Source organism: Erpetoichthys calabaricus, chromosome 1 (genome assembly GCF_900747795.2).
Source record: "Erpetoichthys calabaricus chromosome 1, fErpCal1.3, whole genome shotgun sequence".
Classification (NCBI taxonomy): Eukaryota; Metazoa; Chordata; class Cladistia; order Polypteriformes; family Polypteridae; genus Erpetoichthys; species Erpetoichthys calabaricus.
The window spans coordinates 52444343-52720665 of record NC_041394.2 but is presented as its reverse complement, the minus strand read 5'-3'; the positions used below and the strand labels follow the sequence as shown (position 1 = coordinate 52720665).

Below are 276323 nucleotides of genomic sequence, written 5' to 3'. Positions count from 1 at the left end.
TTGACGATAGCAGAAGTAGAACATCTGCCTAGTGGTTAGTGTTACTTCAGTTCCAGGAGACTGAATTCAAGTCCTGCATGCAGATGTGGGCTTTTCTTGAGATACTCTGCCTTTCCTGCACATCCCAACAACATGGACTTCAAATAGATTTGTGACTTTAAATGAGACTGGTCTACATTAAAAGCAAAGGCCAGCAATGTAAAATGAAAAGCAGGCATGGAAGATCAGACGAATAACACACTTTAACTTTCTTTCTTTCTTTCTTTCTTTCTTTCTTTCTTTCTTTCTTTCTTTCTTTCTTTCTTTCTTTCTTTCTTTCTTTCTTTCTTTCTTTCTTTCTTTCTTTCTTTCTTTCTTTACTAACTAATAGTTATAATCTTGCCTAGTAAGGATATATGGAGGTTTTGGTGGCAAAAATGTACCTTTCCACAAGCACATTATTTAACGAGCCATCCCTGTAACTGACAGCTCACCTACAAGTGTACTACATACTGTACAGTACAAAGAAAAACAGTCTCGGACAGCAGAGAGGTTCATCTGTTTGATGTCCTGGATTTGTTGAACCACAACAAAATGCAAAATGGCAGATGTACCAGCCACACTTGGAAAGAATTCATACAGTACCAGTATTGTACATCACATACTTAACTGAGCAAACAAAGCAAAGGGGCAGAGCAAGAACTACAGTAAAATATAGTTCAGAACTAAAATGAAACCTAGTGCTAGACCTCCTTGTAATAAAGCTGTCACTAAAGGTTTTTGTTTGTTGATTATCCTCCTTGAGAGCTAACTTAGACCAGAGCACGCCATCATATTTACACTGTCACTTCCTGATGATATTACAAGTGTGACAGTTCCAGTCATGTGACCTACCTACTACATCGCATAAATAAAAGAATGAGAGTAAAACTAAAAACGCAATTAACGTGTACTACAACAATCATACTTTGTAAATTTAAAAATGTACTGAAATGTCATATAATTTCTTATTCACTGTGACTTCTGGTCATACAATCTGACATTGTCAAAACAACAAGATGTAGCAACTGCAGTTGTGAAGTATGACATGTCTTCTGATGAGAAGTCATCTAATGTGCTGTCAGCTTTAGTGGCATGGACTTCAATGGCAGGGAAGTGCTGTCATCATTTATTTATTTATTTGCTTGTTTGTTTGTTTGTTTATTTTTCTATTTATTTATGTGGTCAGTTATTTAAAGAGAAAGTGAATACAAGAGAATCTCATTAGTGAATAATGAGAGCATGCTGGGTGTTTGTGCACTGTATTATTGGATTATTATTGTTACATAATTGTTATTTAGTTCTTAATTATATATGTTATTTTTCACCAAGAATTTTGTTTTGGTGAGCTTGTTTCAGGTAAATATGACAAACAGAGGTACAGTACCTGTCAGACAAGTTTTTTAGTGTTTATAAAGAAACAGTAAAAAATTCTACTTCAATATAAACTGCTCAAAAAAATTAAAGGAACACTTTTTAGTCAGAGTATAGCATCAAGCCAATGACACTTCTGTGCTATTGATCTGGTCAGTTAAGTAGAGGGGGTTGTTAATCAGTTTCAGCTGCTTTGGTGTAAATGAAATTAACAACAGGTACACTAGAGGGGCAACAGTGAGACGACCCCCAAAACAGGAATGGTTTAACAGGTGGAGGCCACTGACATTTTTCCCTCCTCATCTTTTCTGACTGTTTTCTCACTAGTTTTGCATTTGGTTATGGTCAGTGTACCTACTGGTAGCATGTGGTGAAACCTGGACCCTACAGAGGTGGCACAGGTAGTCCAACTTCTCCAGAATAGCACATCAATACATACCATTGCCAGACAGTTTGCTGTGTCTCCCAGCACAGTCTCAAGGGCATGGAGCTGGACAAGGCCGTAGAAGGCCCTTAACCCATCAGCAGGACCTGGATCTGCTCCTTTGGGCAAGGAGGAACAGGATGAGCACTGCCAGAGCCCTACAAAATGACCTCCAGCAGGCCACTGGTGTGAATGTCTCTGACCAAACAATCAGAAACAGACTTCATGAGGGTGGCTTGAGGGCTCGACATCCTCTAGTGGGCCCTGTGCTCACTGCCCGGCACCATGGAGCTTGATTGGCATTTGCCATAGAATACACACCTGAATTGGCAGGTCCACCACTGGCACCCTGTGCTTTTCACAGATGAGAGCAGGTTCACCCTGAGCACATGTGACAGATGTGAAAGGGTCTGGAGAATCCATGGAGAATGTTATGCTGCCTGTAACATCGTTCAGAATGGCTGGTTTGGTGGTGGGTGAGTGATGGTCTGGGGAGGCATATCCATGGAGGGATACAAAGACCTCTACAGGCTAGACAATGGCACCTTGACTGCCATTAGGTATCAGGATGAAATCCTTGGACCCATTGTCAGACCCTATGCTGGTGCAGTGGGTCCTGGGTTCCTCCTGGTGCGCGACAATTCCCAGCCTCATGTGGTGAGAGTATGCAGGCAGTTCCTGGAGGATGAAGGAATTGATACCATTGACTGGCGCCCATGCTCACCTGACCTAAATCCAATAGAACACCTCTGGGACATTATGATTCGGTCCATCTGACTCCACCAGGTTGCACCTTAGACTGTCCAGGAGCTCAGTGATGCCCTGGTCCAGATCTGGGAGGAGATCCCCCAGGACACCATCCATCGTCTCATTAGGAGCATGCAAACACGCACGTGGGGGCCATACAAACTACTGAGTACGATTCTGAGTTGCTGCGATGAAATTTTGGCAAAATGGACTATCCTGCCGCATCATTTTTTCACTTTGATTTTTGGGGTGTCTTTGAATTCAACCCTCTGTAGGTTGATAATTTTCATTTTAATCAAACGATGTGGCATCCTTTCATTCCTAACACTTTGCCCAATCCATATAAGTATAGATATCCAGCATGATTTTTTTTTCCCATTGAGATCTGATGTGTTTTCAAAGTGTTCCTTTAATTTTTCAAGCAGTTTATATATACAGGTATTAATATTTCATACTACAACACCAGGAAAATGAAAAAAGGTCTCAGGAGGGCAAATGCTTCTTTTGACCAGTTCCTATACAGCTGCACACTTTATTAAACCAAACAAGGAAGGGATACAGAAGAAAGTCAAAATAAATCAGTGTACAGGAAATCCAAACTGTGCTAGCGGCAGACTATTTATTAGCCTGGGATCCATCTCACTATCATTTCTAATTTCTTTTTTGATGTTAATTTGATGTTTATTAGCCATGAGATATTAACATTTCCTGCTCGAAATGTAATAAGATTATAAATAGGTAATGAATTAGCTGTCAAAAGTATAAGCACACCAAAATAAAGTTGTGCAGCAGAACTCCATCTTCTGTCATTTATGAAAAATATTCACTCTCGCGATACACAAGAAATACTGCATCTCTGGTACCTTTGGTGTTTAACTAACAGAGAATAAAATAGAAAAGGAGTTCTTGATATTTATTTTAAATTTTTGGTCAGTTTCCTTCTTATATACCATATGCTTACTTAAAATATTTTGGCATTATTTGCACATAACCCTAATACAAATGGCAAAATTCTGATTAGGCTTATTTAAATAAGAAGGGTGCAATTAAGAACTGACCTAAGGAACACTGGCTGTCAATGCCAAAGACAGACCTAAAGCATAGTGAAATGGCTATTGCTGTATTTCAGTTTAGAGCTTCAGCAAAAGCCAATTTGTCCTCATGGGTAAAGCTATTCATACTTTTTAAATGCTGACACTATATACTGTAATTTGTTTTATTTTCAATAATATTAACTACTAGCCACAGAACCTGTTGAATACAGATAACAGAATAAAAAATATTTTCTATCTCTTGCCCTATGTGTACTGTCTGTGCTTTTCCTCTGTATTTGTGAGTGTGAACGTCTCTTAACCAGCGCTCTCTCTATCGAGCGCATTCTCTTAAAGTCTGCTTCTCAGACTCTGTCATTGCTTTTGAAGCATCTTTCTCACATCCTGCCCAATTTCATATCTTTGAAGGTGACACTCTCAGCAGGCCTCATACTCCTTTCTAAGAGACATTTGTTAGTTAGTTAGGTTATGTTAAATTGATATAAGTGTCTTCCTAGGTATGTTAAAATGTTTGCATATATATATATTAGTGTACAGTCAATGGAAGGTTCTGTTATAACCCCTATAAGATAACTAGCAAATGGAATGTTCTCATTTTTCTTGTCATTCTGACTAGAGATTAGTTCTATCTATGATTTACCTTGCAGTTGGTAAGGCATGGAGGGCAAACAGTTTCAAACAATACTGAACGTACTAACGTACTGAAGTGAAACCTATGTCAGTTTGCCATAGAAAAGTAGCACGACCTTTAATTATAGAAAGTAATTGAAGTTTAACATGAGAGAAGTGAAGATTGCAATGAAACAGAGAAGAAACCTTTTTTCCCTTTTTGCCTTTTATTCTGTGTATGCAATAATTGTTCTTTTTTTTTAATTTTCACTAAACTTTTTTAAAACAAACTTTATTGAACATGGAATTTCTTTTGTTACATGTTTGACTCATGCTGGATCCTACGTTGCCAACTCAGTGGCTGCTCGATTTTGGGAACTTGTAAAAGACGCAGCTTCAGCCTTTACTCTCCTTATGCATCTCACATTCGGGCTTCCTCTTCTAGCGCATCACCAAAGCCAAACTGACCAATCAGATCAAAAGAGGCACTGTATGCACAGACCTTGGTGTTTTATTATATACAGTTAAGTCCATAAATATTTGGACAGAGACAACTTTTCTGTTTTCGCAGCTTAAGGATGGCTTCTTTTACCTGCATGGAGAGCTCCTTTGACCGCCTTCAGGCTGTCATTGCCAGCAAAGGGTTTTCAACCAAGTATTAGAAATGAACATTTTATTTCCAGTTATTTAATTTGTCCAATTACTTTTGAGGCCCTGAAATGAAGGGATTGTGTTAAAAATGCTTTAGTTGCCTCACATTTGTATGCAATCGTTTTGTTCACCCCACTGAATTAAAGCTGAAAGTCTGCACTTCAACTGCATCTGATTTGTTTCATTTAAAATTCATTGTGGTAATGTACAGAACCAAAATTAGAAAAAAGTTGTCTCTGTCCAAATATTTATGGACCTAACTATACTAGGTTTGAAATATACATAATATGCATACATTTTACATTTTGATAAATGTCAAGGATTAACAATATAAATTAATTAGAATTACAGTGTGGTCATTATTTATATGCCAAAATGATTTCTGATCTAATATGAACTTGAGGGAAAGAAGTAAAGCCATCAGGTAATTTTATACAAAAATGATTATCTGAATCCTGAATAAAATATAAAGTGAATCACATAACACAGAGCCAATGACCTGAGTGCTAAAATATTCATTAAGTGAACTGAACCTCCTAATGACCAAATGTATCTCCATCCCAGCTGAGCAAATCAGTAAGTAAAAGGATTCAACTGTTGCTTGCAGCAAGAATTAGGCAAACCACATACTGTAGTAAGTGCAAGTTCTAATAACTTTAGTATTAGTGTTTTTTTTTTTTTTGGTTAGGTGTCTTGCAGGAGGGAACAAGTGGTGGGTTTCATGTTGGGGTATTTAAGAAACCTTAGTGACACAAAAGGAGAAAGCATTGAAAATGACAAAGAAATAGCAAATGAACTGAACAAATATTTCACCCAAGTATTTGTAGAGAAAGAAAAACTGAAATACCCCACACAGTAGTAAAAACCAACTCTGCGCTCCTAAATTTTAAAATAGAAGCTTCAGGTGTGCTTCATGTCCTTGATACTTTGAGGATTAATAAAACCCCTGAAGTGATGGGATTTTACTAGTTGTACTGAAAGAAGTGAAAGATGTCATCTATAAATGTCCGGAGTCACTTGAGGAAGTAGAAGTACCAGAGGACTGGAAAGATGCAAATGTGACTGCAGTCCAGACATAGAATGGATCCTGGTAATTACAGACCAAAAAGTCTTTTTTTATTCTGTACAAAGCAAAATTATGGAAACAATAATAAGAAATAAATTAGGAAAGTGCCTATATGAAAATAACATACTACATAGCATCCAGCATAGGTTTACGAGAGGAGGATTGATCTTTTAGGTTTTTGAGCAAGCTATTCCAACAGTTGACAAAAGCAAAGCATAAAACATTAATTAGACTTTCACAAAGCCTTTAATACAATCTCACATGGAAGATTAATTCTTAAACTAAACATTGTTTGCATCAGAGGTAACTTTCAAAAGAGGATCTAAAGTTGGTGAACTGGCATGAGACAACGAGTACAGATAAGAGGAGACTGCTCCACATGGAGTGAGGTCGTCAGTGGACTCTGTTGGGGTCTGTCTTGGGACCGCTGCTTTTTTTGATATACTATATGAATGACATTGATTCTGGTTTAGTTAGTAAACTATAAGGAAATTTGCAGATGACCCTAAGATTGGAAGAAAGGCAGACACTAAGGGGGCAGCAAAAAGAATAAAAAATTCAAAAAGACTTAGACAAGCTTCAGAACTGGTCATACACTTGGAAAATGAAGTTTAATGTAGAAAAATGCATAGTGCTGCAAATAGGCAACAGGAACATCAGTTATAAATATAAGATGGGAGACAATGTCCTACAGAAAGCAACCTCTGAAAAGGATTTTTGGGCTTATGTTAACACAATGTTTTTATTCTCCAAGCAATTCATGGAAGCAATTAAAAAAGCAAATTAAATGACAGGTTACAGTATATCATAAAAACTGTGCAACATAAATTGAGGGATGTTATGCTAGACTATACTGTATAATGCAGTAGTGAGACCGCATCTGGAGTACTATATACAGATCTGATCAAAAGGCCACAAGAAAGACATAGCAGCACTTGAAGCTGTACAGAGGAGATCAACCAGATACATCCCAGGACTTAAGGACATGTCCTACTCCGAAAACCTGTTTAGTCTCGAGCAGAGGAGACTGTGTTGGGAACCTAATCCAGGTCTTCAAAATTCTCAAAGGCACTCTTACGGTAGGTCCAGCAGAATTCTTTCTACTTTACGGCGAAGCACATACTGGGGGGCACCAGCAGAAATTAAGGAAAGTACATTTAGGCCTGAAGCCAGAAAGCTCTTCTTTACACAAAGAGTTGTGGGAATCTGGAACAAACTCCCAAGACATCTGCTTGACACAGAAACCGTGACAACCTTTAAGAAGTCTGTATCTTTACAATATACTATACTTAAATTTTAAAATCTCTTTAAAGAACACATTTTTAGAAGCTAAAGGATGATTGAGTTTTGAATACAATCGGCTCCTTGTACGAGTTGGTTGCTGTTGACAGTCTTGTTTCGCTTCCGCTAACAGTGGGTGACCCAGCATATTTTTCCATTATAATCAAGAATTGAAATGAAAGCATTACTTGTGTCTTGAACACAATTCACCTAAGCATCAAATATATGAATACTTATCCTACACATGACACTGAGGAGATTACCAAAGCACTAAATGTTCTGATTGATGCTTTCATAGTCTTGTTTGACTTTACATTTTCCTCAGTACTGTGTTATGCAGTGCAGGACGTTAATTTCTTCAGATTTCTTTAACTGCGTTTCATTATGGATCACTGTTTCCAGGTTGCACTGAGCACTTTCAATAAGTGTACTCATTTTGCATTTCATTCACTACACTTTCTTTAAAAACGATCAAAGTGTGTTTTATAAAACAGCGTGCAGAGATATACATTTTTAATTACAAACTCATCATCCACATGATGATGCAAACAATAAACCAATCAGCGACTGCAACATCACCACAGCCTTGCTGAGGCATTCCCAGATCGGCAGGATATCCACATAAGATGAAAAGCTGCACTGTGTTTGAATATTTTATGGGCCCCATGTTGCACACAGTGGCTGAAGTGGAAAAAAAAACAAAAAGGTGGCACTACCAGTGGCTCGACTTCTTCACCCTAGGTGAGATTTTACTGCCCTAAATATATAACACAGGAGATGGAAAGATTTATGACAGATTTACTTGGCTGCCAGTTAACATGTGTGTTATTTTAGAGGTTGTGAGAAATGGCAGCACAGAAAAAGGAAAAGAAACCAAACTTCAAAGACTAAAAATTAGAAGTGTCTGTACCACATGCTAGTGAGTACCAGCAGACTTCATACACTGCCAGTACGTGGAAAAAACCTGTAGTACTCCTCACAGCATGTGACGGTGCGGGTCGACCCCACACTCTCAGATCCCACTGGGAGCCTCTGAACCCGACACTATCGATAGTCATGACCAGGACTCACACATCTAAGCAAGGAGAAGGTGTAAAGGTTCTTAGTGCTTTTATTGAAATCCAACAAACAAAAAGTGTTCAAAAAGTACAGCATATCCAAAGAAGTTCAATAAATATAAATAATCCCAAAAAGGAAGGTGTTTCAATGGAGGTTAATAATTAATCAAATAAATATTCCTTTAAATACGTGGTTAAAAATACAGAAGGAAACTGTCCTTCAAAATTTGAGCCAGGATGCATTCCTTTAAAACGGCCATCTCCTTGGCTTATCCTGATTGGACCTATCCGACAGCTGCCGCCATCCTTCTACGAATCCAGGTCCTTGCCACTCCATGGCTATAACAGGGTGCCCCCAATCCAGACCCAAGGCTCGGGTCCCCAATGGCCATGGCGCTCACAATGGAGTTTGCAGTCCAAGCCTCGTCGACTCCCAATACCTTCCTGGACTTTTGCGGAGAGCCTCCTGCACCACCTGGTCACTCCTGCTCCCCGAGTCACTCAGCTGGAGGGACCCTCCACAACAGCACCTGAGTGGTGGCCAGCTGCTCCCTGGAGGGGCTCTTTTCACAGCTGCCTGCCTCCTTTTTTGCTCTCTCTCCCCCTTGCTCACACCTGCACTGGCTCTCTCTATCATCTTCCTGCCCACTTCTCTTTCCTTCGCTTAACCTCCGCTCTGTTCATATCTCATCTGTCCTTTCTGATCCTGTGCTCCCCTTTTATAGGCCGAAGTGCGGTTGCATGTGTGAATACCTGACTACCGCCCCGGGCTGATTGATGATGAGACAACCAGACTGTCTATACATGCCAGCATGATGGCCGAATGCCGTGCATCAACCCAGAGATGAGCTATATTCTCAACAGACTCCTTGTACCTGCTCCACCCCCCAGCGCGAGTGCATCCATTATTTATTTACTTAAAAAATGGGCCCCTGCTACTTAAGGGCTCATTGAAGGGTAAGTCCACCCTGATCCAAGGGTTGGCACTGTCTTTTAATGTCTCTCCTCTTCCTCTAACCACAGTTCAGAAGATTGACAACTCAAAGAACTCTGATATCACTTCCAGTTTCTTGTTCACCTGGATCTGCCTCTTCCTTCATTCCTGCTTGATAACCACTGCCGCCACCATCTTTGCGCAGTAGACTTGCATCTGGACAGATGCTACTCTGGTGTTATTTTTCTGCCAACAATTATGTGAGGATCACTGCTGGTATCCCAACCCCTTATGATCTCTCGTCTTTTGTTACAGAAGATATAGGTTAGCAGAGTGTGTGTTTCTGCTTCTCTGTGTTTAATTGAATTTCTTAGAAATGCTTTTAGAATTTTCTACAAATTAGAACTTTAATGGTTAGAAAGCAATCTGAAAGGAGCAAGTTTGTTTGATATCCCCAGATTCCCCAATGAGCCAGTGATTGGTCAATATTTTACTAAAATATAAAAACGAATGTTTCTGATGAAGGTAGACCAGTGTATCTTATCTTGAATTAGTGATTCTGAAAAGACAATTGACAATCAGCAAGGCTTTACAAAGAAGAAATTCTCTATTAGCAATATGGTAGAATTGTATCCATGGTACACTAAAATGTACACCAAACTAAATGAAAATGAGGCTGGCAGTTCAGGTATGTAACAAATATAAAATATGTTGAATACATGTAGTTTTATAAATAAGAAAAAAAATAAATACAATTAGACAGTGGGGGTGGGTATCAGGTGTCTTTGGTGTCCTAGTTGGTCCATCACTGACCACGGCCCAGCAGGCCCCAGATATCCAGTAGGACGCTGACTTGTACTGTATGCTGCACACATTATAAATTATGAGAGACCATTTGGAGAACATTATGTGCAAAGTTGGCCTACGTATTAAAAGGAAGACATCACAGTCTTACAGTAAGCCCAGAAAAGAGTAAGCAGACATGGGCTATGAACATGGGGGAAATATTGAAGAAACACCATCACCAGAACAAGCAAATGAAAAATAAATGAAGACCAGACAAACTCTAATATGATGGCAATCATCAAGAATTTCAGCTGCTGTTTTTCTATTAAATGATTTTATTTAACTTGACTCCTCTGCCTGTTTGTTTGTCTGGGTCAGGTCTTGCAACTAATTTTAAACCCACTTTTGGCTAAGCAAATGTCTTCAAATTTTGCATACTTGTTCAGTTTCGAAGACAATACAATAATCCAACAAAACCGATGCAGTTACGTAACAAATTTTGCCGTAATCAATGGTTATGCAATTCCAATTAACGCACATACAACAATGACAGAGAGAGAATATAGTGAGATATAGCAGCATACATATGAGAGACACATCAGATTTCCCCCACTTGCCTCTTCCAGAGAGTGGAGCGGGTAAATATGCGTGTCGACTTAATGATCACGGTGAGGAAGTATTGCCATAAGCTTGCCATTCTGTCATTAATATTTTTTTTCCGCAGTGACTAAGCTCTAATCTCTCTAATCTGAACAGAAAAATAGAGACCAAATATAATTCTTTTTAGTATTCAAATAATTATGCAAAAAAAAATATATTATGTAATACTTTTAAAGACGCTACCCATTCATGAAAAATAATTAAAGAAAAATCATTTGCAAAATACTCAAAAACTAAAAAGTAAAAAAAATATATATATAATTTTTTTTTTTGAGTAAAACGATTTTATTTACTTTAGTTATAAATGCACTAAAAAGCAAAAAAATAATTTTTTCTTTAACCACAATTATCTTGGTTATACGTGACTAAATAAAATCGTGGGCCGCACATAAATTAATTAATTCAATCAATTAATAGAATAGCTACTTTCATCATAAAATATAAAAAAAACAACATTGTAATTCCCCACGTTCCTAAACAAGTTCCAAAAATTGTTTGAATTAATTAATTTATGTGCACCCCACAATTTTATTTAGTCACATATAACCATGGAAATTGTAGTTAAAGAATTTTTTTTTTTTGCTTTTTAGTGCAGTCATACCTAAAGTAAACAAAATCGATTTATTTAAAAACATTTTATTACATATTTTATTAATGTTGTTCAATAAGCATGTGATGAAAGTTGGGGTACAGTAAAAAAAATCTCATACAAAATTTAGAAAACAATTGTTTCAAGGCAATTGTGCATCCTCAAAACAAGAGACTTAACTGAGTACTTGTAACAGGCACCTTAGGGAACTTCAGATTTCACCTCACAGTTGTTTTGGATACATAAGATCAATGGTTCTTAAACTTTTTTTTTTCCTCATGACACAATTTTGCATTTTTTATGTCTCTGAAACCCACATCTTGGTGATCCATTTCCCTTGTGTAAGCACCGCCGATTCTCGTCCCTTCTCTCTCTGACTACTGCCGGAGATCGTCATCCAGGGGCATTATCCTGAGTTCACCATTGGAGAATCACCACCGATCGCCACCTTTTGCCATTTCCCCTTACCCACAGTGGCCTATTGCAAGGCATTCCTCAAACCGTTCGTGACCATTTCCATTCAGTACTTTTCATGAATCAGCTCAACCGAAGTTCACACATCAAGGGTCACAACCCATAGTTTAAGAAACACTGCATTAGATCAATAAGAATTGATAAGACATGTCAGTAGTGAATGTGTTGTTCATGTAGAAACTTTCCGTTATGTTTGTCTAAGGTGGTGAATCAACCCTGGGTGTGTAAGAGCAAGAGTGTGTATCTGTAGTTACGAGGGCATGTGCACTTCTGGTGGGTCACTGTATGGGTTTTTAGAGTGCTGCTACGAAATCCACTGTTGTGACTGTTATACCAGAGCCTTGAGTCTGCAACAAGGAGAAACTAAGACAGTGTTCTGCATTCAGATTACCTCATCTGAGCTCTAAAGTGCTTGGCAGCAAAGACAGTAATTTGGCAAAGCAGGCACTTGCAGTTATAAATAAAGCAGAAAGAGAAATGAAATTTCAATCTGTTTTGTCAGTCCTGTAGAAGATTACGAATGGCATGCATTTGTCTGAAATACACAATTCACAGACATATTGGACACATGAGCATACGGCCATGTTTGATTGCTCAGTGCCTTTGTGATTCGTGTCTTGAGCACAATGACACACACTGTTGTGAGTGGACAACACTGCAGTCAGATTATCTCCATCATCTGAAGCATTCATCAATTGACTTACTTGCTTATTTCAGTTCAGAGCCATGTGGAGCCTACTGCAGCGGCACGAAAAACAAGGCAGGGAGCAGCCAAGGACAGGACAGAAAAGGAGGAAAAGTAATCCTTCCAGAATCAATTTCATAAAACTGAAAGAACAAGATACCCTGTAGCTGTTTTTAGCAAGAATAGATAGATAGATAGATAGATAGATAGATAGATAGATAGATAGATAGATAGATAGATAGATAGATAGATAGATAGATAGATAGATAGATAGATAGATAGATAGATAGATAGATAGATAGATAGATAGATAGATAGAGTGAAAGGTGCTATATAATAGATAGATAGATAGATAGATAGATAGATAGATAGATAGATAGATAGATAGATAGATAGATAGATAGATAGATAGATAGATAGATAGATAGATAGACTCTTACTTGAAAATCAGATTCATAAATTGACCTGAAGAGTGGAGAGAAATAGGTTTGAGGAGATGTACATTACACAATTGTAGAATTTAGAAACAATTGCAAGTAAAGAATAAGAAATTCAGTTAATCCAATTCAGAATAACAGGAGACCAAGAGACATCCCTGGATAGGATGCCAGCTCATCATGGTGCCCGCTCACACAGGGCCAGTTAAGGTGGACTTTAGTTGTCAGTTTTGTTCAGTTCATTCGTATCCTCAGTCCTTTGTCTGCTAGTTTTCATTCCATTGCTATGACAGTTTTTGTGATTTTTTTAATTAATTAGATGGTTTCCACCCTTTGTTAACAAACTGAAGGTGTCATAAAAAGTTGCAGGTCATAAAATGCCATTTACTTTACCTTATTGCCATCACAGTGCCATTTTGATGGAATTTAATTTGGCAAAGCTTCTACAAATAGAACATGTACTATTTTGATTAAAGCAAGTAACAAAATTATATATATTATATATATTCCTTATGTTCCTTATTTATGAAAGACAATCAGTTAATAAATATTCTCTTGAAATTTGTAAGTCTCTATTTGCAACTTATAATTGTTATAACTTGTTAATTAATGAATGAATTAATTATTAAGACCTAGCATTGATGTGGCTTTCAAATCAGAGCCATCCTTCTCACTGCCTTTCGTGTTTGACTGTGATGAAAGCCATTGCCAGTAGAGGGCAGTCCTGTCCTTTCTTTAATCCATGCCATTCCAATGGACACATTTCTAGAAAATTATTTAACAGCTTGGCTAGACAAGAAAACAACTAAAGGTCAAGGAAGTGAGCGTCATGTTAAAGCAAGAAACCTTCAACAGATTGTTTCATCACTAAAATAAAAACAAGAATGAGATCATGAATTGGGGTAATCTGTCTGCAGAGTACATATTACATTTAGTTTCAGTAGTTGGGTTGAACAACTGAAGGAGACTGAATGGGGTTTCTGCAGGTGCTCAAGTTGCCCACCCGCATCCTAAATACATTCTATATAAGGTCATTGTCACCTGGGGGGGGGGGGGGGGGGTCTGTGTTTTATTGGGCCTGGTAGTAAGTCCAAGACACGACAACTTTGAATTGGATTAAGCGGGTTTGAGAATGGTTGGCCAGCTCCTGAATTGGGGGGCACACAAACTGAAGGATATTTCTGCTGCAATTTAACAAATGTGTCACTTGCTATTTGCCAGTTTCTCTTTCTGTGTTTGAGTGTGGATGTTTGCATGAATGAACTGCCGTGCCTATCCATGGTTTGTTCCTGCCTTGCACTCATAGCATTGGAGAGGCTCCACGGCTCTTATTTGGAGTAAATTAAAAAAATATTCATATTTAGCAAGTAAATTGTAGTTTACAATATTAACATTTTACAAATATTTTAATGAGCTCTATGCTGTTTGACACTTTTTTGTGATCATAGTCTTTCAAACCTAATTCTACATATCGATAAAGCCATATGCTATTTTGTGATGCTTTCCATAATTGTTTTTTGTGAGGTTTGCGAAGCACATTGTGATGGTGGTCACAGTAATTGGTGTTATAAAATAAAGAGTCATTTATTGTCTTATTTGACCCAATTTATAAAGGGAGATTCATCCATTTAACTCTTATCTGGCTTATCCACTGAGGAATTACAAGTAATTAATGAATTATGTTTATATAATGCTTTTCTTGCTATTTAAATGGCTTTACATAGATAGAGGGGAGCCACTTCAACCACCACCAATGTGTAGTACCCACCTGAATGATGCAAAGGCAACTACTATTGTGGCAGTACGCTCGTTATACCTAAGCTATTATGTGGTGAAGCGGTGAGTGAAACAGACAGAGGATGATTATGCGTCCAGGATGGACAAGGCCATGATAAGCAATTTAGCCTGTACATCGGAATAAACCCAGGGATCTTTGATGACCACAGAGAGTCAGGACTCATCCAAAGGACCATGTCGTATCCACAGCACAGTGTCCTCGTCACTGCATTGGAGCTTTGGTATCCACACACAGACCACAGGGTAAGCGTCCCCTGCTGGCCTCACCAATACCTCTTCCAGCAGCAACATAAGCTTTTCCTAGGTGGTCTCCCATCCAAATACTGGCCAGACCCAAACATGCTTAGCTTCAGGTGTTTAGCCTGTTCTGAAGCACAGGACTGGTATTCAGACTTTCTCTTAAGTTTTCTTTTCATATGGCCAAATTGTATTCAGTATGTGCAAAACAAATAAATTAACAAGCAGCATTCATTGAACTTTAAGGTATGGAGTTGCAAAGGATGAGCAATGGGGTCAGAACTGGAAATGCACTCAATAGGAATATACTGAACTGCATTAAACTGAATTATACATTATCACTGGGCAAGTGGTGGAGGGTGAAACCGCAAATTTTTCCTTTCACACCGAGTTTCGCAAAATTGCTCCTACAATTCACTTTACATGTGATGTCACAACCACAAAACTCTCTACAACGTAATTATGTGGATTTGTAATGTTTTTTTGGGTTGAAAAGTTAGAAATATCCATGTTATGTAATAATAGAAAATATAATAAAATTACATATTATTACATATTCTACAGCTAAAACTACTCTCTCTTTTCTCTGCAATCTTCCAGTGTCACCTTACTTTGCCAGTTCTACGAAATAATGCCACCTGTGCCCAGTTCTCTCACTTCCAACTGCCCACATACCCAGACTAACTGATTTTAGCAGTGGCAAGGTGCCTGCAAGTATTTGTTCTCCAGTCACTCCCCCCTTTCCCCACTCTGTGATATTATAATCTGTGCCATGTGTTTGTACACATAGAAAACATTTGCAGATGAAATGAAAATATATGTGCTAATGGTACAAATTTCACTTGCAGTGAAGCACAATTTGTTTCTCTAAATTTTTTGCAAAGCAAAACTAAGTTGCACACAAATTGTTTCACTCACCACTAAGCATAATCAAACACAACATTCATTTTCATTTCTGTACAGTTTTGTTCTTTTGCTTATCTATGAAACTTTACGGTTGTCCTGCTAGCTCCTTCACTAAGGTAAAACAATCAGTGGGTAAATACAACTTGTCCTTTAATGGCATGGACGTTTGTTGTGATGTGAGATGTTGCATATAACTTGATAAATATAATGTATGTGTTTATTTGTAATTTAGGCAAAGCAATGTAATTTAGTGTTACATTAGTGAGAGGCATTCGTGTTTGCCCCCCCTTTATGACTGAGTCTCTTTGAATTTTACGACAGAGTTGGGGGAAGGTGTGCCTTAAACCAGTTTGGCGAGTGTTTCTCTGCTAAAGTCCTTCAACCCCTACAAGAAAGCCATAAAGACATATGGTCTTTGAGGTGGCAGGTTTTAAGATGTTGTATTCCCCCATCAGTCTGAAGTATGGCTGTTTGGAATTGGCTTGGATCAGAAGCTTTTAAGTACCATAATGTCCTATTGGCTCTAGGGGTTGGACAGAGAATCTACAAAATCTGCTTGCTCAACTACATTCTCTCTCTCTCTTACTAACCAACAACTGATGAAGACCATCACACCATGAACTGAAAGGACAACACAATGGAGACCACAGTTTAGCAGCCATATTGGAACAGGCAAACGGCTGAGCACCAATGATGCCTTAACTAGAGACATTTTAAATAACTACAAGTCTGTGTGCCGCCTGAAACTACACATCAGCATTTAATCAGGCTATATGATTGCCAGTATTCAAATGTACTTTGCATATTATTATTATTTATGAATATTACCAATAATACATTATTTTATGTGTAATTTAATTCCTGCTTGTCTTTTTACTACACATAATTGCCTATAGATATAGGAGGGAAGGCGGGATAAGTTATATACTATAATACCTTATAAACAGCGGTAAGTCTGTAAGATTAGGCATTTTGACAAAGGCCACTTATTAATAATACAATAGGGGAAAGTAGAGCAACATATTACTCTACCAAGACAAAACAACGTTTTATTAGCAGATGGAATTTTTGCAGAATGCAATGAAATGCTGATAAGTTGAAAATCCAAAAAAGATCAAACTTTAATTTTCATTGATCTGCTTTGATTTTGTAATAGTGACCCAGAGGTTAGTTAGCATGGCCACTAGAATGCTCCAGCATACTGGGTTCAAATTCCAACCTGGCCAAGGTCCCTGTGAGGTTTGTGTGATCTCCATATGTTTCCATGGGTTTTGATGGACAGCTTGTTCAGGGCTGGCCTCTGCTTTATGTCCAATGCTGCTGGATTATGGCTTAGTCTATGTTATCTGCTTGAAATAACTTATCATCATATTAACTCAACGTCAAAGATTTGTGTATTCCAGGACGTGAACATCACAAAATTAAGTCTGTTTCTTCTTGCATATGTGAAAACTAGAGTAGTTCACTTGTTCTGGCTTTAATTTACAATGTTTATAATGTTTTATTTCAGGCAGCTCTGTCACGACACAGCTTTTAACTGAAGATAATAAAACACAGGAAATATGACCACATCAAACACCAGCTATATTTATTGTGCCCTTCTTTAGTGAAGCACACCCCAAATTGTATTACGAGTAGAGACTTTTGAGGAGCTGATGGACCCATTTTGAGGCTGACCTATTAAGAGAAACACCAGAAAAACCAAACAGGTCTGGAGATTTGGGTGGGTGTGTCTTCTCTTTGATTGTAGAGCAGTCTTTGTAACCCATGCAATGTAATCACAGGTCACAACCACTGAGGCCACGCCCCTAGAAATACAGGAAGTGGACCTAACAACGGTAATCAAAATGGCGCCCAAAATGTAGTTCAAGATGTAGCATAACAAAACAAAAACATTTGAAATAAGAAATATAGAGCTGAATCATGATGACAGCCTTGCATAAAAAGGCTTAAGTAGCAGGGATAGATTTTGTCTGAGTGGACAGAAAATGAGAAAAAAGGTGACAGGAGAGCAGAATAGACAGAAGATTACCACAAGATGTGAAAACAGACCAGATCTGAAGGTAACAGAAAAAAAAGAGATGGGTGAAATAGAAAATGTTGGCATCAGGAATTTAAATGTTCTGATTCCCAAGGTGTCAAAAATATCACCAAGGGTAATGATACCACATTCCGCCATGCTGAGGAATGAGACAGTTACCTTCTTACCTCGGAGACTGGGGATGTTAAGAATGGGGGGTATGTGAATGCAGACTTGATGAGGGACATGCAGTGCATTTTTATGCACTTTGCATCCAACTGTGCAGTATAACAGATTAATGGATATAATTTATGGGATTGCTGTTTTAAATTCACAGCAGCAAAGGGAAGACATGAGGTAGACAGACTGGGTTAGACAAAGATGAAAGCCATGACTGGGGTCTTTCAGGAGCTTTAAGAAAATACCAAAAAGATCTCAAGGTAATTATCCAGTGCAAAAAATTTCAAATCAGGTAAGGCCACTCGTCCAACAGGCCAATCACTAGTCAGAATGAAGCGTTTGATGGAGGGTCTTTTGCCATCAAAGAGGAATCAAGACAGGAGAGATCTAATTTTTTTCCAATATTATCGTGGAGGGAGTATAGCACTATCAAAATTGAACCAAGGGTTAGTATGCATTTTAATAACAGCCAGTCTAGAGCAGAAGGAAAGGAACATGTGAGACCAGGAGGACAGCGAGTCTTTAGCACTGCTATTCTACAATGTAGATTCACAGACACAGCCATCTTGTTTATTAGTAACAAAGTAGTCGCCAGTCATGTGATTGATATGATGTTGTCAAATAAATTGTAGTCTAATCATTTTAGTTTTGATATTAAAACTCTAAATAAACAGTTTTTTGATAATTTAGTTAGGGAAAGGCTTTCAGTTAGTAGGATCTTTTCAAGTGTCTTTTGAAATCAATTTTTGATACTCAATTTCTGGCTTTGATGATTGGTATTGCTAATCTTTTTCCTGTATTTTAACCTCTCACTTGTCCTTAAATAATGTTTTTCCCAGCTCCAATATAGTATTTCATCCCTCCATTAGTTTCGTTTTCCATCTCTGCCTGCTTTTTCGGCTTTTTCCTACAAGATCCAAACACACTGGGCACAGTGATGATTCATTTCAGGAGTCAAAATTTATATGGACCCAACAATTCATAGACCCTGCTCATGTTTAAGAGAGGATTGAACTGGTGTATAACTGGTGCATAATCTCACATACCATCACCCTTTGATTCTCATTTATGATTCAATCCAGATTTTCTTCATTCCTTGATGTTTTAGGTCAACCAGATCTTGGCTCATCTTTGAGATGCAGTCGGTCATGACTGAATTCTGCAGCCTAACACTTGATTGGGGCTAATAGAAATGACTGGTCTTGGTATAAATTGACAAGGTAGAACGAAACTCCGAAAGCTGTCGTTCTTTAGCTTTAGAAATTTGATGCTGGCATGATAATCGATGTTGTGGTTTTCAGCATCAATGTTCACTTAGTTCCAAAACAAGAAACATACACATTAAATCATAAATCGTAAACCACAAATAATTCACATGGATTAACAAACAGGAGTTACTACTAACTTGAAGTTCAAGCTCAAATTGTTTTGATCACCCAGTTATTTGAATATTTATAGCACAGGATGATGAGGTGACATGATCACATGTTAAACCATCAGCCATGGTTGTCTAAGGTCCTGAGTCTTTACCACTAAATTGGTCCGCGCCATGTGATGAACTGATGTCCCATTCAGGGTTGGCTCCTATGCTTTGTACTCAATGCTGTTTCTAGTATCCCACATACAAGGGGAAAAGGTAAGTTAAAAAAATGAATGGGAAGGTGAAATATTTGAATTAAATGAAACGTCACATATTGACTCCTTCTGCCTTCCAAATGAGTTCACTAGCAGTGCTCGTTACTCTTGGTCATTTTGTTTTTACACTTAGCATTCTTGTATAAGACAAATAATGTGGTGTTTTAATGGAGTGAATAAACTCTCTTTAAAACATTGCTTCTTGTCTAAATGTCTATAAGGGTGCATAAATATTTAACCAATTAAAAAGCCTCACCAGGCTGATCATTTATCAATATGGTAAAATAACAACAGAAAGCAGAGGGACGGTTAATTACAGTTAATGCTGGTTTGTAAAAGGCGTTCAAAGACGCTGTTCATAATTTTCAAAATACGCACTCTGAAATGTAATGTGCAGTCCTCCACTCTTGGTCATTAGATGACCCAGGTATCTCTCAGAGTCCCTTTAACAGTTTGGTGCTGTGGTGTTGATGGACAAGTAGGTGGAGCTGGTCAGGAGTCATGGATCTTTATCCAGGTCAATGGCTGCATAATTAAGGAACAAGCTGAAAAATAGGTCCTCTTCAACCCTGTACTGTGATCCTCTTGTCTTGGTTTCACTGGGCTTATGTGAATAATCACAATTTTCATAGATTCATAGGGTTAATATTATCACATGTACAGAGTGCAGTGAGATTCTTATTTATATGTGCTAAACAAAATGCAACACGTTGCAGCTCGACGCCACGATGAGGGAGTATTAATACCTTACTTCAAAACATCTGTCTCCCTTTTGACAACACACACTAAAATACTTCAGGGTTTGCCTCTTTTAGCATTTCTTTTCAAATAACCTTAATTGCACCGTGTTGAAAGGCAATAAACAATATGAATGAGATAAGTGCTTATATAATAAGCGGGCCTATTAATGTCTCATTATCAGTATATCCCAGTATGCTCCCTTCCTTCCTCATTGTAGTTTTTTTTTGTGTTCTTGAGCAGTTGTTCTACCCTAGATTAAAGAGATTTCCTCCATGAGTTTACCAGAATGATGGCAGATTAGTTAACAAAGAGAATGTTACATCCATTTCCACCTTTATGGGATCTGCATCAACATGTTTCCTTGCACACTAGGACATTGCTTCCCAGAATTCTAGAGACACTTCCTGAGCCAGTTACATTCCCTTATTGTAGAGGTTCAACTCCTCTCTGGGAAATCACTATCATCACAACACCTACAATGCAATGTGCCTTTGGCCACTTCTTCCACTTTAAGTTTTATGCTGTCTTCTAGACTGTTCTGTTCTAGGACTGGGAATACCTGCGCTACCTTGTGTGATGAGCCCTTATATTTAAATTAAGACTGTCAGGGAATAAATGAGAATGTAATGTTTAAAATAACATCTGAATTTATACAAATGTGTGCTTGAAACTTTGTGGCAAACACAAATATTTCCATAAGCAGTCACTATGCCATTCACTTTAACTTATTACATTTATCAAACATAAGGAAAAGCTATGAGAGACTTCAGTTTTCAAATACTTATAAAGGTTCTGTGCTCATTAACTATTGGCTGAGCCATCAGCCAATCAAGCCATAGCACTAATGACCACTGAAGCAAAATCTGATGAACATATTTCAGCAGATGTGTCTTCAAATGAAATTCTTCTAATCTTCTTGTAGGTGACCGGAAGAAAGGGACTGAGGGTGAGAAAATATCATAGTTTGTAGTGTTTCTGGAGTATTTTATTTTCATTACTTTCTAAATGTATATTTCATATTTAGCACTTTATTTCCTGTAATATTGTGATGATCAAAATGAACCCTAGTACTTGACTTAAACACAGAACTAGTCATACACCATCAAACATCTGTAATGTTTGTAATGTAAGTATCAATAAAATGCTACTAGAGTTCCTTAGATGGTACATGAATTTGAATTTCCCCTTGGGATTAATAAAGTATCTATCTATCTATCTATCTATCTATCTATCTATCTATCTATCTATCTATCTATCTATCTATCTATCTATCTATCTATCTATCTATCTATCTATCTATCTATCTATCTATCTATCTATCTATCTATCATAAAAGCCCAGTAGTACTTAACGATTCCCTATGATATATCACAATACTTGAAGGAAGTGGAGGACTTTAAGTATCTCAGGATCTCATTCAGGGATGGGAGATTGACAGGCAAACTGGAGCATCATTCGCAGTCATGCAAATCTTGTATTTGTCAGTCATAGTGAAGACTACTCTCGATTTAGTGGTTGACCTACGTTCCTACCCTCGCCTATGGTCACAAGGTGTGAGTAGTGAATGAAAAACTAAACTGCAGATTCAAGCAGCGGAAATGAGTTTCATTTGTAGGGTGCCTGAGCTCAGCCTTGGTTACAGAGTGAGGAGCGCAGACATTCGGGAGTAGCTCAAAGTAGCGCCACTGCTCCTCTGCATCAAAAGGAGCCAGCTGCGGTGATTTGGGCATCTGATTAGGATGCCCCCAGGACTCCTCCCTGGGGAGGTCAATCAGGCATGTCCAACTGGAAAAGGACCAGTGCTGCACATATAACTCATGAAACACACACACACACAGTGTTTTGTATGAAGCAAGTATATCTAAATAAGCTCCAGGGGTCTCATTTATTTAACTTTGTGTGGATTTGAGAGTGAAAACATGCATAGGCCAAAAACAAGAAATATGCAAATAAAATATGTATATACAATATGTCATATGCATATTTCTATGCAATTTACATTTATAAATGTTAATTATGTTGTAAATATGTGAACATAAACATGCCTCGAACTTCATCTACTTTTCACCCTGAAACAACCATATCTGGACTATGCTAATCAAATTCACAGATATGTAATCACGATGCTGCAGACCTTCATCGGCTGGTAGAGCAGCCTCCCACCTGACACATCAGCTACCACCAATTGCATCTGAGGAGTTCTCTGGTGCTTTCCACACGGCACTGAAGAGCCTCTCCTCTACATTGTGGGGTCAGGGAAAGGTGTAAGATGCCAGAGTGTGAAGGGTAGCCACTATCACCTGGCAGATATAATGACATAATTACTATTACGGTACAATGACTAGCATAGGCCATATGAAAGAGTGAGGATTCAACCAGTTACAACAACAACAACATTTATTTATATAGCACATTTTCATACAAAAAGTAGCTCAAAGTGCTTTACATAATGAAGAAAAGAAAAATAAAAGACAAAATAAGAAATTAAAATAAGACAACATTAGTTAACATAGAAAAAGAGTAAGGTCCGATTGCCAGGGGGGACAGAAAAAACAAAAAAAAACTCCAGACGGCTGGAGAAAAAAATAAAATCTGCAGGGGTTCCAGGCCACGAGACCACCCAGTCCCCTCTGGGCATTCTACCTAACATAAATGAAATAGTCCTCTTTGTAATTAGGGTTCTCACGGTAGGACTTGATGATGATGGTCATGCAGACTTCTGGCTTTTAATCCATCACTGTTGGAACATCACAGTGCTTTGAGTAGATGCTGGTAGCGCAAGCCACCACCAAAAGGACACCGGAAAAGGAAACAGAAGAGAGAGTAGGGGTTAGTACAGATTTTAGAGCCACCAATTTTAGTTACCTTACTCACAAGCCAGCCATCACATACAAGGTCATCTCCATTGCTATTGTGCCTCAAGATAAATGAATTATGGGTTTTCCCAGACCACCAAGCATAATGTTTGTCAGTTACATCTTAGCAATACTGATGACTTGTGTATAAATGAAATGTGTCTGCTTATGATTAAGAACAGCAGTTTTATTCTCACTAGGTGCCCTTATTGCAACATGACTGCTGTCAATTGCCAGTTATGCTGAGGAAAAATGGACACTGCTGTATATTTCCTTTTTTTGTTAGTATGTACTACCAAACCATATGGAAATTGAATGCAGATCCTTGTCAGTCATTTATGGCTTTCAGCACCGCCGGCATGACAGAGCTGCAGCATGGTTGAGATATTCCTGACCTGTTGGCCAGTTCCCACTGGTAATTGTCTGTTGCCAGAAAGCCAACCACTGTTAAAGCCTGGAAATGTACAGGTAGAACCCAATCAGTCTGTCTTTCTAACGCCAAGCTCAACTCAGCACATGGTTCCAGGAGAATGGCTCTTTAAAGTCTAAGTAGAGTCATAAGCCAATCATCATCATGGGCAAAACATCTCACCAGTCCATTAACGCTTGTTCCCTTCATACATGACTATTTGTACAGTGCTGAAGCATTGTCGAACAAGCCATGTTGTGTCAAACCATTACACTATAAATAGGCTGTAGGGCATGAGATTAAGAGCTTTGTGTATGCAGGGTCTGAATCACGCCTGTGTTTTTAGTGCACTGTGGTTTCTAATCCTTATAAGTGACAACAGGTAGCTGACAAAAACTGACAAAAAGAAAAGTTCTTCATTGTAAATACACAGCATTGGGATTGGTTCCCTGTACAATGAGAAGTAAAATAGAATCTGTACATCACATTCATCAATTTTAAGGTTTAATATGTTTGTCATGTCAACACATATTATAATAATGGCTCAGTGATATGAATTATTATACGTGTGGGTCGTCATTTAGTTGGTCTGGCTTCAGTTCCCTACTTGCTTAAGAGTTTCTCCAAAATGTTGTGTATGGATGGGTCAGATTTGTTGTAAATATACGCAAATTCTCCAATCAAGTCTTTTTTAGCAGAAAGTTGGATATGCACATTTCAAGCCTCTTTTTGTGCACAAGCAAGTGTTATAAATCTGACCCCAGGTCTTTACTCTTTGCCCAGCTATTATATTGAATGTCTCGGGTCATTTGATTAATTTCATTTCCCTTTCTAGTCTCCACCATTTTCTATGTCCATTTAATCAATTGAACATCATCACACACAAGATATGAACAAGCACAGAACGGTGACCTGACCATCATGGTCACACTCATACACAGCCACACACACAGCCACACACACACACACATTCTCACTCATATTGGCCAGTTTAGACTTGTCAGTTAAACCGACCTACAAGTCTATAGGATGTGGGAAAAAAGCTGGAAACAACCTATGCACTCATAGAAAGACGTATTCCCATATTTTATAAGACGTTTGGTGTGTGTGTTTTTAGCTAATCTTCCTGATTTTGAGTTACTTTATTTTTTTAGATCTTTGCTTTCTCTGACATAGTGACTTTTCTTTATTAAGCCCCTGCCATTTTGTCCTCAGCCTGTCTATCAATGAATGGTGTTACATGTCACTTTCAGCCTCTCAAACAAGGCTGAGTTCTCTGTACTCATGAAGGGCTCAAAGTGGCAAAGGTTCAATTGATTTTTTAAACGGCATACTTCCCACCTATATTACCACTGTGTGTTGTATGGTTATAAAAATGTGATGGTCAATATGAGGCACTATATGTTGTGAGTCCGAACACCACCAGACAGACACCGCCTCTTTATAAAAAGGCACATGTTTATTAATTAAACACAGTCCCGCACAGCACACTGTGCTCCCAGCACCAATCTCCCTGCACACGGGCCTTTCTCTCCCTGTCCGTGGGCCGCCTTTCCTCTCTTCACGGGAGCTTCGTCCTGCTCCCACTCCCGACTCTAGCTCCCTGATTGTAGGGAGGCGGCCCCTTTTTATTCTCACCCGGATGTGCTCCAGGTGTCTCATGACACACTTCCGGCAGCACTTCCTGGTGTGGCGGAAGTGCTGCCCCTACACTCCGGGCGTCCCTGGAAGGCTCTTAATCCATCGTCCCGGTTGTGGTGGAAGTGAATGTTTCCCGGGCTCTCTGAGGTTCGGGGCGCCCCCTGGCGGTGGCCACAGGCCCCAATGGGCTTGAGCCTCATTGCTCGTCTCCCGTGGTCCTCTCCTGATCCAAGGTGGTTGCCCCCTTGTGGCCCGGAGGACGTCAACACCACCTCCTGGTCCTTCCAGGCGTCCTGGCTGGGTCTGTCCCCCAGACTCCTGTGACAATGTTTAAATAATAAATAATCGGGGAGGTGGGGGTGGTGCTGTTTTCTGGCATGGTGACACATTTTGTACCTTAGAATGCATATTTTTTTTGTTTATCTGCCAGGGCTCTCTCTTTTTCTAACCGTGCCCTGTTCCACTCTTATGCCAACTTTATTATTCTCCTGTTCACCAGACCACCCATTATAATACACTGTATAATTTATTTTCAAACATCCTACTTGTGATACATAAACAATAATACAAACTACACTAAGCTAAGTCTAGGATTTGTTTTGTTTGACACCCTGGTTTTTTTCCCAGTATCACTCCAAGTCCTGTAATATCCATATCAAGCTGTGAGCCACTGCTCCACTAAAGCACAGTACTTCTGCTGGCTGCCCTTATTTTCCACTGTTGCTAATAATAACATGGAGCAGGATGGCAACAAAATGGATTAAGACAATGTGGGCTGAAGGCAAGAGTAATGATGACTGATCACCTACTGTGGTAGGTAACAGATCCACCATGGTTTACAGCTAGCAACTAACTGCTGGAAATGTAGATACAGGAAGGGATCACAGTAGGGTGAGCGGCACAAGACAGCAGCTAACAGTCAGGACATTGACCACGGTACAAGCTCATTGACTTTGACAGGATGAGGGACGTGGGTGTGGAAGCGGGAAGTCATTGAAAGCAAGCAAGTGGTTCAATTTAGCAGTGTAAACTAAATGTGCATGCATCAAAAATATACAGTTATTTTTCTGGACAAATTCCATATGCAGGACAGGATGTGAGTGCAGTTCTGTAGACCATATTAAAATACCCCCTCATGTGTCAAGAAACATCCCAAAATTCCCAGTCAAGAGAGGGACTAGACATGCTCAGAGAATTAATTAATTAATTAATTGTCCTAACTTAATATGTTGTCGGAGAATCACCTTCTGGGCTCACCTGAATATAACAGCATTGTCTCCTTTTTCTCCCATAGTGCTAAGAAGACACCCAATGAGAGCAATTGAGCCTGAGAAGTCCAGCCTCTGTCTAATCCAGATGGTATAAAACCAGGTGTCCCTGGGAGGTGGTGTTGCATTTTGGACCTGAGCAGCCAATGGTTTGGAGCTCTTCTGAAAGCCAAGTCCATCGATTCAGAAGCTCCAACAAGGCATATACATATAGATGATTGCCTTTTCTTTTCTCCTGAAGCATCACTGAGTGCTTGTTTTGTTTTATTTCATTCTTGGCAGTATTGAATGGAGTAGCCCAGTTGGCACCCCAACATACTTTGGGACTCATTCCCTTTTGTCACTTGACCACAATGTGAAAGAGCCATCAGAAAATTGTGATTACTGAACTATTAAGACCCAAAGCACATAACAAAACTAATACATCCAAATACAGAACATATTATTTTGAGCAGATGCAAAATGTCTTTTATGAGTTAGATGAATTGTGGTGCATTTTTGTGGACTTTTTCCATAATTTATTACTTCGAAAATTCATTATATATATTGTATTCATCGTTTTGTTTGTCACCCTCTTCATGGCATCATTCTGTGCTTCACATCAGATTTGGTATCTAAAAATTCTTTCTCGTTGCAGCATGTTTCTGCCAGTGCATCAATTGTATATTTAAGATCCTGGAGCTAATGCAATGGTCTGCCCTTTACTTAAAAACACCATTTGAAGTGGATGATAATGCCATTCTGAAATTTTAACTGACGTGTTGCCTCGCTTCTCAGACTGTCACTTTACTTTCTAACCCTCGATGGTATGCTAACTACTGGTCATGCACTTTGTAGTTTTAAGATTACCAGCTCCTTTCTTGTTGTGTGTCAAATTCATGGACTATATGCAAGAAAAAAATTCACCTTTAGCTACCACATTGATTAACAGATTTGAAAATTTTGATAATGTGGAAGCTTGGGAAGTTTAGATTGGTCAGTTAATTATATGCCATGGGTTTGTTTACTGTATGAATTGTTCGATATGTACTGTATGCAGCAGTGTACTGTGAGCTTCTGCCTACAAAAGCAAAATTTCAAGGTGGAAAAATAAAACAGGTTGGTATAAGCAGAGCGACAATGTAATATTACCAAAAACCCCAGAGATCACCTATCACACCCTCTCTCTGTTTATCATGGTATGGGTGCAGAAATTTTTGAAAGCTGCAACAAACATGACACCACATCTGAGCAATGCCAAACAAACAAGCAGTTTGATTATTCCAAAAATATGCTGCAAATGGCTTATATATTGTATTTCGTCTGTGTAACTAGACTAGTTCTTATAGTACTTACAGCAATGTACCACCTGAATAGTGACTGGGCAAATTTGTTCTTTGGTTTTGCATCAAGAAACAAAGTTCTCCACCTGACTCCTCTACTGTGTCTCATCCCCCTTATCAATACACCCCATAAATGCAGAATCATCTGAGAATTTCTGAACTGACATGATCTGGTGTTATATTTAGTCTGAAGTATAAAAAATGAAGAGAAAAGAAGACTGGACTGTTCCTTGTGGTGCTCCAGTGCTGCTCATATCTTTATCAGAGACATTATCCTTGAGTCTCACACACTGTGGCCTGCCTGACAGATAGTCCATTACCCAGCCCACCATAGACTCATACACCTACATACAGTATATCTGAGTGTACATCGTAACAAGGATGGCTGGATGGTATTGAAGACACTGGAGAAATCAAACAACATAAATCTCACAGTGCTACATAACTGGTTCACATTTTTTATTTTGGAAATTTCAGTTTCAAAATGCTGAGGCTTGTTGTGTACAGAAATTGCAGTGTTTGTTTCCAATTTAAACATTGTTTAAAAATATTTCTTATTCTGAATATTTCAAAATATTGTTTTGTTAGAACTTCAGGATAGTAATTGAGCACTCTTGGCTATGGACTCTGGTTAGTGTTATTATGAAAGTTTGCTGGATCATTCAGTCCTCTCTTATCTGTACACTGTAATTTCTGGTTAGCACCTACTAATCTCTACTGCTGGGGAAAATATTTTGCAATGATCGATCTCTACAACTGGTCACATGGGTTAAATGTAAAATAAAACTTCATAACATTAGATGTAATTTTATAAAAAAGAACAGAAGCAGTAGAGTAATTGATGGGTCTCAGCAGCAGATGAGTGAGATGATAACAAAAAATTGCTCTAAAACAAAGAGCTCTAAAATGCTTTTCAGAAAAACAGCCTCCACACTAAAGATGAGTTTATGAACACATGAGGTCAACTGTTAAAAGGGAAATTAAAAATTAACAAAATGATCTTCCTAATAAAGCAAAACATAACTCATATAACCCTTTTTCAGCATCTTAACAATGAGACAATAGTCAAAGAAGAGGCAGAGTATGTTAGCAATTGGAATGATTACATGAAACACATAGAAAAAAGAAATGGAGTCAATTCAATCTAGCGTAATCCAGCAGTCCAACAGAAGACTGGAGACAGCCATGTGCTATGATAAATAAAAAGACTAAAACAAATATGTCACCTACACCAAACAATGTTTATCTCAGTGTCCTCAAAGAAGCTAATGGTTAAACATGTAATCTTTTAAAGTGAGATTTTTAGAGGAAGCTAAAGATTTAAGGGCACACCAGGAGGAAGAATGAGATATCATGCAGTTTTTAACACAGTCTTCACTTCTCTCCCTAGAATGGAGTCCAACAAAGACTAACATCATTTCTGGACCTTCTGGACCTCCACTGCTTCAGAAGTTACAGAATAAATGGACATCAGCCTCATTTTTGGCATCAGCACTCCGATGAGCAGTACTGTTCAACCTGAGAACAATACTTGCTATTGTTTTCCTTGTTTTTTGCCAACCAAAATCATAGCAATTAAATGGGTTTGCTGGTTGGAACCCTAACACTTTCGTGACTTTGTTTCTTTTTTCACTTGGTTTTATTTGTACGTGTTTGATCAAATAATATAAAAACTACTTCTCTGTAAACCGCCCATACTTGGGGGTATATGTTGTGCCAGCCAAAAAAGATACACCTTATTATGAAGAAAGAACTCACCATTGTTAACTCACCATTGTTAACTTATTCACAGAAGTGAATAAAAAAAGCTAACAGAATCCAGTATGATATAGTGGGGCACCCACACTGTGTGGAATATTGTTCAAGAGAAGTTAGAGCGGAGATGTAGCGAGCACTTGTGAGGTCTTATCTGTACAGTAATCCCTCCTCCATCGCGGGGGTTGCGTTCCAGAGCCACCCGCGAAATAAGAAAATCCACGAAGTAGAAACCATATGTTTATATGGTTATTTTTATATTGTCATGCTTGGGTCACAGATTTGCGCAGAAACACAGGAGGTTGTAGAGAGACAGGAACGTTATTCAAACACTGCAAACAAACATTTGTCTCTTTTTCAAAAGTTTAAACTGTGCTCAATGACAAGACAGAGATGACAGTTCAGTCTCACAATTAAAAGAATGCAAACATATCTTCCTCTTCAAAGGAGCAAACAAATCAATAGGGCTGTTTGGCTTGTAAGTATGCGAAGCACCGCGGCACAAAGCTGTTGAAGGCGGCAGCTCACACCCCCTCCGCCAGGAGCAGAGAGAGAGAGAGAGAGAGAGAGACAGAGAAAAACAAACAGTGAAAAATCAATACGTGCCCTTTGAGCTTTTAAGTATGCGAAGCACCATGCAGCATACTTAAAAGCTGCACACAGAAGGTAGCAACGTGAAGATAATCTTTCAGCATTTTTAGAGGAGCGTCCGTATCGTCTAGGTGTGTGAACAGCCCCCCTGCTCACACCCCCTACGTCAGGATCACAGATAGTCAGCGCAAGAGAGAGAGAAAGAAAAGTAAGCTGGGTAGCTTCTCAGCCATCTGCCAATAGCGTCCCTTGTATGAAATCAACTGGGCAAACCAACTGAGGAAGCATGTACCAGAAATTAAAAGACCCATTGTCCTCAGAAACCCGCGAAGCAGCGAAAAATCCGCGATATATATTTAAATATGCTTACATATAAAATCCGCGATGGAGTGAAGCCGCGAAAGGCGAAGCACGATATAGCGAGGGATTACTGTATCTAGTAATGGCCTTCACAGTATGAAAAAGAAATTACAACAACGGAGAAAGTCCAGAGAAGAGATACTAGAGACCAAAGGTGTGAGCTACAAAGAAAGTTTGAAGTAAGTGAGCCTACTTATCTTAAGTGAATAGGGAATTAATGGGTGACATGACAGAAATATGCAAAATAATGAAGACACTATAGCTGTTCAAAAAGACAGAAGTTAAGAGGAGATCCATATTACTAACCGAGAATGCTAAACCGGATGATGGACGCAGGCACATCCGGCCATGGGCCGTAGCTGCAAAAAGACGTACTGCGCAGGCGCAAGAAAGGGCGGACGGGATACACACCAAGAGGGGGATTTAGGGCGGACGGGATACACACCAAGAGGGGGATTTAACAAGCCCCTGGAACACAAAAAAAAAGAACACAAAACCGCCCCACACACCCTACAAGCAACGGACGGGACACACACGAAGAGGGGGATTCAACAAGCCCCTGGAACACAAAAAGAAAGAAGACGCTCGCTCAACAACAATCCTCACCCACACACCCCCCCCCCCCCCAATCAATAAGAAGTGACACCCAAAGCCACATATCTAAAGTAAACGTCCATATTAAACATACGTCATCTCAAAACCTTCACACTAGGCAGCATAGGTGGATCTCATTACAATAAAGCACTATTAACCGAAAAAACTGGAGAAAAGGCTCCATATTAACAGTGAGTACGATCCTACTAAATACTTATCCATATTTCGCACGCTGAGGAACAAACAAGTCATGCATACACGGTCACGGGTACAAAACTATTCGGATCGGATAACGGAACAAAACACACGAACACGAATGAAACAAAAAGAATACACGGCGGCGCATACAATGCGCTTCGGAAAATACGTGAGAAAAAATGTCTTGGATCAAAAAACGCAAAGCTCAAGTAACCCCGTTACAGAGACGTGCCCAAATGGACAGACACATTGAACGTAGATGCATACAGCGCGCGTCTCAAAGTGCTGCATCAAAACAAGCACGATTTCAAAAGAAAGAGCTTGCGACTCAGACATACAAAAAAGGGAGCAAAGCAACGCGCATATGACCGGCCAGAAAACAAGCAAGCAGGACTCAAAAAGCAGAAAGCTCAACTGACCGACATACAAAAACGGACAAGGCACGATACAAACAATGCACGACGTAGAGTGAAACGGACTTTGCGCAAAGCGGAGGCGGATCAATTAAAACTCAAAAATAGCGCTTCACAAATAATGGACATGCAACAACGCGGCACTCAAACACCACAAGCAAAACATGCCTGTCGCAGACATCAACACCAGACGTCTGCTAAACTCTTACGCCAGTTGGCTGACAACGCTTTCAATAATGAGTCCACTATTGAGGAAAATTCATTGGGATTAATGAATGTCATTTGCAATCATTGTCATTCACTTAACTTCACAGAGGAAACAACTGGCAATACAAATAATGAATTTACACGTTGTTGTCAAAAGGGGCAGATTAGACTGTTAATGTTAATCACATTAATAACCAGGTCATTTCATTACTTCCTGGAGAGACACGGCTCTTTCTAAGCTCTGACAAAGTTGACTCTGATGACGACAATGAACATCTGAATTTCCCATTAGAATATTTGGACACTATTAACCCGGATGGATAACCACAACACAACCTTACCCTTAAAAACGGAACAATAATCATGCTATTAAGAAACCTTAACACTAAACAGGGTTTATGCAATGGCACACGGTTAGTCGTCAACACCATAACACACGATGTTATTCAAGCAACAGTTCTTTCAGATTCACATGCTAACAATACTGTTCTCATTCTTGGAATTGACCTTACGAGTTCTGACCTAGAATTACCTTTTACATTGAAACACCGACAGTTCCCCATTAAACCTGCATTAGCCATGACCAGCAAAAAATCACAAGAACAAACCATGGACAAGGTTGGCATCTACCTCTCTGAACCCGTTTTTGGACATGCACAACTTTATTTTGCCTTCTCATGTGTTCGACGTTCATCTCACAATAAAGTTAAAATTAAAAATGATACATGCCAAGGAAGACTCATTCAAAGACAAGACACCATCTTTACTACTAATGTTGTATACAGAGAAATATTCCAATAAAACATTACTCTATGCCAAACACTCTATTTTGTATTTATATAGGCATCATCCAAACCTGCACACTATTCTATATCTAATTCATACATCTCACTCTTTGTCATGCACCAACGCCAGGGGTTGGCGAGCGAAGCGAGCAGGGGGCGGAGCCCCCTAGTTGTCCAGAAATTATATAAATATTCCTTCACATACAGAAATGTAGAATAGAGTTACCTGTTACTTTAGTGAATATCTAACATTGCGGGCTTTCAAATTCAAACTTGGTTTTAGGGATTTCAAATCAATAGGAATTTAAGAATTATGCTGGGGTGCATTTTCTGTTTTTGTAAAACCTTTTGCTAAGCAGCAAACTAACAGTCTCTCTCTCTCTCTCTCTCTCTCTCTCTCTCTATATATATATATATATATATATATATATATATATATATATATATATATATATAGTGGAACCTCGGTTCACAATCGTCTCTGAACACGCACAAATCGGGTTACGACCAAAAAGTTTGTCAAACTTTTGCATCTGTTCACGACCACACACTTGGTATACAAACAAGCCAGTTTCCGTTTCGGTTTGTTCGCACCGATGCTTTCCGCACGTGTTCAGCCTCTCCCTATGCATTCCCTGTGCAGCGAGCGAGTGAGAGAGAAAGAGGGAGCTGGCCTTATAAGGCAGAGAAGGCAGTTAAAGAATGCACTGGGCTTGTTTTTAAAGAGACTGATTCGAGCATTGTTTTAACTTTGTTGTATTTAATGAAGACTTTTTTCTATTGGATTTTAACCTCCACTTCACTTCTGTTTACAGCGATCGGTTCGTAGTGTGCATTGTTGCAATGTTACTTTTCTTGGTTGTTTATTAAATTAGCCTATGGATTATTCAAATGTTCATTTTTTCCCTGTGCTTAAAACTCATTAAAAAAAGTGTTTTTAGTGAGCGGTTCGTAGCGCTATAGCGTGAACTCTTGCAATGTTAGTTTTCTCTGTTGTTCAAGGTTTTCTCAGTGTTATTCAATGGTTTTACATTTAGTTTACTATTACGATGTGCATTCTATGGTGTAATTAACTATATTTGTGCTTAAAAATCTTTAAAAAAAATATATTTACATACAGTTCGTAAGGTCTGAAACGGATTAATTGTATTTACATACAATCCTATGAGGGAAATTACTTCGGGTCAAAACCAAATCGGATTACAACCAGAGTTTTGGAACAAATTACGGTCCTGACCCGAGGTTCCACTGTAAATATATATATATATATACATATATATATATATATATATATATATATATATATATATATATATATACAGTGGAACCTCGAGATACGATCACCTCTGTATACGAGAAGTTCAAAATACGAGGAAAGTATGAGCAAAAAATTCAGATCTAAATGTGAGCATTGGCTCGCGTAACGAGCCACGAGCCAGGCTGTGGGTATAGCTCGCGGCTTAGCGAGGGGGCGTGGTAGCAGTTGCGAGCCGCGATCTGCGGTGTCTGCGTTTCTCACTTAATTGCACAGGTTGGAAACTGCCCACATCCATGATTGTTACTGTGGCTGGTGGGCTGCAGCTGCCATGTCCTCCCCGCATATATAGAGAAGCGCGAGCCAGTTAAGGGGGAGAAGAAGTAAAAGAAAAGAGAGGAGAGAGAGCGCAGGCAGGCAGGCAGGCGGGCAGGCGGGCAGGTGGGCAGGCGGGCAGGCGGTCGGTGCAGGAGAGCGAGCGAGTGCAGGCTCGCGTGTAGCTGAACAGTGAGCTGAACAGGCGAGCCAAACAGCTGAAGCAGGACGGTGTAGAGAAGGTCCGCTGCATTAAGAGTGTCTCGCCTGTTGCAGAGCCCGCAGGTGAGACGCTAACAGAGAAGAAGCACCGGGGATTGTCATCTGTTTTTTAAAGACTGCATCCTTTTGACGTTTTAACCTCGTGTTAAACGATTGTTATTCTTGTGTATTTTAAACCTCCACTTCACAACTGTTTTAAGGATTATTTATTTAAAGATTTATTGAATGCTCTACTGCACTTTAGACACCTGTTTTGATTCTTTTAATAATCAGTTATATTATTTACCAGTGTTATATATACTGTAGTCTACCTTTAATAAATAATTTATCAGTGTTATTTGTTAGGAAAATTAATTTTTATGTTTGGGGTGCGGAACGGATTAACTGGATTTCCATTTTTTTCAATGGGGAAGTTTGTTCTAGATACGAGAAATTCGCTATACAAGCTCAGTGCTGGAACGAATTAAACTCGTATCTAGAGGTTCCACTGTATATATATATATATATATATATATATATATATATATATATATATATATATATATATATATATATATATATATATATATATGGCATTCGTAGTCTGAATCACAATCTGATTGTATGGGTGGTTGCCTACCAGGTAACGCTTATAGTTCATCTGCAGGTACCAGATTGTGATTCAGACTACGAATGCCATGAATGTAATTACCCCAATCTACATGCTGTTAAATAAATGAACCACACACCGTGGCGCAACGTAAGAGGCTTCGCCGCTAACGTCCAAGGTTCGATTCCCCGAGAGGGGGGTGCAGTGAGTGTGTACGCCTGATGAGCCCAGAAATAGGGCGAAACACTTGTCGCGTACTCTTTGCATTATTTGACAGTAAACTATTTAACCATATATATATATATATATATATATATATATATATATATATATATATATATATATATATATATATATATACATATTGTGACGTGTCTTGCCATTGCATGGACTATAGGGAAGGGAAGCAGTGTTGGGGTGGAGTCTTGAGGGAACCCTGTTTGTAAGGGCTTGGGGCACCTCCCTAGAGAGAGATGAGTGACAGGGATATGGGTTAATTAATGGGGCGTGATAAAAAGGTGTGTGTGGCCAGAAGTTGGAGTTGGAGGCGGGAGAACAGTATAAGATGTAAGGAAGGGAAGTAACTGTTTGGAGAGTAAGAGAGGTAGATAGGACGAAGGTGATTAGTCTTTGTTATTTTGGAGGTGTCCCCGTGACCCAGACAACGGGCGGCTGTAGGGCACCGTTTATAGCGCGGCTGATTGAATAAAAAGCCAGTCGGCATTTTTGGAAGACTTCCCCGGACAAGCGGCTCCTGAGTGTGTTATTCGACGGGACGTCACAATATATACTGTATACTGTATATATATATATAGAGTCATGGCCAGGAAAAGTCAGGGAGCTTGGGACAGTCTTCCATCTTGACATCTGGGATCCCCACTCTGGACACGTCTCTTTTTATCTGATCCAGACTGGAAAAGGCGGGACCTTCTCCAGGCTCCACAGGTGGGGTCAGTTTTCACTGGGGTTCTTCTCAGAATTGCAGTTGGATAAGAAAGGGAAGTTAATGGTTCCGGGTGGTATTGTTTATCTTAACTTAGCCCTCAAGGTGATCCCCAAATACAGATGTGTGAAATGTTGTATATATTTTTTTATGTACAGTGGTGTGAAAAACTATTTGCCCCCTTCCTGATTTCTTATTCTTTTGCATGTTTGTCACACAAAATGTTTCTGATCATCAAACACATTTAACCATTAGTCAAATATAACACAAGTAAACACAAAATGCAGTTTGTAAATGGTGGTTTTTATTATTTAGGGAGAAAAAAAAATCCAAACCTACATGGCTCTGTGTGAAAAAGTAATTGCCCCCTGAACCTAATAACTGGTTGGGCCACCCTTAGCAGCAATAACTGCAATCAAGCGTTTGTGATAACTTGCAATGAGTCTTTTACAGCGCTCTGGAGGAATTTTGGCCCACTCATCTTTGCAAAATTGTTGTAATTCAGCTTTATTTGAGGGTTTTCTAGCATGAACCGCCTTTTTAAGGTCATGCCATAGCATCTCAATTGGATTCAGGTCAGGACTTTGACTAGGCCACTCCAAAGTCTTCATTTTGTTTTTCTTCAGCCATTCAGAGGTGGATTTGCTGGTGTGTTTTGGGTCATTGTCCTGTTGCAGCACCCAAGATCGCTTCAGCTTGAGTTGACGAACAGATGGCCGGACATTCTCCTTCAGGATTTTTTGGTAGACAGTAGAATTCATGGTTCCATCTATCACAGCAAGCCTTCCAGGTCCTGAAGCAGCAAAACAACCCCAGACCATCACACTACCACCACCATATTTTACTGTTGGTATGATGTTCTTTTTCTGAAATGCTGTGTTCCTTTTACGCCAGATGTAACGGGACATTTGCCTTCCAAAAAGTTCAACTTTTGACTCATCAGTCCACAAGGTATTTTCCCAAAAGTCTTGGCAATCATTGAGATGTTTCTTAGCAAAATTGAGACGAGCCCTAATGTTCTTTTTGCTTAACAGTGGTTTGCGTCTTGGAAATCTGCCATGCAGACCGTTTTTGTCCAGTCTCTTTCTTATGGTGGAGTCGTGAACACTGACCTTAATTGAGGCAAGTGAGGCCTGCAGTTCTTTAAACGTTGTCCTGTGGTCTTTTGTGACCTCTCGGATGAGTCGTCTCTGCGCTCTTGGGGTAATTTTGGTCGGCCGGCCACTCCTGGGAAGGTTCACCACTGTTCCATGTTTTTGCCATTTGTGGATAATGGCTCTCACTGTGGTTCGCTGGAGTCCCAAAGCTTTAGAAATGGCTTTATAACCTTTACCAGACTGATAGATCTCAATTACTTCTGTTCTCATTTGTTCCTGAATTTCTTTAGATCTTGGCATGATGTCTAGCTTTTGAGGTGCTTTTGGTCTACTTCTCTGTGTCAGGCAGCTCCTATTTAAGTGATTTCTTGATTGAAACAGGTGTGGCAGTAATCAGGCCTGGGGGTGGCTACGGAAATTGAACTCAGGTGTGATACACCACAGTTAGGTTATTTTTTAACAAGGGGGCAATTACTTTTTCACACAGGGCCATGTAGGTTTGGATTTTTTTTCTCCCTAAATAATAAACACCATCATTTAAAAACTGCATTTTGTGTTTACTTGTGTTATATTTGACTAATGGTTAAATGTGTTTGATGATCAGAAACATTTTGTGTGACAAACATGCAAAAGAATAAGAAATCAGGAAGGGGGCAAATAGTTTTTCACACCACTGTATACATCAGGAAGTGAATGTAAAGATTTGCACTCACTGCTACAGTACTTATTTTGACAGCATATCCAAAGTCTCCACCCTCGAGCTCTTTTAATGGAGCCAGCCAGGGTTATTAGTCCCTAAAAATCTGCCTAAAACCTTGGCATACAGCAGGCTGTCATTAAGCTGTCTTTATTTTTCTTCTCAAGGTGAATCTTTCATTCTGAAGGTTGTATAGAATTGAAATGAACAATTACTTTATGTTAATCTGATGCATTGTGGGGGAGTAGGGTGTTTCTTGACATAAAGAGGCCCTGCTTTTTGCAAATGAACACATTTTTCCTAGAGAAAGGTATAATTATATTCCAGTTGTCTGTTTTTATATTCCATTTCTTTTTTAACAAACCCCCCAAAAAACTTATAGCCAAACATTCTTTCTATAGAAAATATCAAAAATCAGGAAAACCTACATAATATACACACTGGTCTTGTGCATGGGCTTGTCCACTTCAGAGCTCTTTTTCCTGTTGCAGACTGAACTGGGCACTTCAGTCAGAGCCTGACTCCTGTCTCACAGCATTTCCAGACTGTTTCCAAAGACGCTGCTTTTTCTTTTCCTCAGACTGCACACTCTTTTTCTTCACAATCCTAAAGTGCAGATTAATATATACAGTAAAGACTAGTCTCGAACAGTAGTTCTTAAAGTGGTCCACAGACCACCTGTTACCTGCTACTTGTTAGTCATCATATCTAAGCAAAGAGATATTTTAATTAGTTAAATTAGTCCTTTATGTACAGTATAATTTTTTTCAAAAACAAAGGCAGCCTTGTTTCTGGATTTCCGCCATTAAATCTCTCTACCATTGCCACAAGTACTTTCAACACTCTGCTGTAATTCGGCTTTTCCTTCTAGATCATAAAACAAATGCCAAAATAACATATAACATCACAAACTGCCTATAAATTATAGTCATTTTACATATCTGCGGGTTTTTTACTGGCTGAAATATTGTATGCGTATTATGGCCATCTTGCACTTGCGTAAGCCTCTACAAACTGTGACCTTACCAACAGTCATTGTTAAGGAATGTTTCCTACAATTGTTTCAGATTCATATTTTTGCATTATTTTAAAAAGACAAGTGCTCCTAAAGGGGCAGCACGGTGGCACAGTGGGCAGCGCTGCTGCCTCGCAGTTGGGAGATCTGGGGACCTGGGTTCGCTTCCCGGGTTCTCCCTGCGTGGAGTTTGCATGTTCTCCCCGTGTCTGCGTGGGTTTCCTCCGGGCGCTCCGGTTTCCTCCCACAGTCCAAAGACATGCAGGTTAGGTGGATTGGTGATTCTAAATTGGCCCTAGTGTGTGCTTGGTGTGTTTGTGTGTGCCCTGCGGTGGGTTGGCACCCTGCCCAGGATTGGTTCCCTGCCTTGTGCCCTGTGTTGGCTGGAATTGGCTCCAGCAGACCCCCGTGACCCTGTGTTCGGATTCAGCGGGTTGGAAAATGGATGGCTGGATGGAAGTGCTCCTAAAGTCTGGGTTTATGTTCCTCCATTTCACCTAAAAGATAGACTTTTGTGTTTTTTCTATCCCTTGAAGTAAAAGTAGTGTTCTTCAATAGAAGCTGTCAGGGTCCTTTGATTTTTAGTTACTAAACTCCTCGATTATGTCTAATACATTAAATCTCATTCTCCTTTTTTCGCTGATGGGAAAGCTAATCTGGTTTTGAGCGTGAGATGTGAATCGATTCTGGACAGGATTCTCAGTAGTTGATCTTATTTCTCTGTTCTTAGCCCCAAGCTTACAGCCCATAATTAATTTTCAGAATGGATTTATGAGGCCGCCGCAGTCGTAAATGCAATGGGGGCTTGTAGCCCCTCGGCTAATGCTGATGTAATTTGGGCTCCAGCACTGACGGCTGCAACAAGCAGAGATTTCATTACTATTGAATTCTGTCGACAACCCAGTTCATAAAACCTGTCACCTCCCTACTTGCCCCCTGCCGCAATCGATTTGCTACTAGACCAGAATGCATATTTCATGTTCATTATAGAAAGACTTGCTGAGGAAGATTCCAAAGACTTATATGTTGCTTGTGCAGACGTTTGGCTTGTAGTTTATCTCTGGAACAGCTTTGTCTCTTTTTGACAATTTTTTAGAACAATCAATAAGACTTAACTTGAAATTCTGTCACACTATCACTAGGTACGCAGTAACACAAATCAGAGCAACAGGACGTCAAAATACAGCAAAAAGAATTCTGAAGCAAAGGAACTGGCATCCTATCCAAGATGGTTCTTGCCTTCCTACCAGCTTCAACTTTCCAAAAAGTTGTAATTGAAAGATTGAGAAAATAGCTGGCTAAATTGTAAGTAAATAATGAAACAGCTTGCTAAAAGAAACATAGTGTATATACTGTAGGTATCGTGGGCTATTAAGAACTGACATCAGGACAGGTAAAAGATGCAGCGAACTCAGGAAGAGGACAATCTCAATTACAAGACAGGAACTGGTGCAGTTCCTGAGCACCACTGGAATGTTAACACTAATCGAGATGCACAGACAGGCTTGAACACTTGAAGGTTTGCTTTTTCAACACTCATCTTGGTCAAATATTTTTAACATACATGGTGGGAGATCAGTTCAATTCAGGCTAGGGTAAGCTGAGACTCCGAGAATCATTTAGGGATATGATATTTGTAACTACAAGAGGGACACCACTGAACCACAAGCCACCGACACACATTGCCATCCAACACAACTCTGGGTTTACATAAGGGATTTTTACTTTGTTACCAACATGTTTCCTATCAAACACCAGCCAAAATTAACACAGGAATATAAAAATCAATGTCTTCTCTCCTTCCATTATCTAAGTGAGAGTCACTGCTGCCTCCTGACTCTGATTCTCTAAGGTGATGCTTCTTTTAAACTGGTCCCAGGATTACTTCTGGTGTCATGGCATAGGTCATCTAAACCACTTCTGGATTGTGTGGAAACTAGGGCAGTCCTCCCCTGTCTGTGGCCTCTGGCAGAACCCAAAGACCCCTAAAGGGCTGTGCTTCCAGGCTCCAATTCCCTTGCCACCCTGCAGGTGTCTTAACTGGGTTCAGCTCAGAGGAACACTGCCAACTGCAGTGTGGAGGAATGAACTGCTCCTGGCATTCACGTTCACCCAGTCCATCCATTATTCATCTGTCCCAGCTGGGATGCAGATTGTAAGGCGTTCCAGACAGGTTATATCTTAACTCCCGCCATCCTTCCATTGTGGACTCTTGGTCGGGCAAGAAATCATCCTCCATTACGGCAAGAATACCTGTCCTCCGTTCATGGCACTTAAATAGTGTTATGGGCTCAGCTAGTTGGCTTGTAGTCAAATATGGTTTGAATATTAACCACATGCTTTTCGTATATTTCTAATTCTCTGATATGATACTTTTATTTATATGCACATCTGTATCTTCTGCCAACGTTAACAGTACTCACAAATATGTTGCAAAACTTCAGTGAGTCTCTACATAGCCACTTAAACCAAACAGGCAATGTTATTAGTGTACCATAGACTGCACAAAAAATATATCATAAAAAAAGTTAGCAATATTACTAAAAACAACACTGTTATTTTCAGATTAACAATTTAAACTTTATCTTAGCTGGAAGCACTGGTCAGTTTGCTCACACTCGGCAGCGTTTAAGGGTTGGTATTTTCCTCTTCAAGGGCTCTTTTGCAGGGTGCATACATGGCTAAATCAAGCATCCTGGTCAGAGTGTGTACCTAAACATAGGCATGAACTTCATAATTCCCAGGACTGAATAAGTCACATCAAATCAAGTTTATTGTCATGTGTACAGTTAGCAAAAACACAAAGCAAAAGTACATTTAGCAAGCAACATAAAGTTTATATGACATGTATCATATGACATGTATTTCTGAGTATTTTATATTTATGCACACTTTATGTTATGTTACCATATCTGAACTCTTATAATTGACTGTTCTAAAGCCTCACAACATGCGTGGAGAAACTGTCTCTGAACCTACTGGTGTGAGTGCCAGTGGTCCTGTATGGTTTTGTTGAACAAAAGTGGTGCGCAGGCTGAGGTCTTCAATTATTGTTGTGTTGTATATTAAGTTATGGCAGTGAGAAACTAGTCACATCCAAAGAAGATATAAATAAATAAAGACACCTTCAATAGGAAAGACTTTCAGAAGAATTCAACAAAAGTGAAAACATACCTTGACAATAGACACCACCAGATAATTCAGGAGAACTGCTTTCTGAAAGTTCTATGAAAAAATATAAAAAGTTTACAAAATGAGACCAAATAGCCCATAAGCTCATTTATGTGCTAGCTAAAGATCGTTGCTACATTCTTGTCGAGCTTTATCTAAAGGGTGAGCCGTGATCTTCAAAAGCAGGGTTTGCTATCTAATCTAATGCTCCTACATACTCTCTCTGTAAGGAAGTGTGTCACAATGTCTGGCGACTCTCTTATGGGGGACCATTTTACAAAGTAATTGTTTCCCTCTATAGAATCAGAATCAGAATGACTTTTATTTGTGAGTGCTTAATGGAGTGCTTATAACATAGCACAACATCACATAAAAAGAACATAATTAGATAGATAGATAGATAGATAGATAGATAGATAGATAGATAGATAGATAGATAGATAGATAGATAGATAGATAGATAGATAGATAGATAGATAGATAGATAGATAGATAGATAGATAGATAGATAGATAGATAGATAGATAGATAGATAGATAGATAGATACCTTATTAATCCCCAAGGGGAAATTCACATACTCCAGCAGTAGCATACTGATAAAAAACAATATTAAATTAAAGAGTGATAAAAATGTGTGTACAACAGACAGTAACTTTGTATAATGTTAACGTTTACCCCCCTGGGTGGAATTGAAGAGTTGCATAGTTTGGGGGAGGAACGATCTCCTCAGTCTGTCAGTGGAGCAGGACAGTGACAGCAGTCTGTCGCTGAAGCTGCTCCTCTGTCTGGAGATGATACTGTTTAGTGGATGCAGTGGATTCTTCATGATTGATAGGAGCCTGCTGAGCGCCTGTCACTCTGCCATAGATGTCAAACTGTCCAGTTCCGTGCCTACAATACAGCCTGCCTTCCTTACCAGTTTGCCCAGGCATGAGGCGTCCTTCTTCTTAATGCTGCCTCCCCAGCACACCACTGCATAGAAGAGGGCGCTCGCCACAACCGCCTGATAGAACATCTGCAGCATCTTATTGCAGATGTTGAAGGATGCCAGCCTTCTAAGAAAATATAGTCGGCTCTGTCCTTTCTTGCACAGAGCATCAGTATTGGCAGTCCAGTCCAATTTATCATCCAGCTGCACTCCCAGGTATTTATAGGTCTGCACCCTCTGCACACAGTCACATCTGATGATAATAGGGTCCATGAGGGGCCTGGGCCTCCTAAAATCCACCACCAGCTCCTTGGTTTTGCAGGTGTTCAGTTGTAGATAGTTTGAGTCGCACCATTTAACAAAGTCCTTGATGAGGTTCCTATACTCCTCCTCCTGCCCACTCCTGATGCAGCCCACAATAGCAGTGTCATCAGCAAACTTTTGCACATGACACGACTCCGAGTTGTAGCTTTTGGAGCTTTTGGAAGCGTGATGGACTGAGTTAGTGGTGATCCTGTTGACATCGTTAGTAACAAGAGATGTATACAGGTCTGAAAGAGATGGAAGCACACAGCCAATTATTTCCACAGGATACCTCACAACATGTTGTAATTTATTTTTGGAGTGGACCATTGCTGAATAAAATCAGACTACAATGTAGCATGTGATCACACTTTCAATCATTCTTGATATATTTGATTTTGTAGAATTTTGCTAGGATTGGCTGGGAAATACTTAATTTGTTTAGAATGGAGAAAATTATAGTGGAAGAAGCCTGGTGTCACTTCCGCTATGCAGGTGGCCCTGCCACTTCTGGTTCAGAAGGATAAAAGCCCACATAACATTTAGGATATTGTCATTTGACCACCAGAGGAGGAAGTGAAAGGACAACGCACCTGTTACTCTCTGTTCCACAGTCTGATGCTAGAGGGAACCAGAAAACTTAAAGAAAAATACAAATTACTTGTTGTTTAGCAAAATGATCACCAATTGAATGGGGTTCCTGACTCTCTTCACACACTTTCTCTATTTCTTAAATTAAAGAGTTCTTCACCATCCCTTCTATGTTTATATAAATTTATAAATGTCTCTGTAAATAATAAAAAATATTTGTTATTTTTTCTATCATTTTTAACAGTGAATTTCTTTTTTTTTATTTTATAAATTGTTTAACGTACCTAAGTTCTCGAATTGCCCCCCTAAAAAGTCAAATCGCCCCCCAGTGGGGCGTGAGTCCCACGTTGGGAATCGCCAATCTAGACTGATCGAGGAAAAGGGCATACGCAGCATTTTTGTGCATACGCACTGTTTGTACACATGGCTCCATGTCTATACACTTCTTTTCGTGTAAAAGTGGTTTTCTGAAAACGGGACCATAATTGCTCTCTGATTGGTTCATGCTTAGTTCATTGCCCTTGCCTGATTGGATCCTACTCATTACAACGGTTCATTCCCTGACTGGCAGTGGTCACCTTTCATGGGTAAAACCATTTTCCAACACAGCCAGCATAAAAGAGTCGTTATCCCTTGCATTTGTTGTGCTGTTTACCCTTATCCATTTAAATTGCATTTTGTAAGTTTGAATGCTGCCTATATGCGTAAAAAGCAAATTACACACAGGTCACTGCAGTTTTGCAATAACCCTGTGGCCAGCGGCATTACCGTTGTAGTAAAAAATTCAAAGTCTTGTGAAAATCATATTATAAATCACTCATTTGACAGCCTATAATCAACATTTATTACTTACATTTAATCTGATCAGTAAGAAAGAGCGCATTCTGCAACTAAATGAACAACAAGGCACTTAAGAAAGTGTATTGGTGTAGAATGCAGCCGTACTCACGATATTACGGGATGCAGAGAGAGACACAAAAACACCATGCAGTAAAGCGAAGATATAGACACGCATTTATGTATGTATGTATGTATGTATGTATTTATTTACTTACTCTGTTAGTTATTTTTACAAATGTTGTTACAAGATGCACTCCGATTGTTGTGGACTGCTTATGACCAGTCATCTTGAGAACGTGGAGCTAAACACCTTTTTTTTAAAGTGTTGATTTAACATTCATTGTGTTTAAATATAAGGAGATGGAGTTGACCCTTTGTCACGTTAATGCGCTGATTACAGGTGCAAGTAACAGTCTTCAGAACTGGCGACGGTCGTATTGTCATTAAAAAATTTTATTTTCTGTGCTGTGAACGCGATATCAGAGTCCCTGCATGCGTTGATACTTTAAAAAGCGCCTAAAGCACAAAGGAGTCAGCTTTTCATGGGGCTCTGAATTTTTCACTATGCAATCCTTTCAAGTAGATTGTGCAGATCGCGCATGCCCAGTGTAGACAATGATCAGCGTCATACGTGCTTTCGGATGTTTCAGTATGGCCAACAGTTATTTTGTAAAACTTTTTTTTTTAAATGAGACTGTGGTAGTGTGAACATAGTGTAAAAGATGTAAAGTTGCCGCTCGGATCAGACTAGTTGTTTACTAGAGTCAAGATGTGTCAATAGACTGGACACCAGTTCACCATGGAGTTTGTCTTCTTTCACACATCACATAATCAATCTGACTGGCACATTACTAGGGTGTGGAAGAAACAAACAGAGAAAATCTACATGAACACAAGGGGAACATGTAAACTCCACACAGACAGTAAAACAGGCTAAAAACAGAATATGTGAGTACTGGTAGGAGTTTTACTATCTGTATGCTATCCAGGGTTGGTCTCTGTCTTGTACTAGTAATGACCTTCAGTGCACCACCACCCTGGAGCTAGGTAATCTGATTAATGAAAACAGATGTATTTGGGAACGTTTTCTTTTTTTTCTTGATTTTAATTTTTAGACTTGCATCAGAACAGGGGGCTTTAAGCATCAGCATTGAAAAAGACATTGAGAAAGGAACTGAAAACACCAAAGAATGAATATGACTGACTTAGGGCAGGTGTTTTTAAATCAGACTGCCATTTCTGACAATGTTAACTCTAATATGAAAGCTAATAAGATCTTAGCTCAACAAATCCACAAGCAAGAAGTTCGCAATGCAATCCCAATAATCACCGACACAAACGGAGACAAAATTATTGACCATAAAAATATAATGCACAAATTTAGAGACTAATATAAGTCCTTATATTCTACTGAGTTTAAAGAAGACAAGACACAATCTAATCATTTCTGGATGCAGTACAGTTACCACAAATAGATACTCTCAGTGCAGAGGAATTGGATAAACATTTGGCACTATCAGAATTACTAGATGCTATAAAGTCACTTCAGAGTGGGAAAGCAGCAGGCCCTGATGGCTACCCTGCCGAATTTTATAAGAAATTCTCCACTCAGCTAGCTCCCCTTTTATTAGCAAAATTTACAGAAGATAGAGACAATAAAATTCCACCTCAAACTTTTCACCAAGCATTAATCACTGTCTTTCCTAAACAAAACAAGGACTTATTACAATGTGCATCATACAGACCATTTCACTTTTAAATAATGATGTTAAGATACTCCCCAAAGTCCTAGTTAGAAGGATGGAGAAAGTGCTGCCTTCGATAATATCACAAGATCAAATTGGATTTATTAAGGACCGACACTTAGCTTCCAATCTTCAACACCTGTTTAATGTAATATGTTCACCTGCAAAGTCAAACACCCCAAAAATAGTATTATCATTAGATGCAGAAAAAGCATTTGATATGATTGAAAGGAACTATCTTTTGGCCCAAACATTTGTGCATGGATCAAACTACTGTATACCAATCCAGAAGCTTCAGTGTGTATTAACAACATTAATTCAGACTACTTTAAACAAAAACTTGGTACCAGACAAGGATGCTCCTTGTCACCACTGCTTTTCGCAATTGCCATTGAACCACTGGCAGTTCACTGTCGAAATGCTTATGAGTTAAAGAGGAGAGAAGGACTTGAACAGAAAATTTCTCTATATGCAGATGATATGGTACTGTATGTATCAAATCCACAAAATACTGTGCCTGCAGTCCTAACAGCACTAACAGAATTTTAAAAGATTTCTGGTCTCAGAGTTAATTTTAATAAAAGTGTGCTCTTTCTAGTGAATTGTCAAGCATACAATATTAGATTAGACACCTTCACTTTTATTATCACAGATCAGTTTAAAGACCCTGGGGTAAACATCACAAGTAAAATAAAGCTCTTTATCAACAAAATGTCGCCATCTGTATGGAAAAAATTAAGCAAGACTTTCATAGATTGTCAACCTTTCATCTCACTTTAGCTGGTAGAATTAACGTTATTAAGATGAATATCCTTCCTAAGCTTCTCTTTTTATTTCAAGACATTCCAATATACATCAATAAATCTTTTTTTAAGAAATTAGATTCAACCATAACCTCATTTATTTGGAATTCAAAACATACACATATCCAAAGAGTGACCCTACAAAGACCAAAGGCGGAAGGTGGCATGGCTCTAGCTAACTTTCAATTTTATTACTGGGCAGCAAATATACAAGCTATAAAAACCTGGAAATGGACACAAATAAACATACACAGGCTTGGTCCGCAATAGAAATAAAGTCCTGCAGAACTTCTTTATATTCCTTGCTTTGTACCCAATAAATCTTCACTTAATCACAATATGGAACAAAGGTAGGAAGTATTTTAAGATAAAGAAGTTTTTATTTGTGGCACTTCTACATGAGAACCACCTTTTTCCATCCTCACAAACATATGCAGTTTTTAATGTCTGGAAAACATTTGGGATTAAATCACTTAGAGAGCTGTACATAGAAAACGTTTTTGCATCCTATGAACAATTACATTCCAAATTTAACTTTCCAGCAACACATTTCTTTCATTACCTTCAAATTAGAAACTTTGTTAAACAGAACCTGCCCAATTCTCCTCATCTTCCACCTCCCTCTACGCTGGAAAAAATATTGCTCAGTCTCGAGGACTCAGACAGCATTTCTACAATATATTAAACCATTTTACAATCCCTCCCTTTCAAAGATCCAAGAGGACAGTGGGAAAAGGATCTGTTACTCAACATATCAGAAAAGGAGTGGAAGGGAGCAATGCAGAGAATTCATTCGAGCTCCATATGTGCAAAGCATAGAATTATTCAACTCAAAATTACATATCGAGCGCATCTGTCTCATTTAAAATTGTCCAAAATGTTTCTAGGGCAAGATCCCATCTGTGAACACTGCAATCAAGTTCCAGCCTCACTGGGTCACATGTTTTGGGCCTGCACCAAATTAACATCATTCTGGACCAAGATTTTTAAATGCCTATCAGACAGCCTTCGTGTCACAATCCCTTCTAATCCACTACCAGGTGTGTTTGGTGGACTCCCAGATGGGCTTAAAGCGGAGAAAGACAAACAAACTGTGATTGCCTTTACTACACTATTGGCACATTGACTTATCTTGCTCAAATGGAAGAATCCTAACTCTCCTCTTTTAAGTTAGTGGGTAACTGATGTTATATACTATTTGAAATTGGAAAAAAACAAATTCTCACTTAGAGGACCTTTGCAGATATTTTTCAAAACCTGGCATTGCCTGATTTTAAAATAAGCCTTTAAAGCACTGAGGAAGAAGATTCTCTCAACTTCATTCAATTCATCTCCATATATCTTCATTCACTTATTAATTCATCTATCTACTTATTTTTACTAGCTTTAAGTTTTACTCTGCCGGCCATGCTCTCTTTCTCGGGGATGGGGGTTGATTTGTTTTTAATCCTATTTTTTTAAAAATCGATCTATTTGTATGGAATGTTGTGAGATTTCAATAAAATTATAAAAAAAAAAACTCTAATATGAACCTGTAGTCCAAGCTGCAAGACTGCAAAAGTATTTAAGCTATGAACCTGCATTTTTAGACAAGGCGGTTATAACCGGTTTTCTTGGGAAAGCAGCCCAGGTGACAATGCGTGCCCTCTTGAGGGTCTGATCTCCGTTTTCCTTATGACGCCTATTTTGATATGACCGGTAACTCACCTGAGGAAGCTTTCTTTCCTGTGTCTTCATTCATTGTGTGAAACAGTTCTGAGTCTATTGTTGTGCAGAGGCTGGCATATCAATTACCACAAGGGCCTCAAGCCCTGCTATAATCTAGGAGGGGTCACTGCTCTACCTATCACAGAACAATGTGCTTCCCGTCTCTAAATACTCTCAAGCTGCTCAAACTCACACCTGCCATCAAACCCCACATCCAAGGGGTGATATTTATTTATTTTTTTTTTTTTTTGGAAGACGTTTACTGGACAAGCAGAAAGTTTCCTTTACATAATTTCCACCAGAGACTGAATGTTGGCAGTCAGCAAATCTTCTCTTTGACCCACCTGCACACAGGGCGGCCTGCTGTGTTTCTACCCTGAGGAGCTGCACATTGACTTCATATTTCACAAGAGACAAAAGCAGGGGTGTCGCCTTGCAGATCCAAATAAAAACAATAATAATAAATGTCATCCTCTCTGGGTTGGACATGACAGCAGCACCCTCGAGTAAAGACTCATTAGTCATGTGTCAGGGTTTCGCTCAGGTCTACTATAACAGGCTTCCAGTATAACTGCTGAGGCCCTGGTCTCTGGAAGAATAACGAACTGGTTACGCAAGGAATTTGCCAAAACATTATGGCCAGAGGGAGAGTAAGAGATATAGAAGAGTCCATTGTGTGGTTGAAGTGATAAATAATAGTAGTGTGGCATCACTCCTCCTGAGAAATGCTTCCCACCAACCTCCATCCCTCATTCTTTCAGGATTCATGATTTGCATTACGCTATCACACACAAATTGCGCCAGGCAATTCACAAGAATTAGAGGAGTGAAGCTAAACTACACATTAAAACATTATGAAAAGCAATACTATAAATATAGCACAGCAACTTTGCTGACTCACAGCGCCAGTGAGTAGGATTCAGACCCTGGTCTAGTCACGCGCTGTGTGGCCTTTGTCTGCTTTGGGGATACTCTGGGTTTCGTCACACAGACATGCGGTTTTGGCTAATTCAGAATTGGGTCAGTGAGAGTGAACATGCATTGTGTTGCTTAGAAGTGCTTTGACATACAAGAAATGAAAGGTTTATATAAACCTAAAGGTTTCACATGCATGCAAATCTTGGGAATTTAGTGAGATGAATCTCAGGCTGATAGCCTTCATCAATAACAATCCCACCTAACGTGAGTGCATCATAAAAGGACATCATAGATCATGGCTGGTGAGCAGCATGAGTCTTGTGTTATGCTTGTTTATTTCTCTTCTCCAGACAAATATCATTTTTACACATTGTACTTAATTCACCATCATGCATTAAGGGCATAAAACTATGAAAGAGAACACAAAAAATAGCAAAGGCATATATAAAGTAGCAAGGATAAGTATAGTACCACATCTTTCACTCTTTCCGAAAGCCGCATAGTCCTTCGTTTCCACAAGACAAGTGCCATACATTTCAGGACTGCCTGTCTTCACTTGATGAAAACAAATATTTTCCACTGACAGAGGAAGTGCCTGTGCGCACAGCTGACATTGCTCATGAAAAATTCTTCCATTAACTAACGTGGAAATGACTTTGATGCATATGGCGCTCCTCTGGCGGAAATCAAGTTTAACAATTTAACTCCTATCTCAAATGGACAATAGTTGATTTATTTTAAAGTTTGTATATTTTAATTTTATTCTGATTCTTGTGCATTTAATGCTAGAACAGAGCAATTTAACCTTGGCATTAATTCATTTCCTATGTATGTATTGTATATGGCATCTGTCATACCTCATTGTTTTTTTTTTCACATATAATACCTTTGATATCTGATGTACGCAACCAGAAAAGTTTTAAGGTTTTGAATGAAATTGATTACTTTTTGTTTTATTAAGATACCATTACATTGATTTAAAATATAGTCGTGACATTACTAATGTTTCTAATGGTTATTACTGCTTGAAATGACTGATTTTTCATTTATTTTTCATATATGACTGCAAAGCCCTGTTTATCAGCAGTGTGATGGATGGCCGGCGAGAGTTTCCAGCCCTCACCCCCTGGCCGCCAGGAGGAGCTCTCCCGACAGCATGGACGTGCCCCGAATTCCAGCAGGGCCTCATGGACTTTGTAGTTTTTATACACAGCCCTGCTGGATACCTCGGGGAACCACTGGGAGTCGCTGTAGGGAGGCCCGTGGACTCATATATGCCCTATAACCCGGAAGTGCGTCATAATCCAATGACAGGAAGAAACGACGTGCTTCCGGGGTGAAGATAAGGACTGTTTACCCTGACCCGGAAGGAATAAGAACTTGTGGGTAATGGAACGGAAACACCTCCGGGTCAGGGGGTATAAAGGACTCTGGGAAAGCCCAGACATTGAGCTGAGCTGGGAGGAAGGGTGGCGAAGTGTCTGGGAGAGGAGAAGTGTTTATTGTGATTTATTATTGATTATTCATATTTGTATGTGTAGTGTGGAGTGGAGGGTGCTTAGTGGACATTATTATCATAAAAATAAAAAGTCTTGGAATTTTACCTGGTGTTTGGCGTACTACCTGAGGGTTCGAGAGGTCGATAAATACCTCAACTGTTACAGCAGCTATTCCTTCAGTGTCCTAGTGGTCAACTCCCAGAGGCTTATCCTTTATTAGTCATTTTAAATGCTAAGCAGTTATTAGAGAAACCTTTGTAATTGCATTAGCAACACTGAAACCTGTTATTCTGTTCACTTAGGTTGCAAGGTACTAGTATTCCTAAAGTTCACTTCTAGGTTTAAAAAGGGCCAAAATGAAATAGTTTTCTGAAGAAACATGTCAGTCCATTGTCTTCTTTTTGACAGATTTTTCTTCTTGGCAGATTGGCAAAACACAGATAATTTCATAAAAAAAGGTGTCTATTATTGTCTTGAGAGAAGATGGCAAACTGGATTTAACCTGGGCACAAAAACAAGACTAGAAGTACATCCGAGTCTGTAGTGTGAAAAACAAACACACTACAGGTCCTCGGTTAGCTTCTTCCATAGACACACACTAAATGCTATCACCATCTGCAACAACAGACTTTGTGATGGGCACTTCTGTTCTTCAGTTAACAAAATTTGACAGCATCGTCTTTTGAAAAGGACAAAATAACTGGTACAGGAATGGGGGCTTAGCGCTATGAGTCTTCAAAATTCAAAGAATATGCAAAACATCAACATTCTCTGGTGTTATGATACACTTGAGATTATGGATTAGAAAATAGAAATTGGCTTCTCTGATATTCAGTTATACCTCTCAGTCCATATAGTCAAATTTACTATTAAGGCATGTACTGTATAAACATTAAAAAGTTTCTTCATTTTGTAGTAGTTTTAAAATAAAACTTCATATCAAGTGCATTCTGACAAAATCTGTCAAATATTCATCAACAATGATAGTACTGAAGAGGCAACCTAAAGGTTTGTGACTATTCGTTTCTTATGGAAAATGAATTTACTAAGTTAAATACATATAAGAACCTCAAAGTCCTGCACTCCTCTGAGATCAACACATTGCCTGATTCACCGTTTTTCTGAGCCTGAAGACATCACAATCCGCCGCCCATCATGCTCAGCTGCCACTGATCACCACAAACTATAAACCAGAGGAAGCGTCTCAACTCTGCACTCCTCCCAAGAAGAGATTACAATGAAGTGTCAGAGATCACCATAAGCTGTGCACTCGCAGCAGCCAGAGATTTAATGGAATTTGCTTCAGTTATTAAGCAACATTATTTTTTATTTCTTATTGTTTATTTTATGCTGTCATTTCCCTGGTATCATCTGTGTGTTTGTTTTACTTGAGTGCTGCCATTATACAAAGTCTGGTCACTATGATGTTACATGGTTGTACAATAATTGGTCATGCTATAAAAGAAAGCCATGCGCACAAGGCGATGTCTGAATTTTAAAATTAAAACTTTAAAGGAGTGTCTTCCTGAAATACTTCTCTTGAGCAATATAATTGATCAGTAACGGCACACTGCATGATAACATGCAGTGAATACACTTGACTTGCGCATTCATAGTTTTCATACTCTTTCTCTGTACATTTAGCATTCGTTTGCTCAGAGGTTGATGCGCTTGCTGCTTCCTCAGCAGCTCTTCTTTCCTCCACCCTAGCAGCCCGCTTCCTCTCTTCTTTCATCGGCATCTTTTTGAGTTAAAACTGATTAAGTCAGTGTTTGTGTTATAATTACTTAGTACGTTTTCTTGAATCTTTCACTTAAGCTGGCGCTTAAGTCTTCAATCTGCCACAAGAATGATTTAAGATATGAAGAGGTTGGGGAAGTGATGGCAAACGTGGTAGGGATGAGGACGGCGCCCATACGCTTGCGTCACACGGCCGCCCTGCTGGCCGCTGCGGAGAGTTGATTCTAAAATAAAATAAAAATAAAAAGACGAATAATCTTGGAGGTCAATCATCACCCCAAAAGGAATAGTATATGTTGTGATAGACCGGTACGCCCTTTTGAGGAGAGGACCAGGGGAGTGAACATATCACCAGCAGTACCTCCCCCAGGACATGAGATGGCAGCCTCCCTCGTTTACATCGGGGCCACGGGACTGGAGCTTAGAAGCTCAACCCTGCAAGGCCCATGGCCACGACCAAGGGGCGCCTGGACAGTTCCGGAGCCATGGAACTGCATATACTGCAATTATACTGCACCGGAAGTGCTGCCAGAAGAGGAGCCAGATTCCCATGCAGCACTTCAGCCACACCTGGAAGTGCTGCCGGAACTTGATCGATGAGCACCTGGAACAGTTCCAGGTGCAGTATAAAAGAGGCCGCCTCACTCCAGCAAGTCGGGAGAACCAAGACAGAGCTTATGGGAGAGGAGTAGAGGCAGTCAGAGAAAAGAAGAAAGGACTGAGTTTTATTGGGGTTTGTGCATTGTGTTGTGCCAAAGAATAATAAACGTATGTATTCTGGGCATTGTTGGTCTGTGTGTCTGTCTGTAGCCGGGCTGATCTTCTACAATGTGTACCAAATTTCAGGTCAATTGTTCAAACGGTTTGCGAGCTACAGGTGATTTCAAATCCTGGACAGACAAATGGACAGCCACAGTAGTTTATTATATAAGAAGATTTTGACTGATTTAACCTAGGTGCTTTGTGCTTTGATGACCACTATAGTTTGTCATGTATTAAACGTTGCTAGCATTACTATTCTTTTGCAAAATCCTTTTAAATCACGTGTTTTTTTCTGATTTCTGCCTACTTCGTGATAATTAGTCATTGATCTATGCAATTCTCTGCTCCCAGTTTATCACAAGGTGTTCAACCTTGTGCTCTCAGTAGCTAAAGATCACCTCAAGCTGTGAGACCTTCCTCTCTCAGCCAGGGCGAGTTTAATACAAGCTACTCATCACTCCACCCCATAAGTCAAACAACATTCCATATTTCTTGACTTTCTGTTCTAGCCATCCTGCACTAAAAACTAAGGTAGCCATGTGCCAGTGTATCCCAAGCTGATTTGTTTTTTTGCAATCCACAATCATAAATTAGGTTTAGATTTTGAAGGTACTTTATTATACCATGGTGATTCGCTGATCTAAGCTATACTTTGAGTTTTGTGTTACCTTAAAGTCTGTGGAAAACTGAGATAATTCGGCCAACACAGGTTTGATACCATAGGGACTGTAAGTAGAATAAAGGTCCCTTGCTTTCTCCAGAGAGATCTTTCCAGTTTCTTCTAATCATGCATATTGTCTTCTGTTTTAGCAATGTATTTAGCCTAGACAGCAATATCTGGTTTTAATGGGGCCAGGTGTCCGGACTCCATCCAGGTTTTATAGCCCCAGATGCTAACTCTGTGTCTGCATATCATTTTACTGGAAACTTAATTTGAACTCGTAAGCAATGGCAAACTAATCTGCAGCTGTAGCAACAACAAAGAAAGCCTCCCCCTTTAAATTAAGCTTTTACTGTCTAGATGGTGCGAGAGGCCTAGCACAGACGGAGAAGCCTGGAGGTTTCCTGGTCCTCTCACCTGATTGATGGTGATTCCACCCAAGGGAGGGAAACACCTGCAGATAGTAGCAGCCGGAGGTCAATAGCCACGTCCTTCCCTGTCAGTGAGAGCTAGCCCTTCAAGATTTATAGTTCAAATTTAATTCTAAAGGTCATTTCTCCAGCTCCTGTTAGGATCACTGACTTATGTCTTTCTTTGCCTCCCCCGCCAGTTCTGTCTGTACTGCCATATGGGATCATCTAAGGCAAGTTCAAGAGGTGAACAACCATTCAGATGCATTTTCCTATATTATTCGGAGGCAGGGCAAGCAGATGGCCCCATGCTGCAATCTGGGAAGGTTTTTTGAAATTCATGGCTTAACCATAGGTTGAATTGATTTAAGTTCACTCAATTAAATCCAGCAAAGTGCTCTAAAACTGTCCTACTGTCACAAGCAATGGTGATGTAAAATACACATCTGCTCCACTTGTAAATGGAGAACACCAGATGAAACCCTGTGTTCAAGATAATTGCTCATTGTGACTGGATGATGGTGTAATCACATCAAAAGAAAAATTGTAATTTTGCTGAGCGACCCTTCTTAGTGCTTGCACTTTTGTAACTTTTTCAAGTGTATAACAGCAACAGCATGAAAGCTTCTCTGTTTCTTCAACTGTTTTTACTAGCAGGTCATGGAACTTACCCAGCTTCAAATTATTTATGCATCAAACATAAGAGCCATTCAGGTTTATCAAACGCTCTGTCAATCTAAGTTATCCCAAGACATGCCACATCACTTTACATATCAGGACTCCAACTGCTTCTGATTAATTTGTCTTAGGAAAGCAAAACTCTTTACTTCAAATTGGCCTAATGTATAACTTTCCTTTGTCTTGTACCTTTTTTTCAATGGCAAAACACAGAAAAATGGATTTACCTTTAGAAAGACTATAAAGGCTGAAGAAGCTAGGAAACCAACAATTGAAAAACAGAATGACTGGGCTAATATTTAAAATCAACAATGTGATAAAGATTGGGCTTGTCCAACATGTATGCCTTGTTTCCCCCTCACGAATCAGCCTTAATTCACAGCCCTGACACACTGGACAGACACGTGACTGAACCAGAAGATTCAGAGAGGACCTTCTGTGTTACCTGGTAGGTTAGCATTGCTAATGTCATACATCTCCAGTTTCGAAACAGGTTCACATGTCAAACACATAAACTGGTCTTGAAAACTTTATATGAAAGCTACCATAATAATAAGTAGAAAAGAAGTTTTGATTATAAAGCACCTTTTCACAAATCTAAGATGACTTTACAAAGTTAAATAACAAGCAAATACCAATAAAATCAAAGTATATTATTGAGAATATAATACACAAACACAACAAATTAAAACAAATACCCAGAAATAACATAAAATTCAAGGTATAAAATATGACGCAGTAACAGTAAAAAGCAAAGAGCACAAGATAGATAGATAGATAGATAGATAGATAGATAGATAGATAGATAGATAGATAGATAGATAGATAGATAGATAGATAGATACTTTATACAGTATATAGCAAAACAGTTATGACATTAGAATAAACACACCAAGCAATACTATACTAGTACTATGTAGGACCTCCTTTTAGTCTCATACCAGCCTCAGTCCTTCATGGCATGGATTCCACAAGATGTTAGAAACACTCCTTTGAGATTCTGGTTCATATTGACATAATTGAATCACACAATTTCTGCAGATTTGTCAGCTGCACAATCTGGCAGTGAATTTTCTGTTCTACCACATCCCAAAGATGTTCTATCGGATTCAGATGCGGTAACTGGGAAGATCAATGAAGAACACTGAACTAATTGTCATGTTCATGAAGCCAGTTTGAGATGACTTTTGCTTTCTGACATGGTGTATTATCATGCTGGAAGTAGCCATTAGAAGATGTGTAAATTGTGGCAAAGAGGGATGCACATGGTCAGCAACAACACTCAGATAGGCCGTGGTATTATTTAAGTAGGAAGGAATGTGGCTCTCCTCTGTCATTTCCTCTATAGAATCAAATGGAACTGTTGATTTGTATTAACAGGCCCAAAGTGTGCCAAGAAAACATTCTCCACACCATTTCACTGCCTCTACCAGCCTGGACTATTGGCACAAGTCAAGTTGGGTACATGGATTCATGTTGATGGGACCATCTTCTACCTTATCATCTGTATCCCTCAGCGGAATTCGTGACTTAACAGACCAGGCCACATTTTTTCAATCTTCATATGTCCAGTTTTGACTAACCTGTGCCCACTGAGGTCTCAGCTTTCTATTCTTGACTAACATGAGTGAAACCTGACATGGCCCTCCGCTTTTGTAACCCATCTGCCTCAAGCTTTAATGCTTTTCTGCACACTACAGCTATACAGAGTAGTTATCTGAGTTATTGTACCCTTTCCATCAGCTCAAACCTGTCTGGCCATTCTCCTTTCACCTTTCTAATCAAAAAGGCATTTCTAGCCACCGAAGCGCTGCTCACTGGATGATTTTTGTTTTTCAAACCATTCTGTGTAACCTCTAGAGACTGCTGTACATGCAAATCTTAGGATTTTCCCATTCAGGTGCTTGATGAGAACACTTACTGAAGCTGATTGCATTGCATTGCTGCCACATGATTGGCTGATTAGATAATTGCATGGAAAAGCAGGTGTACAGAGGTTTCTAATAATTTCTTCAGTGAGTGTATGTATAGAGAATTAAACCATTGAGGATAAATAAAGGTATGGTAATGTTAAATGCAAAGATATATCTTGAAATTGGAATTTTAAAAGAGGAAAGACTTGTGTGACCATAAAGAAACTGGAGCAGAGTGTTCCAAAGTTTGGAAGGAGTTTGAACTAAATGATCCTGGCCCTATAGTAGACAATTGTGTGTGTGTGGGGAATGCAAAGTGGACTGGTGCCAGAAGACATGAGAGAGTGAGCTAGTATACAGAGTTTGAAATTAGAAAGATAAGCGGGGAAAAGGCCATTAAGGCTTTGTATGCAAGTATGAACAATTTAAAATGAATACGAGCAGTTAGAGGAAGCCACTCTAACTGAAAAAGAAAAGGAGTAATATGTGCAGATTTCCTGGTATGAGTGAGTAGTTGGCATACAGAATTTTGAATACATTGCAGTTTAATAGGAGAGTTAATGGGAAGCATATAACAAATTAAAGTAATGTAGATGTAAGATCATGAAAGTATGAGTTAAGAACTCTGCCTCATTGAAATTAAGGGAAGAGTGGAGAAGGGCAAAGTTCTATGAATGACAGTAGACTGCTTTAGCTATGAATTAATCCATCCATCCATCCATTTTCCAACCCACTGAATCCGAACACAGGGGTCTGCTGGAGCCAATCCCAGCCAACACAGGGCACAAGGAAGGAACCAATCCCAGGCAGGGTGCCAACCCAACGCAGGACACACACAAACACACCCACACACCAAGCACACACTAGGGCCAATTTAGAATCGCCAATCCACCTAACCTGCATGTCTTTGGACTGTGGCAGGAAACCGGAGCGCCCGGAGGAAACCCACGCAGACACGGGGAGAACATGCAAACTCCACGCAGGGAGGACCCGGGAAGTGAACCTGGGTATCCTAACTGCGAGACAACAGCGCTACCACTGCACCACCGTGCCGCCCCACTGCGAATTAATGTCTGTCTGAAAGTATAGTAAAGAGAGTATAGAATTAAAGGTAACACCAAGGTTATGAGGTGCTGTAGAAGGGTATAACTGTAATGTCATCTATGTTAAGAGAAAAATCACTGACCACTGAAAGAGCAGCCTGTCACCCTACCAACAGGATCTCCTAAAATGGGACCAATAGATGCCATTCAGTTTTTTTTTCCGGTATGGTTTTAATTCACTTGGACAAACCGCAACACCATACAACATGCAATTAGATAAAAGTAAAAGCATGCCTGTTTCTACAATGCTCACTAATTAAAAATATGTGATGTCAAACAGGAAATAAAAAACTTTACAATTATTTGAACGAGACAGGAAATAGACATGGCTTGTCAAGGTGGTGCCATGGTTGGCAAGGCTGTTAACACAGCTCTAGAGTCTGAGGTTTGCATCCTGGGCCGTGCAATATCTGTGTGGAGTTGACAAGTGTCCCTCATGTCAATAAAATTACTTAGTGACTTGAAATTGATTGGCGCTGTGTATTTGAGAATGGTAGTGGGCGTCAGTGTGTTCCTGTGATGGACTCATGGTGTCCATGCATGGCACGCTGCTTCTGGCAACCTAGAACTGGGTAAGTGGATGAATAGAAGAAAAAAATTGTAAAGTCTTCTCAGTTAAGGAGACTTGTATCCAGCTAGTAAACATGTGGATTTTATAATACTTTCACTCTCATTCTCACTCACTCTTGTTAGATAGACATGTTTTTGCCTTCTTGATTCTTCAACTGAGATAGCATTTGTAGTGTAATGGAACATTCGTTGCAGACCCCACTCACGCTTACATAGCCTGAACAGGAATGGTTTCAAGTCACCAATTATCCTACCATGCATACACAGAGAGAAGGTGCAAACTGCACAAGCAGCAGCTGGGTTCCCACTTGATCCCAGGATATACTTGATCCGCAAAACTGCTGTGCTAACCACTGCATAATCGTGCCACCCATAGTGCAAATGGTAAATTTACAATATTTTACATACAAAAGCAATAAAAAAATACAGGTGACATCCAGCCCAAAATAGCTTGTTGACTCTTATTCATTTTATTTCTGTTCATGTAAAACATATAATATGTTAGGCCACTCTTTTGTTCACACCCAAGTTAACTAGTCTATCCAAATTGGTAGCAAAGTAGGACTGTAAGGACTCATAAATTTTGATTTGATGTTATTTTGGGAGAATAAGGTTGGTGAACTTGTTGGGTTGAATGGCCTGTTCTTGTCACAATTGTTCAAATATTCTATTTTTATTTTTAGATGAGATCTTCTAGCCCAGGCAAGGTCAGGGTGAACTCCGGAGATGAACACCACCAGAAAAATTTAGCAGGAAAGACCAATATTTATTAGCTCACATCCATGGGGTTTTACATTGCATAAAGAAGAATATAAATTCTGAGGAGGAGATCAGACTTTAGTTTAATACTTATTCTATTTCAGAGTTGCACAGCAGAAGCGTGTCAAAGCAGTAATCAGCCATGGAATCGAAGGCAGACAAGTGCAGGGCCCACTTATGTACATACACACTGAGACTGGACCGAATAAGAAACACCAATTTATTTTAAAAATGTAAAAGGATAAATGGACAGGGGTTGTATAAGATTATTATTATGAATAGCACATTGGAGACGGTAAGATATTTTTTCAGGTATTTACATAAGATGACCAGCATGCACTGCCGATGACATACTTCATGATCATGCACGGATGAAGTTAATATTTTATGTGTGGCATTGTCCAGCCCTATCATGAATATCCACAATGTTGCATTGATCTAATGCTTTTGTATGGGATACCATAACAACTAAGAGGCATAAAAAGCTGACCTTTGGGATCCTCTTTCATCATGTTAGTGTTCCTGCTCACACATCCCAGGTTTCAGTTTAGATTTGATTAAATTAGATTAGATAAACTTTATTAATCCCATGGGGAAATTCAGATGCACACAGCAGCAGAAACATAAACAACAAGGATATAGACTCACAGGACACATAATACAGCCAATCGATAAATTAATAGATAAATAAATAAAAAATGTATATTTTGTAGAAATTTCGAAATGAATTTAAAGAGTACATCGGAAGGAAGCATTGAATTGCCTCATAGAAAAGACCCCCCCCACCAGAGGTGCTTCTTAGACACACCGTTCTGGAATGAGCCTGTGATAAAAGCGCCCCAAGAGAGCGTCTCCTGGAGGGCATTTTTCATGATGGCATCCAATTTTGCAACTGTCTACTTTTCCACAACAGCTTCCATTGTGTCTAGGGTTTGCCGTGTGATGCTGCAGGCTTTCGTGATAAGTTTGTTCCATCACTGTGCACCTTTTGAAGCTCACGTTGTTTCCCCAGGATGCCACAACGTAGCGTAAAACAACACACAGGCTACCATGGACCAATAGAACATTTCCTGTTGTTGTTATTCAAAATGTAAAATATTAATTGGTTGGCCACCCACTCTACCTTGTTGACTTGCCCCCAAATACCGTGACTATCATTTATTCCCAAATCTAAAGAACCACCTGTGTCGTGGGAGTTTCAGCAATGATTCTGAGGTGATGGAAGTTGTAGAGGCACAGTTTGAGCAGCGGTCATAACGTTTTTGTCAATGCAGGAACTGATCGGAAAAGTGCATTAATGTTGTATTGGATCATGTTGGAAAAAATGTTGGTTCAGTGGTCCTTGTTGTATATGTCAGAATGGTACAGTTAATATATGGAGACTAATGTGTACTGGGTATGATACTGTAAACTGTGATATTGATACTGAAGGTGTGTATCGTAAAGATAATCAGGTGTTTTTTATGCCTTTTTTTGAAGATAAAAATCATTACTATGATAAACGTATGTGGAATTGAGTGCTGGAGATAATAAATGTAGACATAGGGCAATGGTAGTCATAAATCATGATGTGAGATGTTAGGCTGTGCACTAGAAATAATTAATTGCGATAAGTTACTTACACATTGGAAATAATAAATCATGACTTCAATATACTTATGTTGTGATCCAGGATTAATAAATGGTGATCATGAAAGGTGCCTGTGGTGCTCTAGTTATAATAAAATATGACCATGTAATACTTACCTGCAAAATGAACTTACATTTTCATTTACTGTTTATCGTCTGGTAGTGGTTACAGACAAAATCAAAAATCTTATTAAGCATATATAAGATTAGCAATAAGCTTGCAGAGAGCTTGCATTTTGAATTTAGGTATTGTTCTTAGTTGCTAGATAGAAATGGCAACTTTTGCTGGAAAGGTAAGTGTTTAAGATTCAGAGCCAACTAAGTATCACCCATTCGCTTACTCAAGCTGTAACATTATCTTATGAATTACACATATTTTTAAATCTTTTTGACTTGACCCCTATTGAAATATTACATTGTTGCAGTAAATGAGAGTCCTCCACAAAAAACCTATAAAGCACCTTCAAAACTTGAGCAACATAATTCTGCATATCTTTAAAGAAGTGGCCCAATCCCACAGCACTTACCATGGTGGTGTCAGCTATGGGACGAGTGGGGTGTTGAGTTGGGGTGGATTGACACAACTGTTGCACCTCAGGTTTACTCTTCTGTTCTAATGAAAGCACATCACAGTGTGTAAGAATATCTGCATTTTAGATTCTTATGAATGATTCTTAGCTCATCTGATTGCCAAAATCATAACTGTAATTCTCCGGACTTCAAGAAGATTTTGGAACTTCTTCACTAGGATTAGTCTCAGAGTAAGAACTTCAGCCCAATCCCTCCATTATTTTATCCTATCTTGGCTCAGCCTTGCACTTTATTTTAATAATTGTAATGCCTTCTAGCTGGGAGTGCTCTCACAGCATTGATTTTATTATCATCATCAAACAATCTTCATCAGAAGCCTATAAAACATTAAAGGCAACCTCGGCAGTTACCACTTTTTAAAAATACAAAGTGAACTGTGAATTATGACTTGACAGATATATCATCTGAGAAGAGAAATATTTCAGATCATAATGCTCAGATCCCCTTTATAAATCACCAACATCCATGTTGCCCTTAAGCTGGTTAATCAATGACTGCTGTTTCCATATCGAGACGCAATAAAAATCCATTTCTTTTGGCTTTTATGAGCCACATATCTTTTTGATAGGCAGAGAAAGTGGTTCAAAGTAGTGATTCATGCTGCTGCATTGTTTTGCTAGACAGGAAGGGGGATGGATTGGACGGGAGGGAAAATCCTGTTCCACAGAATAAAAAAGTATTGTAGCTCCAAAAAGAAAGGAATACTTGATCAGTCCACCCAGTTTAAATTTATAGGAGAATGTACATTTTTTGCTTGTGATATGCTGATTGTGTCAGCTGGTGAGGTAGCTATGAGTGGCCTTCACTTGGTCACTTGTCTACCATTCACCTCCTAATTGGTGTATTTTGTAGCCATTCGACTACACAGCACACAAGATAAATCTGTGTGTTTGTGAATTAAAAACTCTTCATTTAATTTTACATTCATCCCCTACAAGTTGGACTTAGACACAGGAATGCATCTGTGAGGCAACAGGGTATCCTGTTCAATTTTATTAAATAGCACTACACCACCTCAAAGTTTTTTGATTGCTGTATTCGCCCATCTAGATTAGACATGCTGGTTCATCAGTGATGATATGAAATAAAAATAATAATCTTAATACTAATAATAATAATTCTTCACTTTTATGTAGCGCTTTTCTCACTACGCAAAGCATTTTTCAAAGGGAGTGGGAAGCCACTTAAGCCACCACTAATGTGCAGCATCCATCTGGATGATGCAACGGCAGCCATTATTGCATCAGTATACTCGCCACACATTGGCTGTTAGGTAATGAAGGGGTGAGAGATACTTAGCCAAGCAGAGACAGGGGATAATTAGGGGGCTAGAATGAGCAGATTGTGAAGGCAATTTAGCTGGGACATCAGGATATACCCAACTCTTTACGAAGGATACCCAGGGATCTTTTATGACAACTCAGTTGAAGGACTGACCCATTGTTACAGCACAGTGTCCCCATCACTGCACGGGGACATTGGGATCCACATTCAGACCACCTGGTAAGCAGCCTCATCAACACCTCTTTCAGCAGGAACCCAAGCTTTTTCCTAGATGATCTCCCATCTAAGTGCGAATATACTTTACTTCAGGTGGCTGACCTCTTCTGAAGTCCATGGGAAATGATCTGTGAGTTACATGGAGACAATATTGAGGGACTCAGTCACTGCATCATAGACTATATTAACTTCTGTGTCAACACAGTGGTACCCACAGAGACAGCGTGATGCTTTCTAAAGAACAAACCCTGGAGCTAAAAGGTCTTCTGAATGATAAAAAGAGAATATTCAAATCCAGTGACAAAGTGGTTGTAAAGGACATACAGCATGAGCTAAAGAAAAAGCTGAGTGAAGGAAAGGAAGCTTAAAAAGCTAAAATAGAAAACAAGCTTACTCAGAATAACATGAAGGATGCCTGGAATGGACTGGGCATAACTACTGGACTCAAGTGATCCAGGGCTCAGGTGCTAGACATGGACAAAGCTAACACCCTGAACTAATTTTTTAAATAGATTTTTCCCTCTCATCGCCACCTTCTTCCAATGACCAGTCTCCCCACATCATCCCTATTACATCAGCAACCCCTACCATGTCAACTGGAAGGGCTAGTGACAAGTCCACTTCTGACCATCAGTATGGACTTTACATGACTGAAGACGAAGTATGGAAACAACTGAGTAAGCTACACACAGGAAAAGCTGCAGGACCAGATAGAGTAAGTCCTTGAGTTCTTAAGGCCTGTGCTGACCAACTTTGTCCTGTCCTCTGTCACATGTTCAGTCTATCCCTAAGGCGTCAGAAAGTGCCACTGCTATGGAAAACATCCTGCACTGCTACTATTTCAAGGAAGGCAGGTGCTTCTTTATCTAATGACTACGGATCAGTGGCACTTATGTCTCACATCAAGGAGACCTTTGAGAGACTGCTCCTGGACTAAATGAGTCCTCTTATGTTACACCACCCAGCCCCACTGTAGTTTGCCTATTGGACAAAGATTGGAGTAGAAGATGCAGTTATAGTTAGGTCCCTAAGTATGTGAACAGTGACATAATTGTCTTAATATTGGCTCTGTGTGCCACCACAATGGATTTGAAATGAATCAATCAAGATGTGATTGAAGTGTAGAGTTGTAGTTTTAATTTAAGGGGATTAACAAAACCATTGTATGTGCCATTTAGAAAAGACAGGCATTTTTATACATTTTCAGGAACTCAAAACTATTTGGACATACTAACATAATTATAAATATAATGAAAATTTTCAATACTTGGTTGAACATCCTTTGTAGTGAATGAGTGCTTGAAGTTTGGAATCCATGACCATCTCCAAGTGTTGGGTTTCCACCCTACTGATGCTTTGCCAGGCCTTTACTGCAGTCTTCAGTTGATGCTTGTTCGTTGGACTTTCTGTCTTCAGTATTGTCTTCAGCAAGCAAAATGCATGCCCAGTTGGGTTGTGGTCAGATGATTGACTTGGCCATTGAAGAATATTCCACTTCTTTGCTTTGAAAAACACTTGGTTTGCTTTTTCAATGTCCATCTGTAGTATGAGGCATCAGCATTTGTCTGTTAATCTGAGCAGATAGTATAGTATTATACACTTCAGAATTCATCCTGCTACTTCTGCCAGCAGTCCTATCATCAATAAATACAAGTGATTGACTTCCATTTGCAGCCATGCATGATTATGCCATAACACTGCCTCCACCATGTTTCACAGATGATGTGGTATTCAGAAGATCATGAGCCATTCCTTATCTTCTCCTTACTCTTCTCTATCCACCATTCTGGTACATATCTATCTTAATTTTATTTGTCAAAAGAAAACTGTCAGACCCCCGTGACCCTGTGTTCGGATTCAGCGGGTTGGAAAATGGATGGATGGATGAAAAGAAAACTGTTGCAAACATGACATTTTCCGGTAAAGTCTAATCTGACCTTCCTTTGTGTGAGGATTACCAATGGATTGCACCTTGTAGTAAACTCTGTGTTTTTACTTTCATTAAATCTTCTCTTGATTGTAGACTTTGGTAATGATAGGCCTACCTTCCAGTTCTTGGTTTGGCTAAATGTTGTGAATGCGTTTTTCTTCATCAAGGAAAGAATTCTGCGATCATCTAGCACAGTTGTCTTCCATGGTTGTCCAGGCCTTCTGGTGTTGCTGAGCTCACCAGTGCTTCTTCTCTTTAAGAATGTACCAGATGGTTGATTTGACCACTCCTGGTGTTTCTGCTCTCTCAGATGGGTTTGTTTTGTTTTCTCTGCCTAATGATGGACTGTTTTCACTTGAATGATATGGCTCTTTGGACCTCATATTCAGTGTTCACAGTGACAGCTTCAAAACACAACTTCCACACTTGGAATCAACTCCAGACTTTCTACCTGCGCAATAGTTAATGAAATAATGAGGGACCTGCTCCCATCTAGCTATGGAACAGCTTGTTAGTGAATTGTTCAAATACTTTTGAGCCCATGAAAATTGGGGGACCAAGTATAGAAAATGGCTGTCATTCCTGTTCCTATTTCCTGTTTTTGTTGAACTCTTTGAATTAATGCTGAATGCCTACACTTCAATCACATAATTATTTCTTCATTTCAAATCTGTTGTGATAGCATATAGAGCCAAAATTATGAAAATTTTGTCACTTTCCAAGTATGTAAGGACGTAACTGTATGTTAGAAAAGGCTTATTCTTACCTGGACAAAGCTGGCAGCACTGTGAAGATTATGTTTTTTGATTTCTCCAGTGCTTTCAATACCATCCAGCCATCCCTGTTAAGGTGTAAACTCAGAGATATGCAAATGGATGAACCTGTGGTGTCTTGGGTAATGGACTATCTGCTGGGCAGACCACAGTTTGTGAGTCTCAAGGACAGTGTTTCTGATGCGGATATGAGCAACATGACTTTCTACACCTTTGTCTATACAGTAAATATAACACCATGTCATGTCACTTGCAGAAATTCTAAGATGATTCTGCACTTACAAGATGTATTTATAAGGGAGATGAGACAGTGTATAGGAGTCAAGTGGAGAAGTTTGTTTCTTGATGCATAGAGAATTGTCTGCATCTTAACATCAGTGAAACCAAGTAACTGGTAATGGACTCTCTCCACACCAAAGATCATCTATGTCTGGTCACTATATCAAGGAGTGGATGTAGAGGTGGTCCACGCCTACAAATACTTGGGAGTCCACATTAATGATAAGTTGGACTGGTCTCAGAACACAGTAGAACTATATAAGAAAGGGCAAAGCAGGCTCTTTTTCCTTAGGAGACTGTGTTCCTTTATTATGGGAGGTGTTGTACTTCACATCTTCTAAAACTCCGTGATAGGCAGTGTGATTTTCTACAATGTGGTGTATTGGGCTGGTAACATCACTTCAAGAGTGGCCCACCAAATCAACAGGCAAATTAAAAGTTAAATGATGCATTCTGGACTCCCTGGAGGTTGCAGCAAAAGAGGGAATTAAAACAAAACTGAGTGTCATTATGAACAATGCTGCACATTCTCTCTGTGTCACACAAACACTGAGTACTTTCAGCCAACAAATCATCCATTTTCCAACCCGCTGAATCCGAACACAGGGTCACGGGGGTCTGCTGGAGCCAATCCCAGCCAACACAGGGCACAAGGCAGGAACCAATCCCAGGCAGAGTGCCAACCCACCGCAGGACACACACAAACACACCTACACACCAAGCACACACTAGGGCCAACTTAGAATTGCCAATCCACCTAACCAGCATGTCTTTGGACTGTGGGAGGAAACCCATGTAGACATGGGGAGAACATGTAAACTCCACGCAGGGAGGACCCAGAGGAAGCGAACCCAGGTCCCCAGGTCTCACAACTGCGAGGCAGCAGCACTACCCACTGCGCCACTGTGCCACCGCCAACAAATCATTCAGCTGAAATATATGAAAAAACTCTACTAGGGCTCCTTTATATCAACAATATGTCTGCCTCACTGGGACTGGGACAGCCAAGTCAGAACTTTTCTTTCTTTTCAATTTTCTTGTTTTATAGTCATTCCAGTGTGTGTTTAGGTATATATTGATTTATTTACTTACTTATCTACCTATTTATGTATTTATCTATTTAAAGAGCTTCTATAAAAAGCCAAATTTCCCCCTTGTGATTACTAAAGTTCTATCTATCTATCTATCTATCTATCTATCTATCTATCTATCTATCTATCTATCTATCTATCTATCTATCTATCTATCTATCTATCTATCTATCTATCTATCTATCTATCTATCTATCTATCTATCTATCTGTCTGCTGGTATATGATGCAAACATACTTCAGTTATTGTTTAAAAACAAATATTCTGGCATGGGCATTAGTTTGTGTTCAGGATTACAGTATTGTCATTTGTACACAGTACAATGACATTCTTACTTTTATGTCTCCTACAGAATAGTGACAATTGTGCAATATGACCAACAGATGCGACAAAAGACAGACAGCTGTTGAGTAACTATCTAACCTTATGAGTCAAGTATATAAAAGCATTCCTGAATCTTGTCTTGTGAGGGCTCATGGTCTTGCAGGTTTTGCCAGAATGGCAGAGAGAAAATGGGTGTCTGTACAGAAAGACGGCTGCCTTTAACTGTACAGTCTGCCTGTCTAAGGCAGCATGTTTCATATATGTCTTAAACATAAAAGAAGCTGTGTACCAGTAATATTCCAAGCATTCTTTACCAGTTGCTTGTGGTCCTTAGCTGAGAAGGTGCTGCAGCAGGATTATATGTAGGAAGTGAGTACAAACCCCAATATTCACCTCTAGATGATGATATATTTCCAGAGACAAGATTTCAGTTCTCTTCCTAGCCACTTTGTTTAGGAAATATTCTTCCTGTGTTCTTTCTCTGCTGTCCAGATAAATAACATATGCTATATTTTGCATCATACTATATGATGATGATTTATATCATATTTTAAATGATGACTGAATATTAGAGTTTTGCATTGGTAGTGTTGTTGCCTTGCAGTAAGGAGACCAGGATTCACGTCCCGGGTTCTCCACATGTGGAGTTTGCATGTTCTACCTGTGTGGGTTTCCTCTGACAGTCCAAAGACATGCAGGTTAGGTGGACTGGTGATACTAAATTGGCCCAGTGTGTGGTTGAGGTTGTGTGTGTGAGTGTTTGCCCTGCAATGGACTGGCACCCTGTCCTGGGTTTGTTCCTGCCTTGTGCTCTGGGATAGGCTCCAGCACCTCCCACGACTCTGTCCCGGACTAAGTGAGTTAAAAAATGACTGTCTGACTGACTAAATATTCCTGCAACGTATGGGAGTTTTCCTTGGCACAGGATGCCTAATGTTTCCAAATTAGGCTCCAGCTCTCTGCAGCTCTGGAATATAAAAACACTTTTTTTAGAAAATTAACAGATAATAATGGACAAAATAGTTACTGTTTCCAATGCAAGGGTTGCTGCCTTAATGTTTTCCTTTAGATTGATACATGGATCAAATCATAAAGGCACGCCTTTACTCTTTCAGAGTGGGTAGCATGATTAGAAGTTCAAAGAAAAGTAAAAATCATGGCATACATAGAGTGTATTATAGTGGTTTCCTATAACAGTCATCATAGGCAAATTTCATTTGGTTCCCTTAGCTTGCCATTCTATTACTGCCACCTTTTGGTGAATTTTTCTCCATTGCATCGTTCAGTTTTGCTAAATAGCACTTCACCACCTATGAAATCACACTGGTCTTATAAAACATCTTATAAATAAACGTCTACGTGTGGAAATGTGTGTGTCTGACTGGCCCGAAAGTGAGAGGTTAAGTCGGGGTAAGGGCTACACCTCGGAGGAAACAGAAAACTAAACATCTACGCGTGGAGGCGTGTTTGTCTGTCTGTCCAGCCCGGAAGTGTGAGGCTACGACAGCATGAAACTCAGACAGCCAGCAAGGCAGCCTCAAGTTAATCAGTCGGAAGAAAAAAGCGACTCCCTTGCCAAAGTAAAACCTCTGAGAAAAGAGAGAAACATTTACGCAAGCGAGATGAGCACATCGGCAAAACGGTATCCCTTTTACTTTTCCTCCCACTGCTAATACACAAGCGAGGCAAGCATGTCAGCAAAACAAAACCTCCTAGGAGAGAGATGCCCACAGTAGTTCCTTTCAATAACCTGACATCTCTGCATTTCAGTTTTTTTTTCTGACAATTCCAATAGTTTCTAGGACCCCGGGCTTTTTACAGCAAGGACTTACACAGCTAGTATTATATAAATGTTTCTCATATGTTTTTGAATACTGTATCCACAATTCTATATTGGATAGGTTAGTATTTCAGTGATGTTATTACATGCTACAAACATACTTCATTAATGATCATCATTACTCACTGCATATATGATGTTACCTCCGCTCACTAAACATTTCTACTTTAAAGGAATAATCGATGGAAAACTAATTTCTGGGTCATTATGGAATGAGAATATTTTTAATGAACTGATTGGGAAGGTGACGCAGTGAACCACCTCTCTGGACCACTTGTTATTCCAGTAATGCTCTCAGTGAATGGACTTGAAAGAAGAAGGCCCTTTGGAGGATTTGTGCAGCTCTTATGGCTCTCCTTGGAACTCCTTCCATCCCCACTGAGCATGACGCCATCATAGTTGGGCAACTTAAAAAACAGATGCTGGAAAGAAATCTAAATGAAGATCCAGCAAGAAAACAGACAGGCAGAGAGCAATGAGTGATTGGCCCTGCCCGCTATGCCCCACTGCTTCCATCAGCCACGGCAGTGATGGGTGTCAGCATCTAAAGGGAATGTGAAGAACTTCTCTCGAAGGTTAGCAGGTCAGTGCAGCTGCACCATTCAGACACTTTGACTTCAGCAGCAAACACAAGGGCAGCACTTTCTAGAATGTGCCTTTGCCAAATTTTGACAAGTAGACACCCTGGGGCACAGTCTGACCTTTCCCTTTCCAAGATGAGGCGAGTGAAAAGTGTGCTGACAGCTGGTCAGGAATTTAAATTTTCCTTTTATTTGCTTTTTCTATTCATTTGCAAAGAATGAACAGTTATACTCCCATCAGCTGCATCTATTTATTCTTCTCCTTAATAAAATGTACAAGCAAAGACCATTCAGTCCATCAAGGTCATTTGCTTCATTAATTACCAAGTTGCCTAAGCATTACATTCTAACATTTTTTTTAAAAAAGCTGTAAGGATCTCTGGTCCAGCTGCTGTACAAGAGTTGAAAGTTTGTTCCAGACCTCACAACCTTTCTTGTTATGATGGACTTCCTAGTTTCTGCTTTAAACATACATTCTCATAATTTCTATGGATGTCTTCAAATCCATATCCTCTTTAAACATGAGCATTTTAATAAATTCATCTTATCTGTGCACTTATTGGATTTTGTCCACCTGGATTAGATTCTCGCATAGTCTTATTTTTTTGACTAAAAAGATTTAATTGTCATAGCTTACCAGAACAGGAAAGTCACTTCTGAACTCTCACCATTTTCCAGAATGTTTTAAATCTGTTTCACTAAGCAATATTCTAGCCTGAAGTTCTGTGACTAGAAAACAAGTCAAGTCAAGTGAAGTTGGAGAGCATGCACTGGTACAGTGCGCTGCCGCACCTACTACATGACGAAACAACTCGGGATCCCGGCTGGCAACCCCCAAGGCAGACACGCGGTCCAGTCCCACCTTCTGGAAATGACCCTCTATCTGCTGCAGCCAGGTGTTACGTGGGCAACCCCTTGGCCTGGTCCAGCCACTTGGATCCCCAACAATGAGGATCTTACGAGCTGGATCACCCTCGGGGAAACGCGCCACATGGCCGTAGTGCCATAACTGATGCTCCTTCACAATGCAGGTAATGTGCCTCATTCGGGACTACATGAGCAACCGTTCATTCGACACAAAGTCAAACCAAAGGTACCCAAGGATTTTCTGGAGAGACACAGTACCAAAGGAGTCCAGTCTTCGTCTCAGGTCACTGGATAGCGTCCATGTCTCACAACCATATAGCAAGACAGGAAGCACCAGGACTCTAAAGACTTGGACCTTCATACGTTTGCATAGATATTGGGAGTAGCACACACCCCTTTCCAGCGACCTCATGACCCACCATGCTCTCCCAATCCGTCTACTGACTTCATAGGAAGAGTCACCAGAGACATGAATGTCACTGCCAAGGTAAGTAAACCTCTCAACAAGGTTGACACTCTCTCCACAAACAGACACACTGCTGATGGCTGTGTCCAAGAGGTCATTAAAGGCCTGGATCTTGTTTTTTATCAGGACACTCACAAGCCCAGACACTCAGACTCCTCACTCAGTCTCTTGAGCGCCCCGATCAGAGCCTCCATTGACAACCGTGAAGATCACAGCATCGTCAGCAAAGTCAAGATCCGTGAATCTCTCTTCAGCAACAGATGCCCCACAGCTGCTGGACCCCACGACCTTGCCCAACACCCAGTCCATACAAGCATTGAACAGAGTAGGAGCAGAACACACCCCTGACGAACCCCAGAATCCACTGGGAAAAACACATAAGTCCTGCCTTCACTCTGCACAGCACTCACAGTACCAGTGTACAGGCTGGCCATGATATCCAGCAACCTCGAGGGGATCCCATGAACCCTCCTGGATGTCCCACAGTGCAGCTCGATCAACTGAGTTGAAAAAACACTGCAGCAACTGCTAAATCTTTCTCCACTGGTTTCCTCTTCTACTCTTTACCCTTCCCTTTTATACCCCTTATTGTCAGCCTCAAGGCTCTCAGGTGTACATAGGAAGCAACCCAATTAGTTGTAATTTGTCCCAGAGAACTTCTAGGAAAAACAATAAAGTGCAAGTAAACTTGCCTTGACCTATAGTTGACAGAATTTCGGCTATACCTACATTTGAAAGCTTTCTGGTCTCTGGGGTGGGACGCCTGATATTCTTGTCAATTCAAGTAAAGCAGTTTTTTTTCTTTAAATGAAAAGGGAATCTGACCTGGAACTCATTTAAAATACATTTCTTGTCCGCTGCCGCTCATCTTTTCTGTTTGCTTGTTTAAGGAGCACTCACACTGGAGACAGCTTGCTGGCCCGTGGGGTGATGTCACCAGCGCTTACAAGTGGGTGGCTGTGGGTGAGTAATACTCCTGCAGCAAGCTGTCACTTTGCCAGATTAGGATGGAGGGACGCAAGTGAAGGTCACTCCCTGTCTATCACAGAAGTGATTGTTATTACTAAAAGCAAAAAAAAAAAAAAAGCACTATCAGCTGTTAGGAAAAAGGAGACTTTGGAATTAAAGGAGAAGTGTCCATCTGTAAATGCCAGTTTTATGACCAAGGCATATAGAAAATAATACTGTTAAAGAAATTGACTCACTCCCTGATGCAATCAGCAGCACTCCTATTTACTAAAAGCATTGGCAGAAGAATCCCTTCAAAATAAATTGAGCCCACCGAGATCTTTCATGGCATCTGCTTAACTGAATATTCTGGTCATCTAGCTTAGGGTGGCTTCCCTCATTGTTGAATATTTTACAATTAAACTGGTGCAGTAGTCCTATTTGCATTACAAGCTCATGGAGACCTCTTCTTGTGTTATATGTAAATTACTCTCCCAGGAGTCATCTTCTTGTTTTCTATCAAACCTTGTTGTCTCTCCAGAGGCCCACTTGAATGCTATTGACTCCCTAGGGGGCTCCCTCACAATCTTGTATACTATATACTCTCCAAGGTGTGCCTTCTCTGTGCCCATATACTATCTAGGGCACCCACCTTGTATTATATGCCATCAGCTCTCATCAGGCACCCTCATAAGGTTATATACTCGGCTTACCGAGGGGTTCTCTCTCTCTCTGTTTTGTATGTTATCAACTCTCTTTAGGGAGTCTCCCAGTATTACATGATACTCACTTAATGTGAGCCCCATCTGTGTGAAAGTGTTATCGACTCTCTGAGGGGTCTTCATCTCTTTGTTATGTAATCAAGTCCCTAAAGGCGATCTTGCACTGTTCATATTATCAGCCCTCAAGAGAGGCCTGTTCCCTTTGTTATATTCTATTGACTTTCTATTTGCTATTTTTTATCATCTCAGTGGGTGCTCCATAATATCAACCCTCTAGGTAGCTCCTATTTTCTTTATGTTTATCAATGCTACTGACGTTTCTGGGGCCCCTCTCTCTGTTGTATGCTATCACCTCAAAAGAAGCCCCCCTCTTTAAGATTTTACTGATTTCTCAGGTGGTCCCCTTTCTTAATGTTACATGCTAGCGACGGTCTCCAAGGTTTCCCCAGCTTCTCCACTGCTTATTTTTGAGGTTTTTTATAAATTGCTTTGGGTAAAAAGCGTCTGCCAAGCAAATAAAGGTAAATGTAAATGTAAGGAGCTCTTTCAGTGAGTGGACTTTAACAATGTACAGAAATCCAGTTTCAAAAATGCCCTTATTCTGGTTAGAGAAACTGGGATATTGGTCTGTGAGAGACAAGGGTAACATGAGTATGTAGCCATATAAATCCTTAACTGGGTTACAGTAAAGAATTTTGTAGTCAACGCGTGTGTGTTGCACTCTATTAGCCTGTGCCTGTGTTGACTTCTCGCACACATCCAGTAGCCACAAGTAGAAAATTATGAGGGTGTCCACAAATTATAAATTCTTGGAAGACTTCATTATTCCTTCTACTGGTAATAAGTCCCAGTATTTCAGAAACTGATAAATTTATGTTGATGAGCTGAATGTACGGTCGTGGCCAAAAGTTTTTGAGAATGACACAAGTATTGGTTTTCACAAAGTTTGCTGCTTCAGTGTTTTTAGATCTTTTTGTCAGATGTTTCTATGGTATGCTGAAGTATAATTACATGCATTTCATGAGTTTCAAAGGCTTTTATTGACAATTACATCAAGTAATATTTGCAATGTTGGCCCTTGTTTTTCAAGACCTCTGCAATTCGCCCTGGCATGCTGTCAATCAACTTCTGGGCCAAATCCTGACTGATGGAAGCCCATTCTTGCATAATCAATGCTTGGAGATTGTCAGAATTTGTGGGTTTTTGTTTGTCCAACCGCCTCCTGAGGATTGACCACAAGTTCTCAATGGGATTACGGTCTGGGGAGTTTCCTGGATATGGACCCAAAATTTCGATGTTTTGTTCCCCGAGCCATTTAGTTATCACTTTTGCCTTAAGGCCCGGTGCTCCACCATGCTGGAAAAGGCACTGTTGGCCACCAAGCTGTGCTTGGATGGTTGTGAGAAGTTGCTCTTTGCATAAATTTAATGTAGTCGTCAATTAAAGCCTTTGAAACTTATGAAATGCTTTTAATTATATTTCAGTATACCATAGAAACATCTGACAAAAAGATCTAAAAACACTGAAACAGCACATTTTGTGAGAACCAATACTTGTGTCATTCTCAAACCTTTTGGCCATGACTGTACAGTGCTAAGGTCAGCAGAACAATCTAGGGAGCAGTGTTGGGGGTAATGCATTAAAAAAATATGCGTTACGTAGTCCAACTACTTTATAAAATAACAAATAACCTAACTCATAGTAACACTGGACACACATTCACTCACACCTCTTCAGTTCAGAGTCACCAAAGCCTAAGCCGTATCACTTTGTAGAAACTAACTACCCATAGAAGACCTACAGTATGTACAGTAGGCAAGAGGAGACTGCACAAATGCCACACAGATGGTGATCATACTTTATTAGCAATGCTTAGTTTACTAAAATAACAATACCTGCATTATTGTCCCAGCAGCACTTGGTGTAAGGCAAGAAGCACACATGCCGGTACGTCGCTTCTTTGTAGAGCTCATTCTCACAGCAAAGCAGAAAAGAGTGTGCTGCAAGCAATCCCGTAACAGAAACATACTAATGAAGTGTCAGTTTAGTTTTAAAAACAGCTATTTGTCATAGTTATGTTGAAACTGTGTGATAAAGTGACGCAGTGGCCAGTGTTCATCCCTCAAATCTTCGTGAGCTCAGATTGGGAATGTAAAAAGTGGATGGATATTATTTACTTCACAGCACATGAAAGGCTAAATATACAGGGCTATTCAAAACGAAAGAGCAGATTTCAAAAATGTATTTCAAAGAAACTGTATGAGACAGAGTCACACTCAGCACATCGCTGGATAGAGGAAAGTTCAAAGTTTAAAAGCCTGCCTAAAAGTACCAGTGAATGCCACCGAGTGCTGCTTCTCTGTTATAGTAAAATGGCAACAACACCACAAAACAAATCATTTTGCGTGCTGCAGTTTGCGAGGTGTGAGTCCATTGTTCAAGTGCAACGTGAATTCCGCTGATAGTTCAACAAACAGCTGCCTCATCATAAGCAAATTTACGAGTGGCATAAAAAATTCATAAAAGAAAGTTTGATATGCAAATGTAAAAGCACTGGTCGTTGTTTACGCACGTCAGATGAAACTGTCATGCGTATCCGAGGTGTGTTCGAACAAAGCCCTAGAAAATCCCCATCACGGGCAAGCATTGAACTTGGAATTCCTCAAACAATGGTATGGCATGTTCTTAGACAGCGTCTGCATATGAAGCCTTACAAGATGCAATTAGTGCAGGCATTGCATCCTGACAACCATGAAAAAGGTTTGCCCGCCTCATTCCCACTTGGAGGTCCGGTGTTACCTAAACAACACCATTCCAGGACGATGGATTGGAAGAGGTGGACAACAAGATCTTGCTCATTGTCTGTTGGCCTCCCAGGTCTCCAGACCTTACCCCCTGCGATTTTTGTCTATGCGAGTACATTAAAGAAAAAGTGTTTGTTCCACCTATGCCTGCTAATCCTCAAAATTTGTGACATTGAATTGAGGAAGCAGTGAATTCAGTAACTAGGGACCAGTTGACTCGTGTGTGGCAAGAAATGGTCTACAGTTTTGATGTTTGTCACACTATACATGTTGCTCATGTTGAGTGCATGCAACCTCAAGGACCATAGGACCAAACTTTGAACTTTCCTCTATCCAGTGATGTCTTTTCCAGTTTCTGTCTTTTACAGTTTGTTTGAAATAAATTTTTGAAATCTGCTCTTTCATTTTGAATAGCCCTGTATTCGAAAATCACAAGAAATGTTCACATCTGGCTGTGTTTCTGGTCAGCTTCATGAAAGTTCACGTATGGACTTAGGATTTAATAACAAATGCTGGCCAGTCAAATGTTCAATTTTTCATACTAAAAAAAGAAAAAGTAACACAAAAGTAGCACACTGTTTGTAAGTTATTATGTTTTATAATAAGTAATTATATAGCATATTTAGTTACTTTTTTGTTAGTAATGAGGAATGTAATTAAATTACTTTTAAAAGAATTGATCCCCACACTGCTCAGGAGACACAGGCTCCATGCTTGTTTTTGAATTTATGGTCCCTGTTGATGATGTTTCGTCTAATTTTTAGTAGTAGGGTGTTGTACCGTGTTAGCCATTATGGATGTAGTGGGAAGTCAAGCAAAATGACATTTTTTATTGGCTAACTAAAAAGATTACAATATGCAAGCTTTCAAGGCCTTTTTATAGTTAGCTAGTAAAAGGTGTCATTTTGCTTGACTTCTCACTACATCTTTTTTTTAGCATAATTTTTATGACTTTAACATTTTGCCAAAGGAGAACTCCATATGTGGACTTGTCGGTTTTTAGGAAACCAGGCCTCTGCCTTAAACAGGTTACTCACCTTATCATTTACAGTAAATGCACTCACTACGTTAAATGCTTCCATCTCTCCAAAAGATCACCATTTTTATATAAGCAACCTTTTAGGGGCGCCCTTCTAAATTTATTTATTTGGCAGAAGCCTTTATCCAAAGCAGCTTACAACATCTGAGCTACCGCTGGTTACATTTCTTTTCTTTCTTTTTCCAATTGGAGCACAGGCAGGTGTAGTGACTTGTTCAGGGTCACACAGTGCTAGTGGCAGGATTTGAACCCACAGCCTCAGGGCTTTAACCATTGCCTTAACCACTGAGCCACACTGCCAGCCTTGTAGAGGGTTATGAAAAGTGGGAGGAAAAAATAATTTCTCTTACAAAGGCGGCATGTGATTTTTTTTCTGGCATGTCTTATTTTTTATCTCTCTTGGTGAGTGGTGGTTCTGAAGCTAGGGATCTGTGCCGGCAATCAGAAGGCTGCCAGTTCAAATCGCATAAATGCCAGAAGTGACTCTACTCCATTGGGCCCTTGAGCAACACCCTTTAACCTGCAATTGCTTCATTGTGGTTATGACGTTAACCTGCATCCAGCACTGTAAAGCAAGTTCTCCAACTTGCAGGGAGAACTTGCGGGTTGGTGACAGGATTGCCACCGTAAAAAACCTCACACTGTTCCAGTATGGTGCTGAGGTTTGTCATGTGGTGGGTGCGGTAACATGCTGTAAAATCAGAGCATGCTCCCACTCTCTCTCTCTCTTTTGGTCTGTGGTCTTTCTAGCACTGATAACACCATTACATCCATTGTAACATCTCTTTACTAAAAAGATTAATTGTTCAGCAAGCTGGAAAGGTCACAGGTTTAAAAATGCCAACAATGAGTTGAAAAGAATGTCTATAGCGCATGGAGCCCTTCAGGACTAAGTTTAAATCTCTCTGCACTAACCATACATATCCCATAAGTTAGATATCCAGTGATATGCTCACAACATCTGAAACACAAGTATTTTGGCTAAAATATTGTTAAATTAATCACTTCTGGGAAATCCTCTCATGAATGGCTAGGGAGTGTGCTTAAACAGGATTGAGCTTCTCAGTTAAAGACCTACCTCTCCCCTCCTTTGTTGGTCATTAGGCCACAATGTCTTACTTCTATGTTTCTCAATAGAATTACACCCCTGAATTGACCTCCTGCCTGTTGAAGCACCTCACATTTGCACAAACACAAAGCCTACTTTCCTCCTGATAATGTTTGTACTCGCTTTTCTTTACTAATAGTTCACCCCTCTCAGACTCCATTCTGGAATTCTGATACAACGTGAAGAGTGACATTAGCCAATGAATGAGCTATTAGTGGGCAGGCCTTCTGACCAATGAATTAAAGAGAGGCAGTTCTTCAATTCAAAAGATCGTTCTCGTTTGAATGTGCTCCCCAGCCGTTCAAGACAGAATTTTCCAGAAGTTACAAAATACATGTGTTTAGGACATTGTGAGCAGATAAATGAATGTCTATTGAGTAATCAAACACTTTTCATGTTCAGTTCAGAATTCAGGATAGCTAGCTGCACCACTATAGTGAAAGTCATGTAATGTAAAACAGTATTTTTACTATTAAAGTTTGAATTTTTTGAACCTCTGTCTGACTGTCTTGGACTAGGCCTTACCCTCCATTCTTCACATCCTGTCCTTTTTTATTGTTTTGTCTGGTATTAGCTAATACTGATATAAAACTAAATCACCACACCCATTGAAAACCAGGAACAAACTATGAGTAACACATGTCCAACTTCCTCTTAACATGCTAGCATGGGAAAAAGAAGATATTAGATATTAAAGGCATCAGTGATACCATTAATAATTCAGCGGGTTAGACACTCTGCCTAATGACGAGATTATTAATCTTGCATAAATGACACGGCTGCCTCCCAGCATATTCTCATTTGTTGCCTTCCTGAAAATGATCTTAAATTTGATTTATTTAAGAAAAACCAAAAATGTAAAGAAAAAAAGCAAATTAGCACCTATCTATCATTAAGTCTGATATATCAGCCTTATGGGCAGGGTGTTAGAGATCACCTTTACTTTTTGCAATTAGAAGGTTCAAGTGAAAGCACAATCCATATCTTATGGTATGTTGGCATCAGAACACCAGCAAGGTGAAGACAGCAGTAATTTATTGAAACAAAAACTGCATCAAGAAAAATGCAGCTTAACCAACTAAAAGCTGATATGTCTGATGAAACAGACTATTTGCAAAATATTAATAAACACTGCTGTCGTCTTATGTTTACTTATTTGGCTGACGGCTTTATCCAAGGCAACATGTAAGATTTATGATACAATTGGTTACATTTCTGTTTGTCCAGGTGAGGTGACTTGCTGACACAGTGTCAGCAGCAGGATTTGAACCATCAACCTCAGGATTTGAGGACCAAAGCCTTAACCACTACACCACACTGCCTGCCTTTCCTTGTAAACCTCAGGAATAAACATTTCCTCGACAAACATACACCCACTGGCCTTTCCAGTTAGCAGGTAACCCATGGGAATGGCAGAAATGAAGAAAAAGAAAGCTTCCCTGAATGACAGCTGTGTGGTCAGCATGATTGCACCAGACTTGCAAACACATCAGCCCCGCAACCCTAAATATAGACTTCAGCAGGCAGGAGATGTGAGGGCTGCGATCCAGCTGAAATGACTTCCTTCCCGGAAATTATTGAGCTGCCTGGCCAGGACCTGGGCCTCTTAACTTAAGTTAATGCCGGAAACACTCTGATCAGTGCTTGGCAGTGCGGGCAGCAGAGTCCGGGCCCTAATTGATTGCCTCCGGCCAAAGGATGATTCAGTGGCCTGCGGCTTGAGTATGCTGGTGGGGCAGAAAAGGTGAAAAGTGATGAGGAGCAGGCAGGCAGGCAGGCTTGGGCTCACCAGGTCCATCTAATTTTTAATCATCTGAATTCAAGAACTGGAGTTGAAGTCCTTTTTTTTTACACTCTTTCCTAATTTTGTAACAGAAAAGCAAGAAAATGTTCTGACTTTCAAGAACTTTTAGACATAAAGTGGGAATGTTCAGAGCATACCCGGTATACCTGAGGGAATTCTTGTTAATTTTCTACATCTAACATGGTTTACCCCCCAGGGCTCTGCCTTTGACTCTCTCAGGTATGCAGTAAGGAAATGTGCTGTATGCCATCACGGCTTATTTTGCATCTGATTATAAGAAAGGCTGGCCCCCTTCTGAGTTCAGCCGGGCAATCTGATATCAAGTAACTTTTTTATTATCTTTGCTGTATTTCTCTGCAGATAGTACTTGGAGTCCACACTCCAGTAATATTAGTGCGGAATGGATGGATGGATGTGAAAACTGTTGCTTCAGCCTATCCTGGAAAAGGGAAGTGGGCACAATTCAGAGTTATATGCTTCAACTATCAGGTGGTGCCCTGCCAGTGATCACTTTACACATTCACTCCCTGTCAGCAAAGTTTTTCTACAAGTACTCTGATTTCCTCCCACACATTAAAGCTGTGCAGTTTACATTAACTGGTGACCACATAGTCGGTTCCTGTGCTGTGCCTGATGCTGCCAGGATGGACCATGGCAATTCACAAACTGATACTGCCCTATAACAAAAAAAGTGAGTTCTTAAAATAGAAGAATGAAATGACGATTACATACTCTTCATCTTCTGGCTAGAGCTGCAGGTGGCCAACACCTTAAACAGCATAACACTTTCCAGGATTTTTTGTTTGTTTTGCTTTAAAATTATCAGTTTTAAAACTAAGAGGCCCCAGTGCAGGCCCTACGCGCTAGTCATTTCCCAGACAAATCATGGTGTGCTTTTGGATAAATACGAAATTCAACTCTGTCTTTGATATCTCCGTCTTTCGAAACTATTATTGCCGACAATTCGTCACATGTTGGTTTATTATATATGCGAGCGTGATCTTTCAGATTAATTTAGAAATCCAAGAAAACTTCTTTGTCCGTGTTTTTCTGATAAATTTTGTGTAAAGTGCAATATTTTTGGATGTATGGATTTGTATCCATTATTGGCTGTAGAATTTCTAATATGTCCGATCATTTAACTCTGTCGATTCTATGTAGCATCACTTCTTCGTGATCATAAATATAAACCTGACAGAATTGTGGTTTCTTTGAAATTAAACTTGTAGTAGCTCTGTCATATCATCTATTTCCATATACAGTCGACCCTTGATATACGACCGGCCTGAAATGCGAACAACTTGCTTTAAGACCAAAATTTTTGCTTTGAATTACGACCAACATCTTGCGTTATGACCCGAATGCAGTCACGTGTATCTGCTTGTGCGATTGTAAACAAACAGCCGAGAGCGTTTGTAAGCGTCAGTCGGAGCCCAGATACATGTGTTTGTGGATGTAATTTCGGTCAGTGCAGTGATTTATATAATTTATTTCGATAATTACTAAGAAAGGAAGTGAAGGTAACGAAGGTAAAGAAAGCAATTACAATCGAAACAAAGAAGGAAATTGTGTGGAAGTATGAGAGTGGCGTTCGTGTGAATGATCTCGCTAATATGTACAGCATGTCGAAATCCACCATCTCGACAATTTTACAAAGAAAAGATTTGTATAAGGAAACTCCTTCCAAACAATAACCACCTTCCATTTCATTCTCCTCCTTCTTCCTTCCTGCAAGCCAAAGATGTAAACTTAAATGGTGAGTACAGTATGAAATTGTTGTTTCTGGTAGGCCAGGCACTTTTTATAACTTTTTGGTTAGTACATTAGAAAAATTATTGGTGTTTTTGGTAAATTATGCACATTATACATCCCTTTTTATTAAAAAAAGTTAAGTAAGTGTTGCTGTGGGATGTTCGGAACACATTAAGGGCATTTCCATTATTTCTTATGGGAAAAATAGTCTTGACTTACAACTAACTTGAGTTACAACCAGCCCTCGCGAACGAATTGAGTTCATAAGTCAAGGGTCCACTGTATTCGATCTCTGTTCGCTGTTCCGTTATTTCACTGAGTAATAATTTCCATTTGTTAGCGCTCATGCGATCTTTACTATCAGTTTTTTGAGATAACCTGCTCTGCATGTGTATTGCGTCAACATTTTTTAACCTCCTTACGACGTTCTACTTTGTCTTCTACTCTTTGTCTTTTATTTCCGGCCCCGCTTGGACCTGTTAGGTTTTCAATTCATCTCTTGGCACAAAGTCTCATCTCGTGGGACGTGAAATTATCTCTCTGAAAATGTCTTGTCTCGTGCCAAGATTGTTTTATATAATAGAGAGATGTAGTGGATATCTCTGTTGCTTCACAGCTCTACCAAATGTATGAATCTCTGGCATGATCACCATCCCTGTGACATTTGCACATTCTATTCTTGCCTACATTGTTCTTCTGTAAGTAGTTTGTTTCTACAAGGCTTTTGGCGATTCTAAACCAAAGTGTTGTGGGTAAATTTGCATAGTTAGAACTGGAACCAACCATCTGCAATATGCCATTGAACAAAATTGGATCAGAAAATTGAAAAATGAACACAGGAAATAATTAAAGGTAAAAACATGAATTAATTTTGCTTGCATGGTGTGCAAAGGGGAACTGGCCTGATCATTTCATCCACATTTCTTAGCGTAACTCAACTAATTAATTTACCTGCAACAAAAAAATAATTGGAAAAAGCCAAATATATTCGGTGTTTATGTACATCATTTATTGGTTTGAATTTCTAAGGGATGCACAAGGCCAGCTGTGAAGAAGCCCAAAACTGTCCATGCTTGCCTTCTGTCTTTATGTACTGCTAACATAAATTATTGCATACTGTCTGTTTTTGTGTGTTTCTTGGTTCTCCTTGGTGCTGTTCGGATTTAGCACAAGTTCCTAATCAAGCAAGTTTTCTTCTCGGAGTTTCTTTTATGCTGTTGTAAATGTATTGTGATGATGCTTGCTGCACTGAAAAACTTTATTAGATGGGTAGCCTGTTAAAACCAGGACATTTTCATATTTTTCAGTTATTTTTTGGGGGTGTGTAGTTTGAAATTGGGATTGTTCCTGTTGTGTCCAGTCACCCTAGTAAATTATAGTGTCAGTAAAATAGTTAATCATTATAATCTGCAAATAATGGAGGTGTGAGGTTGGTTTAATGTAAAATTAATACTGAGTAAATGCACAACGGCTTACATGCCACAGAGTCCATTATTTATATTTTTTATATATTTAAAATATATAAAAATAAAAGCAAACAAGAAAAACATAACATTATATATAAATCTTATATATAAACGTCTACGCGTGGAAGTGTGTGTGTCTGCAGGTTTTTGTTCCAACTCAGTTTCTTAATGAGAAGTCAAGTCTTGCTAATGAAGCACTTATTGCTGAAGTGACATTTTAGTGGTCTTGCTTGTTAAGGTTCCCCACCCTTGATTGCCTATTTCAGTTTTTAACAGCTGCATTCACTGTTTTTAATGGCTCCTTATTAGTAATAAGATGCAAATGACAAAGCAGCCAGCAGTCCTCCGTCTAACTTGTTTCCATTTACACTTCTTTGGATTCATCCTGCACTATTTGGTTTAATAAAAAACACTAAGAGAAAAACGTGACAGACTAAAAATGATCTGTTTTAGGCTTCAAATCATTTGGATGATATCTTTGGAAAGGAGAAAATCTACGATATAAGAACCTAACATTGTAGACCATCAAGCCATAAAATTAAATAAGGTCTGAGATTGGCTAAGCACTGGGTTGGAACGAATATCACACTTGTGTTTTAACTCTGCAATGTCACATCATTCTTAAAGTGTAGATTTTTCTTCCCTGTCTAATGATATCATCCAAATGAGTTGAAGTCTAAAACAACTTTTAGTTTTTCACTTTCTCTTCAGTGTTCTTCTGAGTACTTTATTAAACCAAACAGTGCATGAAGAAGATACAAGGGTGGAAATGGAGACAAGCTAGATGGAGACGTGCTATTTCCTTAGTCACTGCACCTTATTGATATATATATCATGCATATGAATGTGGCTGTTTAAGACAAAAATAAGCAATTAAAGGTTCAAAATCTTAACACGTGAGACAATAAAAATTAAGCAAAAAAATGTCCCTTGACTAATAAGTGCTTTTTCAGAAATAAATGACTTCTCATTAAGCAGTTAGACTGGAACAAAAACCTGCAGCCACTGTGACCCTCCATGATTTACGGTGCACACCCCTGATTTGAAAGGCCCAAATCTGCAAAAGAAAATAGTGATGGGAAAATTAAGCCTCTGGAAATTTTGAGGCTTTCTTTCTATTTGTGCTGAAAAAGATTCAAAGCTTTGAAGCCTCAGCCCCAGTGTTGACATCTGGTGGTTAACTGAGGTTAAGACATGCTCTCAAGAGCACGAGTGAAGCAGCATTCACTGTTTCAGTCTCATGTCACCAGGAAAAGGTCAGAAAAGTCTGTGTTCATTTTATTCTGCTAAAGTCCTTGTCCATTTATACTATTTAACTTTGGAAGGATGTTTTCCGCTGTTAGTCGCCATCTGTCATCAAAGCTCTCCAAATCTCTCTCACCTTACAACCCAAAATTGTTGAATGAGAATGATGTATTTTATATATACTACTTGTTAATTTAGCATCAAAGCTATCAAACTGATGAAACGCTGTCAAACCAATAAACTGCGCTGTGAAGCATTGATGATATTCAAACGTCATGAGTCACGTGACAGCGTTGTTTTCCCACAAGCTCTGACGCAGTGAAAATCAATTACGTTAATTAGAAGCCAAAACTGGTCACTAATTAAGAAAAAGGTTAGAATGAAAACCTGCACATACTATGGCTCTCCTGGATTAGAGCTGGGCACCCCTGAGATAAACCGTCTATGACTTTAAATATGAAATGTAAGAGACAAATAGTTGCTCTATACTTATCCACTGAGGTAATATGGAGAAATTATTTTGGAATTAACTAAGCATTTTTTTCTTTGTTACTTTGTACACAAACTCTTTATTGCTACTTGTATTATGTTTACTGTATATTTATACTGCCCCATTGTGGATTGATGTTTGCAATTTGCACAACAGCACCCAATAATCAGCCAAACTGAAATAAGTGATTGTACTTCATTTCCAATAAACAGGGCCGGATTTATATGAAAAGAGGCCCTAGGCTATTCCACTTATGAGGCCCTTTCACCTTCCATTTTTAAGTTTGTAAATTACATGAGAGATAATAAAATTTTGCTAACAATTTGAATGTAGGCCCCTCTTGATCTTGAGGCCCTAGGCTGAAGCCTAGTTAGCCTATAGGAAAATCCGGCCCTGCCAATAAAGTACACTTATGACTATTACACAAAACAAATCCATCCAATCCAAACGAGGATGTTAAGTAATGTTAAGGTGCGCACCTAAAAACGGCACATAATGAAATGATACCACACCCTCACAAACCTACTGCTACTCTGAATTTAAGCCAAACAATTTGAGTCCTGTTATGCTCTCGGCTGGCAGAAGTCACCCTCAGTAAAAAAAATAAAAAATAAAAAAAATGGGAGTAGCAGTAAATTGGCACTGTTGACTTGTTGAGTGAGGGTCACGACTCGTGGGTGATAGATTCACTAATGGTGTGGTTAAAAAAAAAAAAAGCAAAAGTGAGCTAAAGATGAGTGTGACACTTTGAATGTGTGGAGCAGTTTTGCTTGTCCTCTTTAAACTAGTCTCACGGGAGCTATGTTACACTGAATTATTGTCCATTAAAAACTTCAGGCTCTTGGACTGTAACCGATGATTTGTATAAACAAAAATGGACACAGAGAGCTGTAAACAAATGCAAAGGCATTTTTTTAAAACAAAAGCAAGACCCACCTGAAGTGGGAGAGTTAATCCCTACAGTCCAAGGGCGTTGAGCAGCACCAATATATGAAGGTAAAGGGTCTAACAGTTATAATTTCACAAATATTTCTTCTTGAAATAAAATCTCTTATTATTTTTCCTAGGAAAAAATAATTAAACAATTCAAGATCACAAAGTGTAACTCACTCAAATCACATTTTTGTACTAATGCCCTTCATTTCTTAGGATTAGAAGACAAAGTGGACAGGTAAGGATCTTACAATTTACAGAAAATGAAACTCTTTTCTATGTGTATTAATGGCAGTGGGGGTAGCAACAAATAGTTTGATTCAAATGTTTCACTTCTGCAACATTAGGTTTGTGAAAGTTCATACTTTAAAAGTGTATAATAGAGTAAGACATAAATATGTATAAGAGAAGGTAGATGTGCACGGGTAATGCAACATGCGTCTAGTAGTAGTTTGCTCATTAAATACTGCGTGTATCATGTTTTTGGTGGTCCAGTCAGTCTTTCCTTGCAAATCTTTACAATGTTAGTACCTGTATCTAGAAGCACAAAAACTATATGATAAGGATATTCCAATTTAAGCTGTGCATCACCTGCTAATAGCAAACTTCCTTTTTTTCTGGCACACAGACAGCAAGTCCAAGATTGATTACTCAGTGCATTCCCAAAGCCATCACACATCCTATAAATTACCTGTTTACTGTTGAACCAGGCTTTCAAAACAGACAAATATTTCTTCTGATGTCAGAACTACATTATCATATTTAATCGCCCTTTGTAACCCCCAATAAACAGCAAGGAGACAAAGCACTAGGGTGACTCTAAACTAGGTCTGCCATTAAATTAATAGCAGGGTAAGACATGACGGAATCCCCTCCAAAGACAGACAGAGAGGAACATTGTGGAATAACAAAAAGATTGAAGATTTGTTTTTCAGTCACCTCTTTACTGTGTTGTTTAGGCTTAAAAGCCATGCAGTCTCATTATGTACAAACATCTAGAGATGCCACATGCACAACAATGCAACAGTTAAAATGTCACTTCATCATACTGAAAACAAACTGAACATCAATGCCCTCCTTTTATTAAACAGGAACAGTATGTTCATCAATGTCCACTAATGGCCTTCTCATAATTTAATATTAAAAAAAAATGGACTTCCAGGCTGAGAAATATTTCCTTATAGCACATACACAGGGAGAGATCAAATTCAGAGGAGTAATGCACTGTTGTTATCAAATGTAATTTTTCAGGGACATGCTTTATCCAGTACAGTGTTACAGAAAGGTGACCCATATTCTAGAACAGGGGTGGGCAACGTCGGTCCTGGTGAGCCGCAGTGGCTACAGGTTTTCATTCCAACCCAATTGCTTAATTAGAAACCAATCATTGCCAATCTCAGACCTTATTTAATTTTATGGCTTGTTAGTCTGTGCAATGTAAGGCTCTTATAGCGTAGATTTTTTTTCCTTTCCAAGGATATCATCCAAATGATTTGAAGCCTAAAACAGATCATTTTCAGTCTGTCACATTTTTCTATTAAGTGTTTTATTAAATCAAACAGTGCATGATGAACACACACAGATGTAATTGGAAAAAAGCTAGCTGGAGAACTGCTGGCTGCTTTGTCTTTTACATCTTATTGCTAATAAGGAGCAATTAAAACACTGAATGCAGCAGTTTAAGATTGAAATTAGCAATTAAGGTTGGAGAACCTTAACAAACGAGACCACTAAAATGAAGCATCAAAATGTCACTTAAGCAATATGCGCTTCATCAGCAATAATTGAGTTCTCGTTAAGGAACTGGGTTGGAACAAAAACCTGCACATACTGCGGCTCTCTAGGACCGACGTTGCCTACCCCTGGGCTAAAGGAACAAGCAACTCTTAAGCAAGTCATCAATCCATCACAATCACTCATAGTGGACAAATCAAGAGTTACCAATTAACTTAACATGAATGCCTTTAAGATACCTGAGTACCTGATTGGAAAAAACACTCAAACATAAGAAAAACTTTGAAACTGAACATATTAAGTAAGCATGCCTTAAGTCAAATGGGTTCAAAAGCAACTAGTAACAAAAATTAATTTAATATTCTTAACGGAAGTCATTAGGTTCTGTAATGTAAATGTTGTGTTTGGTAACTTCACACAAGAGGAGTGATGCTGGGTATATTGGGAAAAGGATGCTAAAAATAGAGCTGCCAGGCAAGAGGAAAAGAGGAAGGCCTAAGAGAAGGTTTATGGATGTGGGAGGAAAGGACATGCAGGTGATGGGTGTAACAGAACAAGATGCAGAGAACAGGAAGATATGGAACAAGATGATCTGCTGTGGCAACCCCTAACGATAGCAGCCGAAAGAAGAAGAAGAAGACTAGATGTTCCAGAGATCGGCCAAAGACACAGGTGACACAGATGAGACTATAATGCTAGTTGTGGCAACAGGGAAATACACAGAACTCATGCAATGTATCAGGAGAAATAGAACCAGACATTGTGTGAGAATTGTAGGCTTCCATAACAATATGTCGGGGTAGGGACATCAGATTCTGGTACTAACATACACAGTACAATTTGAGTGTTTGTATGTCAGTATAAAATATAAATACATACTACATTATCATAGCCTCAGGTTGAGCAGCACTTCACGAGTTACCTTGTTTTGATCTGCCTTTAATATTAAATCTGCATCATTTGAAGTTGGCCTGCAAAATGGATAGGATTTGGGTAAATATACAAATAAACACTAGAACACAACTAGAACAATTCTGACAACTCCCAGGTTTTCGATTTAATCTATTAATATTTTCACCAAATTCTTCATCCATCTACTTTCTGACCATAATTCAGTTTTACAGCATCATTGTTCACAATATATTTAAAATAATAAACTAGAATATACCAAAAATGGGCATTTAATGTTTACTTTCCATTAGGAAGGAAATATTTGCTGTGTAGATTGTTTTGCACTTTCATCTGCATTAATGTGGCAACAATCAGGAGAACTCTTCAGAAAATAAAAACTTTCATCATTCATCCATTTTCTCACCTGATTATTCAGCACATACTTCATAGGAGGAAGATCATACCCCAGCAGACATAGGTGACACTTTTGAGGGAATACTAGTCCACACAGGAAATTTAGAGGAGTAATAAATTCATGAGGAAGCAGAAGAAAAGTAGTTTTGTCGGTTACATCTCACGGGAGATTATGCAGATTCCATGTTGAAACATAGAAGCCAGTTGTCATCATTTGTAAATATGTGCACTCGTCTATTAAATTGAATAGAATTCCTTTATTGTTAGTGTATGGTACAATGAGATTCAATATGCAAAACCTCCATAAACTTTTTTTCCTATAAATTGATAAAATAATGATAAAAATAATAATAATATGATAAAAAACAATTATACAATTTGAAAGGATAAGTACAATATACGTGTATATACATGTGTAAATGGTTAATAAAGTGGCTCAGGTTCTGCAATATTACAACTGTAGTGCAAGTTTACAGTGAGGTAATTGTAGCAAACAGTTCTACCGGGAGCACTTGATGGACTGATTGAGTGCGATGAAAGCTCTTGAGAAGAAGCTGTTTCTGAACCTCGAGGTTTGTGCAGGAAAGGCACTGAAGCGTTTTCCGAATGGAAGAAGTTCAAATAGACTCGTGCTTATAGCTGAGGCATCATGTGCTATCAATGTTCTCCAGGGTAGATGCTGTATCCCGATAATCCTCTGCACTCTCAACACAACCCGCTATAGAACTTTCTGATCAGTTGCTGTACAGCTGTGATTCCACACTCACATACAGTGGTGCACTGAGAGTAACAACGCTAAAGCAGCTATGGTATTTGGAATAGTTTGGCCATTCTGTGGACCATTATATTGTTACAGGTTGATTACAATCAGATGCCTTAAATTTATAAATGATATACGGTTAATTTTAGTGTATTTGATAAAGCTGCATCAGGGATGTGAATCTAAAAAAGAAAGGGAAACCACACAGGAAAAGTAGCACTGCTTTGACGCTGGGTGCTGCCAGTTTGCAAAATCGAGTGGAAACTTCTGTATGCACAGGGTAAGGCAGGTGTGGGAATGTGTGTGGCTTTTCTCCAAGTTTAGTTTTTATATGTCTCAAAGTAAGCGTTGAGACAGGCCTATGCAACATTTTTGGGTGTACGCACCACAATACAAACAAGACTCAGCCTGTGCAGAGAACAACAACTAAGTGCATCCTGTGACTGTAGGGCCTGTTCTTCTCTACTACCCCAAGGCAGGGGTTCCCAAACTTTTTAAAGTGAAGGTTCTCGAAATGTTGCACCATCTGCTCAGAGCCATCCACTAATACAAACCTAATGTTGCGAAGCAGTGCGTGATCTTGTGTCTTGGTCACTGCTAACAGTAGTCACACTGTGCGAGTTAGGTCAATAGCAGGAACAACACAAAGATTGCATTTGTTTTTCAGTCACCCCTTTACTATGTTGTTTGGCTTAAGTGCCATGCAATCTCATCACAAACAAACTCAAAAGAAAGCGTATTTTACCATATAAATCTAGAAACACCACATGTATGACGGTTACAGTTAGAATTTTAACTCATCGTACTTCAAACATTAATCCAAGGACTCCTTTTATTAAACCAAGTTCATCCTGTAACTGAAGGGCTTGTCTTACTCTAATACCCCAAGGCACAGATTGCCAAACCTTTTTAAGCGAAGGCCCCCAAAATGTTATACTATCTAGTCAGGGCCCTCCACTAATTCAAACCTGCAATCCTGTAAAGCAGGCATGACTGTGTTTCTTGCTTACTCCTTACAGAGTCACACAGCATGATTTAGGACAATAATAGAGCTATTAATCAAAGCAGATGCTTAACTACAGTAAACTATTGCCACATGCTGTATGTGATCGAATGTTCTGTGATATCTCTAGGTCAGGGGTTCTAAATCTTTTCCTTGGAATTGAAATGCTTTGGAGTGCCACCATTTTTTTGGTCTAAAATTGTTAAGAACTAAACTCTTACTAGGCAAAATATTTATCTAATCCCCCCCATCCCCAGTATTGCATTTGGAGATTTTAATAAGGTATTACAGAGAGTTCTGTGAGGGTCTGTCTTTTCGTTTTTTAAAGTACACCAATTTTTTTTTATTTAAATATTTTTTAATATAAGATCAATGTGTAGCACCAGACAGGTGATTGCTGGTGCAGAGACCCAATGGATTCTTGCTCTTCACATCATTCTGTTCCTTAGAAGGATGACACACTACTACCGTGCTAGCTAGAATTCTACTGTAAACAGTATGTGACTTTGGCAGAATTGCTGTTTTTAAAGCTTCCCTACAGGTGGCGCTGAAGCTTCTCATTTGCAGGATTGAATGCCAGGTCATACTCTTGGTGATTCATCCTCAGACTGACGCAACTTGTCAGAATCCACTACAAGTGGTGTGGCTTGATATAGAATAAAAATATATATATTATTTTTAATTTACAAAACTTATGGTTACATATGAATTCAGATCAAAATAATTAGAAACATCTCGCAAGTTACATACCGTATGACATAAGGTCAAAAGAAAAAGAAAATAGCTCAAAAGTTTATGTGAAAGCTGAGGTTTCTTTATGGATGCACAGTTCGACTTCCGTATTCTTTTATTTTCCAAGGGATGAAGAGGGTACCAAACATTATTCTTAATGAATACTAAAATGAAATGTTAGATAGGTTTCTTTTATTATTATTTTATTAGTATAATTATTGTTGACATTCATTTTTGTTCCTCAAAGTAAATTAGACTGTTCTAAAAAAAAACGTTCACCAAAGCTAAAAATATCGTAACATCTGAGAGAGAGATGCAGTACTGAAAGGGTAAGAAAGATGGCGCTCACCTATTAAGATGCGCTCTTTTACAAAAAAATCAAACATCTTGGCTCCTTGGCCAACCTTGATCCTGGCATCAATCAGCTCAAAGATATGGGGAGCACAGAGGCATTGTCACAAGGCCAGGGGGAAGAGAGATGTGAAGTTTTGGAGAAGGAGCACAAGAACTGAAATGCAGCCTTAGCATAGAGACTGGGGTTCAGCTGATGTGTAACCAGTAATTTATAAGAGTGTATCACCGGACATCTGCTCACATGCCAGACAAGTTGAAAACCACAACTCTAGTCAATGACTACATTGATGAAGGATTTTTGTTTTTGCAACAATTGACTGAAACTCAGGTCTTCGAGATGGCTTCTCATGGTTCGTAAAATAGAAATTTATTTAAAAAAAGCAGACCCCCTTAGCCACTTGAACTATTAAACATGTTATTTATCTCAATTGGCTATTTAAGCTTTTTGTAACAGAAGAAGAGGCAGAGGGCAGAAAGATATGGAAGAAGATGATCCACTGTGGCAACCCCTAATGGGAGCAGCCGAAAGAAGAGACGACGACGACAATGACAAGCACAGTTAATCATATTTTGTTGTAGGCTCCCTTTAGTCCTCTTAGACTTGTACTCATTTACAGTCAGGAAAGGCGCTCTCTCCACGTAAGTCATTTCAGGCCAGAATGAAACCTGGGCTCATGCAATGTGCTGCAAAAAGAAGGAATTAGGATGAAAAATGTTTAGACTGTACTATTAATGTAAGGAAGCAACATGGAGTTAAGTGCGTTTTTTAGAGGCCAAGTCAATACACAAAGTTTGAATATTAACATTCATGAAGCCCAGGAAACAAACTTGCCAAGGGATGGCTTTGCTTACACAATATTTATGGTATTTTACATTCAAAATCATTAAAAGCACAACCCACACAGCATGAGCCACTTACATAGTACCTGAATAAACAGAAAACAAAGCATGGCCACTTAATCATGTTGTCATTTCAGAGACTCTGGCCACCTTCAAATTAGTGAAACTGTATTAAATGAGGGAAATTTACAGAGAGGTGGGAGCCCTCTACACAGCGTTAATTGTTTTAACATACAGACATGCCGCTTACCCAGCTATGAAATGACAGATCTGTCATATGATAATTTGCACATACAGGAGGTAGGAGGTTCAGAATGAACTGGAACTCTCTGCATACAAAGCAGCATAGGTGACAAGGTGGATTATTTGTAAAAGTAAATAATTATTTACTTCACAACAGTTAACATGTCATTCATAAATAAGGTAACGCAACATAATATTTACAAATCCACAGGTCACTTCAGTTTATCCTAGCAACATCAGATACAAGGTGGGACCGGGTCTAGCTATTGCAGGATTCAATTATTAAAAAAAAAACAAAACAACTGTCAAGTGTGACAGATTACGGAGACTAACTGAAAATAAATAACAGAAAAAATGATAATGCCCAAAAGCATCTATCACAGCTGATTCATGAACATCTATTAAAGATCGAGATGCTTCAAAAGTACGATGAAAGGTTTGCAATTAGAAGAGTGGAGATACTACTAAAAGTGTATTTGAGGGAAACATAAAACAAGTGTTTTAAAACACTTACTGTATGTGTTAAACAGTGCGTGCGTCAAACTGGTGAGTGTCTGTGGCACCAAATCCTAATCCTCCATAAGAAGGATGAGACAGACCAGAATTAAGGTAGAAAGATCTTAACCAACTGCTGAACGTTGCAAAGGAAGGAATAGTTGCAATGGCTTTGTAGAACTAAATGTTTATTTGCAGACAAATATTCATGTGTGGTTTCTGAAACAGAACAAATACAATAACATAAATAACTCGCAAATTAAAGGCTCAGAGAATGCTAAAACAGGTAATGCCCAAAACGGCCAGTAGATGGCAGCAGAAATTATCAGAGCGCTATGACGTGCTGTCGTTGACAAAAGGCACTAAATAAAATGTATCAAATACGTTAGCGCTGTACAGACTCGAACAAATCACTATTTAAGCAACTATTACCAAGTCTGATTTCTTCAAGAACTTATTACTAAAGAAGCAACATTTATGAACGTACTTATGCAGTTTTGAATGTTAAACTGAACACACTTTAACATAAAGGATTGTCTGAACTTATTGGTGAAACAATGTTACGAGCTTTATCATTACTTTTAGAAAATTATTTCTAATAAAATAAACAGCAAAGCGTAACTTACATCAAACAGACGCACACAAAGTCAACAAACAATTGAATAAATGCGGGTGCATGCAGTACAGCGTTTTCCGCGTATCAGATACAGAAATAATAGTGCGCATGCTCACGCATAACCTGTGAGCGTGATGACGCAACAGACAGCGTGCTCAGACTTTTGTACTGTATGCAAACATTAAAGACGCATACAGCGCCACCTCGCTGCCTGCGCTTGGGAAAGCGGATCATAACCTGTTTCTGCTTCAGCCTTACTACAAACCAAGAGTGAGGGACCTACCTACAACCACACGCTCATTCAGGAAGGTGGTCCCCTGAGGCAGAGCAGGCTCTGAGAGACTGGAACTACGGACTGGGATATCCTGCAGGGATGACATAGTGAGAACATTGAGGAGGTTGTTGACTGCACTGCTGACTACATCAACTTCTGTATGGACATTGTAGTTTCAGTAAGAACAGTACGCTGCTATGCTAACAACAAGCCATGGATTACAAGTGACATCAAGGGCCTTTTGAACCAGAAGAAAAGGGCTTTTAAAGGCGGTGATCAGCATGAGCTCAAGCGCGTGCAGAAGGAACTCCGAGTCCAGCTCAGGACGGCAAAGGAGCAGTACAGGAGTAAGCTGGAGCAGAAGTTGCAGAATAACAGCATGAAGGAAGTGTGAGATGGGATGAAGATCATCACTGGCTGCAGCTCGAAGCGGGGTGCCACCATCGAGAGAGACGTGAAGAGAGCAAACCAAATGAACAACTTCTTTAACAGGTTTGACCACCCTAACCCACTCTCACTCTCACCTCGGAGTACTGCACCCTCCACACATCCTTCTGCTGATACCAGCATAGGAGAGACATCCCCACCCACAATTACAACAGCGCAGGTGAGCAGAGAGCTGAGGAGACTTCGTGCCAGCAAAGCAGCGGGTCTAGATGGAGTATCGCCACGACTGCTGAAGGCCTGTGCGTTGGAGCTGTGGGATCCTCTACAGCGCATCTTCAACCTGAGCCTGGAACAGGGGAGAGTCCCGAGGCTTTGGAAAACATATTGCATCACCCCAATCCCAAAGGTATCACGTCCTAGTGAGCTGAATGACTTCTGGCCGGTTGCTCTGATGTCACATGTGTTGAAGACCATGGAGAGGCTGCTGCTTCACCACCTGAGGCCACAGGTTCAACACGCCCTCGACCCTCTGCAGTTCGCATATCAGGAGAAGGTGGGAGTGGAGGATGCCATCATCTATATGCTACACCGATCCCTCTCCCACTTGGACAGAGGCAGTGGTGCTGTAAGAATGATGTTTCTAGACTTCTCTAGCACCTTCAACACAATCCAACCTCTGCTCCTTAGGGACAAGCTGACAGAGATGGGAGTAGATTCATACCTGGTGGCATGGATCGTGGACTATCTTACAGACAGACCTCAGTATGTGCGTCTCGGGAACTGCAGGTCTGACATTGTGGTCAGCAACACAGGAGCGCCACAGAGGACTGTACTTTCTCCGGTCCTGTTCAGCCTATATACATCGGACTTCCAATACAACTCAGAGTCCTGCCACGTGCAAAAGTTCACTGACGACACTGCTATCGTGGGCTGCATCAGGAGTGGGCAGGAGGAGGAGTATAGGGACCTAATCAAGGACTTTGTTAAATGGTGCGACTCAAACCACCTGCACCTGAACACCAGCAAAACCAAGGAGCTGGTGGTGGATTTTAGGAGGCCCAGACCCCTCATGGACCCCATGATCATCAGAGGTGACTGTGTGCAGACCTATAAATACCTGAGAGTGCAGCTGGATGATAAATTGGACTGATCTGCCAATACTGATGCTCTGTGCAAGAGAGGACAGAGCCGGTTATACTTCCTTAGAAGGCTGGCGTCCTTCAACATCTGCAATAAGATGCTACAGATGTTTTATCAGATGGTTGTGGCGAGCACCCTCTTCTATGCAGTGGTGTGCTGAGGAGGCAGCATAAAGAAGAGGGACGCCTCACGCCTGGACAAACTGGTGAGGAAGGCAGGCTCTATTGTTGGCATGGAGCTGGACAGCTTGACATCCATGGCAGAGCGATGGGCGCTAAGCAGGCTCCTGTCAATCATGGAGAATCCATTGCATCCACTGAACAGTGTCATCTCCAGACAGAAGAGCAGCTTCAGCGACAGACTGCTGTCACTGTCCTGCTCCACTGGCAGACTGAGGAGATCGTTCCTCCCCCAAACTATGCGACTCTTCAATTACACCCGGGGAAGGGGGGTAAACGTTAACATTAAACAAAGTTATTGTCTGTTTTTACCTGCATTTTTATTACTCTTTAATATTATTTATTGTATCATTATGCTGCTGCTGGAGTATGAGAATTTCCCCTTGGGATTAATAAAGTATCTATCTATCTAAAAAGTTAAGCTGCCTTTTGAAATAGTTCTCTTACCTTGTCTTATATTCAGTAACTTGAAATGGACAGTGTTCTTAAAAATTAATTGATGCTTATCAAACAGCCAGGTAACAGAGTTTGCCACACACTACATCAAAATCAGAGCCGAGGGTTGTACATGGTAGCAAGAAAGGAGCTTGATACCAGGCCCACTCATGCTCACAGAGACATACTGCATTTGGAGATGTGGGAGGAAGATTAGAGTAAATTTCCAGAGAAAAACCCCCAGCGAGAACTTGTGAACACCACATAGACAACAAGCAGGAACAGTATGTGAATGCAGGCTGCTGGATCTGTGAAGCAGCAGCACAAACCACAGCATTGCACCATGCCTTCTATATTACAAATAAGGAAAAAGCAAATGTTGACCTGTAGTAACAGTTATTTTTGCTGCTCAGTATGCAAAGGTAGGGATATTTATAAGAGTATACAGCATCACGTGTGTTTTCCTCCTTAACCCCGACAGACCATGAAGTGAGGAAAAATGAGCAATTTTTAAGCTTGGTAGGTCTGTAAGGCTGTTGCCTTATTTTTAGTATGATGTGTTGACATTGCACTGCTTAATGTAACAGGTTGATGCACAATTTATTGGGAGCCTATCCCATAAACATACTCACGTGCTAAAGTCTAATCTTCATCCATTTACAAATTGACTTCATGGACACCAAGTGCCTGGCAATTCAAATCCATCAGAAGACACACATATACTCTCTCATTAATTTACCTGCAGTTTAACCTTACATGAATGTTTTGGGGATGTAGGAAGAAAACTGGAGTATCTGGAGAAAACCCAACACAGCCATAAGCAGACCCAAACTCCTTGATTAGAAAAACAGGGTTAACCACTAGGTCAGGGGTCGGCAACCTATGGCATGTGGAACGATTTTCAATGGCACTCTGACTGAATTGAAATAAAATAATATTTTAAATTACAGCGCACACATTGCCGCCCTCACCTATGTTTTGCATATGCGACTCGCATGTAAATGGAAAAAGTGTTCAGTGCAGGCCATGGTTAGTTAAAGCAAACTTGTTGTTATTGTATTTCAATTACAGGGCACGAGTTTGCGCTCCGCGTCCCCACCTACGGACTCGCATATAAAGGGAAATCATGTATTCAGTGCAGGCTGTGGTACGTTAAAACAAACCTGTTGTTATTAATATACTGCCATAAAATGACTCATAAAAGACAAAAACTTGATGTTTGCTCTTTTCAAGACTCTTGGACGAATTAATATGGATTTGTACAACAAAAGGATCATGCTGTGTGTGTGTTTGCATTATGCTGTGAAAGTGTCGTATGTTGTACGTCAAGTGTACAAAGACATTATCGACCTAAACATCAGTCCACGTTTAAAAACTGATGAGAAAAGTGAAGCTATAAAAGAAGTTGTCTAACACCTGAACATTCAGAAGCCTGCGTGAAGCTAAGTGACCAATTACACACCTGATATTGAGCAATTGAGCAAAGAGGTCCGGGACAAGGTTTGCATTAATTGATTAATAGCTCTGATTAATCATACTGTATTGGAATTCTTGATAACATTTTCTCATACAAAATATGTATTTTGTATTGAAAAACTTGCAATTTATAATTTGTAATACAATTTTTAATAAAATGTATTGAAAATTAAAATCTGCCAAAACATTCTTTTCACATATGATCCTATGTATTTTAAAGTATTGAATGACCAATAATATAAAATCCGGTTATAATGGGCTTCATAAAGTATACAATATATACTTTTGAAGCTATACTTTATGAAGCCCATTATAACCGGATCTTATATTATTGGTCATTCAATACTATAGATAACAAAATTGGTAGAATTATGTTGGCACGCGGAACATCATTGTAATACAGGTTCGGCACAACTCCACTGAAAGGTTGCCGACCCCTACACTATTTTATACAAACTATACAAACATATGATAATTAAAATTTAGGGGAAAAAAACACCAGCATTATTAAATATAATATTTGAACAATTATAAAAAATTTTAGAGAAATGCTTTCAGGTTTAATTGGTATCTCCAAATTGGGATCATGTCCACGTGTGCGTGCACGAGTGGGCCGCTGCCCTGTACTGGGATACCTCCAATCTGGCATCTGATGCTACAGAGATAGTGCAGGGGTGTTGGAGCCTGATTTAAGCAGGTTTGAGAATATTATGATATACATGCATTTTCTATGGTGGTTGTATGGTTGGCAGTGTTAATAATAATTCATTACATTAATGCAGTGCAGGGGTGTCTAACACCAGTCCTGGTGGGCTGCAGTAGCTGCAGGTTTTCATTCTAACCCTTTACCTAACCAGTGCCCAAGGTTTTACTGCTAATTAACTCCTTTTCCCTTCATTTTAATAGCCCTGTTTTTAAAGATTGAGTCCTCTGAATTGATTCGTTTCTTCATTAAATGGCACCCAAACAGAAATGAGATGTGAAACGAGCCAAGAGATGACCAGCTAAATTGGAAAGTCAAACTCCAGCCAGTTTCACCAGTTTCTTAATGAGAAGCCAATTCTTGCTGTTAATTAAAGCCATTATTGAATATCATGACTTGTTGCTGCTTTTGTTCTGCCACAGGAGACGGTTGATTTTCTGTTTTTTCTAAGACCACCGTCAAGATGTTTTGGTGACCTGAGCAGACCCAACATGACTAAGACCTTCACCTTTTAGTTTCAGGTGAGTTGGTCATGTGGTAGCTTGTTTTGTGACTCATTGTATGGCTGCTCATTAAGGAAAAAGAAACTAAAGGGTCCAAGTCAATTAAAACTAAAGCTAAACAAGTTAATCAGCAGCAAAAACGGCTCACTAATTAAGATGGTTGGAATGAAAACCTGCAGCCATTTCGGCCCACCGGAGTTGGACACCCCTGATGTAGTGCTTTTCAAGGTACTCAAAGCGCTTTACACAGTGAGTGGGGAGCCAGTTCAACCACCACTGATGTGCAGCATCCACCTGGATGATGTAATGGCAGCCAATTTGTGCTCACCGTGGTAAAGGGGTAAGAGATGGCCAATCAGAGACTGGGGATGATTAAGGGGCCAGACTGATAAGGCCGTGGAGGACATCAGATACACCTTTGAATGTTTAATGCCCTCAGGAGACTGGGTTCATACTGCAGTTTAATCACCATTGATGGAATATGCACATACTCCCTTCCCAAAGTACCCTGATCTACCCTACCATATCCCTTAGCTGTGAATCTTAAATTATGTGTAAACTCTGATTAGGCATGGTGTGAGCGACTGTCTTAAACCTGATGCTGCCAGGACAGACTTGTGGTCCTACATTTCATGGAGAAGACTGTATTGATCACGTGTTGGGTTGCCCGGCTGGATACGCTGCCTGCAATACAACACCAAATGAGAGAAGTAGTACTGATGCATATTTGTTTCCCCCACCATCAGTAACGCTTTAATATAAATATAAATTGAGCAATTGAGAAGGCTGGAAGAACACAATTAAATCCACCAACTTGTTTATGAGATCATTTTAAATTGTGTTATTTTTTTCACATTGTTAGAGCAGAAAAAAAAAGACTAAATGATGTCACTTCTGTTTAGCTCATTGTAATTTGAACTCTGTAAAGAAACAAGGAACTTGAAGGGGAAAATATGGATTAAAAACACTGCAGAAAAAAAAGTTACACTTTTGAAGAAAAGACAAGACATTAGAATAACTTTGTGTTTGTAATTGTCAAGACTAGCAAAGGGGGAGAAACTCCATACAATGAGTGTGTATGAGATAAATTTGAATCGAAGCCAAAGCCAGAGAGAAAACCCCCAGAGCAAATCAGCAAGACCACTTGTATTGTGACTGGTCTGTGTCACCCGATTTAAAAGTAACTGGACTGCTCCTTGTCAATGCAAGACTAGCATAATGCTAATGAAGTTTCAATTATTGTGTAAGAGAAAACTTCAAAAATGGATTAAAGTGTTACATAACTTGTACAGAAAAATAAACAATAGTACAGTGTAAATATATATTCATATTTATACATTTCTAGTTGTATTTACAAAAAGTCTTGCAGTTTGTGGAACACAGTGCTTAACGCATCAAATAATAAAAAAAGAAATATAAAAATGTCGACAGGGCTGATGTTTTCCTTGACGTTTTGTATCTGGCTTCATAAAGCACAAGGAGTAAAACTGATCAAGTTGGAAAATTCTCCTTATAGCTCCTTTCAGGCATGGAATTCTCCAGCAGAGATATCAGAAAGTGATGTCCTGCAACAATCTAGAGGAAAGTGCCAGCTTTCTGAAAGGTCCAGCTGAGATGGTCAGCCACAAATTCATAGTCTGACTGGCTACCACCACACTGCTTTATCCACTTTTCTGAACTGGAAACCAGGTTCCATCATTCGTGTTTATGTTCAATCCACATTTGTCTTGGGATTATTTATATATCCAGTAAGCTCCTTTTTTACTTAAGAGAGTCTTAAAGAAAAAAACTGGGCTGGAATCTGTGCCAGAGTCAAAAGCTTATCCCAAGTAAGAAGTGGAGGAAAAAAAAAATAATTAGCGTTTCTTGAAACCAACACCATTCTGCTGTTGGGGACATTTGGATAGACAGGGTTCCTCTGCCGTGGGATCGTGAGAAAATACGGAGTCCTCTCCTGATGAACAGGTAGAGCTACGTGTTTCTGTGTAAGTTGGGGAGTACTGATCAAGAGGTACCGACAGGTCCAGGTATTCCTGCAGAGAAAGAAAGTAAGATGATCAATTTGCACGTAAAATATAATAAGCTATACGCAGTAGTGGCCAGCAAACGGCATGCATCTACAGTACATAATGACAACCATCACGAGTGGAGTAGAAAGATCCCGTTCTAATTGTTTCACCAGCAAGACATATTGACAGGGATATCAAACTTTCAGGAAATAAACAATAGAAATACAAAATATTCTGACATGAACATCAGTAGGCCTTGCACCCTAGGAACCAAGTTACCTGAACTATTCTATAACATTTCAGTATTGATTACGTCTTGCCTGAAGAAGGGGCCTGAATTGCCTCGAAAGCTTGCATATTGTAATCTTTATAGTTAGCCAATAAAATGCGTCATTTTGCTTGACTTTTCACTACACTCTGATGCTGAATTGTCTGATCATAAAATAGGTCATTATGATAGTAATTGATGAGACAAATTCATAATTAATTGCAGAATTACATTATTGGAGGGTTCATTTAGAGTGCATGATTTGGCTCAAAAACTAATCAGCACATCGTCATCACAAAACAGGCTTAAGTTTCGAGTTTGGTATTTTTCCGTTCAGCCGTTCATCCTCAAGAAACTGACACAATGACATACACAGACAGACACACACCCATCATCGAAAGATCAATGTTTTCGCTATCAGGGGACCCTAAAACATTGAGATCCGTTAAAATCCGAAGATCGTAAATTTTGAAGAATCTAAAGCTTTCGCTCCTCCCCATTAGATAGGTTATGGTGGGGGAGGGTGCAAAGCACAAAGCAATTTACCTTTAAAAGTTATTCAATTGATAGTTAATAAAAGGAAATATAAAACTGAATTATTATTCCAATTTAAGTCTTAAGTTTGAATCTCTTGCTAACAAAATATCAGATCAAACCAAATGCTTTAGTCATTAACAATAAGCAGAAAAGCATCAAGGTGCACTTCAGCCTTCCTGAGTCAGTGGCCATTTTGTTTCTGGGCTTTTATTTATCCTTCACTTTACCAATCCATGTAATTCAATTTTAATTTTGAGGGAAGTTGCAGCCAGTTGATACTGTACAGTATATTAAGCTTACTTGCTCTGTAAAGCTTTATTTGATAGGGTATACTGTTAATAGTAATATATAAATGTTTATTAAATATGAATTTCTGCTAGAAAGCACAATGGCAGTATGATAGGTTTTGCTAGAGATCTGGGATAGAACCCTGGCATGTCCTCTTTACATGAAGTTAGCACATTCTCCCGAGCCTGGTGGAGCATATCTGGGCACTCCAGTTATGTTCATATCCTCAAGGCATGCAGGTTACTTTCTCTGCGGTTCTTTTTCCGGTTTTCTGTGGTGGAGATCTGCGCCACCACCACCTGATCAAGGCACCGTGCAGTCCCTACATTGATGGATTGAAGGCCAGAGGTCCACATGACCACCATCATCTAATTTTTCCACGTAAGCCTGTAAACTATGACGACTGATTGATATCATTTATGTTCAGTAGATTGCCTAGTAGGGGCTGGGTGGTCTCATGGCCTTGGAATTCCTGCAGATTTTGTTTTTTCTCCAGCCGTCTGGGGTTTCTTTTGTTTTATTTTTTTCTGTCCTCCTTGGCCATAACACCTTACTTTACTCTTTGTTAATTAGTATTGCCTAATATTGTAAAGCTTCATCATTTGTGTGAAAACGTGCTATACAAAAATATGTTGATGTTACTTATGCTGCCCACTCTAAACTGGCTCTTGTTTGGTTAAGTCAGTGTGGAGTATGGTGGCCTGATACAAGATTTAGGTTGGATTCCTATCTTCAGCCCAGTAATGCTAGACTATGTTCTGTGACTTTGTAGAGGAAGAAACAGGTTAAAAAACAGATGAAAATGCTAGCAAAGATCAGAGTGGTGCAACTATATTTTACTTTCTTCAGCATTTGTTTCTAATGACTTCAAACTGAAAGTAAATTGTTTTAACATCATTTTTTAAAAAAAAAAAACAGCCAATACCATTATGAAGTGTTTGTGAAAAAAAACATCTGTATCTCAGTTTAGGACTTGGGATAAACAGACATTCTGACGTTCATTTTCCATTCACAATAAAAATTCCTGGCAACTAGATTCTTACCTGATTAGAAGACATTGCCAGAATCCTGTCAAGGTCCTCTACAAGCTGCTTAAATGTGGGCCTCTGTGAAGGGCTGGCATGCCAACAGTCTCTCATCATCATGTATCTGAAGGTGAAGAAATGAAAGTGTGTAAGGATGATAATTCTCAAGTTCAAAACACACTCTAGTTCACACACACACACACATTCCTCATTACTGTCTTACAGCTCGTTTGTGCAAGTGGATGGCTTGTCCATACGATGGCCTTCCTTCAGAAGCTTGAACAGCTCCTCAACAGGGACCCCTGGGTACGGTGAGCCACCCAGAGTAAATATTTCCCATAGTAGCACCCCAAATGACCAACTAGAAAAGCAACAAAACAACAAGGAATTAGTAGCATTCTAAACATGATATGTACTATATATATGCTTAAGTTCTGTCACCAGAGATGATTAATCATAGGCAGGTGTTAATCACAGGTATGTTTAAAAATGAATGCTTCTTTTGATTTAAATATATTATAAGACTTGCAGAATTAGTGACTGAGGCATTGGGCTAGAAAATTAAACTGTGAGCAAGTCCCTTTATCTACCATTAATGCAAGAAGTGAACTGAACATTTTGAATCTCTTTTTGAGATATTACCCACAATAACCTAACTACAAGTCTATCATTCGTTCAAATTAGTTGTATGTATCTGCTTTCATTTGAACAGAGTGAAATTATAAATGTACATTAAAGCTTTGAATATGAAGTGTTCTAATTTGTGACTAAAGTGGAGGTTCATGGTAGTATATATCAAGATTTTCCTGGTAAGTGATATTTGAAGGTTAATCTCTGCCTTTATCTTTAATACACATACAACACCTTTTGACCTAAATCAGGAACCAGAAAAGCAAGTGAATAATGGACTTAAAGTTATTCAGAAGCTCTTTCCATATCTGATATGCAATCCCGGGACAGAGCTTGGGAAATTGATCTGCTTTGCCACATAAACTCAAGTATACACTTTATTTATAGTTTAGTTTCTTTTAAACATTGCTTCCTTAATTGCTTTTAAATAGTTTCCTTTCCCAAGCACATGTAACAATACATTTTAAAATCCACTCACATTTGTGCTTATCATGAAGTGGCTACTTCTGTGCGTGACCAGAGAAAAAAAGTAAACTAAATTCAGATAGTAGTTTTACTGCATTGGAACATCAAATAACATTCTTGAATCTGCTTAACCCAATTTATGGTCAGAGATGTAGGAACAACATAACCTCATGTTAATTTAATTTACAAGTCCACACAGGAAATGGTTGAAACTTTTTTTTTTTTTTTTTAATATAAATAAAAGATTGCTGCTCCGCAACTGTCTAGAATGCTTACATAGAAATTGTACATTCAATCAGCATCTCCAGTTGTAAATCGTGTCAGCTTTGAAACAGATTATTTAACACAGGTAATGTATATAATGATTTTCCTCACTATCAATATAGTGTTTACTTTTATAATCACACATACACGAGGCTAATGCATGATGTATACTGCAACACTGAAACCAGGGTTAAAAGTGGTGTAATACTTTCAAGCAAAATGGTTAAACGCTTGAAGCAGACAACACTATGCCAAGGGTACCTCGATTTGTTTAGTTCGTTGCACACCACAAGTGATGCTTACATTTCTGCACATTCAGCTCTGGTTTGCATTTCTCACTTGAGTAACTTAGTGTCTAGCAAAATAGACAATGTATCCCATACCACCAAAAAACAATTCTATTCAAATTAATATCTGTTCACTTATTAACCATGAAAACAAAATGTAATGCAGCACTGAGTATTGTGGCATGGTGTTAGCCACAATGCAGTAAATACTTAAAACTAAAAAAGACCCCTCCAAATCTTGGTCGTTTCCTGCAAAAATGTGCCTTGCTTCCTTTGGGTAAGGGGCTGGGCCATCTAGAAGAGGCTGTAGAACCTCTAAATATTGCTCAGAAATTGGGGATAGAAATAATCACGAGATTGACCGAAAAAAGAAAACAGCTGCGTAGCAGTAGTTTTGTGGACGTTGTATCAGACCTAGTGAAGTTTTGTTCAGCTTTCAACTTTCTGGGCCATCTACATCTTCATCAACACTTATCTATCTATCTTAATGAGCTCTATGTTGTGGCCTAAATAACAGAGCAATTTCAAGTGGCCAAAATGAGCCTCTTGAGTTTTCCAAGAAGGCGATGACCTCAAGTACATGTAGTAGTGTGGATGCACCCTTGGGCACTTCTCTCAGGCCGTGTACCAGGCATAGCCTATTGGGGAGGAAGGTGTGCAACAGGCCTAAGATACACTGAAGGGATTCTCTCTTCTTACAGCTCTGACAGTCTAGGAATTTGATACGAGCAGAAAGGGACAGGGTGGCCAGGTCTCTCCAGGTCATCACTTTGACACAGTAACTAGTGAAGGTGGACTGAAAATGAAGTGAAATTTCACCTAAAGCAAATGTTAGGTGCAAGTGACAGTATAGAAAAAGGAGACTTACACATCACTCTGGTGTGTGTATATTCTGTCAAACAAAGCTTCAGGCGCCATCCACTTTACAGGCAATCGTCCCTGGAAAGAGAGGTAGACAAAAGATAATTGATTAACAATTCAGGCATATCTGGGCAAACATTCATTACTGCTTCATAAATAAACAGTACATTATTATAAAACATGTATCCGAGTAAAATAGGAACCAAGTTTGACATCTGTATTAGCCATTACAAAATAACCAACACAGTAGCATAATTTAATGTCCGGATAAGACAGTCACAAAAAACAAGACTCCTGTAAAAAGACTTACTGATCTGATCTACCAAATCACACTGCCTACCAGGCAACATCGTGAACACTACGTAACAAGAAGTTTACAATTGTTGTGGGATGGAAATAAAATATAAGCACATATTTCATTCTCATTAGGCTTCCTAGTCCCCTCAGGCCCTAGAAAGAAAATTACTATGAATAATGTAGAGAAAGAGGAAAGACTTTGTTGAGTGTCTCTGTTTGTGCAATTAGTCATCACCCTGATCTGTCAGCACTCCAGAGAGGAAAACATAAAATCCTACACTTTGGAAGTCTGGAGAGGTAGAGGGAGGGAGTGTACTGGAGCTGGAGGGGGGGGGGGGGGGGGGGGGGAAGAGAGAATGTGAGGGGGGTGGGTTTGGGGAAGTAAAAGATCACGACCGGTATGTGCCAGCTAAACCTTTCCACCATAAGGCAGCTAAACGTCTCGTGTCTGAAGCACTTCATGATGTTCCATAACATTTTCTTTTTCAGATCTATTTCTTTATCTGTGTAGTTACCGTTTAGAACAAAATAATGTATTAGTATGCATTAGTAATGTATTAAAGTATTAGTAATAGTAAAGGAAAAAAAAATCTGGATACATTCCAAAGACAACTGTGGGAATTCTACATCTTATTCTAACTTGCCCTCTCAATTCCAAGCATACTTTGATTTCTCACATCACTATACACATGTATGCATTTTAATTGTATGAATTTACATACGACAAAGAACTAATCCCTCACAAAGTCCAAAATAAGCATAATCTCAGGTGACAACACATAGAAGATAATTTATTCAAACAAAAAAGAAAGCTAACTTACAGATGTGTGAAAAAGGACTTGCTTACTGCATCCATATGAAAATAAAAAGATAAAAATGATAAATACTGCCAAGTGCTGTTACTCAAGTGCACTTGGCTAGCCAGTTATGAGGATTTCCACTCTCTGTATATAATCAGAACCTTTGGTAGTTAAATAAGAATCAGTCGGGTCTTTGATAACATCGTACCACCAAAGGCATGTTTAATGAGCCCAGACAAGCAATTATTGCTGCTCATCAGTCTAGGAAAGGTTATGATGCCTTTCCTAAATAAACATTCATAATTCAGCATTTAGAGGAATGGTGTGCATTCAAGATAATTGCTACTATTATTAGCACTGGGTGTCCCAATAAATTTTAGACCACATGACAATACAGATACAATTGAAAAGAACCCCGATTCTACGAAACCGCGATCTACAGACATCAGTCAACATGGGAAATGGTACAGTTTATGACTTTACTATTAGAAACATTTGAAACCTCACGATCTGAGGTTAGTTTATAATTATAGGATGTGAATGCTTCACATTCATGAAGGCCACTGTGGACTCCTTTATACAAGTATGGTAAAGGAAAATGTGAGGACATCTGCTGGACAGTTAAAGTCTGGCACAAATGCCATGAATCAGGACAATCATCTTAATGCAAGTTTGACTGGCTGAAAAAGAAATGAATCAAGGTTTTATAATGATAAACACTTCAACCACACGGATGTGCTGTGGATGGACCTAAAGAGAACACTGCATTAAAGGATTTCCCTCAAACGTCAATGAACTGCAGCAGTTCTGTAAACAGGAGAGCAGACCAAAATCGTGTTTGTCTAATTTTTAGGAACTTAATGAGGACTAGAGGACTAGTTACTTGTATCCCGATATACAAAACCATGGAAAAAAAAGATTTGCTTTCTATTTCAAACTACGGTACTTTATATAGATGGAGCCTCTGCGTTATTTTATTTATAGTATTTCATAATCTGTAATACTGTTGTTTATACATTACAAAAGTCTTTTATTAGGTTCCTAAGATTTCCCATAATCTTTTGGTTTAGATTCTCATAACACTAAGCTAATGCAGAGATCACGTATCATGACATTCCTGCTCCTGGCATACATTCTTCTTCTGTAATTTGTCCCATCTCTGTTCTTGCCCATCAGACAACATCCTTTATTAAAGCAGTCCATGGCTGTAATTACATACTCTGCTGGAGGTATCAGATGTAGAATTGCTGCCATGCAATCCTCATAGATTAAGCCAATCATGTCAATAAGACAGCAATAGTTGGTAGCCTTTAGGCGCAGTGTAATATTTACAGTTCCTTGGAATAATCATTGCAAAATTTTGACTGCCATTTTTTTTTTTTTTTCCTTTTTAAGAAAAGTACTTTTATTAATACATCAAAATCTTTCAAATGAACTTCAGTTTAAAAACTTACTTTTTTAAATGTGTAAACAACTGTGTGAATTATACGATACTAGTAAAGACGTTAAGAGAAATTGGGTGTTATCATATTTAAAAACCACATACATCAACTGGAGAAGGTTATCTAGAATGCCAAGACAGAATTACATTGCGGAACATCCAAAAATGAGAATTATCAGGCTAGTTTCAGAAATGACACATCTGTGTTATTAGTATACTATTAAGAACTGTGTTTTTGGCTACAACATATACCCGCCAAAAGGAGACCCTACTTTAACTAGAGTGAATGCAGTTACTTAACTTACTTTTGTATACAGTACCCTTCTCCACAGATTAGCTAAAGCACTACACAGATTCAAATCCGATTACATATATTATGGAGCTACTTATCAACCAGCAGGTTAGCGTATGCAATGAGTGGGCCACTTAACATTTATAAGAAGGTGATGAAAGAACAAGTGTAAATTTGTTAGATGATGCGTTTCTGCTGCTTAGCTAACGACAATGAAAGCATTTCATGTACAGAACTGAACATGAGTATCAAGTGCTTTATCAAAGCTATAGGATTTGCATGATAGATGTAAAGGGCAGGCTAAACATGCCATGCATACAAACACACTAACATTGAGCAATGTGCATTAATACTACATAACTCAATGGAGACAGTGATTTATTCTGTGCCGTGTCACATTAATTTACCAACCACTGCAAGTTCTGTACATGTTGTCATTTCCATTTTCAACCATTGCTCATCAAGATGCATGTATGCCACTCAGGTAGTGTGCCATTGAACACTGCTATTTTATAAGCATTTCGACAGGAGTAAGAAATACTGTATGGGTAATGTACTGATATTTGGGGCATCTACAACAACACTTTTCAGTTTTATGAGCTTTTGTAATGACATAATGCCCATTTTCAATTCTGAAGTAGCTCCGTTCTACAAAGTATGCTCCCAACCCTACTTTCCCCAAAGATACAAAATTAAACGTCCCTTCTCTCAGGCAGCTGAAGAGAAAAGTATTTATGATGCGAACAATGGAGATGATGATAATGATGATGCACTGTAGGGTCTTTGAAGTAGTTTGTGTTTTATGATCTGGCAATTATCCACATTTGAATCGGATTCCTTCTAGTACAGAAAAACCACTGGAAAAATGTGACGTGTCAAGTGTAGTGTGCCTTTTCCTGCATAAAGCTGTGATTTTAACAATCTTTGCACAGTCCTAATGCAGACGCACACGCACACACACACGAGAATAATTTTGCTCTCAATGAATAGGTTTCTAGCTAATAATGGTCCCAATATTCATTCAGATTTAGTAAAAAAAGTTCAATAACTCACAATTACCACAAACCAAAAAATAAATGAATTTAGGGGAAGTCTGTCTTAGGATTATTAATGTTATATTAACATAAAAATAGAGCTTTAAACATTCTATTCAAAACCCTGTTCTAAAGTGAACTCAAAGGGCTTAATGTGATGTTTAATAAAATATATCTAAACCTTACCAAAATAAATAAATGTAGTAAAATAATACTGGGAATCTGAAACTAAGGAGTTTAAAGAGCCAAGAAACTTTTTACACACCAGAGTAAATAAAATGGCTAAAGCTGTACCCATGTGCGCAACCTGTCAAGACAACCATGTGGAAATCGAAGTAAAAAAAGATGCCGGATAATTAAAAATTGTAGCAGTTTATTAAAAAAATTTAAAAAAATCTGCTGAGAAAATAGTATCAAAACTTTAAAAGAACATCCAACAATTGTGCATATTGTAAGCAAAACATTAAAACAGACTGTAGTAAGACCTCAGTCTATCAGTCTTGGAAATTAAATGACAAGAGACACACAAGTTCAAACTGCAAAGTCAAAGATACACACGCTCACTAGATTTGATTTTTACAATGCTAGTGATGACAACAAAACTTTGCTGGATATGACTATTATATATAATATATATAATATACTGCACAATATACAGTACATTCACACTTTTAATACTGTGATCACTTGACACAGTTTGGCACGGAGTCATTGGCAGCTGGCCCATAGTGGATTTTAATTAAAAGAGAACAGTATCTGCTATTATTTATTATTCTTAGAAATTCAAGTGGATTCCATGCATTTTAAATAAATGTTTTATAACTTTCATATTCTCCCTATAGAAGAAGCTGAAGTGGAACAAATAAGACCCTAATGTAAATCTGACTTTGTTTTATGACAACTTGTCATCTCATTTTTAATACTCAACCAATTTCACTCTGCAAACAACCAAGACTAGTCTTACCTCCTTTCCCTGAGAAGCATTAATAAATATATAATTTCATTCACCTAAGAAAAAAATGTTTTACAACTAGAAGCTAAAATAAAAAAAAAACAACACTTTTTTGCAATGATATCAAAATATTTTTTAAAAAGATTTTTTTTTCCCTCACAAAGCTGGAACATAACACACCCAATTCTACCCCTGCAATGAATTTTCTAAATTAAAGCTTATACATTTTAAAAGAATGTTAAAAATTTCCAGATGGAAATTCAAAAGAAAATGCCTTATCTTTGAAACATCTGAATAAACATCACAGAATAAATGCGAGTAGAAAACTGCGTACCATAGATGAAGAAGCAGACTATCGGTGTAAATAGCTCAAACTAGCACATTAATGTTCACTGCATTTCAAAGTATTTAAAAATAACTGGTTACATTTCATAGAAGCAAAACAAAGATTCAGCAGACATAAGTCACGAGAGGTTGGCTCATATATTAACAAATCCTCTTTTAAGAAGTTAGGCTCGACTGTAACCTCATTCAACTGGAATTCAACACGGCCATGCATCAAAAAGGTGACTCTACAGATATCTAAAGCTGAATGTGGCACGACACTACCTAACTTTCTGTTGTATTACTGGGCTGCAAGCATTTGTACACTAAAACACTGGGAAGTGGCAGAAATCCATGAAACCACACCTGCTTGGTTAGCTGTGGAAAGGAAATGTCGTGCAAAAATTCTCTGTGTATGCTCTGCTGAGTGCAAACTGTCTTGTAAACTTTAATTACTGTCAACTTACCAGCAAGCCAGAGATTCATTATTTATAAAAGATACAGAACCAAGAGTAGGATACATTCTAAAAGAAGAGAAGCTCATATCTGCTTCCCATATACGTCATAACTTATTTCAGGCGTTGGTAACCTATTCACTATTCGATCTATAGTATGGAACTCGCTAAGCATTGTGACATCTTTAAGTTGCATTTATTGATAACGCATTTGTGTCTCTATTATGATCCAGATTGATTCTTCCAGCAGTACATATCTTTTTCCATTTATAAATTAAAAAGTTAAGAGCCAAGAGTATTCAACTCAGTTTCCCCCAACTTTCATCTACTGTACAGGTTTCCCTGATGGAATGCTGCCTAGTCTGGCTAAAAACACAGATAGCATCTCCATAGTATATATCAATGCATTTCAAAGAATTTGCTCTTTAAGTATGTTTAGGAATGATGCATGATGGAAAAAGGGATCTTTCATTTAGAATATCATAAATGGAACAATATTTAGCCATTCACAACATATAATCTAGTTCAGTATGGAGAAAGCATGCCATAATTCAGCTGATAATTGTTCATCATTCACATTTATTTAGGCTAAAATGTACCCAGAATAAGGCCGCTTGAGTGATGTCACCAAACACCTGCATCACTCGGTCATGTGCTTTACAAATGTTCTACACTCAACACTACTTTGATGTTTTCATACATTTCCTAGATAGACCTGCATATGAAGTCACTCAGTATTTGGAGTAATACCCAATGGGATAACATTGTGCAATGAAACAATATCCATTGTAATATCCTACACCTACAATAACTATCTGCATGAAGACCAGTTCTGCTCAACTGGAAGTAGTTAATTACACCTTCGACAATTCAGCACTGAATATATTTTCCCCACTATGTCCAAATGAAAAAAAATTGTAAAGTAGTTAAGCGTTGCAGAATGCTGTAAGAATTCATTAATGAAATTGAAAAGTAAGAATGCCAGGACTGTACTGAACCTCTTCATTTGTTGACTCATTCTTTATGAAGAGCCACTTTAGATAGGACCAGATGGTGTCTTGTGGGGTTTGAATGCAGAGTTATCTTTGGAACATTTTACTGTACTTGCCTTTTTTCTTTGAATATAAACTGGACTGTGTTTTGTTAATGAGTTTTGTTGTTTAAGAAAAATCAAATTTGAAAAGAAAAACGAAATGGCTCATTGCTGGCCAGATACACAGGACGAAAGGGTCCTTTTCCTAAACAAAAAAAAAAGTAGTAAAACAGGAGCTTACAGATTTGGCTTAAACATCAAGAATCAAGGGACATAGGCCAAAAGGATTTGTTATACTTACATTGGTGGTCTTCTTATAATAGTCGATGTGGTGAATATCTCGAGCCAGACCAAAATCTGCAATTTTCATTACATTTTCCTCCGTCACTAAGACATTCCGTGCTGCCAGATCTCTATGAATACACTAAGGAGAGTCAGGGGAAAAGAGAGAAAGATTAATTTTCAGTTTTTCAGATGTTACCAGCCTATTATTATTATCCAGCCTGAAGACAACAGAAAGCTTTCAGACTTCTGTGCTGATTGGACATGACTTAACAGAACTTTCATTTTGCAAAGCTCAATCAAAGCTAAAAAATAGTAGTAACGATTTCACCAAAGGCAAATAAGGTCATTTTTAAAAGTGATCAGAGTACTCCTAAAAAAAAAAAAAAAATCCCCCAGCTGAGGATGACTAACATCGAATAACTAAGCCCTATAGAAAGCTTAACATAGATAATGGGACAATAAACTGGGGTTCTCAACTAAACCGAGTCAGCAGGAGAGCTTCCAACTGGTTAAGGTGAAGCACACATTCATAAAACCGTACCACAAATCTCAGCCCCTTCACTGGTCCAGCAGTAATTATAATCATTAATACTGTATTTGCAGCCCAGACCTTTGCAGGCTCATCACAGATATATTCCTGTACTCCCTATTAGTATTCACCAGAATGCCATGAAATAAAACTATGTTGGGTTGTGAAAATGTCAGATTCTAGTTACAGGCCTGTAGCCCAAGGAAGGCAGCAGATTGCATATCATGAATATGGAGTAAAGGTGAAAGTAAAAATCATTATCCCACAACGTCAAACTTAATGGTCACGTGTATTACAAATAAAACAATAAAGATAAAAATAGGAGAAATAAAGCATACATAGCAGCTCACAGAAAAACCCCACACTGACTTGTGATGCACATATAAACTTCATTTGCATTACCCAGAGTTTTTGTTTGCCTACTATTTACGACCAAAGCCTAATTTAAAGCATGACTAGAAAGTCACATAAAATCGTTGCACTTTTAGGCTTAGGATTTATAAATATTATATTAAATAAATAAATCCTAAGCCTAAAAGTGCAACGATTTTATGTGACTTTTTAGTCATGCTTTAAATCAGGCTTATTTTAAAACTTACATATATATGTTTGGTATCATTCTTTTCAGAATTTCTCGAACTTTAATGTGATGTTGTTAGATTTTCAGATTATTATTCAGTTTTTAAATTATAAACTCACGTCCCACGAGATGAGACTTTGTGCCAAAAGATTTAACCATGCCTGAGGCTGGAAATAAAAGACAAAGAGTAGGACAGCTGCTGTACAGGCTTTTAAATGTTCAAAGCACCGTGTGAGATGCTGCCATGCCACGTGATCTGCAGCAGCAAGCCAGCAGCAGATCGAACAAAGAGGAGGTAAAAAAAAAAACTTTTGTTTCCCATTGCATCACCGTTTAAGAGGGAGTTTCGGAGGAGTGACCGAGTCTCCTTGGGGTGCGGTCAGCCCCCTTTACACAACGCGAGCAGCAGAGATACAAAGTGGCTGGCACACAGCGCAGGCTGGAGGGGTTGGTGAGCGAAGCGAGTGGGGGGGAACCCCCTTAGTGTGTGCACGTATGTATGTATGTGTATATATAGCATTAATGTGGCAGAGACAAAAATCACTAACAGCTTTCATCATCAAAACCGTATCTCCAGTTTATCAGCCAGAATTCATCTTGATCAATACTAGTGTTCAGTTAGTCTTTATTCATTGATGGGTACAAGGTAACTTACTTTTTTAGAGGCGAGGTACTCCATGCCACGTGCTACCTGGTATGCACAAGAGACAAGGTCTTTGATAGACATCTGCTCCTCTGGCACCTGATTCGGGTTGTAGCAGTACTCCATTCCTGGGGGACGTCGTGCACGTAAGAATTCACGCAAGTTTCCTTTTGATGCATACTCCACAAGAACATATAAGGGACCTGTATAGGAAGGAAGGCAGAAAAATTTTAGAAGGCCTGACCAACACCAGTCTGCTTTATAGGTGGAGGAGACGGTGTTCAGGATACTATTTACAATTCATAAAAATGGTCAACCATTCACAATGTTTCACGAAGCAGCATTTCAGATTATGATTAATGTACAGGTATTAGTAACCATCTTACATATCTAATTGAGCATTTCTTTAAGCAGGGAAACTTCATACTTGCCTGCAGGGCAACAACATTACCTCATCCTCTGCAACAGACTCACTTTATTATGAAAACGTACTACCAACAATACTTGTACAAGTAAATAACGTAGAAATGATAATCTTAAGCAATGGTGAATCAAACATTAGGCTATTTAAATATGTCAAGCAGAAACCCTTTTGCCACAGTTCACTTTTACTCTGCACTAGCATATGATGAATTCTCAGAATATTTATTTTCTCTATTTTAATTATGTCACTTACAGGTTTTTTTAATGCTTTTTCAAGCAGTTCCAAAAGCACATATTTGTAGAGGTCTGTTAACATGTGCATATTTTCAAAGGACTAGCTACGCAAAGCATTACTAAATCTTTGGCCAGCTTTACAGTAAATGTCAGTTAAGGCAGAATGGAAGGAATTTTTTTATCTGATGAAATATTTATAATGAAAATGACAAACTCTCCTAAACATGTGCACATGTGAAAACTTAATTTTAAAACATAGGATACAAAGCACTGTATTGTGTAAGAGCAGAAAATCTGATTACTACAACTGGCACTAATATAAAAAAAAAAAAAAAAAAAAAAAAAGAGCAGACCACTGTTCTAACTATATTAGTATTAAATACAGCTGAAACGATTCGAGTATTTCGATTACTTAAAATTATCGAAAGAAATTCTTCTCATTGAAGCTTTGTTTAATCCATAAAACTATACCTCAGCGAGCACAGTGTGTTTTTCGCTCAAATGGTTATAGTATCACACAACGTGCATATGCTGTGAATACATGACGTGATTTGATGGCACAGATTGCGAAACACAGAAAGAGATAATAAGTGCAGAACATTATCCAACGCTGGCAAAGCAACATTGACACCATCAGAGACTCTCTTCTGAAGCAGGAAACACTGCCTCAAAGCACAGAGTAAGCCTCAGTTCTGAGCATGTTGACATACTTATGTTTCTTCATTGCAACCACCACATGATCCTTAAAAGGCTTGCGCACACAAACACACACCATATCCATCAAATCCAGGGGAAACACTCCTGCCAGAACTTTTTTTTTCTTTTGGACTTCCTACAAATGCCAGGAAGCCTTCCAAGATGACCGTAAAAGCTTATGTTATACCTGAGCTGTAGTTAGGTTGAAACTTGTAGTTCTGAAAGTTAAGTTGTACAAATTAAAGACAATTTTTGTGTATTAATATTATTGATTTATGTCTTAGATTTAGGATATATGTATACTTTGGGTTTTTTTTTTGGTTTTTTTTTTAAAAAGTACTTTGTAATTGATATATTATTTGTTTGTGTTTCAGACAATGTTTTCTTTAAAACACAATGTAATATGGCACTTAAATGCACTAAATGGGTTTAGTTTTGACAAAATTTTATTGAATGTAATTTAAGCAATAAAAATGTTTTTCTAAAAAGAAATCAATTAGGTGCTAATTTTAAGAGAGATAATTCATTACAGATGTCTTATTTACTTTATTAATAAAGCAAAAGTTAGCTCTTAAATAAAAAGTATTTCTTATCCAATTACTCGATGGAATAAGCGGTAGAATACTCAATTACTTAAATAATTGATTGCAGCAGTCCTAGTATTACATTTTCGGTTATATTTACATTTAATGGCAAATTTTAATTAGAAACCAAAAACCACCATACTGATAACTGAGGAAAAAAATGACACTAATTCCTGAATCATGTCTAGGGTATAAAGAAGTAGGAAAAACAAAATAAAATGCACTGGACCACTGAATAAATGCCGAAATATTTTTGTTCCACCAACACTCAAATTTACATAAGGCCTTGATTTATGAGTCACTTTATGATACTCCCTTAAAAGTTAAGGTTTCAGTTAAAATTTATTTATTTTTTTTTTTTTAAACACTTCATGGTAATTGAAGGACAATTGAAAAAATGTAGAAGATTAAAACAGGTTACTTTTGTATGCAAATGTGTTTTTAACATTTGAGTCAAAATAAATGTATGCATGGAAAAAGACTTCAGGAGGAGGAAAGCAGGACAATTCCCCTTATACATCAGAAAAGGCCCATAGCTGCTCAACATGAGGCACACCAGCACAAAGACAAAAGGTCCCGTGAGGAAGAACAGACCAGTTTCACTATCTAATCACCATTACAATTGTAATGGGCAAATACATTTGAATCTATAATTCAGATTTGAAAAGTGCACACCTACTACTGAAAGCTTTTTCCTTAAGCAAACTGGGGCTGGATTACCAGCACTGCCTACTTACCATCTTGGGTACAAGCACCTAGTAAGTTAATAATGTTCTTATGTTTCCCAATAATTTTCATCATTTCCATCTCAGAGATCAGGTCTGATAGGTCTTTTTCTGTGGCATCAGCTGGAAAGCAAAATAGAGGTGGTCTTGGGGTTACAGTAGAATAAAATGTTTTCAGGTGAAATTTGTAGCTAAATAAAAGTGACATTTCACCGTCTTGGGGTAGAGAATGGGGGCTAAATTCCAACTAGCTGGACAAAGCTACTGTGTTGACGATCACAACAATGAATTCCCCCTTGTACAAGACTCATCAATACCTCCCCCATAATTGGTGTAATTTTCCAGTATCTCTCAGACATATTCGCTTAGGGTCTCAACAGGTGTTTTCCCTCCCCATTTACCAATCCTATGTTCTCCACAAAATACACAAACCACAGTGGTAAATGACAATCGGATAAGTACTGCAGAACTCTCAATCACATTATCTCAGATTGACCACATACAGATATCAATCAGGGGAGAGAGTTAATCATGTTAATCAGTGAAGTGAGTTAATCATGGTAATAAACTCTATATAGTATATATAACAAGAGTTGCACAATGCTTACTACATTTACTTATATGACTGACAAATTTATCCAAAGCAACCTGCAACATCTGAGACACAATTGGTTACATTTCTTTTATCGTGTCCAATTGGAGCATATTCAAGTGAAGTGATTTGCTCATGGCCATGGTGTCAGTAGTTCAGGGTTTAAAGCCTTAATCACTATGCCACCCTGCCAGTCAAAGCCTTGAAAGTGAAAGTAGAAGGTTTATACAGAAATAAGTGCTAAATTCTCCCCCCGACAAAACTTTTGAGTACTTACATTTTAACATCTTGACAGCCACCTTTGTCACACGGTTGGGTTTGTCCTTGTCCAGACCCATTGCCTCACCCATGACCACTTGACCAAAACAGCCTTCTCCTAGTGGTTTACCAAGCACTAACCTGCAGATTTTACAATAAAATTTAAATCATAAAAATAACAAATAAATATTCCCTTCATGATGGGTCATCAAATGGAATTTAAACAATACATTATGTTAGGTCTTCTCAAAAGATTAAAGTGGGAGTATACTAGAATATTTACAAAATACTGTGGTGCACACAAATCATTCTATGAAATCAATCATTAATTAAAAGTTGTCCAAGCCTCCACAAAATAAAACTCAACAAAAGTACAAAGCCCAAATTAGAGCCGTGGATCCATTTCTGATAAGCAGATTTTGCATGCAAGGTGGCTCAGTGGTTACTGCTGCCTCATACCTCATAAACCAGGACAGAAATGAAATTATTTGAAGATTGCATGTTATACCGTTTCGCATTCCCACTTCTGCGCCAACCCTGCACCAATCACCAGCCCCGTACATTCAGTTTGAACCAACAAACGATAAGTGTAGAGAATTCCAAATAATCAAATAACCTTTTGCTCAAGACATAAGGACCGAGACTTAACCTAAAACTTGTGGATATGGGACCTTTTCACAGTCATGCTGGCAAGAAGAAATGAGGGACAACAAATGTGCATCAAAACTCCACTAGAAATATCATTGCTTTGAATATAAAAATGTACAGGCTCCTGATCACCACAAGAAAATCATTGTAAGTTACTCTTTGAGACTTCATTTGGTCTTTAAATTTGAAACCTTTCACTGCAATCAGTACTCACAGTGTATCCCTATCACCCAACAACACATCTTAAATCCATGTGGCAGACTTGCATTTACCTGTCACGTGGAAATTCCCAACGTGGATCTTCTGGTAGTTCATACTCAGACACTCCTGGAAGCATGGGAGTGCCACTGGAGGACAGGCGAGATGGTCTGACAAGCATGACGCCAGAGTGCAGAGATGAGCTGGATTCAACAGACACCTAAAAGTACACCAATACAAAGGCAGATAAAGAAAACAGCCCACACGAAAAGAAGGGGAGGGGGGGGGGAGGGGGGAGAGAAAGAAAAGAACTGCATTTCTGGGGTTCTAAAAACTCAGTGGGGCTAGGCTTCACCTACTGCCAATGGAAGAGTCAAGCAAAGAAAGTGAGTGTAATCTGTGACATGTGCAATAGTGTTGCATCTTGGGAAAAAAAAATGCACATATCGTCTTTGTACCCAATAAATGTACATCTGTCTTCAACTGAACACATTTTCAATATTGGGGAATTTCAAGCTGTGCAGTGACAGGGAGTGAATAATAAAATATGCAGCATAAATTGACTGATTGTATTGTACACAGGTGCACATATGTTGGATTTGAATTAATGTGCGAGAGGTGAAACACATAAGGACATGGTGTATTATGTTGTAAGAGTGGGGAATCATTGAGTACTCTAGCAGGGTAGCACAGGACAACACAGAACAGTCAAAATTTCATTCATGGCTAGTGAAATTTCATTTAGTGAATGCTTATAGCAGCAAATAAAAAGGTTTTCCTGGATGTTAAAATATTATTACTTTTATGTTTTGCCTTGTGATGATGTGCCAGATGCATTTTAAGAGCCTGTGAAAATGTTCTCTGCTAAACTACAGGTTTACAAATTAAAGTATCTCCAGCTCAATTGCTGCCTGCAACAGGTATTAGCAAAATATGGTTGCTGTATTTAGACTTCTTCCAAGAGAATCCAAATAATATGATGCTATAAAATTGCTAGCTTTTCGTTTATCTGGTTCTGCATACTGTGCTTGTCTTCACATTGAAGATTGTTTCACTGCATTTCTTTTATATTATTTTTTTTACAAAAAAACACTCTCAAGCAAATAAAACAGTCTTGTCAGAAGTAAAATCAAAATTCATAAGAGGATTTTATACCACAACTAAAATTTATATAAAAAAAGTTGAAATTTAGTAGGATGGTATGTCGAGGACAGTACATATCCACTAAGGACATTTCAATATCAATATTTAGGGGTAAACAACCCTGCACAAAAGAAAAACTAAATACTCCAAAATGTCAAAAATCCCTTGATGAATTTGATTGAAATTTGGGGACACTGTAGTGAAAACAAAATTAGCCGTCATGTGTTTTTCTAGTTCTTGATATTTGTTGTTAATATTGCTCTAGTGAGGGGGACCATCCTAATGCACGGCAATCCCCATTTTGCCACAGCACTGACAGCTATCACATGGAGAAATGGGTCATACCAGTTTATGCAAATTAAGGCCCCTGAAAAAGCAAAGTGAGAGGAGTAAAGATTGGCAAAGATCAAAGTAGACGCATTTAGAAAGTGCTTTCCAGGCACTGTAGCTGTGGGCGTAGTTAATTTTGTGTAGCTGATTCAGTAGGAAATGTATTTAGTATATCCTAGAATCCCTTTGACCTTATCTGCAAATTCGTGCAAATCCTGAAATAGGGACTACAATTCCCATCATCCAATGTGCTGCTTCAGACAATTTCATCTGCATTCACAAAGTTTAAATATGAGAATCGACAAACATGGCATGTCAAAGGTAGCAACTGCTACACCCTCTACCCATCCAGTCCCTTTTGATGATTTTATTGTCTCAGTGGATTACAGCTCTTATCTTAGAGAATTGTTTCTCAGCCTTTGTTGCCTGGGGATCCTGTCTTACCTTTTCCAGTTTCTTGACAACCCCACATCATTTGAAGAGAGGAGGAGGTTTTAATTTATTATTCAAATATTGCTCAAAAGTTAAACTGACATTATTAATGAATAACATTATAGTTGCTACAAATCATTTAGAGTGCCTTATGATACACAAAGTTTTTGGTTTCGCTATTAGGAGCAAGAACATATAAATTCTTTCCTGATCTAATCTGGAACAGGCGACATATAGCCAGACATGTGAAAGGCACGGTTCTTTGAGGTAAACTCCAGTAACTTTAAGTGACTATGCTTTACTTATGGACATTACAATTGCAAGACGTACTGGAAATTGAAGTTGTTTGAATTCGAAAGGGAGTTAATTGGAAATTAGAGGTATACATAGAATGAAAACCTCTTCTCACTTTCAGATTCTGGTTAGAACAGTAGCCTCGATTACGTGTGGATGACATGACCGTTTTGCCACATTTCTCACAACCTTGATATATTATTTTTTTACGAATTAAATTAGAATTTACTGTTTCAGGGTTTTCCTTAATTTTTCAAATCATGTTCATGCATTTATTTATTTATTTATTTTTATTAATCACTGAAATTGTAGCTTTTGGATATTTACTCCTCCTCTCATATGGTGACTTCATTGTGATGGATATTGGGTCAGACAAACTTTCTTGCTCATTTATTAGATAGAATACAAAAAGTACTTGGTACTTATGATACATCCGATCAACCAATGGCACTATAAACGGAGGCCTGTTGACTTAAACACAGCTGCATATGGTACAGGCAGATCTGCAAATTTCATATGACCAGTGTCGTATAGTAAGAAAGACAGGAAATTTAAACATTCGGAGCAGGCTTTCAATGCTTTTAGACTCTGAGTGAATGGAGCTCAACTATCTGTGCTGTGTTTAAAGCATCCCCTGCCAAACCAAAATATGCATCAGAAAAACAAAATTTGCTATCTGCAAGAATTAAGCAATGAAAAATAAATTGCATTAAACATGTGTGAAAACATTTGTCCATATGAGCTTAGTTGCTAAAGGCTTTGTGCAGCTTACTTAATATTTTATTGACCCAGCTGTGGAATGAAGAAGATTTGATATCTGTATAATATTGCTTCTAAATTTAATGCACACTAGTGAGTAGGGGTAGACAGGCGGTGTCTGGGGTTACTGTGACTGTGTATTTTCTCCTGGCAGTTTTTTTTTTCTTTGCATCTGTCACCCTGTCCTTTTGTCAGAAATCTTTTGCCATACCAACGGGTATAACATATCAACATGTTAAGCAATCCAGGTCTTCAGGAAGCTGCCACCAGCAGTATGGAAAAAGTCAGGCAAAAGTTGCAAAAGACATCTCCACAACAAAGAGAATGAAAATGGGTAGTAGGTGACATCCTGCAAGTCACTATGGAAATGCACAACTACCAAGGATTGACAACTGATGGAGAGATCAATTCAGAAACACAACAAGTGTGGTCAGGGCAGGTCAGAGAGAGGTTTCAAGACATCAAGTCAGCATGCAGTTACTACATGGAGAAACAGAGGTCAGTTTGCCTGTTCCAGGGCATTCCTCTCTAAATTAAGTGCTAGAGCAGAAAGTGGATCATATTGCTGCTGTTATGGAAAGCTGCATTGGAGATCCAACCCTTTAAGAGCAAATGAAGGTCATGTGCAAGGAAGCTAGGAGCTGTTAGGAAGATTTCTATATTAATGAACAAAAAATAAATTCTAACTTGTTTATTTAAAAATAGGGCTTAGAGATGCCAAAGCCTACCCTGTATCACAGCACATCCATCGTGCACCTTGTGGTCAGACGGTTACCAGACGGTGACCAGAGGCTACTATAGTAACTCTCTAAAGACTGACTGATCTGCCAGTAAATAAATACAAATAAACTCACTGATGTCAGTACAGCAGACAGCATGGAAAAATAGTTTCCCCATCTATTGTAAGGTCAGGTTGCGCTACCCTCCGTAGGGATCACTAGAGAGGATATCAATTAGAACTCAGCTTTACACTTCCCACTAACAGATAGCTGTGAATAACTCTTTTGGCACTGAGCCGAACAAGAATGAGCTTTTTGCAGTGCTGCAGCACATTTTAGATATCTAGCACTCTACTTCCTTTTGCTGTGCTTCAGTTCCTCTTATTCAGCAGTTGGTGGGTACCTGCACTTGAACAGTATGTCTGCTACCTAAAACATCCATTAACTTGTCACATTAAGTCTTTTCAGGAATTAGAAATCTAAACTCTTTCTAAAATTACGGCCGTGATGTGAAACTGTCCCTATTTAACCTGGACCTACACTTTCTCTAAGTGCTAGATTGTGTGCAAAACGCTTTTTATGCTTTGGCCTTGTCACACACTTTGAAGACGCCTGTCTTAGCGAGTTTTGTTGTGCGTACCCAGCACACTGGGAAGCAAAGTTGGGTACTCTCACTTACGGAAAGAACATAAACTTCCAATCGAGATAAGTAATGCAGTCTACTGCCTCTGTGTACTTTGTAGATGGCCAAATCTCATTAGCTCTTTTACATGTAACAGTCTCTTGTTGGAGCTGCATTCCCTGGCCAGAGCTTTATGAATGTAGTGATGGACGAGAATGGTGATCTCTTGCATATTACAGCCTAAATGTTGCCAAACTGACATCATGTGGTTTCTCAAATCCTCCTGAATGGTTAATTTAAACCTATCAATCAATAGCTTAATTACTTGTGCCTCATATCTTCACACTGGCCAACCACCTAAAATTTGTATGCAGGCTCAAAAACAAATAAACAGAAATTAGACTTCATATGATGAAGGCTGCTCAAACAGCTGCTACATAAAACAAGAACCATTGAGCTGTGAAGGAAAACCCATTACGAGAAAATGTCTGTCAAACCCCGTATCTACTTTCTGTTACCTGTCTCCGTAGTGGGATGCTCTTAGCAAGTTTGTGAACAGCTAGTTGGCTATTAAAGTCACTCTTCTTGGATGTGCTCTTCATCCTGAAGATGATGGCAATGACCACCATGCAGGAGATGAGGAAGGCTCCAACGCAGTAGATCAGCACCTCAAAGTAGAACTGGTTGGAGATAGGCGAGGGAGGGTCTTGCACCTCTGGGGTGAGGGTGGGAGGATATATCAGTTAGCAGACCATCTAATACAACCCAGTACATTCATGCATGCGCACACACACACAGCCTTGATGCATCACAATATGAAATGGTCTAACATTATATAAGTATTTAAAATAATAAAAATAAAAAAACCTTTGGCAGTCATTTATAAAACAGAATTCCACAAACATTTTTTATTTTTACATTTAAGTATGGAAATGTATACTGTGAAGTATGTGTAAATCACAATAAAGTAAAACCAACTTTACTGCACACATTTGCACAGTATATACACTGTGGGCATCAAGTCTACACACGCTTATTGAACATTTTCAGATTTTGCTGATGTAAAAAAAATAAATGTAAGACAAATATCAGGCCTTTTCACCTTTAAAAAGTACTTGCCTATTGATGGCTTTAAAATTCTAACAGATGGATCCTTTAACAAAAATAAAATTATTACATGAACAAAAGGCTGACATTTCTATAATGATGTGCAGACTTTTGATATTCACAGTGTGCATACATTTGTGCCACACAGATGTAGAGAGACGCTACAGCCACATGATGCATGTGCATAATGTAGCGCTTCCTTAAATCAATGCTACATTGAACATTTTTCATTTTTCCCCCCACCATATTTAACTTGGGTGATCACAGCCAGCTCCCATTCCTTACCAACAGATGAGAGTCTCTAAAATGCTTAAGTTCAACATAAGCTTTCACCTCAGGGTTTGCAATTTGCAAAACCAGTCTCCTTTAATTCACCTAACCATTCCTCCATCTATTCATTGCCTAAGCCCACTTAATGTATATTAATAAGTACGAGCAGTTATTCAACTACTGTGCTTTTATTGTTGGGTCTGTCTTATTACTTTAAAGCTTTTCTTTCACTGTAAAAGATCAATACATGTGCCAGTCAAAGCCCTTAATATATGTTGGACATTTCTCCATGGCCAGACGGATATTTTCCCAACATTGGTCCTATGCATTTCACTCACTTCAGTTCATTTAATGTGAAGCATCAATGAAAGTGCATTCAAAACGAGGCCCTTTTATTCATAGGGAGACCTTGCCAAAGGTGTGAAAAACACGTAGCCCAGGAATCCACTTTTGTGCAGTTTCCCTGGAGGTTCTACAGTCATCCATCCGTGCTGAATCATAAAGAGGTTAAGACAACAAGGGTGGGGGTTCAAAACAAAAAAAATGAAAAAAGCGTTTTAACCTAATGAATAACTAATGACTATACTGGAAACATTTCTTTGCAAAAGTGCTTTAAAGGAGTGTAAAAGGATGTGCCTTAAATTGTAACCTGCAGGCAAAGACCAATTTCCAAGTACAGTTCTTTGAAGTAGGGCAGAGAATGCTAGATATGTCAGGAAAGGATTAAATATAAAATTCTCAAACCCACTTAATTCAACTCGAGGGTTGAGAGTAATCTGAAAAAAACTAGGAAAACTCACAAATTCTGAAATCACTATTTATTAAAATTAATAGTGTGATTTAGAACCTTTTTTGGTGAAATGAAATAGGTCATATGTTTAAAGATCACGTGGGACGGACTCTATAATGCGTCCAACTGCAGGGGAGGATCTCAAGGCTTTATGGTGGCCATTTTTAAAATACCTAAAACTATGTTAGTTTAGCAATGACCAGGCTGGTTGAAAGCTTATGTGAACTCAAATGCTCTCAAAAGACAACATTTGAAATCCTGGCCTCATGCTCAGAAATGAGGAGGCTGGCAGTAACACAAAGTAGCAAAGAAGGCTACTAATTCATTTTTTTCCCCAAATTTTAATCCCACCAGAACTCCCACCCACCTACTTTCCGTCTAGGCCGCCTGCCCTTTGAAGAAATTCCAGTAGCTTTTTAAGTAATGCTATGCAGAGGACAAAAATGAAAAGCTACCACCAAAAACAAACCAAAACGGCCCCCAACCCCTTATATTTGATCTTACCCATTTTTTTTTATCCCCAATTCCATTTCACTTGTAACACTCACTTCCCCGTCACCCTCATATAAATGACAAATCTTCCGTAATTGCATGAAACAACTGAAAAATTTGTTTCTGGGATACAGTCTATATAGGATACATATTAAGATCTGTGCAATACAGAGTTGGGATTGGAATAATGGTATTTTTCTATCAGAGTAGAAAATTTAAAAAGGTATACTTGTCCAACACTACCTCACATTTAAAAGGTTTGTTAGTGCCAGATGTTTTTTTTTGAACATACTGGACTGGCATCAAAAGTGGAGTAGCTTTTAAGCTTCTGGTCTAAACAACCTTGACAAACTGTGCAAAAACAATTATTCAGGGGGGGCGGAAATCAAGCACCACTGGAATTATCCCCAAAAGGTAGAATGAGGCACCTAAACGGACTCGCAGCCTTCCTCCTTTGCACAAGTTGGGCAGAGAGAAGGTTAAGTCAAGGGGAAATAATGAGTCCACCCACAACCAACACCCAATTAATTCAGAAGAAAACAAAAAGAAACAGAGTGACCCCTGGGAGGTGATCTTATTGTGACAGACTGATAATTGTGGAAGTTTGACCCTTTACCTAGAAAAGGAAACTTCCTTTAGAAAGATTAACCAATTATCAGCGTCAGCCCCATTAGATCAGTCAAGCATCCTTCAGACAGCAAGTCAGGAAGCTGTAACTGGGCATGCTCCAGAAATGAGATGCCATAAAAGAAAGAGAAGGAGGGAGAGGGAATTGAAATGGAGGGGAGCAACCATATGCTGCTAGCCTAAAGTTAAATCCATTAGGAAGGAATCATTTAGCTATTTTTATTGTTAAACTAGTTATAAACATTCAGTGAGGAGTATAGGTGTTTTATTTTATCAGGATGGTACAGTGGGATACTATTTGAGTGGTATTCTCCTAGGATTAGTTTGAGTTTTATGATTTTCTCCACTTAGAATGAAAATCTGTCATTCAGCCACTTAAAACAAATTAAAGAATGGGTAAGCAGACACTGCTTATAAAACTATGTCAAAGTCTTCAAATATCACTTACTGTACAAAGTATTCAGTTTATATTTGTGCAGGTAGGATCTTAATTCACATGAGGGTAAAGTTTGCCCCCAGATTGGGAAATAAAATAAACGTTCACATAAAGAGTACCCTCTCTAAACAATTCAAAAGCTGAGTGTCACAAATTGACCAACAGTTTCATGTTTTTTTTTAGAACAGAAGTAAAAGTTATGCCTTGAAAAATGTGAATTAAGCCGTTTCGGACATAAAATGGTTTACTTAACTTTTTGGTGCATCAAAAAGTGGTACAAAAATTGACGCATTCTCACGGACAATTTTAGTTATTCAGTACTTCACCTGAAAATTAAGAAGCCAACGGTACAAGAATTCTAACGCAAAGCTACTCAAGCCTAGTCTAGCTGGAAATGAGAACTCTTTGCATTCAGAATGTTACGTTTGCACACAAAAATATATTTCAGTCAACAACTGCAAAATTTCCTAGTGACCCGTAAAATGACAATGCATTCAAATTTTTTGTTAAAACGTATATTGATCTTATCCCTTTAAAGTAGCATTTTCACACTGAGCTGATCACGTCTAAAGCCGCATACCTCAACATGAAAAAAGTTCCTCAGTCTTGTTAATTTTATTTAATAATACTTTTCCAGTACAAAGGTGCTTTTCGGTATTCTAATATCACCTTTGCTTACAGTGCTCGAATGTTGGATTTTTAAAAATAATTATTAACAACGGTATTGGGGACAGAAAAAAAATTTTGTTCTAAAATTCATATTTCTATGGTTATTAATTAGATATATTACTTTTGACTTAACTCCATAAAAAGCGCTATGATGGTCAATATTGAGGAAATGGGATCAGGAAGGGGAATGGGATGGGGAGAAGAGAAAAAAAGAGACAGAGAGAGAGAGAAAGTAAACCCATGTATACCTTTAAGAACTGTCAACCATGCAGAATGATGAGACACCCCGATAGAATTCCCTGCCAAGCACGTATACTCCCCAGCATCCTCAAAAGACACATTCCTTAAATGGAGGACTTCCATTTCCTTGTCCGTCGTGTTAACCCCGGCAGTCTAGAAGAGAAAATGGAAGCAAACCGACAAAAAAAAAAAAGTAGGAAAGCAAGCACCTTTAGAAAAGGCGCAAAGGACACCAGAAGAGGAGGGGTGAGCAAAAGGGCAGGAAGGGGTCAGTAGGGGTATATCTGCTGTTAAAGCAGTCATTCTGGTTGATTCTTTGTGGCTCACATTTTAACCCCTACTTTGCCATTCCGTTACCCTAAGCCAGAAATTGGAGACAACCTTCATACACCCCTCAGTCTTCTTAAACCCTGTTAGTCCGGGGGAGGAAAGGGTTAAATTGAACAGCTGGTACTGACCCATCACCAAATTCTGTAGCCTAGTTTCCTTTAATTCCATCTCTGCATGCACGAGATGGGAGACATGGAAAAAAATCTGCCCACATAGAGCACACTGACCACAGTTTGGAAGACACACAGATAAATAGAGTTTGACAGGCTAGTATGAAAGCAGCATGCCATGTTTTAATCCCTAGGTTTCAGGGCAGTATTTCAAAAATTAAAATAAAAATGGTGTCAGTAAAAGTAATGAATGTTAAGACCCTGTTTAAATGCAAGAACTGAACATGGTTAGGGGTATCGCTAAGTAGATGTTAAGAAAATCACATTTAGCAAGAAGTAGTTCTCATGAACTAATGCTCTAACATCAGTGGGGTTCAAACATCTGAATGAGGAATTTGATCACAATCAGTTCATCTGTTAAAGACACACATCACTCTGAAAATGGTCAAATTGGTGTCTGAGGCGTCTAGAATTCTAAATCAACCTATGACCTAATAACAATGGACCGGCCTTTTAGAACCACAGTACACATCAGGACATACTGGACATCCCAAAATGCTTCACAGCACCATTTGTGAAATGGATGAATTACATGGAATTGTTAATATCAAAATCCTTTCATGTTTTATGATTTTTCTTAACTATTTTCAATTCAATAACCCTGTAAATTCCTTTTTTTAATAAAGGTCCTGGTTTGGTTTCTCAAGCAATTGTCTTGGATTTTAACATTTATAAATGATTAAGGTTAAGTTTACATTATCGGCATTTCATGATTTTCTTTGGTTAATGTAGGTTGCATCTTGAACTAAGTTGATTACCTTGGAACTTTGCAATAATTTCTTTTTATGTTTTATTTCAAATGGATTGATGCCTAAAATTAGATTTGACATGCAGGATGGAAAAAAAACAAATACATCAGAATGTAACAAAAATTAGCTGGTAAAGGTTAAAAAAAAAAAAAAAGTATACAGAAAACAGAAAATGATGAGGAGTTAAGATTTGATTATCAAAAGAAACAATGAAGTGCAGAAAGAAAACAACTAATGTGAGAGAGGGAGAGAGTTAAAACAACAAGTTCAAAACTGTGATCTCATCACCAATGTGGCGATTTTCCATGGGTGTTAAACACCATTCAAAGGAAAGCGGGGAAACCCAAAAAAAAAAAAAAAAATGCAAGTGGGAGGAAGGAGAGAAGCCATTTTGACATTTACGGCCCACTAAGCCAAGGACCAGATTGCTGGATTATGTAGATGTTGGGTTGTACACTTTGTTTCAGAGAAATTACCTCTTGCCTCTGGTCTGGTGACCGTGAGCCACGCAGACTGATTGGCCTCTCCTATATAATTGGAAACTTTACAAATATACTCTCCACTTTCCTCCTCCGTCACATTGTACAGGGTCAGCACCTCCGCGTCTGAGCTATTTATCCCAGAATGCTAGGGAAAACAAATCAATGAGAGACAACAACTGTGAAATAACTTAGCAGTGAAGGGTCAGAGCTCTGTAGGATGGCATCTATAAGCTAGTGTCCGCTCACTGACTGGTCAGACACATATTCATCAGATCACCTTCTTTAGTTTCCTGGCTATAAGATGGGTGATTTCTATAAAACATTAGAATTAATCTATTCAGCTAACATTGCTGATTATTTTTTCTGTTACAAGGATAGAAATGCTAATGGGCTTAATTATCAGATTCAAGGGATGCCACCATAAGGTGGTTGCGCTCTCTGCCAAATCAAATTGAGCTTCCTCTTATTGAGCCATTCGCTCAACTGGGAAAAATCAAATGCTTAAACATAAAATCAAGTTATAGCAAGCCAAATCAACAAACAGACAGCACTGTCTCTGTCTCTTCCAATTTAACAAACCAGCAGTGTCCCACTATGCAGTAATCAGGATAATGCAGGCTGCTACAGTGATTAGGACAGTGGACTATAAGCCACATGCTTGCTGGTTTAGTCTATCCTTTGACTTGCAGTGTGATCATAAGCAAATCACTTAAGTAATCTGTGTTTCAATTATGAGAACATACTGTATATGGAAACAATTTATAATTATAAAAAATATACAGTATCATAAAATATTTATACACACATTTTTTAAGCTGTGCCGGGGAAAGCCATCTGTCAAATATGAAGTATCACAGTGATACTGTATTGTGGCAAACTTCATATTTTATAATTTGTTTCAACCAGCCTCATATTTAGGGAAGCATTTTAAAAGGGGTTAAAGTAAGTATAAAGAACTAAAGGCCATCATATGCCGAAAAATCATATAAGTGAATCAATCCCAGTTCTTGCACCATTTTTTTTAGCAACATGAAGCTAGACCATTGCAGGGTAGATGGGTGACACTCCAAAAGAGTTCACATTAATCTTCACTTTTCGGCCTTATACTGTTATCTCCATCAATCTTGGCACAGATGCTATAAATCCAAGCATAAGTTGTGCTTTTTGTAAAATAAGCCTCTTTTATTATAAGTAAACTTGGACACTGGGACAGTAGAAGGGAAAAGAAGAATTAACTGTTTGGGGAACCGGATCATTTAAGGGAAAGCCAATAGCTCTGTTTTTCAGGGGTAGACTAATTTACAGCAATTATAAGTGTACATATTAAACTCCAACAAGGTTTGTCTGGCCTCCATTGTTTGAAATCACAAATTTCAAAAGAATTATAGGACTCACATAGAATTAACATTTACCTTGAGAACCTGAACGAATGGATGTCCGTCTGGTCCCAAGCGGCTGCCATTGACCTCTATGTGCTTCAGCCATTGAATGTGGGGCTGTGGGTCACTGTAGACTTTGCAGAAAAACTCGACATCGCTGCCCAAGACGGCAGTGCGGTTGGCAGGAAGGCCAGCCTGCAAGATGGGTCTGTGGGGGGAACGCTCTGGAACACAAACGGAGGAAGGTAGCAGAGTTGGAGCATGAGAACATTGAAAGTAACCCAAGACAAGTGAAATGGGTGATGAGCAGAATTTAGACCTATAAAACGGCTTAATAACCAAGACCTTCTCCATCCAAGCCAAAAAGTCACAGTTTATGTGTTTGTTTTCCAAAGTACTACAATTACCCTTAGATAACCACTGTTTTCTCATCTCAACCAGCCACTTCAGTAATTGCTACTGCTCCATATTATCATCACTTTAATAAACCTCCAAACATTTGAATAGCAGGTCCTAGCTTATCCCAGCAATTTTCAGGCAGAGTGCAAGCAGCAAAGAACACGTTGTGGTGCCCATTCAATTTGCATGCAGTCTGGAAGAATGCTTTTAGTCTATGCCTTTCTTCATTAGAAGCTCCAGAAAAATGTTCATGCATCAGTAGGCACTCTCTCTTCTCCACTGGGCCCTTGTAGCATAGACGAGTGCTACAAGTTAAATTAGATTGAGAATGAATTGTGAAGCTTACTCACCGACAACATCAAGCTGGTATGTGTGATTGATGTTTCCATATTTATTCTCTACCACACACGTGTAGTTGCCCCGATCTGAAGGGACCACAGATTCCATGATAATACTCCATGTCTGGTAGCGCACCTGTTGGGAACAAATATTTTGATGAAATAAACTGTCAAGACAAGCAGAACGTTGCATATCTAAGTGTCAGGCAGAAAGTAATGATTAGCATAACAAGGGATGACTTGGAAAAGACTAAAAGCCCGCTTTTCCTGGATAAGTTTTTCCATGACCAGTTTCAAAATTCAGGTTCTGTGCTCCTGCGGTGGGTTGGCACCCTGCCCGGGATAGGTTCCTGCCTTGTGCCCTGTGTTGGCTGGAATTGGCTCCAGCAGACCCCCGTGACCCTGTGTTCGGATTCAGCGGGTTGGAAAATGGATGGATGGATGGATGGATGGTTCTGTGCTCTCCAGTGGGCAGAAAGCAAAGGAACTTCTTGTTTTTTTCCTGCATTTTGTTTTCTAAAATTTGTAAGTTTTAATATCCATGGAGGTTTTTCACTTGCAATGCTTACTGGTAACAGGCTCACATACAACATGACCCAAAAAATGAAGCAAATATATGCCATCTGTACAAAAAAGAATTTTAATGTAAATATAAATATAAAACAGTAGATGCTTGTAGAGTTGTCCTGTGACCCTGAACTTTATAAACTGGTCAGGAAATGAAAAACATTTGGACGGACCTCTATAGACCTGCACGTTGCAATCCGAGTAGGAATTCAAAGCTCCCATTCCTTTTTCAGCATCGTGTTGAACGCTGTATTAAAAAGAGACTCATCTCTCCATCTTTTTTTATGTCCTCTTACAAATTTCTGACACCACAAGTTCAATGATTACAAATCCCATTTGACTGGTCAGATTGCTGCATTTTCAGAGCATACACAAATCTACTTCTGAACTAATCTTCACAGTGGTATAAAAAGAGGCAATAACGAAAGCCTGTGTGTGTTTTGGCTTTTTTATTATAACAACAACAAGCACAATTCCTGCAACTGCACACTGCAGTTCTTCTAACTCAAACATGAAGCATTTCCAGGCATGACTTCTGCTGTATGAAATATGTATATTCTGTGCTGTATCATTACCACTGTGAACCATTTTCTTTTGTAGTTTTTACTCGCATATTACTGTTGCTTCTGAAGTAATTCATCTACGTCCATTCAAGCAAGAGTAACAAAGCTAGTACCATTATATATTTTAGGAAGTTTGGTTTCCACTGGGTACCGAAGTGTGGCTCTTGTGACATCTCTGTTCATAATGCATGCGATTTTACTGCAAGCTGTTTGCAATAAATAGCCTGTTTCACGTGTCATTTTGCAAGGCAAAGCTGTGCTTCTAGCAATGCATAGAAATTGTAAATCACTATGATACCAAACAACTTTTACAGCGATTTTATATCGATTGTATTTAATTATTTAATTCGTGTAAACAAGTTGATTTATAATAAGGCTACGCCATGACAACTTTTAATAAATGTTATATGTAACTGCCCATCATTTCTGCTGTAAAGTTGGCACTCATCAGCGGCTTGATCTCGTCTTCCTTGCTAATGTGATTCTGACACAGACAGCGGTAAAACAAGCCAACAAAATACATAAGTTGAAACAGGTTATGACAGGCAGCATTATGAAATCTTTAAAAACTTTATATGGGTGGTAGAAACAGATTTATTAGTGCAGTGGTCGGAAAAAGAGACCAGGAACAACTGTCAGGTGGTAGTGATGTGATGCTGTGTTTGCTAAAAGCACACTGAACAGTCAGTTTTTTAATGTCATGTTCAGAAATTGTTTACAAGACCAAAAATGCCATGTTATTGAACGTACCTGGTATGTGATAATTTTGGAGTTGGTGCTGATTAGTGAGGAGGGAGCAGATTTGTGGAAAACTGAATTCACAGTAAAACACACTTTCACTTTGCAAAACGTTTTATCAACAAACAGCATTTCCTAGACTAGTAAAACTCAAGCTATTTTAATATATATTTTTGTCTTGTGTGCAGAAGCATAGCATCATTTATTTTGGTGTTGTGGGGGGATGCAGAAAGAGATCACATACAGCACCTACTAGCACTTCAGAGTCACCACTTCTCAGTAAAAATCCATTGGCTTGGGTGTCTGACTACCGGCAACCCTTTAGGAGGATTCTGCCCGAGTGGCACAAGCGAGAACCAGCGGCATGAATGTGCATAAGAAGAGAGGACACTGTGAAAAGCCGCACAGAAGGAGCTTAGTAAGATTAGAGCGGTGGAAACGGTAGCATTGGAGGGAGACGGAGGAAAGGGACAGCAGTTTTGCCTAGAGGACATCCCTTTGGGAGCAATCGTCTTTGTTTGCCTCCACAAAACAAATTTAAAAACACTATTTTAGTGAGTTTGATGTTTTGCAGTTAAAAAAAACAAAAAAACACATACATTATGAACTTTAGAGGATATTTTGCAAACTATATACAAAACAAAGCTTCACTGTTTCACTCATCACTAGTATGTACAGACATTTTATTAAGGACTAGAAATTTTCATTTACTTTGTCAACATAATGTAAAATTGAGTGCAAACTTTTTGCATTTTTTATATCAATCACTAAAATAGGAAAATTTCCCACCACCTGAAAACCGCTTGAGTGGGTGCTGCATCAAGTTTAATGACTAAACATCTTCATAGATTGCAAACATAAAACTGCTTCCTTATATACTGTACATATAAATGTCTTACACTAAAGCCTTCTAGATGTAAATTTTATCTTGTGATTGTAAAGATGCATTAAATTATGACAACACAATTTGAACTATTAAACAAAAGGTGGTAATTGCAAGCAATCCACCTATGCATCACACGTGGATACTAAGCTTACTTTTCTCACTGAAACTTGCTCATAAAAAACATCCACCAATTCTCATAGTGGGAGCAAGCCAGCCTCCTCCTCATTTACAAGCACAGCTAATAGATTATCACTCCATTTTCTGACTGATCACAGAGTAATCTGTCACTTGCATCCCTTTCCAGTTAACTTCCCAGGCCAAAAAATAAATCAGTAGATGCTGTAGGTGTTCTCTTACCAAAGGAACTTCAGGTTCTGAAGAGGACTCAAATCTATGTAATTTTAGTCTAGCATCTGAATCTGATCTGTATCAACTGAAAAATATATCCTGCATCTATTCATATGCTAACCTCATTTATTTCAGTGTCACTGTAAGCCAGAACCTAGCCTTCCAGCGCTGGGTGTAAGGGACATACCAATCCTGGACAGGGCACTCGGCCAACACGGGGTACCAGCTCAGCACAGGGTACACTCACAAAGCATGCCAACTCAGAGGAAAGCCAGTGGTCTCCAAGGTAAAATACATATAGACAGAAGGAGAATTTGCAATCACCAAACAGGCCAGGGCTGGGACCAGGATATGAAGCTTTGAGATAGTAGCTCTAACCATCACACTACAAATACACACTCACATTTAAATGGAAGCAATTGTACTATGTCTCTGCAATGTTGCCATCTAGTCAAATACAAATGTTTTATCACTGATGAGACATCACCAAACGCAACACTGTAGTGCTCCGATATAGTAAATCTGAATTTCCCCATGGGATTAATAGTTAATCTAATCTAACCTAAGAAGATACAGCTCACTATTTCAGTACCAAAATTTCAATAGCAGATAACCTCATATCAAGCAGTGACACTCAGTAATCAGTCAGCATGCAAAGAGATGTCTGTTAGGTGGATCAAGTCTGACAGCTGAAGGGCACAGATGGGATATCTAACTGCTAAGTAAGCTCAAACACAAAGCATTTCCAGGCATGACTTCTGCTGAATGACGTGTATATTCTGTGTTAAGTAAGCACGAGACACACAGGAGGGGAGAGAAGGGATTTCAAACCCAATCTTTAAACATCAGTGTTGCTATAAAATGACTGACTTTTTGCATCAATCCTCTATCACAAATATTTTTTACAGATTTGTTTCACTGATGGTTGTTATGTTAGCTTCATGTTACAAAACTTTTCAAAAGCCTGTATACCCTTATGGAGCAGTAGAATCTAAACAGAGCAGGAGGCACAAATAAAGGAGTCCTGTACCACTAGAGTAGGCCAGGTTCCAAATCGGTAGGATATCGATGAAGTACAGAGGAAGAAATCTTAAAGTGCATGCCCAGCTGAGCACATGAAGCAGTCTTTCTATAATTTTATCGTTTAAAAAAAAAAAAAGTGTGGTAAAAACAGTAATTAGTGTGAGGTTTACAGTTTCTGTTTCGTGTGAGGTGCTAATAGCTCTTCAGACGTTTTGTCAACATATGCGCGCCATCTCCAAATTCAGTGATGAGATTGGACCTGTGAGTTGTTAAAACTCTGCGCCACTAGCCAATTCACGTCTTTGTCTCACTAGCATAGAGAATCCAAGAAAATCCAGCAGAGTCATTTTCAAGTATACCAAAAAACCCCAAAGGCCAACCACATTCCATTATCAGCAGTGTGGTCTAACAGTGCTGTCTGGGCTCTAATCACAGCCTGGGGAATTTAGACTCTAGGATGTATTAGGCAATGCCATTCCTTCATTCCCTGCAATGCAAAAATATTTTTGTGTATTCCTAACTAAAAATAAAAATGCACTCTCTGCCCCAATCTGATCTGCCTGCCTCAAAAAAAAAAAAAAAAAAAAAAAAAACGAGCAAGTCCTGCTTGATCAACATCTACTGAAAGGCACTACACTTAAAGGCAATTCATTTATTCTTTTATATTCATGATTTTTATATAACCCCCTTTGTTTTAATTTTTCAATTATGAATATAACAGAGCCAAAGAGCAAAGCTACACCCAAGCAGCTCTGTCACCAAGCAACCCACTGGCAGAGTATTAAAAGGTGGCATCAGATTATCTGTCTCATGGCACCAAGCCTAACCCTGGCCAACATGTCACCCCGAGCAGGTCGGAACTACAGCTCTGTTTTTATATACTATGAAAGAAACACTTGCACTCCTGTAGGCATTTCTTTTGTTAAATAAGAATTGCTCCTTTGAGGCATTCAATTTCCTCTGTAACAATCCAGACGCGGATGTAAAAGCATGCCACTCCTGTTTCTCCTCTGCTGTTACTGAGGTCTGAATTTACAATAAAACTGAGCACAAAGAAGATAAAACCAGGACTAACTTGAATTAGATACCGGTATTAGGGAAAACATGCAGCAGCAAAAAAAAAAAAAACACAAGTTTGGCATTAAAACTGCAGGGGCAGAGAGCGAAACAACAGAGGTGGAAAACATTACTAAAATTTAAGAGTGATACCAGATAAAATTGACTAAAAAATGGAGAAAAAGTATAGGGAGGAGAAAGGGAAAACAGTTCTGACAAATTAAATCACTTGCATGTAGAAACATGGAGTCACAATGGTACTGGCAAATGCCCATCGGTGAAGTAGAACTAAGCACCTGCACCCGGGTACTTTACATGCTAGATGTGGAATGGTTGAAATGGAGGAAGCATTTCCAGCAGTATTTGAAACTCCTATCAATGCTTTTGTTGGAAACAATCTGCACCATTAAACATACTGGCAAGATGATTCTGCCCACATTTGTCAGACTTCCCAAGGGTCTATTATACTGCAAGGCACTTCATTAAAAACCCAATTTTGGACTGGTAAATACAGTAGTATTTCTGAAGATTCAAGGGGGCAATTTAATGGCCATTTCCCCTTTCTAAAAATTGTGAGAACTAAAATCCTATTCCATCAACATTACACCGATGCAAACACACCAAGTCAATTTGTCATTCTTTATCAAATTAGAATGCAAGCCTTGAGGAACTGGAAGGATATCTAAACAGAGTATGTGGAGAAAAATCCATTTGAATATATAGAAAGACCATGGACCACAGTAGGAATAAAAATCCAGTTTTTTTGGATTTCAAAGTGAACACAAAAAGCAAGCAATTGACCTTACCACTTCACTGGAAAGTAATACATATTAAAAGTGAGAGTAAGAGAATGGAGGAAATACAGTAAACTGCCATTCGCCACAATTAGTGGCATCAGTTTAAAACGCAGAAGAGAAAAGAAGTGAACATTAAATGTTGAACATGAATAAACTTCATGGATAGATCTATATAGAGGGGCCACCACAGTGCTAGTAGACATTGGTAGGAAACAAAGAATTACAGTTTCAGAAAAGATGAAATGACTAGTTAGCAGCGATTCCAGTTTTCTTTCTAACGTAAAAATGAGAAGAAAAATAGTCTGTAGAATTTAAGTTCACAGCTTTGCCTTAAATAAGTCAAAAACTGAGTGCACAATCAGGGCAGTCTGTTTACATGATCATCTAGTTGTCACATTATAAACATAATGTTGTTTACTGTGTATAAATAATTTTTCATGAGAAAGTCTCCGATTGCAGGAGTGCTAACAAAAATTGATGCAGCCAGCTGGGATCCTCCATTCAAGTAAGACTAAAATTCCCAACTTGTCCCGGAGATAACTTTTCCATTAATAAATGCACACAGTTACTCTGTTGTCAGTACACCACAATACTGCAATACCCCATTCAGCCAAACTTTCTCTGCTTTCAATATTTCTTAAATATCACCCATAAATCAAAACCTCCATGACTGTATTTCTTGCAGAACTTCGGCTTTGAGGATGTGTTTTCACAGAACTAAGTTTGTGCTACATTGTTAACTTTGGCATTAATATTATTAAACATGGTATTTTTTCCTTTCCATAAAACAAAGATAAGCAGCAGCACACTCATTCCATATACATAGTACCAATTTCAACTATGTGTTTCATCATATAAGAAGGCCACTTGAGAAACTTTGCCTGTTACAGCGACATCTTTCTTTGGATAGATTTTCAATGCTTTAAGATTGTGCTTTAGTGAGCAAACGGTAGCATTCTGTTGGGAAAGGGATAAATGACTTTGTCAACACAATAAGGTCGTTTGTTTGCCCAGTGATGATGATCTGACTGCTGGTTAGCATTCAGAAGCACACCAAGAGATAAAGATGCAAGGATAAATTACATCTGCAAAATTTTACAGAAACAAAACTTAATTTTTGCTTCCCCAGATGTGCCAATTTTTCTTATCAGGTTAACTGTAATAAATGCACATAGTTCCAATTTGGAAATTTTTCAAATGCAGTTTTTCTTAACAGCTCCAGGATAACTACAGTTAAAAATCCTATCAGTCCTCTGGTTCCATCAAGTATAAAAAACCCAAAAAGTGTTTGGAGAAACCACTATAATGATCAGACAGACTCAGATTCTCATAATGCAGTGCCATGCACATGACACCTACCTTATACCCGCCAATGCGATGATCCGGCTTGAACTCTTTCCCATTTTTGAGCCAGCGCAACGAAGGGGTAGGACTGCCAGTTGCCGGGCACCGAAACTTCACCGTCTTGGCAGCTGGCACAGCATGGAGCTTTTTTTCCAACTTTTCTGGTTGTGTCCATTTTGGAGGCACAGCTGGCACAGAGAGAAACAACCAACAATAATCACTGAACACACAGGCATCATTTAATATACACTTCCTGTAACCTGGTTTGGACTGAACATATGTCTGCTGGTTTGGTTTTTCCAACAGAGTTAGGAAAATGTACTTCATTTTAATTAAAAGCATATTTACATAGATTTTTCCTATGTATAATGTATAAAATATGCAAGCACACCTTTCATAATATAAAAAAAATCATTTACATTTTTATTTCTAAGTAACATGTGGCCATGCCAATTTCATTCTAATGTCCAGGTGCCTCTAGAAACCAAACTGCATCACAAAGCATATTTGGAAGTGGAACTGCTCAGACTTTTTAACGCTCTGGTATGGATGTCAGTCTTTACTGATCTGATTAATGGCAAACTGAACAAAGTTTTGTTAGACTGTAAGGTTTTTAACTAGTCTTGAGACAAACAGCAGTACAAACCTTATCGTCTTGCACTTGGGTTGTATTTTTCTAATTCACATTACATAAAGGCAGCAACCAATATAATCAATAGTAACAATAATAAGCAAAGCATTTCCACAAATGTATTTTAACAATTCCAAAATATTTCAAACACTTCACATAATTTCATCAAGCTATTTTTTTTAAAAGAAAATCTTTGATATATTATTTATTTATTTATATATATATATATATATATATATATATTTTTTTTTTTTTTAAAGGAACTGGGGATGGAGAATGTAGTCTTCCTTTCACTCTCTCAAATGGAAGACAGCAGTTGCCGTGATATCAAAACAGCTTGCTAAACAAATGACCACCCACCACAAGTATCATCAGTGCTCTTAGTCACATGTGTCCCTCTAGTGGAAGAGAACTACTAGAACTACAAACTGTTTTCAGAACTACAAAAAGAATATCTACTAGCATTATTCATGTCAATGAAGGGGACTATCAACTAAAACCTGAGATGCTCTTTACTTATTTAGAGGAAAGTCCCTAAATGATAAAAGAATTTGTTTTTCAGTAATTTCGAAGTCTAAATTCACAAAAAATGTTTGCATATATACTTGTTTCTTTAAAAAAAAAAAAAAGGTGGAAAATACTCCTGGTGGTCCTGGAGGGCCACAGTACCTGCAGGTTTTCATTCTAACCAATTTTTGCTGCTAATTAACTCCTTTTTCTTTCATTTTAATTGACTTATTTTGTATTATTTGTTCCCACGAACTTCTTAATCGTTCTTCTGAATTGCTTCATTTCTTTCCTTAAATGGCACCCAAAAAGAAATGAAACGTGAAGTGAGTGAGCCAACAGGAGACCAACTAAGTCAGGGCCTCAAACTCCAACCAGTTGCTTAATTAGGCATACAGTCTTGTTGTTAATTAAGCTCACTCTTTAATTCTATGGCTTGTTGCTGCTCTCTTTGTGCAATAGCAGACAATTTGCTCTGAAATTGTTGATTTTCTCTTTTCTAAGAGTACTGTTAAAATGTTTTGGGGATCTGAGCAGATCAGCATTCCTGAGACCTTCATCTTTCTTTATTTTCAGATATTGTATGATTATCACAGTTTGCTGGTCATGTTTTGGTTTATTTTATATCTCATTATTTCTTGGCTGCTAATTCAGGAAAAAGAAATATGGAGTCTGAGTCTTCAAGAGCAAGTCAATTAAAATTAATTCAAAAGAAGTTTATTAGCAGCAAAAACAGGTCACTAATTAAGAAATGGGTTACAATGACAACCTGCAGCCACTGCGGCCCTTCAGGACCGGAGTTTAAGACCACTGGTATATACCATGAATTTAATACTGTTGAGTAAAAAAGACTAATTAAAAATAACACCAAATAAAATAAATGCATTATATTACAAAATATAAAATTCTGTTATTAAAGAGGGAAAACAACTATTTCTATGCTGTCTTTATAATAACTATTAAAAGGAAGTACTGAACACAGGGACTCAACCTGACAAAAAGTTTAGTGTTTATGCACTAGTCTTGTGTGAGCTGCTCTGTCAATGGTTCCTGAAGCTACTAATCCCCAAATTAATCAATCGGTAATGTTATATTTAAGTATGGGTTGCATACACAATAAAGAAAACCACTACCACAAAGATACTACAAAACATAATTAATATGCAGAAGATAAAAACACAGAAGTCAGTTTACTATCAAGTGCAATTCACTTCGTTAAGCCAGTCTACCCAGTCTTATTCTTGCAAATACTTACGAATTTGTTTCTGACTGCTGGAAGTTTCTTCTTTCTCCTCAGATGATGATTCATCATCATCATCATCTTCCGAAGATGGAATGGCATCAGCTGTACAGAAAAAAGAAAACAGCATGTTCAGATCTAGCTGGCAATTAATGTTTATATAAGACAATCTGAACTCCCGCCAAGGAGGCTCGAGTCCAAGAACTGGCCTGAATAAGCAGCATCTAAAAATTCAACTCATTGTTGTATACCTTTTTTTTTTTTTTTTCATTTTTTTTTTTAAAATTACAGATCAAGAGGTAAATGAACGCAGTGGCAATATCCTATGCAAACACAAGTCAACAGATCTTATCTTATATTTAACACCTTTTTACATGAGCCACACTTTAAATGCAGGAGATTCCAGAGACAACTCCGAGTGTTTGTAGACAACAACTACTGCTGTTAACACAGTCAAATGGATTCAAACCACCAATGCTATTAATCACAGGAACTCTGAAGCTGTTTTACTGAAGCTCTATGTTAAGAGCATCTAAAAGACATCCAAATGGCATAGAAACTCTTTATACACATCATAATCAGCTCACATTCCCCAAGACATATCCTTAAAACAGTAGCTTTGAAAGTTCCACCACGCCTTCTTGGACTTTACATATTCAAGAAATTGTAGTGGAGATATTTTGGCATTGATGAAAAAACAAACTATAATGTCAATGTGAAAATAAAGATTTTACCTTAAAAAATAGCTTATTATCCTATACAGCAGTTTTTGAAAACATTTCAACCATGCATCTTTTACAAGAACTTTCCAGAGTTGACTCGTTTTTGCTCATTGTTATTTGCAAAATTGCCTAATCACCATCTAGTTGAATATCGACCCTTAATCAACAACAGCTTTTAACACGGTGATACAGCATGCATTGAATTGGACTTGCTTTGGTCATTCCTAAACATTTAACTTATTTGCTTTTAATCACTAGGAGTTTTGGGACAGTGCCCTAAAAATGGAGTCTTCTCCTACAAGTTTCTTCTGGGATTCAGCCACACTTTACTGAAATTGCTATATGTATAAGCCATCATCTTCATCAGTGAAGAGATGATGTTCCTTCCACATGGTGGGTAGCTATAGTATGTAGCACCAAGACCAAAGTCCTGAAATGGAATGGTCTTTCACTTCTACTTAGAATCTCTCACATGACTCAATTTGATGCAAGTGTTTTCTTTAAATAATTGCACTTGCCTAACAGCCTCTTTCCCTTCATGTTCTGATCTGTTAAGCACCTAAACAATTACTGCCCATTCTTTAAGAGGTTTTGCCACGTTTTTGTCTTGTGATCCTTCCCATTTCAATACAGAGTTCTGCAGGGCATCTTATTGTTTGCAGAGTCGTATTTTTTCTTATTTTTAATAATGGCCCTCACTATACTTTGTGGGAATTCAATAAGATATTTTACATAAGAAACACAAGAAATTTGGCAAACAAGAGGAAACCATTCAGTCCATCGGGCCCTTTTGTTTAGCTAATAACCAAGGCTGTCCTTATAGTCTCACAAACATGTAGAGATCCATCCTCATCTAGGAACATTCACTCTAACATTTTGATATTTAGGTAGCCATAAGGCTACAGTTGATAACAGAAGCAACCATTACTACCAGTCCCCTTTCCAAATAAAGGATTTTTTGTCATCCCTGTTTGAATATTAGAATACAAAGTTAATTTAAATGCTCTTCAATATTCACACTTTACATTGTCATACTACAACTAGACTCACAACAGCTCTCACTTTATTAGGAATATCTGCAGACTTTTTTCTATTTCTGTTATGAAAGAGCCCTGATGGATTAACTGTGCAAGACGTGTAAATAAAAAAAAAAATGCAATTTTCATTATTCTACAAGGAAATACAAGGTTAAGTCAACAGTGGGCCGCACACATTTCATTGTCTTCACGTTCAATTTTTTTTTTTTACCTCTACATTCCAATTGAGCAGTCATCAATATTAACTGGTGTCTCTAAACTGTTCTTTGGAGCTTCATTTTTACTGGAGCTATTTCTTTGTATTGCTTCTCCACCCATTGATGACCTTACAGGAGGGACCTTAATAATCAGGCTCAACGTGGCTTATTAGTTCTTAAAGTCCATACTTTCCACAAAGCTCAAGGCAAGCATGTCTGGGTAGTTTGGGTAGTGAATGCAGTTATTGAAGTTTGCTTGTGTTGTTCTATCATTGTGTGGAAAGATTTTTCAGGATGCTTCTGTCCCGCGTGATTCACCAATGATCTGGTGGAACTACCGTACAAAAGTTCATCATGACAGATTTTTTTTTTTTTTTTATTATATTCAACAAAAGTCTTGCTTTCCATGTCAATAAAACTTTCCAGATCTGACTTCTCTCTTTTGAGACCATATTTTCTCCACTGATTTCCCACAATGCAATATGCATATAACCTACCTAAGTACTGATTTTAATATTCAAACAGTGGCACCAAAAATGGTTATCCATTTATTCAACCACTCATGTTCTCCCATTTTCAACATTCATATTCTATTTAAAACCACTTTTTCACTCAATACAGATTAGTAGTAGGATACTGTTATTTTTGAAACTTCCACAGAAATCCTACTATACTATTTTACTCAATAAAAAAGAAGCTCCTACTGTGTACAATATATGCGAGCTAAAAAACATATGCCGAAGAACTCACTACAGCATTTTATTCTTGCAAATCCACAAATATGGAAACTGTGAAGGAGTGGGCCAGCATAATCAATTTTTAAAAGACTTAACTCCCAAATCTTGGATTCTAGCATTCTTTCTTAATACAGCTTTATTCTACTAGTGGAGTAAAAAAATTTTGTTGTAACATATCTTCTCATTTTGTTACTGAAAAATGTAGGTGCAAAAGGGCAGAAAACATAACTTGATGATTTATTATGGAGTCCATTAAGAAGAGTTGAAAAGAAAAAATGTTTGCCACACAGCCTAGAGAATGATTGTCTGGTAAATTATTGAAATAAGCCATCTTATGGCTACAACTGCTCTCTAATTAGATCAACATTTTGCTGGCCCTTTCTTTTTTATATAGTATTTCCAGAAGGAGAAGCAGACTGAATACAAAAGGCACAAGTAGGTAGAGTGTTCTACATTCATACTGTACAGATTCTGACTCATTTTATTCATTTTCTGTACACCGGGTGAATACTCTCTCATTTATCCACACATTTGCAAACGTATCATTAAAAAATGTGAATTTCCTTAAGAAATTTCATCATCTGTCCAGAAGTGAGGGACAAGGATTTTCTGGTAATGCAAGTCAGACATGCCAAAAAGGATATTTCTCAAATATATTATACAAGTCCAACATGGGAGTCCACTGTATTCACAACAAAACTTCATTGCCATTTAAAAGACAACAGCTCCAGGACTTTCACTCAACTTGTTTTCTCTTTATCTATGCACTTCTTTAGACTTTAATTCTTATTTACCTTATATACCAGGTATGTCATTTTCTTGCTAAGAAAGTAAACCTCATCAGGAACTCCCTTCATCTCCAGAGGTCTCTTACACATACTGTTCACAACACAAATGAAGATTGCAGATCCAAGAACCTGATTTTTCTATCACTCTCTGTACGTCTATACATTTTCATAAGCAAGCATGCATGGTTACATTCACCTATTATACAGGTAGGGTAAAAAAAAATCAGATGCACCATTTGGGTTTCCTCACACTCTTAAAAGTAGGCATCTTCTTCCAAGAGATGCCTGAATGCCGAAAGCAAGGGTCATCACATTTGCTTGATTGTCTGCAAACCCTACTGAAGAAACATTTTATCAAGACCTTTCCAGAATGCCTAGAAAGGGTTTAGTTCAAGAGTCACCAACCTGCCATTAAGGGGCATTCCAGCTAGACAAATGAATTCAACAAGCAGCCAACTTCTACCAGGTCCACACTAAAGCACATTTAAAATTGTAATGGATGACTAGCTTCTCTGATTCAAAAAGAAAGAAAGGTTGCCCTTTCTCAGATTTCCTACACATCTTCATTTTCAGACACTAACATTTCTGTGACCCTCAACATTCTACACGGAATTGCCACATACCTGAGACATTAACTGAGAAATAGGTGGTTTCACTGCCAGATGGGCCGATGGCTTCACAGGCGTACAGGCCCGAGTCACTTTGAAAGGCTTCCTGGATCTCCAGCACTTCTTCTTTAAAGCGGGTACGTTGTCCATCACTCAGGGCTTTAAGGTCTTTGGTCCAGTTGATGCTTTGAACATCTTCACGTAGATTACAGCGCAGCTCTACACGTTCTCCTGGTCGCACCACATAGGCATCCATTCGCGCACCGGGTGGGACTAGAGGGCAGAGATTTAAATAAAGAAGAAAAAAGTCACATGCATTAAGGGGGTCTAAAGGTCACGACTAAGATCAAGAGCTAATCAATATCTTCTTAAGACCACATTAACCAAAGTATCATTCCTATACAGAATGCAACACAGCAGAGCAAAATCAACAAAAGAATGATTATCAAGCAAATGGTGATGACGCCAAAATGCCAACCCACATCCAACTCAGTTTGAGCACTAAAGTGGCCACTGTACAAATGCAGTAGAATACCCAAAGTTAGGAGACATGCTCACCTAATGATATCATGAAGCAAGAACATTTTTTGGAACATGTGCTTCTCACTATCTCTTCAGTAGCACTAATAGAAGGTGCCCAGAACATACTGTAGTTTCCAGTAGATCTCATCCAATCGTAATAGTGTGGCATCCAAAATCCACAATAACTGAATTATTCTCCCGTAGTAGTAGCTGTAGTAGTAAAATGCTTATTGGCACTGAATGAACTTGGATCCACTTGCCTCGACTAAAATAAATCCAAGGCTTTATGCAGTGAGATGTCATTCAAAAACAGGAGCCGCAGAATGAAAATCTGAGCATCCTTCTATCTCTTGTGTTGAAAAGGAATTGACAGATCAAACCTCTTCTTGGCTTGGAGGAGAGTAAGTACATGGTATAGAGTTTGAAATTTGGAGGATACATCTGAATCCATTAAACCCACCAGGAAACAGATCCACTACAATTTTCCACTGGTGTTCTCCATGGAAACTCTGCTTCATCCAGAAACATAAAACTTCTTTGATGCACAGCACTTTGCTCAAGCAACTTCAGAGACAAGGCTGATGTAGAAAAGTTAAATTTAGTGGGACTTTGCATGCAAACTAAAATTGCTATGTTTTTGCCACTCAGGAATTGCGAGCAGATGTCTCTCTCTCTCTAATTTGTATTGTAGACCAAAGAGAAAAGCCGAGTAATAAAGAGCCAGCTAAATTTAACAAAATAGATGACTTTTCCATTTTGAGAGATAAGTAAATTCACTAAAAATAAAACAATCAGTGTTATTCTACCAATAAACTGGTCCCACTTCCATCCTCACTTCAGTTCAGTCCTGGTGACCATGAAGATAACTCCGCTGGGATAATCAGTCTCTCCCTTCTTCCTTTCACATACAATTTTACCTTGCAAGGTTCACTCCAACCACAAGCTTCCTTTCTTCTGGACTCACTTCAAGTGAACAAACCACTTCATTTCAATATCAACTGTCCAACAAGAGCACAGATGGGTAAGACTGGCAACATATGATCTCATCTTCCAAGAGTCTCGATTAGTCTGCTGCCTAAAATACTTACTTTTAAAGAACACTCAATTCAATACAGTGAAACATTGGAATGAATTTCACACAAAATACTTTACCTGACATGGCCAAATGCCAAGATACCACGTGAAATAAAATCTAGATGCTATGGCTCATACTACATGAAACTGAAACACTGTGAAGGCCTGGAGGACACAAGGAAGTAGACTGAAAGTTCCTCAAACAAAAACTCCAAAATTTCATTAAGCCAACAAACCACTTGAGTTTACATTCTTAGTGGGGCACCCTCAGGAGAAGGGAAAAGCAATTCTATTCCACAAAACAGAGAAAGAGCATTGTCCAACTGTCAAGTGGAAAGAACAAAATTGCTAATTATTAAATAAAAAACAATGAAAAGGCACTAGACACAAATGCTTATATTTGTTTTTTTATTTAAATCTCTTGCAACATATAAATCTGATCTCTTTCTTGAAAAGACGCTTAATGTGTTTTTTTTTTTTTATTTCATATTAAGAAAGAACTCATCTAATATTGCAGAACAAAAATGTCATCTTATGGAAAGACCTTTGACATAAGAATTCATGTGGGGAGGACAGAGATGACCAGAAGGCCAAAGGCTACTGCTCTTCACTTGACAGGCTTGTCAGTTTCACAAAGAGAGCAGTTCTGAGAGGCGCCACATAATGGGAGGGGGGTGGGGTAGGGAGAGAGAATTTCCACTTTTTGTTGTGGGGCAAATAAATGATTCCCCTTTGCAATTGTAAAATAAAAGTTAAAAAAATATATATTAGTAAATTATAAAAGCGATCAATAAGAATAATTAATGATCTGTAATGGAGGATGAGAAAATCCCATCCTAATTTGAATTAACAGTTTCTATCCCGTTGATATCTGATAAATTGCATCTTGTAGATACAGAAAGGCACAGGCTGGATACCAAGTTAATTTATTTTTAATTCATTTGTACAAATCCACTCTGTGTCAGAGTTTTTAGTGACAGATGCCTCACGGTTACAGAAACTAGAGTCTCCACATACCTTTCATATGCTAAAGCAGTGGCGTCAAACTCATATCCTGGAGGGCCACAGTGGCTGCAGGTTTTCATTCAAGTCACTTAACTAATTAGTACGCAATTATTGGTGCTAAAGAAACAGGTTTCCTTTGCATTATTTATTTATTTTTAAGATTCAGGTAGTTTTTTTCTTTAACTAGTAGCCAAACATGAATGAGATGCAAAGCTAGTTAACCAGTTCTCTCTGTGGTTTGAAACTCAGGTCCCGAAAGGCCAGTTTTTTAGACCAACATTTAAATTTTGTGGCATGTTAGTTCACTCATTCTGCCACAACAGACTTATCCAAAACTTAATTTTCTTTTTACCGAGATCACCATTAACATGTTTCTTGGACCAGACCAGATTTTCTCAGATCTCCACTTTCTTTTCAAATATCTTATAGAAACAGATCATGAATGATGGAAACACTGACTCTAATGGGATTGAGTTAGCTGGTCATCAGTTGGATTTGCTCTTATTATTGCTTGGATGCAGTTTTGTTTTTTTCTTTAACCAACTGAGGGTATTGAATCCAAAAAAGGAAGTCAATTAACATTAAGACAAAAGAATCAAGTTCTGATAACTGCAATAACTGGTTACTAATTACGAAAGTGACTTCAACAACCACTGCAGCCCTCCAGGACCCAATTTTAACAGCCCCATCCTAAAGACATGCACAATTACTTGCAAATCTGACTTGTTCTGGGATGAGTTAGTGTGTGTCCTATAGCAGACACTGTAAAGAAGGCTGCCGAATGAATAAAGTGGGTCCACTGAATGGACAAAATGAATGTAGAACAGTTTATGCACATTTCCTTTCACAACTGTCAAGCATTAATTAAATGAACTGGAGAAAACGTAGCTTAATTTTATTACTGACATACAAATAGAAAACACGTATTTCCACCTACACAACACTGAACAGAAAACAAGGAAAATGTATTGTTTTGGGTTTATGCCAGTAATCTGTTACTTTTTTCATTTTCCTTGCTGAATTTCTGTTGCATGCATTCATATCCCAACACTGCCACCATTTTCCACATTCAAATTTGCCAAATAAAAGTGCCTCTTTGATTTTGTTTTCAAGAACTTTTTTAAAACTGAATTCTTTCAACTTTTTAAATTAAAAAAAAAAAAAAAAAAAAAAAAATTTTCACTCATTTCTTTTAGCAAATAATTCAACACACATTTATAAAAGCCTTCTGGTATTCTTCAGCTTATTAATTATAGAAGGAAATAACTGCCATAATGATGTCTTCCTGTATACGGTCACAAAAATAAATGTATGGAGACCGCAAAAATGTAGGACTGTGGTATTGTTTCCATATTTCTTTCTTGGTTCAGATTTCTTTGAAGGTAAGCGGACAGGAAAGGCAGTTGCTTTGCATCTGCTGTCACCACCTCTGCTCAGAAATAGAATGAAAGTCTAATGCAGGCAACATTTTTGAAAGAAAATCTGTATGTTTGTTGCCCTGTTACTTTTAACTGGATATTGGGATGGAGTGCTGGCAAACAGCTAAATTAAACAAAAAAAAATAGAGAGGCGTTGAACGTAAAGACTGTACAGCTTGGATGCATTAGGAGTTGAGAATGTAACAGACAGCAAAACACAAGAAAACCACCACCCTGAAAAGGAACGGTTAACAAATTAACCTTAAGACCCAGCCATTCAATGCCACTTCCAGGTTTTTCAGTTTAGTGGGGGACAATGGGGGTGGGGGGCATTTGTGACAGCTCCATTGAATTTAAATAAAAAGAAAAAGAAGGGGTGAGGACTAAAAGCACCCAGCCCTGGCCCAAATGCTCTGGCACTTTTCTTATGCAGAATTGAAAACAGCAAGCTTACATTTAGAGCTGTAACCTAGTGCTCCAAAACCTTCTCCCCCACCAACTAAACTGCCAGACAGACGTCCCAACAAAGACCTCCAAAAAACAATAAAGCAGCAGAGAGGCTTGTACCAGCAGGTTTCAGCGCCAGTTACCATGGAGACGGTATTTGGGCCTACTGAAGGTATTTCCTGAAGCACACATGCCTGGCAGGCCCTCTAATCCCAACAGGAAGGGGTTTTATTTTGGGGTGGGGGGGTGTTTGGGATTTGAAGGGGTGATAAGGAAAAAAAAAGGGGGGGCACTTTCTCCACCAAAGAGGGAAAAAAAAGCAAAACACAAAGGGAAAAAAAATGTCTGCTCCCCCTACTCCTCCAGAAGTAAACTTGTTCTTTTCAACTGCAGCCTGAACTTTCATCTGATTTAATAACCTACCCCAATTTTCCAGCATGTCTTTCCATACAAAAGCATTTTAATAAGTTTTGCGGGCTGTGAGCCATTGCGTCAAATAATAAAACTTCTGCGGTTAAAAAGCTAATCTTCAAAAGAAACCATTTTAAGAAATTTCAGGGCAATATGACTAATTCTTTGAAGGGGGGGAACAAAAAAAAAAAAAAGCCTCTGACAAAACTGCATCCAATCACATTTACTGACATTTTCTTGGACTTTAAATGTTCTTAAGCGTGACTGTCCCGGACTCTGTATGATAAAATAATAACAGTTATTTGCTAGATTAAATTTCAGGGAGGAATACCTCAAGAATGCCTCATTCCTGACTTCCTATGCTGAAGGAAAAATTTAGGATGGTGAGGGGAACCCCAACAATTAGAATCACAAACAAAATCAGAGGTGCAAGCCATCAGTATCTATCCATCATATGAGCCGGCGTACTCAACGATGACCACTTTGAGTGTGCATACCACCTACTACAGCCCAGCGGTCAGTTTCCGACTACTTATCATGAACACTTGTCATTCTGTATTCATTAGAAAAGTCTCCAATTAAATTAAAAACTGATCCAAAGTAAATATACACGTCAATCACAATAATGTTTACTTTATATAATGGCATTAACTCAGGTTTGAGAAAGTTATGTTAATAGTATGCACCATCCACACCACCTTTACAAACCAAAAATGCAACAATGACAGCGGTAAGCATAAGCCATTAGCTTTAAATGGAACCTTCAATAAGGAAATACTACAAAAAAAAAAAAATCAAACTCTTGGCTGGTATCAGTAAAATGAATGTCTGGAGAATGCCTTTACTGTAAAACAAAATAATCTTTCAACAGAAAGTTACTGAGTGGAACAGGATGCATGCCATGTTCATGCTAGCCTGATACACCTTACATGTTAATCTCCTGGTGTAGCAGAACAATCTACTTTCCTCTGTATGTTTACAGGGGTTAGAGCCAACCATGGCAAGAAAGAATATGCAGGACATGCTCAAACACATGTGCACTCATACAGTGCCATTCCCAACCTGACATTTAACCTAGATCATGCCTCATTGTGAAGAAAAAAATATTACCTCGGGAAAATCCTCATGAACACAGTAGAATATGTCAACGCCATATAAAGTGTCACTGAACAGTGAACTGAACATGTCCATCAAGCAGTGCTTGCCTCGAAAACATCCCTTAATCAATCAGTAACGCTTTATATTGCAACATTAGCAGCAGCAGATAATTACTCACTTATAGCCCAATATTCTGAAACCTACTTAATCCAATTCAGACATCTGAGGGCGATAACCTATCCTGGTAGCACTGTCTACAAGGAAGGAAATGGTACAAACATACACACATTTTATAGACATACACTTGATGGTATGGCGGGCAGAAGTTAGCACCCTACCACCTTTTGGCTCCAATGTCCTTGATTTGAATCCCTGTGTTTGTGCTGATTTTATATATTTTTCCAGTCTCTCCATGTGGTATTTTGTACAGGTACTCCAGTTTTATTCTTTCATGCTAAAGACATTTATCTCAAGTAATTACCAAAGATAAATTGGCATTGGAATATGCAGGATTCTGCGATTTTTCTCACTTTGCACATAATGCTGCCAGGATAGGTTCTGGCTCATCACATTCATGAACAGGATTATTTAAGTTTCACAATGGTATATACATACAGTCATGGCCGAAATTATCGGCACCCCTGGAATTTTCCCAGAAAATGCACCATTTCTCCCAGAAATGTGTTGCAATTACAAATTTTTGGTATACACGTTTATTTCCTTTATGTGCATTGGAACAACACAAAAAAACAGAAAAAAAGCCAAATCTGACATCATGTCGCACAGAACTCCAAAAATGGGCCGGACAAAATTATTGGCATCCTCTACTTAATATTTGGTTGCACGCCCTTTAATTGAAATCAAGCGCTTCCTATAACCATCGACAAGCTTGTTACACCTCTCAACTGGAATTTCCGACCACTCTTCTTTTGAAAACTGCTCAATGTCTCTCGGATTTGAAGGGCGCCTTCTCCCAACAGCAATTTTGAGATCTCTCCATAAGTTTTCAATTGGATTTAGAATCCGGACTCATTGCTGGCCACTTCAGAACTCTCTAGCGATTTGTCTTCATCCATTTCTGGGTGCTTTTAGAGGTATGTTTAGGATCATTGTCCTGCTGGAACACCCATGACCTCTGACGCAGACCCAGCTTTCTGACACTGGGCCCTATATTGCGCCCCAATATCTTTTGGTAGTCTTCAGATTTCATTATGCCTTGTACACAGTCAAGGCATCCAGTGCCAGAGGCAGCATAACATCCCCAAAACATCTTAGAACCTCCACCATGTTTGACTGTAGGTACTGTGTTCTTTTCTTCATAGGCCTCATTCCATTTTCTATAAACAGTAGAATGATGAGCTTTACCAAAAAGCTCTACCTTGGTCTCATCTGTCCACAAGACATTCGCCCAGAAGGATTTTGGCTTTCTCAAGTACATTTTGACAAACTGCAGTCTGGCTTTTTTATGTTTCTGTGTCAGCAGTGGGGTCCTCCTGGCTCTCCTGCTATAGCGTTTCATTTCGTTCAGATGTCGACGGATAGTTCGAGCTGACACTGTTGCACCCTGAGTCTGCAGAACAGCTTGAATATGTTTTGAAGTTGATTGGGGCTGTTTATCCACCATTATCCACCTTCGTTGCAATCTTTATCAATTTTTCTCTTCTGTCCACGTCCAGGGAGATTAGCTACAGTGCCATGAACTTCTTGAGTATGTTGCGCACAGTGGACAAAGGAACATGAAGATCTCTGGAGATGGACTTGTAGCCTTGAGATTGTTGATATTTTTCCACAATTTTTGTTCTCAAGTTCTCAGACAATTCTCTGCTCTTCTTTCTGTTCTCCATGCTTAGTGTGGCACACTCAGACACACAACAGAAAGGTTGAGTCAACTTTTCTCCATTTTAACTGGCTTCAGGTGTGATTGCTATATTGCCAGCACCTGTTTCTTGCTATAGGTGAGTTCAAACAAGCATCATATGCTTGAAATAAAACAATTTACCCACAATTTTGAAAACGTGCCAATAATTTTGTCCGGCCCATTTTTGGAGTTCTGTGCGACATGATGTCAGATTTGGCTTTTTTTCTGTTTTTTTGTGTTGTTCCAATGCACAGAAAGGAAATAAACATGTGTATACCAAAACATTTGTAATTGCAACAATGTTCTGGGAGAAATGGTGCATTTTCTGGGAAAATTCCAGGGGTGCCGATAATTTCAGCCATGACTGTACATACACACATAAATCACACATTTTACATAGCCATATACAATTACATTTGGCCATGTTATAACAGTTTACATTTTTATAAATATAAAAAAAAAAAAAATCAATTGGAGCACAAATTTATAATTGTAGCTGGGAACATAGCTAGCAACCTAGGGATCCGACGTCCAGTGTCTTGGCCACTATACCACCATACCTTATTAATTTGCCCGCATACATCTACAAACACAGATAAGACATTGACTAATGAACTAGAACATCTCACAGCTCTTGATTGTAGATCACAGAAAACAAATCTCTCTTCAAACCCAAACTACTTTCCAAACAATGCTTAATTATATCACAATAGTGCTAAGATCATGCCAAGGGAAAAATGTAAGAAAGCAACAAGTATCACATTTAAGAAACTGAAGAAAACCAACATCAAAGCCTTGTTAAAACTTCTGACCTGTAGTCACTGATCTTGCCACATATAAAGGCCAAGTCTGTAGGCTTTTTCTATGGATAATTCAGCTTTCCTCCAACATCCAAAAGTTGTGCTACTGCCTGTCTGGAGATTGGTTTCTACCTTATGCCAGATGTTTCCAGAATGGGTTAAGGTCCCATGTGAACCTAAACTTGAACTTTTCAAACTTTGAGAGATAAATAATTTCAAGGCCACCCATTTAATTGTGTAGTTAGTGCTATATTAGTACAGTTCACATGTCTGTTTATTCTTCTGCCATAAAAAATATCAAAACAGCATGGTAAATCATTCAAGTGACTGGTGCAATTACATAATAAAACTGTTATAATAAAACTGTTAGTCTTACCTTCACAATGGCAGGCTTTCATCCGATCTGACTTAAAGCAATTTTTTTAATTCATATCTATTATACTCATACGGCATTTTTTATGGGCTCAGAGTGCTATCACAAATTGTATTTTCCAACTACGATGTGAAGAATAAAGCCTTTCAGCATTTAAATGCATAGACATACATATCAAAGTAGACCACATGTAAATAATCTGCGATTAAAATGTAAACAAAATAAAATTCCCTAACCATAAGAAATGAGATACTTTCACCCGGTACCAGCAGATGTTGCTGTATCAATCTCTACACTGCTAAATTCATGCAGGTACCGGCTTGCAGAACGGACATACCGACTTTTTTTTTATGATTTGCTAATTGCTGAACTTGGACATCAGCCCAAACAATACACATGACTACCAGTAGCAGAATAATAAAGATAATGCATATGCGTGCTGCAGCTATAGCACTGAAAGATGCAGTCCCTGCTTTCAAAAGACACCTCCAGGTATTTAGAAACAGTCAAACAGACAGCATCAAGAGTCTAAAAAGTGGGGAGGCCGAGATGGACTCAACAGCATCTTTCTAAAGTTACTTCTTTCTGGCTTGTCTGGAATACAATAATGTAAAGAGCACTGTGCAAGACCAGGCCTGTATGCATAGTGGTGAACCAAGTCACAAGATGAACGCAAGTCAGCAAACTTGACTCAGCCATTGTCGACATGCATACACATTCTTGTCGCCTTTTATGCTAAGCAGTGTTTCCCACATCAATACAAATATAATTTATTGTATAAGCAATTAAACATTTCACAAGTGGGTATTGGGCTTTGGCTCGGTTTGAAATGCAGACATACCATTAACTTGGGGTTGTGGGTTATGATGACCAAGTATGTGTTAGTTTATTATAATGAACTCGTTTTATTTTATTAAGTTATTTCAGAATCTGTACGGTGAAAAGTCTGCGTATTGGTGCTGCTGTCATAGAGCTCTCCATTATGAGGGGTTTTTTTTTTTTTTTTTAAAAAAAAAAAAAAGGTTTATTGTCAACTATTTGAAGGAGACGCGCAAGTAAATTAATTATATTATGTACACAACAGTAAATTTGACTTTATTTTCCCCCTCTTATAATTTATCATATATTAAATGATACCACATTGGAGTGGACCAGTCAGTTGAAAGGAAAATACAGTTACATAAAGATGTAGTGGGGAACACTCAAAAGCTGACTCTGCATGTACAGTGCAGCACTCTTATCACAACAGCCATGAGTCTGGGCAAAACTGACGCACTACTTTTACTATTTTCACCTGATAGGGTAAATAAAACCCATCAGCCTTCTGTGCCCCCTTTTATGCTCTTTGTATTCATGACACTTATTACCGACGATATCTCAAAGTGTGCAATAGCCAGTAATGAGTATATATCAGTCCACAGAACACTTGGAATTCACACAAGTGCCAAGTATTAAAGTGTTGATTTTCAGAACAATGATGGGCCAGAAGGGAACCGGTATAATGGCAGTGGAAACCTTCGAGCTGTTCAAGAGCTAGAATGTAACCAATGAATCTCTCTTGTATTTAAGAATTTTAATGCATGGAAAAGCTTTTCCAATCCTAGGGGCACCCGTCACAGAAAAGGTCAATGCCCACAATAATAATAAAAAAAACCACACATAATCAGCACGACGTTACAGCTTCCTTCCCGCAGTATCATTGCAAACAACCTAAGTCTATTTGAACAAAAACAATAGCCATTCATCCATCCTAAAACCTGATGTATGCATAAAGATAACAGGATTAGAAAGTAGCTCCTTCACCAACACTGCTGGACCTTTCAGGAACCTGGAGGCATGATACAGGATCACTGAAGGTGCAGCCTGGAAAAGGTACTGAGGGAAATACATTTTCTTCAGATTGAACAAGTGTAATTTTATAGTAGCTTTACTGGTAGTATGACTTATGTGATTGAGACAGTTTTGCCACAAGGAGGACTTCTAGATAAAATGCAGTAGGTGATGGATTGACCTCCTCTGCACTCTTGTATAACAAATGCTCAACTTTTTGCACCATTCTCCTTTATATGTTTCCTCTTCTAGGCCTAGGTGTTAGGCTTTGGCAGTCATAAACCCTAACTCATTTAGAACAGACAGGTGGTCTGTCAACTGTATCAAGTAATGCGCCATTCTGTCATTATTTAACTTGGCACAACAAAATGTGTATTGAATTAGCCAACTGTTGTTACTCATAACAGATGCTGATTTAAAACTACGCAGAAGATAAATGATCAGACAAGCAATAGAAAAACTAAACCGGTACATGAAGTCTGGATTTAAACCCTCTGTATACGTTTTCGCAATTCATCACGTCTCCACACGCAACATGAGATTGGTATGCCACTACAACTGCATTGAAGAATTCTAGATGCTTCTTTTGATTTTCTTTTAGGAGGGAGCCAGTAGTGCATTAGCACATTCTCACCCTGAAAGGGATCAGGATAAACAAGAATATCAGCCCAGCACAAGACAGACAAGAAAAATAAAGGACTTCTTCAGGTCAGGTGTTCCCAAGAGAACATAAAATAGGATTAGGACAGTGGTGTCCAGCTCCAATCCTGGACAGCTGCAGTGGCTGTGGGTTTTCATTTTAACCATTTTCTTAATTAGTGACCTGTTCTTTTAACTTGCTTCAGTTCATTTTAATTGACTTGCTATTTGAGATTAAGACCCCTCAATTGTTTCTTTTATTCCTTAATTATAAGACAAACAATAATGAAACAAAACAATCCAACACACGAAGAGCTAACCTGTGTCTCGCATACAATATCAGAAAAGAACGAAACGTGAAGGTCTCAGGAAAGTGCATCTGCTTACGTCCACAAAACATTCTGATGGTGCTTTCTGCTGTGGTCGAATGAGGCCAACAACAAGCCATGGAATTAAATAGCAAGCTAAATTAACAACAAGAGCCATTTTTTAGTTAAAATGGTTGGAATAAAAATCGGATGGAGTTTGTGGTCCTCGACTTAACTGGTCATCCTTTGGTTCACTTCACTTCTCATTTTTATTTGGTTGTCATTTAAGGAAAAAAGAAGCAATTCAGAAGATTGTTAAATAACAAAGGCAATTAAAATGAAGGGAAAAGAATTTAATCAACAGCAGAAAATGGTTACTGAATAAGAAGGTGGCAGAAAAGAAAACCTGCAGCCACTGCAGCCCTCCAGAGTTGGAGTTGGACATCCCTGGATTAGGAGCATTAGAGGGGCAAATCACCCGAGACTCATAAAGGGCAAGGAACTCTATTGACACACTGCTGCTCCAGTCATTATATGAATATAACAGAAACAAAATACTTACCCAGTTTGTGAACAGGGCACTTATTCTGTAGATTATAAGTGGACCCCAAAGATCAGCACTTTACTATATTAAAGACACTAACTGTATTAAGTAAATGACTCGGATAACTGAAACACTTCAAACAACTTCAAGTGCTGTGAAGGACACAAAGGTTCTCCTGCATTCCTGTAATAAACCTAAACCCCAGTAGTCTTGTCTCCATGTGTGGAATGCCCCAGAGTGATTACAAAATGTATGTATATACTGAAAGATGTTCCTCTGGTTGTTTCAACATTGCTTTGTGCTGCACTTATTTTTTCATAGTATATTTGGAATTATTGTGGAAGTTTACTTGATAAGTATAAAACAGAATAATACAATTCAGGAAGATTTGCAAAGGTGTCATTGATTAAAAATTGCATTTTCTTAATTATCTTTAACTAGTTAAAGCAATTCCAAGACTTTATGAACTTGCTCAAAAGGTTCTAGTCTCAAGAGTATAAACATTGAAAAGCAAAATGGATTCACGGCAGAAAATGGTGATTCAGAATGTATAAAAGAAAAAGTGAAAACAAAAAAAATAACATCCTCAAACCTGTGTAATCCAATCAGTTACCTGAAAGAGGAAAAAAAAAGTTCACCTACAGAACTCAGACAGTCCAACTGCTATGTACTACTATGTAATTTATTTTCAACAAGTTTCAGATCACCTACGTGGTTGATACACCGTGCACACACATTACAGGCACAAAAGGACACTGGAGAAGTTTTAGTCTTACACCTTCAGAGAAGCAGACGACACCTGGAAACTCTGCACCTCAGCCCCTGCAGGCATTGAGGTAAGGTCGCTCGGCTCACATCCAGCATGCAGGTCTGATGACAGGTAGGAATGCACAAAACCAGTGCTCTTGCCAGAAACCTGTCAGCGGCCCCCATGAAAGAACGCACCACAGGGAAGCCCAAGCAGAGGGCCTAGCCGGATGCACAGGCCACTGCCTTAAAGCCACCACATACTAGTCAGCACTCATGTGCTTGCCCAAGAATGAAAGGGGAAAAAAAAAAATAGAGGCCACTGCATATTCTAGCAATCCAAGAAGATCCAATTTTAAACTTGTACAACCAACTTAAATGGACTGAGCTGTCGAAAAGCAGTCTCTCATTAGGTCAACTGGACATGGGTGAGCCATAAACCTGCACACTCATCCATCCATCCATTATCCAACCCGCTGAATCCAAACACAGGGTCACGGGGGTCTGCTGGAGCCAATCCCAGCCAACACAGGGCACAAGGCAGGATACAATCCCGGGCAGGGTGGCAACCCACCGCAGGAAACACACAAACACACCCACACACCAAGCACACACTAGGGCCAATTTAGAATCTCCAATCCACCTAACCTGCATGTCTTTGGACTGTGGGAGGAAACCCACGCAGACACGGGGAGAACATGCCTGCACACTCATACTATATAAAAATAAATGTTACATATTCATTCATACACTGTCCAAATCTGCCATTCCATCACAGGGTTTTGATTAGCTAAAACAGGGATCTCAAACTCCAGCCATGGAAGGCCACAGGTTTTCATTCTAACCCTTTTCTTAGTGACCCATTTTTACTGCTAATTAACTTTATTTTTTTTTTTTTTTTAAATTCAAAAGGTCAATTAAAATTAAGATTTGTTCTCTGGAATTTCTTCATCATTCCTCTGATTTGCTCCATTTCTTTCCTTAAACACAAATGAAATGTGAAGTGAGTGAGCCAACAGAAGACCAACTAAATCAGGACCTCAAACTCTAATCAATTTCACTCCAACCAGTTGCTTAATTAGGCGCGGAGTTTTATTAAATTAAACCTGTTCTTTAATTCCATGGCTTGTTACTGCTCTCATTGTGCAGTCACAGACATTTTCAAAATTGTTGATTTTCTATACTTTTCTAAGAGCACTGTTGAAATGTTTTGGGGACCCGAGGACTCCACCCTTTCTATTTTCAGACATTGTATGATGGTCACAGTTTGCTGGTCATGTTTTGGTTAATTTTATATCTCATTATTGTTTGGCTGCTAATTAAGGAAAAAGACCCAATAATTGTTTGAGTCTTCAAGAGCAAGTCAATTAAAATGAATTCAAAAGAAGTTAATTAGCAAAAATAGGTCACTAATTAAGAAAAGGGTTAGAATGAAAACCTGCAGCCACAGCAGCCTTCCAGGAGTGGAGTTTGAGATCCCAGAGCTAAAACCTTAACTATCAGGAGGTACCGGTCTCTTAGGGTACACTTATCTCAAAATCAGACCTATATATTGTCATCCCTTTATTATCGACGTATCTTTGAGACACTAGAGAAAAACAAACCCTAGAAGGAACACACACAAACACGAATGGAGAACTTGTGCAGAAAGAGTGCTAAAAAAAGGCAATAAAATAAAGAACTATATAAAGCAGTCCTGGGCTCATAAGCAGCTGCCACAGAACTGGATGCAGACAAGTAAACATATCAGAATTAATCTCTGTACTTTCCTTAATGAAAAAAAGTTGCATCTCAAGTCCACTATTCCTAACCCAGCAACAAACCCTTCAGTCTCCTAGAGGCTCATCAATCTAGACTAGCTTTTGCTTCTGAATGCACGGCCTCTGCTCCTAATCATACTACATGAATCAGTCTGTAAAGTGGATAATTCAAGGGCAACTTTTAAAAAGCAAAATAATTCAGGGAAAGTGGGACAATTCCTCCTGGGTTGGTGCAGTTGCTACAGTTAACAAATCTGACATCCTCTACTCTTCACCTCATCCCAATATAGTGTTAATCGTACTAAGATGCTAAATGTTGCCCTGTCAATTCAAACAGTGTGAATCAAATATTTTTTGTAACAAAGCAGGAATTCCATTTTACTTAAACTCATGAGACCATAAAAATATTTTCTGGTCAGGTCAGGGATAGGCTCCTCCCAAAGTGGTGTAAGCCTGCCTTGAGCATAGGAAAGGTCAGGTCGGGGAACATGCACTGGTACAGCGGGTTACCGCACCCACCACACAACGAAACGGCTCAGGATCCTGGTTGGCAACACCCCTAGACAGACACGCGGTCTAGTCCCACCATCTGGAAATGACCCTCTATCTGCCACAGTCAGGTGTTACATGGGTGTCCCCTTGGCCTGGTCCAACCTCTCAGGTTCTCAACAATGAGGATTCTGCGAGCTGGAGCTGGGAATCATGCCATATGGCCATAATGCCGTAACTGATGCTCCCTCACAATGCAAGTAATGTGCCTCATTCGGGACTCCATGAGCAACTGCTCATTCTACACAAAAGTCAAAGTCAGTACCCAAGGGTTCTCTGAAGAGACACAGTACCAAAGGAGTCCAGTCTTTGTCTCAGGTCACTGGATAGCATCCATGTCTCACAACCATATAGCAAGACAGGAAGCACCAGGACTCTAAAGACTTGAACCTTCATCCTTCTGCACAGATATCAGAAGCACACACACACCCCTTTCCAGAGACCTCATGACCAACCAATACTCTCACAGTCCATCTACTGACTGATATTTAGTTTTAACAAATATGGGGAAAATACGTATGCTATTGTCACCGGGGTCACCAATGATTCGTCATCTCCAACAGCAGCTGTGCAAGGACAGCTCTGTAGCTGCTCTGCTCTGTCTGGTAAACAGTACACCATGGATAAAGTAATTGGTTGCCTTCTGCAGGATCAGGCTTAATGCATAATGTGCTTATTGCATGATGTTAAATGTTCTAAACACTGGGCTTTGACGTGCTCTTCCTCGCACTCTCCTGGTCCGCTACAGCGATGATTCCGTGCTGCTTGTGGTCTTCTAATTCAAAGATGGGAGCTAAAGTAACACGATTGCCCTTTTGTTGCAGCTCCTATCTCATGTGCTTGAGTACTGAAGTAACGACTCCTGTTTTGAATGAAGGCTTGAGACTGTATCTGCCTTCTCTATAAAGTACCTGTATTTTCCTTGAACACCTGGACTCAACTTCCTGTCTCTCTCATGCAACTCTGTGACCTAAGCTTGACAATATTAAAAAAAGAGCTTCTTAAATGAAAAAAAAAAAAAATTTTATTTGAAAACAAGTCATTAGAAATAACTATTGAAATACAGATATGAACACAAAACGAAAACAAGAAGTTAGATGAAGGTGAAGGTGCAATTCTGAATGCTTTTGCCACGTCATTTTTCTTCATTCCTGAATCAACTTTCTCCAGGATAGTTAATTTTTCTTTCAGCATAAACTAATGCATTTCTCACTTTTTCTTCATTTCAAAGAAAACTTTGAGAAGCGTTATGAAACTCAAACAGTACAGTATCTGCACACAACACAACTACCCACATGGACACTCGGTGGAGCACCGACTCAGAATTCGGCCGTGGGTATGATGTTGCGCCCACTCTCGCCGAGCCTGCATGAGACAGGAAATTTCGCAACAGACTGTCTTTCTCTTTGAGACAGCCTGTTGCAGGGTTCCCGAGATTTGGCACAGGAATTGTAGGTGCAGCATTAAATATTTTTTGCTTCTCATCATTTTCGTTGGTAATTTTTCGCAATTTAGCTAAAATCAATTTCATATGATGTATGAAAGTTTGTTCGGGCCAACAAAAACTATTCGCTATTCAGAAAATTTTGTTACGTTGGTATTCGCTATAGAGGGATTTGACCTATACTTTGTGGCATATTGGAATTGGCAGCTAAGATATGCAAATACTTGAATCTCCTATGCATCGTTAATTGTTGTAGGAACTACATAAAAAAACTTAGATTATTTAGATTATTCAGAAGGCAATAAATTCACACAAAGGACTGCATTTTGAAGCACAGTGGTTAGCAAATGGGGCAAGCAAGCCAATGGATGGTCCAATTAACATTCTATAGCAGAACTCTTCAGCAGTGTGCCAGCCATTTCTGAATTTGTGCTGGCTACAACACTCTCAGATACCACTAGTTTCTAAGATTACAGTTTAGAGGAAAAAAAATAGAAAGTGATGGTGGTATAGCAGTTGGCATCCATAACATATCTTTACAAAGGCATCTTAATCACACAAAGGAGGGCTGATCAGAGGGACAATTATGAAAAAGACAATGCTGCCTGAAGAACCTGGCCCAGATGTGTAGACCGGTTTCTTTTTATTGAGGGTGGGGGATCATTCACTCCCGCAGCAGCTAAACCTTTCTATTTAAATGCTCATTCTAGTTGATCATTTACAAACACATCTGACTTTTTAATTGGGGTACAGTTTTATCCTGCAGAGAGCACTGCATTAATTGGTTAAACTTTATAAAACCCAAATTCCCATAACCCTGCCTGGATCAACAGTAAGAGACAAAGACTTAGTTGCTGCACTCGAGGAACCTCCTCACAATACAGTATAACAACCTTTGCAAGTCATAAATTGATCAAACCACCTTTTACCTCACAGCCGGTCTGCCTGTCAGTCTTTCCTTCTCAGAACTCCTAGACTTGCTGCTTAGTTAAAGCCACTGTCTCCCTCTAGCCTGTCAGACATTGAAAGGCTGCAAAAAGCAAAGTCCTCACCTAGACTAGCACCACATGAAACATTTCTTCCAACACCCCGGGCTCCCCCAGGGCTGAACACTTAACTTGGTGTTAACAGTGTATGACAAGAAAGAATTTTAGGTAACATAATCAGTCATTTGAGCCTAGTGGGTCCTCCCAGAAACCCAAGAGGATAAACATGTTTAAGGGGAGTTGGGGAGTGAGGTTTTCGCACAACGTTTTGGTTATGTACCTAGACCCCTCCATCTTTTCCACTAATCACTTCAAAATGGTATTCCTACTACCCACCCCCATCTCTTTATTCTTAACTGCTTTGGTTAAGCAGCATTCCATATGTCTGAAAAGGTCACTATCCTCCCCATCTGTAAAAGCACTTTCTCAGTTTAATGGGTGGGGGCTGGCTTATATCATTTTGTGAATGAAAACCATAACTCCTGGCTCGGAGAAACTCGATCTCAAAGTAAAGCTCGCTCCAGGCCGTAGTTACAAATATTGTTTCAAGAACAAGCTAATTTATAACTTCCCGGCTCCTAACCTCGCTCTGGAGACACCAGATATGTTTCCTGGGGTGCAGTTTGGCGGGCGTGAATCAGCACGTAACTTACAGCCTGTCACAAACTGCAATAACATCACAGGTAAGTGCCTGTTTTTCTACTACATCCCCTGGAGGAGCAGTGGATGCTTGGAGGTCTTCCACAGGAAGGGAGCATTGCGTCTTCAGCAATCCATAAGAGCCTCCCCGTTCTCTGCTTCTCACAGATTCAGCTCAGTTCATGTGGTCAACACAATTCCTGTCGTACTCTAGCAGGAAGCACTGCCAGCTTAAACACCTTGGAACCAACTGTCTGCTTGTGCAAAAAAAAAAGGAACTTTGATGAAGAGTTTTGTCAAATTGGTTAATTCTGCTATGGTAAGTAAACACAGAGTATAAGATTTACTGATCAAAAGAACCAGTGCCAAAAGGCATGATTAGAAGCCCACAAGCCTTGGATATAAAATACTGTGTTAGCTAGTCCTCATGTTCTTTATCATCCAGACTGTAACTCCAACTTTCAGCACACCCATGCCCACCTTCTACTCATCCCACCCACTAGAGCACAGCACAACTAGTCTTCACAGACTGCTCACATACCACACAAAGTGCCAGTTCCCCCTCAAACTGAACAACTACATGGGATGCTGAAAAAAAATTGCCACTAGAAGAGGAGAGCCACCCTCAGGTATTTCAGAGGTGGCAGGTTGGTTCAGTACCCTGAAATAAATTCTTTAAAATTCTGAGAAATTACTGTACACTAGCAAATACATTTCTTTATGCATGTTTGTGTAGGGCCAAGCAGTTACTTCACTGGACTACAAATTGCAAAAATTCTGACTCTACCCTTACCATTGAGCAACTCACTTCAAGAACCTGTAATCAAACTGTCAAAAATAAAATGTGCTATAACTATGTATAATGTTCACCAGAGAAAAGTGTGGTAAAAACAAACATATCCAATAAGAAAAATCTAAATGTTATAAATCCACCCATTCATGTTCTTTTCATCTTATCCAAATACAGTGGAGGGCAGCCTGTGCCTTTTCCAGGAACACTCGGTGGAAATCAACCCAGAGTGGAATGTCAGTCTTCTGCAGGGCACACTAATGCATGCGTCGAGTCTGAGCCAACTTAGATTTGCCAAATAAACATTTTAGTATGTGGAAGGAAAATCGGAATACCCAGAGAAAAAGCCACAGAATGTGCAACTCAGACATAGGCAGTAGCTGCAGTGAATTTAACTACTATGCCACCAAGCCACTCTTCGAATTGGCGCTTTTTGTACTGGCCTTACATTTTACTTTTACGTTGTCCCAGTTGAATGTGTGTCCTGTCGATTTAGTATGTGCATATATCAAAGATAGTGCGTCCTTTCTTCTCACGTGTACAGGAACATCGCAACGCCGTCAGAAGAAAGGACACACTCTCTTTGATATATGCACATACTAAATCGACAGGACACACATTCAACTGGGACAACATAAAAGTAAAATTTAAGGCCAGTACAAAAAGCGCCAGAGAGTTGGCCGAGTCTTGGCTATCAGATGAAAACGCCATCAACAGACACTTGGACATAAACCCAGCATATGCCAACTTAAGAAGGACATATACACATTAATAAACTATACAACCCCCCCCCCCCCTGATTATACTGACTTAGTCACCTCCACCCACCCCCCCATACTGAATGTGTTGCTATATATTGTCTTTGATTCTTGTAAGTCTAAGCATTATCCTCTGATGAAGACCCCTGATAGGGGTTGAAAGCTCAGGAATAAAACTATTTTATGATACGTGATTCGTTTTTTCTCCCTTTGTGGATCTCCAACTGCAAATATTATATATATATATATATATATATATATATATATATATATATATTATATATAGGTTACCACCCATACAATCAGATTGTGATCCAGACTACGAATGTCATGAATATTATATCTGTCTAACAAAGGGGAAACACTTTAAACACACCAAGCAATGTAAGGTAGATAAGTAAGGGATATGCTCTAGGAAACACAACACAGTAGATCCATTGAGCATATGCAGCTGGCACAGTGTACCATGTAGTGAGACTTGCCATGCTGCCAAACTAAAGCCTATAAACACAAAAGACAGAACCACTGATGTAGGGCACATGTGGTATTTTAAAAATGGAACACTAGATGGAGTGTACAGAGCATTTTGAGAGCAGACCTGACAAACGAAAAATGTGCTGCTGCTGTGACTTGACAAGACTTGGGGGGGGGGGGGGGGGGTTGGGCATCACACAACCTGTAGCAGTGCACAGTGGGGCAGAAACAAATTCAAATGAATCATCAACCCAGGAGAAAAGAAAAATGCCTTAAATGATACCACCCCAGACAGCTTGATTGCCAAGACAAGTGGAGAACCATTGCTGCTTCAGCTCATCATGCACTGCAGCAATGCACTACTATGCCCTGAACTATGAGATGCATTAAACAATGGAGGTCAACCTAAAAGGTATTGTTGGTCATTCATTTCCTTATTTAAAGTTTTTTATTTTTTGAAGTGCGCCTATCTGGTGAAATTAATAAACAAAATGTAACCTAGGCTAACCTTTTCTCAGAGAGGATATATAGACCATGTTCTCCCCGTGTCTGCGTGGGTTTCCTCCGGGGGCTCCGGTTTCCTCCCACAGTCCAAAGACATGCAGGTTAGGTGGATTGGCGATTCTAAATTGGCCCTAGTGTGTGCTTGGTGTGTGGGTGTGTTTGTGTGTGTCCTGCGGTGGGTTGGCACCCTGCCCAGGATTGTTTCCTGCCTTGTGCCCTGTGTTGGCTGGGATTGGCTCCAGCAGACCCCCGTGACCCTGTGTTCGGATTCAGCGGGTTGGAAAATGGATGGATGGATGGATATATAGACTGATGATTGCCACCTGTAGTTAATGACCCCATTGGGCCAGGACATAGTAAGCAGAAGCTGTGAGCTGTTTCCAGTGCAACCCAATAAGCAATTTCAAAATCCAGTGAATTTTACCCACGTAGGTACGAAGGGCTTACTTACCTTGATCACTGACAGCTAGCCGAGCCTCTGCCCATGCTGACTGCGCCAGCAGGGCTAGCAAGACAAGAAGACCCCAAGGAATCATTCCTCTAGGATAAGTTGGACAGCTACTACTCCTGTGCTGGGTAGTCCAGGTGGTGAAGAGCCATCTCAGCAGCAGTTGCGGCCGATGCAGGCCTGTAAGATGATCTTGCAGCTTGGTGGTAGCCGTCTACAAGGAAGGGAAAAGATATGAAATCGTCATCCACATGGACACATAAGATGAAGGGTATGAAACATTACCCTTACAGTTAATTCATTGGCACAACTGCTGTGGAAGGGAAAAAAAAAAAGATGCTGCCCTGATAGTGACCTTACTTAAGGATAATAAAAGAGTGACATTGAAGATGGATATTATTTCAAACTAAACAAAGATGAAAGCACAACAGTCACATCTGCTCAGAGAATTCACATTCCTACCAAAATCTCTGAGAATCTCTGAAAAGAAGAGCTCCCCAGACTTCAACTGCACTGTCATTAAAAGTGCACATGAATTACTAAACTATTAAATATTTATAAGCAAAGCGTGGATACAACTGAGGACCCCCTTCTATAAAAGGATGGAAACAAAAATGGACTTTGAGTGGTCAAGAACAGTAAAATAAAAGAAAAAGGAAAACAAAACAACATTACAACAAATATAAAAAAATTAATTTTAAATTAAAAACACATGCGCACACCTGCATCTCGGCCATCCCCAAAAATTAGAAAATTATCTGATTTGTTTTTAATGTAAAATGAACGATAGTGTTAAAATTGACTTAATCAGTACTTTAACCTTTTTTTTTGTTATTTTATAGAAACATCAGCAAAAAGTAAAATTACTTTTCAAATACGCCACTAAATTTATGCATAAGGTGCACAGCGGTTTGCTATTCTCATGCTCTGGTTGCACACTGACACATGAACCAATGAGATCATTTGAGGTCGAGATCGGCTATAATGTACAGGATGACTCCGTTCGGTTTAGAAGGCCCGTGACTGGCTGGTGCTTTTCTTTCAGTGTGGGCCACATGGGTGCTTCAGTGTGAGTTAGGTGCGCCTGGTCTCCTGGGTTCAGTTAGTCAGCTCTTTTGCTGAAGATCCTGAGCTGGAGATAGAAAAGAAACAGGTGGGAAAGGGGGGTCAGAGGTAGAAAGGAGCAGAAAGAAGGGGAGGATGGAAACTATCATAGCAGAATTAAGCTTCTCGTAAAAGCAGAGGAAGCTGAAGGCAGAGGAGGTAAAGGGGTCACTTGGATTTGCACAGCTCGACTACACAAACCAGAACTTGTGCCCGTGCTCCACCAGCAGCCCTCCCAAACGTATGTTAAGTATGGATGATCCACATTAAAGCCAAGCAGTAAATATGTGGGTCTTTCTAGCATGGACCCTCCATCCCTTGCCTTTGGTGTTTTTAAGATGCCAGATTGCATGTTAGGATTCTTTTTTATAAGCAGTTACAAGCTGCAGTCTTATTAACTGTATTTGTGATTTATAGACTACCAATGACAGTAAAGTCTCTCTTTAAACATATATTTTAAATGTTTTTTTAAAATTTAAGAGACACTGCAAAATAAGAAAACAAAAAACCTTGAAATTGAAGCAAAATTACTGTAATGAACAGGATGCATCCTTTAATCTGGTAGCACCTTGCATCTCAGTTTTAGGTCATTTTAAACACTCCGACTGAAACATTCACTCATTATCCAACACAATTGCGTGCTCTGAAACTTCTACAATCAACCTAAGATTGACCAGCTCAAGGAATATAAGGGACTTGGCCCTGGGCGACACAAAGTTTAAAATAGTTTAAAAAGACTTTACCTAAACCTCTCACTATAGCTTCTATAAGAAGGAACTTAGGGATTCAAAGTGTAAGATGCAAGATCATTCATTTCATGGAAAATTTGGTAGCTGGTCACACAGAAAGTGAACAGGGGGGCTAACTTGATCATTTTCTCTCACAAGCAATTCACATGACTCAGGTTCTCAGGGTCACGCAGGGAGTCAGTGATCCAAATAGTCTTAAATCATTTTTGCTCCATGGACCCCAGACCTGTAGTCAGTGAAGCCTGAAAGTAAGCACATTAAGATGAAGTTTTGCAAGAAGCTAGTAACCAACTTGGAGCGCTAGGTTTCAAACCTCTATTACGGGATGAGATAACTTCTTCAGGCAAAGTGTTAGGATTTTAAATCTCTCTTTTGTAAAGGATATTACAAGTCAGATGTAAACCGGCTTTCTGTGCCTCAGAAAGTGCATTTAAAAATGCAACTAACGTGCCACCAAACTGAACACTGAATTTCAATGTCAAGACCCCCTCCATCTCTATAGCCAAGCACCACACAGCAATGTCAATAAAGAAATTTCTAACCCAAGGGGTTACCATTTGCTTATTCTTATGCTCGGTTATTTTGGTGAGCAAAGCAATGGTGCTGTTACTTTCATCTCCCAAGAATGTTCATATAGGGTATACTTTGAGGCTTAAAGAAAATCTCACTTCAATAACAATAATTAAAGCAAGGCATATGATTCGGCTAACGATGGGTGCATCCCGCAGAGGTCACACGCTCATACTGAGCAAGTCTGTACATCGATTCAAGATGATCAAATTAAACCAAAGTGCTTCATTTTCTTTGGATTAAATGGCATAGCTTGCGATCTGTGGCTCAAGAACCTAACAAGTAGCACATCAGCCCTTTTATTTTACAGCCGCCTAATGATGGCATCCTCTGGAATCTGGCACACCCAGATAAAGATGAGGTGGTGCAAGGATTTGTTTTTCTTTGACTCCCTGAACCGCACTAGATTTGATAATATATTTGGCTTGTGCCTGAAACATTGTGTTAAGCTAAAAGTATCAATTTATTTGTTTGCAAACCAAGAGTGATGGCTTCTTATTTTCTCTAGAGCCTAGGGTTAATTAGCTCACCTAGATGGACACAGGAAACAAACGATGGTAGGAAAGAGATAATCCAATCTAATCATGACCTGCAATCCAGGATCCAAAGACTTAAAATTCCTCCATGGTACATCGCACCACTCAAACCTCCCAATTCAAAATCTGAGCGCAATGGCCAAAAATGAGGAAGAGACTACCAAACCAACAATTTCTGTTAATCCAGTTCTGAGCTTGCTTACTCTAACATGTACTTGCAGGGAGATAGAGACTAAACCTGCCCAAATCAAGCGAAAGACAGAAACCATGCCAGGATGGGACGGCACTCTATCCTACACTCACTGATTGAGGCATTAATTAGGAGTGACCTGACCAGCAAATTTTTCCAAAAAATCAGGAGAAACATCAGAAGAGGATTCAAACTCCACATAATGACAGGACAAGCACCTGAGCAGAACCTTCTAGAGTTGTGTAGCAGCAGCACTAACCAGTGTGCCATTGTGACCACCTAGTGACAAACCAAGTAGATCCCAAGCAACCTACCTTTAAAGACACACTGCAGATTTGCAAAAGACAGCTCCCAAAAAACGTGGCTTAAATCATTGTTGATATTTAACTAATTAAAATCTTCGACTTCAGTATGAGTGTGATTACTACATCACCACCAAGATCTACCCAGCAGTCAAGAGGAGACTGCAAACAGGCATAAAGCAACAAAGATCATACAGTATGAAGGGAGGGGACTTGAATTTAGTTTTCTATTTAAGGCATTAAACTTAAGAACTTAAGTAATAAGTTGATGAAATCAGTAGGCTGTGATCAGCCTCTCTGTGTAGACTACCCCAAGCACCTTGTGGCCTCAGAACACAGACAGAAATGAACATTTGTGCCAGGACTGGAAAAAGTTGAGAAAACTCTAAAAAAGGCACACAAAAAATAAATAAATAAATGAGATACTCCAACCCAGAAGATCTTGCTTCTTTCACTAAGTACTCCACTCAAATAATGGAGAGAAAGCCTCGGGTAGTTCCGATGGGACAAACGTGTGGAGTGCCCTCACTCTCAAAGAAAGAAGCTGAAAACCAGAACCTTCCGGTAAAGGCGGAGGGGGCCAAGTTAGTGAATATATAAAAAGGTAGCATGTCTCAGTTTTTCCAGTGTAAAACTCCAGCAGAGCTCTGGCTCTTGTGAATGCACAGGCCTGGTTTGCAAACAGGCAGGAATGTCAGCAATGACAAACAAGAAAAATCAAGGCACACGGCACCCAAATCCTATGAAACAGTAGGCCATTGTTCCTGGCCCCAGCACTGGGCTAATTGCAAACAGAGAGGTAAACGAGTGGTTGCTGCAGGCGGGTAGTGAGAAACAAGGCTGGCTACATGCTTTCCTCCACAGTTTACAGCTCAGAGTAGACAGCAATATAAACCTTTTTTTTTTCCAGGGGAGATTTTGTTGGTCAATATGCTCTCTCTCAGTGTGTCTCCGTAATGAATCTACAGTTTTTAATCCCCACATTTAAACCTGCTTATTTCAATATTTCCCATAACTTCTTACATCTATCATTCTGTGAAGAAAAAAATGCACAAAATATATAAGGATCTGAACAGCATTCAGCCAATGAACAGTCACTGGAGGGGAATGAAGCTCTGATTGGTCCATGGATCAAAGCTACCCTCTGCAAGCACTTTTAAGCTTACGTACAATTAAAGTATGGTTGGGTAAAATCCCTAGAGAACGTGGATTAAAGCCACAGAGAATGGAAACTAGACTAGATGCAAACCACAAACGGGAGATGGTATTAAAATAGTGCCACCTCATGCTTATAGCACTTAAAGAGCCCTGAGAGGTAAAGCCCTGATGGGAATAATGGGAAGAGTTCAGAACCTAGTGGCAATTAGACAGTTAGGGTCCCCTCTAATCCCCAGAAGAGGCGGCTACAACTCTCTACCTTCCCATCGTTGGCTCTAAATATCAATGATCTGGATTTTCTGCCTGAAAAAGTCTGAAACCTCACTGCTTCAGTTAAGCCACCTGCCCTTAGGGCACTGCAGGGAAGAAGCTGCTCAGTCATAACTTATACCTCTGATCTCAATTCCAGCTTTCCAATCATATCTGCTAACGAGTCACAGCCGATCACATATAATTGGCAGTAAAAAAGAATTTAAAGACTGTCGTTCCTCATTATGTAAGAGGTATCCAGAAAGTTATTAGATAGGAGAATGGCGTCTTAAAAAATATCAAAAGCACTAAATCAAAATTAAAATGACTGCTTCAGGTGGTTTACATCTTTATCTTGTCATTTTCCCTTCAAGTCCAGTTTTAAATACCTTCTGCTCATATGTATATGTTCTCCCTGTGTTCGTGTGGCTTCCTTCTAGAGTCGACAGGCAGTTAGGCCAATTTACACATCCTCCTGCTGAACAAAGGATTGTCCTCTGTGCCCAACTGCATCAAATTTAAGACTCCTCTGGGAGAATAGCACAATTACCTTAACAGTTTTCTTGTTAATGGGCACCAGGAAACATAACTATCTGCATCTCAATTAAGGGCAAAAGAGTGAAAGAGCCTTGTCCATCAAATGAAAAACTGGCCATCACATCACCCAGATCAACACAGAAACAGCAAATCAACATAACAGGTTTTTGGGGACCAAGTCCACAGAGAAAACCTATACAACAGGAGGTCAATAACCAACCTCCACTCAGAGACAGAACTGATGATCTGACTAAAATCACACAAGTACAAAAGCAATTCTTGCCCTTACACAAGCACATGTCTAGTGGCTACAGAGCTGGACTACAAAACCACAACGATTCCAGTCCAATCCCATCCTTTAATTTTACTGCTGCTTTCAATGTTTCAATTTAAGGAAGATGGATATATGACTGAATAATGCATTGTTTGGCATTTTTCTAAGCAGGCAGCCGCAACATAAACATATAGCTTGCTATTTGGAGCCACTGCAAGCAGAATCAACAACTGACAGAAAGCATAAATTAAGCCATGTATGAGTAGAATTAAAGAAAGAGGGTACAAGAGCTAATCTGTAGTAGACTGAAGGACATCTTGGTTCTCACCTTTCCTGTAACACTTCTTTATTCACACAGTACATAAGTATATAAGGCCATTCATAGGTGCTATAATCTCCATCTCTGAATCACAATATCTGTTTGTCTATTCTTTATATTTAGTTTTATTTTTCATACCACATAAGAGAAATCTGACACCAGGGTACTTCTCACCTTAAGTCAGGTTTTGAATTACAATTCGGGCCTTGTTTCTCACAGGAGCAGCTCAGGGTTTGAGCAAGCGGAAGAAATGCAATAGAAAGCGATCTATCAACAGAGAAACAACACCAAGCAGGTTTTGATATTGGGGGTGATGCTCGGCATTCTTGTTTTTCCCATCAAGAAACCTGGATCTGATTCCAGCCAACTCTATTTCACTTTTCTTTAATCAAGACCTTTTATGCACTATTTCTATCATGGACCCAAAGAACCCACTTTATTGCCATTTGAGTCTGCAAGTGTAATCCGTCACCATTACACTATCTTCGGAGTCTGCCCTGCATGGTTTCCATGTCATATCTGAGACTGCATACAGTAAGTCGGGTTTTTCATATAAAACGTTTGAGGCTGCAGGGCTGTTTGCAGTCTGAGAAGGTAGTGGTTACCCCACAGCTAACTCAAATCACTTAAATTTCAATCACCTGTCGTATTTCATCTGAGCAAAATATTTCCCCACTTAAAAATATACAGCAAACTTTAGAAATACCTGGGCAAAGCTGTTTCAAAACCATGAGTGGTGGAAACTACTACAGTATGATCTATGGATGGAGAAAAAGCTCCAGGTAGCTCCTAATGCTGGTGTGATGTGCACCATTACTTCTTATCTTTAATGAAGGATTTCCACTCACTATTTGCTACTGCCCCCTGCCACACTAGTTGGGATCATACTGTCCCCAGAGATATTTATTGCACTTTGGGGTTCTTTGCACCAAGTGAAAAACTAAGAATACTGAATATGTTATGGATAAATCCCAAAAATTGGATAAACCTAGCATTACCCAAGTAAAGCTTGCGGTATCCAACAGACCTGGGTAAAGCTGGGATTGGAAATAACATTTTCTTAACACTGGGCTTTATCCACGTGGATAAACCTAAGATTACCTGGGTAAAGCAGAAACCCATATTTTATTCTAGCTTTACTCCGGTCTTTTGGATAATGCAAGCTTTACCCAAGTAATTCTAGGTTTATCCAGTTTTTGGGCTTTACCTGTAACTTTCAATTACTAATAGTAGTTAATGTATATACCGATCAGCCACAACATTAAAACCACTGACATGTGAACTGAAAGAAGAACATCGATTATCTCATTACATTGGCATCTGTTAAGTGGCAGGACACAGGCCGCAAGTGAACAGTCACTTCTTAAAGGAGAGGTACCGGAAGCAGGAAAATAGGTAAGCGCAAGGATGTGAGCGACTGACAAGGGGCAGACAGCAATGGTGAGAAGACTGCATCAGAATATCTCCAAATTGGCACGTCTTATGGGGTGATTCCATGCATGCAGTGGTTAGTAGTAACCAAAAGTGATCCTAGGAAGGACAAACAGTATGCTGGTAATAAAGTCGCATCCAAGGGGCTCACTGATGCACATAGGGAGCGATGGCTAGCCTGTCTGTTCCAATCCCACAGAAGAGCACAAACTGAAGAAAAACAATGCTGGGCATCACAACACACACTGCATCACAGCTTACAGCATATAGGGCTGTGTAACCACAGACTGGTAAAGACCCCTGAACACTGCCGAAAGCATCTACAACTAGAACTAGAGATTGGAGTAATGGAAGAAGCTAGCCTTGACTGAAGAATCATGTTTTCTTTTATATCATGTGGAAGACAGGGTGCACGCATGTCATTTACCTGAGGAAGAGACGGCAATGCGATACACTATTGGAAAAAGGTAAGCCAGCAAATGCAGCTTGATGCTCTGGGCAATGTTCTGCTGGAAAACCTTGAGTCCTGGAATTCATGTGGGTGTTATTTTTACACGTACCATCTACCTAAAAAGATGTGGAAGATTACGTACACCACTTCACTTCATAACAACAGTATTCCCTCATGGTAATTGCCTCTTTCAGCAGGATAATACACTAATGCAAAAATTGTTCAAGACTAGTTTGAAGAAAAGGACAATGAGTTCAAGGTATTGACTTCCCAAAGCCCCAAAACTTAATCCAATCAAGCATCTGTATGATGTACTGGAAAAATAAGTTTGATCCATGGAGGCCCCACGTCACAACTTAGAGGACTTGAACGTTCTGCTACTAATGTCTTGGTGCCAGATACCGCAGGATGCCTTCAGGGGTCTTGTGGAGTTTATCCCTTGATGGGATAGAATTGTTTTGCCAGACCTACACAATATTAGGCAGGTGGTTTTAATGTTGTGGCTGATCAGTATACAAAAAATGCAACAAGCTTAAGGATAGTAATACAGGGCTATTCAAAAAGATAGAGCAGATTTCAAAAAATGTATTTCAAACAAATTGTATATGACAAACACGTTCCGCACATCACTGGATAGAGGAAAGTTTAAAGTTTTAAAATTCAACTTCAAGAAGATTCGAATGACTTAATTTTCATGCAAGATGGAGCCCCTGCTTCATTTCCACTTGTTCAGGTAACGCTGGACCTCCAACACCATTCCAGGACGATGAATTAGAAGAGGTGGACAGCAAGATCTCCAGACCATACCCCTTGTGATTTTTATCTATGTGGGTACATTAAAGAAAGAGTGTTCCACCTATGCTCGCTAATCTTCAAGATTTGCAACATCGAATTGAGGAAGCTGTGAATTCACGAACTATGGACCAGTTGACTCGTGTGTGGCAAGAAATGGTCTACCGTTTTGATGGTTGTCGCGCTATACATGGTGCTCATGTTGAGTGCATGCAACCTCAAGGACCATAGGACCAAACTTTTAACTTTCCTCTATCCAGTGATGCACGGAATGCATTTCTGTCTTATACAGTTTGAAATAAATTTTTGAAATCTGCTCTTTCATTTTGAATAGCCCTGTATATGATAATACATAGATAATACATCCTTTTACCTTTCCACTTTCTCACCCCTGGAATACCAGGTTCCTTGGCTAGTAGGCCATAAAACATTAAAAAGAACATAAAAAGTAGACTTTGTAGAAGTAACTCCCAATTAAAACTTTTATTGTAAGTGCCTAAATTATCATTCAAAAGAAGCTAAGCATGACCTAGAGGGATAAAGGATTCCTGAAGTAACCAACTCCAAGACATTAAAATGAAATGACCATTCGGGAGAACTCAGCCATTCATTTCGAGTTCAGCTAAAAAAGGCCACCTCTTTCTCATCCTTCTGAAATGCATGAAATCAACAAGGAAGGCAAGACAGATTCATGCCTCGTATCTGTCATTACTTGCACACCAACCATATAATACCAGCCTTTCAGTATCTTCAGATGATGACGTGTACCTAAGCGTGTCAAGAGTTCCAAATCCAGTCGCAGATTCAAACCCAGTGAAAAACAGCATATGATGCTAGATTGTTGATTTAGTTCTTCAGTTATGTGCCCCAGGGTGTCAAAGCCAAACGCGTGCTAAACGCGTGAAATTACTGTGTGATCCTTTGCCAAGTCTTTTCTAATTTCATTTCTTTAAATTCCAATGCCCGCCCCCCCCCAAGAAAACACTGCAAACAGCAACAAATTTGGGAGCTTCTTCTCAAGATGCTAGCTAAACCATTAGCCCCCTGCTCCCCCTCCAGGCAAAGATATTGCCATTCATCTGTACAAAGCATTTGAAACTAGTAAGCTTCCAGATGTTGACCAAGTTTGGCCACCCATTTCCTGTGTCACAGTGATCAGAGTCCTGAATGTGTTTCTAGACAAAAGGGGAGGGATAAAAGAGGAATAAAGGATTGAGGGCCTAGAGAGTGCCTGGCGAAATCCTTGCATTCCCCTAAGGTTAGGTCCCCCCTTTGTTCTGGGCATCAGACACCACAAATGCAGCAGAACTTCTTTAATTTGTCAGCTTGATGACCCAGTGAACCCCACAGTCCACCAACAGAAGGGAAACAGATTTAGTTTAGACACTACACTTCTTGCTTCACGGATCTGCAGCCATCACAAAGCACATATCGCAGAAACACATGCTGTGCATGCCAAAAGCCTGCTCTCTTTCATCTTTCAAAACGTGGCATCCATTCATGTTCTTTCGTACGCTGGCCACATGAAAAAGCATCTTTAAGAAAAAGCAATTCGGGTGGCGTAATATCAGCTGGCTTGGTGTGAATCAGCCCTTCACACCTGCTACTGCAAGTCAGAGCTTGACAGTAGCGGACCCTGCCAGGCACAGGGCATGCTGGGAATGACTCGACTCCCCAACCCTCCCGCCCTTCCCCCTGACTGCTCGAGGGTGCAAACGTCACCCCGTGTGCTAAGGAGATAAAAATGTGTAACAAATTACAACAATCTTGGAGCTAATTAAATAAACCGTGAACAGCCACCACAGAGCAGGGCTTCACCCGCTAGGCCAAGAGACTGCCAAAGGAAGCAAACAATAGATTATTAAAAAGGGGCCTAAGGGTGCAGGGTTATGGTGTGTAGTTGGGGGGGGAGTGGGTCTGCCACAGCACGCAGGTCACAACTAAGACACCCAGGTGCTCCACCAGGAATGTAAACAGGTTATCTTTCTCCTGGTTTTCTCATCCTCCAGCTACACATCTGCAAATACCATGAAAAGAGGGAGGGAAGAAAAAAAAAAAAGGAAGCACACCTGTTTTGGATTTACTGGCGCCACGGCTTTCCAAGTCAGTAAATTCATATGTATATACGTTCCGCTATTCCAATGGGTCTTGCTCAAACTCTCTTTTTAATCTCCCTTCCCATTTTATTTCGGCCCTCCAAAATAGAAACCCTGCTTTGCATGTTTGCCATTCAAAAAACAAAATCCTTTTTTTTTTTTGGGGCGTAACATTTGAAGAACCTTTAACTCTTAAGCCCTGCCAAGTGCTGCAGGTCTTGAGAATCCTTTGGGTCTCATTTGTTACCCCTCATTAGTTTAGTTCAGGTACAAAACAAAAGCTTTTCAAATCAGTGGCATAAATGTGCCCGTTAGATCTTAATTAAAGCATCACAAAAAAAAAATTCAAAATTGTGCCTTTGTTCTTAAACACAAAAGTTACACAAATTGCATTTCTGAGGTGGCACAGTAGCTAGTGCCCAAGGGATCTTGGTTTAGATTCAGGTCCATTACCTCTCATTGTGCACAATAGCTTTAAGCAGGCTTTCCCACTTATATCCCATAGAAGATATACTGGTTAACACAAGTAAATAAAAATGTCATTGTATTTGTGAATGTGCCCCATGATGGATCTATTATTCTTTCTAGTACTGATTTAGGCCTTGTGCATGGATGAGTAGGTCAAACAATTAATGAGTTTACACGTACACACAGGTCCACTTTTAAGGTTCTTTCCACTTTGGCAAAACTCTCCAACATCCAAAAAAAAAAAGTGTTAAAAAGTTATCAGTTGCCATGAATCTGAAAACAAGCAAAGAGCCCATAATAATTGTGTGTTTTATAACTACATTTAGTCCTTCACGTGCTGTAAAGTAACATCCATTCGAAACCTAAGCCCTTAAAGATTTAACATTTTAAGATAACAGTTTTTCAGCAATTCTACAGCAAATACCTGGGCTAAAACTAAATTGACACTTTATCAATAGGTTTATTACCGGACTGTACACAGCACACTCTTTTCTGCCTGGCTGTGTGGTTGATCTCTGAAACAGACCGGCATAGCGGTACCAGTGCTTCTCACCTTACACCCCACATGTAATTTTACTTCACTAAAATAAGGAATGTGTTGGGTTATGTTGTACTTTGGCAAGTAATCCGACTACTAACGTACAGTACTTTTAATGTGTTATAAAGCTCTCCAGATGGTGCTGCTGGGCTTAGCAATGGAAGTTCAGCTCATCAACATAAATTTAACGATTTCTGAAATACTGAGGCAGATTATTTCAAGAGAAGGAATAATGCAATTGTCCAACATTTGCCTTAGGAAATGTATTTTGGAGGATGCTGCCTCCCATTGCTGCTGAAAGCATGAGAGAAACTAAGTAGAGTGCAATAGACATGTACAGACTACAAAATCCTCAAGTATAACCCAGTTAACGGTTTACATGGCCACATAACCAGGTTACTCACAGACAAATCTACATATGTTAATCTGGTTACTCAGAGAGCAATATTGTGGTTTCTCTAAGCAGAATAAGGTTTGACATTGCATTTAAAAAAACAGGTTTTCTGTGAATAACTGGGGTTATTAAAGTAAATGTAAACACATTCTGTGCTGCAGAGCAAACACCACCTCATGCAGTGTCCACTTCAAAAGATTATGTATGCATTAATGTGATTAATTCCACTGGGCTACAGAGGAAGATGGGAAATGAGCCCACAAACCCACCAGACTATACTATAACTGTACCTTATCAAGAGAAAATAAGATGAAGTCTTCCTTTCTCTCCATCATTAACTGGTGAAAGGACCCTTAAGCACAATCCACATCAACTGGCACAAAAAACTTGAGCCAACAAGGTTTCATAGGCAAGAGGGGCGAGGTTTCCATACTCTCTTATATATAAATGTCTACACGCGGAAGTGTGCGTGTCTGTCCAGCCTGGAAGTGAGAGGTGGAGTCGGGCTAAGGGCTCCACCTCCAAGGATACGCAAGCGAGGCCAAATGAAACATCCGAAGAGAGAATCACTCGTTTATCCGCTATTACAGAAGCGTGGCGAGCACATTGGCAAAACGGTAACCTTTTTACTTTTCCTCCCGCCGCTAAAGCACAAACAATGCGAGCACGTCGGCAAAACAAAACCTCCTAGGAGAGAGATGCCCAGAACAGTTCCTTTCAACTACCGGACATTTCTACATTTCAATTTTTTTTTCCCTTGACAATTTCAATAGTTTCTAGGGCCCCATGCTTTTTATAAAAGCACTGGCTTACACAGCTAGTTATGTTTATAATTACTGGTCAGTGGTAAGCACAAGACAACCTGCATGGTCACGGTCTCAATGTGATCTGATCCTCATAAAAGCCGTGTGAAAAAGTATATGGAAACTTCACTTTTTCAACATATTTGAACAGGCAAATATGAGACCTTCATGACAAACAGTGCCTACAGATAAAGGTGACATACTTGAACAAATGACACCTAAATTGACCTGATGGGTTCATGCTCATAATCTAACAAAAATGTAGATGTCCCATGGACAAAAGTAAGTACACCCCTACATTTACCTCTACTTCAAACCCATAAAATTAGAATCAAGTGTTCCAGATTAGGTGCCAATGATTAGAATCTCCATAGAGAATTTGCAGGTCGAACCAATCTTATATGAACAGCAGATATCTAGGCTTTGGTGTCTCTATGCTACTGACATGTGTGGTGTCATGCTAAGATCAAAAGGGCTCTCCAAGGTCCTCAGATGGAAGACTGGACGGCTAGAAGTCCGGTAAGGGATTTAAAAAGACTGACAAATTATTTGAAACCAATCCTTCCACTGTAAGGAAACTCTGCAAGTGCCGTAGATTTTATATGACTGCTTATTGGTCCCGGACTGGCCAGCCCAGAGAATTTAGCCCAAGAGCTGACCACTTGATACTAACAGAAATCTCAAAGAACTCCACAATTTCTTTCTTGCCAAAATTGGTGTCCTATTTGTCCAGCATGCCAGGAAAAAGCTTTTGCTTTCCACAAAGAACATTTGGGCAAAACTACAGTTTCCCATTGAAGATGCAGGCAAAGACCAGGCCTTCCGGAACAAATTGCTTTGGACAGATGAAGATAGAGTTGTTTGGCCATAGCAACAGCACACAGGTTTTGTGCATAAAGAAGATAGCAATCAGGAGAACCTTATACCTATTGTGAAGCATAGGGGGAAGAACATTATGGCTTGGGGTTGCTTTGCTTTCTTAGGAGCTGGACAGCTTGCAGTCAGAGTCAACTATGGCTTCTGCTTCATATTAAAGTATGCTTGATGAGAATGTGAGGCCACCTGTCTGAAAATTGAAGATGTCAGACAGTGGACCTTTCAACAAGATAATCTTCTAAAGCACACTAACAAATCCAACGGGTAAAAAAAAAAGTTATAAGTTATGGATAGATCTGGTCAAAGCCCTGATTTGAACCCCCTTGAAATGATGTGGGGGAATTTGAAAACAGGCAGTACATTCAATAAACCCCGCAAACATCTTGTGGCTGAAGGTATTTTGCATTGAGAATTGGTCAAAAATTTCACGAAGTTGATGTCAGAGACTGGTGGGCAGTTATGCAAAATGGATACAAGTAGTCATTTCTGCTAAAGGGGGCAACACCAGCTTCTACGACCAAGGCAGTACTTACTTTTTCCCCCTAGAAGACCATTACATTTATTGATATTTTGGTTGAATAAATTACTCGAAGGGCATTTCCTTTGTGTTTTTATTCAAATAAATTTCCTTTATCTGTAAGCACTCTCTGCATTAAGATATTTTGTTTGTCTCTTCAAATATGTTGAAAAAGTCAATTTCCATGGGGTGTACTCACTTTTTCATAGGACTGTACGTAAGAAGTGAACAGCCAGAAAGGCCCCGGTCGTAGAGGCTGATTGACTTAATGTATAAACTGTAAACTGATCCCCAAACACCCACCTCGTATTTCTAAACCCCCAACTGGTAAATAATTAGCTGCAGACATCGCCCATCACAAGGCAAGCAGGGAACAAAGGGAACGAGCAGCTGAAATGAGAACTTCTTGCAAACAGAAAACTTCATCTCACACACCGCTACCACATGGACATCAAAGCGGCCCAAACTGATCTGCATTTTCTGACTGGTGGTGGGCCACTCAAGAAGCTGAATAAAGAAGAAAATATATGGCTAGGGAAATTTTCCAAAATAACCCAGCACCTCATGAATTTTTATTTGCCATTTGCTGAAAAAAAGTGCAGCATGCTGACTGTTTGTCATTAAATCAACATAATTAACATGTTTGTGATGGCACTTGCTCCAAAAAATAAAATTTGATTTATTCTCTCTCTCTCTCTTTGCCTGAAAGTTGATAAGTCAGCCCCTGCAGACAAATGTTTCATTAGCACCATCATGCAAGAAGACCTTCTCTAATATACCCACTGTGACGCTAGTCTTCAAGCATCTTGAGAAGCGAGTGTGAAGGGGTAAGAGGAGGGACTCTGGATTTTCACTGGGACGCTGTCCCAACATAGCACCCTAGTGTTAAATTGTAGGAGTGGGTAAGAAGGGAAGACCATGCCCCGTGGGAGATTTCCACTTTATTTCTGCAAAACCGCATTACGTTCACAGACACTTAACTTTGCTTGTAAAATCACTGGTTCTCCTAACCAGTACATAGTCGTGATTTCAAAACCCAGTCCAGATTTTAAAATGCTCCCTTGAGTCTGCCAAACAGGTTATCTTCTGAAAAAAAAGAACATTTGTCGATTTAACTGATTGGTAACCCTAAACTGACTTTACGGAAGACAGTATGGCCCTGTATACGTCTTGTCGTTGCCTTGGTATGAGGTTTCCAAGATTTCATTTAGTCCTCATGACACTGATATAAGGATAAGTGGAAGGGAAAATGGGTGGGCATTAGATTAAATGCCCTGGGAGGTGTGTAATCATGTAAGAGCATGTTGTGCTAAAGACTAGGTATTCAGTTCAGGTCTACAAGGCTCCTGCCTTGTATTTAAAGCTGCCAGGACAGGACTCGGCTCCTCAAAGTGGATATACAAATGGACAGAAATCAGCTCAATGTGTGTGCCTCCCGCTAAACTTGGTTTGGATTCTTCTCAGTAGAGGTTCCGGCCCCCCACATTCCTGCTACTCAAATAAGCAAGTTTGAAAAATTTGCAATACAACTAGTGGCTTCACTCTCAACTTGTCCTTTCTCAACTGGCAAACACGTTGAGAAAGGCGCCCACAATGGAATTCACATTTTCCACTGGGAAAATGTGTTTGCGGACTTTACCATGTTGTACTGCAGCAGTACCTGAAACCCCACTTAAGGTGGCCCCGACTCATTTTGAATTTCTTCATTCTTGCTTTATCAGTCAGACGCAAACCCCCACCACCTCAACCCACCCCTCGCCCCGGTCTTGTTAAGCTCCTGATGAATAAGTAAGTCAGGCAGGAAATAGTAATTAAAACTTAAGTTGTGTGCAGTCTAAACACTGCACAAAAACAAGAATTGGATGGTTCTGAGGACCGCCCACCCCCCCACCTACCCCTTCACATCTGCAAGATTAGACAAAAGAGGAAAACTAAAGCATGAATGAGTGAATTAACACAGAGAGGGGGTGAGTAGGGGGGGGCTCATCTATTGCCGGAACTAATCTGAAGGACCCAAAACTGGGCCTCTCCGCAGTAAAAGAGGGGGTTTGTTTTTGTACTCTGCCTTGGATGCCCTTAAAAAAAGGGCTGCATACCCTGAGCTGCACTTCTCATGGATATTCTGGGTGAGAGAAACCAAACGGCATGAGACAAGGAGAGAGGGGAGTCCGGGACACTACGAAAAGACAGAGATGGGATGTTTTAATACAGTATGGGTGGCCTAGAGCATTATTTAAGTGCAGAGATTTGAGGAGATGAAGAAGTCCATTTACTTTATACTTCCTTTTTATTAATCACCTGCCTTATAAATCTTTTATTTCAGTCAGTTGTTCCAAGATTGCCAGTTCAGTAACAGTAACTAACCATGAGTAACATATGTAAACAAGTATACACCATCTCTATACTTTAAAACCTCTTAGGAAAAGGTGCTATAGAATTAAAAAAAAAAAAAAAAGGAAATAAAATATACCTAATCACCTAATCTTGTGTATACCACCAGGTCACATAGCCCGACTCAGATATAAAGAAAGGAATCGAGAGTGTAAGGGTGTAACAGAGAAGCATGAGAGACACAAAGCGTGAAGACCCAAGCAGAGGGGGGGTTTAAGGATTACATGGGACAAGGAGAGTTCGGGAGGGAGGAGACAGCAAATGCCTGGAGAAAGGGAAAAGGTGAGGGCCTTTAAGAGACTTTGAATGGAAACGAAAGCCACTAATTAAATTTGGAAAGGAAATGGGGGGGAGCAGCTAGGCTGGCAGCAAGCACAACTCGGGAGAAAATTGCCTTTCATGACAAGACCGGCTGGCAGAAGGACTAGCCGCCATGTAACAATCTGAGCAACAATATACATAGATCACAACATATACTTGTATGTTCATGTGCATACGTACCTTAAAGTACACATTTATCATGTACACAATACACAATGAGATTCTTACTTACACAGCTACCACAGATCAGTGACGGTAGAACAAACAAAAGAATACAAAAAAAGAAACAGCAAATATTTCAGACAACAGATACAAGAAACATGCATGGGACATACTCATGCACTTATCAGCACAAATGGCTGCCGAGTAGCCTTAAGGTCCAAAAATGAAAACGGGCCTTCAGTTTAGTTATACAAGTATATCTTGTACTTGCCAGAACAGAAGGCAGTACACCACAAAAAATAAAAACTGTAGTACTTCATGCTTCTGGCGTAGGGTAGCTAAGTGCCCAAAGATGGTGATATTCAAGCTTTCATCAGACATCTATGGAAGTAAAAGAGACATTGAGCATTTTTAACAATGGTCAAGATGTGTGGGGTGCATTTTAAGTCATCGGCAATGGCCACTGCAAAAAATATAAACTTGCTGAAATCTCCACTGTGCTGTAGATGGAAGTGTGGTCTGCCAGCTCTCTGGATTCATTAACATTATATTAATGAGAAACCAGTGCTCTAGAAATAATGTGAAAGGTAGCAAGTCTCTTTCTTTGTAAACGGTCTGTCAGCAAATTTTATGATGGATTTAGAATAGTATTTGACCATAGTCATGAGAGTAGGTCAGCACAATACCCAATGGGTGACTCAAATACTGTATAAGCACACATTTGTATATATACACATAAAGCCATAAATCATTTCTTAATGTAGTTGTTGAGATGAGGATGACTAGAACGTGTGTTTGAGTTTTATTTTGGTCTTATTTTGTATTAGTGGAACACTAACAATACATGAGCTTAGCTCAGGGTGAAGTGGAACTCAAACCAATAACTTTATGGTTTACTAATCAGCATCTTCTGAACTAGTCTACACTACCAGTTAACAATACCTTATGCAGCTCTTATATATTTATATTTTTATATATATATACATACAGACACTAACTCTTACTACATTTGTGCATTTGCATTATAAACCTGTATGTTATGAAGTAATGGGAAAACCCTAAATTGAAAACAGAGCAAAAGACAAAAAATGAACAATCTCTGCCCAGTGCCTGCAGGAAAATGAAGAGACTGGCCAACAAGACAGCTACTAGACATAAGCAGGGCAGAGCGGCAACATGTAGACTGTCTGTGTGGAGCACTGAATAATGAAATAGTTCTTCCTTTATGCCACAGGAGCAGACATCAACTAAAAATCACCAACACAATCTTTGGGAGAGCCACCAGCTCTACTGGACAAACAGAACACACTTATTAGTGCCAGGGCAAGCAGAAGGGCACTAAAGAGCCATTGTGATAGGAGCAATTTTAATATTAACACTCTATATGCCCTATTTCTACAGATACAGCACACAGGCCAGATAAAATGCTAGCCTAATTAAAGTACTTGATGCACGCAATTTGTCATATTTGCCAACAGTACAGAGCACTCCTTTTTATCATCGCCATATTATAGGATTGGGAAATGAAATTAGAATGAAAGTGAAATTGCATTAACTATACTAAAAGCCTCATTTGATTAACAAGACAGAAAACAAAAGGAGAATATGAAAATAATAAAAAGCAAGCCACACAAAGTGCAACATGTGAAATGGGGGCCCAGCGGCCTGCTGGTTCTGTTCAGGAGGAGTCTGCAGCACGTGGGAAGGATTAAACTGAGAGGCCGATTCCAGTTTTGTTGAACTCAACTAAAAGATTTTCTTAACCCCCTGCACATTAACAACTAGTGTCAGAGGGCTGTTTTGAAGTTGCTCTCACTCCATTTGCCTCCAAGCGACAAATGAAAGAGCACAAGGCCTTTCATCTCCAGCAGCTCAGTCCTTTTCCTTCTATAATCTTCAATCGCCACAGGGCAGAGCCCTCAGCAAAGTCTGCAGCACCCCTCTGGAAAAGAAAACAACTTGGCTAGCAGTTCAACTGGTGACCCACTCTGACAAGCGAGAAGGTCAAAGGTTTCATTTGTCCTATGACGTCTCTCCTCGTATATAATGAGAGATCAACTTTGAGGTCGTTCCTAAATGACATAAAATATTCCAAGTAGTCTGCTTTAGCTAGCAAAAAAAAAAAAAAAAAAAAGACTCACAACAGCAGAGATTACACCACTTGCAACATACTCTTACCTTAAAATCAGACCACATTTTCAACAAATGCATTAGTTACAAGATTTCTTACCGACTGAAAAAGAATTAAAAGAAAGGCATGATGATGTCCCATACTTGGCATTTGTCAAGCTGGTCTTTAAATCAAGTAACCAGGGTTTGGCACCAATTTAGTGTGGGATGACCATACAAGTTTTACATTCCTATATACTAAGTCACAAACTTGTTTGCACACCACGTGTGTCCTAAACCACCAAACAAAAAAAAAAAATATGTGCACAATGTGTAACTGTTATTGACTCTTACGCTAATACTGTTATTTACAATTATCTCAATTTTTTTTCTTTTTCAGTTGATTGAGATGTTTACCGGTGTATAGATCACAGCAAATCAGCAATACACATTAATGTACATAAAGTATCCCTCTCACCAGACACATAAAATGATTTTAAATCTTCCATCTAACTCATTTTTTTGAACCTGCTTTTTCCATCACAAGATGAAAGTGACAAAGAGCCTCCCTTACACACAACACTGGATTAAAGCAGGTCCACATAATGGATGGAGAGATATTACAGTCACAATGTCATGTACAGAAATAAATTGTTACAACTGATGTTTCCAAAATAAAAAACAAATCTGTACTGTAAAGCTAAGAAGTCTGGGGAAAAATAGTCAGATTATGTGAAAATGTATACAATACATTTAGTTTCTTTTATTTTGAGGTTTCTATTTAGAATAAAGGAAGCACCTTGTTGCCTCTGCATAGACCCAGCCATCCACATTCTGACATATGAACACATACATATTTACAGTACAATAATATATCCATCCATCCACAAATATATACTGTATATATTATGCACATACACCAACATTTTATTCAGAATAACATCTGTACTTGTAGTAACATGCCAGTTGGACAGGTACAGAAGAGCTTCAGCAAGGTCCCCACAGATGACGTCAGTGAATGAGTAAAACTGTACTTGGTCATGAGTGGGAAATCTGAAGGACTGTGGAAAGACCTGGAGAAAGAGCCTGAGCAGTGTAAAGGGGAAAAGGGAGGGAAGCACAGGGATAAACCACTTTAGGATCTCAAATTAGGACCCAAGCACAGCCATGCAATGGGTGACACCTCAGCACTATGCTAGTTTGAATGGAACAGAGCAAGGGTTTTTTTTTTTTTTTTGGCTGGAGTGCCAATTCTGTCACCAACCCTCGAATTTTCCCTTGAAAGTTGGAGGACCCTCTTACAGGGCAGGATGCAGGTTAACATCATACCCAGGACTTAGCAATTGCACATTAAGGGCCTTGCTCAAGGGCCAAATGGGAGTGAAATCACTTCTTGTATTTATGGGATTCAAACCAGCAATTGATTCGTAGCCTCAGAGCCACCACTCCGCCCTGGTGTTAGACCCTACATTATTTTTTTTGCTATTAAACATCTCCTCTTCGTACACACAAATATGTTAATTAAGAAGTGACTTAAGCACAGGGAAAGGCCAGAATCCAAGGGGTGGGTTTCTAGAATGGATAAAAGCATAAGGGGTATTATGCCATTTCCACGGTTGAGGGTAAAAGATCAAATTTGTGCAAAGGTGGTTTTGCATAACTAATCTTAAAAGGCTGTCACGTAGAGTTTTTAAGACCATCCTTGATAGTTTGTGCCTTTGGGCGAGGGACTGATTCACACACACAAGTCCTAACAGTTAAACTTTTGGTTCTGCTCTACCAGTCTAGATGCCCGGTTCAATTATTAATGCTTCTCTAATAGGCTTCTTAACAACAAAGCTGACACTCCATGCTGGAAGCCCCAGACACTTATAAAACACATTCTACTTCTTTACCATTAATCCTAAATTCAAAGGAAGGTTAGGAAGAGTGTTGAAAGAGTTAAAATACCACCAGAGGCCCACATCACCCTAAGTGATCATTTCAGCTACGATTTGAACGTGTTTTTGGAAAGCAACTTTTACATTAATAAGAGGTTCCCTGACTTCTCTTCCCTGCTAGTCTCACCACTTTGCATGTGCAGAGCAACCCAACCCCAATTAGAAGTCAGTGTACCCATGCATTAAAATTCCTCTGCCAAGTCCATGATGAGAGGACAGGTTTGAGCCTTGGCTCAGCGGGAATAATTGCCAGATGAATTCCTGGGAGAGCTGATGAGCCTGGAATGCAGAGCAATCAGCCGTGAACAGGGTTGGAAGCTTCAACTCCGTTACGGCAGAGATAGGAGAATTACGAAGAAAAAAAAAAAAAAAAAAACTGAAACACTGTCCTCCCACCATATCTCAGTGCAAGCAGGGCAAGATACAGTGGACATCCAGGCAACAAAAAAATTAAACCCGTCAAGAAGGCTTATAATATCACCATGTGACAGACTGAGGTGACAAGGCAGTCTGACTGATTAATATAAAAATAAGAACTCCAGATTTTCAAAGTTTTACAAAAGACAACATTCACATGCACACAACATTTTCATTTAATCTCAATACTGAAACAAGCCAAGTGGAGCTGACAGCTCCCACATTTAAGTGCCACCTTACAGCAAAGTTAGCACACAGAGGCTGACAGCACATCACTTTACAACATCTCCCTCACAACAGCGAGATTAAAGCCTACAGGAGACATCATTTGTTAAGTGGGTTCAGGGGTGGTGATCCTTCTTTTCAGAAACCAGAAAACTATTCCTTCTAACTCAGGATCTTACAAATACATATCAGCCATGAAGTCATTAAAAGTCATCAAAACTTTTGAACACAAATTCCTTTCCCCATTTACAGTGGGAAGAGACTATGGGATCTTCGCCCAACTTGTAAGTTCCACGTTGATTTTTCCAAATAAGCACAAAACCCTAAGAAAGTCGCTGAAGGTCGTGATGTCACTATTTGTAAGGTATGAGATATATGTTAGGACTCAATTGGAGTAGCTTATTGTATTTTTTTTTAGGTATATCATTAAAAAAAATGAATCTCTAGAATATTCATGGATGCATTACGACAACAAATTGGTTGAGCAGCAACAAAGAACTATTAACTGTGCAAGATGTCTTCCGAGAAATAATTGAGTCTTAAAAGAAAAATATTAGGGCATTGGCCAGCAGCTACAAATACCTAGGACTATCACATGTTTGTATTTGTGTTTTAACATATAAGCATGAAGTTTATCTTTCTATTTTGTATTAAATTTAAAAATTGCTGCAAAAAAAAAAAAAAAAAAAAAAAAAAAACCTCACCCCTAAATCATTTGTTCAGCGTCCGATTGCACAGAAAATTGCACCTGTGTCAGTGAAGAGATTGTTCAAAAGGCCTACAAACACATGCAAGTAAGTTTTTAAAACTACAGACGTGACAAAAATTGCATAGTGTATACCAGGCCTGGCATAATTCACTCAGGGCCCTCAAAAGAACATCTGAGAAACATACCTAATGTTAGAAAAGCCAACAACCACCACTGGAGTTTCCCTCTGGTTCTGTCAGAACTGAAACAGAAAGCCGTACTTTATGATTCTTATAGTCACAACATGGCCATCCAAGTCCACAAGGGTTTAGACAAATGGTATGGGTCGGAGGGGTTGGGAATGGAAGAGGATTAAAAAATGTCATAATCACTGCAGCATACTGTATCCATGTACAGTACAGTATGCTTTGATCATTTGAAGATGAATGCCGAATCCTGCCCTCCTACTCAAAGCACGCTATGGTGTCACTAGATAGTTTAGAATGGATACATTCAGCCGTGTAACACACCACAGACAACCACAGAGATGTTCTTTAAGTGTTGGCTCTGTGCACCCCTAAATTTATAAGTATGGAGGGTGGGTCCAACTCCGATCCTGGAGGGCTACAGTGGCTTTCCCTCCTGCCACCTTCTTCACCAGTAACCAAACTTTGCTGTTAATTTATTTTTATCCCTTCATTTTAATTGTTGTGTTTTGTTTTTAACACTGTCTTCTGAATGGATTCTTTTCTCCTTATATGGCAGCCAAACAAAAATGAGATGTGAAGTGAGCCAACAGATGACCAGAAAAGTCAGGGCCACAAAATCCAAACAATTTCACTCCAACCAGTTTCTTAATTCGAAGCCAAATCTTGGTGTTACATTTAACCTGTTATTTAATTCCAAGGCTTGTTGGTGTTACCATTCTAACACAGAAGTTATTTCCAAAATGGTTGATTTTCAGTTTTTTAAGATCGACGTCAAAGTGTTCTGTAGACCTGAGCAGATTCATATCATTAAGAACTTCACATTTCTTTATTTTCAGATATTACATGATGGACACAGTTTAGCTGGCTGGGTGTTCGAGTGCTAATTAGGGAAAAAGAACAACAGACGAGTCAGTTAAATATAGCAAGTCAATTAAAGGCCAAATAAGGTAATTAGCAACAAAAACTAGTCACTAATGTGGAAAAGTAGTTAAAATCTGTAGCCACAGTAGCCCTCCAGGATAGGATTTGGACACCCTGACACGACAAATGTGTACAGTGAAAATCTTTGGCCTATGCTGCTTCATCTGCCTTTACTATTCTTGAGAGTGGAGCGGACTAGGGGTTACAAAGTAAAATGACAAGCAAAAGCTTTTGCCAGCTTCCCAGTGTAGCCATTACAAATGTTATTATAACTAGTTTAAAATTATTCCTTTACATTTTTAGAAAGAAAAAAATAAAAATTAAAAATACATGGGAGTCAATGATAACCACTTTTCATGAATCATCCTAGGACCACATCTACAGTTTGTTTTTCTTTTGCCTATTCTTGCACAAAATCGGGTTGGGTGATGCAATTTTGTTCTAATCTGCACTGCTGTGTGCAATTTCAAATGACAAACAACATTAACCTTGAACCATGAACCAAGTACACAACCAACATGACCAATTGAGCTAAAGATCACCAACAGCCCAAATGGCTAATATTCCTGTTGCCGACAACAGGATGGTGAGGCAAACACGCTGAGCAGTATTACACTTCTTGCCATTTAAAGATGCTGTCGCCCATGAAGGGTGATGTAACAGAGTGCAGGGTTGTCTTTACTTCAATAGCACTGAGTGATCTCCAGGTCTCACTTTACTAGCAATGAGATGCAGCAAATCCATTATGACCGAACTTATTGAACAAAACTATCTTCTGTAGCCTGAATACTTAATATGAGGTACCTGACGGGTGGTCCTATTACTGAACCATAATTGGCTCTGACGTCTTTAAATGTGATGTCCTTGGAAATGCTCAAACCACTTCTGGCATTATTAGAACAGCGGACACCTGGTTCTGGGACCTACCACCGTTTACTCAGAGCCCTTGTGCCAGCAGACGGGATACACAACCTAATAAGCTGAACTACAAATGATGTTTGGCTGCATGGCTGGTTAGCTTCACGGATATCAGCCACCATCACTGTACCATAATAATACAATTTATTTATATAGCACCTTTCCCATCTTTCGCAGAGTCAATGGAGGCTCTGTTCGGGGCTCTCGAGAGACTGAGTGAGGAATCCGATTGGATAGAAATCAAGATCCATGCTTTTATTGACCTCTTGGGCGCAGCCATCAGCAGTGTGTGTCTGCAGAGAGAATAAGTTTACGTACCTCTGCAGCAACATTCACGTCTCTGGTGACTCTTCCTATAAAGTCAGTAGACAGATTAAGAGAGCGGGGGGGGGGGGGTAATGAGGTCACTGGAAAGGGGTGTTCTAAGCTCTCGATATCTCTGCAAAAGGACGAAGGTCCAAGTCTTAAGAGTCCTGCTGCTTCCGGTTTTGCTTTATGGTTGCAAGACATGGACACTATCCAGTGACCTAAGATGAAGACTGGACTCCTTCGGGACTGTGTCTCTTTGGAGAACCACTGGTTTGACTTTGTGTCGAATGAGCGGTTGCTCATGGAGTCCTGAATGAGGCACATTACCTGCATTGTGAATGAGCATGTGATGTGATTTCCTGAGGGTGATCAATGCCTGCAGGATCCACGTTGTTGAGGACCTGAGCAGCTGGACCGGGTCAAGGGGATTTCCATGTAACACCAGGCTGCAGCAGATAGGGGGTCATTTCTGGAGGATGGGATTGGACCGCGTGTCTGCCTGGTAGTTGCCAACCAGGATTCCAATTTGTTCCGTTGTGTGGTGGGTGCGGCAACTCGCTGTACCAGTGCATGCTCCCCAGCCTGACCTGACCTTTCCCATGCTCAAGGCTGGAGGAGGGAGGAGTCTAATCCCATTTCCAACATTACAGCAACTATAAATCACCTTCAACTCCAAATGTCCATCTGGGAATCTACTTGAACCAGAAACACAAATAACTAAGACAGACGAGCCAAATAAGATCTGTCAAACAGTATCCTGTTATCTGGGAGACAATGTAGTCACTACACTGCAACAAGCTTACATATACTGATGCAAAGAAAACGAACATGCGGCGGGAGGCAAAACACACTCAAAATGGCTGATAATCACAAGCAAGCAGGGCGGTTAAGTCAAGAGTTGGGTCTCAAAAGCATAAAGAGAACATAACTAAGACAGATCTTTGGAGACTGTGCAAATACACTGCTTTGGGAAGGCGAGCAACAAGAATGGTTTGATTTAGACAGGTCGCCTTTGAGAAACGCAACAATTTTAAGTTTGACAAGTTTTAAATTGTATTGGGTATGGGGGGGGGGGGTGTATCAATTTGAGAGGGGAAAGCTTAAATAGATGTGGTAAAGCTGATTAATGTGAAACAGGTAATATGTCTTTAGGAAATGGAAGGTTATCCCTGCCTAGCTCCCAATGCCATCAGGACAAATTCTGGGACCCACAGATCCAAAATCTCAACTATACAAGTTCAGTGAAGAAAAAAAAAAAAAGGGGAGGGGGGTAGGATTCAAGAAAGTTGAATTAAAAAAAAAAAATCTGAGAAGCATTCTGCCTTAGAACAAAGCCCCAAAAGTAGAGCATGACAAACTGAAAGCTGGCCCTGTCCTGCATGCCAGGGCAAAGAGCTAATCTGCAGATGCATAATTGGCCAGGAAAGGGTTAGCAGATCATTAGGCGAGGAAACTAGCCATTCAGCTCAGACAAAGACAGCTCTGACGGCAACACCCATTGTCCCATCCCCCCTAGGTCTTCATTCTTTTTAGAGTTTAACAGTCCCATAACATTCACCTGCAGCTGTTTTGAAAGCTTCCCCAGAAGTGTGGACTTCAAACAGGATGATTTACACAGTCTATCTGGGCACATCTGCTTTATCCACACATTTTTTTTTCCACTCCCTCCAGCTAATACAAGATCTTTCAAAGTGTAACAAGCAAAGGCTCGAGATCTGAACAGGAATCAAAATGGACTACTTAGCTGCAAGGCAAGTTTTCCGTCCCCTTCCCCCCCCCACTAAAAAGGCAAGTTACACCTGCTCATTACCAACACAATCTACAAACTGAGAAGCATCAGCCACCACTGAACACAGAAACTCCACTTGGAGAAACCCACCCCCATAATGCATTTGCATACACAGCAATCTAAAGACAGACAAAACCCTCACTAGCATGATACCACCATTAGTTAAATATCAAGTAAACCATATAGGGCACCATGCTGTTAGCCAATTTAACTGAGAAAACAGATTTTATTTTTTTTAAAGAAATGAAGTTTCTTTGTAAACAATTCCCAACAAACTTTAATAATAAAAATCTAAAAGTATTGTATTTCCCCATTTTATAAACCTAAGATTTCACCTTTAATTTTGTTTGCATGTGAACAAGACAATTCTTCACAGGTACTAATGGCGCTTAACCCCCTTCAAGTTCTGACCACCACAAGCACAGCCTGCAGACACAACACACTCACAAGATGAACCAATTCAAGTACGAGAGATTTTCCAAGGTGTCCATAATGTCTGATAAATTAGTAGTCTTCAAGAAGACTTACTAGGGGAGCAGTAGATGGGAAGGGGAAACAACTCTCCATAAAAATGGTGCTTGAATGTGTTAAATGGAATGGGCATTTTCATGTGCAGCGATTCTGAAATAATGGTGTCTCTCAGATTCATTGACTTGGGACATCATGTTGACCTTTCTCCTCATTTAAAAATAACCACCAGACATTGGCGTGATACACACTTAACATTTAAAGCTTGGTTTTTCACTTGTTCATTAAAAATAAAAAAGTTCCTTTTTGTGATGATTTCCAACTGAAAATGCAAGAAAACAGAACCAAGTGGAACAGGTGACATCATAAGAGAAAACCCCAGATTCCCATATCACATCAACTCAGAAACAGGGCTGTGGGAATTGGACTTGAGTCACATAGTTGACACAAGTAGATATGAACTGGTCCCAGGACAACTTAAGTCTTTTAATCCACTTTATCTGCTTCCATTTATGAAATGTGTTGTTAATTTTGATTACTTGAAGGTGTAAGACACTGCTTGATCAGTGTAGGCTTAAACTTGAAAACGTTTTATTTATCAAACCTGGGAGTTATGAAGTTGAGGTTAGCACCCCATTTACAAAACGAACACAAGCAGGACCACATCATAACAGACACAAAATGGAGCAGAATTATTGTACACAATTTAACATGGGCATGGACCAAGAGGTGTAATGTAATCTGCACAGTTGTCCCATGCAGTATACCTGAAACACCACATTGAAAAAGAATGGGTCATGGGTCACAAAAGCAGCCAAAAATCTCATTGCTTCCTGCTAACCAAACAACCCTTAATAATCATATGGAGCAGCAATAAGTGGAGACACCCAAGCAAAGATTTTTGCACCCCTACTATCAGTATCTAAAAGAACACTTTCCAAGGGCGACTTAAAGATGAAGACTCTTTACAAATATCTACATAAATATTTCACAACTGGAGCACAGGCAGGCCAACCGATTCACTTTAGGGGCGTACAGAGACTTAAAGGTAGGATTGGCACAACTGCCTCCTGGGCTTACCATCCAGTGCCATAGCCACAATAAACTCACAACACTGAATAATGGTTTACTCATGGCTATGGCCAGGATTGTTGAACCACCAGAGTTTAAGCATCATCCCTGGCACTCACATACTTGCCCCTCTGGACACAAGCGGCTTAACCAGCAGTGATAATAAGATCTTTGAGCAGATGTGCTTCACCCAACTGAACTTTAATAACAGAGCATGAAGAACTGGCACTTCCCAAAGTGGACACATTCATTGCCACAACTAGTACTAGGGTGTTGTAACCATGTTAGCCATTATGGATGTAGTGTGAAGTCAAGCAAAATGAACCCTTTTTAGTTGGCTAACTAAAAAGATTACAATATGCTGGCTTTCGAAGCATCTTGCCTGAAGAAGGGGCCAGAGTTGCCTCGAAAGCCTGCATATTGTAATCTTTTTAGTTCGCCAATAAAAAGGTGTCATTTTTCTTGACTACTCACTACATTGCCACAGCTAGCATTCAATGGTTTCAAACAAGCTCATAGAAATATTGAGAAAAGGAAAATCCAGCTTAATCTGGCAAGAGTAAAGTAAAACTGAAACCTCCTAGATAATGCATTAACACTTAAACGCTGTAGTATCAGGCAAAATAAAACCTGCAAAAATGTGTGCAGGCATCAGTTTTCTGTTTTAGGTGCCATCTGAAACTGGAGCCCCAGCACAAGAGAAACGCAACAAGAAAAAAAAAATGAAATGAAAATGAAATAAGACCTGTTAGTAAAGGAGAACCTCTTAAGAAAAGAAGAATAAGGAGCTTGCTCATAAGCACTGGAAAAAGGTCAGAGCTAACTTGTCCGTTTACTTTTTAAATGTAAGGGAAGGAGGACATTTTACTTTTACATTGCACTTTCCAGTTGAAAAACCACAACAACCCTGCATATGCATCTGGCAGCAGAACCCAACAGACAGTTACTCGCTTAGTGTTGCACAATCTGCCACTGCTCCGGCTGTAGGCACAATTGTAAAGTGCATGGGAGTTTAATGCAACACAGAAAGGCAGTGTAAAGTCACACACATCATTTCCAAACCTTTGAGTCACTGGAGCATTCATTTACAAATTAATTTTATATAGCTGGAGTTGTGGCAGAGTTTTTCTACGTAGAACTGAAAAGCTACATAAATATTTAGTGACTGGATCTTTCTCCACACATTAAGGGTTAACTGTACAAATATGGAAAAAATGCATAATTTTACTTTGCTTTTTGCAGACAAGCAGCACTCAGATAATTCAAATTTTCAGTGCTGTTCTGTGCAAAAGGTGCTATATAAAATAAAGAGTGAGAAAAACCAAAGTAGTCATTCTGGGAAAGCAAAGAGTGGCTTGGCGCTTAACCACTGGTCAAGCCTAGCCATCTAACTTGTCAATGTACAACTTGTAAGAAGGTGGCAATACCCACACCAGACCTGCAAAATGTCCTAGAGTAACGCTCAATGTGGAAAGGCACTATATATATAATACTCGTTTGCATAAATTTGAGCACAGGCAGGTTGAGCAACTTTGTTCACAGTCACTATGCCAGCTAAACTTTAATTCTGATGTTACTTTGGGCTAAATGCTTTAGCAATTGTCTGTCCTCGGCCTCTCTTTTATTTCAGTGAGAACGACTTTCCTAAAGGAGAGCCATTATGCATAAACAAAGGAAGAACATCGAACAGCACTAAAGTAGGACAAGCTGCTGATCGAACACATGATGGAGTAAAAAACTACACCGTACATTTGAAAAACAAACACTCCAATCATAAAGTAAATTAACGGTCCACGTCTATAAGTTCATTTACAGAACATGACATTCACCTTCCACACATCAAAAGTCATTCTTAAACCCAGTAGACAGACTGAAACACCAGAGAGTCAGAGAGCTCCCTGCAACATGATCAGGCCAGAAAAACTAACCATCAAGACAAATTTACAACTATATAAAGTATAATTCACTGGAAAAGGAGTTTACCCCACTTGAGCTGTTCACACACATTACCTAGAGAGAGATAATGGGCCGTGAACATGGAGTGCCAGCCAGCTTTCTGTTTTCTAGACATAAAGCTCACACATTACCATGGCCCACCACACTTTTACTAAATGGGTTGGCTGACTGACCAGTGGTTGGATCAACAGAATATCACAGGCCTTGCCTCTGGCTTATTTGTTGCTTTTTCTTTGGGGGGGGCAGACTTATATAGTAAATCACAGGATCTTGCCTCACACTGACTCCACATTCCATTTGGTACAGTGGACAGACTTTTTAAATAACATAAGGCAGCCAAATTGTGACACATGCTGTCTCACTGGCACGTGCAAACCCCACCCCAAGTTAGAGGGTGAGCATTACTCATCGCAAGGCCATGGGCCTGGACCCCTCTGAGATGATGGGCCTGGAGAAGAGGGGCAATTGGCAGCTCTCCAATGACTTATACTCATCCCAGTAATGTAGACCTCTGAGTCACTAGCATCACGCAGAGCATCTTTAATACATCAGACTGGGGTAGTGGATTAAGTACAGTACACCAGGCAGGGCCTCGGTTATCCCCTGCAGGGATGGATGCAATAAATCCTGAATGGCTGGACTAATGAACCAAAAAAACAACTAAGAGGATGTGAAGACTGGAGGATTAGGAATGCCAAAAGGAAGCCAAACTCGGAAAACTTGCATGCAAACAAATAAAGAAATTAACAAAAAGGAATCACCAAAAAAAAAACATTTGATTATTGTTCATCAAGTCACTCACACTGCCAGAGATTCAATTGTAAAATACAACAAAACAATCTCAAACCTGTTCAATCCAGTTCAGGGCTATGGGGGCCAAACAAGTACCAACACAGATTATTGCAGGGTCTTTTCATTCACACAGACCCACAGACGACAAATTTAGAATTAGCAGTTGAAATAAAACAAGAAATATGAAAACTGTACCCTCATGCGCCTTGGAATGGAGTTAAATATGGAAAGGTTTTACGTATTAAAAAAAAAATTACTTACTTATCTCCATGACTAAATCACTGCGCTGCATTGAACAAGTAGGCTAACCATCCATTGCGCCAGTACTTTTTACTATAGTTTATATGTGCCTTGGAAGAGAATTCATTGCTGAAAGGAATCGTATAAAAAATAAAATTTAGAGAACTGTGTTATGTGTACACTGCCTTGGATAGGAGTTCAGAATGGAAACTTAAAAAAAAAAAAAAGATTATTATATACTGTAGATAGAGATATATATCTCTACCCCTCTATCTATATACACACAGCAGTTCAATATTCATCATCAGGTCACTATTATGTTGAGCAAGTAAAATATCCATATTTGGAGCAGGTTAAATACACAATCTGCAAAAGTGCCATCTTCCTTCAAGAGTCAGACTGAAGCAATGGCAGATTAAAAATATAATTCAGAGTGGAAAGGCACTATATAACATTCAAGGCTGCCAGTTCAACCTCTCTATCACCAGGCCACGGTTTTATATTAAGCAAGTAAAATAACCCGCTTCTCCTCCAAATGCACGGTCAGATTGCTTACACTGCCTTTAGGCCAGCTAGAGAAGCAAATGGATCTAGAAAATGGATATCAAGATGGCAAGGCACCGTAGAACATCAAAGTTGTCAGTTCAATCACCAACAGCAGGTCACCACACTACACTGGCCAATTCTAATACAATAGCTTTTAAGGTTACATGCTGTTGAATGGAATTCTGGATGGAAAGGCACTAGATTTATATATTTGTGAATTTCCCCTTGGGATTAATAAAGTATCTATCTATCTATCTATCTAGAAAAGGTTTCCAGTACAGAAACCTTAGATATTATTTCCAATAACTTCAAAAAATCTATCAGAGTAGCATTTAAAATAGAGTGGCATTTTACAAAAGTAAAGCATGCTGGTATAGCTGGGCATTCAAGAAGTGTTCTATTGGCAGGAATAAATTATGTAAAAAAATGATCTGTAAAATGTATTAAAGTACGATTTAATTAAAGAATTTAAGAAAAGCAAGCATGAAAAGCTCACAGGGAGCCTCCCACGTTGTAAGCCGTTATAAATGCAACATTAGACCTTCTCAATGTCGTGCAGACAGTTTTACTCTCCTCGCTCCTTTATAACAGCATCTGTACTCCAGAACACCATTCATCTTTCAGAGCACAACAATAGCAAAGCTACTAAGGGAGTCTTGTGGCTTTCTTTTGCCATACTCCAGGAGCTTGCATTTCACACGTGGGCCCAATGATTGAAACCACACATCTCTACAAAAGCTAAGAAGAAACCAGTGCACACAGTGATCCAGAAAAGAAACTCAACCACAAAGGGCCCTGAGCATTGCTTTTCACCCCCCAACCACTCAACTCTAATTGCACAAAAGGCAGGCACGGGCACAAAGGCTCAAACCAGGTTTGGTTATAGACAAAGAACATTTAGAACACAAGTTTGACAAACAAAAGACCACCATCATCATGAAGCTCACCTGATTAGCCAATCTGTTCCAACACTTTAACCTTTACTTCAACTTCATAACTCTAGTTTGTAACGGACTCCCATGAACCCCTTGAATAGAGAAGTGCTTCCTGCCTTTGGTCTTTAATGCACTTGACCCTTCATTCACACCAAACTCCTCACATAGGAAACTTTTTAAACTGAAAGCATTCCTTCAATCAATTATATCAATGCCTTTAAGATGTTAAGACCTGGGGCCTCATGTATAAACGGTGGGTACGCACAAAAATGTTGGGTAAGCCCGTTTCCACACTCAAATCGCAATGTATAAAACCTAAACTTGGCGTAGAGCCACGCACATTTTCACAGTAGTTCCAACCCTGGCGTATGCAAGTTCTCAGCTCAGTTTTGCAAACTCGCGGCACCCAGCGTCAAAGCAGCGCTACTGTTCCAGACCCTTTCTTTTTAAGCTCCACATCCCTGATGCGGCTTTATAAATACACTGAAATTAACCGCATATTGTTTATTAGTTTAATGCATCTGATTGTAATTAACCTGTAACAATATAATGGCCCATGGAATGGCCAAACTATTCTAAATACCATAGCTGCTTTAGCGTTGTTACTCTCACTACACCTTCTTCTTTCAGCTGCTCGAAGGTCGCGCAAGGCCCTGCAAGCATTTTGCATGAGGCATGAACAATTACTGCGCCACCGTGTTCCCATGTTTAATAACATGCTTCAACTCTTATCATGAAAATGATAAAGTATACATCTCAGTATTTTAATTATTCAGAGAGCTGTAATATCACGAATGTAATGGATTCTGTGTCCTGTCAGAGGAAGAGAAAGCCCATTTAAGAAGCACATAGTGATTCACACACAGAGCACATAGAAGATCAAATATAAAACAAAGCATGTAACGTGCTACTTTAGTTACGATGGGATTTGAGAAACTAGTAAATTAAACAATTTTAAGATGAAGATTATGATGTTCTACTTTAATGACAAAATAAACTACGTGATTAAAGTGGAAATTTCGAGATTAAAGTTGACATCTCATGCTTCCCCCCCACTGTGTGCCTATTTTTTTTCTCTGTACCCTAATAAGCTTTCATATGACACTCAGACAGTGGGCTACGACTCGCCTTTTCACGGCGACTTTGATATCTGACAACTTTTTTTTTTTATTTCGGGCACTGTGCGACTTTGTGAACTTGAGCTTTCGAGTTCCTCCGACACTCTGTCACTCGATCAACTTCCTTTTGTTGTTTACACCACTGTTTAAACCAAAAAATAGTAAGTTTTTCCTTGCCTCCACTTGGTATTCGCTGAAATTATTCTATTTTCCCCCGTGATTTTGCCATTCTCTTTTCACAGAAGGCTCAGCTTAAGGGCTATTTATATTGATTTGCATATTCAAAGAGGCGTAATTCTGGGAGGAGTTGGGGCGACACAGTAGGCGCGTGCATGTGCATTACTTTTCACACTGACCGGGATTTACGTAGTAGAAGAATGTGGATGCTGCCGTTCGCACAGATTTATGCATCTGTATTTTTTTTGTGCGTAAGCACATTTCCGCATTTGTCCATACGCCATGATATAGTGTGAATTCTACGCATGGTGTTATACACGAGGCCCCTGGTTTGGTCTCTTCAAAGCATTGACCGAGAACTGAAAACTCTTTGGATGTCGGTGAGAAAGGATCATTTTGTGTCATGCAGCTTCCAGGATCCCCCCACACCACTTCCCTGACCTGGGACCATCAAGTGTGAATGTAACCAATTTAGAAAATTAACAGGCCACCCTTCAGTGTGAATAAGCAAAGTCCACTTAAGTCTAGGGATAGTGTGACCCCAAAACATCAGCAGATAGCAAATATTTAAAATCTACCATCGCCGCTAATCCCTGTCTGTACAGAATTTGTATGTTCTCATCTCACTATGGGGATTTCCCTCTAGGTTACATGTCTAAGATGTGCATGTTAGGTGGACCGGCAATTCTAAATTGACCCTCTGTGAATAAAAGTAGTCCCAACAATGAACTGATGCCTTGATCAGGTCTACGGTAGTTCCTGTTTTGCACCTCGGGACACCAGAATAGAAACCCAAAAACTGAATTAATTTGAGGAGAGAAGGAAATTGCGGGATTATTATAGCAGCAAGCATTAAAAAAAAAAAAAAATTGATATTATACATATTTATGGTGCAATTTTCAAAATACTCTCTGCACTGATAATTCTTCAGTCACCAACAGTGGAAAATATAAAAGGCCAAACTACTGTAACCTACTAAATCACATAACTTATAAAACCCAGCCCAGTGAAAAGCAGAAGGCAGTCTCTCTAATAGCTCTTCAGGTATTCAGTTGGATGACAGGTTCCTCCACAAACAGGATATCTGTGGAGACATCAAAAACTAAGAGCAGCAGCAAAATGAAAGGGGGATGAATACCATTCAGAATTAGGATCTATTCTACTGCGCCCAAAATATTTACTTTTTAAGTTTCAAAGTTTCTTCTCTCCACGGTTTATAAAATGTTTTTTTTTTTAAAAAAAATGCTTTGCAACATCTAACTCTTAGGACACTTTCTCACCAAGCCCAGCCTGACGCCATTGCTTGACATTCTTTGGATATTTTTTTGGGTAAAAATCAGAACTGCACATGTTCCCAATTTATATTCCAATTTGCATTTAAATAATAACAACAACAATTAGGAGCCAGTAAATATTGAGTGGCTTAGCTCTTTTGTGGGTTTTACTTGTCAGTCTCAAAGACTTGGATTATTGTTAAAATCCAAAGTGATGCGCAAGTCTACTTATGGATGCTAAGATATTCTGGATAAATGCATCTCCTAAAGAAACACAAGCCGTATGGCCTAGGGGCTAAAGCACTGGATATGAAGCAGATTCAGTCATCACTCACCTAATGAACAACCCTTAGCAGTATTTATTCATGTTTATTTTACAGGTAGAGTAGCTATACAGTACTATTTGGGTGATGTTTAGTCTCTTCAGCGCTTGAAATATCCTCCACGAATGTTGCAACACTCCTACATACGGTCCCCAACACTGTGACACACAGTACACTCTTAACAATAATAGCTCTTTATGGTTCTTTACTGGCTTGTATAGTTCACAAGACACCATTTCATTCTTGGGATGGATCTTAGCATATAAAGTTGGTTCTTTATGCTTGAAAAACTTCCTAATAGGTTGGATAAAGCTAAATCTTTTATGTATGGTTTGCTACCTAGCAGGACAGTAAAATATTAAGAAAACTTTAGCATTTACTGTACATATGCAGCAAGAGTCCTTTTAAAATCATGACTTGCTGGTATTTCACAAAATCTGTTTCTGGTTATTTACTGTAAAGAGCCTGCTACCGATCTAAATATATAAAGGTTCTTTCTGGACCCTTCAGGGGGATGGGTCTTTTGGGAACATAAGATGGTTCCCCTATGGTGTCATTCTGAAGTTGTTTTTTTTTTTTTTTTTTTAAAAAGTGTAGCGCACACCTTCTGGTTGGCATAAATATTTATAAATTCTTGCAGGATAAACTTCTTTAATTTATCCCGTGTGGGACTTCCATCCAAAGACTACACCCCAAAAAATGAAACCCATAGGTAAGTATGAATAAATACTTAATACCTACTTCTGGGCATACCGTGCATATCAAATAAATACAAGTTACATTATACTTCAATTCTATACATGTAAAGCATTTGTTTGGGTGCTTTTTGTAGTAAGGTACTACATAACTGCTGGTTACTTGCAAAAAAACTGACATTTGTAAGTCCAATCCATCCATCCATTATCCAACCAGCTACAGTATATCCTAACTACAGGTTCACGGGGGTCTACTGGAGTCAATTCCAGCCAACACAAGGTGCAAGGCAGGAAACAAACCCCAGGCAGGGTGCCAGCCCACCTCAGGACGGGCAGGCGCACACACGCGCACACACTCACCAAGCACACACTAGGGACAATTTAGAATCGCCAATGCACCTAACCTGCTGTCTTTGGACTGTGGGAGGAAACCAGAGTACCCAGAGAGAACATGCAAACTCCACGCAGGGAGGACCCGGGAAGCGAACTCGGGTCTCCTAACTGCGAGGCCATTTGTAAGTCACTTTGGATAAATGTAAAACAATCAAGGCTCTATGCTATCTGAGAAAATGGCAGTAATATCCCACTCTACAAAATGTGTTCTCCATTAAGGGCCTAAAAACATTTTCATTCTGCACTTAATTAATGTAGTCACAAGAAGAACCATAGCAAACTTCATCACTGGTCATTTTTCAGTAGTCTAAATGGCTGCTCTTTTGTATTCAGTAGTTTGTCATTTGCAGTGGCAATAAATTAAGCTGGGAGCTCAAATCTCTGTAATAAAGATGGGTGCCGAAACCAGCCAGTCGGCTATGCATACATTCATGTAGTGAGACAAGGACCAGAAAAGGCATTTGAAAAACAAAGACAAGTACAATCAAAAGGCACCAGCCACATAAGCTTTACAAAAGAGGCAAGCCTATGGATTTATTTATATTCAGCCTTATCTAGCTGATCTTGGATCGTTTTGCATTATCCAGACCTTTGCACATCCTCTTGCAATGATGCCAGAAAGTGAAAGCATCTATAAAATGCTAACCACTAAACTGGAGCTTTCTGTATGTTGCAGACGTACATTTTCACTATAACCTCGGTTTAAAAACTAATCTCTAGCATAGTTAATTTCTGAAAATAATTTTGCAATAACAATAGGTTATGAGATGGGGGATCACCTCCAAAATTGCGTCCACTGTCGCCGGCTTTCCACAACAATCCCAAGAAGGGCGCTAACACAGTCAACGCCACTGATTTACGAGCATGAAGCCCTCCTTTGTGTAATCCAACATAAAATATGAGAGTAATACAAGCGGCCCACATTATAATAGGAGCTTTCCGCTAGTACCGATTTCGCTACACTTCTCGATTTGCTGTCCGTTACTTTGTAATACTTACTAATGCGAGGAGCGGCAGGTGATGCTTTATTAAAGTTTATAGCGCCATATTGCTCAGCGCTTCGCTGCCGTTCGCTTTTGCTCCCCATTGTTTCCAAACCAAAGACGGCCGCGGAAGTCAGCTGCCCAGCAGCAGCGAGTGGATGTCGGCGATTTTTTAACCGCGACGATGGAATGTTTTGCATGTATGCAACTCCTCAGCATAATAACAGAGGCAGGAAAATGGAGCAGAGGTTTACAGAGCTGAGTGTTTTATTCTATTTACGGCTTTAATTAGCCTGCACTTTATTGTGGAAAACAAAAACGTCACGTCTCACTTTACCCGTGGTTTTCCCACAAATGACTACGACCTCCGTCTATACAAGAATTCAGCCGCGCAGTACGTATCGTCTAATTAGTCAGGTACCTGAATACACAGTCAAGTCCGCTCAGACTGGCACAGGCAAGGTACAAATACGGAACTCCACTGTGCCAACACTGAATAACAACTTACAGCGCTTTAGAAATTGATCGTTTTCAGTTTGAGCGCCAAGGTGCGGTCAAGCATGAAAACTCGATCTGAATGTGAATAGCAACAAGTTATCAACCGCTTTCGTGGGTCGGTGTAATCCAAGAACTGCAAACCAAAGGCAAGCGAAGGTGTGAAGTGGTCGCAATCAGCTCAATGAGGCTCCTCCAACACTCCCTTCGACGGGCAAAGACGGTAATCAAACTGCACGCAAAAGTTCGAGGGTCTGCAAAACCCCCCTTGGGATGTCAAACGCGGAACGCCCGACTTTTAATTTCCAGCATTATTGTCGGCTATTACCTCCGCTCTAGTTACAGAACTAGAAGGGCAAAGTCAGGTGCTCGGAAAAGACGTCGAGAGAGAGAGTGTGTGTACAGACGAGTTCAGTGACGGGAAAAGGCAGATGCCCAACGTCGAAGGCATGCACTGAGTAAGGAGCTGAAAAAACAGAAACCTACATTTATTACAACTTTGTCATCGTCGCCGCGTCATGTGCCCTGATAGCACGCGGACTTGACTTTAAAACATTTCTGCGGCCGATGAAGTCGCTTACCATGAAGTCTGATTCGCCCCACACTTATCCTTTAGTCACTTTATAAAAATTGTTCCCATACTATGAACGGCAATATATACAAGTGCAAGTTCTTCATCCGCATGAGTAGTAATAATGTAATTGATTTAAGCGTAATATAGCATTACGTTTTTTCCTACGACGCGTTTTTTTTTTTTAATTAAATACAGGACTACCTCAGTGCAGTTTGAAATTTTCTTACACCCAGAGGCAACGCCTTTAACACTGTCACACAATAGGACTTTTACATTATACTGAAGTTTCTCCTGAATAATTTAGTAATACGTTCAAAAGCAGGAGCCTGCATTAAAAGCATCTCACGCAGTTCAATGTAAATCAGCCGTCATGGAAAAAGACTAACTGAACGTAATTAAGCTTCATATATAACCTAGGCACATGAAATGTATAATAAAAAAGCACTAACCTATGATCGACAGTAAAACCAATATCACATCATGTACCTTGACCCAAATATACTTGAGGAAAACTAATAAAAGCAATTTAGGCCCGTCAATATTTATTATCTCTGCCGTCTGTTCCCATTTTGTAAAACCGACCTTCTTGGTACCCCCATACTCATTCAGATACTGCCACAGGTAATTCGGTTAAACATCCTTTACACCACTAGCTGAAACACTCAGTCAGTCCGTTAGGTTACACGACAAAATAAATACAGAGGGTCAAATATTCATGAGCATACTTCATGCCTGAATCTAAGAAAACACAATAGGGATATCACACGAATCAACCGGACGCCAAAATTCCATTTTATTGCATGACGATCCGGGTAAACATATATATTAATTCTATATATAAATATTTTACACTTTAGATGTTCATTTTCTAAACTAAGACAACCCCCTTCCCTCAACTTCTGCAGCACACTTTTACCTTTCCAAGATGCCGAGTGTGAAATAAAAGCCTATGCCGCGCAACTTCGTATTCTCAAGGTTTGTAACCAAAATCCCCCACACACACAATCTCTCCAAACATACTACTACTAAAATTAGATCTTACCCTTTGCTTCATTGGGCACGACTCACTCAAAATTGAAAAAGGAAAAATATACATACACATATACATACACACACACACATAATCCAAAACCATAGTCACAATGCGAACGAACGCAGAATTAAAGGTAACAACTTCCATCTTTTCGTTTCAGACCTGCTCACTTCTACTTTAATTGGCCAAGATACAGTTAAATGGCGCAAACATCTGTGATATACCGTTATAATAATAAAAGGCTAAATAGAAAAAATATTACCACAAATAGAATATGTAAATGAAATCTCGATTTAGACACTTTGTTTGCAGGAGAAAGTAACACCATCTAGTCGGTAAACTACCTCAAAATGGACCCGTAACACACAACCCTTACCAAATACAACACCGGACACTTAAATTGTTATCAATCAGAAACTTTAAATTAGGGTGGAATACCAGCCGACTGAAGACAGTCGTGAAATGACCGAAGTACTCAAGCAGGCTGGTAGTCACTTCAAGAAATGTTCACTTTAAAAGGGGGTCCTCTCTCACTCACCTTAAAAGTGTCGATTTGTCGCTCTTTTAACTCCACGTAGTGGTCCGTATCCCGTCTCCCCTTCCCAAAATGTTGCGTGGAATTTTACGGCGAACTCAAGAGCGTCTTAACGCCGTGCAGTGTTTTTCTTCTTTGAATCGTGATGCTGGAGGGGGGCTTTGGCCCCCAACAGAAAGCGAAGTCTAGTCTTAGAAATGTGACTTTCACAAGAGCTCTCCCAAAAAGAAGAAAAAGTAAGAATCGGGAAGTCCCGTGCCGGTATTCTTGCTATAATCAAACATTGCACTTTTTCAGAAAGTAAAAAAAAATAAATATAAATCCACACAAAAGCAGAATTCAGCACCTAGGTGTCCGATTCATCGGCTGGAAGGCAACTATTTTCGCTCAGAACGCGAAGAAAATCACCGACTGATGTTTGACTTTGCAGCAACAACGTCCAGCCGCCAAGATCTCCACGGAACCATCCAGGTTTCAATCACGCCACGGTCTCCTGGTCCTGAACGATTCTTAAAATTGGAGTAATAAACAGAAGTACGCGGCTTAGTGATACTTTTTTTCCCCCCACTGAAAATATTTTTCTCCTAAGCCCCGTTTTCAATTAGCAGGATCTTTTGGTTTTTTCCCCCTTTGCATTCTCATTTTTCAGTAAAGAACTTCCCATTCACAGCCCCAATCTTATCGACCTCCCCCAACTCTTAAATTGCTCTAGCGAATGCGAAATCCGGACTATACCAGCCCTACCCCCTGCCATCAGTATGAGAAGACAAACCCAACCTGCTCATTAACTGACTCATCTACACCCCTTCCAACACCTAGGAGTTCTGCCGAAGCCCCTCCCACTGCATAGGAGCATGGGAGTTGTAGTTAGCTGGCGGCACAAGTTCCTTGCTCTTTGCATTTGATCGGTACTTTCTTTCATTTTTTGGATCAAGTCAGTTGCTGAAGAGACGTGTTTAATCTACCTATTATAAATGTTTGCAAAAATAATTCAAAATGTAAACATTTACCATTTTAAATAATTTATAGCATTGAAATAAACTACAGTAGAAAGAATGTATGTTTAATAAAGTATCTATCCCAGTTATGTTTCTTCTCGTTGGAAGTCTTTAAAAAACTGCACAGAACCCCAGTCCAAAAACTAACGAAATTGTGAAGATAGTCAGCCTAGCAGCATTTATTTCAACTGTGGGTGAGTGATGGAGCTCCCTGGGGAAACCCACCTGGCAATTAAGCAAAGTCCATGCAAAACGCACCCTAGAATCAAATAAGAATCTAAGCACAAAAGTTAATTCTGTCCCATTTGTGAAGTCAAGAAGCATTTCTTTGTCATGTTTTGATCGCGGTTGCATAATCAGCATATGAATAAGTTGTTATTTTTCAAATTTAAAGTACAAAATTAAGCAATCTGTAGAAAGCATATTGAGGAAAAGTAAGAATAAAAGACTATAGGAAACAGGACAAACGAGGAGAACATTTAGTCCTCAAGTTTGTTTGTTTAGCTAATAGCTAAGGTATCCCAATACCTCATCCAGATACTTCTTAAAAGCTATTAAGGTTCCTGGTTCAAAAACGTGTCTTAAAAGTTTGTTCCAGATTCCCATAACTCTTTGAGTAAAGAAGTGCTTCCCAGTTTCTGTTCTAAATGCACTTCTGCTTAATTTCCATTGGTGTCCTCAAGTACTGTTTGTGATTCCCTCTTAAGTTAATAAAAATAACTGGATCTAATTTATCAGTGCATGTCAGAATTTTGAAGACCTGGATTAGGTCCCCACAGTCTTCTCTGCTCAAGACTAAACAGGTTTAATTCTCAGAGTCTTTCAGAGTAGGACATGTCCTTAAGTCCTGGGATGCACTTGGTTGCTCTCCTCTTCACAGCTTCAAGTGCTGTTATGTCTTTCTTGTAGCATTTTGACCAGAAATGTACACAGTACTCCAGATGTGGCTTCACTAATGCATTATATAGTCTGAGTATAATGTCCCTTGATTTATATTCAACAGTTTTTCCGATATAAACTATCATTTTATTTGCATTTTCAATAGCTCCTGCAAATTACTTAGATGATATAAACCCCTAAATCCTTTTCAGAGGTTGCTTCCTTTAGGACAGTGTTTTCCATCTTGTATTTATAATTGATGTTCCTTTTGCCCATGTGTATAATACAATAGAATTTATTAATTTAAAACAGTTTTTACTGAGTACAGGCAGAGGGCTGTGACAAATCCTTAAGTAAAATACAAGTATTGGTGATACTAATCACTAAATACAGAATTAGTGCTTTTAAAAACAGATTTGTTAAAACACACATTAAAACAAAATCAAAACTGATCGACAGAAATAGATACCAACAATTTATGTCCATTACTTAAATTTACATTTAATTTTTATCCAAAGCGCCTTATACAAGAAGTCAACATAACTGAGAACATCAGACTGGGGGCTGTTTGGGAATAAGTTCTACAGGACATGTCTACCAAATCAATTTCTACAAGTGAAAAGTTCAAAACAAAATTTATGCTTGTTACAAAATGCTTTATTTATGTTTGTTCCAGATTTACAAAAGTGCTATCACTTAGAAATTCACCAAATAAGAAAGTCTCCAAACACTTCTTGAACATGCTGAGTCAGAGTTTTAAATGGAGGTGGAGAAATCCAGAAAGGAGCTACACATGAAAAGAGTCTGGACTGAGATTTGATACCATGCTGAGGTGGCATCACCAGACGTCATTCATCAGCAGATCTGAGTAGATGAGAAGGAGCAAAGGTAAGAAAAATTCTGGACTTCGGGGCATCTGTTTCAAGAGCAGCAAGTTTTTTCAGCTTGGTTCATTTTGAATTTAAACTTGTATATAGAAAAGTGTTTAGTGTTGTGCTAGGTTTTTATTATATCTGAAGTTCTAATTAATTGTTAAAATTTGGCCAGTTGACAATGGAGGAGATTGATGATGGAGACAATTGTAAGAGAGAAAGTCAAAGTCAGACACAGAGAAAAACTTGGCTAGCTACCAGCCCTTTCCCTCCTAGGCATTCTATAGCAGAGACTGAAAAAACTTTCCATCTGATGATTCCAATGCTCCTTTGTCTGTGATGACTTTTCTGTAAGCAAGAGGGCAGTTTGGCAGCAGATCAGTGGAACCAAATCTGACATCAAGATAAAAAGAAGAGAAACAAAACAGAGGAAGATTAGTAACAGTTTTTAAATATTGTATTACTTGTAGTTTTGTAAAAAAAATCACTAATAAACAGAGATACAGTGCACAGCTAATCAGCAGCTCTAGTCAGGGTATGCTAAACTGAAGTAGTGAGCTTGGATTTAAAAGCAGAGCCCAAATAGACATCTCTTATACTAGTAGGCAGATTATTCCACAGCTTCGGGCCCCTGCAAAGTGTAGCACTTTGTACTTCACTATATTAAACTGTATTTTCCAAGTGTTCACCCAGTTTAGAAGTTTGTCTAAGTCAATGTCTCACATTCATCCTATTTTAGTATCACCTGAAAATTTCACAAGTTTACTAGTGACACCAGAATTTACGTCATTAATATAAATCAGAAAAAGAAGATTCTTGTTGTCCATACAGATTATATTAACCTAGAAAACATAACAGTCTCTAACTCAGTTAATCCAATTAATGGTTAAAGGAGGCTGGAATCTATTCTGGCAGCACTGGGTGTAAGGCGGGAAACAGTGCTATTCCACTCAACCAAGTCAAGTTCGGTCAAGTGTTTTAATTGTCATTCCATCCATACACAGTATTACAGCATACAATGGCATGAAATAGCATTCCGCAGGATCACCGTGCAACATATGCAGTACTTAAACACAGGACAAGTGCAAAACACATAAAGAACTATATCATTTTCTTCTTCTTCTTTCGGCTGCTCCCGTTAGGGGTCGCCACAGCGGATCATCTTCTTCCATATCTTTCTGTCCTCAAAATCTTGTTCTGTTACACCTATCACCTGCATGTCCTCTCTCACTACATACATAAACCTTCTCTTAGGCCTTCCTCTTTTTCTCTTGCCTGGCAGCTCTATCCTTAACATCCTTCTCCCAATATACCCAGCATCTCTTCTCTGCACATGTCCAAACCAGCACAATCTCGCCTCTCTGACTTTGTCTCCCAACCATCCAACTTGAGCTGACCCTCTAATGTACTCATTTCTAATCTTGTCCATCCTCGTCACACCCAATGCAAATCTTAGCATCTTTAATTCTGCTACCTCCTGCTCTTTCTCCTGCTTTCTGGTCAGTGCCACCGTCTCCAACCCATATAACATTGCTGGTCTCACTACCATCCTGTAGACCTTCCCTTTCACTCTTGCTGATATCCGACGGTCACAAATCACTCCTGACACTCTTCTCCACCCATTCCACCCTGCCTACACTCTCTTTTTCACATCTCTTCCATAATCCCCATTACTCTGTAATGTTGATCCCAAGTATTTAAACTCATCTACCTTCACCAACTCTACTCCTTGCATCCTCACCATTCCACTGACCTCCCTCTTATTTACACACATGTATTCTGTCTTGCTCTTACTGACCTTCATTCCTCTCCTCTCTAGAGCATATCTCCACCTTTTCAGGTTTTCCTCAATCTGCTCCCTACTATCGCTACAGATCACAATGTCATCAGCAAACATCATAGCCCACGGGGACTCCTGTCTAATCTCGTCTGTCAACCTGTCCATCACCATTGCAAATAAGAAAGGGCTCAGAGCCATTCCCTGATGTAATCCCACCTCCAACTTGAATGCATCCGTCACCCCCACCGCAGACCTCACCACAGTCACACTTCCCTCGTACATATCCTGTACAACTCTTACATACTTCTCTACCACTCCCGACTTCCTCATACAATACCACAACTCCTCTCAAGGCACCCTGTCATATGCTTTCTCCTGGTCAACAAAGACACAATGCAACTACTTCTGGCCTTCTCTATACTTCTCTATCAACACCCCAGAGCAAACATCGCATCTGTGGTGCTCTTTCTTGGCATGAAACCATACTGCTGCTCACTAATCATCACCTCACTTTTTAACCTAGCTTCTACTACTCTTTCCCATAACTTCATGCTGTGGCTCATCAATTGTACCCCCCTTTAGTTACTACAGTTCTGCACATCCCCCTTATTCTTAAACATCAACACCAGTACACTTCTTCTCCAATCCTCAGGCATCCCCTCACTTTCCAAGATTCCATTAAACAGTCTGGTTAAAAACTCCACTGCCATCGCTCCTAAACACTTCCATGCTTCCACAAGTTTGTCATCTGGACCAAGGGTTTTTCCATTCTTCATCCTCTTCATAGCTGTCCTTACTTCCTCCTTGCTAATCCGTTGCACTTCCTGATTCACTATCTCCACATCATCCAACCTTTTCTCTCTCTCATTCTCTTCATTCATCAGCCTCTCAAAGTACTCTTTCTATCTGCTCAACACACTCTCCTCGCTTGTAGGTACATTTCCATCTTTATCCTTTATCACCCTAACCTGCTGCAAATCTTTCCCAGCTCGGTCCCTCTGTCTAGCCAGTCGGTACAGGTCCTTTTCTCCCTCCTTATTGTCCAACCTCTCATACAACTCATCATACACCTTTTCTTTAGCCTTTGCCACCTCTCTCTTCACCTTGTGCCTTATCTCCTTGTACTCTTGTCTACTTTCCGCATCTCTCTGACTATCCCACTTCTTCTTTGCCATCCTCTATCTCTATATACTCTCCTGTACTTTCCCAATCCACCACCAGGTTTCCTTTTCCTCCTTCCTCTGTCCAGATGTCACGCCAAGCACCCTTCTTGCTGTCACCCTTACTACATCTGCTGTAGTTTCCCAACTGTCTGGTAATTCTTCACTACCACCCAGTGCCTGTCTCACCTTCTCCCTAAACTCAAACTTGCAGTCTTCCTTTTTCAACTTCCACCATTTGATCCTTGGTTCTGCCCTCACTCTCTTCCTTTTCTTGATCTCCAATGTCATCCTACTGACCACCATCCCATGCTGCTTAACTACACTTTCCCCTGCCACCACTTTGCAGTCTTCAATCTCCTTCAGATTGACTCTTCTGCATAGGATATAATCTACCTGTGTGCATCTTCCTCCACTCTTGTACGTAACTCTATTTTCCTCCCTCTTCTTAAAATACATATTCACCACAGCCATGTCCATCCTTTTGGCAAAATCCACTATCCTCTGACCTTCTTCATTCCTCTCCTTGACACCTCCTTGTTTCCTCTGTTCCCTTCACCAACATTTCCATTGAAATCCACTCCAATCACCACTTTCTGTCCCTTTCTGTTCATCACTTCATCCAGCTCACTCCAAAAATCTTCTTTCTCATCCATTGCACACCCAAATTGCAGGGCATATACACTAATAACAATCAACATCACACCTCGAATTTCCAGCTTCACAATCATTACTCTGTCTGACACTCTTTTCACCTCCAAAACACTCTTGACATTCTGTTCTTTCAGAATAACCCCTACTCCATTTCTCCTCCTATCCACACCATGATAGAACAATTTGAATCCACCTCTGATCCACCTGGCCTTACTCCCCTTCCATTTAGTCTCTTGCACGCACAATATATCAACCTTCCTTCTCTCCATCATATCTGCTAACTCTCTCCCCTTACCAGTCATACTGCCAACATTCAAAGTTCCTACCCTCAGTTCCACTCTCTTTACTTTCCTCCTTTCCTCCTGCTTCTGGACAAGTCTCCCCCCTCATCTTCTCCTTCTTCTTCTTCTTCGGCCAACAGTAGCCCAATTTCCGCCAGCACCCTGTTGATTAACAGTACTGGTGGCGGTCGTTGTTAACCCAGGGCTCGACCGATCCGGTATGAAAATTTGTATTGTTGTCCGTATATTGATTTGGCAAAATCCCTCCCCATTTATCCAGGCTTGGGACCAGCATGAAGAAACACACTGGTTTGTGCATCCCCTGTGTCTGGATTAAAGAACTATACCATAAATAAATAAATAAATAATAGACCAGTGAATAGATAGTTGTCCTGCGGTGGGTTGGCACCCTGCCCAGGATTGGTTCCTGCCTTGTGCCCTGTGTTGGCTGGGATTGGCTCCAGCAGACCCCCGTGACCCTGTGTTCGGATTCAGCGGGTTGGAAAATGGATGGATGGATGGATGAATAGATAGTAATAATTTAAAATAGATTGTATTAAAAAAATAAATAGATAAATAAATAAATCAATTAATTAATTAAAAGATTAATAAATAAAAACAACAACTAATAATAAAAGTGGCATTAGTATCAAGTTTAACAAATTTACTGCATATAAATAAGCAACTAGGGGCAGATTTGGGGGCAGGGGAGAAGCACAGTGTTTAGAGTCCAGACAGCCAGGATGTAGAAGCTGTATATACAGTAAATGTGTACATTTACTGTACATGTCAGAGCTACCCACTGAGTCACCATGACACGCAAAAGTTTTGACACTTATTTTGAATTTTTTTATTTCATTCTGACTTTTATGAATACATATCAAACAATTTAGAACAAACATGATGTTTTATTTGAAGAAATAATCTAAAGGGTAAAATTACAGCTACCAACCTCTTTCATGAGTTCATGCACACCTAATGTGATCGTGACCACATTTAGATTACAAACATGATATCAGAAGTCTCACCACAAATAAGTAACTGAGTCAGTAACCAAGGGTGAAATAAATACACCTCTTACCAAGTCTGCCCAGTTCATTTCGGGGTGGCAGGGCCTGGAGCGAAGCAGTTAATGGGCATTAGGTAGGCACAAACCCTGGATATGGTGGCAAATAAAATGAAAGTCATAATTAAAAAAGAAGTTGCAAATTCTGCCTTAAAATGTAAACAAAGTCATGCATACTCCACTTTTGAAAAATCAAAAGTTATTATTACTGATTATTTTTTCTTTTATATGTCTTTTATGATAAAAAAAACTCCCAATATGCAGAATATGTTGAAATATTATACATATTTTGGACATTATGGTGGTGGCACTACATCATTTCCAGGACCCAGTGTTCCCATCCCAGCCCAGTCACTGTGCATTTTTCATGCTGAGTGTTCATCTGGTATTCTGCTTTACTCTCACCTTCCAATGACATTGTGTTACATTGACTAGTGATGCTAGACTGGTCCTGTATAAATACATGTGTGTGCCCTGAGACTTTCTGACATCCTGTACAAGGATGTCCCCGTCCTGTGCCTAATGCTGCTAGAATAAACACTGGCGTCCCACCACTGTGCAATGGGCAAAGAAGGTACACAAACAGATTGGTGCATATGTACAGTATATTTTGAATCAGTCCCAGAACAGACATAGAAATTGCTAACGGAGACATCTGAACCTGCAAACCTTATGAATGTCTTAGCTTTAGGACAGCAGTGAAAGCAAATTATAACATTCTCTACTTTGTCTGTTTTAGGATTTGTTTGAACAGCCTTTGACACTGTCCACGGCCTCAGAATGTGCAGGTTTTGAATACTTCTTTAAGCACCCATTCCATGTTTAATTGAAGGTCATAAATTCCAAGGCCACTAAGTTGGCACTATTGTATCAATGCATTTACAATATAATGTGATAGAAGAGGTGCAGCAGATTGGTCCATTTTCAGCAAGCTTCTAAATCTCAGATGCAGTCAGTGAATTTTGTATCTTCTTTAGAATTAAAATTTTAAATAAGTACCTCCATGCCGGATCAGCCATGAGACAACACAAGCAGATATTAAGGAATGACTAGGTGCTCTGCCCCCTGCTTGCTTTGCTCGCCAAACGGCGAGTAGTCCACTGGAAATGGCAATGCAACTGGCTCAGTGGGTACACCTGGGTCCCAGTATAATCCTAATTAACAGTAGTCGCTTAACCAGCCTGTGCCCAATATGCATCAATATGTATTTCTTTTAAACAAATATGTTGTGTTACACATAGGTACAAGTGTGAGATGGGTGCTATCAGTATAATATACATTTCTTTCATTATGCACTAATTCATTATATTATGTACAATATATTTGAACCAGAATGTCATCTTCAGGGCAAATCTAGGAGTGTCTTATCTATCCATCTGTTTTATAATCCTGCTTATTCCAGTAAGTGTTTGTTAATGGCAGAATTCATTCATTTATTTAATTCATTCATTCATTTTCAAAAATTGCTTATTCAAATACAGGGATTAAGTTGAAATGAAACGTTCAGTAACCCAGCCATTCACAGTCCTTCTAATATCAGTTCAGGGTTAGAAGGGAGTTGAACTCATTCATTAATTCATTTGTTCATTTTTTCAAACCTGCTTATTCTATTATATAGTAACAGTAAGTAAAAATTAAATATTCATTCATCCATCCATCCATCCATTTTCCAACCCGCTGAATCCGAACACAGGGTCACGGGGGTCTGCTGGAGCCAATCCCAGCCAACACAGGGCACAAGGCAGGAACCAATCCTGGGCAGGGTGCCAACCCACCGCAGATATTCATTCATTCAATCATTCATTTCATATATCCATTTATTTCAGTACAGAGTTATAGGAGCTGGAGTCAAATCCTCACTTACCTTCCTATTCATTCATTCAATTTTTGGTTCTCTTTATTTCATTAAAGGGTCATGGTGATCTGAAATCAAATATGTATTCATTAATTTTCCAAAAGGTTATGGGAGACAAAAGACCAAAGCCAGTTCTGGATGGAGTGCCTGTCCATTCTATAGCAACCACACTCACGCCAGGCCTGGTCACAGTAGGCCGCTAACCTGGCTTCAAGTCTTTAGGAAAGGAATCTGCAGTGCTTGGAAAAAAAACCTTTTCAGACACAAGGAGAGCATGTAAACGGCAAAAAGTGAGAAGAGCACTAATTATTATACCATCCCTAAAATCAAACCATCAACATTCATTTTAATAGTTTGTTTTGCAGAGAGCAACAACACAAGACACTTCACAACAAGAACAAAAATGGCAAAAAGGAACACATTTGTGAATATTACATTTGAAAATTTCAGTCCTTTTTAAATACTAATTGTTACAAAATACAAAGAGTTTATTGTTGCAGTATTTGGCAAATAAATCTGTGAAGACACACACTAACTGTAATGCCATTTAGCTCATTTTAACTATTTAGGGCTTATGTTTACATTATGTGTATCTTATTAACATGCTTTGTTGAAGTGAAATTACCAGGGGAAATCTTTCTTTAGATGCTGAATTGTAAAAGTTCAGCATTTAATTGGGAATCCAGTGGAGTTCAGAGTTTGAAGTTTTAAAGTAGGGTGGATATTGAGATTTTATTATGTTTATAATGGAGCACAATATTCCAGGGAAAAGCAAAAAAAATAAAAATAAAAACTACCAATCAGAACAAAGAATGATTGTGCTGTCACTGTCACTGCTGACAAAGCACAGGCACCGCAGCACATCCAGTGTTGATGATCGTGCTAGTTCAAACGATGCAGAAGACCCTTGTTGAGCTGAGGTGAGAGTGAGAATCAATTTTTACAGAGGAACAGCATGGGTGAAGAGTTCAGAGACATTTGCAGAAGTGGTGTTGGCGATGGAGGTAGGGTTTAAATTACCCAGACTAGGACTGATGTGATCCTTTCTTAAAGTCAGTGGTAGTTTAAATGTTATTTCTGGATCACTACACAGTGCATTAAAAAATGAAAGTTGCCCCTATCACTCTGTTTAGCTATATTTGAAGTAAACTTTATTGTCCAATACTTCATGGCAAAAAATGTAGCTTTCTAGAAATATTTTCTTGTCCATGAGCTCACTCTATGGTGCATCATTCAGTTTGTAAAACCTTCAATTATGTACCTATAATATAACTGGACTCACCTATTATCCTACTCATAATGCATAGGCACTCTAATCGGACTATCATTAAGTTTCCATAAACAGCACTGGCATTTATTTATTTCTGTTTTATTATGAAAGTACTCTTTTGTAGTACCTGGTAATTGCAAAGCAATTCAGACAGTTTAAAATAGAATTGTGACCAAAGCCTTGTTAGATTGCTAAAATGGTTGACTCTTTTTCTCTTTTTATGCCGTGTATAAAATCTGCATTATGGAAATGCAATGAATGTGTCTGAGCAGCTTTGCTAGTAAGCACACCTTCAGAAGCTGGAAACGAGGAGCTTGTTTCAATAAATACTTTCACTTTGTCTACCTTGCAAGCCACTTTCTAATTTATTAATTTTTATATTAACTTTCATTCTACAGGTTTGTGTTACATTTATTCCATCCATCAATTTTCTGGATCCACTTTTGCCATTACAGGCTAAGTACAAAGTGGTCTGCTGTCCGCATTAACTGCAACAAAGACACTAAACTACGGACCGGACATTGATCCATCAAGAATTAGGTGCACACACCCTCGTCCTCTCACACTAGGCCAGTTTATACCAATTAATCATTCCTGCCAGCCGTGAGTATATTCTGGATATCTTGCATATCTGAAAAAAACTCTCATAGACACAAGGAAACTGTGCCACACTGACTGTGACAGGGCTTGAACTCAGGTGCCTGGAGCCACAAAGTAACAGCATTAAAACTGCATATAACACATCTATGTTGCTTTTCTAAGAAACAGAGAAGAAAGAACATCCATTTATCTGAGTTTAATGTCAAGGGCAGCAGTAACCTATTCTAGCATAAGTTTTATTATATGAAGTTTGATTAAAATAGAAAAGTTTCAGTGTCAGATTCATATATCATTCTTACTTTTATGTAGTGCCTTTCATTATGGGTTACTTTAAAAAAAATTAGCACCACAACATATTTTAAAACCATAACATAATACTCATAAAATTACTTAAAGCAGGACTGGAGCCTATCTGGGTAATACTGGGTACAAGACAGGAGCCAGTGCTAGACAGGGTGGCTGCCTATTGTAGAGCGCTTTTTCACATTATGGGCTAATTTAGAATCCCAAGGTTAGTTAGCCATCCCAAAGAAATAATCAGCTGCACATAATATATTAGCACACAACGTAGTTTCTACAGTATGTTCCCTGTGTGCTTTAACAAATGTGCATCTATATGTGTACTTATTCTGTATTTGGTAATTCATGTAATCTATACTTGTATTTAAACAGAGAATTGTTTACAGTGCCCTATGCCTGCACTCACTGAAGAGTGCTATACAAAAAATAAAGTTAGATTGTACTGTACATCAAAAGAATTGTATATCATAGAGTTTGAAATCAGCTCTGCTATAAGGCAAATTTATATAATAATAGTAATAATAATTAGCAATATTATATATGAATAACAGTATCATCTCCAGACAGAGGAGCAGCTTCAGCGGCAGACTGCTGTCACTGTCCTGCTCCACTGACAGACTGAGGAGATTGTTCCTCCCCCACACTATGCGACTCTTCAATTCCACCTGGGGGTTAAACGTTAACATTATACAAAGTTATTGTATGTCTGTATACCTGCATTGTTATCACTCTTTAATTTAATATTTTCTTTAACAGTACGCTGCTGCTGGAGTATGTGAATTTCCCCTTGGGATTAATAAAGTATCTATCTATCTATCTATCTATCTATCTATCTATCTATCTATCTATCTATATAACATAATAATAATAGTAATAATAATAATAATAATAATAATTATTATTATTATTATAATATTTTTTTATTATTATTATTATTATTATTATTACTATTATTAGAATACAAAACTGGTCAGAAATCTTAGAATAAATCAATAAAATCTGGTTGCTAATTTACAGTCACTAACCTAATAAATAGAAATGGGGAGTAAACATAAAATCCACTCAGACTGTGGTCTGCCATGACATTCAAACCCAGGATGCTGCAACTTTGAGATAAACACTAACAACTGAGCCACCCTGTTAAAAATCATTAGTCACAGAAAAAAAAAAATATATTAAGCCAGTCTGGAAAAAGGACAGATAGTTAAAATGAAAGAAGAATTTTGATGAGGAAGAATTAAGTTGTAACCGTGATGCGAAGAAATACTTCATTATGTAATATTCTTTAAAGGGTAATCTAATAATGTGTTTCATTTCTAGCTACATTTTTACAGATTCTATCACAAAAATAACATCTACTTCACAATGAAATTACTTAGAGGAAAACATGAAAAACGACAGCAGCACATTGAAGCAGTACATTTATTTTGCAAAAAGACCATGATCACTGGGAAGAGAGCAAAACGAAAGTAAATTTTAATAGATTGGTTTTCCACTGTTAAAAAAAAGTCATATAAGAGAAAATAAGGCTTCATTGTGAACGTATAGTGTAGAAGCATGAGAGATATGCTTCTTTCTGTGCCTGTAACTGAATTAATCTTGAGGTGAGGTCTTTAATGGAGAGTTTCATCTCAAAACATTTCCTTGTTTTTGTTTGCTTGTTTTTTTTTTTTAACTTTCCAGCAATAAAGCTACTGGTATAGACTACATGACAGCATCAGCCCGCACTTCCCTAACACCACACAACCCACCACTGACAATTCACAGTAGGCAATAAAGAAACAAAAATGAGCCTGTTTAAATACCATGCCATTTAACAAACCCGCTTTGTCATGAGCAAGGATGGAGGGCCTATTTAAATCCCATACATTCTGGACATACATACTGTAAATACCATGCTTACATATATTTGATTTTAATTTCAGTTTGACTAGGAGATGGTGCCCATCCTGATAGCATTGGGAATGAATCAGGAATCAGCTCTGGACAGGGCGCCAGTCTGTCATGTTTACACACGCATTACAGCTCACTTATTCACAGCTGATTTAGAGGCTTCAGTTTGCTTAACATGCTTTTCTGTCTTTCTGAAAAGTCATTGTTCTTATAGACGTACAAGTACAAAAAACGAATGACATTTTTAAGTATATTTATACATGTATATGCATGTACTGTATGTGTGTGTATACTTTATAGAGGTCCACATACTATTGTCAGTTTGAACCGTGGAGTTATAACCCACATCTGTATATTAATTACATGTGTATTGCATGATTCAGAACGCTAAATCGACGACAGAATGTATTGTTTGAGCTTATCTCTGGCTAGATAAAGGACTAGTTGTGCATTAGCAATTATTTTGTTAATGATAACGGCTAATTTCAAAGTTAATACTCGGTTCGCAAAGCTCAAATAAAGAAAACAGTGTGTGCGAGATGAGTGTGTGTGTGAATGAGACAAAGCGTAAATCATGCGTGAAAACAACTGATTTATTCTGAGAAAAACAAAAGGCAGCTCCATTCAGAATAAAGTCCTTCCCAAAGCATAAACAACACGATTTAACGAGCACTCGCTAAGATGCCAGGCCAGCACTGCTGCTTTATAGATCCAGAGTCCGATATTCAAATGCCGAGGCCGGTCGTTATCCCTGGGAGGTCCGCATGGTCTCCTCGTTTATTTAAGGAGGTTTCACTCCCATAAGCCCAACGTTAAAGCAGTCCTATGTCTTTCCAGTCTCGAGTGCACTGTTGTCGACTGATGCTGTGCTCCCGCCCCCCTCAATCCCGGTGACCCCAAACTGAATTAAGCGGATCTGAAACTGATTTATCAAAGTTGTGTTTCACGGAAAGCTTGTTACCTGCTTTCGACATTGCCGTTACAGATTTCCTTAACTCCATGTGGACGCACTTTTGTTTCTTTGGGCCGTTCGCTACGCTATCAAGAAACATTTTTGTGTAGATATTCACAATTTAGAACAAGTGCACTATACAAGCACAGTCCTCTATCAGTTCATTAAAATCACACTCAAACAATTAAAACGCCTCAGTTTATAACCCATTGAAACTTTCCCATGTCAGTTCCAGTTCACTATTCAAGCAATTCCTCTTTCGACGTATTCGCCAGAACAATAAACAAGCTTATCAAAAACGGTTAGTAATATCCCCGCGGCTCTGAACTCGAGCAAGAAGGTTAAGGAAATGATGGATGGAATTTTGCAGCTAGCTAACCCGCAAGTGGATTCCGGAAAATAAATCCATTCAGTAATACACTAATGCGACTTTAAACTGGATCAGGTCGGTTCGGTTATGGATGAGTGAACATATTTAATGATTGAAGTTACTCGTCCCATTGAAGCTGTAGTATCCATCATTTTAATATGCTCACCCGGATCACAGTCAGTGGCGTAGGAAGGCGGGTGCGGTGGGTGCGGCCCGCACCGAGTACCAGCTCTGAGGGGGTGACAAAAAATTGCCGGTTTTGTATTAATGCGCCTTTTATTACATAAACTAACACGTCAAATAATTTACATGGGCTTTAACAATCCCTAGTTGCAGCAAATTGCGGGTGAACGATGTGATGCTGTAATGATTTAGGATTATTGTGTGGTGCGTCGGGGGAGGGGTTGGGGGGTGTTCTGTCTCGTTTCTTTTGAACTGTGCTGGTGCTCAAGTAAACAAACAACTGAGAGGAGTTTTTCGAAACTCAAACTAATTAAGAATGATCTCAGATGCACTATGAACAAAGCACGACTCTCTAGCTTAGCCATTTTGTCAATTAAAAATCGTGTAGCTGAAGGTATCGATTTTGATGACGCAATTTCAAAATTTGCAGAACAAAAAGTTAGAAAGAAGAGATTCTAAGTATCATGTTAAAGTTCAGTTTGTTGGATTAGAGCCTAGAGAACAAAACTTGTAAACAATTGAGTTTTCATTAAATTGTATTATAGTAATAATAAAGTTATGCACTAGGTACTATCACTATGAAAAAAGATTTCTTACATTGTACATTAAACTGGCTTATTAATAAAAAGGCATTTTACTTTTTTTATTCATAAAAAATTGTTTACAAAATAATTAACATTATGCCCTCTTTACTTAACCAATTGAATAAAAATAATTGCTTTCTCAATAAATTTCATTTTATATTTTGGTGGACATGGGGGTGACCAGTTTAAACTCCGCACCGGGTGCTGCACCAGACCTTGCTACGCCAGTGATCAGAGTCACCGGGGACCTGTGCAAGCAAGGCAGCAACCAACGCCAGTCCACCTTGGAGTAAACACATATATACGAATGAAATTGCGAGAAAAATACCAACAAGCCCACAGACAAAGTGCAAACTACACTTAAGACATCTTGCGGTTCATGTGCAGCTATTACATTGTATTGTACGTCGTCTTCTCCAGCATATGCGACGCGAAGCACCGAGAGGCTCCGTTTCTAACTCGCACATGATAGACTGTGTCGGCTCTGCTGCCTTTGTAGCACTATCTCGCACTTTTCAAGATTAGAACATTGATGAACAGCGCGTAACAAGAAGAGTTTGCAGGTAGCTTGTTAAAATCAACAGGAAACGGTCGTTTCTATAGTTACTGAATTAACATCCTTTCTCATTTCCTAACTGACTTAAGGTATAAACGTCATTTGAAGTGCTAATACAGTATTAACGTTCGCTACCCAGGCCTGTACGTTAGTGAGTGTATGTAAAACAAATGTGACGCATCATTTGAAGTTATCTTTATTATTTAGTATGACACGCATGTGATCGTTCAGCCGCACACACGCAGAAAATGTCCGTTAAAAATACATCTGTGCGCCTTGTCCACCACTTATTCCTGCCTCCGAGACCCCGAATTAAAACATGACCAATTTAAATTGGGCACGTCGTGTTAAAAAACAAAAGAGTCGTTAATGCAGAGAGTTCCTTTTTTTTCCTAAAAGCCAAACAACTCATTTACTATTGTAGATTTTATACATTCAAAACTTACCCATCCCTTCCATTTCCTTCACCTACAATTTCATTGCAAAGTCACAGGTAAGCAGATCCTACTTGGACAGCATTGAGCAAGCTGGGGTGCTAAAACTGGACGCTCATCCGCTTACTCCAGAAATACCAGTTAACCTGACATGCAAAAAAATCGGCTGAAATCGGAGAACGCCTAGAAAATCCACACGCACTCATAAAAATAATGCCGACGAAGTGGCTCTTCTGAATGATGCCATAGGGGAACCATTTTTGATTCCCCGAAAAAAATAGATCCATTTGAAATACTGTATCTAGAAAGAATCTTTATTTAGATTAGCGACACATTCCATTAATAACCATGAATCTATGATAATAGATAAAAGGTTTATGATTTTAAAACCACTCTTGCTGCACGCCATCACAAGGACTAAGTTCCAGCTTTCTTGATCTGTTAGTAACTCACTAGGCTCCTTTTCAGAGCTGAAAGAATCAGTTTCATATGCAAAGAACCCTTGCCAGAATCAAATAATTCTTTATTAAGTATTGGCTCTGCGGGACCACTCAAACCCAGTATGTTGCCATTAAAGAACCAATATTTTTGTACCGTGATTGAACGGAGGTTTGGAGCTTTAAAATGGGATTTCAGATGTTATTTTAAGGGAGTACAGTAAGTTCTGAGGACCCCTAGGAGTGAACAAACTGAACCTACAATCTTACATACACTTTGACCCCTGGGCCACTAATTAGCAGTACCTGACCATATACTTTGTGTAAATCAACTGATAATGACATCTTATTCACATTGAATATTTCATTCAAATCTGCTCTCATGAGGGAGTTAGTTTAAAAAAAATCTAAAGTTGTTGATCTTTTTTACTTTTTATTCATCCAGCAAACTTAATGAAGTGCATCTGGGGCTTTAATGTTTATTATAATTATCATACTGTACTAGTGCAAATCCCAACAGAAAAACATTCAGAAATCTTAATGAGAGTTAATCTAGGGATTTCATGTTTTTTTATAATTATGTCATGCATCACTGCTAATCCAAAAAAAAAAAAAAAATGAAACAACAATAACACCTCAGAAAAGAAGTTTATTTTACTTGTGCAACCAAATATAATCTTTTATAAATAGACCATCAGGAAATGTCTCAGACTATAAGCCACTCACTGACGGAGGTGGAAGATTCAGACCATCTGCCACTGTCTGCTCTCATTTATGACTGCATCTTAATAGGTGACGGGTTCAAGTAGCCTGGCCTACTGTTGATTGATACTAAATTGTATAAAAGATGAGAACAGTTACTTCTGTGGAGTTTGTGTCCATCAGAATCACACATGGTGGAACCACAGACTATGGTGCAATCGCAATAATATTATTTAATTCCCCATTGCTCCAGCACTGGGTACCATGGTGTTGGGCACAAATGGCAGTGATGCCAAGTCACCAATGCTCCTAAGGGGCAGTTTTACTCCCCATCATTGTTGCCTTACTAGAACACAAACAATAATTTTAAAGACCTCAGCCATCCAACACAGTCATTTTTCTTAAATCCTATTTTGTGGCAAGCAGTACAAGACGTTTAGCACTCATACTGTACCAGTAGATTCAGGGACCATTTTTACCCACAAGTCATATGGTGACTGAGCAGCCAGTCATAAGTACACATATTGTTATATAACTAACAGTGTGTATGCCTATATAGTGTAATACTTGCAAATACGTACTGTATATTTTGCAAATGATTGTATAAATATCTTGCATACTAATGTACTTTCTAGTTATTTAGCATTTGTTTAATTGTATTTTCATCAGGTGTTCTGAGGACACATGAAAGAATGAATTTCATTGTACTTAATACAGATGATAATAAACCTGACTTGACTTGACATCAATACTTTGAGGAACTCCTGAGTCTCCAATCATTCAGTCTTTTGTGGCAGGAAAGCCTGAATCAATTTTTCAACAGGTTAAAACCAAACAGCTGCCACTTCCCAGGACTGGTTACATGATGTCTCTACTCTTTGCTGGCCAGTCATGTCCCCCCACCTGTCTGTAACAAAGAATATGTGGGATATTCTGTGAGATTTCACAGCCACTACAGACCACTACATCAATGTAGGCCCAGTTGTCCTAGTCTGATGTACCATGGGACACCTTTTGATACCCAGAATGAAACACAATTGTATCACTAGATATGAGGGCTTTGCCCAATTATGGTTTTCCTCTGCAATAATATATTGTTTCTTTCCTCTGGTGTTGGAAACTTTCCTTACTGACGTGCCACTTGTTCTGTATGCTGGTTTTATTCAAATTGGAACCACTGCTTCAGTGGGGAATTCTTTTTCTGGTTACAGATCACCCACCATCTGAATCTGCTTTTCTATTACATGATCACCTCATGCAAGAGAGGTGGTGTCCCGGGGGGACTTTAATCCATTACTGGTCACACACAAATAAGTCAAATGGGCTTTATTGTAATATCATCAACACACATACCTTGAAATATTATACAGTGGCATAAAATTACAATTCCCAGGGCCATGGTGCAATATTTAATCAATAAATATAACAATAAAGCAATACAAGAAGTGGGTAATTTTGCATAAGGGAATGTAGAACAAGGAAATAACATCAGTATGAAGCCAGATGATAGAAGATGTACAATGGAAAATGAGTACAAAGGAATGCAGAACAGTAATTAAGTAAGAGTCCATGATATGGGGGCGCATGCAGAGTCAGGGGGTAACATTTTGGGGTCAAGTTCCTGACTGCCTGTGGAAAGAACTGTTGCTTAGTCTGGGAATGTTGATCCATAGACTCTGATACCTTCTACCAGATGGAAGCAGGGCTTTACAGATTCAGCACTTTGTGAACACGTCCTTAATGGAAAAGACAGAAGACCCTATGAGAGTCTCCGCAATGCGCGCTATCCATTATATAGAGTTGCAATCAGATGCATCACAATTCCTGTACCAGACACACACACTCCCTATTGGTTTGTCACTTTAGCCTGAATGTAGTAACATAAGCTTTAGAATTTCTTCATTCCACGACAGAGGTGGACTGCTGGGTGAGAGCATGAAATAGGTGAACAGATACCAGCAAAAATCATAAGTCTGTAAACTCAAAACATGATTGTCACCACAAAATGTTACCTGTTGTTCAGTAGAGCTAAGGTCAACTTAGTAATTGTATGAGGTACGTATTACTTCACTGCCAAACAACCTTTCCAAAGCATTTGTTCAAGTAAGTAAACTCTATTGAACCTCCACTATTTCTCACGACTACTGTGAATTGACAGGTAAGTTGTTGTCAACCAAATGCAAACTACTGACAATTAAGCTACATGATTTTTCACTCCAGATCCACTGTCCACAACATTTTGTCGACCAGCATTTCAACTTCAGGTTTTTGGATTACACCTTGATATACGAGACATGCAAAGAAAGCCATCATGTTCATTATGACTCACATCAGACCAAATGTGCTCCTTAGAAAAAAAGAATTTGGTTTCTGCATGTTCACATCTGTTGGACTCAGTTACAACTGAATTGCATCTAACAATTCTGTGAAGGAATGTCTGTATCTGATACATCTGGCCTGAATCTTAAAGATCAGTTAATTTCAGTTCTGAAGGTTGCCCAGCTCTCTTGCCACACCACTCACATTCAGCTGTGGCATCGTAGTTTACCTTTTGAGCTAAATCATCATCATGCAGCTTTACTGCCACCAGAACTAGAAACCATCATGCTGTCACTGACCAATGCTTAAGAATCTTCACTATTATAACCTGGTAAATTGCTTTCAACTTCAAGTGCTTTACATTCTGGCAACCCATATTGACCTTGCTCGGTTGCCACAAATGCTATTTTAACAGCCGTCCTGCAGCTATTGTGCATGACAGACGTGTTAATTCTATAATGGCAGCGTGAGTGCAACTACTGGTGGACATGTTATTTTGGGAATGATAGTAAAGGGTTAAAGAGGACTCGACTCACAAGTTCAGTGGAAGGAATGCAAACAAGGAACAAATATTTTATTTTTATTTATTTTGGGGCCCATTTAACTGCAGATGCTTAGCTTCAGTTCTGGATAGCCCATGCATAAGTCTAACCATGTTCCACATATCTTTTCCCATTAGCCACTCTATTCTATATACATACAGTGTAAGGTGGCATCCCTGGATAAAGTTTGCCGGGTCTCCCAGTGCAAGTCCTCTGACTTTCCTTATACAATAAATTCAGAAAGAATCTGAATATTAGAACATTAAAGAAATTTATAAGATAATGGGTCATTCAGCCAAACAAAGCTCACCAGTCCTATCCATTTCATTATTCAAGTCGTGTTTTGAAGGTCCCTAAAGTCTTGTCTAAAACACTACTTGGTAACTTATTGCTTGTGTCTATGGTTCTTTGTATGAAGAAAAACTTCCTAATGTTTATAGAAAATGTAAGAGCCAATCTTAGAAAGTTAATGCTTTAAGTTAAATTGATGTTAGTGTTTGCTTAATTTGAATAGAATATCATTTTCTTTCATTGCCATGGACAATGGTATAGCCTTTTACCCCGTGTAAGTTAATAAGAGATAGAACTTTCTTGCTATAACTAAGATACAGTGTGTTAATTGAGTCAGTTGTTTTTTAGAACAGGTTCCAGTGCTTACAGGGACTGAAAGACTCATTTACAGCATGAAAATGGGATAGGCATACAGTTTTCTGAACGTTTAGAAATGGTTCGGCTATAAGAGAGAACTTAAAGAAACAAACAAAATATAAGCTTTAAACAGAACTTTTGTTTTCTTGCAATACCAATCTTTTCTATATTTTTGTGTGAACTGTTTTACTTTGAAATTTTACTAAAGTTTTTAAAATGAAAATACTTTGTCTGTGGAATCATTTCAACGTGTCAGGCTGTGGCCAGAATCCTATTTTACATACTAGAGCTGTTGAACTTTTTTAATTTTGGGAAAACGCAGCTACTCAAAATTTACCCTGAAATAGTTTCCAATGGTGTCTCTGTGTCTTTGTTGAACTCATAAGTAACAGTCAAGTAACAGTAACAGTCTTGATCCACTGTCCTAATTCCCTTGCAAACATGTCACTTCTTAAACTCCTTTTGCTTAAAAAGGTTCATCTCTTTTAATCTTTCCTCCTAACTCATCACATTAGCCCTGGAATCAGCCTAGTCACTCTTTTCTGGCCTTTTTCTAGTGCTGCTATTTTCTTTTGGCAAGCTGGTGACCAAAACTGCACACAGTACTCCAGATAAGGTCAACCAGTGGATTATAAAGCTTGAGCATAACCTCCTTGAACTTGTACTCTACACGTCATACTATACAACCTAACTTTCTGTTAGCCTTCTTAATGGCTTCTGAACACTGCCTTGAACTAAATAGTGACAGGTCCACTATGACTCTTAAATCCTTCTCATAATTTGTGTTTTTAATATTCAGAAGTCCCATTATATATTCAAATCAAATATTTGTACTTCTCACTTGTAAACTTTGCATTTACTTCCATTAAACTCCATCTGCCACAAATCTGCCCAAGCCCCTCAGTAATGATTCAATGGATTCTAGACTATCTGCCAGTCCAGCTAGCTGGTATCATCAGCAAACTTAACCATCTTGTTATTTATATTCCTATCCAATTCATGAACATATATTAAACATAGCAGAATTTAATAGTTACTTTTGAAGCCCAGCCTCTCATGTGGCACCTTCTCAAATGCTTTCTGGAAATCAACATAAATAATATCATATGCACCACTCTGACCATTCCTTGTTGTTACTTCCTCATAGAATTCCAGCATGTCAGTGAAACACGACCTTCCTTACCTGAACCCATGCTGACTGTACAATAAAACTCCTGTTCTTGCCATGTGTTCCTCAACCTTTTTCTTTATAATTCCTTCCTTTAATTTATCTGTGATGCATGTCAAGCTTACTGACCTATAGTTACTTAGATCTCCCCAATCACCCCTTTTATATAACTTGATAATAGTTGCCATTTTCCATTTTAGAACTGACTTCCTAAAAATATGCATCAAAGGTTTATAGATGTACTCACTATCCTCCTTAAGAACTTGAGGATAAATATTACCTGGTCCTGGTAATTTGTTTGATTTAAGCCTGTTTAATCTAAACAGTACTTCTCACTTTACAATTTCCAAATCACTCAGTACCTCCTTAGTAGTCCCTTTAACCTCTGGGAGGTTATCTACTTCCTCACATGTGAAGATCACACAAAAATGCAAGTTTAGAGCATCTTCAATTTCACTATCTGAATTTTTAATTCCCCTTTACTACTCCTGATGTATTTCACCGTCTCTTTGGGCCATTTTTCGCCTTATCTTCAATTGTCCATTCTAACTGTCTTTTAGTTTCCCTAATATCCTTTGTGATGGTTGCCCTCGTGTTCTCATATGCCCTACGATTAGCATTAGAGTTATTAATCTTATATGCCTTATACAACTGATTTTCCTTGGGCAGCTTCTTTTTCAACTCTTTATTAACACACTGCAGAGTTTTTTGCTTTATCTTCCTACGAATCCCAGTTTTTCCAATGTACAGTACCTATCCTGCATTATGTTTAAAATGTTTTTAAACCTGTTGCACTTCTCCTTGACTGTCTCCACACTTAAAAGCTTATCTCAGTTTATCCATTTTAGACTTTGCTGCATGCATCTGTTTAAAATTTGCCCTATCAAACTTAAACTTAACAGATTTGGTCTTTGCATTTGCACTCTTCCAAAACACTGAGAATTGTATTATATTATGATAACTTGACCCTAGTGGTTCAATAACCTCTGCACCCTCAATTCTATCCTGGTTATTGCAAAATACCAAATTTGGACAGTTTTCCCTCTGTGTTGGTGCTTTAACATATTGTGTTAAAAAAGTCACTGATTACATCTATAAACTTCTGCTCTTGAGCCCCACTATTTGCAAAGTTAGCCCATTTAATATTTAGGTAGTTAAAGTCCCCCTTGACTATAATACCCCCCTGTAAATGTGCCTTTTTATACTGTATTATTAAAAAAAATGCACATTGAAATTACTGTCTGCAATAGGGGATCTTTACCACACTCCTAAAATATTTCCTTAATGCTTTCAGGATGAATCCAGATGTCCTCACTAGGATGGGGCTCATCATCCAACTGAATATGACTTATGTTTAAATTCTGTTTGGCATAAACAGCCACCCCACCTACTTTTCTGTTCCGTCTATTCATCCTAAACAATGTCCACCCATCTATGTTATACTCATCCCCATTTTTGTTATTAACCGAGGTTCTGTTATTGCTGTAAGATCATAATTATGCTCATCTACATACAAATCCAACTCGTTTGTTTTATTTTTGATACTTCCAGCATTAAGGCAAGCTATTTTAATGTGTTACTACAAATGTAACCTGTCACTGCAGACAGGTCCCATTTTTTCCAAAAGGAATCCCAATGCCCCGTAAACCTATACCCTTCTACCCTACACCAAGAACTAAGCAACACGTTAACCCTTCTGATCTCCTTAATCTTACCTGAACTGACATGTGTCACAGGTAGCTGTCCTGTGAAGACTACCTTGTCAGTTCAGCTCCTCAGCCTGACACCTCTTTAAATTTTGATTGCAGAACTGACAGCCTACTCATATGTATGTCATTTGTTCAAACGTGGACAATGACAATTGCATCCATTCTCTCTCTGGTCAAGAGTCTATCCACCTTTCCAGGGAGGTCTCCCATCTGTACACCTGGAAGGAAACATACTTAAGTGAGATTCTGTTTCTGCAGCAAACCTGTGCTTCAGTCCCCTAATGACTGAGTACCCCATACCATCTCACTTACTGGGTACTGGTTTTGAGGTGGGCAGTTCACTATCTGCAGTTTGTTGTGTTGTAGATTTAATTTTAAATGGTTTAATTTAAAATTTGCCATTGTTTTCAAATCAATCTGCACTCAATAACCTACAATGACAAAGTGAAAACATATTTTCAGAAAAGTTTGCAAATTTACTAAAAATCAAAAACTGAAATCTTTCATTCACAGACATATTCAGACTCTTATTTCAGTACTTTATGGAAGCCCCTTTGGAAACAATTCCAGCTTCAAGTTTTCTTGAATAAGTCTCAAAAAGCTTTCCACACCTGGAGTTTATCCTATTCTTCCTGGCAGATCCTCTGCCATCTTCAGGTCTCTCCCCTTATGTTCATGGGGTTTAAGTCTTTGATTGGGCCACTCAAGGACAATCAGAAACGTTTCTCAAAATCACTCCAGCATTGTCTTCTCTGTATACTTCAGGTCATAATTGTGGTGAAAGACGAACCACTGTACGAGTCTTAGGCTGCATACACTGTGGAGCAGGTTTTCTTTTAGGACTTCAGTGTACTTGGCTCCATTCATCTTTTTCTTAATTCTGACCAGTCTCCATGTTCCTATCACTGAGAAGCACCCCCAATAGCATGGTGCTGTGATCACCATGCTTCACCATAGGGATGATTTTGGCAGGTGATGAGAAGTGACTATCTTTCAACAGACATAGATAGATAGATAGATAGATAGATAGATAGATAGATAGATAGATAGATAGATAGATAGATAGATAGATAGATAGATAGATAGATAGATAGATAGATAGATAGATAGATAGATAGATAGATAGATAGATAGATAGATAGATAGATAGATAGATAGATAGATAGATAGATAGATAGATAGATAGATAGATAATCCCAAAGGAAATTGCAGGGTTACATCAGCAGAAAAAAGACATAAATATACACTTAACAAGAATTATCAAAATATTAAGAATTATCTTTAAATAGATTTTAATAATGCAGGTTTTTACTAAAAAAGTGATTAGAATTGTATGCACTTATTAGTTACAATTTCACAGTACAGGATGTCAGTTACTGGCACAGTATGCTGCACATAGCGTCACTGCCTGTTAAGATGTCTGCTAGACCAGCTCAGTATCATTCAGCACACAGGGAACAAGACCACCTCAGCCGTGGGGTGACTCATTATAGAGCCTGAAGGACAAGTTTAGAAAAATCCTCAAACAGCACTCCTTGGTGCATCACAGTTGTGTCAGTTTGTTACTGATTCTGCTTCTCTGTTTTGACAAAACCTCCTACAGGGCGTGAGAGTCTTTGTCCAGGATAGTAAGCAACTTCTTGAATGACCTCTGCTCTACTACTTCCTCCAGTGAGTCCAGCCTGATTCCCCAAGATTAAGAAGCCTTTTTAATCAGTTTGTTTTGTCTGTTGGCATCACCTGCACTAATGTCGTTTCCCCGACACACACACACACACTATTGCATAGAAAAACTACACTGGTCACTACAGACTGGTAGAAAACATTTATGAGTGGCCTGCTTACACTAAAACACCTCATCCTCCTCAGGAAACAGACACAGCTCTAACCCTTCTTTAATGCAGCCCCTGTGTTGTCACTCTACTCAGACTATCACTCAGATGCACCAGAAGGACTTATATGTCCTCATCATCTCAACATTTTCACCATCAATGAGAACCATGGGCAGAGTGGACATAGTGCTTGGAGTTCAAATTTTGTCTTATCAGATCAGAGAATCTTTTTCCCTCATGCTCTCAGAGTCCTTTAAATGGTGTTTTGCAAACTCCAAGTGGAAGTTAGCCACTCTACCATAAGCATCATATTGGTGGAGTGTTGCTGAGATGGTTGTCCTTCTGACAGTTTATCCCATTTCTGCAGAAGACTTCTGAAGCTCAGTTAGAGTGACAGTTGGGTTCTTAGTTACCAAGGTACTTCTTTTCTGGTTACTCAGTTTGGCTTGATGGCCAACTCTAGGATGAGTACCGTTGGTTCCAAACTTCTTACATTTCAAATTTATTGAGGCTCTTCATAGGAATGCTCAAAGCTTTAGACCTGGTTTTATACTGGGTTTTATATTGCCCTGATGTATGCCTCACCTCAATTTGATCATGGAGGTATACAGTGAAAGAGAGTTCCTTGGACCCGATTGGTTTTAGTTCTAACATGCAGTGTGAGTTTTGGGACCTTATATACACAGGTGTGTCCCTTACTAAATAATGTCCAATCACTTCAGTTTGCCAAAGGAGGCCTCCAATCAGGTTCTAGACAAATCTCAAGGATAAACCAAAGGAGGCACCTGACCACAATTTGGAGTGCCACAGCAAAGCACCTGAATATTTATATACATGAAAGATTTCAGTTTTTGATTTTAATAAAAGTGCAAACCTTTCTGAAAAAAACACAAACATGTTTTTACTTTCTTATGATGGACTATTGAGTGTAGATTAAAGGACAAAAAGGGAAATGTGTTTAAAATTAAATCTACAACACAGTATAGTGTGCAGACAATGAAGGGGTCTGAGTGTTTTCTGAATTCACCTGATGTACCAAAGACCAGCAGGTTAGGCTGACTGGCGTGAAGAGAAGTGCGGTTGTGTGCCAGAGAGTGCCAGTAGACTACAGTCCCAGCACTTAAACGAGGGGATTATATTCAGGTAATTGTGTAGCAGGCACTGCTTTTGGAATTTGATTTACAAAGAAATACCACTCCTTTTTGCATCGGACTGCTTGGGTTTGGTTAGTGTTACCGATGCGTTTATATTTTGATTTTTTTTTTTTTGCGATTCTCGGTAACCATACACTCAACATTTGACTTCCATTTACAAATCTGGCGAGTTTGTGAGGAAACTTAATCCTCACGCTAGTGGCTCTGTCGGGTGCTGCGTTGTCCCTTCTGCTTTCCCCACCTAAATCTAATGGCCCCGGTATCTTGCCGAGGCTCTCTCAGCAGTCTTATCTCTCCAGTGACTGACTCTGACAGATGCATTCTCCGGGGCCACGTTGAAACAAAGACCGAACGGAAATTGGGGTGGACTCACCCGCTCCTCGCGCACTCACGCGGCACTGGCACGGCTCCCCTCGGTGGCAGCAGCGGCTCGCGATCGTTTTCAGCTGGAGACGGGCAGTGCCTGTCGGGCGTTATATCACATTTTCAAGAGAGAAGAACACTCACAATAATAGTAGTAGTGTAATCGCGTTTACCGCCTCTGACCCTATTTAGCTAATTCATCCAAGATTTCCTGGGTATGTCTGTAACATAACACCGACGTGGCCGAGCCGAGCAATCTTTAATCAGCTGAAAAATGTGAAGAACGTGAGGCTCAGACAGTCTCCCCAGACTCCCATTATAAAGACGGCTTGATAAATGCTGTCAAATAATGGCCTAATAGTTCCCAACATTTATCCTTTGGTGGCATTCTAAGTCAGGGTCGCCGAATGTGAACACCCTGACATCAGAATGAGGCGTTTGGTGTATTAAACCGGTTATTTTAGAAATGAGAGCAGATCGTTCAGTCCATTGCGCTCACTCAGCTAGCCAGTTTCCAGCTCCTCTAGTTTAACCATGGCATCCATGACAGGGGGATTTTGTTCAGGACCCTGTTTCCCCTCTGCTTGAACAAGTGCACCATACAATACAGTACATTATTTTAATAATACAAAGGGTTTTTTTTTGTATTTCAGTTTACTTGGTTTGGCCTTCCACCACCAAATGATTTGCTGCTGAATAGGGTCAGCAATAAACAATATTTATTTTGTTAATCGGACACAAAAAGCTTTACTTAATAGTAAGCCTTTGTTTATTGAAAGCCATTCAAAGGCTCTTTTACAAGCAAAGAGCTACTGTACAATTATGTACATTTATATTTTAATAACTGGAGCACAGGGTCACAAGATGAGACAAAGACAGAATTGAACTGGCCACTATGTGGATAGAGTCTTGTGTATTAGCTGCCAATCTACACTGGCTACATTACAATATAAAGGAACCAGCAGCCATACCACCTGCACTTCAGAACAGGGAGTCCACCTGAAGCTAAGCATTTTCAGGCTCAGTTTTCCAATTGGAGCACAGGCAGTCCAGTGACTTGCTTATGGTCACACAGTGTCACAGTGAAACCACAGCCTCAGGATTCGAAGTCCAAAACCATGTTTCTGATGAGCATACATTGGTTGACAGCTCTGATGCACTTAGAACCCATCTCTGTGACTAAAGGACTTGTTTGTCAGAGTGAGTCATGGACTAAATGGATTAAGTTGCTGGGAATGTCACATTAGGCACTGAGATTACGTTAATGAAGACCTTTTGTCAGCAGCCATACCACATTTACTTCAGAAGAGGTCATCCTCCTGAAGCTCAGCATGTTCAGGCCTGACCAGTACTAGGATGGGAGACCAACTAGGAAAAGCTTGGGATGTTGATGGAAGAGGTGTAGCTGAGGCCAGCTCGGTGCACTTACCTTGTACTCTGAATGTGGACCACAGTGCAGTGATGGTGACACTGTGCTGTAAAAATTATGCCGTCCTTCAGATGAAACATAAAACTGAGGTTCTGACTGTCATGGACATCTTTCCTGAATAATAGAGTGTTTCCCAATGTCTTGGCTAAACTGCATCACAGCTGGTGTCTCCCTAATCACCCCCATCTCAAACTGGCTGTCTCTCTCACCACATCACCATCTAATAGCTAATGTGTGGTGAGCATAGTGACACATAAATGGCTGCCATCGCATTATCCAAGTGGATGATACACATTGGTTGTGACTGAACTGGTTCCTCACTGTTTATGTAAAACACTTTGAACAGGTTTGAAAAGCACTATATACAGTAAGTGTAATTATTATTTATATACAGTCCTAACATGATATCCACAAGCTCACTAAGATGAAGTTGGAGTAACAGGGCTCATCCCAACAGCAGTGGCTGCAAACCGGGAAAGTAGGAAATAACCAAGGACAAGATGCAAGTCCTATTCCTAGATATTCTCACACTCATAGAGAGTCGATTTTTCAATCATCCAGACCAGAATTTCTTTGAGGATGTGAATGGAAAACCAGACAACCAGTCTTTATTACCTACTAGTTATGTAAGCCCATGCTGTAAAAATCCCGGGGTCCTAGAAACTATTGAAATCGTCAGAAAGAAACTGAAATGTAGAGATGTCAGGTAATTGAAAGGAACTACTCTGGGCGTCACTCTCCTAGGAGGATTCATTTTGCCGATGTGCTCGCCTTGCTTGTGTATTACTGGAGGAAAAATAAAAGGGATACCGTTTTGCTGATGTTAGCGGCTAAGCGACTTTGTCTTTCTTCTGAGGTTTCGTTATGCTGATGTGCTGGCCCCGCTTGTGTTATCAGCAGCTAAGCAATTTTTCTGTTTCCTCAGAGGTGGAGCTCTGACCTCTCCACCTCTCACGTCCGGGCTGGACAGACAGACACACTTCACGCATAGACATTTATATATAAGATAGCAAGTACCACCAATGCAAAGAGGTCCACAAAGCACACAATATTACAATGAATGCCACTCAAGATTTTCTATAGGGCCTTTGGTGTATAACACCATTATAAAGTGTTTTTCGTATTCACTCTGACACATCAGCAGATATTTCTAGAAACATAGTACAAATAGACCACTGCAAAACACCAAGTTTAATGTCAGTATTTAAGGCAGGCTGTGTGGTGTAGTAGTTAAGTTCTTGGACTTCAAACCCTGAAGTTGTGGGTTCAAGTGCTGCTACTGACATTGTGTGACCCTGAGCAGGTCACCTGACCTGCCTGTGCTTCAATTGAAAAACCAAAAGAAATGTAACCAGTTGTATTATAAATGTTGCAAGTCACCTTAGATAAAGGTGTTAGTCAAATAAGTAAATGAATTTAATTTAATGGGAGCCTTACAAGCAGTACTGTGAATATATGTGAATGCCTAAGACCCCAGGATGATGTGTGTGCTTGGTGGGGTTGATTTGTTTTGCAGTGGGTGTGTGACATTAAAGAGGAAACACCTCAGCTGTCCCAGATTTGACTGATCAGTATCTGTGATTCAGGCTAAGGTCTTGTTAAGCTTACCATTTTTGCTTAGTTAATTTTTTGCATTGGGTTCTTCTCTTAATAACTGTGTCTTTAAACGTACTGGATGTACTACAGACATCAGCAGTGTATGAATGTTATGGGATTATCATGGTGTGAAATAAGGGGGGCCAAGTGGACCTAAGGCCCCTCTGTAAGACAAAAGCTACCCTACATTGACGTTTCTGAATTTTGAGAGTCAAAAATATAAAAACTTAGCCATTCAAAGGATTGTAATTAATAATAAGGTGAAATTGTTTCTCAACCGTTTGGCTAAGGTCAAGTGTACCATGTGCTCTTACCCCTAAAATGGATGCGAACAATGTGTTTTTGACTCCCACTCACGTCCACACTCCATCTTCAAAGTATTTATTGGTGAGTTTCCCAAATGCCATAGCATCATTTGTACCATGAGGTTCATCAACTACTTTTTTTTTAAAACAAAGGATACATGGACATCAATAAAGGCATAAAATGATTTCATATAGGCCATCTAACTTACCTTCCATTTGAAAAAATAATGGCAGTCGTGCCCCATGCTTTTTAAAGACATGCACATTGCCAGGCACTTAGGGGACACCTTAAGGGCTCCAAACAGGTACCACGTCATGCCAAGAGGGGGCACATTTACTGATGCCTCCTCCTCTTTCCCCTGTAGTCCTGAAGAACACTTGGAAGCCGACTGAGATCACTTCTCTCCCTTCCCCAGAATGGTTCTGGCCTTTGCCAGAACATGCACTATATAAATCAACTGAGCACCAGAAGAGGTTGTTCATTCTTGGACCAGAACTGCTATTCTGCACACTCCATGACCCTGATATTGTGTGTCAAGTGGCTGTGGCCATTCAAAATTTTTGAGTTTTAATCTTGCTGTTTATTTTTGCTTTTCTATCAGTCAAACATGGTTTCACAGCAGAGGCGCCCAGACTCTTCATTGTCTTGTAGTGTTGCCACGTCTGAATAAATTACAAAGTCTTACTTGTTAATTACAGCACCATAGAGTGGCAATGTGTTTATATTTATTACAGAGAAATGTTATGTAGCCCTAATAAAATAAACGAGGCAAGAATAAAACTATCTGCATCAGTATTTGTTTGAAATATTTTGTGAAATTTTCAGCCATATAATTACATGATGACCTGACAAGTCACTTGGTGATACCCAAGTCACCTGCACTTAACAGATATTTACATCAGGCTTAGTTCTGCCAAATTAACACAGATGCTGGTTATTTTGTTATTTTTAAATTTGGATCATGGAGAAAAGGTGGGCTGTCAATGAGAGTGACTGGCGTGTCGGGAATCTGGACCAAATTTCTTTCTCTAAATGAGTATAACCAATTGAATGATCGTATCAATAGTCACTACAAAAAAGTCAGGCAGAAGAACAAACAGGGGACCTTTGGAATAGAAAGTTTTTCACAGCACTGTGTTAAAGAAGTTGAAGAGAAAGGCAATACAGCCAGTCTTTTCTGAACAAAAGCATGTTGTAAGGAGACAGCACTTACTTACTTACTTACCTAGCCTTTCACAAAACAGTTGTTAATGTCTGCCAAAAGAGATTTTAAATCAGTAACTGTAGTTGTTGGACCCATAAACAGTAAAATAATCTCAATTATGAGTTACATCATAGGTCTGAAAATGAAAGCTGAAGACTCATTTGTCTGGACCTACCTTTTGACTAAATTCCAGCGTTAAGTAAAAAGCAATTTACATGCTTTTGAAAGCCTACGTTGGTATTATGGATTTATGGGGTCATTATTGTCAAGTGTAGAGAGTATTGTGAAATCCTTACTTGCATATTCCAATAAATGCTCAGGATGCTACAGTGGAGCAGCCCCAGGAGAATCTGAGCACACATGTCACACAGCCTCCATTACACATACCAGGCCAGCTTAGACAAACACCTGGAGAAAAGACACATAAAGAACATGCAGCCTCCACAAATTGAAGTGGTGATCAGGCTGGGAACTAAACTTATATCCTTAGCTCTGTGAGGCAGTAGTACTACTCACTGCTTCAGTATGCCATTGCATATTTTGTAGCCCCCTCTTTGAAAAATCTTTCACTACATCAATGTGGAAGTACACAAAATACAATCAGCCAAATAACTGATTGTAAGCTTTCTATTAAATAATGAAATGAATGGAGTTAAGCCATACACTGAGTTAAGAAAAAGACAATGAAAACAAAGCACACTGTATAGTTACTGGATATGCTAACCACAATTTAGAAACCACTGGGTCATCTTTAGCCTGGTGTGCTAACTGGAGTAAAGCCAAAGTTTAATCGCAGGGAATGCCAGACTTGCCAACTGCAGTTGCTGGTCTCTTCACCATACCACGTCAGTATACAGGTCTGAATGGTGCGCAGTATATCAAATTACGCGACTGTGGGCTGACTTTCTACCCTGGTTGTGCTTGTCCCATTTTTGACATCCATTAGCATGCTGACTGATGGAGCCCATGTAGTATGAAGGGTTAATAGGAATGGCAGGCTGAGCTGCAATCTCAGCTCTTTTATTCAATTTTCCATTCTATCGTAGTAGGTAAAACACAAGGCATCGGATAGACAAACTTCTCTTCTGTTTGTGAGATCCAAAACACATTTAAATTTACTTATTTGGCTGACTCCTTTACCCAAGGCGACTCTCAACATTTATGATACAATTGGTTACATTTTCTTTTTGGTTTCCCAATTGGGGCACAGGCAGGTCAAGTGACATGATCACACATTGTCAGTAGTGGGTTTTGAAATCACAACCTCCGCTTGGAAGTCCAAAGCCATGTTCTTTATGAGCATCCATCGGTTGTCAGCTCTCATACACTCAGAACCAACTCTATGACTAAAGGATTTTTTTGTCAGAGTGAGTCGTGGACTACTTGGAGTTAGTTGTTGGACATGTCGCATTAGGCACTAAGATTACGTTAATGAAGGCCTTTTGTTAGCAGCCATACCACATGTACTTCAGAAGAGGTCATCCTCCTGAAGCTAAGCATGTTCAGGCCCAACCAGTATTTGGATTGGAGACCAACTAGGAAAAGCTTGGGTTGCTGCTGGAGGAGATGTTGGTGAGGGCTGTAATCTGAATGTGAATCTCAACACCCCAGTGCAGTGCTGTTAAAATGGTGCTGTCCTTACAATAAGACGTGAAACTAACATCTTGACTCTCTGTGGTCACAAAAGATCCCTGAGCATCCTTCATAAAGAGTAGGATGTATCCCAATGTCCTGGCTAAGCTGCCCACCTCAGCCTACTTATTTTGGCCTCCTAATCATTCCCTGCTGTCTCTGACTGGCTAACTATCTCTCACCCCTTCACCACTTAACAGCTAATGTGTGGTGATTGTACTGGCACAAAAATGGCTGCCATAGCATCATCCAGGCGGATGCTACACATTAGTGGTGGTTGAAGCCACTTGCTATGAAAAGTGTTATGAGTAGTGAGAAAAGCACTATTAAAATGCAAAGAATGATTATGATTATTATTATTGTTATTATTATTACTGAAAATAAATGGAAAAGCCATAAAATGAGGCATGGCCTTAAGAATGCAATAGTTAGGAAGCAGACAACTATTTTTCTTTCTACTTCTATCTCCTCTTTGCCTGACTAAATTCAACTCCCTCCCTGACATCACCCTTTTCTTTCCAGTACACTGACAGGTACGGCCATTGGAGGTGTTTGACGCTGCTTTATGTTCTGATTGGTTTTGATCCAGTATGTGACTGACTTACATATAATAACAGGTCAATGCAACATCAGTTTCTGAGATAGGGATGCTGTCTTCAACACAGTCTCATCATTTAATTATGTGTTTTGCCAAGGGTTCCACGGTCAACATGTTAATTAAAACTTTGATAAAATAGTCATGGAAGTCACAGTTTTTTATGCAGGAAGGTTTTTATGTGATAGGCAGTGAGGTAAACATATTTCACAGACATGTGGGGAAAGAGTGAAGAGACAACATCAAACAAACTCAAGCCTCTAGCAGAAGCTATTACTCACTTCACAGTATGGCAATGTGAGGTGACTTTGTCTTCTCAAATTCTGACCTTAGACTTTGCCGAGCTTTAGTAATCTCCTAGGCCATACCCTCAGGAGGCATTTCAGGGATGACAGTGTGTGAGAGAGGTCGCGAGTCGAGTGTAATGCACAAAACAGACCCTTCATCCTGAAAGCTGAACTTATCTCAGCCATATGTGAAACAAGTGTCAACCTCAGTTATGCCTGAACTTGCTCTACACTTTACTTTACAGGACCCAGTGAGGGCTGTTCTCTTTGGCAGAGAAGGCAGACTTCTCCCTGCTCTGCTTACTTCTTCTTTTATTTTTGCAAAGCAGTCTGATTTCTGACAATGTGAATCCTGTTTTCTGGAACACGTTTTGCACAGGCATAATACAGGAAACACCTGGAGAAAGATTTGGGACTTCCAGAGTAGAGCTTTCCTGTCTTCAATCCTAAACACAAACCTATGCCTGTCCTAACACCATCCTAGGAGAGCTACAATGTTGGCATCTTTTCTGTTCAAAAAAATAAACTATTATTTTATTATACTTCTAGCTGACTGTATACCTTTAACTGATGTCTTTTGCTAATAAGCTCCAAAAGACACATGATCTTTATGTAACAACAATTTGTATCTAACTTGGTATTTTTATACACTAACAGTAGCTCTTATCAGTTCTCAGACTTGATGAACTTCACTGCTCGAGATCCCAGCATTTCCCATAAATTGTGCTTTTGATGTCCTTGTTTATGGTCTGTTTTGACCACCACTCACTTCTATCAGGTCATTTCTGACTTGTCCTTCAGCTACTCCAAATTGATATAAATCGTTTACATCTGATGGTGTCCTTCATTGTCAATTCCAATTTTGTCTTGGTACCCAACTAAAAAATGCTTCAAGTAGAGAACCATTCTAAGAGGTGGACAGTCCAGCATTACACATAGTAAAGGGGACAATTCAATCCAGGGTGCAATATGTTGTCTAGTTCCAAATAAACAAACACAGCCAAAGTCACTCTCTCTGTTGTCCTGGTATGTGCCAAAATGGTCATTCAAGGCCAACAATACACTTCTGTAAAACAAAAATATTCTTAAGAAATCACTAAGATGCTAAAAAAATATGTGAGCAATAGCAGAGTGGATAGAAACAATTACCTCAGAATATTTAAGATACTTAGGTAAACACTCCATCCAACAGTTTAATGAAACCAGTTTTAAGATTACAACAGGTAGAGGCCTATCCCAAAAGGATCAGAAGCAAGACAAGAACTAAACTTGGATGCGTCACCAGTTCATCTCAGAGAACTTTCATACACGCATCAACCTTCACTCAGATCGGGCCAATGTATTGCACATACCTACAAAATACCCATATGCACATATAGGTGGGACTAGAGAAACTTAGACTTCCTTGGATGGTGACAGCTGGCATGACAACTACTGATGAGAAAAGCAGTAAAGTTCTGTTTCACTTACAGTTTCACAAAATTGCTCCTTAAGTTAATTTCACATGCTCTTCTCAATTGGTGGAACACCAAACACACTATTGAATTTTGTTAGGTTTTTAAAGTTTTTTATACTAAATCAGAAAGAAGGAATCAAACATCAAAATCAGGAAGTACAAAACCAGAAATGAAGTCAGAAATAAGGTACAAAAGGTTCTCACACTAACATTTTAACTTCCACTGTTCTACCGCAAAGGGTTTGAAAATAGAAGTGGATCCGTAAGCTTGGTGGTTGCAAGAAGCTGTGAATTCAATCTTATATAGGAGGAGATCTGATATCACAACACTGGTTAAATGCAAACTGTAAATAACATATAATCATGAAAAGATTGTGTAGGTACCAGGAAAGTGGATGGGCATCCTGGCTGGAATAAGGGAAGGATTCTTGTCCAGTCAGGGGGTTGTAATGGATGGGCAGGGCAAACTGGTTTTTACTGGGAGCAGCTCATTCTCCCACACGACAGGTGGCAGGGTTCCTCAGGATTAAACCGGATTCGGACATGGCATGGGAGTTGGAGTCCAGAAACGCACTGCTGTGGGAGGACTGCCCTTGTTTCCACAAGACTCAAAAAGTGCGCCCTACGACTTGGGTAGCAGACTGGAAGGAGGTTCAAGTTTAAAAGAGAGCCCAGTGGGCAACGCTGTCTTGGAGGTGAAAGGAGTAGTGTGTATTGGTGTTTTTTATGGCTGGTGTTCTGGAGAAGAAGGTGTTAATGACAAATTATTATTTGAACCTGGAATTGTGTTAGGTATTACTGTGTTTGTGGTTTGGGTACTCAGTGGTGCCCCATTGTAGTTACAGTTGTCACGAAAGGATAGTCATTTATAAAACAGAACACAAAGTAGCATCACCAGAATAATGATAAAAAATATACTGTAAACGAACTATAAAAACAAATATAAACAGTCCAAAAAGTAAAGGACAAAACTCAGATTCATTAACAATAGCAATATAATTATGTCCTCAAAGCCACATGAAAATAATTTTTTAAAAAATCATTAATTTTTCATTGAAAACTTGTGTGAAATTTGTCAAAATTTCAAGCCATGCCCACATAGATGTTAGGTAAAAACTAGGAGCAAGAGCGTGCCAGGAAGGAAATGAGGTCACCAAAAGGGATTAGGAGGAGATATAATCAGCAACAGGCAAAAAAGTTAATAAATATCAGAAATACTAGGGTGTTGTACCGTGTTAGCCATTATGAATGTAGAGAAAAGCCAAGCAAAATGACACCTTTTATTGGCTAACTAGAAAGATTACAATATGCAAGCTTTCGAGGCAACTCAGGCCCCTTCTTCAGGCTCTTCCGGTTTAATCCTGAGGAACACTGCCACCTGTCGTGTGGGAGAATGAGCTGCTCCCAGTAAAAACCAGTTTGCCCTGCCCATCCATTACAACCCCCTGACTGGACATCTTGCCTGAAGAAGGGGCCTGAGTTGCCTCGAAAGCTTGCATATTGTAATCTTTCTAGTTAGCCAATAAAAGGTGTCATTTTGCTTGGCTTTTCTCTAAATATCAGAAAGAAATTGAAAATACCAATTGCCAAAGCCTTTAAACCATTAAAACTAGAATCACGGTTAAAAACAGAGGAATTGAAATAGAGAGATCTCTCAGAAGTGCCTTTTAGACGCCACTAATGCTCATAAGAAAGTATGAGTTTGTTAAAAGAAAAGAATTGCAAAAATGAGGTGATCAATCTTAAATACCAGCGCGTGAAGACATTGCATGGTCCTGAAAAGACATTGCACAGTCCTGAGACTGATAATCACTGTCATTGCAGTGAACAATATGGCAGCCCCATAGTCCTGCAGTCATGAAATGGGACAGGACTGAAAGTCGCATTGTGTGCCATTGACTCTGTCATTTTCCAAAGTACATGACCTGCTAAAACCTTAGAGGTAAAGCCTAATGGAAAGGCATCAGATCAAATAGCAGAGGGCTGCCAGTTCAGTCTCCACCATTGTGTGGTTTTGAGCTGGCCATCTCACCGGAAGTACTCCAAAAAGTAAAAATAAGCAAAGAATTACATCAGACATCTGCAATTTGCAAGGCACTTTGAAGGTCCCAACATTGTCTGAGCTGCTGGCACAATTCCAGTCTGTGACGGTACGTACAAGTCCATGGGTTGCATAAGACACACAAGTAGGGAACATAAATCAAGATGGTCTGTGCAGAACAAAGCCAAAGAGACCAAATGAAGGTTAAAGAGAGACTTTTGGAAATAGGAAGGGATGGGGGTAGGGGCATGAAGATAATTCTCTTTCCGTCCCCTTCTCAAATGAAACAGTAAGAGGATGCCTCAGGCAGGTTGGCTTTCTTTCTGTTTTATTTCATTACTTTTAAGCTCTGTCTATCCCTTAGGATGACAGAGTGTAATACTAGCTTTCCTTACCTTATCTGCCTTCAAGCATACATTGAACTGTAATCCCCTTACACCACCCACCACTCCCACAATTCACACCTCTGGGATCAGAGGGCCGAAGTGACATGCAGGGCTGAAGTGAACGCTAGCTTCTGACTCTTATTTTTCTGGTCCGATTTCCATCATTTTGATAATGATTTTTTTTCAGTTTTTCCATCATCATCAGTAGGATTTTTACATTTTTGTCACACCTGTTTTTAAAATCATTTTGACTAAAGACCACTTTAATTTTCTTTGCGAGGAAATGAAGTTTTTATTTTTTTTGCTTTTTATATGCTTCTGAACATTCCTTCTGGAACAGCGCCATTCCCCAAAGTTGCACCCTTTAAAGGTCTAAGTGTCATTGATTGCTTTTTGCTTTCCATGGAGGACAGGCAAGTAAACACACTAAGCAGTGCAGTAGATAGTAGTAACTTGGAGACTTTCAAATTATTTAAGAGTAGAGTAATAGAAATTGACATGCTTGGTGGGACTGAATGGATTGTTCTCACCACAACTGCTCTTATATTCTTATGTTCTTCTGGTCCAGAATACTGGTTTCAATTAAAGAAGAAGCTTGGAAAACAACAGAATCATCAGCTCAGACTCGTGTTCTTTGTACAGATAGATAGAATTTGAAACTTGTACACAGCCATCCTGTGTGCGAAATTGGCAATCATCTTAACTTGTGAAGAGTGTGCATTCACTGTGAGGTCCAAGGTCTACTGTATTTGCCATATGAAACCCAGTCCTTGTGCCATCTATCAATGACTTTGTCAGATCAAAGCTATTCTGTTTGGAGGGAATCAAGAAGTTATCCACTTTTTTGTGCTACAATTATAGACAATCACAGTTTCACATGTCATGTCTGGCATTCAGACTTTTAGGGAAAAGAAAAATAGTGAATTATACCATCATTCTGGTTATAGCAAGAGGGTGTTATGATTGGCTTTCTTTTTAGTTTCTAATTTGCTAGTTAATTTGTGATTTATATTATTTTTTATGTGTTTCTAAATCTAGCCTATTTTCTTGTATGGTGTGAAAGACCAGCCTTGGCACAGACAGTCACGGACTCCAAATGTTCAAAACATGCACCCTTTATTGTGCAACACACAAAGTCAACACAGTGCACACATCACCACACTATACTTAGTCCTTTTCCTTCCTTTAGCCGCTTCCACTCCTCTCTCGCCAGCTCCGTCCTCTTCCACTCGACTCTGGCTCCCGAATGGAGTGAAGCAGCCCCTTTTATCTTGCCCCGGATGTGCTCCAGGTGCTCTGTAATGGTCTTCCAGCAGCACTTCCTAGTGTGGTGGAAGTGCTGCCCTTGCACCCGGAAGCACTCTGGGCGTACATAGTTACTGGTTCGGCAGCACTTCCTAGTGTGGCAGATGTGCTGTCCTCCAGGGCTCCGGGACCGTCCAGGTGCCCCCTGGTGGTGGCCACGGGTACCCACAGGGTTGAGCTTCCCAGCTCCATCTCCGTGGCCCTGATGGAATCCAGGGGGGTTGCCCTCTTATGCCCAGGGAAAAATAATGCCCCATTCCCGGTCCGTTCTTCTTCCAGGTGTCCCGGTGGGGCAGGATCCCTGGTTGTCTGCCAGAATGGCCACTGCAAAACATTTACTGCTTGTTATGGTAACCAACACGCAACCTACAGTGTGTGATGCCAGAAATGCAAGGTTACGCCATTTGATTTCAGATCATCCAAGATTTCAGATGATCTAATTAGTGGTGATGTTTGTTACAATTAGATTCTCTGGTTATGTACTGACTAGGGGATAAGTGAGTATATTTTTTATGAAAGAATGAAATAAAAGACATGGTGAGGAAAACAAAATAAGGTTGGTGATGGAAGAGCGAAGACAGCCTTTTGTTAAAACCAAATGCTAAATGCAAGAATCGTTGTTTGTCATGATCCTGGAGTTCCTTACCACAATAAGTCTCAACAATGACTCAAAATGTCCACTGTGGTTGGGGTGGGAATACATCAAACCCTGGCTGGTCAGGGTTTTAAAAATAAAAGATTTATTTTCACAAACATGCTCTGTAACAGTGAAGCAATGAAGAGCACAAAAGGCATAGAAAGCATCTTCTTCTTCTTCTTCTTTCGGTTGCTCCCATTAGGGGTTACCACAGTGGATCATCTTGTTCCATATCTTCCTCTCCTCTACGTCTTGCTCTGTTACACCCATCACTTGCATGTTCTCTCTCACCAAATCCATAAACCTCCTCTTAGGCCTTCCTCTTTTCCTCTTGCCTGGCAGCTCTATCCTTAAAATTTTTCTCCCAATATACTCAGAATCTCTCCTTTGCACATGTCCAAACCAATGCAATCTCGCCTCTCTGACTTTGTCTCCCAACCGTCCAACCTGAGCTGACCCTCTAATGTACTCATTTCTAATCCTGTCCATCCTTGTCACACCCAATTCAAATCTTAGCCTTCAATATAGACTATTCCAAAAACAAAGACAGTCCCAATGTATAAGTGCCTTGAGCATGGGAAAGGTGCTATATAAATAAAATGTATTATTATTATTATTTATTATTATTATTATTATAATCCCAAAAATGGTCAAAAGACAGAGCATAGAGGTCAAAAATCCAGAAATTCACAAAAAGTACAGAATAATCACCAGCGAAATACACGAAGGCTAGAGCATTCAGTGAACCACAGGGCCCTATCCACAAAACAAATGGCTCATGGAAAAAGATACATAGCTAAAAAGAAACCAAATAATCAATTGTGTTAACAAAATATAAAGAAAACATACATTAAAGAGATTGGATAGAGAAGAAACTCTTGTAGAAACCATTATACCATCATGCATGATGATGTCACCAGTCATGTATTTCCAAAGAGTCGGAGAATGCAACCCTCTCAAAATGGTGGAATCAAATAATGAAATAAAATGACAGTAAAAAATTATTAACTTTTAAATAAAGTACTAAAAAGTAAAAACATAGGGAAAGAACACATCATAATAGGTTACTAGATCCCTGGCTCTGATTCTTTGATTATAATTTTTGAAGAAAGAGAGGACAGACTCCAGAATTTCAGATTAGGCTTAGTGTTTGACTTATTTTTCACCTTCTGGTCGCTATTTAAAATTTGTGTGGAGTCTCCTCTCACACATCGTAGCAGGGAGAATGGCTGATTAGTTTACAAGAGCCAGAAGAGAAGGCATAGTGAAAATAACTACAAAGTTCACATCAAAAGTCATACTATCCATCATCGAAAACCAAAACTACAACCCTACTTGTAGTCAGTAGTACTCTGACCTGAAGAAAGGGCCTGAGTTGCCTTGAAAGCTTGCATATTGTAATCTTTTTAGTTAGCCAATAAAAGGTGTCATTTTGCTTGACTTCTCACTACTTGTAGTCAGAAATTGAAGCCAAAATTTATTAGCCAAAAAGACAAAAATAATTACAAAACTCTCATTCACATTCGGATGCCTGGTGACTATTATGGTGACGGTGACATCCTGCTCAACACACTTCTAGCCATTTCTCCATAGCAATGGAATGGTAAGCACTGCAAAAAATGGAGGTGCCCACTGAAAACAAAATGGTATAGAAGACAAAGTAAAATTTTTTAACTGTTTTAAATAATAGTTTTCAGAACTGGAAAATATTATAAATTAATTCCTTATAACACTCAAAGGGATACATAAAATTCTAACATATCAAGGGTTAACATTAATAAACAATTAAATAAGAATTAATTCAGTAATTAAATAGATGTATGATTATAGCATAAATTTAATATCAAAAACATTTAACAGAATACATTTTGAATTGCTTAGTCATTAAGCTCTCCCTCCTCAAACTATTAATTGCTTTTCTCTAAAGAAACTGGGTTGGGTAACTTAATAACAGTACAAATGTGGAATGCATAATGGTGATGCAGTGGTGGTGATGCTGGGTGCTCCCTCCATGAAGTTTGCATGTTCTTCCCATGTCCACATGAGTTTCCTCCATCACTCCAAAGATATGCAGGTTAGGTGGATTGGGGTCGCTAAATCGATGTTCTGTGAGTGTATGTTCATGCTCTGTCGGGCTAGTGCCCTGTCCAACGATTGTTCCTGCCTTGTGCCTGATGCTTGCTGGGAAAGGCTTCAACAACCCAGCTCTTGTGGAACCAGAGCTTATACCAGTGAAACTGGAGAAAGCTTAGGGCTCAATCCTGAACTGGGCACTACACCAATGCAGCAAACTTTCATGCAGACATCCAGAGTTAATAACATTGGCTCACTACAGAGTAACAGGTCAACCTAACCTTCACATCTTTGGCAAGTAAATATTGGGGTTCTTACAGAAAACCCACTCAAATATGGCATAAACACAGATAGTGGCCATCTGAGGAACAAACCTTGGTGTCTATTGTGGCAACAGTACAAGCCACGTCAGGCCAGCTTTGGTAACACCACTTAAGGCCATGTCACATTATATGACTTTTATAGTGATTTTCAACCATATCCTTTATTTACATAATCTTAGTGAGTCGCAGGTGGTTGGTGGCGCACTCCTATGGAGTCGGTCATATAATATGACAAGCTCAGCAACTCACTCCAACTAGTCCATAACTCACTCTGACTAACTTCGCTTAGTTGTAGGGATGGAACCTCTGTGCATGGGAGCTGACAATCAGTGAGTGCTCATCTGAAAGTACAATGCATATAATGGAGTGACAAGGAACAAGGAACGTGAGTGTTTTGGACCTCACAAACAGAAGAGAAGCTCATCTGTCTGATGTCTTCTGTTTTACATACCACAATAGAAAGGAGAAAAGATATAAGAGCTGAGATTGAGGTTCAACTTGCTGTACCTGTTTAACTTTCGTATAGCAACAGCTCCATCAGCCAGGATGCTATTAGCTGTCAGATAAAAGGGTGAACTTAACTGTACTGGATGGTCAGTACACAATCACTAAATGTGACATGTCCAGTGATTTTCAGTTATATAAAATGACATGGTCCAGTGTCGAGAACTGAAACTGCAGTCAGCAAGTCGGACATGCTGCACAACTGTAAGTCACATAATGTGACATCAGTATTAGGTGCATCTATTAGTCAGTTTTTGCAATGTAACATGACCTTTATTAATTCTTTATGTGATTTCCATTAAACTAAAAAGACCCCAATTACAGTTTACAATAAGACTACCTATAGTGCATCTCTAAGTCACCTAAGCTTCTTAAAGTTCCTCTTCTAAAAGGTTTCCCAGACTGTTTCTAATATTCTACTCTCCTCAAGAAGAGCAGAAGTACTCGACTGTTCTTGTGTAGCCTACATCCAGGAACACTAGTCCAAAAGGAACAAAACAGTAAAAAATATTTTTTTGTTAACAAGAACTACTAATGAAAACATCAACTGTAGAGTATAGCACAGCATATTATACTATAGGGTAGAATGCTCTAGTACAGTGTGGTGTAGTGTAGTATAGTTATAATTGTAAATGCACACCTCCTTCGCTGTCCCTCACATTAGTGTTAATGGCAGATAAGAGACATTATTTTAGTTTTTGCCCCTAATTCATTAAGTGGTTTCTTTTCTCACCAAGACTCTCAAGGACTCCCTGACAACGCCTGATTCTGGTCTTTCTGTTATTCATTCTCAGTTAACCATAAACAAAAACCATAGCAGTGCTTCAAATCTTGAAGGCACTGTAGAAAATCATCCTGATCTCCAGAATAAACTGCCATCTTAATTTTAATTTTATGTATCAAACTATGAAAAGAATAAGCCAGCGCTTGGATTTCCTACATTCAATGAAAGCTTCATGTCAAAGTCTAGTATTCAGATGGCAGCGGATGTCTGTGAAAAGACCGCACTCAGCCAGGCAGTAGATCATTTAATTTGTGATGTTAGACGCTGCAGGGCCATTTAGCGGTCTGGGCATCAACTCTGAAACTACAGTAGACTGGTCGCAGACAAGATCCTAGGAAACCTAATCGAGTTACAACATCATTTGTATTCATAGCAGCTTCTGATCAAAAGAAAAGCTTTCAGCCACAGTGGGGAATGTAACAGGATACAATTACAATGGGCCAAGTATGGTAGTTAATGACAAGCCAACCTGCATGTGACAAAAAGTGCCAACTTGGAATTTGGCATCCTCAATTACTAAATGATTATATGTTAATGAAAGTAGAAAAAGTGCTTGGAGTTCACACGGGTACTCTAGAGGGCAAAGGACAGCTCACCACTTCTTGGAGCCACTGGTACCACCTGAATGTAACATCTAATGAGGGCTGTTTCCCTCATGCTTTTGGTCGGCCCTCTATGCTATGTGTACATATGGTGTCCATCTAATATTTTAAATTAGGAGAATGTCAAAATTAGTGGCTCTGTTGGCCTAAAATATTGAAGGAGGCATATTTAGGCCCTCTATATGTTTTCTGAACATGCTTGGTCTATTTAAAATTTTCTTTAAATGGAGTCTTTACCAGCAGCAATGAATACAAGGCATGCAATGGTACTTTTCATACAGTATATGCTTAACATATATAGAATTAGAGTGGGTACCTGATGGCACACATGAACATTTAGGACCTTGTATGCTATGGTACTTAAGTGTCTACTGGCTAGACAGATATTTACAGTAAACCCAATGTTTAGGCCTCTTGGGTACGGCCTTCTACCAAACACCATCTTCATTCTCCCCATAGGAAAGCACTGTGGTGAAGTGGTTGGTGTTTTCCTGCCTCACAGCTTCAGGACCCTAGAATCAAATCCCAGGGTGTAGTTCACCTGTTCTCCCTGTCTTCTCTAGTTTTCATATGATATTCCAAGGAGTTTCAGATTAACTTGTGATGCTAAAATGTCCCCATATGACTGAGTGTGGGAGTGTTTTGTGGTTAAGGTTACTTCCTACCATGTTGCTGATTTTACTAGAATAGTCTCTGGCCTCCAGACCCCTGACTTGTAACAATTATGTTCAGAACCAAATGGATGGTTCAAAATTATGAAGCAGCAACAATATTATCTTTAATTGCAATACTGTTATGATTTTCTATCTTTGTGTATATTTGTACATTTGCTTAAGCCTTTTTGTTATGAACGGTTCCTTATCATGATGGTCTTTTGAGGTGTTGAATCTGATTTTTGCATTTATTTTTATCACAGAGATTGTTATCAGTGGTTATAAATTATTGTACTGCATTTTTGACACCATTTTTATTTTTCCTGGGTTCCACTTTGTTGTGTCACATCATCACAATGTAATTCCATTAAGTTCTGCACATTAAGTGGTTGACGTCAATGTGACACTATAAGGAGTGCTGCGTTGGGTTGGATATGCCTTATCCAAGTGTGCCGATATCAAAGAAACCCCTGTCTTTGATTGTGAGTTACTTGTGCTATAAAGATTTCCTGCTTCTAACATTTGCTTTGATTTCTCTAATTAGGATTTTTGGGTTTGTATTTGGGTTATGACATTCGATAAGACTGATCTTGTGTTTTGACTTTTTGATCATCGCCATTTCCACTCCTGGCTATCCCTTTAAACTTGGCAGCCCGTTCAGTGTGAGGCTAACAAGTACAAATCTTTAGGGACTAGTGATGAGCTAAATGATTATTGCAAAACTGAATTTACATTGAAACTCTGTGTTTTGCTTTGCAAAAATTTTTTCAAAACAGATCATTTTTTGGTTCAGGTGAAATTTGTGCCATTCCTGTTTAGAAGCATTAATTCTGTAAGAATCCACCTGCCATTTGGTGTTTAAGCAAAGATTTCTAGTGAAAATGAAAATGATGATTGAAAATGTGCATATCCTTAACTAGGATAAGGCCATAACAGCAACATACAATATAGTCATCTTCCTTGTGGAGAAAACATAGTAATGTGAAAAATGGTGCATTGCGTTGTGATTTTGGATGGAAAATGAGCAGCATATCATATTTTTTTAAAATGTTCTTTTCCAAGAGGCATAAATAGAATTAATTTTACTGGTGCGTGACAGATTACATGCATTACACAACTGCAGAAAAATACACAGGTAAACAGGAAAGTATGAACACAGCTTTAGGAAGCAATATGTCTTGTTTTTCATTCAAGAAAACTTTATGAGTCCAAAAAAAATGTTTCAAGTGAGTTTTGTGTTTCACAATTACAAAACCGTCTTTGAAATTAATTTTAGTGTCAGATTCTGAAAACTGATATACTCATTGGCACTCATCACTATTAGAGACATAAAAGTGGACCAAATGATTATGTGGTGGTTATGGTGCATATCAGCCATTAAGGGCATACATCAGGGTTGTCTTGTTCAAATCCTAGAGGGCCGCACTGGCTGCAGGTTTTCCTTCCTGCCACTTTCTTAATCAGTGACAAATTTACTCTACTAATTAACTTCTTTTTCCCTTCATTTTAATAGACTTTCTTGTTCTCCTTTACTTAACTAGCAGCAAAACAAAAATGAGCTGTGAAATGAGCCAACAGATCTCCATTTAAAGTCAGGGCCTAAAACTCCAACCAATTTCTCTCAAATCCATTTTTAACTTAGTAGCTGTTTCTTTCAGTTAATTTAACAACTTGTTTCCATGGCTTGTCGGAGTTGTCATTGTGATACAGCAGACATTTCTAAAGTTTTAAATTTTCTTTTTCCTGAAGGCAACATCAAAATATGTTGTGGACCTGAGCAGATCAACATTGGTGAGATCTTCACCTTTCTCTCTTTTCAGATTTTGTATGATGGACCCAGGTTGTCTGTTGAGTCCCATTGCCTCTAATGATTGCTTGATTGGTAATTAAAGGAAAGATAAAGAATTAAGAAAACAGAGTCTTAAAAAGCAAATCAATTAAAAATAAAACAAAAAAGTCAATAATGAACAAAAATTGGTCACTAATTAATAAAACACTTGGAAAGAAAATCTGTACCCTTGTGTCCCTCAAGGGCCAGAGCTGGACATGCCGGGTACATGAACACATAATGTCACATGCTCAGCACCAAATGGTACATTATGATCCTGTAGCGCAGGGATCTCAAACTCTGGTCCTGGAGGGCCGCAGTGGCTGCAGGTTTTCATTCTAACCCTTTTCTTAAATAGCGACCAGTTTTTGCTGCTAATTCATTCCTTTTGCATTAATTTTAATTGACTTGCGCTTGAAGACTCAGATCCTTTAATTGTTTCTTTTTCCTTAATTAGCAGCCAAACAATAATGAGATACAAAATGCACCAAAACATGACCAGCAAACTGTAACCATTATACAGTATCTGAAAATAAAAAAGGGTGGAGGTCTCAGGGATGTTGATTTGCTCAGGTCCCCAAAACATTTTAACAGTGCATTTAGAAAAGCAAAGAAAAAATCAACAAGTTTGAAAATGAATGCTATTGCACAATGAGAGCAGTAACAAGCAATGGAATTAAAGAACGGGTTTAATTAACAACACTCAGCACCTAATTAAGCAACTTTTTGTTGTGAAATTGGTTGGAGTTTGAGGCTCTGACTTGGTCTTCAGTTGGCTCACTCACTTCACATTCATTTCTGTTTAAGGAAAGAAATGAAGCAATTCAGAGGAACGTGAAAAAATTCCAGGGAACAAATCTTAAAAAATAAGTCAATTAAAACAAAGTCAAAAGAAGTTAATTAACAGCAAAAATAGGTCAATAATTAAGAAAAGGGTTAGAATGAAAACCTGCAGCTACTGCGGCCCTCCAGACTGTAGTTTGAAATCCCTGCTGTAGAGTCATACATAATGGTACATTTGAGCCTAAAGGGACACATGGAGTTCGCTTTTGCTCACATACATGTGTAGGAGAAGGAAGAAGAGCCTCGTGTCTTATGCCAGTTTTTTAGATTTTTAGCCTAACCAGTAGATACTTTGTGATGGGTGTGAGAATTCAGCATCAGACAGAGGTGTGTAATGGTCTTGAGCAGTATTTCCCAAACTCGGTCCTGGGGACCCACTGTGTCTGCAGGTTTTTGTTCCAACCAGAGTCATAATCAGTGACAACACCTGATAGCACTGATCTCATTTAATTAGCTGAAATTTTTTCTCTTATTCTACATTCAGAAAAGCACCGCAGCATTATGTTTACATTTATAAGACATTTAGAAATATTTCTGCTCTTGCTATAGATTTAAATTCTTAACTCTCTTTTATTGATTTCCCCTTCATTGTATCTTATTAATGACAATTAAAAATGAGCAGAGCAGACACCCAGGCAAACAACACTGAATAATCAAAGGCTGCAACTACTTTAGCATCACACCCACTATTTAGTAAATAGTGGATTAATTAAACAATTAGAACACCTGGGAAAGTAGAATGAAACTCAAGATGAAAATATTGTTAAAAAGAACACAAATACATTATTCCCATATAACTGTTTGGTGCATTTTAATATATAGATATAGTAGGGGGTTACCCCCTGCTCGCTTCGCTCGCCAACCCCCATGGGCTGTGCTATGCGCAAGCCACTTCGCATCTCTGCCACTCATGTTGTGAAGAGGAGGGCTGAACGCACCCCAAGGAGAGGCAGTCGCTCCTCTGAAACCCCCTCTTAAACAGTGACACAATGGGAAACAAATACAGTTTTTTTTACCTCCTCTTTGCTCAATCAGCTACTGGCTTGCTGCTGCAACCATGCTGCGTGATCTGCATCTCATGTGGCACTTCGAACATTTAAAAGCTTGTACAGCAACTGTCTTTGTCAACTACTCTTTGTCTTTTGTTTCCAGCCCCGGGTGTGGTTAAATCTCTTGGCACAAATTCTCGTCTCGCGGGGCGTGAGTTCTGGATATTTTTAAGTTTATAATTTAAAAACGGAATAAGAATCTGAAAATCTAACAACATCACATTAAAGTTCAATAAATTCTGAAAAGAATGATGGCAAACATATATATATAGGTTTTAAAATAAGCCCGATTTAAAGCGTGACAAAAAACATGACATAAATACATGACAAAATCGTTGCACTTTTAGGCTTAGGATTTTATATATATATTTATATTTATATTTTACCAAATTAGTTTTCTAATTTCTATATTGTTCCCAAAACACAGAATTTGGAAAATAACAGTTCACTCAATTAGCTCAGGAGTCCAATTAAAAACAGAAGCTGGTTGGAACAAAAACCTGCAGCCACAGGGGGTCCTCAGGACTGAGTTTGGGAAGCACTGGTCTAGAGGGGGCTTCTGTGCACAAGGGTATCTAAATTTGCACAGGGGAACATACTGCATAGTGTGAAATGCAGATAGATAGATAGATAGATAGATAGATAGATAGATAGATAGATAGATAGATAGATAGATAGATAGATAGATAGATAGATAGATAGATAGATAGATAGATAGATAGATAGATAGATAGATAGATAGATAGAAAGATAGATAGATATGAAAGATAGATAGATAGATAGATAGATAGATAGATAGATAGATAGATAGATAGATAGATAGATAGATAGATAGATAGATAGATATGAAAGGCACTATATGACAGATAGATAGATAGATAGATAGATAGATAGATAGATAGATAGATAGATAGATAGATAGATAGATAGATAGATAGATAGATAGATAGATAGAAGAGAAAGGCACTATATGATAGATAGATAGATAGATAGATAGATAGATAGATAGATAGATAGATAGATAGATAGATAGATAGATAGATAGATAGATAGATAGATAGATAGATAGATAGATAGATAGATAGATAGATAGATAGAATTAAAGAGTGATAAAAACACTCACAAGCCACCCATCCAATTTTAGGTCACAAGAACCAAAGCACAACAGGACAGGAATCAGCCCTGAATTTTTTCATCTGGGTCTAGGTACATATGAGCCGTTAAGAGAAGTCAGACTTACACTAAAAGAGCATAAAGGTGTAGACTGTGGAGCTCAAACACAAATAGGTGAATGGAAGGCTTAGCAGTGGTATTCAACTATTTAAGCATATGCAGGGGGTCCAATGGAGTACATGAAAGGCCATTCATCTTACTGGCTTATTTTTGAAGCCAGCTCTTGGGTGGCATTTTTACATGTGTTTATGCTTAGTTCTGACTAAAACATTTAAATAGTATAATCATTTGTAGTCATTATTTCATAGTACTGTTTGAGTGCCAAGATGTAATCAGAATGAAAATTCTAGCTAAGCTAGAGCAACTTATAACTCAAATAAATTTACTATGCCAGCCAAAAAAAATGCATAAAATCAACAGTAAAATGTTGGAAAGTTTGTGGGGTTCACTGAGTAAGTAAAAGTAGACCTCCCCCCCAATGAAACACATAAAGTGAGAAGCAAAGAAGTCACTTTTAGTGATCAGATGGCAGACACTGATGGGTACAGCTACAACTCTGGTGAACCAGACTCCCTGTTCTCATATGTGCAGCCATCTGCTACAACTTACCCTAAATGTGTTCAGAAAAGATCATTCATTCATCTTTTATTTCATTCATTTTCCGAAGTCAAGGAGATGGAGATCCAGTCCCTATATTCTTTGCACAGGACACCAGTCAACAAGATTAGCAATGTAGGGATTTCCCCTTTGTTTTGAAAAAAAATGGTAAAACTAAAGATGCCAAAAAATTATAATTGTTTTCAGCTGATTTGATTTTTACTTGGATGGAGTCTAAAGTAATAAATAAAAATTAGGTGACAGTCAATAGGAATTTTTCCCAAATACTGCAGTACAAATGTATGACTATGTGTATATGAGCCTCATACTTATTACATTAATTAATAAAAAAGATGTATGCTTTGGACAGATTGAAAGGTCTCTGGCACATTGCCTGTTGTATATTTTCACATTTTTTCAATGCATGCTCAGTGTATTCTTTGTTCTCAGCTGAAACGCCTTCTGCATGGAGCTCTCCTTCTCTCCCTGTGGGATATCTCAACAGACTCCTGTTTCCTCCCTCAATTCAAACACATGCTGTTTTGGATGATAGGCCCAGTGTGAGTGAGCATGCCCCATGATTGACTGGCCTCCTTCCTAGAAACGATTTCTGTCTTGTACTCATTGTTGGTAAAAGTAGAAGTGTGAGGGCTCAAGACCAGTGCCTACATGGTGATCATTTGGCTTCAGGTCTTCTCACTACAGAAAAGCACACTCTAAAGTGATCAACATATGGTCTTATTGTTTTGTTCAATATATGTGACCAGATTCTTCACACACTCAACAGACCATGGCTCAGTGGCTCGGAGTTTAATCTGTACATAGCAGAAAATAAGAGGAACCAGTGAATTGCACAGCACACTCCTGTAGACTTCCACATGCACACACACTCATATGGAACCAACTTAAAGTTACCAGTCAGCAGTCACATCACCTACACTTTGGACTAAGCCAGTACTTGGATGGGAGAACATCTAGGAAAAGCTAGAGATGCTGCTGGAAGAGGTGTTGGCGAGGCCAGCAGGAAGTACTCACCCTGTGGTCCATGTGTGGATCCCAAAGCTCCAGTGTGGTGACAGAGACACAGTGCTGTAAATATGACACCATCCTTTTGGTGAGATGTAAAACCAAGGACCTGACTCTCTGTAGCCATTAAAGATTCCTGGGCATGTATCGCAAAGATTACGGTTTATCACAATATCCTGGCTAAACTGCCCATCTCATCCTTGTTTATTCTGGCCCCTAATTATCCCCTGTCTCTAATTGGCTACCTCTCTCACCCCTTCACCACCTAATAGCTAATATGTGGTGAGCTTACTGGTGCGTGAATGGCCGTTGCATCATCCTGATGGATGCTACACATTGGTGGAAGTTGTAGTGGTTCCCCTCTATCTATGTAAAGCTCTTTTGAGTAGCAAGAAAAACAGTAATAAAGTTAATTACTTATTATCATTATTAATAGTAGCTTACTATACACATGGGATGTGGCAAGAAAGCTAAGTATCCAGCAAACCACCTCCACACACACAAACATGGAAAATGTGTGCTACAGATAGTGCCCATGCTGGGTTTGAACTGAGGACTCTGGCGTAGGAATAACTATACCACCATGTTAATATAGAGCTTTCCGGGCGGCACGGTGGCACAGTGGGTAGCGCTGCTGCCTTGCAGTTAGGAGACCTGGGTTTGCTTCCCGGGTCCTCCCTGCATGGAGTTTGCATGTTCTCCCCGTGTCTGCGTGGGTTTCCTCTGGGCGCTCCGGTTTCCTCCCACAGTCCAAAGACATGCAGGTTAGGTGGATTGGCGATTCTAAATTGGCCCTAGTGTGTTGTGGCTGTGTTTGTGTGTGTCCTGCGGTGGGTTGGCACCCTGCCCGGGATTGGTTCCTGCTTTTGTGCCCTGTGTTGACTGGGATTGGCTCCAGCAGACCCCTGTGTTCGGATTCAGTGGGTTGGAAAATGGATGGATGGGTAGAGCTTTTCCATCCTACTCAAAGTGTTTTCCATAAAGAGTGTTGAGCCACTTCAACCACTACCATTGTGAAGTATCCACCTGGATAATGCAATGATCACCATTCTTACACCAGTAGGTTCACTACACAGCACCTATTAGGGTTAAGAGAGATAGTTAGCCAATAAATGGCAGAGAATCTTTAGAGGGCCAGATAGACCAGGCCCTCAAGACTGAAAAAGAAATAATGGACAGACCAAGGTAAAGTTCCAGAAACCAGAGGCTGTAAAGTAATTGAGAGAAGATCAGCCTCCAGAAGTCTCAGAGGTGAGGAAAGTCAGTGTGAAGTAAGAACTGATGACAGGTGAAATTAGCCATACCACCGAGTCTGAGTCTAAGCATGTTAGGGCCTGGCCAGTACTTAGATGGGAGACCACCTAGGTAAAGCTTGAATTGCTGCTGGAAGAGGTGTTGGTGAGGCCTGGTCTGTGTGTGGATACACTATCCCAATAATTTACTTTCTATCTCAACCCTTCCATATCCTGATTCTGCACTGTCGTCTCATGCAACCTTGTATCTCAGTCCAGGTTCACTGGTGCCTGTTTCCTTAAAATCTGTCATGTTTTCAGTGTTCTTGTAGTTTGCTTTTCTATTTTGAATCACATTCTTGTTTGTTTATTTAAACACCTTGTGATGGAGAGCTCTGTGAAAGGACCTGCAGGAAATAAAACTTTGATAGCTTCCAGTAACCTCCGGCTTCAGAAAATGAATAACCGGATTTGTGATAAGGTGTCACATAAAAGAAGGATCAGTTCCCATTCATTGTGACTTGCAAACCGCAGGCCATATACCTGTAACAAAAACTGGCGCACTGCCAAGTCAGGTGACTCACTCAGGGTCACATAGTGAGCCACCGCTGAGGATTGAACCACTGTCCTTGTGGTGTGCAGCCTAGCGGCAGGTCACACTGCTCGCTGGCTTACTCATTAACCTAATGACATTCTTCATTTCTTTTTAAATAGCTCTAGTGAGTGTATTCACAGTGAAAGGTGCTACATGAAGATTCATGAAACTTCAGTTTGTCATCGTGATCGACCTCTTTACGCCAGGTGATACAAGAAATATAACTTTGGTTTATATGTGTTCTTTGGTGTCTTTTAAGCTGTTCCTGGTGTTACATATTAAGATAAGCTATAACATCCCAGCAGAGGCACATTGATTAGTGCTACTGCCTCAAAGAGCTGGAGTTACTGGTTCAGTTACCTCTCCTTGTCTTTATGGACACTACCCATTCTGCCACTGTTGGCATGGAATTTTCTTCCACATCCCAAGAAAGTGTAGGTTTTATCAATCATCTAAATTAGCCTGCTGTCAATGAATGTGTCCTGCAATAGGCTGGTTTCATATTTATGGATGGCTCCTGCCTTGTGCATTATACTGCCAGGATTTGAGTTAAGTGAACTATCAAAATGAATGAATGAAATAATGAAAGGCACTTATGAAAGTATAGACAGTCAAGCTGAAACTGCTATTGCATCCCTGAAGGGGTGCCAGTCTCTATTTGTCTTGACAGAGAGGCCATAGATGGACAAGCTCATATTACCAATGGGTATAAAATAATGGAAGGACAGTGGAAAGGACAGGAGCAGTGGCCATGCGTCCCTCATCCTTATTACTGGTGCAGCCGGAGTCAGCATCTTTAAGATGGGGGATTCTCAAGTTCAGGATGGTGCAGTGGCAGCACTGATACCTGGCAGTAAGGAGACCAGGCTTCGGTTCATGGGTCATACCGACATGAAGTCTACATGTTCTACCCATGTCTGTGTAGGATTCCTCTGTGTGTTTTCAGTTTCCACCCACTGTCCAAAGACATGCAGGTTAAGTAGATTGGTAACGCTAATTTGACCCTGGTGTGTGTGTGTGTGTGGGTGTGTTTTCACCTTGCGATGGAGTAGCACCCTGTCCTGTCCACCCTGTACTCCTTCTGGTAAGTACCCCTGGATTGTTTATCATGTTGTCAAAGAAACAAACTTCTCCCATTTACATGAGACCCCCTTGAGTTATGATCCACCCAGGATTCCAAAGCTGGAGTTCATTTTTGATAATTTTGTTTTAGTTAATTTTCCTTTTTGTTAATTATTTGCATGAATCTTTGATTTTGATTATGTGTCCTTTATTATGTGCCAGGTATTTTGTGGGTGGTTTCCCAAGAGGTGAGACCACATGCTCATAACTGCCGAGATCTACCCTCAGCCCTATTAAGGAAGAGAGTTTCCCACAGTTCCTGGCTGTTCATTCAAAGGTGCTAGGGAGTTGATGAATGCTTATTGTGTCTTTTGCTTGTTTATATTGGGATTACTGGATTTTTGACCTTTTGCTGTGTTTTTTTTTTTTTTACTTCACCACTGAATTACTGTTTTAGGACTTTGTTTGCTACCTGTTTACTTTTGTTACAGGCAATTCCTTTTGCCATTCATCCTCTATGGGGCTTTCTTTATTACAGAGCATTTTTATATTTATAAATCTTTTTATTTAGAAAGCTTCTACATGGCCCTCTATGTTACTAGCCGGGGTTTTTTGATAGTGTTCCCCCTCTAATGGGCATTTTTGAGATATTTTGGGACCTGTTTGCTCTAGGAACTCTCGAGTTCACAACACCTTGATGCTTCTGGTTTCAGTGACAGCTCATGGTCACTCTAAAGGTCACATACTATGTTCATGCTGCTTGACACTAATTCCTATAAAGAGTGCTTTGTGAAGGTCTTCATTCTACATGATATAATGCTGAGCAAACAATTTTTATTTATATGAGCAAACACCACCCCAAAGCACTTCACAAGTGAAGACCTTTAATAAAAATGGTTTATTACAGCATGTTTCTTTTACTGCTGGAGCACTCATTTTTGTATACTCGGGGATTCAGACATGGGGAAAAGGTGCAAGTCCTTCAAAATGCTCCACAAGGCAAGCCAGGACATTAACCAGACTGCCTAATAAGGCTCATCCTAAGCTAGTCCTATCTGCAGGCTTCAGCATATACAGGCCTGAAATGGGAAGCTGATTTTAAAAGTTAATAATGCCAGATATTCCCAAAATCTATCAAAATGCCTCACAAGAGAGACAGAGAGAAACTGTAAAAATGTTGGCTTGCATGACACAAGATTTCCTGACAGAGCAATAACAAAAGATATGCAATCAAACAAAAAAAAGATCAAAGCCATGAGATAAACTGGAATGAAACCATAGCGTGAGACAAAATTTATTGTCAAAATGTTCCAAAGGACAATAGCGAGAAAGAACGTTAAAAAAACTTTTGAAGGTTTTTGGAATCCGCATATTGGATAAGGAAGTGCACTCACAGTCGACCTTTTAACCGATCGTGCCGATTACCAATAGATCACGACCTCTAAGGCCATACCCCTGACAACACAGAAGATGGACCTTGTAACAGGTACACAAAAATGGTAGTGACCCTGGGAAATTAAAATGGCATCCAAAATGTAACAAAAATTTACACAACTCCTAAACTATTTGGAGAATTGAAAAAATAAATGCCAGAAATTGATTCCCTGACATTGAAAACCCCCCATAACAGGTGTGAGATCATACTAAATGATAAACAATACTGAATTAAAAATGTAATAACAGAACTCATGACATAACACAAGTCTCACAAAGAAACCTTACTGAAATAAATCTCTCTATTATAATAAAAAAAATCCTGGAACGAGACAAGACTTTTTCAGAGACATACTTTCACGTCCCGTGAGACAAGACTTTGTGCCAAGAGATTTAACCATGCCCAGGGCCGGGAATATAAAAGACAAAGAGTAGATGACAACGTAGAACGTCGTAAAGAATTCAAAAATGTTGGCGCGATACACATGCAGAGCAGGTTATAGATAGATAGTCGGCTCTGTCGTTTCTTGCACAGAGTAGCAGTATTGGCAGTCCAGTCCAATTTATCATCCAGCTGCACTCCCAGGTATTTATAGGTCTGTACCCTCTGCACACAGTCACCTCTGATAATCACGGGGTCCAACAGGGGCCTGGGCCATCTAAAATCCACCACCAGCTCCTTGGTTTTGCTGGTGTTCAGTTGTAGGTGGTTTGAGTCGCACCATTTAACAAAGTCCTTGATTAGGTTCTTATATTCCTCCTCCTGCCCTTTCCTGATGCAGCCCACGATAGCAGTGTTGTCAGTGAACTTTTGCACGTGGCAGGACTCTGAGTTGTATTGGAAGTCCGATGTATATAGGCTGAACAGGACCGGAGAAAGTACAGTCCCCTGTGGCGCTCCTGTGTTGCTGACCACAATGTCAGACGTGCAGTTCCCGAGACGCACATACTGAGGTCTGTCTGTAAGATAGTCCACGATCCATGCCACCAGGTATGAATCTACTCCCATCTCTGTCAGCTTGTCCCTAAGCAGCAGAGTTTGGATGGTGTTGAAGGTGCTAGAGAAATCCAGAAACATAATTCTTACTGCACCACTGCCTCTGTCCAAGTGAGAGAGGGATCGATGTAACATATAGATGATGGCATCCTCCTTCTCCTGGTATGCGAACTGCAGAGGGTCAAGGGTGTGGCAGACCTGTGGCCTCAGGTGGTGAAGCAGCAGCTGCTCCATTGTCTTCATCACATGTGAGGTCAGGGCGACAGACCTGAAGTCATTCAGCTCACCAGGACGTGATATCTTTGGGACTGGGGTGATGCAAGATGTTTTCAAAAGCCTTGGGACTCTCTCCTGTTCGAGGCTCAGGTTGAAGATGAGCTATAGAGGACTCCCCAGCTCCAATGCACAGGCCTTCAACAGTTGTGGTGATTTTCCATCTGGACCTGCTGCTTTGCTAGCACAAAGTCTCCTCAGCTCTCCGCTTATCTGGGCTGCTGTAATTGTGGGTGGGGGGAAACTCTCTCCTATGCTGGTATCAGCAGAAGGATGGTTGGAGGGTGCAGTACTCTGAGGTGAGAGTGAGAGTGGGTTAGGGTGGACAAACCTGTTAAAGAAGTTGTTAATCTGGTTTGCTCTCTCCACATCTCTCTCGATGGTGACACCCCGCTTCGAGCTGCAGCTAGTGATGATCTTCATTCTATCCCACACTTCCTTCATGCTGTTATTCTGCAACTTCTGCTCCAGCTTTCTCCTGTACTGCTCCTTCGCCGCTCTGAGCTGGACTCGGAGTTCCTTCTGCACGCGCTTGAGCTCATGCTGATCACCGCCTTTAAAAGCCCTTTTCTTCTGGTTCAAAAGGCCCTTGATGTCACTTGTAATCCATGGCTTGTTGTTAGCATAGCAGCATACTGTTCTTACTTGAACTACAATGTCCATACAGAAGTTGATGTAGTCAGTAGTGCAGTCAACCACCTCCTCAATGTTCTCACTATGTGACCCCTGCAGGATATCCCAGTCCGTAGTTCCAAAGCAGTCTCTCAGAGCCTGCTCTGCCTCAGGGGACCACCTCCTGAATGAGCGTGTGGTTGTAGGTAGCTCCCTCACTCTTGGTTTGTAGTGAAGCTGAAGTAGAACCAGGTTATGATCTGCTTTCCCAAGCGCAGGCAGCGGGGTGGCACTGTATGCATCTTTAACGTTTGCATACAGCAGGTCAATAGTTCTATTTCCCCAGGTGTTACAATCCACATACTGGGAGAAGGCAGGTAATGTTTTGTCCAGCATCACATGGTTAAAATCTCCAGAGATTAGCACAAGCGTCTCGGGGTGCTGTGATTGTAGTTTAGCAACAGCGGAGTGGATGATGTCACCCACTATATCCACATCCGCGTGAGGAGGGATGTAAACAATAACAACAGTGACGTGTCCAAACTCTCTGGGCAAGTAATAGGGACACAGATTAAGAAAGTACTAATATTCGAAAGTCTCAAAAAAAATGAGAGTAAAGATCGCATTAGTGCAAACAAACAGAAATTATTACTCGGTGAAATAAAAGAGATCGAAAATATTGTTCGGATTTAAACTTTAAGTCGGAGACTTGTAGGTCGTCTAATTTGTGTTGCCACCAGGGAAAAGTAGTGCTTCTTCCCAATGAAGAGGCGTATCCACGAGAATTAAAAGATTGGTTGTTTGGTGAAAGAGAAATCCACATACGTGAGCAGTAGAGATGCGAATTGGCCGGCATGTAGCGCAGGCCGGGGGAGATGGTGAGCGAAGTGAGCAGGGGGCAAAGCCCCCTAGTAAGAAAAAGAATAAAAAATAGCAAAAGGATAAAAAAAGGCAAAAGACTTAACTTAAAAAGGCAAACTAAATTGAACTAGTCCTAATAACAAATACAATAGTAAAATACCGAAGTAAGCAAAATAAATCAAATAAACCCAAAAATCAAAAAACAACAATGCTCACTGTAAACACGTAAACTCAGCGATCCACTGCTGGGTCTCTTGTACTGAGTGCAACATAAAGCCAGGAGGAAAACTTGGAGAGTGGCCCTGCCTCCTGGGGCTCCACCACAAAGTACAGAGAATTGCAGCACTCTTAAAGTGACAGTACTTAAATTAATAATAAATCAACATAACAGAAAAAAATGAAAAAAACTTGAATAAAACAGAAAATAAAAACAAAGCAAAGGAAAACCCTTGGCTGTAATGTAGCAACTGGCAGATTAAGTTGTGGTGATTAAACTGAACAACTTATTTGGAGGCAAACACCTTAGCTACTGCGCCTCTCAAGAAACACCAAAATTATTTAAAGGTTTGTGCACTTCAATCGCTACTAGCTTTCTGAAAAACTTACTTTTAATTTCTCTCTGCTGCTGTGTGCTGCTTTATGGTGCTGCTTTATGGTGCTGCCTAGGTTTACATTACATTGTGTTATTTATTTTGCAGTATCAACCCAGTTATGTAAAGTTGTTTCTGATGTAGTTATGGAAGGCACTATATAAAGTAAAGCTCATCTTATTATTTGTTGACTTATCTGAAGAGTTTTACAACACAATACAATACAGTACATTTTGTTTGTATTAAATACACAATATTGTCCAGTTAAATTTCTACTGGGCTATATCCCTTACGGTGGAAAGAACCAGATCAGCATGGTGGTGCAGGGGTTAGTGCTGCTAACTCACAGATCCAACATCCTGGATTTGAAACCCGTGCTGTGTGTGCAGCTCACATTTCCTTGCATGTTCGTATGTTTTTTTTCTTTTTTTGTGGTTAAGTTACCTGATGACTCAAAACTGGCTTTGTGGGTGAGGTTAGGTGTGTATGTGTGAGCAGATTATGTGGTGGACTATAGAGGACTGCCACCTGCCTTGTACCTGAGGCTCCTGGAATAAGCTCTGTCTCCGTTATGTTACTGATTTGGACCAAGTGGAATTAGGAATGTTATGGCGGGGTTGTTCCTGCCTTGTGACCGATGCTTGCCAGCGAGCCTGCCCTGGAAAATGGATGGATGGATGGATGGATATTACAAAAGAAATGATAAAGGTGAATTAGCTGATTTTAATTCTGGATTGCTTTAAACACAAATTGATCAACCCAGTATCTCCCAAATCTTCTCTGTCTCCAACACTACATTTCAAAGGTACAGATTTGCACTATGGTGCAGTAGTTAGCTCTGGGGTTGAATTTCAGCTTGGTCACTGCCCACGCAGAGAGGGCGCATTTCCTTCTGTATCACAAAGTCATTGTCTTCAGGTCTAAACCGGTTCCCTGTGAGTGGTTGTGGACACGTCAATCAGTAGGCTCTGTGATTCCTGACTTATATCTGATGCTACACGAATTGGCTCCAGCTCCTTGCAACCCTGAATTGGATTATGAGATGAATTGTCACTTGTTTGTTCCTGAATCCTTTACTTCAGAAAGGTAAAACAATGGCACAGATGAGTGTTTTTGTGCTTTGAAGAGTTAGAGTACAAGCTGGGCTGCAGATGGTGCTGGCTGAAGGAATACAACAGATAAACAGCCCATCTAAAATAATGCGTGAGGACGTATCTTAATTCTTCTATTAAATATCCTGTTTTCAACTGCTTGGCTAAAGAAACTTTTAATTCATTCCATGTGAGCTTCAGAATCTCCCTGACACAAAACAGTGAGCACACAGTGGATCTGAATGCTCGCTTGCTGCTGTTTTATAGTGTCTTACTGGAATGGATGAGACCAAACCTTTTTTTTTAAAAAACATTTATTGGTCTAGACTGGAGAAATGCAGGGTGGGGAGAGTCCGCTGGAGAAAAAGAAAAAGAAAGAACACACAGCCTGGAAAGTGTAACAGAGAAAACCAGCCCTTCCCAGGCCCTGGGCTTTCATGCCAGGCTCCCAGAATGCTCGCTGCAGCCTAAACAATGATGAGAGAGCTCTACAGATGTGTGTAAATGTGGAGCGGCTGTGCCAGACCTCAAACACATGTCCAGAAAACACCAAGCCTGTCACTTCAACAAATTTCAATTAAACGCAAAGTGGTCAAATGTTTTCATTTATAAAACGCATTGCCTTGAACGTCAGTGAACACATTTTTTTAACACGTCCCACTGAATAAATAACCACATTATTGATCTTCACCACTTTTGCAGCACTGTAAAGCCCTGGAGAACCAAAAAGGTGCCTTCTAGAGATCCACCTGCCATTGTCACAATCACCTGTGTACCACTAAACATCTGAAAATGACTCTGACCCAGCCTCCACGAGGCCAGCAGCATTCCTCAAGGCAGCACATGTGCGCTTTGTGGCTTCTGAACGGAAAACATGGTCATTTTTACTTTCTAAAAATACTAAAGCCTGCTCCATTACCCGGTCTAGACAGGAACAAACAACAGAATAATGGTCACACTCCCAGAAAGCATCTGGCCACAGAGGGCAGAGACTTTCAGGACCTAAAGAACATTCTGCCCAAACCACCCAAAAAAATATATTAAGTATTACAAACAGCAAAAGAACTGCATGAACTCACTTCAGCTCCAGAGCCAAGCCTATTCCAGTTTGCCCTTGGGATGAGTTCACAGTAATTTGTCTTGACTTTGAAATGTTGATATGTGGCCAGCGGTCGCCACTGTGAAGTGCTTTCTTACCAGCAAGCAGACCTTACAGACATGACGCTGCTCAGATATCGGCGAAATCCACACTGCAGAGCTGGTCGGTTTCCAGCTTCGCCTGACTTTACTGAGTTTGGCAGTTCTCAGCTTCAAGAACTTTCCAGGCTGCGACTAATTTGTCAGTTTTCTATTTCTTCCAACTCTGTCAAGTTCATGCTAGCTTTCTCCGTAGTTCACATTGTGATACATTTGCCAGTTGCACTCTTGAACGTGCCGAGTTAGCTAGTTCCTATAATGCTCCAGAGTGCTATCTGATTTGTCATAAATTTGTCCATTCCCATGTCAACTGTATGAAGTGTAAGAGTTTCGTATTTCTCCTGATGTTATTGGGTTTGCCAGCTCTCCACTCTCCAGAATCGTGTCCAGTTTGCAATAAATTTGCATGTTCCTGTATCGACTCCCATGGAGTTTGACAGTTTCCAACTTCCCCTGACGATATCAAGCGTGATAGTTCTTAGGCCTTAGTTCTTTCCAAAGTGCTGTAAATGTGCTGTTTCTGTTTAGACTGTAAAACGTTTTAACGGTTTCCTGCTTCCACTGAGAGTGCAGAGTTTGGTGGTTCTCAGATTTGAGGCATGCCTCCTTTGGAACAGATTTGCCTGTTCCTGTATAAACTCCCGTACAGGTTATGTTTCCCACTTCTCTTTGATAGTTGTTAGTTTTGAGACTCCTCCAAACTGTTATAACCTCACTTGTTTCCATAACAACTGTAAAATGTTTAACAGTTTATCGTTCCTACTGATGACATTGAGCTTTCAGATTTGGGACACATCCAGCCAGTTCATAAATTGTCTGCACAGAGTTCACCAGTGCTGCTTTTCTTCTGACAACATCAAGTTTGCCAGTTGTAAGTCAAGCCTTAGAGTATCACAGATTTGGTCACATATCAGATGTCGAGTTATTAAAACTTCTTTCTGCTAATGTTGAGTTTGGTAATTCTGATAATGAAGAGTTGGAAGGTCCCAGTGCTGAGTTCTGTCCAATTTGTGATGAATTTTCTCATATCAACTGTACAAAGTTTGAAAGTTTCATTGAGTTTGTTACACTTTCGCTCTAAATCTTGATAATCGTTCCTGTTTACATATCGATTGGTGAGTTTAACAGTTTCCTACTTCTTCTAATGATAACGTGTTTGGCAGCTTCAAATTCTGAATCTTTTCCTTTTTACGATAAATTCCCATGTTGAAATGCTGATCAGTGATTAACCGTTTCCTGTTCCATTGGACAATATCACATTTGGTTACCACTAGTTCTGACTTTTTCCTAGTTCATAAATATTTTGCCTTTTCACATCGGAACTGTGCGTAGTTTGCATGTTTTGTATTTCTTCTGACTATACTGTATACATTTTTATCAATCCTTTGCTCTACATTTTGATTTTCCTGTTTGCATATCAACTGTTTGCATCCTACTTCTAACAATAACAAGTTGGTTGCTTCAATTTCTGACTTTCTTCTAATTTACGATAAATTTGCATGCTGAAATACAGGCCAGGGGAATTAAGTGTTTCCTGTTCCTTTAGACAATACCACGTTTGGTTGCTACTAGTTCAGACGCTTTTCCAGTTTGTGGAAAATTTGCATTTTCACATCAGAACTATACAAGAGTTTGCATTTTTGTTCTAACGATATCAAGTTCTCATCTAGCACAAATGTGAATGAATATCAGCAGAATTTCTTTACAGCCTTTGACGACTTTCATAAAGCATTCAAGTGAGTTGATCGAGCTACCCTGTGGGACATCCTGAGGGTTCACAGGATCTCCCAAAAGTGGCTGAATATCATGATTCTGTGAGAGCTGTGCAGAGCAGAGGCAGAACCTCTGCATTTTTCTCAGTTGATTTTGGGTTTGTCAGGTGTGTGTTCTTGCTCTTACCCTGTTCAATGCTTGCAGGGACTGGGTGTTGGGCAGGGTTGTGGTGTTATTAATCTGTTGGTGAAAAAGGATTCACTGATCTTGGCTTTTCTGACAATGCTGTGATCTTTGCAGAGTCAATGGAGGCTCTGATCGAGGTTCTCGAAACAACAGCAACAACATTTATATATATATAAATATATATATATATATATAAAAAAAAAGGAGTCTGAGTGTCTGGGCTTGTGAGTGTCCTGGATAAAAACCACAATCTAGGCCTTTAATGACATCTTGGGCGCAAATGTCAGCAGTGTGTCTGTCTGCGGAGTGAGTGTTGACTTTGTCGAGAAATTTACTTACCTTGGCAACGACATTCATGTCTCTGGTGACTCTTTCTATGAAATCAGTAGATGAATTGAGAGTGCATGGGAGGTCATGAGGTTGCTGGAAAGAGGTTTGTGACACTATCAATATCTTGCAAAGAGACAAAGGTCCACAATTTTAGTGTCCTGGTGCTCCCTGTTTTGCTATATGGTTGAGAGACATCCAGTGACCTGAGGATTGACATTTGTGTCAAATGAGCAGTTGATCACAGAGTCCTGAATGTGCGTCAGTTACAGCACTACGGCCATGTGGCGCGATTCCCTGAGGGTTATCTGGCTCACAAGATCTTTATTGTTGAGGACCCGAGCAGCTGGACCAGACTTAGGGTTGGGAAAGTCAGATGGTCATTTCCAGAGGATGGGATTGTACTGCACATTTGCCTGGGGTGTTGCCAACTGGGTCCTGAGCTGTTTAGTCATGTGGTGGGTGCAGCAATGCACTGTACCAGTACATACTCCCCAACCTGAACCTACATCAAAGTTTCTAGTCCTTAGCTGTAAATCTCGATAAATGTTCCTTTTTCCATATTAACTGGAAAGTTTAACAGTTTCCTACTTGTCTCGTACCTCTTCTAATGATAACAAATTTGGTAACATCAAATTCTCACTTTCCTCCAGTTTACAATAAATTTTCTTGTTGAAATACAAACGGCGGGAGTAACCTTTTTCAATTCTTTTGGACAAAACCACATTTGGATGCTACAAGTTCTGAGTATTTTCTAGTTTATGAAAGATGTTCCTATTTACATCAGAACTGCACAGAGTTTGCAATTTTTGTGTTTCTGCTAACAATACAAAGTTTGCCACTTCTGATTTCTGAGTCTCGTCCAGTAAGTGATAAATTTATATGATCTGTTAATGAATGGGACATTTAACAGTTTAGTCTTTTCATCTGTCTCAACAGAGTGATTGTTAGCATTGATCACAGTTTGGATTTTCTAAACTTTAGCAAATTTATAAACATTCAGCTCTGTACTTGGCTCAGATTGTGGTAAATCTGCAAATTGGATATTAAGAGCAGACAGTTTCCCAGTTTCCATTTGCTGCTGACTCTATCAGGTTTATGATCAAGTCATCAGGTCTGTTTGGATTTTAAGTAAATGTGCATGTTTCCATATTGTTTGTACAGTGAAAACCAGCTATGGACTATATTATAAGAGATGATAAAGATTTTGGGTCCCAGGGGATGTCCCTTTTAATGTCCAAGGTTTGAAATAGCAAGCACCAAAATAAGCAAAACAAGTCAGATTCTGAAAAAGGCTGCCTTGAGGTCCAATCCCTGTAATCATTCTGAGTCTGAACCCTGACTTCCGGTCATTTTCCACATTATAGAGCTGGTGGCGGTGGTGGAAGAGACAGAGTCAAGCCAGTCCCACCAGAAGTGACATCATAGTTCTCCGGTGATCCTCCAGTCTAAAGGAAGAAACATAGTGGTTATTTCCTTTGTCACACCCTTAACCTTCCCCTTATTTCTCCCAATATGCTCACAAGCTTGACAGGGCATTATTTTAGTTTTTTATGCCGTAAACCTTTTAGAGATTCTGAAATTTTTTAGTATCCACTGTTGAGTGTACAAAGTTTGCTAGGGCCTAATCTTCTCCCTACTCTAACGTATCTGCTAGTCATCATCCCTGACTCCTGTTTACTTACCTCTTCCCGTATTGCCTATTCAGAGGTTGTTGTTTTCCTATTTCTGCTAATGTTATCAGGACTATCTACTCTCAACTCCAAGCACTATTCAGGCTGTAATTGATGCGCCAGTTTATCTAGTTAATGCCCAGAGTTTTTTTTCTAATTCTATCAATTACTGTATGGCTGTTGCTACTGCTAAATATTTCAAGGTTATAATGTGTTTATCACTGTTTTTACACTGAATGTATATATTTGTATCATCAGTTACCATATCTCCAGTTTTTTAGTTCATATTTTTTTGATCTATTCAATTTACTCTCTCACTTGTGTTTCGAGTTTCTATATTGATTTTAGAGTGTCAGCTGAAGCCCATAGTCCACTTAATTCTATAGTGTTTATCTGTGATAAATTTGCCAGTTTATGTAGTGAGTATACAGACTTTGATAGATTCCTCCTTCTCATGTACTCATGGATCACACTGCTTGCCAGTTTCCGATTTGCCCCAACTCAATCAAGTTTAAGAGTTCTCAGTGCTGAGTCCTATCAAGATTATGGTCAGTTTTCTCAGTTCATATACGAGGTGAGACACAAAAATAACCGGACTGGGCTTGGGGCTTTCCTGGAAAACCATCTCGAGGTTGACTGGACGTGAATCATAGAACTATATCCCCTCCTACATGCCCTGTCAAACTTCCAACCAGCTAGGTATATCCTGTGAAGAGCCCAGTCACTATTTGCACAACAATCGCTACATGACTTGGCACAACAATGTCGGGTGAAAAAATCGAACAGCGAGACAAGACAAGACAACGCTCCTGGGCTCAATGCTTTTTCTGTAAAGCAGTTTTTGACTGACAAAAACATTCTTGTCCTCAATCATCCTCCCTGTTCACCTGATTTAGCTCCCTGTGATTTTTACTTGTCTGCGGTGGGTTGGCACCCTGCCCGGGATTGGTTCCCTGCCTTGTGCCCTGTGTTGGCTGGGATTGGCTCCAGCAGACCCCCGTGACCCTGTGTTCGGATTCAGCGGGTTGGAAAATGGATGGATGGATGGATTTTTACTTGTTCCTGAAAATCACAAGTGCCCTGAAGGGAACACATTTTTCTTCACTGGAAGAAGTGAAGACAGAAACGGCAAGCAAGAAGACTTCCAGCACTGTTTCAATCAATGGAAGATACTTATGGAGCGGTGTAGAGATCGGGAGGGGGAGTATATAGAAGGTGGCAATGTTTAGAATGCTGTAATTCATCAATAAATTATTTTTATGTCTCATGATGTTATTTTTGTGTCTCTCATCGTACACATTGTACAGGGCTGCTGATTCAGTAGCTCCCCTAGCCCTATACTTTTTTGCTTTAAGCATCATTCAGATTGTGATAAGCACCATTGTATGTAACATCTCTACAAATTTAGTGACCTTCTACTTTCTCTTGACTTGGTTCATTAAAGATTTTGAGCAGGTGGACACTCCAATTCTTTCAAGCTGCCTGGTGGTAAGGAGTGTTGTGAAGATGGGGCCTTTCCTAAGGATGCAGACAGCCTCAGGACACTCAGGACATTCTTGCCAAGTCTCATATTTTACCTGTTGAACTGATGGTTTTTCTCTCTCTTTAGGGGAACCTCACAGCCGTGTAATGACTTTTTCATGAGTTTCCCATTTCCGCAGCCATACTCTTTTCAAGTCACAGTTTCTTAAGTCTCTGGGCTTGTGAGCATTCTGGAGCTGGCAGCTTTCCTCTGCTGTATTTTTGCTGCTCGCATTTGCTGTGCTGATGATGTTTCAGAATGGGCTGTGCTTGTCTCTGTTGAAGTGACTATTTAAAAAAATATGAGTAGATGAGGATGTTGGCCTTATTTATAATAAGCGAGTTGTCCATAAAAAGCAATTTACACAGACATTTAGCAATCTATCAATTTCTTTAGTGCACTTGATCCCATTAATCATCATGATTTAAATCAGTTTTTTGTGACAGCTACATTTTCATATTTGTTCTCCTGATTTCCTTGCAGACAGAACTCCAAAAAAGAGCCTTTGCTGTGTTTTGTCTTTTTCCACTGGTTACCCCCAGGGATGTGCTCGGTTTCCTCAGGTCTCTGTTATCTGTCCGAGCGCTCTTTGCTTACGACCTGTAATTAAATTCACAGACTTAGCTCAGTGCAAGCAGAGGAGCAGAGCCATGAGCCCATCGTGTCTACTTGATGTGAGGAATCTTTACTGAAGCTAAAGGCATACTTTCTAATTTTAGGAGGAAACTGTAAACACCCCAGTCCACACTACAACAGAATGAAAATATTGAGGCTGTAGGGTGCTTGAGACTGTGGACTCTTTTCTGGACTTCAGGGAAACATTAATTTTATTTTTAATAATTGAGAACTGGGTCTGTTTTTCTTAGGGAAGCTATAAGATTTTACGGTTGATAATTTCCCATCAACCCTGTTTTTATCTGAATTTGAAGAGTAAAAATAAATTGGCAACTTTTTAAAAAATGTGTTGTTTATCTTATTCGGTGCAATGTGTTAATGATGCAGTGAATTTTCAGTTACCCAAAAAATTCATCCAAAAAATAGCAAAAAAATCATTTTTGGTATTCAACCAGGGATCAAGAAAACATTCTGACACCTCCACTTTCTTCACACTTTATTGTGTTGTAAAGATTTAATTTCAGATGCCATTTTGCTCATCAATCTACACTCAATAACGCATAATGACATTTCCAGAAAAGTTTGTAAATGTATTACAATTTAAAAACTGAAATCTCACATTCATATAAGTTTTCAGACCCTTAATTCAGTACTTTTTAGAAGCTCCTTTAAAAGCAATTACAGCTTCTTGGGTAAACATCCTCAATCTTTGCACACCTGGATTTGGGCTGTTTATCCCATTCTTCATGGGAGATCCTATCAAGCTCCATTAGAATGGATGGGAAGTGTCTGTAAACTGCCATCTTCAGGTCTCTCCACAGATGTTCTATGAGGTTTAAGTCAGGGACTTTTCCTAATGCTACTTCAGCATTATCTTGACTATACGTTTCAGGTTGTTGTCTTGCTGAAAGGTGAATTGTTGCCCCAGTCTGAGATCATGCACACTCTGGAGCAGGAACTCTCTGAAGGACTGTTAGAGTGACTATTGGGTCCCTGGTCACATTTTGGGTAGATAAACAATTCTAAGATGAGTCATAGTGGTTTCAGACTTCTTGCATTTCACAATTAATGAGTCATCTGTGCTCCTG

The 276323-nt window shown here is 39.3% G+C and overlaps 1 protein-coding gene and 2 long non-coding RNA genes across 5 annotated transcripts; 1 reads left to right on the top strand and 2 right to left on the bottom strand.

The window, feature by feature from the left end:
• Positions 1-100370: 100370 nt before the first annotated feature.
• LOC114650026 (fibroblast growth factor receptor 1-like) lies at positions 100371-208131 on the bottom strand. 3 transcript variants are annotated; one of them, XM_051928295.1, is made up of 18 exons: positions 207369-208131; positions 167008-167218; positions 145594-145851; positions 141505-141594; positions 139127-139299; positions 131802-131925; positions 131086-131276; positions 129668-129818; positions 123830-124026; positions 119087-119232; positions 118186-118307; positions 117329-117439; positions 114667-114857; positions 112919-113041; positions 105997-106067; positions 103706-103843; positions 103501-103606; positions 100371-101388 (listed from the first exon to the last, which is right to left on the bottom strand). In XM_051928295.1, the coding sequence occupies exons 2-18, from the start codon at positions 167090-167092 to the stop codon at positions 101212-101214; spliced, it is 2454 nt and encodes an 817-aa protein (XP_051784255.1). In that variant the 5' UTR covers positions 167093-167218; positions 207369-208131; the 3' UTR covers positions 100371-101211. The 3 variants fall into 3 exon arrangements, with proteins under 3 accessions (XP_051784255.1, XP_028655293.1, XP_051784262.1); XM_028799460.2 differs by lacking the exon at positions 129668-129818 and adding an exon at positions 127951-128095; XM_051928302.1 differs by lacking the exon at positions 145594-145851.
• Positions 208132-210019: 1888 nt separating this feature from the next.
• Positions 210020-226086, top strand: LOC127527971 (uncharacterized). The gene is made up of 2 exons (XR_007935164.1): positions 210020-210130; positions 225861-226086. It is a non-coding gene; the product is annotated as an uncharacterized LOC127527971 (long non-coding RNA).
• Positions 210126-235122, bottom strand: LOC114645553 (uncharacterized). Its single transcript, XR_007935163.1, has 3 exons — positions 234937-235122; positions 216916-216978; positions 210126-210507 (listed from the first exon to the last, which is right to left on the bottom strand). It is a non-coding gene; the product is annotated as an uncharacterized LOC114645553 (long non-coding RNA).
• Positions 235123-276323: the final 41201 nt, after the last annotated feature.

What these genes read in the sequence shown, in the direction of transcription:
- LOC114650026 (XM_051928295.1), bottom strand. Translation starts at nt 167,092, where the DNA reads ATGATTCCTTGGGGTCTTCTTGTCTTGCTAGCCCTGCTGGCGCAGTCA. An exon ending in GGCTGTCAAGATGTTAAAAT is followed by an intron (nt 117,440 to 118,185) that starts GTAAGTACTCAA and finishes TTTGCTTTCCAG; the next exon opens with CTGATGCCACAGAAAAAGAC. An exon ending in TACACACACCAGAGTGATGT is followed by an intron (nt 103,844 to 105,996) that starts GTAAGTCTCCTT and finishes TTGCTTTTCTAG; the next exon opens with TTGGTCATTTGGGGTGCTAC.